The sequence below is a fragment of the Rattus norvegicus genome, chromosome 2 (genome assembly GCF_021556685.1).
Source record: "Rattus norvegicus strain SHRSP/BbbUtx chromosome 2, alternate assembly SHRSP_T2T, whole genome shotgun sequence".
Taxonomy (NCBI): Eukaryota; Metazoa; Chordata; class Mammalia; order Rodentia; family Muridae; genus Rattus; species Rattus norvegicus.
This window is the reverse complement of record NC_141535.1, coordinates 169,189,721-169,478,078: the sequence shown is the minus strand read 5'-3', so window position 1 is coordinate 169,478,078 and position 288,358 is coordinate 169,189,721. Positions and strand designations below refer to the sequence as shown.

Below are 288,358 nucleotides of genomic sequence, written 5' to 3'. Positions count from 1 at the left end.
AGAAATCATTAGTTTGTGAGAATCTCCTTAAAGTTGAGACACGTTTTTCAAAAGAATTACATTTCCACTTATCTTTATTTCTCAAATTCTGAATATTTACTTGATATTCTTGAAGAGATTAAGTAATCAGGGTCTTATGAAGAGCATCTTATCGTGTTAGATAATATTTGTAATAGCTCCTTGATTACATGAGCACTTGTATAATGAGACTATATCAAAAAATAATCTGTTTTATAACAAGGTTTTAGAATGAGGAATAAGTTTTATGTTCAGACTCATAGGCCATTAGGAACCTCTCTCTCTCTCTCTCTCTCTCTCTCTCTCTCTCTCTCTCTCTCACACACACACACACACACACACACACACACACACACACACACACACACACACACACAATATATACTTTTAGGAACTCCCAGTCTCTCTCTCTATCTATCTATCTATCTATCTATCTATCTATCTATCTATCTATCTATCTATCTATCTATCTATATATCTATCATTTTTAATGTCTGTATCATTATCTCCCAGTAAACATGACATGAGACTTTATTTGTATTCTGTGTATAGGTAACTATAGGGGAAGCAAATGTTTTTTAAAACATCACATTTCATGTTAAAATTTTATAAGCCTATGTCTGCTGTGGTTTGGATAAATGACCTCCAAAGGCCAGTGAGTTTAGGACTTTGTCCCCAACTTGTCCCTAGGGAGGTGGTGAAGCCTTTAAGACAGGGAGGTGCTGGAGGTCAGGTCATTAGATGCTGCACTGGGTGGTGTGTCCAACCTCTTCTTCCCTTCTTCATGTCTCAGACATGATGAGAGTACTGCTTCTCCCCGTACTCCCTGTCTCAATGCATTACCTTGAAATGATCATGTGAGTAGGTCCAATCAATCCCTGTGCTGAGTAGGGGCAGTGCACAGGCTCCTGTCCTTAATCAAGAAGTTATCTCCAATTATACTCCTGGCAAAAGGGGAAAATGTTTTCTCTAACAGTTTCACTGGGTATATATGCTATACTTCGGATCTTAAATGTCCCACAAGGATGCATATTTTAGTGACTTGGTCACCATTCTGGTACTATAAGGAAATGTGGGGCTAGTCAAGAGTGCTTGGGTCACTGAGAACATGTTGTCAAAGGAAACTGTGGACTCCCAGACCCTTTTTTTTCTGATTTTCCCCTCCTGGCCATGTGCTCTGCTATGAGCTTCTGCCATGGTGCTTGTAATGTCTAGGGATTTATCTAGGTTACAAAGGCTGTACTACCTACCTGATTACACAAGCAAAGAGACCTGGCTGCCTTCAGACTTTCCTGAGAAGCAGAAGAGATCGGATCTGAGATGCTACCATGCTGCCCTTCTGCTCCGACTCTCCGTCAACGTGTCTATTTCTGTACTCCGCAGTATTTAAATTACCCATTACATTAGCACATTGTAGTTTGTAATTGAGGTTCTTTTGTTTGTTTTTGTCTGTCTTCACAAAAACCTGTAACAACAGAGTTATTTCTTTCTTCTATGTTTTACCAGATTTTCTGCTCTGTGGACACACAACAGATAATTTTGGAAGGAATGAGTAAACAAGAAGTCCTCTGGTATTAAGGGATGATTTGAAATAAACACAATACTATCAAGATTGTCAGGTCACACCCCTTTCTTGTTTTTGATTTTATATATATGTGTGTGTGTGTGTGTGTGTGTGTGTGTGTGTGTGTGTGTCTGTGTCTGTGTCTGTGTCTGTGTCTGTGTCTGTGTGTGTCCCAATGTAACAGCCAAGTTTTATTGTTATAATATAAAACAAAAAAGAACAGAGACCAGCTGGAGAGAGAAAGAGAAAGAGAGAGAGAGAGAACAAGAGAGAATGAGAGAGAACAAGAGATAGAGAGAGAGAATGAGAGCGAGAGAGTAAGAGAGAGAGAGAGAGAGAGAGAGAGAGAGAGAGAGAGAGAGAGAGAGAGAGAGCTCAGTTTGACCTTAGGCTAACTATGGCCATCTTTGTCACTCATCTGTACAGATGGCTGAGTCCCTTCAGGTGAAACTGATAGCTGCAGAAGAAGATGGATTGTGCCTTGTAGGAGTATGATGACCTCTGCATCTGCAAGGGAAGTGGGAGGTAACCCTTCAGCAGGAAAACATCATCTGTCATGAAGGATGCCATTCAACCCAACTGGTTTGGCTTACATCAGTATTGCTGAGCAAGTCAAGCCCTAACTTCACATCTTAGTAATATTGCAATTTGAAACAAGTTGTAAAGTTACCTCCCTCACTCAAGCTTACTCGTGTAGTTCATATAAGTTTGGGTAGCCTGAAACATAAAATCAGGAGTCCTGAAGTTAAAAAATTATCAGTGCAAACTTTAAGCCAGATGGGGTTCTGGTGCTTGGAGGGAAAGTAGACACAGGCCTCACCCTTAACAAAGAAAGCATTTGCAGTTGATATTACTGCCAAAGGAAACGTTTCTTTCCTCCAACAGAACCTCCTTGGGCGTAATAGCTACACCTCTGGGCAGGCCCTAAACCCAGGAACAGTTGGCCAACAAATAGCAAACTCAATGATATCTTTGTAGACTTTTTGCTTCATTTTGCTTTGTTTGGACATTTTTTTGTGTTTTTTGTTTTGTTTTATTTTATTTGTATTTTGCTTGTGTGTGTGTTTTTTCTTTGTGTGTGTGTGTGAGTGTGTGTGTGGTGTATGTGTGTGGGTTGGTTGTGTCTTGTATTTTGTTATTGCTGATTTTTTTTTCACTTACAGAGTTGTGTGGTTGGGGAGGAGTGAGGATCTGGCAGGAGTTGAGGGGGAGGTAAATCTTCAACAGAATACAGAATAAAAAAGAGTTTCAATTAAAAATTTTAAAGTCATTCAGGTGTTGTGATGCATTCCTTTGATACTAGACTTTGGTGAGTAGAACTCAGGGACCTCTCTGAGTTCAAGGTTTGCTTAGTGAGCTCCAGGACAGTCAGGACTACATAGAGAAACCCTGTCTCAAAACAACTTAAAAGCCAAGAAAAAATGATAATAAAATGACAACAAAAAATCAACTGTGGGGAGAAATACTCCTCAACATATAAGAAGTTAGTGGACAATGCAAACACTCTGGGTTGTTGATCTTTTCACTTTTGCCTCGGGCATCTCATTGAAGGCTTGACTGAGAACAGGAAGTGCAGGCTGCCCTGGTGTTCATCTCCTCCTCTTGTCCTTAGTGGGAAGGAGGATGCAGATGGAGGGAATATGCTTAGCTCACCATTTATGGTTTAGGCAGGACTCTATTTTCACAAATCTTGGTGTTAAACTTCCCCAAGTCAGATGAGCTAAATACTGGGCTACGTTTGGGGTGAAGAATCAATGTGTTTTCTAGATGTTATGAATAAGGCACTGATGGGCTCATAAAGCATCATTATTATTTTTTTTGGTTCTTTTTTTTTTTTTTCGGAGCTGGGGACCGAACCCAGGGCCTTGCGCTTCCTAGGTAAGCTCTCTACCACTGAGCTAAATCCCCAGCCCCAGCATCATTATTTTTAAGAAGAGGTATTGTTTGCTTCCTTTGCATAGAGAAAAATTCTAAGAATTTCATAAAATTTATGAAAGTTTTCATAAATTTCATAAAATCACCTTAGAAAAGTCTAAAGTAAGATCTGCCTCAGCTTGCTGGTAAATATATGACTATATTCTAGATAGCATTCTCCCCCCGCCCTTTCCACTCTCTGCAATTTGCCTATGAGAATGTAGCTGAGTAAGAAGATTGGTGGTAGAAACAGGATCTATCTACAGGTATGTGTAGATTGAACATTGTTTCAAGCAAATGCCTCCAATTTAAGGTTTAACTGTTTTCTGATTGGACTAAAGTATTTAGTAAATAAATCAGATAGTGAAGCCTTCAGAACAGGACAGGGACGGGAAGAGATGTGATAGATAAACAGTATCAAGTATTTCTAGTCTGTTCCTCCAGAGCAGGTGACAATAATAACTTCAAAAATATAGAAGAAAGGATTTTGAATGTCTTAATATAAAGATCCAATCAAAGTTTCATTGCAGTTAGACATGAAAAATGTAGAGATGTGTGGAAACGCCCTAGGGACTCCACAGATATCTAGAATTTCTTTTCTTATATGTATGTATGCATGCACGCATGTATGTATGTATGTATACATGTATGTTAAATACCTTCATGCAAAGAAATGTATTAGACCTGAAGTCTGTATGAAGAAAGTGTGAACATAGTGTTTATAGTTTACACGGTATTAATAATTATATTCAGGTTTAGTCATTTTCGTTCTGGAATCTTCTCTTGGCTCAACCCTGCAGGTGCAATCCCACCTTTCCCACAATGAGGTCTCACAGTACTCTTTCCTGGTTCACGTGCCCCTCAAGAGCAGAGCAGCAAGGAGGTGCTGAACTGGGACAGGGATGCTGGGCGAGTAGGCTGGGTAGCTTGCTGTGGGGCTGGACGGATGTGGTCTAGCATTGTGCCTGGTACAAATACACTCATGATAGGTCCTTACATTTCAGACTGGATGTGTATACTAGAAGTTCTCTCTCTTTTACCATCTCTGCCTTTGTTTTCCTCTCCATGCTCCGTCTCCCTTCTTTTTTCACTTCTTCCAGTATATCTCCAACATTAGTATGGAGACAGGGTACCTCCAGAAACCTATGTACTCAAGTTTAAACAATACTTACTGTGTGCATATTCTGTCATTCAAAATTTAAATGCAGTCTGAATTTTAACAGAAAGACGTCTCTCAGTGTCTCAACAAGCTTCAGGAATTCCCGTAAGTTATCCTACCACTCCAAAACAAAAACAAAACAAAACAAAGCAACAACAACAACGATGACGACAACGACAACAACAGAAATACTCGAGAAAAGTTTCCTTGGTCAAGTGGTGATTTTGAGCACACAGAACGTTTTATTTCAAGCGCGAACTTGTGCAATAGCAGCAGATAACCTCAAGGGGGCAGTATAACGCAACGCTGCCGCGCGGGAGCGCGAGGAACAGTCAGTCGTTTTAGTGCCTAGTTTTTTTTTTTTTTTTTTTTTTTTTCTCTCTTTGTCTAATGAACCATTTCTAGGGGAAAGGTCTCTAAAGAAAAACAGAGCTTGCCTTTTGAACATCGTTTTTGTCTTCTGTTTTTCCCTGCCATGTATGAATAAAAAGAGCACATACTCTTAGGTTTGGGAGATCACATTTAGGATTGAGAACGTAAGATTCCAGATTCAACAGAACTGCCAGCTTAGACTTTTCTTTTTGCCAGAGCTCTGGAGAGGCAGGAGACATTTTCTCAGAGGATGGTAGACTTTGTCCTCTGAAATACTAGTTTAGAGGTTTGCATGACCCAGAAAAGTCATTAAATATAGGATTATTTGCTGTGAGGACATCATGAGCCCACTGAGGATCCTGGGTCTAGAGCAGAGCCTGGGCTATGCTAACAGCAGATGGCCTGGAGAAGTCTGATACCTTCACTACACTCCAGACATACAAAACCCTTGAGGCATTGCTGGGCTGCCATTATATAGACATTGTGATAACATAATTTTGTTTGAAACTTATTTTAAAAGAGGTTTTAGAAATTTTCATACATTTACACAATATCTTTTACTCTTATAACCCAATACCTCCCTCCAACTCTTACCAGATGAAACAACTTCCCTCCCAACTTTTTCTTCTACTACTACTTCTTCTTCTTCTTCTTCTTCTTCTTCTTCTTCTTCTTCTTCTTCTTCTTATTATTATTATTATTATTATCATTACTATTATTATTATTAATAACTGACAGTTCTTGAATATTTCTAAGGTCACAAGAATATTAAATGCAAATGAGTTTGTAGAGAGACATATGTGCGCAAGTGTTTATTAAAGATACTTTCTATGATATTTTCTGGTACAGACAAAGTTAATTTTTGTATATTTGAAAGGAAAGGTTTGAAGTATGACAGACTTCGAGGTTAGAGGAAGTGAGGTGACAGGAGAAGTAGTGTCCTCTGAGGTAAGCCTCACTTGCTACATTGTGAGAAAGGTTTGAAAACCAGCCTGTGTACAACATGTACAAAGCAATCTTGACCAAGCTGCTGTCTCCCTAAGCTTTCAGTTTCCCAGCTACTGTGCATGTCCTTTGCACTGAATATAAGACCCAAGCTAGGCTATTCATATTAGCATAAACTAATTTATGCAAATCCAACACAAATTTATCACTAAGCTAATGAAGCTTAGACCCCAGGGCCTATCCCCTTTCCAGGCTTTGTGACTTCTTGGGGGGTGTTTTAAGGTCTCCGAGGAGACAAGTTATAACCAGCTAGTGCTTCTCAGGTAAAGAGTCTTGCTAACCACCTTAGGAGTTCTCAGGAAAGGGGGATTTCCTTTCTAAGGCATCTATAACTATTTGATTTTTAAATATTTTTATTTATTTACTTTATAACCCACCACTGTCCCTCCTTCTAGTCACCCCCTCCAACAATCATTTCCCCATCCCTCCTGGGTATGTTCCCTTCCTAGCACAGCAAGTCTAGGTGTAACCTCTTCCACTGAGGCCACACAAGGTAGCCCAGCTACAAGAACATATCCCATAGATAGGCAACAGCTTTTGTGATAGCCCCTGCTCTAGTTGTTCAGGACCCATATGTAGACTAAACTGCCAATCTACTAATCTGTGTGTGTGTTAGGGGGGAGTTGGGTAGGTCCAACCCATCTCTGAGAGCCCCAGTTCCAGGTTAGATGACCCTGTGGGTCTTCTTGTGGAGTTCCTATCTCCTTTGGGCTCCACAACCTTCTCCCATCTCTTCCATAAGAATCCCCAAGCTACATCACTGTTTGGCTGTGGGTCTCTGCATCCATCTGAGTCAGATACTTAGTTCAGTCTCTCGTGGGAAGGCATGCTAGATTCCTGTCTGCAAGCATAACAGCTTATCATTTATAGTGTCTGTGATTGATGTCTGTGATTGTGATACCCATGAGATAGGTCTCAAGTTGGGCCACTTATCAGTTAGCCATTCTCGAATTCCTGCATTTCTTGTAGTCTGGATAAAATTTGGGTTGAAACTTTTGTTGGTGGGACGGTGTCTCTATCATTCAACTGAGGTTTCCGCCTCGGTACAGGTGGGTGGTCTCTTCAAGTTTCATATCCCCACTGCTATGAGTCTCAGCTAAGGGCACCCCCCATTGATTCTTGGGTGCCTCCCATATTCCAGGTCTCTATCACAGCCTCTAGAGCCCTCTACCTCCCCACCCCTGCCATTTGGACATCCCTTCTGTCCCCTACACTTTGTCCTGAACTTCCCCATTCCTGCCCCATCCTTCTCCTCATCCCCTCTCCCACACAGAACCCTCCCTCGATATGTCTCCTAAGGACTATCTTATTCCCCCTTCTGAGTGGGATTCAAGCATCCTCATTTGGGCCTTCCTTCTTGTTTAGTTTCTTTAGGTCTGTGGCATATACCATGGGTCTCCTATATTATATGGATAATATCCACTTATAACTGAGTACATACCATGCTTATCCTTTTGTAACTGGGTTACCTCACTTGGGATGATAGTCTCAAGTTCTATCCATTTGTCTGTAAAATTCATAATGACTTTGTTTTTCAAGACTGAGTAGTATTCCATTGTGTATATGTATCACATTTTCTTTTTCCATTCTTCAGTTGAGGGACATCTGGGTTGTTTCTAGTTTGGGGCTATTACAAATAAAGCTGCTATGAACATAGTTGAGTAAGTGTCTTTGTGGGATGGTGGAGCATTTTTGGGTATATGCCCAGGAGTGGAATACCTGGGACTTGAGGTAACACCATTCCCAGTTTTCTAAGAAACTCCCAAATTGATTTCCAAAGTGTTTATATAATTTTACATTCCCAACAGCAATGGAGTAGTGTTCCTCTTGCTCCACATCCTTTCCAGCATGAGCTATCACTTGAGTTTTTGATCTTAGCCATTCTGACAAGTGTATGATTCTCAGAGTTGTTTTGATCCACATTTCCCTGACGAATAAGGGCTTTAAGTATTTTGGGGAGCATTATAGATTACCTGTTGAGAATTCTCTGTTAGCTCCATACCCCATTTTTAAATTGGGTTATTTGGGTTGTTGGTGTCAAACTTCTTAGGTTCTTTTAAAATTTTGATTATTAACCCTCTCTCAGTGGGGTTGGTGTATATCCTTTCCCAATCCCAACGTTTGGCTGCCATTTTGTCCTATTGACAGTGTTCTTTGCCTTACATAACTTTGGAGTTTTATGAAGTCTCATTTATCAATTGTTGATCTTAGAGCCTGAGGCATTGATGGTCTATTCAGGAAGTCATCTCCTGTACCAAGGAGTTCAAGGCTATTTCCTACTTTCTGTTCTGTTAGATTTCATGTACCTGTTTTTATGTTGAAGTCTTTGATCTACTTGGACTTGAGTTTTGGGCAGAGTGATAGATATAGGTATATTTGCCTTTTGCTACATGCAGACATCCAATTAGACCAGCATCACTTGTTAAAGATGCATTCCTTTTCCATTGTATGATTTTGCCTTCTTTGTCTAAAATCAGGTGTCCATAAGTATGTGGGAGTATTTCAGAGCCTTTGATCCAACTTCATTGATTGACCTGTCTATTCCTATATCGATACCATGCACTTTTTATTACTATTGCTCTGTAGTATAGCTCGAAATCAGGGATGGCGATACCTCTGGAAGTTCAGGATTGCTTTGGCAGTCCTGGGTTCTTTTTGTTTTGTTTTTATATTAAGTTGAGAATTACTCTGTCAAGGTCTGTAAAGAATTATGCTGGAATTTTGATGGGAATTGTATTGAATCTGTAAATTGCTTTTGGTAAGATGGCCATTTTCACTCTGCTAATGCTACCTATCCATGAACATAGTAGATCTTTCCGTCCTCTGATATCTTTCTCAATTTCTTTCTTAAGAGACTTAAAGTTCTTGTCATACAGGTCTTTCGCTTGCTTGGTTATAGTTACAGTAAGGTATTTTATATTGCTTTATATTATGAAGGGTACTGTCTCACTAACTTCTTTCTCAGCCCATTTATCACTTGTGCAGAGGAAGTCTACTGATTTTTTTGAGATAATTTTGTATCCAGCCACTGATACTGAAAGTATTTATCAGTGTTCATTCTCTGGTAGAATTTTTGTGGTTGCTTTATATCGTATCATATCTTCTGCAAATAGGGATACTGTGACTTTTTCCTTTCCACCTTGTATTCCCCTGATTTCCTTTAGCTGTCTTATTGCTCTGGGTAAAACTTCAAGTACTATATTGAATATATAGGAAAGAGTGGGCAGCCTTGTCTTGTCCCTGATTTTAATGGAATTTCTTTAAGTTTCCGCTTAGTTTGATGTTGGCTAGTGGCTGGCTATTTATTGCTCTGATTGTATTTAAGTATGTGGCTTGTATCTTGTATCTCTCTAATACTTTTAACATAAAGGGGTTTTGGAGTTTTGTCAAAGGCTTTTTTTAAGCAGTCAAATGAGATGATCATGTGAATTTTTCTTTCAGTTTGTTTAGATGGAGAATTACATTGATAGATTCTCATATATTAAACCATACCTGCATCTCTGGGATGAAACCTACTTGATCATGGTGGATGTTATTTTTGATGTGTACCTAGATTCAGTTTGAGAGTATTTTATTGAGTATTTTTGCATCAATGTTCATAAGAGAAATTGTTTTGAGATTCTCTTTTATTGTTGTTGAATCTTTGTGTGTTTTAGGTATCAGGGCTATGGCTTCATATCATGAGTTTGACAGTGCTTCTCCTATTTCTATTTGTGGAATAGTTTGAGGGGTATTGGTATCAGTTCTTCTTTGAAAGTCTGGTAGAATTCTGCACTAAAACCATCTGGCCCTGGGATTTGGGGGAAGGGTGGGTTTGGAGACTTTTAATGACTGCTTCTATTTCCTTAGGAGTCATAGGGCTTTTAAAATCATTTACCTGACCTTGATTTGTCTTTGCTAAGTTATATTTCTCCAGAAAATTGTTCATTTCGTAGAGATTTTCCAAATTTCTGGAGTACAGGTTTTTGAAATAAGACCTAATTATTCTTTTAATTTCTTCAATGTCTGTTGTTATGCCTCACTTTTCATTTCTGATTTTGTTAATTTGGATACTCTTGTTCTGTCTTTTTGTTACGCTGGCTAAGGATTTGTGTATTTTATTGATTTTCTTAAAGAACCAGCTCTTGGTTTCATTGATTTTTTTATGTTGTTTTATTTTTTCTAATACATTGATTTCAGCCTTGATTTTGATTATTTCCTGCCTTCTATTTCTATGTGTTTGCTTCTCTTTTTTCTAGAGCTTTCAAGTGTACTATTAAATTGCTTATATGAGAACTTTTTTAATTTCTCTATGGAGGCATTTAGTGCTATGAACTTTTCTCTTAGTGCTGCTTTCATTACATCTCATATATTTGGGTGTGTTGTACCTTCATTTTTGTTGAGTTCTAGAAAGCCTTTAATTTCTCTCTTTATTTCATCCATGACCCAGAGATCATTGAGGAGAAAGTTGTTCAGCTACCATGAATATTTAGGCTTTCTGATATTTCTGTTGTTGTTGAAGTCCAGATTTAATTCATGGTAGTCTGATACGGTACAAGGCATTGTTTCAATTTTCTTGTATGTGTTGAGGCTTGCTTTGTAGTTGACTTGTGAAGAAGGTTCCATGAGGTGCTAAGAAGAAGGTATATTCTTTATGTTAGGTCCCTTTGATTCATAATATTTGTTAGTTTCATTATTCCTCTGCTTTGTTTTTGTCTGGATGACCTGCCAATTGGTAAGTTGAAGTCTCCCAATATTAATGTGTGGGGTTTGATGTGCAATTTAGCAGTGTTTCTTTTACAAATATAGGTGCCCTAGTGTTTGCACCATAGATGTTCAGAATTGATATGTCATCTTTGTAAATTTTTCTTTTGATGAGTATGAAGTGTCCTTTCCTGTTTCCTTTGTTTAATTTTGTCTGTTTTCTTAGATACTAGAATGACTACTCCAGCTTTCTTCTTGAGTTTATTTGTTTGGAACACGTTTTTCTAGCCCTTTACTCTGAGGTAATATCTATCTTTATTGCTGAGGTGAGATTCTTGAATGCAGCAGAATAATGGATCCAGTTTTCACATACAATCTGCTACCATTTTTTTAACAAGGAATTGAGTCCATTGATGTTGAGAAATATTAATGAGTAGTGATTGTTAATTCCTGTTTTTTTAAATAAAACTGCATCTTCTTTATTTTGCATACTTTTGATTTCAGAACAAAATAAAACAAACAAAAACCCACAATACACAACACTCAACCCTGCTATTCTGTGGAAGGGAATCTTCCTGCCTTAAGGCACAAGGACAGGATAGAAGAGATTCTTGTAGACGAGCAGAGAGCCAGGTGGGTCAGGGCCAGTCAAGGCTGTTGGGGGAGCCCCAGGGATACTATACAGAGGGCAGGGGCTTCCCAGGAGCCTTTAATCCACTTCTTCCATGCCAGAGGCATCTTCATCACCCTCCATGGGGGGATCTCATCAGGAACAGCAGCACTGGGCTCTTCTGCAGGAACCTCATCTTCATCAATGCCCAGGCCTAGTTTAATCATGCGGTAGATGCCGTTGGAGTGGGTTTTGGGGTCCTCAAGTGAGAAGCCAGAGGAGAGCAGAGCCGTTTCAAACAGCAGCACCACCAGGTCTTTGACAGCTTTGTCATTTGTGTCTGCCTCAGCCTTCTGCAGCAGAGTCTCCACCATGGGGTGGTCAGGGTTGATCTCTAGGTGTTTCTTGGCCATCACGTATTCCATTGTAGAATTGTCTCGCAGTGCCTGAGCCTTCACGATCTGTTCCGTGTTGGCTGTCCAGCCATAGGTGCTTGTCACACTGCAGCAGGGTGAAGACACAAGCCTATTGGAGATAGTCACTCTTTCAATCTTCTTGTCCAAGATCTCCTTCATGAGCTTGCAGAGATTCTCAAACTTTGCCTTGCTCTCCTCCATTTTCTTCATCTCTTCCTCATCCTCTGGTAGTTCCAGGCCCTCCTTCATCACTGAGACCAGGCTTTTGTCGTTGGATTCCTTGAGCTGCTGCACGCAGTGCTCATCAATGGGCTCAGTCATATTCACCACCTCAAAGCCTCGTTTCCGCACACACTCCACAAAGGCAGAGTTGGCCTCTTCCTCTTTCCTCTCACCAGTGATGTGGTAGATGGACTTCTGTGTCTCCTTCATGTGAGACACATACTCTGACAGGGAGTCATCTCATCTCCAGACTGAGAGGTGTGGTAGTGAAGGAGCTCAGAGAGGCGGCTATGGTTAGTGGAATCCTCATGGATTCTAAGCCTTAAATTCTTGGAGAATTTCTTGTAGTTCTCTTTGTCTTCAGCCAACTCAGAGAAGAGCTCAAGGTACTTCTTCACAATGTTCTTGTGGATGACTTTCAGGATCTTACTCTGCTGGAGCATTTCTTGGGAGATGTTCAGGGGCAGGTCCTCAGAATCAGCCACACCACGGATGCAGTTGAGGTACTCAGGTATCAGCTCATCACAGCTGTCCATGATGAACACATGACGGACATACAATTTGATGTTGTTATTCTTCTTCTTGTTCTCAATGAGGTCAAAGGGAGCTCGCCAGGGAATGAAGAGCAATGCCTTGAATTCCAACTGCATTTCTACAGAGAAGTGCTTGACTGTCAAGTGGTCTTCCCAGTCATTGGTGAGGATCTTATAGAATTCACCATTTTCCTCTTGAATGATGTCATCCGGATTTCTGGTCCAGATAAGATTCGTCTTATTCACCTCTTCCTGGTCAATGTAATTCTCCTTGATCTTCTTTGTTTTCTTTTTCTTATCTTTGACACTCTCATCCTCCTCGTCAGATCCCACATTCTCAATCTTAGGCTCCTCATCCTCCTTATCTTCCTCCCCTTTCTCCCCTTTCTCTTCCTCTGCCTCATCATCACTGTTCTTCTCTCCTTCATTCTCCAGGTAGAGGTGATGAGGTAGCCTATGAACTTCAAGTGTTTCTTCACCACTTCCTTGACCCTCCTCTCCTCTAAGTACTCTGTCTGATCTTCTTTGAGGTGAAGGATCACTTTGGTACCCCAGCCAATGGGCTCACCATGGTCTGCATGAACGGTGAAGGATCCACCAGCAGAAGACTCCCAGGCATACTACTTGTCATCGTTGTGCTTTGTGACCACAACCACTTCATCTGCCACCAGATAGGCAGAGTAGAAGCTGACACCAAACTGCCCAATCATTGAGATGTCTGCACCAGCCTGGAGAACCTCCATGAATGCCTTTGTACCAGACATAGCAATGGTTCCCAAGTTGTTTCTGAGATCAGTCTTGGCCATGCCAAAGCCTGTGTCTACCAATGTCAGCATGTGCTCCTGAGGGTTGGGAATGATGTCAATCATTAGCTCTTTCTGACTTTCCAACTTGGAAAGATCCGTCAGGCTTTCATACTGAATCTTGTCCAGGGCATCAGAAGCATTAGAGATCAACTCCCAGAGGAAAATCTCCTTGTTTGAGTAGAAAGTGTTGATGATGAGGGACGTCAGCTGGGCAATTTCTGCCTAAAAGGCAAAGGTCTCCACTTCTTCTTCTCCATGGTGCACTTCCTCAGGCGTCTTGACCAGAAAGCCAAGTGGTAGTACAGAGCAGGGTGGTCCCAGACTCACATGGCAAGCCTAGGCTGTGCAGGGGTGACTCAAGAGCAATTCTTGTTATTTTTATGTTGGTGGTGTTAGTGAGTGAGTGAGTGTGTGTGTGTGTGTGTGTGTGTGTGTGTGTGTGTATGTGTGTGTATGTTTGCTTCCCTTATTTTTGCTGATATAGAGTTACTTTTTTCTAGTGTTTTCTTGGATGTAGTTGTTTTCCTTGGGTTGGAGTTTTCCTTCTAGTATTTTCTATAGGGCTGGATTTGTAGGTAGAAAAAGGTTTAAATTTGGATTTGTTTGAAATATCGTTTTTCTCCATCTATGGTGATTGAGAGTTTTGCTCGTTATAGTAGTTTATGTTGGCAGCTGTGGTTTCTTAGAAGTTGCAAGATACTTTTCTAGACTCTTCTAGTTCTTAGAGTCTCTTTTGAGAAGTTGGGCATAAGTCTGATAGGTCAGCCTTTGTATGTTAACTGGCTTTTTCCGCTTGTGGCTTTTAATATTCTTTCTTCTGTAGGTTTTGGGTTTTGAATATTATGTGGCAGGAGGATTATTTTTTCTGGTCTAGTCTAATTTGTGTTCTATCAGCTTCTTGCATGTTTATAGGCTTCTCATTCCTTAGGTTCAGAAAGCTTTTCTTCTATGATTTAAAAAAACAACAACAACAAACATTTTCTGGGCCTTGAGCTGGGATTCTTTACCTTCATTTTTTCCTGTTATTCTTAGGTTGGGTCTTTTCATGGTATCCCAGATTTCCTGGATGTCTTGTGCCAGGAATTTTTTTAGATTTAACATTTCCTTTGACTGATGTGTCAGTTTCTTCTGTGCCCGAGATTCTCTCTTTCAGCTCCTCTGTTCTGTTGGTGATGCCTGCATTTGTTCTTCCTATTCTCTTCTCTAGGTTTCCCATCTCCAGGGTTCTCTTGCTTTGTGTTTTCTTTATTTCTTCTATTTCCAACTTCAGGTTTTGAATGGTTTTATTTATTTCTTTCACTTGTTTAATTGTATTTTCCTGTCTTTCTTTAATGCATATATTCATTTCCTCTTTAAAGGTCTCTATCATCCTTATACGATTGGATGTAAGGGCATTTTCTTGTGCTTTAGTTGTGTTAGGATATCCAGAACTTGCTGTAGTAGGGTAGCTGTGTTCAGATGGTGTCATATTACCCTGGCTTTTGTTCCTTATGTTCTCAGCCATCTGAATGGCTTTGGTCTTGGATGTGTTGTAGTAGGTATTGGGAAGGGGGTTAACCTTGATGGTCTTGGTATGGATGGGTTTCCTTTGGCTACATGGTTCTGGATTAGAAGGTCTAGGAAAGTATGTAAAGAGGTAGCAGGAGAGAGGAAGTCTGCCAAGGATTGCAGATTGTTCAGGGTAGCTGGGGGTGCCCCAGAGGTCCCAGCAAGCATGAAGATGTATGGGGAAATTGTAGCTAACCTGTATGGTTCAGGATCTGCAGGTTTGAAAAAGGTGGGGAGAAGTTGTAGGAAAATGGAGATTAGCTACAGATAGTAAATTATTTGATTTTTTAAAAATCGCATTTAAATATAAATGTTTTTGTGATGTGATATGTATATAAGTAATTTGTATTCTTTTTTTTTTCACTAAAAGGGGCTCTAAAATCGTATAAGCTGAAGATTAACAAAATCTGAATCCGTCCCTGGCCGTAACAAGCAAATATGAAAGAATGTTGAAAATTGAAATGGAGGGTATTTTCTTTTTCTTTTTTTCTTATTAATACCATATTTATTTGTCTTCTTTCTGTCAAACCCCGAGCCAAGCACTTTCCCCAAGAACATATGGGGCAAACGAGACACAAAAGAACTATGGGAGTGGAAGTGGGGACAGTGGCTCCACATGGCGAAGAGGATGAGAAAGGCCACCATTAGACTAAAGAACCTTGTGGTCTCTGAGACCAGAATCAGGTAGAAGAAGCATTGTTGCTTCAGAGAAGGGTCCCTGGCATAGTCAATGATGAGACTCCCCAAACCAGTCCCAATCCCTGCCCCAGAGCCAGTCACCCCAACTATAGCCACCCCAGCTCCAATGAACTTGGCCGCTGGGTTGATGTCCCTTGGAATGGTACTGGTTTGGAAACTGTGACTAGGGATAGGTGAGGTCAGAGGCAGCCTGACCACCAACCTGCTGAGGCCCTCATTTCCACCAAGCTGCTGAGGGCCTCATCTGATGGCATCTGTGGTCGCTTCAACTCCACTGCAGAAAGAGGACAACTCAGCAGTTGAGAGGTGCCCCTGATCAGGGAGCAGGTAGAGATGAACTGCAAGAGCCATGATAAAGTGGGGACAGAAGGGAGGACAGTCCACCTTCACACACATTCAGACTCAGGACACTGGCCAAGCCTGCCATTCTTGGTATAGTCTCTGAGCTGACTGTGCCAGCCTCAGCATGAAGGGCAGTGTAGAGGAAGAGAGGCACTTTCAGGAGCAGCTGTGCATGCCAGCTTGGAAGGGGCACCCAACAGCTGCTCAAAATCTATTGTATGAGTCTCATGCCTGTTACTACATGTGGGTTACAGGGAAAAAGCATACAGCGGGAAAGAGAGGAAAAGACAGATATCAGGGGTGAGATTCTGTAACACAATGCGTGCATATATGTATGCTTGTGTGCATGTGTGTGGGCATGAATGTTTGTGTGTGCATGAGCATGTTTGTGTGCATGTGTACCTGTGTATATGCTGGCCCGATGTTCAGGTGAGCTGTTTCCCTCTGTCGCTCTTGATCTTTCATTTTTAAATTTATTATATTTGAGACAGGGTCTCTCATAGAACCTGGTGCTTGTTTTATCAGCTAGACAGTTTGGCCAGCATGCTTCAGGCCCTGATTTATCTGTATAGCACTGAGATGAAAGGTTCATGTCATGGTGACAGGATTTTTTTTTAATGTGGGTGTTGAAGATGAAACACAAGTCTCTCAGGTTTGTGTGGCAAGCTCCTCACCAACAGAGCCATCCCATCAGCCCCATCTAAAGATATTTTTGGGTATGGTTAAGTGATATTGTTTGCACTTAAGTGACTTTCGTTGCTTATATAATCATTTTAACAAAGCATGAGAAAAATTCAAAAATTTGCATGGAACAGAAACTAAAATCTTATGCTAGCACATGTTCATCTGGCTGTTAGTGGCTGAAAACACATAGACTTGGTCTTCAATTAGATTTCCATACAGAATACCTATTGACTGGTAGGAGGTCCAACATTCTAGACTTCACAATGTGAGGGTACTGTGTTGAAAATGTGTCACTGACACACAGGAACCTTGGGGCTTATCCTCTGGCAGTGACTGAGGTCAGGTGAGGACCCAGAAAAAGAGTGATGCTCCAGGCCCTTATCCAGCATCACACTTAACGCAGGAAAAGCATGTTATGAAATGAGAAGGAATTGTATGATTTAACATGTTTGATGAAAATCAATGTGCAGATACTGTTAGGATTTGTGGAGCACATAATGTTGTCATTGTGAATGAATGGGAAGTTAGACTTCTCAGAAAAATCAGACTCCAGGGGAAGTGATTTCCATAGTGAATGTTGACATCCCTTCTTAAAATGAGAGCTGAAATGTTGAGTTTACACTGTTTTGGTGTGTGCATTAGACAACATGGGCTGGTCCACGGGATGGCTTTTGTTCAGTATGAGGTACCATTGGACCACATCATCACACTGCTATTGGTACCATCCTAAATTTTCTCTTACAATTCCATTCAAATCAATACAATAGATGTTTAGACATGTGTTTATCTAAAAATGGTTTTATAAATTAAAGAATCTTTTGTTAGCGGTAAGCACATGGTGAGTATAATTTTCGATGGAAAATGTGATTTCCAGAAAAGCAAGTGCTTGTGTGTCTGTGAGGGGATGGGGGTGCTTAGGGAAGCACAGCTCAAGACTGGAAACTGCTTTCACATTTGAGATAGAAACCTTTGTTCTTTCATTCTTAACACTACATATTTCTATCATCTAGATGCAAATCATTTTCCGTGCTTTATTACTACAATCTAGAATGCTCAAAACAGCAAAAGATTGTTAAAGCCATACAGTTGTCAACAATATACAGTAAGTCACAGGATCGTAAGGCAACAAAGACATTCTGAGAAGCAGTACAATTCATAAAACTGTTACCAAGAATTTTATTCTTGTAGAAGCTTCCAAGAGACTATAATAAAAGATAGTTTGAGTATCTGTTTCAATAACTAGCTTTAGGTTTGAAAGATGACATGATATGGTCATTATAAAACGAAGTCACCTGACAGTGCCTTGTTCCTTTACTTTCTAATCTTTATTTTTATTCTATCAAATTTTTTATCTAGACTAATTTTTATTCTATCAAAAGCTTCAAATGTGACCTAAAATTCAGTGACATGTTTTAAGATTTAAAACTAGTACTTTCTGTTCGGTAGGCCAATTTATCCCATAATACACACAATATACAACACACTTCAGTCAGTAACTCTTCATGTAGCTTGAAATCCTCTTTTCTCAGCCTCAGGAGTACTACGATCTCAGGGGTGTACAGCACTTAAACCTTGAAGATTCCTCCACATTTTAGTAATGAGAAGACATGACATTACATGCCTTTGGCCACACAGGAATACCAGGCGTCAAGCCAGGTGCGTTTTATTCCTTTAAATTAAGGAATAATCTCTAGCTACAAAACAACAACGAACAAACAAACAAACAAAAGCCCAATAGATGTATTCTTCCTAATTTTCCAATTTAATAAACTAAAACTTTTACAGAATACAAACAAAGCTGAAGGCTGAGGGGATTGGGTGTGGTGGAGCTGGGGACCTGTGGCTCAAGAAAGTGACACGTTTCTTGGGTTTCTGGTTTCCTCCTACAGCCAAGACTGAATTGGGGAAGACAGGAGCTAAAGGAAGATGGGTAGTGGCGATATTTATGATTCTTCCTTAAAAATCTCATTCTCCTAGGCTAATGATCAACAGAAGAGAAGGCAACAGCGTAGAAACCCTTTTTCAGTGACTACTTGACTACAGAAATGCATCACAGAAGAAACTGTCCCACCACTATGTCTGCCAGTCCAGCGGGGAGCAGATCCATCCATCATGCCACCTCTGGGTTTTCCCACAGGTAGACACGAGAGGACTCCTGGGATCTCTTTATCTATGTACTTATCATAAAGCCGATTCTAATTTAAAATGTAATGGAAAGGCAAACAGTTGGCTTACCAAGACTGATAAACTTGATTGTTCCTTGTCTCACATGATAGGAGAAGAGAGCTAACTCCTACCAGTTGTCCTCTGAGATTCTCTCTCTCTTTCTCTCTCTCTCTCTCTCTCTCTCTCTCTCTCTCTCTCTCACACACACACACACACACACACACACACACATACATACCACACACACACACACACACACACACACACACACACAGAGAGAGAGAGAGAGAGAGAGAGAGAGAGAGAGAGAGAGAGAGAGAGAGAAGTAAGCCCTTTTCAAATACCCTAAATCATCCAAATTTTGGGGATTTGTTTTATTCTTCTTAAAGTAGCAATTGAAGACAAGATTAGAAATAAGAACTTGGAGAAGAACTAACCAGAAAAACAAAGCAAAATTATTAGTTTATTCTCTGTAAGGAAAAAAATATTTATCCCATGATCAAGTGATAAATCACATAATATTTACATGATTAATTGACTAGTGTTAGTGGCACAGATGTTGCAGAACCACTTCATTCCACTGTATTAAAAAGAGGTCACTCTGTCTCTAGAATAAGGTTCCCAGGTAGCCTCCTATAACCAACAAAGTCAGAGCATTGTTGGGGCCTAAGCCATGGTTGGTTGGCTTAATTACAGCACACAGATATGTTTGAAGTCTCTTTCCTCTCTCGAAATTGTCATAGGAACTGAAATGGATCATCACAATGATATTATTATAGACAGTGCTTCATCCTTCAACTAGTATATGCAAAGCACTTACATTCAAACATCGTTATAGTCATAATTCTGGCAATTTTAGAGTAAATATGCCAATACAGTCACTATTTAGCTAATCATGTGTGAGTTAAATGACAAGCTAAAAGAGGCATGAAAGATCTTCTTAAATTTAAGGTATACATATACTTTGGTCTATAATGCAGATATAATTTGTACTTGAAAACCACTGAGTTCATTTGTTGTTTCTACCACTACAGCAACATTCACCATTGAATTATGTGCAGTATTCATGGAAATGTGCAAACTGTCATATGTTACTTTCATAACTCGTGCTAAATATATACTTTGTTGACCAAAACTATACCTAACAATTACTCATATACACAGTTTCAATTTTACATAATAGCCCAAAGTAGAACAAAGTGTGGGAGGCGTAGGATGCCACTAAGCAGATGATATAGAACAAAATAAACTGTTCATGCACCCCAAACCCTACCAAAAGCAGTGCTAAACTTCGGCATGCTTCTTTATCCCCACTGTTTCCAAATGCAAATGTTTCCTTCTGTATTCATGGACAAAAGTCATGTGCACTCAGGGCTGTCTTTTTCTTTGTCATATAGTAGAGCAGGATGACTTCCCGTGTCCTTTTCACTCTTAGCACCCTCTTCTTCACTTCCGTTTATTAAGAGGTGTTCTGTCTGCATGAGGAAATACACACAATGATCAATGGAGATATCAGTCATTTTTAATATCATATATTAAAGTTGAAAGATCGTCATCGTTTACTAGATAGTTGCAAATGCTGTGTATAGTTGTATGAAGTTAAGAATGGGAAAAGGTTTATCCAAAGTCCAATGCACAACAACAGATGCTTTACTTTGTTTAGTGAATTGATGAGATTAATGGCTCTACTGTCCATTCTCAGCCACGATGTCTGTCTCCTCACGGGCCCAGAGACAATGGAACACCAACCAACGACAGCTTAGGCCCCTGCCTCTGTGAGCAAAGATAAACTTTTTTCACCTTTCAAGCTGATTCTGTGAGCTGTTGGCTTCAGTGACGGAACATTTTATATGTGTACTGCAGCATATCTACACTGTAGGGCCTATTTTAATATTTCTTTAATAAAAATAGGATTAATGATTAGTAAAAAGTGAGGAAAATAAACCTATTTCTTAATCTTTTTAAATACAAATCATCTGTTTACATATTCTTTTAAAGTAATTATATTTTTTCAAACAAAAAGAACCTATAGGAGCAGGAAAGATAATATGACCTTAGCCCCTAGAGCACAAAGAGAAGGGGCTATAGTCATTATATATATAGTCAATATATATAATATTGTATTATATTTTATCTTTTGTGTTTCAGCTCTTAGAGATGCTGTAGTCTCTCCACAACACCAAAGGCTGGTGACCCAGGCTATAGCTACTGGTCTTTGGGCAACATTTAAGATCCAAGCTGAAACACATTCCAAGGCTATCCACCATAATTGTGTACACAAACCTTAAGTCATCCCGCCTACCCTGAAATACTAGATCCAATCATAAACAAAACACAGATCTGAAATTTTATGCCCTTGTCAGCATGGCCCAGCGAAATTAAATAGTTATCTATATACACTCAGTTTAACCATCTCTGATTGCCTTCAAGGGGAAGGTAACACACAGCAGACCACTCTGGGAATGTCAGCTGACCTTTACAAACTGTGCTGAGACACATGTGGGTCTGTTGTCTTTCCACAGTGACCTTAAGTCCTTCTGGTTCCTGAGTTATTCTTTAGTGTGGGCAATAAACCTTGATAACTATTCTGACTTGGTCAGATTTTGTATTTTCTACTCTGAGTGTGTTCTAGATAAAAGTCTTCAGCATCCTCAGCCATGGTTTATAATAGTCTGATTCGGGGCCATTTTAAATTCATAGCAAATTTCAGCAGATAGTGCAGAGTTATTCTGTATGACCCATCACGCATACATAGCCGCCTCCATTATCAGGACCACCCCACCCCAGCATTATGTTTTTTTACAGCCTATGGACATACACTGACATATCACTTTCACATGAAGTTCATGTCCCTGTAGATGGTTCAGTTCTTGTGTGCACTCTGGGCTTGGGCAGTTAGATAGTGACCAGAATTCACCATCTCATAAGCAACTCTCTAGTTTTGCTGCCCTGAAAGTGCTTCATCTTTTGCTCCTTTGACTCCCCTCAATGCCTGGCAACCACTGATACTTTTACTTCCTCTACAACTTGACTTTTCTAAGACACCAGAGAACTAAAATTGCTTTTCTGGAATACTTCCTTTCACTTAGTAATTAATATGTGTGGAACTTTCTGCTCTGGCTGTTCATGTCTTGATAGCTTATTTCCTTCAGTATTGAGTAATATTCCAAATGCCTTGATGTACCACAATTCAGCTCTTAATTTGCTGAAGTGAATCTTGGTTGTTCCCAAATTTGGATGGTTATAAGTAAATCTATATGGACAAAGGAAGGCTCTGTGTGGGCACTCGGTAACTTTTCAGTATAAAATCTTCAAAATTGTCAAAAATTAACCAAAAAAAAAAGGCATCGTCCATCTATTATTTTCACAATTTCCTTTTTTTGAGTGACTGTGGTGAATTGAAGGTCCCCAGGTTGGATTCTAGGGCCCTGTCTGTACACTATTCAGGGGCTATACTGATGAGCTACTAGCCTTCCCAGTATTTTTATTACCCCTCATAAATTGTATCTTACTGCTCTCTCTACTTTTTAGACCACAGCAGAATATGTCAGCCTTCTGTTCAGGCTCATGACTGGATGCACAGTAGATCTAATGTGTGTTAAGGAAAGCATTAATCCTGCCCTGAAGAACTTCTGTTCACAGAAACATAAAGTAGCGAGTTGTAGCCAGAAGGCCCTTCCACATGAATTGAACTTGAGTCACAACAAGAATCTGTGATAAATACTCAGTTTGCCTTGTTGCTTCCAAAATGATAGAAACGCTAGCACTTCAGAGAACTCATTTGATTCTGCAATATGCAAAATAAAGGTTAGGAATGTAGGTGATTCTTTTAAAGCTACATTCGTACTGACACAGCTTAGGTTGACCCTGTCTTCTCTTCCTCTTGTTTCTCGTGTGTTGTAATACCTTCTGTTGGAAAGTTGTGCTCTTGTGGTTTCTGACTTCATTATGGTGTTTACCTTAACCTCCTTTGGTATGATGACTTCATCTTTCATACGGTTCGTCATGGGTAAATCACACATGGGTAAGAAGTATCAATTCCAGGGATATTGTTAGTTTGAAATTATGAATCAATACTGAATGATTTTCACTGGTCAACTATGGACTCAGAGACTTTCCCCAGAATGCTGGTAGGAGAAGGCTGTTCAAGGCTTCTGTGCACACCTACTTGTGTGCAAGTCTGTTATCTTCTGTGGGTTTCCCAAGCAATGCAGGCCATGACAAATTCACAACCACTCCTACTTTCACTGTGAGCTTTATATTTTCTATTTCCTTCCTAAGTTTTTGCCCATCACATGATTGAAATGAACTTGATTTTCTTTGTAGAAATTGTATCACATAAAGACAGTATATAGGTTATGCTTTCACAGTTTTGGAATCTTTTTCTGCAGATAATAGGTGCTGTCCTGAACACAAACTCACTTAATTAAAAAGGAAGAAGATGGTCCAGACAAAGATTCTTTCAAGTATGAATATATGTAATTTTATTCTCTTATGAATATTGACCAATGAGCTGAAACAGGACCTCACAGAGATATGATTACAAAATACATAAAGAAAAAATATATGGGAAAGTAGAATGCATGTAGTTCTACAAATAGGGGGGTAAAAAGCTCAGCTATGTATTTCAGAGTATGTGAAATATGTGCCAACAGTACATATTTGAATGTAACCAACTGGTAAATGTTTTGTACATAGTACTAACTGACATGTGCCTTTGATAATCAAATAATTTAATTTAGAAGGCAATTTTACCTTGAAAATTTTTAATTTTACGGTGTGGTTGTTATGTGCACATGTATGCATGTACACATGTAGCTGGTATATAGACAGGAAAATTGATAGAATTTTGTTAAAAATTCTTCCAAATCAGCTGTTTTGTAGAGGTGAACAATCCTGGACCCTTCAGGTAGTCGAATGATCTTTTAATGCTACATCTGACAAATCACTCAGTACTATTGTGGGCACAAATTTATAAAAATAACTATTACCCCCCATCTTCTCTTGCCAACTCACAAGTACTCAGAGAGATTCAATATTATCCTAGGATGGAGACCAACACATTTTCTCTGAGATTAACTTGTATTACTTATATGGACAAAATTTATTTTTTGATAAATATTCTTGGTTATTTTTAGTAATCAACAGGCTCATTCTGTTCTCTGCAGGAATTTTCTCTCTAGAGCTCAGATATCTCTGCCGGATTCTGAAGCAGAATCGAATATAGAGTTACTACATCTGGACTCCATTTTAGGAGAATTAATTATTCAAGTGGCAGATAACAGTATTCTTCAGAATTATTATGAGGGGAAAGGAAAGGTTTTGCATATACGCTCCTCTGGCTTCCGTCTCAATTTTAGCTACCACTACTTAATACTTATATTTAATCTAATAAAAGTGTATATTTGCTTCAAGGATCAGAAAATGATGGTACTAGACTACAGAATGTTTCTTTCAAGATAACAAAAAATAGTATTATTTATGGAATTCAAAAGACTCACTTCAATATAATGGGAGGTAAAAGCAACGTTAAAAGTAATCATAAGTTTTAAAAATAGTTTTTCGCTCACTCAACTAATCACCCACTTCCTTTGAAGAAATGATTGTTTTAGGCACAAGAGAACAAATTCAGATATCCAACAAAGAAGACATAGTTTCTGTTGTCTGGAGCGTCCAGTCTAGTTCTACTCAGAGGTCTCGTCAATAGTTATTAGCTTGTACGTCTGCTTTGGCAGCTCTCAAGCTTGTGTTACTGGATCTTACACTTTCATTTTTTGAGCAGTTACTTAGAGTTGATTGGAGATGGAAGAGTAAAGAGGATCCAACATAGCAAATTTATTTTGTAATTGGTAAAGTCTGGCCTTAACAATACTCTAACTGTCATCTCTGGTATAGTGTTGGTCATAGGAGATAAAAAGCAAAAAATAGATATCACACATGTATACTTAATATATTTAATTGCATATATAGATTCTACTTAGTATTGATATCATTTCCAACTTTGAAAGCTGTACTTTATTTTGCAGAAATAAATTCGGTCTTTCACATGAAGAAAGAGTTAAGTCATCTAGAGTCCAATTCAATAATCTCTGGATGGTTGTTTTTGTTTTGAATGCTATTATGCAATTTCCAAATGGGATTTCAAAATACAGAAGACAAGGACTTGAGTACAAACCCTGACAAAGCACAGACATGTGTAGGGAACAGAGAAAGCCCCAAGCAAAAGATGTCCCAAGTAAATGTGTGTTGTTGACATGAGCATGGCCATGTTGAGAGATTAGAGGCCTCAGACCCATGGGATATAGGTGGAACCATCTCTGCATACGGGCCATGCTCAAGAGGGATGGTAAAGTTTTCCTAGGGAATCAAAGGATGAGTGTTTATGGATGATTGATCAATGTGAGCAAAGACTAACAACAGCAGCTTCCTTCTGGATGTTTACAACCAGGATTGTTGCCTGCAAAGATTTCCTATCCAGAGGTGTGGTACAGGCGGAGCTGAGAGTTCAACATCTTCATCTGAAAGTTGAAGATAAGGCTAAGAGAAGATAGCCTTGTACTATACCAAATAAAAATGCTGACGATTTGAGTTATGATGGCAGCAGAACCTCCCTTGATTCCAGCTTCACTGTACGTGTGCCTGTCCTTTCTTCATTTGCTGCTGCCCCAGTCATGGTCCAGGACTTAAGTGGCATAGGAGGTGGAAGAAACACAGTCTTAGACTTAGGGCCTAGAGCATAGCACCATCAAGAGCCATGTGTGTGTGTGTGTGTGTGTGTGTGTGTGTGTGTGTGTTTGTGTGTCCGTGTCCATGTATATGTCCAATTGAGAGTGTTGTGTGAATATATATTTCTGTCTGTGAGTATGTCTGTCTGTGATTATGTCTGTGTGTTTGTAGGTATGTCTATCTGTGTGACATGAGCGTGTGTGTGTGTATGTATGTATGTATGTATGTATGTATGTATGTATATTTATTTGTTTGTATATGCTTGGTCCAGGAAGTGGCACTATTAGAAGGTGTGGCTCTGTTGGAATAGGTGTGGCTTTGTTGGAGTAGGTTTGTCATTGTGGGTGTGGGATTTAAAATCCTCGTCCTAACCATGTGGTAGTCTGTCTTCTCTTAGCAACTTTCAGATGAAGATGTAGAACTCTCAGCTCTGCCTGCACCATGCCTGCCTGAATGCTGCCATGCTCCTGCCTTGATGATAATGGACTGAACTTCTGAACCTGCAAGGCAGCCCCCTTTAAATGATGTCCTTATAAAAGTTGCCTTGGTCATGGTGTCTGTTCATAGACACCTAACTAAGACAACATGCATATATGTATGTATGTATGTATGTATGTATGTATGTATGTATGTGTGTCTGTCTATATGTGTGAGTGTGTGAATACATATGTGTGTGTGAGTATGAGTTTCTTCATTTTCTCACACCTGCTTACTCTGTCTTTTCCTTGAGGCTTGTACTCTTCTTTAATACACCGGAATAGGTGAAATGCCCGTGTCAAAAGTTCTACATGTTATCTCTTACGAACCCGCCACCCTTTATCAGAAAGAGGAATAGTTTGTAGATTTCCACTTAAAGAAAACAGTAGCCCACAGAGGATAAGACAATCTCATGGCCATGCTGAAATTATGGCAAACTGATGTAATTGGAACAGGAAGACACTATTGTGCTCCTAAGTTTGGTGAAAATGAAGGTGAGGTATCCATGTTAGTAATGACAGCCATGGCCAATAGGAAGGGAAAAGGAAAATATGATAAAGTTAAGGAAAGATTTTACAGGGACACATTTAATCAAGGAGTAATCTGTCTCACCTCTTGCCATATTAGCCTAAACCAATCGTCTCCTCTCCAGACTGTGGAGCAACCCCAAGCGCCCACATGGGCTCACATCACAGAAAGCCTGTGTTGTGGGTCTTACGAACTTGTAACCTGGCATCCACAATTATTGGCTTTCACTACATACTCTATTCCATGAACATTTGTCAAAATTATGTAAGTAAATGTGCAGTTTAAACCTGAGTTTATTGTTTTTCCTGATCACATCCAGGACACTCAAACTAGTAAAGTCCAATTATAACTACTGCTGCTTGTGCTGTTAAAGTTCTTTTCAGAAAACAAACAAACAAATAAACCAAGATAAAACGAAAGGATCAAGATTAGAGATCAATATCAAGGACAAAGTTCTAATGGTTAATAATGTCATTTTGTCCAGAGGGCTCACTGGATAAAAAGAGGTTGCTCAAGACAGCCCTGTGCTGAAATCATAAACTAGCCCTCAGATGCTCTTCAAAGCTCTCATGCTGACTGCCCTTCCTTTGAGGAGTGGACAAGAGACGTAAGTCATGTAGATTATAGACACGAGGAGGAGATGATCGATCACTTTGACACTCTTAGTCATGCTGCGTTTTTATTTTAAGTTGCCTTTGAATATAAAGTAGTTACTGTGCTGGACAACCTAAGAACGTTATTTTACACACTTCATTTATTTATGTAAAGAGATGTTCCAAATTTTCTTCATGCTGTTTGTTTCTTCAGAGACTGTTGAAACCAAGAGCATCTGAACACTCAATGGCAGGTCCACAACCCAAGGTAAGGCATTGGAGCCCTACACCAGGAGGACTGTGCAAAGATACCCAGATCGTCACTGTCTGGTTACTCTCCTCAGGCAGGTAATGTGAAAGGTACTGAGATCAGAGGAAGGATGCTTATGGTATCTTGTGCAGCATTACTTATGGCAAGCTTTAGAACTGTCTTTCTAGGTCACACATAGTTACTTAGCGATATCAGGATCTATGAGAAGGTAGGGGAGTGTGGTATAACATGACAACCAAAATGAAAGGACCGTGTGAGCAGTTGTGCTTCATCTAAAGTGATTATTTATATCTGGATACGTTTTTCAATTATGTAAGGTTAATAAGAAAACTCAGGCAAATTTTACAAAAAGAATTCCATCCTATGAAAAATGGCACTTAGAAAATATCTTATCATTGCAACTGAAAATGTCTTGGTTTCTGTGTATGGGTGTTTTGCTGAAAATAACATTAACGGAATTCATTTAAAATTAAAATATTCATATGCTATGGCAATGGGAAATACATAAATATTTTGCTGCATATTATATAGCAAAAGTATAATTACCACAGAAACAGCTCATTTCTATCAAAATAGTCAGAGGAAACAGGTGTGGAATGGATTATATTCTATTTGAAACATCGTTTGCTTTATTGCTTTTAAATAGGTTTATGTGAAACTACACCCGCTGGGGGGGAAGAATGAACTCAGAATGAATCATGCAGCCAAAGGTCATTGATCTAAAAATACAGGTCCTGTGAAATGGATAAACATGTTCTACTCAGTGAAAGCCACCAAACAGAGAATTTCAGAATCCTTCCAGACTGTTTAAGCTTGCCATGCTGTTAATTAATTTATCAGCATTAGGGGAAACAGCCACTCTCCAGTGCCCTGGCCTCAGGGAACAAGGGAGATAAAAGGTGATCCCACAGAGCAGAGACAGAGATCAAGGGGCTTAATCCCTCCCCAGGAGGAGAGGGAGCAGATGGACAGCCTGGAGCAGGGCCCTGAGCCAGGATGCTGGGTTTCTTTGGAAAGCAGATTGAGCAGGGCCTCTAGAAATGCTGCTGCTGCTGCTGCCACCCCTGGAGAAGGCAATACATCTGCCCCAAAGGACGGGTGAGAGCAGAACCTAGAATACATTCTCAGCAAGGCATCAGGAATACTCCCAAAAGCAAATGAAGAGTTCCCAGATGTTTCTAGTTTTGGATGATGTGTCACTATATTGAACCCTTAGCTAGCTAGACACTTTCCCTGATGCTTATAATGGGTATATTACCAATTTTCAGATAGCTTGACATCAATCATTGCCTTGGCACACATATATGTATAAATATAATATGTATTATATTTATAATTTTTATAGTCCTGCTTTTTGCGTGAGAAGGAAAATGGAAAGAGCTGTTTTTCTAACTTCCTCTTGACAACATTGCTTATGGGAGAATAAGTATAACACACAGCCAATGGTGAGAGAGTGAGATTCAATTATCTTGGATACAGGCTATTTATGGATATACCGTCATTTGAGTATTTAAAAAAAAGTAAAACAAATACAAGTAAGGCTGCCTTTTATTATCACAGTGCAGGCATCAACAGTAATAAAAGACTCTACTTGCCAGAGTGAGCCCCTCCCTGAGCTGGCTTCCTTATGTATGGGTGTGCATGGGAATTTGTCCATGATCACACAGCAGGTGCCCTGTTGGGAGGGTCTCCTTTTCATAGATTGAAGTTTAACCACACAGACATTTTTGTCAGTTGTGAGGGAGGTATAGCTTATTCCAAAATGTAACACTAATTACTACAAAATCCTATTTATCATTGAAAAGTGCCTTGCTTTCTTTAACTAGAATTTTATTATTTTCAAACAAAGCTTTCCCACAGGACTCTGCAGGGTAAACATCTATTTAACGTAAGTAAACATCAAATATTTTGTATATCACATGGTTGCTAAAAGATGAAACAGAAGGGTGAATTCAGGTACTTTGAAAATTAGCCATCATTGTTAGAAAATGTAGCTTTAGTAAAATATATTGTTTTCCCAAATTCAGTAAATATTCTCTTTTAATTCAAATTTTATTTCTGTTTAAATAAATAGAGATGTGTGTCTTAAATTCGGATTTCTTTGCCTTGTATTGAATCAAGAAAAGTCTCCTTTGAAATTAACTTTCTTTAAATTCACATCAAAATTTTCTTAGCCCAGACATGAAACTGGGCTTTCCAGTTTTATTTACGGTTTTTCTCCTTTGTTTATATAGACATAAATATAAAATACTTATCTCTATGTGCTCACTTACAATATACACTCACATGTACATATCCTATTTACTTGGTTGAGGATATATCAAAGGGAATGGCTGGCTAAATGGGAACTTCATAAATCTAAGTCCTTTTGTGTATAGATGGCTGGCAGATGGTGACAGGTGAGATGGACTAGGGTATAATAGGAAAATCTGGAACAAGTCGACCAGGTAAGGAGCTTGGACAAGGAGCAGAGACACAAAAGTTTAATATCTAGTATGTTGGCTTTCATTTGATTCTAAAGAACTGTGAAACATAGCAAAGCATCCATAATCCTATTTGTAGTTCAGACAAGAATTCTAGACATTGTTAAATTTATAGTATCATTTTGTATTTGTGTGTGTGTGTATGTGTGTGTGTGTGTGTGTGTGTGTGTGTGTGTGTGTGAGAGAGAGAGAGAGAGAGAGAGAGAGAGAGAGAGAGAGAGAGAGAGAGAGCAAACAAACTATCATAGGAAGGATGACTGCAGCTCAAGATGAAGGGAACTTTGTATTACACAGAGAAGTTAAAATGAGAAAAGAAGAAGGTTCATTGGATCATACATCAGAAATGGACTGACTTTAACAAGGGTCAGGAAGAAGTGATGTGGGACAAAGCTCAGCCAGGATGGACTGTGTAATGAGGGGAGAGAAGCAGAAGCCCCAGCAGACAACCATGTGGTTAATGATCCTGGGAAGCTATTAAATTAGGAAGAAGACTAAAATGTTTTTGTTTTCTCTCTCTTATTTTCTCTTCCTTCCTTCCTTCCTTCCTCCCTCCCTCCCTTCCTTCCTTCCTTCCTTCCTTCCTTCCTTCCTTCCCTCCCTCCCTCTTTCTTTCTTTCTTTCTTTCTTTCTTTCTTTCTTTCTTTCTTTCTTTCTTTCTTTCTTTCTTTCTTTCTTTCAAGTCAAACGTCATTTATGATAGTTACACTGCCAAGAGGTGAATCTGAAAGTGTGGAGGTCATCTGCATATGATAGAATGAATCTCTAAAGATGTAGGAACGACAAGTGATGTATCCAATGTGGGCAGGAAGTGATGTCATGTCTGCAGAGTATGATGAAAGAGAGACGACCTGGTATTTACATAGTCTACATAGCAAGGCATTCATGCTCTCTTTGACAGTTTCCCTTTGCTTTATTTTATATATGGGTTTCCCCCTTGGATCCCTCCTGTTATATAGAAAGTGAAGAACTTTGTAGTATGTAAGAGGGAGAGTGATGGGTTGGTAGGTTTGGAGATTAAAGCTAAGGTTTGGAGAAAGCACATTTGGAGATTGCTGGGCTGCTGGGCTGCTAGGTTGCAGCAAAAGCCTGGGTGAGGCTGGGTACCAGGACTCAGCAGATAAGACCAAAAAGCCCTACTTCCACATGCTTTGTCCTAGTCTTCCATGAAAGTTGGAATAAAGTATCAGAGCCATGAGTGAGGAGTTCAGTTCAGGGATGAGGATACGGAACTGTTGAAGTGAATGAATGAATGAATGAATGAATGAATGAATGGAGGAGGACAGAAAGATGTACTGTGTGATTAGCACTCACTACGTTGACTCATAAACATGTTAGATTATATTAGACACACTGTGCAAGTTGTAGGTTGTTACATGGTATAGAAATTCAATACAGAAAGAGAAGAATAAAAGATGATCTGTAGTTCAAGATTCCCGAGTCTCCTGTCCTGGAAGCCTGGTCTCTATCTTTTGGTACTGCGGAGAAGTGTGGGACTTTTAAGAGGTGAGGCTCACAGGAGGACATCCTAAAATGGAATATTTGGGTATCGGGCTGTCCTGCCTTTTCTTTCCCATCTTGACCATCGTGATGTGAGTGACCTCCTTTGTCATGCACTCGTGCTGTGGGGCATTGCTTCTCAGCAGGCCGCGACCAAGTTAGTCACTGAAAGCCAAAATAAACCTTTCCTTCTTATAGCTTGGTTATCTCAGGCATTTTGTCTCAGTGCCTGAAAGCAAATCCACACAGACTCCCTAATGACTGTGTATACTCTATGAAACTTTACTTAAAAGATAAGGTGATCACCTATCTGTTTTACTCCTTTCTTTGAGGGGTCTTTGAGTGCTATATTAGGATGGCATTTGTCTGCTTACTAGTACACTTCTAAAATGCCATCTAATTCAAGCTTGATGTGTTGGTTTATAAAAACAATCTGAGCTCTGGAAATTGAAATGGTGATAACATATTTTCATTTTTCACATGCTTTACTTAGCTCCACTTTGCTCTGAGGAGAGGGCACAGGGCCAGAGGGAATTCATATCCTTCTGAAAAAAAAATACTTCTCTTAACTTTCTTGGTGAATTCACTGCTCAGAGTGCAAATATTTTTTTTTCTGACTTAAAACTGTTAGAGTGAAAAACTCAAAAATTAAAAGGAGCATAAAGCTGAGGCTAAATTTAAACTGAAAAAATACTTTATTATCAGAGTGAGTCTATTTTGTTCTTTTGGTAATAATGGGGAGTGACGTGTCTTTGCCACTAGCTGACTTTGCGTGTTTGCTTCCTTGCCAATAGCCACAGGGCTGTGCGTTGATCATTATAGATGATGACATTCACTGTGTGGGTACACATTCTCTCGATCCCCGCTTTGCAGGAATGGGCTACAACTCAGACATTTTATGTACTTGTAGCTAAGTGCCAAGTTCAATATTATGAGCTTGGCTGTGGGGAATTTTGTGTGCTAATAGTGTATCAGCAAACGGTTATGCGTATGGGTGGCAGAGGTTCTATGTTTGGGGCATAATATCCCCAAAATAAAAGATGGCTGCCACTGATAAAAGCAATTAACGAGTCACTTTGTATCTCTGTCAATCTAAGCCATTAATTGACTTCATATACTTTTTAAAGTGTGCCTGGCGTTCAGCTTTGCTGAGGTGAAAGGTGATGCTCAGAGATGCAGAAATGTATGATGGCTATGTGCTATGTATGCTCTAGTAGGTTGTTGGGCCAGAGATAACCCTAAAGTCTTGATTCAAATATACTTCACATCAATTCTGCTCCCTCACTCCCTTCCTCCCCTCTTTTCTTCTGTCTGTCATTGGAGATAAAACATCATGACTTCACTCACAATAGGCAAGAACTCATAAGCCCCATCTCCAGACCACTCGGTTATTATTCTTAAATTGTCCTAAAATATTAATGAAATGGATTGCAGTTAATTAAGCAAAGAAAAGCCCACCTCCTAATATTATATATATTCCATACTCTGAGGAATCAGAAATCAAGAACTGTTCGTGGTGGTTTGAATGAGAACGGCTCATGTATTTAAATGCATGGTCCCTAGTCAGTGAAACTGTTTAGAAAAGATTAGGGGTGTGGCCTCACTGGATAAAGTATGCCACTGGGGCAGGCTTTACAATTTCAAAAGATGTGTGCCATTTCGAGTCGCCTCTTTTGCTTCCTTCTTAAGGATCAAGGTGTAAATGCTCAACTGGCCCTGCTGCCATGATTTGTAAAATGGTCGTAAACTCTAATCTTCTGAAACTGTAAGCCCCAAGTAAACTCTTTGAAGTTGCCTTGGTCTTGGTGTTTTATTATAGTAATAGAAAACTAACCAAGACAGTGTTATTAGGTGGTGAGGCAAGTCAGATGTGATGGAGGATTCAGGATAAAGAAAACCAGCTTGCTTGTGGTCTCAAAGACATCATCATCGTCGTCATCATCATCATCATCATCATCATAACAGTAATAATACTGATAATAATAAAGGCTCCTATTAGGCTTCACCTCTTAAAGGCTCCACCATTTTCTAGGAGATGAAGCCTTTATGATGTGGAGCTCTAGAACTTACTACTCACACCCCACCATGGCGGCCTACAAATTAACACAGAACATTAGAACATTGCTGTGCAGGACGATGAAGTATATGTTCTTATGTCCCTTAAGTTTGTGAGTGAAACATCTGTACCTAAAAGTAAAATGAGAAAAGGACAGCATATAAATTTGTTAAGCGAAAGTTTTACAGAATCTTTATCAGAAACTCAACTTAAGACAAAAGAAACTGAATTTAGTCGGCTTGAAACATACTATGTGAAATGCTATAACGGGGGTGAACATCCCCGAATTCTACAGCACATCTGTAGCTAAGTGTTAGGCTATTGCATTTTCTTTATCCACCACCTGTGAAGAGCTTGTCTTTGCTTTTAACTTCTCCTGGAAGTTGCAGTGGTAGCAGATAGGAGATGCCACCTGGTTCAGTATTGTTTATATCAATGACTTCCTGCAACACTTTCCCAGCCCTGAGCCCTCCTTCTCAGCCTTCGTTTCCTTCTGAGGAGACACTATGGCCTATTTAAGGTGCCTGCTTGGAAGACCTCTACTTGCGATCTCCCTTGGTTACACATAGGCTTCCTGGGCTGATATAACAGCTTATCACAAACTTGTTATCTGGAACCACAGGTTCTTTCCAGTGCGGGGCCAGCCATGAAGTATAGTACCCATAATTAGGGTGGGACTCCTCCCCTCAATGACCCACTCTAGATAAACTCTCATAGGAAAATTCCAGTGGCTTACATAAGGTATCCTCATGACTCTCCTCCCCCTGGAGGTTCTAAGGAGCGGCTTCTGTGTTTTTGTCCAATGCAGCTTTCAGGGATCAGCTACACTGTGGCCTTGCCCTCTGTCTTAGCTAGACTTTTACTGCTGTGAACAGACACCATGAACAAAGCAACCCTTAATAAGAACAATATTTAATTGGGTCTGGCTTACACATTCAGAGGTTCAGTCCATTATGATTAAGGCTCCCACATGGTAGTGGCTCCCACAAGGCAGGCACAGTGCAGGAGGAACTGAGAGCACTACAGCTTCATCTGATGGCCTCTAGAAGAGTGGCTCCCACATGGTTAGGAGGAAGTCTCATTGCCCACTGCTATGGTGACACACCTCTTCCAAAAAGGCTACACCTCCTAAGAGTGCCACTCCCTGGGCCAAGCATATTCAAACTACTACACCCCCCTGTTCAAAATTAGTGTAGCATCTTTATATCTTACAATTAGTAACTCTTGCTCCAGTTCTCACATCTCCTCTGACCCTTGTGAACTTCTTTACTTATAAGAACCCTTATAAATCCACTGACTCACATATTATGAGGACAATTTCTGAAAAAGTTGCCATTAAGCAATTTTCTCATGTGTTAAAATATGGAACACATTTACACACACATGAATAACACAGCCCACTACAGTCAAAGTGAGTTCTAGAAACTAACCCAGGTCTTCTGCGAGAACAGTAAACACTTTTAACTTGTGAACTATCATCTCTCCAGCTCTCTTGAAGATTTCCACAGCAGAACTCCATTTGCCGCTCTTCTCGTATCGTAATGTTCCTAATGGGCTCATCTAGTCACAGTTTCCGATGACGCCATGTTAGTCTGACTCTTATGGGAGGTCAGATCATTCAGAAGGAACAGAAACACATCCCCGGTTACATTTATTGTAATTTCTGGAAACCAGACTTTTCATTAGAATGTGGAAGATGCAGCCATTGATAACAGCTCAGGCCTGGGCACACCCAGACATAAAACCTCATGTGACATGGTAAATTGACTTTCAGGAAGTCACTGTAGAGTTCCCTCTGGGATGACCTGAAACAAAGCGAAGACTGGACGCATGCAGAAGAGATCAGCTCACCTGCCTCCTCAGGCTTTGACTTCACACACTCAGAATTCTGCTAGGAGATGGTACTTCTCCCCCCTGAGAAATAAGGAGAGAGACTAGATGCTATGCTAGAAGTATTTGGACTGTGCCTGTGCAAAGGTTCCCCAAACCCCCTGCTATTGCCATCCCTCTTCCTGTAAGGAGAGGACTGACAAATTGGATTGTACATTTAGCCTGCAACAAAAGCTTTTACTTTCTTAAAAAAGCTTGGTGTCAAAATATCGACTTCATTGTGTGATGGGCAGCCAGTCCTGGCTTGGTTCCATTGTCTTATTTTCTCCTCATGCTAGAATTTCTAAGTGACACTCCTTTTTTCCATGCCTTGTCTAATGCTTCTCCTCCCCCCTCTCTCTTCCCTCTCCCTCTCTCTTCCCTCTCTCTTCTCTCTCTCTCTCTCCCTTTCTCTCTCTCTTTCTCTCTCACACACACACAAACACACACACACAAAACCTTCTCTATTGTCCCTTCCCTCTCCCTCTCTTTCCCTGTTCTTGAGCATGACTTCAGCTCTCTGCATAAAAGGCCAGTTGCTCCACCAGATTCCTCGGAGTCTTCTGTTTCTGACCTTCATAGCAGACGCAGGCAGACCACAGGCAGCTTGCTGTCTTGTCATGCAGTGAATGGGAGATGAAGAAAGCCATCCAGGAGCCTTCCAGTCACCAGTCACGTGGGTAGTGAGCAGCAGAACCCACCACAATGTGGGGTACGTGTTGGTCAGATGGGAAAGAAAGAGAAGTTGAACAGCTTTGGACATTATGACTAGAGATGGAACTGGACCCCCCACGGTGGAGAAGAGTAGCTTGTTGTGAGTGACGAGCCCTGCAATTAGAGCCATGTTGAGGGCCCAGGCTGAGCTTCCACTGAGGGCCACATCTGGGTTTGTAGTTACACAATGGTAGGGGTTAGTGTTGATGTCTGTGGCTCATATTACTATGAGAGAACAGGAGGCTGTCCCTGATTGGGACAACTAAGGCGGTCCACATGAGTGTTCAGAGGCTGTGCACAACTAGTCCTGCCCCTCATTGAATGCTAAACTCTGGAAGGCTGAATAGCAGCACTCGGAGGAGTGGGCCCTACACCTTACCTGTACAGCACAGCAGAACTGACCCTGGTGGTGGGGGTATAGGTGAGCAAGTGAGAACATGGAAAAACTGGCCCCACTATTCATCTGCAGTGAGGTGGTATAAATGCTGGGGTGACTCCCCCCTGCCTTTCACCTCTCTTCACCTGGGGCAGGTCGAAAAGCTGACTCTGAGATCATGAGAGCAGGTGACCTGTCTCTGTCTCTTGCTGGTTGCAGCACTTGGGAGGGAGTATGTGTTCTGCCCCTAACCTGGGTAGCAGAGTAGAGCTGGCCCTGCTAGAAGGGCATAGGTGAGCTGGACCCCTGAGAATCCAGGGGAGTTGGCTTTACCACTATCTGCTGCCATCTGCAGAGGTGCAGGAGTGATGCCTTCCTGTTCCCCCTCACCACATGTAGTAGCTTGGAAAGCTGGCCCTGAAGGTATGAGTTAGCCCTGCCCTCATCCTGGCTGTAGCACTCAGGAGAGTGGGCTCTGCCCCTTGTCTGGGCAACACAGTGGAGCTGGCCCTGATGGTGAAGGAATGGGAGAGTTAGCCCAGAGGGTATAAGAGCTGGGGAGCTGGCTCAGCACTTCACAGGCTGCAGCACTTGGGAGGGTGGGTCCTGAGTCATAATTGGGTAGGACAGTGGAGCTGGCTCTGGAGGAGTGGGTGTAGGTGAGCCAGTTGAAGGGCCTGAGAGCAGGAGACCTGCCTCTGCCGCCTCCTGACTGAGGCATTGGGTGGCCTAACTAGCACAGTGCTGGAGAGCTCACCCTGGTGGTATGGATAAGGGAGAGACCAGCTGCCACCCAGGCCCAGATTCAGGGTTCTTTGTTGGTCCACCCTGGAATTTATATCATCCGAGTATGGTTTGGATGCTTGGGACTTGGGAGAGTCCTGCTGTCCCAAAGCTGCAGATCTCCACAACACAAGGCAATAAGAGAATAACTGGAAGGAGTCCCGGTAAGGATCCAATATTAGTGGTGTCATAGAAGCCAGAGATCACGAACCAGACCAGTGATTCACTGCAATGGACACTGGCAAGTGAAGATATGTGGACAGAGGGCTGTACTGTGGGACACATGTGACAACACAGCTGGCGTGATGAGATGCTCTCTTTGCTTTGTTTTTGTTGTTCTTGTTTGCTTGTATGTTTGTGTGGTTGTTTGTTTGTTGGTTTTTTTTTTTTTTCTATTTTCAGGGAGAAGTTGAAAGGGCCAAGGGGATGTGAGGGGAAGAAGAGATGATTGGGGCTAGGGTACATGACGTGATATGAAACTCACAAAGAATCAATAAAAGTTAAAGGAAACCTTATCTAAGACTTTATTTTACAACAATTAGTGAGAAAAGAGGCCATTAATTAGAACTAAAGGCAGAGGCATACATGGAAAGTTTGAACAGAGGAAAGGGAAAAGAGAATTAAAAAAAAAAAAGCTGAGACCATTAGCACTCATAAAAGTTGCCCTAGTATCCAATTACATTTCTACAACTACTTCTTTTACAATGAATAGGTCACCCCAAACAAAAACTTTATATTTTTAAACACTAGCTAAATCAAACTGATAGATTAAAGATTTCACTATACAAATTGAAAGATAGTATGTTATGTTCACAAGCTGATTCTTTGACAAATGCAAGGACAAAGGATTATATTCTTGAGAGATCCTATATCTAACATTTAGTCCCTTGTTGATATGATCTCTTTCCTTGGGGAATCCATCTTTCCATGAGGTTACCATTGCCAGATTTAACATTAAAGGGAGAAAACTAAAAGTCACATTTTCACTGAAACTCAATAGTTTATAGCTTATTGACTATTCGGAGATGCCATCTCTTCTCAAACTTCTGTTTTAAGCTGATACTTTGTGCAGGTGGAAGGAGACCAGGCATCGTTACGGGACCATGCAGGACTTTGTGCTTTCTCTTTCACAGTTCTCAAGCTGTAGCTCTCGGATGGACTGAAGGACAGGCGGAAGTATGTGTGGCTTCAGGCCTCACGCTCCCTCATCCTGAAACATTAGATCCTGCAAGAAAGGCTCCAGGAAAGAAGTCCTGTAGTTCCTCTCCCACAGAACAGTTTACTTTGTTTAGGTACAAACCAGTAGAAACCAGATAAGATGGGGGAAAAAAGAATCGCACTGTATTGCACGATTCAGAGATTTCAATGATATTGCTTGCTTTTACTGCAACACTATAAATGTATGTCCTCAAAACAGACATTTCTATCTGAGTGGACACTAAGAGCCCCAGTGAGAAATGCCACTGGGTTAAACAATAGTAAATAAGTACGCTCATTAATTTTTTTTATTTAGAAACAGAATTAATTTATTGAGAATTTCATGCAGCTCATCTGGAACAGGTTCAACTCTCCCAGCTCCTCCCCTAATCCCCAACAAGCCCATGATTTCCCTCCAGCTTTGAGGTGACTTCTTGCTACGAATCTCTTGATCATTTTGTGCAGCTTAGTTATATCCATCATTTCTCAGTTTCTCTTCCAGTCACAAGAGCATCGGTTTTTTTCAGTGCAAACTGTCTTGTCCTTTGAGAGTCCTGAAGAAAACCACAATTTTCCATCCACCTTTATAGCAGTCAAGGTATTTTAGCCCTTCAGAGGTCACTATCATTATCCCAATCATTTGTCAGCATGCGCTCCTGTGTGCTTTTGAACAAGGCATAAGTGACTTCAAACTATTGAAAAACTACATTATTTTTAAATGAAAGTGAAAAATTGTGGTGTGGGGGAATTAGGAGTTTGTAGACAAAGTGGGGTCAAAATAAGAGTTTGCACTTCTTTTAAGACAAGAGAAAGAATGATATGCTTACATGCTGCTGGGAAGAAAATCTTCAGAGAATTAGGATGCATTGAAAAGAATTGCTGGTATAAAGGACCGGGCACAGGTGGTGGAAGGGATTTGTTTTAGCTAAACATGCAGGCAGCTGGTCCAATGTTCCTATAAAAGTTTTAGTAAGCTGGTGATTCAAAAGGGAAATCTGGAAATTCTTTGCTCAGAGCTTGCCTGCCTGCTTGCTTTCTCTCTCTCTCTCTCTCTCTCTCTCTCTCTCTCTCTCTCTCTCTCTCTCTCTCTCCCTCTCTCTCCCTCCCTCTCTCTCTCTCTCTCTCTCTCTCTCTCTCTCTCTCTCTCTCTCTTTCTTTCTTTTGTGCTTTAGAAGCAGAAGCAGGTTCCTGAGACGATGAGGACTGGTGATGGAGGACTATGCATTGGAAGCTTGATGAGACAGGGGGCCCAGAGAAGGGTAGGGTAAGGACAAACGATGATCAAGGTGTCGGCAGGCACTTTCAAGGCTACCTCATGCGCTGAGGATGGAAACCATCATTCTTTCACCAACACAGTCTGCTGCTTTGCCTGTGTCGACTTAATGGAGAGTGGAGTCAGTCCAGTCACGTGCTGAGAAAGGCAAGAGAATTGAAAGTTTCTTCAGAGTGTAAGGGGGCTTCAGAAACCATGGGGTTTTAGCAGCATAGAAAGGGAGGAAAGATGAAAGTCACCCCAGTAGGCTTTGGATCCAAGGAGGGTTCCTTGAGCAGTCTGCAGAGATGTGTGACACTAGAGAACAAAGGGGTATGCTGGAAGGAGAGAACATGATGAAACAAGGCAAGGGAATCTAAATTGTGTAAGGACGGACTGAATTTAGCAGCAAACTGAGAGAAACATTTGAAGCAGAGAATGCAAGGGATCCCAAGTATACATAGACAAATTAGCAGAGTCAAAGTCAAGAAGCCACAAACAAGCCTTTGAGATACTGAGCTTGGGCAGGTTCCAAGGAGGACATGACTGTCACAGAGGATGGAGAGTTCAGAGAAGAGAGATGAGTGGAATGGAAACTGAAAGAAGTGCCACTGGGACCCCATTCCTAGACCTAGGCTTGTGCCAGTGGGACACCGTCCCTACTCCTAGGCTTGCTTGTCATAGGACTGAATAGAAAGACATCTTTTATGTCCTGAGAGTACTAAAGGGAAATTCATTCTCCTAGGAGAACATTTGGAATAAACAGAGTTCTACTCTCCATAATTAAGCTAACATTTGCAATTTGGGAAGTGTTTCAACCATATTTCCCACTGTAGCATCCGGCGCAGTGAGCGCTTCAGCAGGGATGGTTGTCAGGTGGGTTTCATGCTTGCTCTACCTAGTCTATTGTGGCAGCAGCAGTTGCGGGGAGTGGAACCAACCTCGAATAATGAAAAGCTGGGCGTTTTAATTCCCTCTCTTTGAAATATTTAAGAAGCACTTAACATATGAAAGGAAATGGAAAGTACAGCTTTTGAGTTATAATGGACCTGAAGATATTTTCATAGTCCTGTGCCCTCCATCAGAGCAATAAATAATACATGGTTGTAATGTAATGTATATAATTAGCCTCCTATGTAAATGAGGAGATATACTTCAATTCAAGTCATTTTGTTAAGAATATGAGTCATCACATTATAACTGAAAACACATTCTACTTCAGGTCGTTACATAGACTAAACTTTGTAAGCTGTGCCCATTCTCAGTGTTTCTTGCATCTGAAACTGTCCAGCTAGCTAAATAGTACCTAGTTTCTAAAATAGAAAAAGAGAAGAACAATACAGAGGAATTAAAAATTATATTATAAAATGATTTCTTTGACTGCAAATAAACATTTATTTTACTAATCACCTGAACTTCCGGTGAACTTCACAAATCAACATTAAATCCCAACTTGCAAGCAGATTTATGCATTTTATTTTTTATGTGCACACATAGTCAGCAAGCATGGAGTCTCAGGTGCAGTCATCTTGAGAGACTACCATTGTTATGTTATGGCATCAATATTTCTGCATCCCTCCTCTCCACCGGAATGTATTATGGGATGACAAGATTTCATGGGTTGACAATTTACCCCCAATACTTTAGAGTGGTTAGTGCTGTCAAATATAGGTAGTGAAGTTAACATGAGGTCCGGCTTGGGTGGACAGATACCCTTATCTGATAGAGCTGGTGTCCTTATGGAAAGGGGAGCATTGACAGATACACGCACAGAGAGAAGATCACACACAAGATAATGTCAGAGTGAAACCTGTACACATCTGGAGCATGCAGAGGGATATGTATGTATGTGTGTGTGGGGGGGGGATGATGTTTGCTTTACTCTGAAGGAGTTGGTTGGTTAGGCTGGCTAATGACAGAAACTAAGGGGACACAGGGATCAGAGTTTCCTCCAGAAGGAACTGGCCATTCTGCTCATAGTAGCTTGCATTGAGTCTTTCACTTTAAAGCCAGGAGATAAGAGCTTCCTGTAACAGATCTGAATGACACACCTGTGGCAATCAGTGTGCCAAGCTGGGAAAGGCCAGGTGCTAAATAATACCTAGCCTTCCCAGCTATATATAATAATCACGCCTTCGCAGACCTACTTTACAGGCATTTATGTGATATTAGCCCCTTACCTAATGTCAAGGTGGTGATGATACTCTGCACAGACCAATCAACCCCCTAAAAGTAAAACAAACAATGTCCCAAAGAAGACAAAACAAAATAACAAAGAAACTAAACCCCAACCCCTGAAGCCATTTTAATATCTGGTACTATTTTTTTGTGACAAGGAGATAAGCGTATTTGACTTAAAAGACAGAAGGTTTAATAGGTACTTATTAGTAAATTGTTGGCAGGGTTACATAATTTTTCTTTTTCTGAGAATTTTGGTCTTGTTCTCTTCTTCATGTTCATTTGTGTTATGTTTAGGCTTAACTTTTTGCCTTTAGAAAGATTCTAATGTTGCCCAGGTGGGCAGAGCTTCTAGTAGTCTAACCTGGTCCTCTATCTACTTTGTTGAATCTTTAGCTTCCGTTGTTGAGGTCAGAAAAAAATTTGTAAATACCCTAGAATGGCTTGTAGGATCTAAGTTAACAATGAGAAACTGCAAAGACCGTTCTGCACTTCGTTAACCAAGTCTCATTGTCTTTGTCGGCATAATTCACATGTGAAAAAAGTACATTTCAGGCAATTGTTTTACCTTCAACAGCTCTCAGACTGTTCCTGGGTTCCTAGTTTCTAAGAAAAGGGATATTAAATGATCAACATTGCTAAGAGGAAGAGAGCAAAGTAAAGCCCTAGCTTGAAGGTCCTAGAATCTGAAAGTAGAGGTCATTGCAATGGGACGTTATACTTGATCAGAACCACAGCACTGCCTTACTTATCTCTTTGAGAACACAAAGAAAACTGTAACAGACACATGAACAGTCGCAAAACTTCTCTGAATGTGTTCAATTTTCTTCACCGTCACAGACCAGTTGTTTTCCAATTCCCCTGATTTACTTTCCAAAAGAGACCTCTGTGAACAGTGCAAAAAACAAATTACAGTAGAAATACTATCAGTGCTTTTAAAAAAAGAAGATAGATTCCTTTCCAATGCTGATGGAACAGTGAAGTCTGCTGAAGACAGCTACTGCTGGAACTAGGTCTTCTATTTTTGTTTGGAGGTAGGAACAATGTATGATATTTGCTTTGTCTTGAGCAGTAAGACCTCGTTTCAACTCATAATTAGACCACTAATGTATTTAAAGCTAATGAACAAGTTAAAGAAACTTTTTTTCTTTTTTTAAGCTGAAGCTTGAGTTCAGAGAAGTAAGAGTAACTTTCACAGCATTAGCTCAGGAACTTGTGATAGAATATGCCTTTTTATAGACCCTTAGATTGCTGACACTTTTAGTCCCATCAGTAATACCATAATTGTCAGGCTCTGGGCTGTAGTTTCCACCTGTCTGGATTTGTCCCTTCCTCCGGCTGTTGTTGGTTAACATTTGGTCTCTTGGAGGACCTGCTTCCTGCATGCAGATACTGCTTTTCGTGTAGTACCCAATTCAGCACACAGCAACCAAGCACTAAGCTTCAGCAAGTGCTTATAGACTGGATGTGCTGGAAGGAAAGCACTGAAAAAACCCTCAAGTGATCCATGATTTCTTTCTTCCTGTGTGGATTGTGAGTCTGCGTCTTATTACAATAGCTCTTTAGTTTCATTTTTGAAAAAAAAATACCAAAGTCATAGTTTCTAATATATTTTTGTTTACTCTGAGAATTTCATACACATATATGGTATATTTCGACCATATCTGCCCCCTTCCAACTCTTTCTAGACACCCCCACCACCTCTCCTTCTACTCTTCCCCTCCTCTTCCTCCTCTTTCTTATTCTTTTCCATTTTGTACAATTAGTGCTGCAATGTGTGAATATGGGGCCATCTCGTGGAACATGGGAAACCATATCCACAACTAAGAAAACTTCTCACCAGAAGCAATCAACTGTCAAGACCATCAGCTGTGGGTGGGGCCTCCGGAGCTCCGCCCCATCTATGATGGGAGTTTTACGTGTTTGCTCCTGTGAAGGTCTTGTGCAGACAACCACAGCTGCTGTAGATTCACAGATGCCAGTGTGCTGCCATGTTTCACCACAGTCCTCCCCACCGCTGACACAAACTTTCTGCCCTTCTGCATTGTTTTTCTGAGCTTGAGGAAGAAACTGTGACATATATGGCTCTTTTAGAACAGAGCGCTCCACATGGATTCATGGATTTAATGCATCTTAAGTCTTAAATTTGCCCTCATCAATGCTGTATGTATTCTTTTCAAAAGTCTTTATGGGAAATTCTCTCTCTTTCTTACTTTCCCATTGCTTTGAAGATGAATATATTTAAACAGAGTTAAAAGGTATGGTTAAAATCATATGATATATGATTGATATGTGACATGACATATAGTATGATATATGATATAAGATAATACAACATATGACACATGATACGCAACATTGCATGTAACATCCAGCATGCAACGTATATATATATATATAACATATAACATATGATTGATTTGATATATGGTCTATGATATGTGATATGATTTATAATATGATATATGATTGATATATAATATATATGATACATGATACACCACACATGATAATATCTTTATTTTCTGAGCCATCCCTCTGGCACACACACACAACAGCAATTATTAACAAAAGTACTACAAGCCCTTAAATGAAAACATTCTACGTGAGGAAATAGTAAATGGAAAATTTGGGGAAGGAAGACTTTTCAGAATACACATTTCTTTCGGTTTGGGATTTCACTTCTTGAGGAGAAGGAGAAATGAAAGCACAGATGAAATGATTATCACACAATTGTATGTGATTTCTCATACGTAAGTGACATGACATATGTATCACCATATGTACACAGGACGAAGCAGCAGACTACTGAACGCGTTACCACTCCACTAGGGAAGTAAGTGCCTTCCTTTAGGTAGAATAGTCAATAACCTTCTTGGGTTAATATAAACATTGGTACTGCTGGCTGTGTTCAAGTCTAAGTCTACATTCCATATAGGTGGTAATAATAATTTTTAATCATTCGTAATCACCTGTGATAGTCTTCCATAGAGAGCTGGTAGCAAATTATAAGCTTCGTTCTTAGCCTAGCATTCATGAAATCTATCTGTGTATAGAAGTGCCAGTTTCTTTGAAAACTAGTTTGCTCGTTTCTTTCATTTTGTGTAAGGGATAAAAGCTCTCCCCGAGTCATTTCCTACAGAGTTAGTACTCCCGGTGAGAACTCTCTCCACGATCTTCATTTTAGAAAGTCAGTGTCTTTGAGGTTGTTTCACTGTCTTAGCAGACGAGTAGCATACAGCCTGCGAGCAATGCTCCTGCAGCTCACATCTCAGGTGGAGAGCTGGTGTGCGGAGAAGAGGCTAATCAGCTTCTATAGCAAGGGACCCTGAAACTGCGCCGTGCATCGTGGCTCTGTTGCTCACTAGTGGGGCAACAACACCACAGGACCAATGAGAGCAAAAACCGCTTTCCAGAAATAATGTTTTCTAGTTTTGATTTCAAGTTTTAGTTATGAAACTGTGATACATAGTGAAATAATTATCTATTATTTTTCTCCTCAAGCTAGTAGTTCCAAAGCACAAGTAGGTTGAATTCGGGTATTTTCTGCACAAATTATCCAAGGAAAATTCAAGAATTTTGCCTTTTGTTGCCCCATGAAAAATGGTGGGTGAAAAAGGGAGAGGTAGAGAGGGAGAGAGAGAGCAAGAAGAAGAGAGGGAGTGTGGGAGAGAAACTTATTTATATTTAAGAGCTCATGGTAGAGGGCTTGGCTGAGGCAATGTTTCCAACAAAATGCTTGCTAAGCAAGTATGAGGACCTGAATTTGGCAATGGTGACAAACACAACCCCAGTGCCAGGCAGACTGAGACAGAGTCGGCCCTGGTACAAGCTCACCGACAAAGCTGAGTCAGTAAGCCCCAGGTTCCAGTCGGTGATCTGAATTAAAAGGTAAGGGCGTGGCCTCTTAAGGAGCCACAGCCAAATTAGACCTCTGGCTCACACATGCATTCACTTACACGGGGACCTGCACACGCACACTCACTCTTGCCATAGAAATGATTCTTTGGAAGCTTCTTACATCCTCATACAGAAATAATATCACATCTCCAGAGGGCTTTTCTTCCAGCAGATGAGAGGGACAAGTGTATCCCATGCTCACCATGTGCACTTATGGGTTAGTTCCAACAGTCTAACATTGCTTCATATACATATCATTTTTGTATTAATTCAGCAGTCAAAGTAAGATGCTACAATCTTGGATAATCCAGGATTTCATTATTCCCTTGAAAAGCACATTTTATTTTTCACTGTCCCCAGAAGAGACATTTGATGACATGCTGCTGCCAACCAGCCTTTAAAAGATGAAACTTATTTGTTCCCCTAAAATCTCAGATCATCTCTGAGACTTGGATACATTGAAAGATTGTGGTGTTGACACAACACAAACCTGATTAGAGGTGATATCATTGGAGTTTGGGATTAACCCATTATAAAGTTTTGGGTGTCAGGACATGCTTGTTTGTAAGGGTGCCATAGTTAGGAGTCATTGTCTCATGACCCTTAACCACTACATTTAAAAACTTATCAAGTCAAAGAACAGACTGAGAAGATACTGCATGTGCCTCTTCTTAAAAGAACATGAAAAAGTAAGTATCTATCTAACAAACATGGACCAAAACTACCTTCAATATACTTTTCAGACCTCTGTCATAGTTGGTTTGATGGGATTGAGGTTTGAGTCACAATGCAATTTTCAATGTAGACCACATTTGTAAAGAGGTACTATCTGTCTATGTTAGTTCATTCTGACAAAAGTATTGGCCTAGCCTTCTACAGAGTGGATGAATGCAGTTACATTTTTTAGACAACTCCTTACCAGAAACAACACTCTTTCGTAGTTTATCTCTTTTAGCATCAAAAATATAAACCAATATTTAAAAGACAGCACTCTCTTGTGACATGTATGACCAAAATTGATGTCATATTTGTTTTCTTGTTGGTTGGACACAACCAGTGTTACCTGGAAAGGAAGAAAGCTGACTGAAGGACTTCCTCCATTGAACTGACCTGTTAGCAGTACTGCAGGATATTGTCTTACTGACAGTTGATGGGGAGGGTCCAGCCCACTGTGAACAGTGTGCGTTCTTGTCCTGACTTCCCTCAGTAATGGATTGCAATTTGGAAGCATCAGGCAAAGAAACTCTTCTAATCTCTTAAGTTGCTTATGGTCAGAGTGTTTTATTATAGCAACAAAGATCAAGGGCAGACAATTAGAAACTCTATTTTAAGATGAGTTGTGTCCATTTATGTGTTAGTTTTACATCACTATAGCAAACAGACATCTAAGATACTAAATCTATAATAAGTAAAAGCTTCCTTTTGGGTCATTTCCTAGCCAGGCATTCATGATGGCACAGCATGGCAGAGTAGAGTAGAATTATTCATCTCTTGGTTGGGAAACAAAAGGGAGAGAGATAATGGGTCTCATTGTTCTTGGGATGGCAACTCTTGGCTGTCAACTTGACTGGATCTGGAACTAACTAAAATGAAAACCAATGGGCACTCTTACAGGGATTTTCTTGATCCGGGTGACATCTTTTGGTGTCACTCCAGTCAAATGATGAAAAAAGGAAGCCTTGTTTGTGCCTTCTTCCTTTTACTCTCACTGCCAAGATCAAGTTTATCTATGTCATTTTCGCTGCTATTTATTCCTTCATTGATATTTGGGACCAACACTGGACATGTTCTGAAAAAATAGTGGCTCCCCCCAAATCTTCAGGATTGTACTGGGACTTCTGAACCACCTAGCATTATGAACTCAGCAGCTATCAGGGTCTCAACACTCATGCTGTGAGACTGTCATTGTTGGTCTTGTATGTTCTAACTAATAGCTCCCCATTTGATATATATTCATTCTATTGATGCTGCTGTTTTAGAGACCCTAGTTAATTTAAAGCCTCTGAGGTTGGTCCCAAATAACTCAAAGCCGTCCCATTAGGCTCCACATTTTCAAGGCTCCACCAGTTCCTAACAATACCATACTGGATCAAGCCTTTGATTCAAAGGCTTTAGAGGGAAATTCCAGATAGGAAGCACAGGAAACATTCACTGTGACCCTCGAGCCTTACTGGAGTCTTCCTGAAGAGAATAATTCTAATCCCTCTCCAAGATGACTGATCTTTAAACATTTGAGCACACCGGTCCTTTATTTCCTTTCTAAACTCACTCATACACATTAACCATCCCTGTTTCCGTCTGTCGTTCCTCACGAGGAAATGTTCCAGTTGGTGCAGTTTTCTTATGGAGGCAAGTCCATTCAGCAGGAAGAGCTCTCAATAATAATGGAATCCCCTTTTTATTTAATTAAACAGATTTGTTAATCAAAGCCAAAGGACAATGTGTTTTTCTTTTTTTTTTTTTGAGAGCATCTTCATTACAGTAATTTATTTTAAACCTGCCAAAATCGACTATATCTTGTCACAAGCCCACTCTTAGTCCATTTTCCACACAGCAAGTTTTCGTGGCCTAAATTTAGGGTGGCACACCCGGTCATGCATTTCTCTCTAATGTGCCTCCTTTTGTCTCAGCCCGTCATTTCAAGCTGTTCGCTTGGGGTTGGCAAATGTGCAGTTTACTTCTTACAATATATTACAGTGAAATCACAAACTCTCCTGTGGCTTAGCAGTGGGAGATCATTAGCCTTGATTTTCTTGGCCCTCTGAGGAGACAGTGCACTCTTGGTGCCAGCAAGTGTCAAGCAACATGAAAAAGCATGATTTAATTATTCAGATGTTTAGATAAATACTTTTAAGTTCCTTGTCCAGTGTCATAATTGAAGCCACCAGTGCCTGTAAATGTAACAAGAATTTTACAGATTTGAGGTCTTTTCTTTTTCACTTTTATGAGATTTTTTAAAGAAGAATTATGATTTCTCATTATTTTTTAGAGTTGGTCTTGCTGGCCTGAAGCCAAGAACGGGATTGTATACTGTAGAATCATGGGATGTCTCTGCTAAGGCTCTGACTCACTCCCTAAATTAAGAAATGGCTCTCAAGGGTGAGCTGTGCTTCTGCATTCTGGCTGCAAATTAAGAGTCAAGCTCTGCAGAAGATGCTGGGGCTCAACTGCAATCAGGCTACAAATTAAGAGTTAGGCTTTGCAAAGGATGCTGAGGCTTGAAGGATATTTTCAAGGGCAGAAGTGCAGAAGGTTACTTGGTTGTGGACACATCCTTACTGAGAGTTAATATTGGCTTTGGTAAGTTTCTTCTTGTTACAGGAAAATGTCAAAACAGAAAGAAATGAAAGAAAAGAAGGGGTAGAAGGAGGGAGGCAGCAGAGGGAGTAAAGAAGGAGCCTCAAAAAAACAACAAAATCCTTCTGGAACATTTTCATAAGTTCAAAATAAAATGGCAGCAGCCCTTGCTGAGAAGGTGTTTGCACATTTCTGTGCGTTCTTCTTGAGATCAAGCACTCCAGTCCTCCTGATATTTTACATCCCAGCAGATAGCACAAGAAGTCAGCTTAAAAGAGGCTTCTTGGAAAATGTTGGCAGCCTGACTGTGAGGGCTGAAAGGAAGAAACTCAGCTTGAAGTCCCAATTGCATCCTAATCAATTCTTGTTGGCTCCTTCTATTTTGTCCATGTTTAGTTTAGTTGGTGATCTGAAGAAAATGAACCTGACCCGTGAAAAATTGGAAGGCTGTTCTGTCTGACCGAGAAGTCCACATGACTTTTGTTTTCCCTGTGAATTAGAATAGACACTACTGCAAAATAAATTCAATGAGAATAGACGGACAAGACCCTCTCCCCGGAGGGAGCAAATGATAAGATCAATACAGAGATTGTCAGTGATAGCAGCTGTGCATGGTGACGAGTGCCAGCCAGGGCTTGACAGGCCCATCATGGGACAAGCGGCGTGTGACTTTCTGACATGGTGTACATGCAGGGAATGAAGAGGAGGAAAGTCTCCTCCCAGGGATTTTACGCTGCCTGACTGAAGTCTGGAAATGACAGTGATTGCAGCTGGAGTGAGAGGTCTCAGACAGGGTAAGAGCAAACCATAACTTGCCTCCCTTCTCTGCCTCTCTTCTCTGCTCTGCCTTTCGTTTCTTCTCTTCCATCAAGATGGAAAGTATGAGGAGAGAGAGAGGAGAGAGAGAGAGAGAGAGAGAGAGAGAGAGAGAGAGAGAGAGAGAGAGAGAGAGAGAGAGAGGAGGGAGGGAGAGAGAGAGGTTTGACTGGTGGGTAATATGTTAATGAAGTGAAGTCTCATTTTCCTAGTTATCAGCCTAGCCGTGTTAAGCTCACTTCACTTTCTCATGGCCACAGTATAGCCCTTCTCCCACTGCATTTTTCTCTCCACTTTTAATTCAGGGCTGGGCAGCATAGCATGTGGTCTGGTGTGGAGATTGACAGGTTCATCCACTCTGTGGGTCTATGCTTCTGCCTCATCACTTAAGTGTCAGAACTTCACCCATACGTCATTGGGGAGGTGAATGTAGGGGCACTGGGGTTAGGCTTGCACTGGGGTGTGGGCCAGCTGCACGTGAGGTGAAATGCAGTGTAAGATAGGGGTCACCCCCATCATGTTTGTTTCTCCAGATGAGAAACAGAGGCTGGGACAGAGGTTGTGGTTCTCAAACTCCTATGCATCCAAACACTCCTGAGAACCTCGGAGAATTGAGAAAGGTGGTCACCATTCTTCTGTGTACCCAGACACTCTTGGGAGCCAAGACCAGAGCCCACAGTGGGTGGTGTCTGGCTTAGCTCTGAGTGAGTGCCAATAGTGCAAAGGAGCTGGAAGGGGGGCTTCGACAGGAGACCTTAGCACAGCTCTAGGACACCCCGCCCCCACCTCTGGCAGTTCTTGATGAAGACCACAGTACATGTTTGTCCAACTGTGTTCATGGTGGATGAGGATGCATATTACTTACTCGAGGTAAACTAGAAATTAAATATCTTTTGCAGGATGGGATATCCAGGAAGAGAAGCTCATTGGCTAAACACTTAGATACCTCATTAGCCTGGAGAACTTAGTTCTATGTTATGTGACTGGCTATCACTGTCCTCTTAGTGGGTTGTTGTGGTCACGTGCTCCAGGACAGGACTCTGGTTGGGAGCTAGTTCGAACGCCTGCTGTTCTCAATTAAGATCAGGGTTCTGAACTTTGCGATTACCTTACCAGTTCCTCTGTCTTTTGGCAGGGTCCACTGCCCTACACCATTCATGTGTCAGGAGGAAAGAACCTGCCTTTGATTCCTGCTTTTCCAAAGCAGTGACTGGGGATCACTGGAAAGCCCAGAGACTTGCAGTTGCACATGGCCAGGGCAGACATCAATCACAATTGAACTCTACACAGAACCAATATGAAAACTGGATCTATCAAGGTAGACTTGGAGTCTTTCTGGATATTCCCTACCACAGTCCTCAGTGACTTCCTCTTCAGACCACCCTTCAGCAAGAAAAACTTCTATAGGACCACAATAATAAAACTGTCAGTGCTCAGCAAAACTCTAGGTTGAGGGTAAAATTACATTTATACATCATCAAATTCTGGTTAGATTTGTATCACTGGGAAGCATGAAAAAGCTAAAAGTGTTTTAAAGATGAATGGATTTCCTTGTTGCCAGGAATGTAGATGAAGAAGTGACTTTATAAGCATGGGGCCAACAGACTTGCATGTCTAGAGGCTGCCCAAGTTGGTACTTACACTGCTCACATTCAAATCCAGTTAGTTTCTTTCTAAGAACTTCCAAAGTTCTCCGTGGGAATTAAGTCTCCTCTGTTCTCTAGCAATCCATTGTACTGATAATAGACTCAGAAGGAAAACATCCTTCTGCTATTATCCCATCAACAGTTGATGGATGTCTAGGTGATTTTCTTGTTCTATCTATAGGGATGAGGATGTCAGTAAACCTAGATGAGCATCTGTATCTACAATAGGACACAGCGATGATGGTACATTCCCAGTATGGCTGGGTCACAGTAGAAATTTATTTCTAATTTTCTACTGTACCATTGCATTTTCACAGAGGCTATACCAGCTTGTACCAACCATAAATGACGGTTCTACATTCTCCTCTTCCTCCTCCTCATTTTTTAAAAATTTGCTGTCCTTTTTGTTTTGCTTTTTCTTAGTCATTCTGACTGGGGAGAGATGAAATCTCAAAATAGTTTTGATTTGCATTTCTTTGGTAGCTAAGGAAGGCCAGCACTCCTCCATCTAAGCTCCTGACATAGCTCATTTCTCAACTGGGTTGTTGAGTTGGGTGTTAAGCTTTATTATTTTTATTATTATCATCATCATCATCATTATCATCATCATCATCATCATCATCATCATTATTTGTAACTTGAGACACTAGTTATCTGTCAGCTAGCTAGCTAGCTAGCAGAAAAATTTTACAATGTTGGCTGCATCTCCAGCAAGGAACCAGTTTTCTTTGTAGCACAGAGACCTTTTATTTTCATGAAGCCCCACTTATTGGCTATCGGTCCTAATTTGTGGGCAATTGGGGTCCTGTTAGGAAAGCCCTAATTTGAACCTTTATCCTGAATTGTGCTCCCTACTCTTCTAGAAACTTTAGTTTCAGGTCTAACATTGAGAACTTTGATCTATTTGGAAATTGGAATGACCCTACACAGGAGATAGTGCCATAGGAGGCCAAATAACAACAATAATAAACAAACAAACAAAACAAAACAACAACAAAACCCCACAGTGACAAGTATTGTCCAGGGACACCTCCCACAAAATACAGACTATTGGTATTATTCTTGGCTGTACACCAGAACTTGATGGTATTAACCTACTGCTAAAGATACCAAACTCATTAGTCATAGGACACAAAGAAACCAAGTTGTGTTGGAATTGACCAGAAAGCTGTCTCCTAGCTAACTTTCATGGTACCAAAAGATGCTCTGAAAGCTGACAGGGGAAAAGCCATCAATGGTCTCACTCAGCTGTGAAGCCTATGAGCTTCAATAATAATACACGTGGTGAGACAGATCAATGTGTAAAATAGTGGTGTGGGTACTATAGCAGTAACTAGTGCTTTCTGAGTGGATTTAATGGACTTAAGGCCCACTCTACAGGTACGGATATTCCGGTAATATATATCTGCCAAGGAACCATGGATAGGAAGCTCATAGGACTCAAGACTGAGCATCCTACTACAATTCTGCTAAATGAAAATAGTACCAGAAGACCCTCTAATTTACATCTCCACGTGCATAGATTAGCTCAGTTCTCAAACCTCGATATAGAAGTTTCTTTTTACAGTGGATTACAGTTATTGGGAAAACTCTGAACTGTTCAAAGCATACGTCTTTCCTTACAGGCTCAGGGACCCTCACAGAATAGGGCCTGCTGGGGAGGCTGTTAGTGTCAGAGGAAAAACAAGGACTTCTGGACATAACAAGACCACTGTACTCATGGAAACATAGCAGCTGTGGTTGACTATACATGTCCAACCAATACTCTAGAATGCAAGGTGGATGGGTTCATGATCCCCTACCCCTCGGTGAAGAACAAGTGACAGTTGATGGCTTCTTGAGGAGAGGGGGCCAGTTTTCTTTAAGAGTGCAGTTCTTGGTATGTGGTGCATATTCCTTCTAGTTCATGCCCTCACACCCATGAGTATATGGGCCATACAAGTTGCACTCAGTGAGTTAAGAAAATAACAGGACCCGAAGTTGGGAATTGGTTGAAGATGTACCTGGGAAGAATTAGGAAAAGACCTAGGAGGTGAATATGTTCTAATACATTTTACCCAAACATTAAATTATAATTAATAAAAATAGCCATTAGGCCAAAATAATCATCACTGAGAAGAGACATTGAAATTGTGGTAAAAATTTTCATATGTCAATCATGGCATTTGTTATAGTATCAGATTTACACAGCACAGAGTAGAGTGTAATTTAAAAGTATTTTGTAATGAAGATTGACTATCACACCTTGTATGACTAACCAAAAGACCAAGGATGGGAAAGTGTGGTGGATCCTGCAAAAGATGGAGGAGAAGTTAGAAAACACTCTACTGCTGCAAAACACACGGGAACTGGCAAATTATACTAGGATACAGGTTTGCACATGAGGCTCCATATCAGAAGAGGACACATGTACTCCACATTTGAGCTGTGCTACTGTTATGCAAAATGTGTACCTGTCTCTCATCTCAGTGCTGCAATTTTCCTGGCAATGAGACTTTACAACTTCTCTAATAGAGAAACATGTTTATTTCTGGACTTCTTGAATCAGGTCTGAATTTATCCATTTGAAAATGGTATTACAGAAATAAGAGTATGTCCATTTTGAGATACCCCAAGATCTTGATCTAGCTCACTCTCCTATGTTTTTGCTGAGAATATCTTCTCAGAGAAGACTACTACAAGTTGAGACCACAGTGGTCTTGCTTATCTAAGATGATAATGGTACCTTGCTAGTCTGTAGATGAACGGATAAATGAATAAGAATAGTTGTATCTAAAATCATAAACAATATGGACACAAAGAACTGAAGGTTTACTCTTAAGTGTACCTGAATCATAATTCACTCTGATTACCACTCCCCCATGTTCTTTCTACCTGTGTCAATTCATGTCCTTGCAAATTCCTCTTCTAGATTCATGATTTTCTTTTTTTCTTCTTTCTTTCCTTCTTTCTTTCTTTCTTTCTTTCTTTCTTTCTTTCTTTCTTTCTTTCTTTCTTTCTTTCTTTCTTTTTACTTTGTTCTACGAGCCACTGATTTTAACTAGAAGCATCTCTGTATGGTCACAGGTTATGTGCTATTGAGTGGAGCCTGGGGCATTTATCAGTAGGTATACAACAGAGGAGAATGACTGTCCCTTCCTAGAAACCTTCCCAATAACTCACCTGGGGTGGGAAGGAGTACGTGAGTCCCTCCCAAATCTGTGATCAACGGTTGAGAAACTCAGTTCAGGTAACCGTGGAGCTAATGTGTGAGGTCAAGATTGACATGACTGTGTCACCCTTAAAAAATTGTGTTTTTCAGCTCTTTCCCCTATCTCCTGGCTCTTAACATTATTCCTGTCCTCTTCTATGCACAGTTTCCAGATCCTTGCAGGTCTGTTTTAGTCCTGTTGTTTTGAGTTCTGCACATTCACCTCCTAATTCTCAGTTCACTGTGCAGCTAGGAGACTGTTCTCTGCCATTAATTGCTGACAACCTTGTCTGATTAAGGCTGAGAGGAGTGTTTGTCAATGAGTATGAACACAGATATTCAGACAGCAGTTTGGTGTTATGACAGTTTATCTGAACAACAGCTATAAGTTACCTCCAAGATCTTATGAGCCCCTCCCCTCAAACACTGGTGTTTGATTAGGGTTATAGTATTAGACATTGATTAACTCCGGTGGATTTGAACTCAAGTACACTCAAAGAGCGACTGGTTATTCCCGTAACAGACATGCCACTATTGAAAACATACCTTGCCTAGTAGGTTGACATCTAAGCTTACAGGGTTCACAGTTGGGCAACACCTTTGAGGTACCTTCCTCAGTAGCCTGCCTAACACTTCCTATCACTATGAAAATTAAGCACCTGGGAATAAGTTTCCACCTCAATGCAAGTTTGGCTTCTTCATGACTTATAAGCACGGTATATGGCAACTCAAGCAATAAGGTCTTGTCATCTAGTTCTGGCAGCAGCAAGAGGAATGACAATAGCTCTATTGCTCTGGGATCCTCTGAGGTCTCCTTGATGGAGAATTCCTATGGAGACATTTCATATTTGGCTTAGATTTTTGCTTAATATCTCATAGCTTCTAGCAGTATCACTGCTAACCATGCAATTCTTTCAAGCACTTAGATGTTTGTAAATTTAAAGTGGCTTATGAGGTAGCAGATTTCCATATGGAGTTTTAATGAACCATCTGCTAACTTAACATTAAGTTAACCTTTGTTAACTCCCCAATTCTGCCACCTCTTTTCCTGCTTATATTTTCCCATCTCTAGCATCTCTTAGGTCTACTTAAGTATTGCATACATTCTACCATTCCCATACCAATGATCTCTCCCTAGTTTCCTGACAGTAATGGGTGTTTCTAGTTAAAAAACACAGAACTAAGACGAACTTCTAGCACCATATGTGACAGAGAACATACAGTTTATGTCTTTTCTGAGATGGGTTACTCTACTCAGTAAAATGTTTTCCAGTTCCAGCCTATTTAACAGCAAACATCATAATTTAAGTCTTTTTCATAGATAAATAAGATGTGTGATATGTAAATGTCATATTTAAAATGAAAATATAATATATATTATATTTCATGATTTATTAGTTATTGAACATCTATAATGATTCCGTTTCACAACTATTGCAAATAGAGGGGCAGAGACCGGGAATGAGCAGGTATTTCTGTGCCGAAGAGTGGTAGAGTTGGGACATATAGTAATTCTGTTCTAGAATTTTTAGCAAAACTCTCCACCAATTTCAGTTGTGATTATATTACTTTATTCTCTCAACAACAGTGAGAACAGGCTCCCTGGTCCACATATCTTTACCAGAATTCATTGGCATTGTCTTCTTAAGATAACCATTCTTACTGGAGTGAGAGAAATCTGAAATAGGAGAATAGCCTGGATTTGCATTTCTCTGATGAAAAACAATGTTTACCAAAATTTATTGAACTAGAAAAAATAATCTTGAATGAGGTAACCCCGACTCAGAAAGATAAATATGATATATATTCACTTATATGTGGATATTGACTATAAAGTAAATGATAACCAACCTTCAATCCATAGATACGGAGAGGTTAAGTATAGAGGAAGGGACTGGGAGGTACATAAGTCTCCCTTGGAGGGGGAAAGTCTATTCTAGTCTAAGGGTGGATTGCAGTGGGTGGGGATGAGAACAGGGAGATCAGATGGGGACAGGGAGAGAATATGGGGTTGAGGGAGGGAATATGAATAGAAATCGCTGGAAGTGAAGGACGTTTGAAGGTTAATATGAAAACCTAGTTCAGTGGAAACTCCCTAAACTTTATGAAGGTGATCCTAATGAGATCTCCTAATACTAGGGGATAAGGACTAACAATTGACCATTTCTTTCTTTAAATGAGGCTTCCTGCTCTAGGATTGGGTTACATTCAATTGAGTTGTTGGCCAAGGAGTCCTAAGGAAATACCCATACAACCTAGGTTGTTGCTAAGGCAATAGATTGTCTTCTACAAACTGACAGCCAGGCCCAGTTGCCAAGGACAAAATGTACACAACTCATGGAACATGGATCGGTAGAGCTGATACTTTGATGAATTGGTACCAGGTTGTCTGCATATATATTATAGCTTTCAGCTTAGTACTTTATGAGATTCCTGAGTGAAAATGAATGAGTCTTTCACTCTTGTGCCTGATCTTAGGTCTCTTTTCCTTCAGTTGGTTTCCTTGTCCAGACTCCATGGCTTTTGTTTTATCTTACTACATTTTATTTTGCCATATTTGGTTGTTATCTTTTAGGAGCCTGTTCTTTTCTATTGAGAAACAGAAAGGGAGTGGGGAGGAACAAAACGGAGAAGAGGGAGCAGAAGCTATAACAGGATATACTGTGTGAGAAAAGAATCTATTTTCAATAAAAATTAAAAAATGTTTATTACTCAATTATGTTTCTTCTGATGAAAGCTTTATTTCTGCCTGTAGACTGCTTTTTATTGGACTAATTGTTTCTTGGATTTTTTTGTGTTTAGAATTCTTTGTTCTAGGAATTGCTTCTCTAGTGAAAATGTTCTTCAATTATTAAGATGCCTCTTCATTCAATAGACTTGCTCTTGTGGGGAGCAGCTTTTTGGTTTCATGAGGTTCCATTTGTTGATTGTTGGTCTCATTTCCTCAGTGACTAGAGCCTTTTTAAAGTTCCTTACTTGTTTCTCTGTCATATAGCATATCCTCTGCCTTTCTTTCTCCAAAAAGCATCAAATTTCAAGTTTTACTTTGAGGCCTTTGGTCCTTTGGAGTTGAGTTTTACACAGAGTGAGGAAAAAGCATATGGTTACGCTGTTTTCTATTTATAGATAGCCAGTTTTCCCAACACCATCTGTTGGAGATGCTGTCTTTTCTTCGATGTGTAGTTTGGCCATCTTACATTTTTTAATGCTTAAAATGTGAATTTAAAATTTTTTAATTTCTGTGAAGAGTGGTGTGATAATTTTTTTGGAATAACATTTAATCTGTAAATTGTTATTCATTAAGATGGCTGCTTTGCAAATATTCAATTTTTCCAATGTAACCATAGGGGTTCTTACCGAATTCTATTGCCTCCATTATTTTATTTATTTATTTATTTATTTTTCTCCCTCTTGTTTTGTTTTCAAAACATGGTCTGGCTGCCCTGGAACTCAATATGCAGACCATGCTGGTATCAAATTCACAGACATCTACCTACCTCTGCCTCCCAAGTTCGGGGATTAAAAGCATGCACCACCACTGCCAGCCATTAACCTTCATTTTCAACTACAGAGTTCTTACCTAACCTCCTGCTGTTGGGTTCATTTTGCTCTTGTATTTCAAACTTCTAATTGTATCATTTATTAATTTATTTGAGCTCACTCTTATTTTAAAATGTAGGTGCTTATTGTTTCTGTCATTTTGCTGATTTTGTAGTGTTTGTTGTTTGTTTTTAGTTCTACTTTGTATAATAAATGTTCTACTATTTTTTTTCCCTGTAGTCTCTTAGGTTTGCTCGTTCTTCTCTTCGGGCTGACGTATCCCTTTCAGTAGTTTCTACAGGGCCTCATTGGCTTGGTGGTGTTTCATAAATTCATTTTGATCATATAAGGATCTTATTTGTCCTTCATTTGCAGCAGATACTTACGGTGTGCATAGTTGTCTTGGCATCTGTCAATTTTCAAAACTTCAGGTTCTAAAACTATAGTTAGCGTTTAGACTGGATAGTATGGGGAATTTCTTTTCTGACTTTTGTCTATTTCTTGTGCTGGGTACCTCTCGTGCAGAGATGGCCATCTCTTTTATTGTATTCAGGTTTTATTCTGTAACTTCATTGAAAACACTTTCTAGAACTGACCAGGAATTTTTCTTCTGTGTTTACAGTTCTTTGTGCGTATGAGTGTGTGTGTGTGTGTGTGTGTGTGTGTGTGTGTGTGTATGTGTGTGTGTGTGTGTGTGTGTGAAAGACCTTGTTTGTTCTCCACATGAGTTTTTATAAAAATGTCATTTTCTTTGATTCAGTGATTGAGCTCCTCCATTTTTTCTTCAGTCATAATATTGTCTTGAACATTATTCATTCTGTTGGGGAGCTTTCCACTGGACTTTTTAACTAGACTCGTTGAAAATTGCACTGAGAGCTTCATCTTTACTTATGTTTCCTTCATTCTTTCAATATTTTATTGTATTCTATTTTCATATCCTGAGTTGTTTTCCTTATTTTTTCAGCTCTTTGTGTTTTCTTGCCTTTCAGTCATAAGTTTATTTTTGTCTCCTTTTAAGTTCGCTCAACTATTTGTTTCTGTCCTTTTTTTAAATTTGAACTCTTCAAACACGCTTCTAGTTGTTCTTTTGAATTCTGTGTCTTGCGTTTTATCTATTTTATTTTCATTGTGGAGAGTTTCTATGAGATTGGTGAGTGGGAGGGAGCGACATATTGTCTTAGTTTCTCACATTACTTGTGGTTTTAGTGAGACTTGGGCGTGTCAACTTAGGTCATTTGTTGTCTGTTGATTTTCTACACCACCTTGTCTTGAGTGAGCATTTGATTTGGTATATGTTGTTACCCTGATTTTGCTGATGTCATGGTTTGAGCTCTGTTGCTGTGATAAAATGTTCTGACCAAAAGCCATTGTGAAAGAAAGGGTTGTTTCAGCTTACAATTTCCAGCTCAGAGTCCATCATTAAAGAAAGTCAAGGCAGAACTCATGACGGGTACCTGGAGCAATGCTGCTTGCTGACTGGTCACTCCCTTGTTCATGCTTCACTAGCTTTTGTACATAACACAGGCCCACTTATCTACACACAGTGAGCCCCGCCTCCTCCGGCATCAATTAATAATCTACACAGTCCCTCACAGATCAATCTGATCTGTACAATCACCCAGTTGAAGCGTCTCTTCTCAGATGACTCTACACTCTGTTAATGAATGCTAACTAAAATAACTGGTTTTGGATAAGCTAGCAGGTACTTGAAGCTTAGTCTTCTGTCGTCACTTGATGATTTTTGAGGGGAGCAACTGAAATGATGACAGTTTAAGTAGGAAATGGCACTGCCTCTGGGTGTTCTGTATTGGTAAGCAGAGACAGGAGTGTGTCCTGGGTTTGGTGTTGTGCTACCTCTGATCTGGGGAACCTGCATGTCCTTTGTAATTGTTCTTGAGACAGTCATGGTTTGGGTACTGAAAGCTTATGTGGCTATGATCTCTATCCTGAGGACTTAGGAGTTTAGCAGGTATGCAGGAAAGTACTAAACAGTGGTGTTGGCCTGACAGGTGTACTAGATGTGTGACTTCTGGGTAGGGGAGCTGAGAATGACTCTGCAAAGGTAGTGTGACATATAGAGTTTGAGGGTCAATGGACATTTGGGTGACCTCTGGCTTTGGGGACAAGCAGATGTCTTGCATATGTCCTGATATGCTGGGAAAAGGATAAATTAAGCTATTACTTGAGAATAGTCTTTGCATGTTCTTAAATGGGAAAAGGGGAAGTCCCAGAAGAAGTTGGAAATGAAGGAACTAAAGGTGGAATGATTTGAGACTCAGGTCCTGTACTTACATGATAGGGATGAAGTGCCAGAGAGAAAGTAGGTGTGGGGTTTACCTCTGGAGCAAGCAGGGGCCCCAGCAAGGTTGGGATAGAAGTGCCAGAAAAGGGAGAAGAGGAATGACCTCTCTGCAATGCAGTCACTGTGTGCCCTCCAAATTAAGAGGGGAGACTTGGCAAAGTGAGTCTGGGATCCAAGTAAAGGGATCTGTAAGGAGATGGTGCTGCCAGACATGTGAAGTGTGTATGAGGGGAGAGAACCGAGGGATTTCTTGGGAAGGTGGGAGACACAGGACTACTTATTTATTTATTTTTTTGAGACAGAGTTTCACATTGTACCTTAAGTTGACCTGAAATTCATGGTGTAGCCTTATCTAGCTTCAAACTTACAGAATCTGTCTACTTTGGACTACCCAGTGCTGGAATGACAGCCTTGATTTCTTCACAGATCTTGACATTGGGATGCTGAGAACCTCAGGCCTGGAAGATGCAGGTGCTTTGTAAAAAGTAATGTTTGCTCCACGGGATGGTATCTTCTAGAATAGATAGGACTCAGTCTGGTTCTGGTTGACAGATTCCATTTACTGAAACCAAATTGTCATGCTCCACACATACAGGTGTCCCATGTTTCTGACTGGAATGTGCTGGCTGTCATTTTTCGACAGCTTCTATCTGCAGTAAGTCAGAACAAATTTCTGCTCTAACCTGAATGTGAACTCTAGCAAGAAAACCCCTAAAAGGAAAGAAACAGCTGCCAACTCTTCTACTTGACAATTTGACAGGGTTGCGGTTATTTTTCTGGGCTGTGATTTATTTAAAATTTGCAAGCACTATCTTCTTTCAGGTTTCAGGCACTTTGAGTGGTGATTCATGTGAGGTCAAGTGTTCCTTCCAAAACAAGATATTGTGCATGGAAGATAAGGAAAGATGGAGGGCGTGGCCTTCTGGTCTCCAGTCCAATGCTCTGTCTGTGTTACATGATTAAGGGGCCTTTTTATGAGAAGTTATGTGACTTCTCTGGCCTGGAGGCAGCCTTTTGACGGTTTGCTTCCCTTATGTAAGGCATGATGGGAAATAAATGCTGCTAACTTTAGGAGGTCTAGCAAAGAAACACTGATGTTATTTTCTCCTGAATTGGCTAAAATAGACAAAAAGTGATAGAAGAAAGACTAGAATTCAGACATCTTGGATTTAAACATTATACTTTATAATGCATTCATTGAATTATAACACAGAAGGGACACAATTGACCTGTACTACATTCAAGGTACAAATTAGTACAATGTGTATTAGAAAGGGAGCAAAGGTTCTGAATGTCTAAGACATTAAAGCAAACTTTAGTATCTTTGCACATTTAATCCATGTGTTAATGTTCCCTGTCCAAGAAAAAAGCTACACAATATTATTAAAGAAAATTAGTGCCTTGTTTGTTTGTTTTCACCTTTCCCCCTCACCTGCACTCTGAACAAATGACTGGAGTAAAGATATTAAATACACATATGCCCTGTGTATTGAAATATTGAAACACAATGCCATGACATATGACCTTTATATTGAACGAAAAGGTACTGGAAGATATTATTGGTGCGTTAACGAGGTCACCCCAAATGCTAGACGCTTGTGGAAAACCTAGTTCTAGACAGCAGGAGGTTGAATAAAGAAATTGATGTGATTATTACACAAAATTGGGCTTAGAAAGATTTGGCAGTGATAAGATTAAAAATAATACATGCAAATTCAGTAATGATCATAGTTTTCAAATAATGTATGATCCTTTTATAAAGTAATAGTAACACCAAAGACCTGCAGTCACTAGGCATTTAGCTTGACTATTTTTTGCTTCATGTACTTTCAGTATGTGAACACAAACTTCCCTGTGGCTCATTAGGTCAGTCCATGTCTCTCTTATTTTAATAATGAGGTAGTAATATTTCAATATTTTACTCCCAGTTATCTTGATTTTGATTCTCTTCTATTACTTTTGTTCTACAAATTTTATTATTGTTATGCAATTTGGTGTTGGGGCATGTAACTTGTTCTTATTATGCACGATGAAATATTTTTGATCTAGAATTTTGCCCTTCTCCGTGATTAGCAAAAATTTCAAGATTACAAACCCTAACCATTGTCTAATTCTGGTCCGATATGGCACAGTGTTCTATGACTCCCATTATGTACATGGTTCTTTTTTACTTTCCTAAGGAAAACAAGTAACACTAAATGGTGATGAAGATACCAGGAAAGGGGAACCCTCATTCGCTCTTGGTGAAATTGAAAACTGATATACTCATCATGGCAATGCATATGTAGAGTTCTTAGGAAGCAAAACTTATATTTTCCACATTATCTAGCCACACCACTACTTTCCCTATTCCTATAGGACTTGATATTCCACTCCATAGACACTTGCTCAGCTGTTCATTGCCCCTTATTTATAATAAGTAGGAAATGGAGACAACCCAAATACCATTTAACTGTTACATAGAGAAAATGTGCATGTGCATGTGCATGTGTACAATGGAATTCTCTTCAGCTGCAAAGAAACATGACGCCAAGAAATTTAAAGGAAAACAAGACAAAGAAGAAGCGAAAATGAAAACATCTAATCGCAGAGCCTTAAATTATATGTGAATGCCAAAATAAGTACTAGAGGGGATTACAAAGATAGTTCAGTGCCAAGACCTTTGACCCATCTTCCAAAGGATTCATATTCAGTTTCCAGCACATACACGAGGAGCTCACACTGCCTGTAACTCCAGATTTAGGGAACCTAGGGAACCTAAACCTCTTTCTGGCCTCCCTGGGCCTTGGCACTCATCTGACATGGACACCACAGAGACAGCCATTCACATGAACACACACACACACTCACTCACTCACCCACACATACTCGAATATTTTTATAAAACTAATATCTGGAGTTTATGCATACTGTATGTACAAAAGCAAAATTTGTCTCCTGTGGATAACATTGTAGAGAATCCTCAGAAAATTAGAAGCACCTCTGATCCAGGTATTTGAATGTAGACTTTTCATTAAAAAGTGTTCAGAACTTTGAAGAGATATTCATTCTCCCAGGCCATAGGAACATTACTCAGAATCACTAAGATTTTCAGTTTGAAAATTCCTAGTTCCAGGCAAATTCTCCAGGTAAGATTTGCTAAGTAAAAGCATAGAGAGTGTTTGTGATTCTCAAGTTGCTTCTCTAAATATTATCTAGTTGTTTGGAAAGAATTTTCATTGTAACATATATTAGATATAAGAATAAGTCAGTGGCGGATGATCAAAATGTGAATGCTTCACTCCTTCTTTAAAAGGGGAACAAGAATACCCTTGGCAGGGAATATGGAGGCAAAGATTAAAACAGAGGCAGAAGGAACACCCATTCAGAGCCTGCCCCACATGTGGCCCATACATATTCAGCCACCCAATTAGATAAGATTGATGAACCAAAGAAGTGCAGACCGACAAGAACCGGATGTAGATCTCTCCTGAGAGACACAGCAAGAATACAGCAAATACATAGGCGAATGCCAGCAGCAAACCACTGAACTGAGAACAGGACCCCCATTGAAGGAATCAGAGAAAGGACTGGAAGAGCTTGAAGGGGCTCGAGATCCCATATGTACAACAATGCCAAGCAACCAGAGCTTCCAGGGACTAAGCCACTACCCAAAGACTATACATGGACTGACCCTGGACTCTGACCTCATAGGTAGCAATGAATAGCCTAGTAAGAGCACCAGCGGAAGGGGAAGCCCTTGGTCCTGCTAAGACTGAACCCCCAGTGAACATGATTGTTGGAGGAAGGGTGGTAATGGGGGAAGGATGGGGAAGGGAACACCCATATAGAAGGGGAGGGGAAGGGCTAGGGGGATATTGGCCCAGAAACCGGGAAAGGGAATAACATTCGAAATGTAAATAAGAAATACTCAAGTTAATAAAAAAAAGAATAAGTCAGTGCGTTGATTAGAATTTAACTGACTTTATAACTTAAAGCACTGTGCTCAAATATTCCTGGCAATGGTCTTACTAGTAAGGGCTATCTTGTCTTCTACTGAGAGGTCTTGCAGTAATGTAGGAAGTAATAAGTAAGAATCTGCTAATTCAAGTGCCTGTTATTTGTTAAAAAAAAATCACACTTAAAATTGATAACCAAAGCACATTCTGATGTCTATGTTTATCATGTTCCATTATTGTAGCAGTTGGTCTCATTCTGTCTCAGAGTTTTAGGGGTTTCATTATATGACTGGGTGGATTGGTTTGGCTTCAGTCTGTGGTGGGCGCTTAGGGCAGGGTCATGTGCTGGACTTAATAGACTCACCATGTAACTGAGAAGCAAAGAGGAATCCAGGGTCACTTAATTCTCATCAAGTCCAAGCCTCCAGTGACCTCAGGACCTCCCTTTCCAGAGACAACTAGACACTTGAAAGTTTTGTCATGATTCCATGGCCTTTCCCTGTTGTTGACACAAAATCACATGTTCATCTCAAGGGGCGCAGAGGTAATGAAATCTTGGAGTGAAATATGTGTGACCATGGCCTGGGAACACAGACTCAGACTAGTATAGCTCCCACGTTCCATGGTGGAAGTGGTTACATCAGATGTGATAGCTCAAAGAAAGTAATAAATCAGGGCATTAATCAATTACATTGGTGGAGACCACAGATAGGCAGACTCAAGCAAATTAGAGAAAGCTTCCTAATTTGAAGATGATAACTAGGAAATCGTTGGTTCTTAGATGGATGGAAGCGAGTGGCTTGTTATGAAGATGTCTTAAATATTTTTGAAGTAAAAAAACAGATGTTAGGCTGGGTGTAGGGGTGTGCGTTCAAGGGAACTAGAACCAGCTCAAAATAAGTTGGCTCTGACCTGTACCATTCTGACTCTGTAACCCTGAAGATCAGAAGCTTGTCCCTGAGTAACGTTTACCACAGCTGTAGCTTTTTTCCTTTCTCGTTGCTTTCGCTGGCAACTAAAGGTCATATTCTTTTAGAACTTGTCTACAGACAACACAGCTCATATCCATCCTCCTATTTTTGGACTTGCCTTGGCATTTGTAGCTCTTCCTTGCTTTTTTATTAATGGAGTTTCTGCATTTTCGAGCTCTAGTAAATTTTCGACAGTTTTGAGCCACTTAATTTACAAATGGTGGTTGTTTATGTCTGCTTTACTCACGGTGGTTAGTGTGATTACTTGTTCTACACCACGGCTATGTTCCCTGCACACTCCACCATGCAACCACTCGGTTGATTAGGTAGCAGGATGAGACAAAACTTTGGATGCCATAAAACAACCATTTTACTCAATGTGACAGTTGTTGATTCCTGCTGACATTACATGTAGCGCTCTGTAAATAATTCCCATGGCATGGAGCTTACTTTGTCTGTAGCTAGACCATCTTAACTTCTGCAAATTTCAGTTCTCTCTCTTTCTCCCCCTCCCTCCCTCTCTCCCACCAGAAGACTGCTCCAGAGTGGTTCTAATATGCTATGCTAGATGATGTGTAAAGAAGCTATGCTATTGCACATGTTGCCACCCTGGTTAAGTATGAGACCCATTTTCTTGGCAAGGATTTGAGGAGATGATGGATAAATCTGGATAATGTAGAATAAAGAAAAATGCAAAGTCTCAGATGACGTGGTATGGTGACGAAGGATCAAGTCACCAGTCAGTACTCTAATGTCATTTATTTTCTAATGGGAATCTAGGAACAAATATGGCAATCACTGCTATTAGGCACTTTGATTTCTAAGCCTAGCGCCTCAGTTTCCTTCTGTTGTAAAAGAAATTAGGAAATAAAACTCGATAAATAAGAGTTAGGCTCTACTTCTGTCCTTGGGGGTATTCAGGTTTGTCTGGTGGATGGGCTGACAGCAACTTGGTCCAACCGAGTGATTGCCGGGGATGGGAGGTGGGGAGGGGGAACTCTCTGAGACAATGTTCAGTGTTACAGCTCTCCTAGATGGAATTCAGTGAAACAGCTCTCAATTATTCAAGGTGAATAATGGATATATAAACCTTGAGGAGTGGGTAGGGATTTTTGAAGTGAGCATACATTATTAGCTGGGTCTGAGGTTGGGAATGCTTCATTTATATGAAGAGGAATAAAAGGTGCTTAAACCTGAAACTTGACCATGAGGCTACATAATTACCTTATGTAGGATAGAGGTAAGGGTTGTAGAGGATGCCTTGACTGGAGCATGCAGGCCTAGAACCTTTTCAAGGTTTTGGACACATCTCAACCTTATGGGTCACATGCTCCACAATAAAGGCAAATTTGTTTCTTTATAATTTGGTCAAATGTATGTGCCTGTGTGTGAGAAGATATTCAACCTTGTGCAGTCCTATGGTCAAGAATTTATTAACTTAATATAAAAATAAAGTATAACTCTTTTATTTGTACTTTATAAATAGGTAAAGTCCTAGCACCTTGGCCCTTGCCTGATTACTTGGTATGTGTCAAGGACTGAAATCCAGAGGATTGGAGAACTTCAGACTGGTCAGAGCTTCAACTCAGCTGGGTGTCCATTGTTGACATGGCCTAATCAATCTCCTGTCCATCTAACTTTCTACTTGACTCTGGATGCTGTCCATCTGGATTTTTATGTGGTTAAGAATGTCATGTCTCTATGTAAGGCCAGAGAGATGGCCTAGATTCAATTGTTTTGACAGGTCTCTGAGTTTTGTAGTTTCAACTCAGTTTCTAAATTATTACTATGGAGGGATAACCTATCCTCAAACTCTGTCAATATATCTACCTAATTACTTAAGAGTCTCCCTGGTTTTTCTTTGAAAGTATCTCTTCTACTCTGAACTCACTGAAATACAGCAGTTTCACCAGGCTGTGCACACAGATATTGGTATCTCAGAAGGAAGAGAAATGGCATAAAATTTACACAAGAGTTACACTCTAGGTGCACTGACAGATTGTCCTGGTTGAACACGTAAACAGGTACAAGATGAAGAACGTTTTTTTTTCTGACTCCAATCCTTAATCCCTTGATTACATTTTTCTTGCTAAATATCTCATACATTTTACCACTCAAAATAAGACTCACCTTTTCTGTTAGTTTTTTAAGCTTGTTCTGGGACATAAAGTTCTAGAAACTCAGGGAAGCCCTATCATCTCACAGCATCTCTCCTCCTAAAAGACTCAGCCAGGATACAATCTTACAGTCTTTTAATTTAAAATTTACTCATGGTTTTCCTCCAGATTTCACATTATGATTATTATTCTTTGTTAGCAATAGACACCTTGTGATCATTTCTACTCTCTATTCATGTTCTCACTCACCAAATGGTTATCTCTTTGAGATAGAGATTTTGCCTTGATATTTCCAATCCACAGCATAGGAAGAAAGTGAGTAAACACAGATTAATAAACAAAATAAAACAACACTCCCAATTGCTTCTACTTCTGTATATCTACCTTCTACATCAACAGTTTCCCAAAGACTTCTATAAGAATTTTTTAGTCTCACCTTTCTAGAAAATATTCATGATATGATCCATTTATACCAACATAGCTATGCTTTAAATAAATTCCAAATCATTTGATCTTACTGAAGGGAATATGTTCTTTCCTCATGGACCAATACATTCTTCCTCTTCCCATCTTCCTTCTCCTTTATTCAGCTATGGTGATAGAACCCAGGGTCTCTTGTATACTATGTGTTTTAGCTTGCGTTGCTGTTGTTGCAATGAATACCATGATCAAAGCAATTAAGAAGGAAAGACGTTTTGTTTTTGTTTTGTTTTGCTGTTGTTTGTTTGTTTGTTTGTTTTTTGGTCTACACAGTTCATCACTAAAGGAAGTCAGGACAGAAACTCTAGCAAGGTAGTAACCTGGAGGCAGAAGCTGATTCAGTGGCCATGAAAGGGTGCTGCAAACTGGTTTGTTCCGCATGGCTTGCTCAGCCTGCTTTCATATACAACCCAGGACTACCAGCCCAGGGAAGATACCACTGACAGTGGGCTGGACCCTTTCACATTAATCATTAATTTAAAAAATGCCTTACAGCCTTGCCTACTACCGAGTCTTGTGGATGTATTTTCTGAATTGAAGTTCCAGTCTTCTAGATGACTTTAGATTGTGTCAAGTAGACCTGAAACTCTCCAGCACAGTTGCCTTTTTGTCATCTTGATACACAAACACATCAGCACAGCTCAAAGCCACAACTTTCCCTTTCTCATTCATCCTCAAGGTCTCACATTAAAAATATAAATAACTTAAAATATCCCACAGTCTACAAATTCAAACACATTAAAACTTCCATCTCTTTAAAATAGCCACTTTAAAAAAAAGATTAGCTCTCTGATATTCAAGCAAAAATCTTTGTATTGCAAGAGTTAAATGTTAATAGTTGAACTTATTATTTACCTAAGGTTTTCATGCTCCACATTAGGTAACCCCAGGAAGCATATCCTACCCGGTTTCGTCAACATGTTCCCCCAACTCTATCCACAGCCAACTTGGACACTCCTAGTTTTGTAGCTCTTCCTTTCTGTAATCATTTTCAAATTCAGCAGTACCACTAAAGCAGCCTCAGTTGGATAGCTTTAGTAGTTCATCATCATTCCTTTGTTTTAATAGAAAAATGGTCTCAGAACAGGATTTTCTGTGAAAGCCAAAGTTTAGTTTTCTGCTTACATAACAACTCTGTACACAACCCACCTGTTCCTGGATTACTAGCCATCTATCTTCCAAGACAAACAATTTAAAAAAACAAAACAAAATAAAAAGGCTGGTTTGCCTTTTGATTTTTTTATGAATACTTTTGTCTTAATGTAAATGGTATTTCTAATTAATTTGGTCTTCATATTTACTTAATTATTTTATTTACATTTCAAATGTTATACCCTTCCTGGTCTCAGCTCCTCAAATGCCCCTCCAATTCTCCCTCAGCTTTACCTAAGAGGGTACTCCCCCCACCCACCCACCCACTCTCACCTCACCCCTCTTACATCCCCCTTCACTGGGGCATCAAGCCTCCACAGGACCAGGTACCTCCCCTCCAATTGATGTCAGATAAGGCAGTCCTCCACTACATAGGTAGCAGGAGCCATGGACTTACCCATGTATACTCTTTGTTTAGGGGTTTAGTCCCTGGGAGCTCTGAGGGATCCAGTTAGTTGATATTGTTGTTCTTCCTATGGGGCTGCAGTCCCCTTCGGTGCCTTTAGTACTTCCCCTAACTTTTCAATTGGGTCCCTGTGCTTAGTCCAATGGTTGGCTGTGAGTATTTGTATCTGTCTTAGTCAGGTGTTGGCAGAGCCTCTCAGAGGACAACTATACCAGGCCAGCAATAGTGTCAGGGGTTTGTGTCTGTGGCTAGGATGCATTCCGAGGTGGAGTGGTCTCTGGATGGCCTTTACTTCAGTCTGTGCTCCATCTTTTTTGTCCCTGTGTTAACAATCCTGGGTTAAAGATTTTGAGATAAGTTGGTGCTCCCCTCCTTCAACTGTGCGCCTTGGCTATTTACTAGAGGTAGTCTCTTCAGGTTCTGTCTCCCTGCTGCTGGGTATTTCAGTTAATGCCATGCCCTTTTGGTCCTGGGAACTTCTTGCATCCTTAGTGTCTGGGACTTTCTAGTGGTTCTGCCCTTTCCTCACTCCCTACCACTACATATTTCCATTCATTCTCTTGGCTTTCTGGGCTTCTCTGTTGTCTCTTCCCATACCTGATCCTGTCCCCCACATTTCCTCCCCATCCCTCTCCCACCCAGTTTCCTCCCTTTGCCTCCTGTGATTAATTTGTTTCCCCTTTTAAGTGGAAATGAAGCATCTATATTTTGATCTTCCTTCTTGTTAAGTATGAGCTGTATTGTGCATGTTCTGAGCTTTGGGGCTAATATCCACTTGCTAGTGAGAGCATACCATGTGTGTTTTTCTGTGATTGGGTTACCTCACTCAGGATAATACTTTCTAGTTCCATCCATTTGCCTATGAATTTCATGAAGTCATTGTTTTTGATAGCTGAGTAATATTCCATTGTGTAGATGTACCACATTTTCTGTATCCATTCCTCTGTTGAAGGGCATCTGGGTTCTTTCTAGCTTCTGGCTATTATAAATAAGGCTGCAATGAACATGGTGGAGCATGTGTCCTTTTTATATGTTGGAGCATCATTTGGGTATATGCCCAGCAGTGGTAGAACTGGGTCCTCAGGTAGTACTATATTCAATTTTTCGAGGAACCTCCAGACTGATTTCCAGAATGGTTGTACCAGCTTGCAATCCCACCAACAGTGGAGGAGTGTTCCTCTTTCTCCACATCCTCACCAGCATATGCTGTTACCTGAGTTTTTTACCTTAGCCATTCTGACTGGTGTGAGGTGGAATCTCAGGGTTGTTTTGATTTAAATTTTTCTGATGACTAAGGATGTTGGACATTTCTTTAGGTGCTTCTTTGTCCTTTGAGATTCCTTAGTTGAAAAGTATTTGTGGAGCTTTGTACCCCACTTTCTAATTGGGTTATTTTGTTTCCTGGAGTGTAATTTCTTGGGTTCTTTGTATATTTTAGATATTAGCCCTGAATCAGATGTAGGGCTGGTACAGATCTTTTCCTAATCTGCAGGCTGCCATTCGGTCCTATTGACCTTATCCCTTGCCTTAAGGTAGCTTTCAGTTTCATGAGGTCCCACTTGTCAATTGTTGATCTCAGAGTCTGAGTCATTGTTACTGTTCAGGAAAATTCCTCATGTGCCAATGTGTTCAAGGATCTTTCTCTTCTTTTAAATTCAGCGTGTCTAGTTATATGTGGAGGTCCTCAAACCACGTGCACTCGAGCCTTATACAAGGAGATAACAATGGATCAATTTGCATTCTTCTACAGGCAGACCTCCAGTTAGACCAACACCATTTGTGAAAATGCTTTCTTTTTTCCACAGTATGATTTTGACTTCTTTGTCAAATATCAAGTGTCCATGAGTTTGTGGGTTTGTTTCAGAGGCTTTACTTCTGTTCCATTGATCACCCTGTTTGTCTCTGTACCAATATCACAGTTTTTTAAATCACTATTACAGCTTGATGTCAGGGATGTTGGTTCATCTCCCCCAGAAGTTCTTTTATTGTTGAGAATTATTTTCATTATCCTGAACTTTTCTTATGCCAGATGGAGTTGAGAATTTTTCTTTCTATCTCTGTGATGAATTGAACTAGAATTTTGATGGGGGTGCATTGAATCTGTAGATTACTTTTGGTGAAATGGCCATTTTTACTATGTTCATCCTACAAATCCATGAGCATGGGAGATCTTTCCTTCTTCTGTGGTCTTTTTTGATTTCTTTCTTCAGAGTCTTGAAGTTCTGGATAAACATCTCTTTCATTTGCTTGTTTAAAGTTACACCAAGATATTTTATATTATTTGTGACTGTTGTGAAAGGTGTTGTTCCCTAATTTCTTTCTCAGCCTGTTTATTCTTTGTGTAGAAGAAGAGTACTGATTTATTTTTGAGTTAATTTTATATCTTTACTGAAGTTGTTTATCAGGTGTAGGAGTTCTCTCGTAGAGTTTTTTGTGCTGCTTATTTATAATATATCATCTGTAAATAGTGATACCTTGAATTCTTTTTTTTCAATTTGTCTCCCTTTGACCTTCTTTGTTGTCTAAAAGCTCTGGCTAGAACTTTGAAAACTATATTAAATAAATAGGGGGAGATTTTGCAGCCGTGTCTTGTCCCTGATTTTAGTAGGATTGTTTCAAGTTTCTCTCCATTAAATTTGATGTTGGCTGTTGGTTTGCTGTATATTGTTTTTATTATGTTTGGATATGTGCCTGGGATTCCTGATCTTTCCAAGACTTTTAACATGAAAGAGTGTTGTATTTTGTCAAAGGCTTTTCAGCATCTAATGAGATAATCAGGTGATTTTTTTCTTTTGAGTTTGTTTATATAATGGATTTCCTAATATTGGACCATCCCTGCACACCTAGGATGAAGCCTACTTGATGATGGTGAATGATGGTTTTAATATGTTCTTGGATTCAGTTTGTGAAAATTTTATTGAGTATTTTTTGCATCAATACTCATTAGGGAAATTAGTCTGAAGATTTCTTTCTTTGTTGGGTCTTTGTGTGGTTTAGGTATCAGAGTAACTGTGACTTTAAAGAACAAATTAGGTAGTCTTTTTTCTGTTTCTATTTGTTGGTGTAGTCTGAGAAGTATTGGTATTAGATCTTCTTTGATGCTCTTATAGAATTCTGCACTAAAACTATCTGGCCCTGGGCTTTTTTGGGGGAAGAGGGGAGGTTGGGACACTGTTTTGACACTTTTAATAACTCCTATTTTCTTAGGGGTTATAGGACTGTTTAGATGGTTTGTCTGGTCCACTTCGGCACCTGGTATCTGCTATATAATCTAGCTATTTCATCTAGATTATCCAGCTTTGTTGAATATAGACTTTTGTAGTAGGATATGATCATTTTTTAATTTCTTCAGTTTCTGTTATATCTTTCTCTGAGTGTGTTAAATTGGATACTGTCTCTGTGCACTTTAGTTAGTTTGGTTAAGGATGTATCTATTTTGTTGATTTTCTCAAAGAACTGGCTCTTAGTTTTATTGATTCTTTGTATAGCCCTCCTTGTTTCTAATTGGTTGATTTCAGCCTTGAGTTTGATTATTTCCTGCCTTCTACTCTCTACTCCTCTTGGATATGTTTGCTTCTTTTTTTTCTAGAGTCTTCAGATATAATGTTAAGTTACTAGTATAGGATCTCTCCAATTTATTTATGAAGGCACTCAGTACTGTGAATTTTCCTCTTAGCATTTCTTTCATTGTGTCCCATAAGTTTCGGTATGCTGCTCCTTTATTTTCCTTAAATTTTAAAAAGTCTTTAATTTCTTTCTTTATTTATCCCTGACCAAGTTATCATTGAGTGGAGAGTTCTTCAGTTTCCAGGTATTTGGGCTTTCTGATGTTTTTGTTGTTATTAAAGACCAATCTTAGTCCATGGTCATCTGATAGTATGCATGGGGTTGTTTCAATCTCCTTGAGTCTTGCTTAGTGACCTATTATATGGTCAATTCTGGAGAAGGTACCATGAGGTTTCGAGAAGAAGGTATATATTCTTTTGTTTTAGGGTGAAATTTCCTGTAGACATCTGTTAAATCCATTTGGTTAATAAATTCTTTTAGTTTCACTGTGTCTCTGTTTAGTTTCTGTTTCTAGGATCCCACTGGTGAGAGTGGGGTGTTAAGTCTCCCACCATTATTGATTGAAGTTCAATGTATGTTTTGAGCTCTAATAACATTTCTTTTATGAATGTGGGTACCCTTATATTTGGGAAGCAGATGTTCAAAATTGAGACATCATCTTGGTGAATATTTCCTTTGATAAAGTATCCTTCCTTATATCTTTTGGTAACTTTTGGTTGAAAGACTAATTTATTGGATATTGGGATGGCTATTCTAGCTTGTTTCTTGGGACCATTTGCTTGAAAACTTTTTTCCAGCCTTTTACTCTGAGGTAGTGTCTATTTTTCTCACTGAGGTGTATGTCCTGTATGCAGCAAACACTGAGTCATACTCAGTCTGCATACTCAGTCTTTACTTATCCTATGTCTTTTTATTGGGGAATTGAGTCCATTGATGTTGAGACATATTGAAGACCAATGTTTACTGGGTCTTGCTATTTTTGTTGTTAGATGTGGTATTATTTTTGTGTGATTCTCTTATTTTAGGTTTGTTGTGAGATGATTAATTTCTTTGTTTTTGTTCGATATATTTTCCCTCCCTGTGTTGAAGTTTTCCTCTTATTATACTCTCCTGGGATGAATTAGTTGAAAGATATTGTTTATATTTGGCTTTGTCATGGAATATCTTGGCTTTTCCATCTATGGTGATTGAGAATTTTCCTGTGCTTAGTAACCTGGGCTGGCATTTGTGTTCTCTTAGGGTCTGTATGACATCTGTCCAAGATCTTCTGGATTTTAGAGTCTCTGTTGAGAAGTCAGGTGTAATTCTGTTAGGTTTGCCTTTATATGTTACTTAACATTTTTCTCTTACTGCTTTTTAATATTCTTTCCTTCTTCTCTGTATTTAGTGGTTTTTTTGTTTTGCTTTGTTTTTTGTTTTTGGGGGTTTTTTTGTTTGTTTGTTATTATTATGTGCTGGGAGGAATTTCTTTTCTGGCCCAATCTACTTGGTGTTCTTCAGGCTTCTTATATGTTTATGACCATCTCTTTCTTTAGGTTTAGGGAAGATTTCTTCTATAATTTTGTTGAAGATATTTTCTAGCCCTTTGAATTGGGAATCTTTACTCTCTTCTCTTCCTATTATTTTATATATTTGGTTGTAAGCCTAACCTTTAACGGCTGAGCCATCTTTCCAGCCCATCTTCCTATTATTTTTATGTTTGGTTTTCTCATTGTGTCCTGGAATTCCTGGATGTTTTTGCTTAGGAGTTTTTTGTGCTTTCTATTTTCTTTGACTGTTGTGTCAATATCTCCTATGGTATCTTCCCTGTTGGTGATGCTTGCATCTGTAACTCCCTGTCTTCTTCCTTAGTATTCCATCTCCAAGGTTGACTCCCTTTGTGATTTCATTATTGCCTCTAGTTCCATTTTTAGATCCTGGATATTTTTGTTCAATTCTTTCACTTGAATGATTGTGTTTTCCTGTAGTTATTTAAAGGATTTATGTGTTTATTCTTTATGGGCTTCTACCTGTTTACAAGTGTTCTCCTATATTTCATTTATTATTTTTTTATTAACTTGAGTATTTCTTATATACATTTCAAGTGTTATTCCCTTTCCCGTTTCCGGACAAACATCCCCCTCCCCCCTCCCCTTCCTTATGGGTGTTCCCCTCCCAACCCTCCCCCCATTGCCGCCCTCCCCCCATAGTCTAGTTCACTGGGGGTTCAGTCTTAGCAGGACCCAGGGCTTCCCCTTCCACTGGTGCTCTTACTAGGATATTCATTGCTACCTATGGGGTCAGAGTCCAGGGTCAGTCCATGTATAGTCTTTAGGTAGTGGCTTAGTCCCTGGAAGCTCTGGTTGCTTGACATTGTTGTACTTTTGGGGTCTCGAGCACCTTCAAGCTCTTCCAGTTCTTTCTCTGATTCCTTCAACGGGGGACCTATTCTCAGTTCAGTGGTTTGCTGCTGGCATTCGCCTCTGTATTTGCTGTATTCTGGCTGTGTCTCTCAGGAGCGATCTACATCCGGCTCCTGTCGGCCTGCACTTCTTTGCTTCATCCATCTTGTCTAATTGGGTGGCTGTATATGTATGGGCCACATGTGGGGCAGGCTCTGAATGGGTGTTACTTCAGTCTCTGTTTTAATCTTTGCCTCTCTCTTCCCTGCCAAGGGTATTCTTGTTGCCCTTTTAAAGAAGGAGTGAAGCATTCACATTTTGATCATCCGTCTTGAGTTTCATTTGTTCTAGGCATCTAGGGTAATTCAAGCATTTGGGCTAATAGCCACTTATCAATGAATGCATACCATGTATGTCTTTCTGTGATTGGGTTAGCTCACTCAGAATGATATTTTCCAGTTCCAACCATTTGCCTACGAATTTCATAAAGCCGTTGTTTTTGATAGCTGAGTAATATTCCATTGTGTAGATGTACCACATTTTCTGTATCCACTCCTCTGTTGAAGGGCATCTGGGTTCTTTCCAGCTTCTGGCTATTATAAATAAGGCTGCGATGAACATAGTGGAGCACGTGTCTTTTTTATATGTTGGGGCATCTTTTGGGTATATGCCCAAAATAGGCATAGCTGGATCCTCAGGCAGTTCAATGTCCAATTTTCTGAGGATCCTCCAGACTGATTTCCAGAATGGTTTTACCAGTCTGCAATCCCACCAACAATGGAGGAGTGTTCCTCTTTCTCCGCATCCTCACCAGCATCTGCTGTCACCTGAGTTTTTGATCTTAGCCATTCTCACTGGTGTGAGGTGAAATCTCAGGGTTGTTTTGATTTGCATTTCCCTTATGACTAAAGATGTTGAACATTTCTTTAGGTGTTTCTCAGCCATTCGGCATTCCTCAGCTGTGAATTCTTTGTTTAGCTCTGAACCCCATTTTTTAATAGGGTTATTTGTCTCCCTGCAGTCTAACTTCTTGAGTTCTTTGTATATTTTGGATATAAGGCCTCTATCTGTTGTAGGATTGGTAAAGATCTTTTCCCACTCTGTTGGTTGCCATTTTGTCCTAACCACAGTGTCCTTTGCCTTACAGAAGCTTTGCAGTTTTATGAGATCCCATTTGTCGATTCTTGATCTTAGAGCATAAGCCATTGGTGTTTTGTTCAGGAAATTTTTTCCAGTGCCCATGTGTTCCAGATGCTTCCCTAGTTTTTCTTCTATTAGTTTGAGTGTGTCTGGTTTGATGTGTAGGTCCTTGATCCACTTGGACTTCAGCTTTGTACAGGGTGATAAGGATGGATCGATCTGCATTCTTCTACATGTTGCCCTCCAGTTGAACCAGCACCATTTGCTGAAAATGCTATCTTTTTTCCATTGGATGGTTTTGGCTCCTTTGTCAAAAATCAAGTGACCATAGGTGTGTGGGTTCATTTCTGGGTCTTCAATTCTATTCCATTGGTCTATCTGTCTGTCTCTGTACCAATACCATGCAGTTTTTATCACTATTGCTCTGTAATACTGCTTGAGTTCAGGGATAGTGATTCCCCCTGAAGTCCTTTTATTGTTGAGGATAGCTTTAGCTATCCTGGGTTTTTTGTTATTCCAGATGAATTTGCAAATTATTCTGTCTAACTCTTTGAAGAATTGGATTGGTATTTTGATGGGGATTGCATTGAATCTGTAGATTGCTTTTGGTAAATGGCCATTTTTACTATATTAATCCTGCCAATCCATGAGCATGGGAGATCTTTCCATATTCTGAGGTCTTCTTCAATTTCTTTCCTCAGTGTCTTGAAGTTCTTATTGGACAGATCTTTTACTTGCTTGGTTAAAGTCACACCGAGGTACTTTATACTATTTGGGTCTATTATGAAGGGTGTCGTTTCCCTAATTTCTTTCTCGGCTTGTTTCTCTTTTGTATAGAGGAAGGCAACTGATTTATTTGAGTTAATTTTATAACCAGCCACTTTGCTGAAGTTGTTTATCCGCTTTAGTAGTTCTCTGGTGGAACTTTTGGGATCACTTAAATATACTATCATGTCGTCTGCAAATAGTGATATTTTGACTTCTTCTTTTCCGATCTGTATCCCCTTGATCTCCTTTTGTTGTCTGATTGCTCTGGCTAGAACTTCAAGAACTATATTGAATAAGTAGGGAGAGAGTGGGGAGCCTTGTCTAGTCCCTGATTTTAGTGGGATTGCTTCAAGTTTCTCTCCATTTAGTTTAATGTTAGCAACTGGTTTGCTGTATATGGCTTTTACTATGTTTAGGTATGGGCCTTGAATTCCTATGCTTTCCAGGACTTTTATCATGAAGGGGTGTTGAATTTTATCAAATGCTTTCTCAGCATCTAATGAAATGATCATGTGGTTCTGTTCTTTCAGTTTGTTTATATGATGGATCACATTGATGGTTTTCCTTATATTAAACCATCCCTGCATGCCTGGGATGAAGCCTACTTGATCATGGTGGATGATTGTTTTGATGTGCTCTTGAATTCGGTTTGCCAGAATTTTATTGAGTATTTTTGCGTCGATATTCATAAGGGAAATTGGTCTGAAGTTCTCTTTCTTTGTTGTGTCTTTGTGTGGTTTAGGTATAAGAGTAATTGTGGCTTCGTAGAAGGAATTCGGTAGGGCTCCATCTGTTTCAATTTTGTGGAATAGTTTGGGTAATATTGGTATGAGGTCTTCTATGAAGTTTTGATAGAATTCTGCACTAAACCCGTCTGGACCTGGGCTCTTTTTGGTTGGGAGACCTTTAATGACTGCTTCTATTTCCTTAGGAGTTATGGGGTTGTTTAACTGGTTTATCTGTTCCTGATTTAACTTCGATACCTGGTATCTGTCTAGGAAATTATCCATTTCCTGAAGATTTTCAAGTTTTGTTGAATATAGGTTTTTATAGTAAGATCTGATGATTTTTTGAATTTCCTCTGAATCTGTAGTTATGTCTCCCTTTTCATTTCTGATTTTGTTAATTTGGACACACTCTCTGTGTCCTCTCGTTAGTCTGGCTAAGGGTTTATCTATCTTGTTGATTTTCTCTAGGAACCAACTTTTGGTTCTGTTGATTCTTTCTATGGTCCTTTTTGTTTCTACTTGGTTGATTTCAGCTCTGAGTTTGATTATTTCCTGCCTTCTACTCCTCCTGGGTGTATTTGCTTCTTTTTGTTCTAGAGCTTTTAGGTGTGCTGTCAAGCTGCTGACATATGCTCTTTCCTGTTTCTTTCTGCAGGCACTCAGCGCTATGAGTTTTCCTCTTAGCACAGCTTTCATTGTGTCCCATAAGTTTGTGTATGTTGTACCTTCATTTTCATTAAATTCTAAAAAGTTTTTAATTTCTTTCTTTATTTCTTTCTTGACCAGGTTATCATTGAGTAGAGCATTGTTCAATTTCCACGTATATGTGGGCATTCTTCCCTTATTGTTATTGAAGACCAGTTTTAGGCCGTGGTGGTCCGATAGCACGCATGGGATTATTTCTATCTTTCTGTACCTGTTGAGGCCCATTTTTTGACCAATTATATGGTCAATTTTGGAGAAAGTACCATGAGGAGCTGAGAAGAAGGTATATCCTTTTGCTTTAGGATAGAATGTTCTATAAATATCCGTTAAGTCCATTTGGCTCATGACTTCTCTTAGTCTGTCTACATCTCTGTTTAATATCTGTTTCCATGATCTGTCCATTGATGAGAGTGGGGTGGTGAAATCTCCCACTATTATTGTGTGAGGTGCAATGTGTGTTTTGAGCTTTAGTAAGGTTTCTTTTACATATGTAGGTGCCCTTGTATTTGGAGCATAGATATTTAGGATTGAGACTTCATCTTGGTGGATTTTTCCTTTGATGAATATGAAGTGTCCTTCCTTATCTTTTTTGATGACTTTTAGTTGAAAATTGATTTTATTTGATATTAGAATGGCTACTCCAGCTTGCTTCTTCTGACCATTTGCTTGGAAAGTTGTTTTCCAGCCTTTCACTCTGAGGTAGTGTCTGTCTTTGTCTCTGAGGTGTGTTTCCTGTAGGCAGCAGAATGCAGGGTCCTCGTTGCGTATCCAGTTTGTTAATCTATGTCTCTTTATTGGGGAGTTGAGGCCATTGATGTTGAGAGATATTAAGGAATAGTGATTATTGCTTCCTGTCGTATTCATATTTGGATGTGAGGTTATGTTTGTGTGCTTTTCTTCTCTTTGTTTTGTTGCCAAGACGATTAGTTTCTTGCTTCTTCTAGGGTATAGCTTGCCTCCTTATGTTGGGCTTTACCATTTATTATCCTTTGTAGTGCTGGATTTGTAGAAAGATATTGTGCAAATTTGTTTTTGTCATGGAATATCTTGGTTTCTCCATCTATGTTAATTGAGAGTTTTGCAGGATACAGTAACCTGGGCTGGCATTTGTGTTCTCTTAGGGTCTGTATGACATCTGTCCAGGATCTTCTGGCCTTCATAGTTTCTGGCGAAAATCTGGTGTGATTCTGATAGGTCTGCCTTTATATGTTACTTGACCTTTTTCCCTTACTGCTTTTAATATTCTTTCTTTATTTTGTGCGTTTGGTGTTTTGACTGTTATGTGACAGGCAGTGTTTCTTTTCTGGTCCAATCTATTTGGAGTTCTGTAGGCTTCTTGTATGCCTATGGGTATCTCTTTTTTTAGGTTAGGGAAGTTTTCCTCTATGATTTTGTTGAAGATATTTACTGGTCCTTTGAGCTGGGAGTCTTCACTCTCTTCTATACCTATTATCCTTAGGTTTGATCTTCTCATTGAGTCCTGGATTTCCTGTATGTTTTGGACCAGTAGCTTTTTCCGCTTTACATTGTCTTTGACAGTTGAGTCAATGATTTCTATGGAATCTTCTGCTCCTGAGATTCGCTCTTCCATCTCTTGTATTCTGTTGGTGAAGCTTGTATCTACAGCTCCTTGTCTCTTCTTTTGGTTTTCTATATCCAGGGTTGTTTCCATGTGTTCTTTCTTGATTGCTTCTATTTCCATTTTTAATTCCTTCAACTGTTTGATTGTGTTTTCCTGGAATTCTTTCAGGGATTTTTGCGATTCCTCTCTGTAGGCTTCTACTTGTTTATTTATGTTTTCCTGGAATTCTTTCAGGCATTTTTGTGATTCCTCTCTGTAGGCTTCTACTTGTTCTCTAAGGGAGTTCTTCACGTCTTTCTTGAAGTCCTCCAGCATCATGATCAAAAATGATTTTGAAACTAGATCTTGCTTTTCTGGTGTGTTTAGATATTCCATGTTTGTTTTGATGGGAGAATTGGGCTCCGATGGTGCCATGTAGTCTTGGTTTCTGTTGCTTGGGTTCCTGTGCTTGCCTCTCGCCATCAGATTATCTCTAGTGTTACTTTGTTCTGCTATTTCTGACAGTGGCTAGACTGTCCTATAAGCCTGTGTGTCAGGAGTGCTGTAGACCTGTTTTCCTCTCTTTCAGTCAGTTATGGGGACAGAGTGTTCTGCTTTCGGGCGTGTAGTTTTTCCTGTCTACAGGTCTTCAGCTGTTCCTGTGGGCCTGTGTCTTGAGTTCACCAGGCAGCTTTCTTGCAGCAGAAAATTTGGTCTTACCTGTGGTCCCGAGGCTCAAGTTCGCTCGTGGGGTGGTGCCCACGGGCTCTCTGCAGCGGCAGCAACCAGGAAGACCTGTGCCGCCCCTTCCCGGAGCTTCAGTGCACCAGGGTTCCAGATGGTCTTTGGCTTTTTCCTCTGGCGTCCGAGATGTGTGTGCAGAGAGCAGTCTCTTCTGGTTTCCCAGGCTTGTCTGCCTCTCTGAATGTTTAGCTCTCCCTCCCACGGGATTTGGGTGCAGAGAACTGTTTATGCGGTCTGTTTCCTTCAGGTTCTGGCGGTGTCTCAGGCAGGGGTCCTGCCGCTCCTGGGCCCTCCCCCATGGGAGCCCAGAGGCCTTATACAGTTTCCTCTTGGGCCAGGGATGTGGGCAGGGGTGAGCAGTGTTGGTGGTCTCTTCTGCTCTGCAGCCTCAGGAGTGCCCACCTGACCAGGCGGTTGGGTCTCTCTCTCTCACGGGGTCTGGGTCTCCTGTATTTCATTAAGGGAGTTATTTATGTCATCCTTAAGGACCTCTATTATCTTCACGAGATGGGATTTTTAGGTCAGAATCTTGCTTTTCAGGTGCATTAGGTATCCAGGGCTTGCTGTGGTAGGAGAACTGGGTTCTTTTTTTTTTTTTTTTTTTTTTTTATTAACTTGAGTATTTCTTATTTACGCTTCGAATGTTATTCCCTTTCCCGGTTTCCGGGCAAACATCCCCCTAACCCCTCCCCCTCTCCCTCTATATGGGTGTTCCCTTCCCCATCCTCCCCCCATTACTGCCCTCCCCCCAACAATTACGTTCACTCGGGGTTCAGTCTTGGCAGGACCAAGGGCTTCCCCTTTCACCGGTGTTCTTACTAGGCCATTCATTGCTACCTATGAGGTTGGAGCCCAGGGTCAGTCCATGTATAGTCTTTGGGTAGTGGCTTAGTCCCTGGAAGCTCTGGTTGGTTGGCATTGTTGTTCATATGGGGTCTCAAGCCCCTTCAAGCTCTTTCAGTCCTTTCTCTGATTCCTTCAACGGGGGTCCCGTTCTCAGTTCAGTGGTTTGCTGTTGGCATTCGCCTATGTATTTGCTGTATTCTTGCTGTGTCTCTCAGGAGAGATCTACATCCGGTTCCTGTTGGCCTGTACTTCTTTGGTTCATCCATCTTGTCTAATTGGGTGGCTGTATATTTATGGGCCACATGTGGAAGAGAACTGGGTTCTTATGGTGCTAAGCAGCATTGGTTTCTGTTGCTTATGTTCTTGTGCTTGCCTCTTGCTATCTGGTTATCTCTGATGTTAATTGGCCTTGCTATCTTGGACTGGAACCTGTCCCTCCTGTGAGCCTGGCTGTGATGGACTTCCTCGAGTCAGGTTGTCTCCGAGTGTGGGAGCAGGTCTGGAGCACCCAATCTGTGAGCTTATGAGCTTAGTTGTGATAGACTTCCTGGGATCAAACTGACTCTGGGTGTGGGAGAAGGTCTGGTGGACTGCATCTGCACCAAGCAGAGTTGAGGGCCAGAAGAAAGATGTGTCTCCAGAAGGGTAGATAGGTCCTACATCCACTGGGTTCTGTGGGGGGTCCCAGTTAGGCCAGGCATTGGGGTGGAGGGGATCTCACCTTTGAGCCAGATTGTGCAGGACCTCCTGGAAGTTAGGCTGTTCATCTTGGTCTTCATTTTTTATTTAAAAAAAACCTCTCATAAATATAAATGACTTGTGGAATATTCTGAGTATTAAAGCCAATTGTTATTTCATTTATCTAATTGTAACAAAACATTTCTCATGGGTAGTAGGTAATTCAGTTTTAAAATAGTTGCTGAAATAATAATTTCAGTAGAAAAGACATCTTCCTCATTACATAGAATTCAAGGGGATCTTGAGTTGCACTGAATTTAAAGCATCACAGCTGCCATAGTGTTAGGCACTACGACAATTTAGCAGCTTTGCATCTATGGAGCAAGAAGTACACTTGCAACCTAAAGTTTTAATATTTAAAATTATTATATTTAATATTAATTTTTATATATTTAATATTATAATAATAGTTACTATTTAAAGAAAGAATCCTTTTGTTCCCCTGAAGCCAAAGCCATGAAGTAATGCATACTCAAGTGTCCAGCTCTTTTTTTCTTGATGACCAAGAACTTGAAATATATAGAGGGCAACTTTCTAAATATCCACCCCTACTATTTCTTTCTTTTTTTCTTTTTTAATTTTTTTTCAAAATTTTTGAGACAGTGTTCCTTTGTGTAGTCTTGGCTGTCCTGGAACTTGCTCTGTAGACCAGAATGTCCTTGAACTCACAGAGATCACCTGCCTCTGCCTCCTGAGTGCTGGGATTAAAGGCGTGTGCTACTGCCTCTTGGCAATATCTTCTTCTTTGTCATAGAAAACATTTTAATTATTCCCAGGATAATATACAGATAATAATAGATAAATAGACCAGAAACTTTATTAATGGTATTTCATAGAAAAATGCTCTTTAGCCTCTTCTTTTGGGGATCTGAGATGGAGAATATGAGAGGAGATGTTCAGTGTGTTAGAGACTAAGTAGGACAGAGACTTCCTAGCATCCAACTGTCTCTCTCTTTATCTCACTGGGGTGTATGGTCTGTGGCTTCTTTTTTTTTTTTTCAATAGCCCACAGTGAATAACGTAGTTTAATGACCCTAGTGGTATAAATCTCCGTGCATTAACAATGCTAGGAAATTATGGAGACATACTCATTATGTGAACAGCACAAACAGTATATTGAGCGATGATTAGAACCCAGAGGAAGTTCTTCACTCTGAGCTCTAACTGCATTTTGTTGTCTATGTTGAGGGCAGTGTATAAGTCTTTTTTTTCCCCATCTTTATTAACTTGAGTATTTCTTATTTACATTTCAATTGTTATTCCCCTTCCCGGTTTCCGGGTCAACATCCTCCTAACCCCTCCCCGTCCCTGGTCTGTAGTTTCTTACCTCTTGGAGGTCATGATGTTTACCACCTTGTTGCTATAGATAATTGAATTGTCACACAAGAAAATGACCATATTTTCACTCTCTCTCTCTCTCTCTCTCTCTCTCTCTCTCTCTCTTTCTCTTTGGATTCACTTACCTAAGGAAGAACATTTGAAATATTTTCAAACTTTCTTTTATGTTCCTTTTAGGTTGGGGAAATCTCGGGACCTCAATAAGTAATTATTGTTTGAAGTTTTACATTTATCATCACAATATAAATAAGAATCTAAAATTCAGCAAAGATTTCAAGTTGGTCTTTTCAAATATATGTCAATTTTATTGTTCCTTGAAAATGCATTATCTATTGTCAGAGAAAAGAGTAGGGCGATAATAACTAACCAAAAATGGAGGCAGAAAGAATTTTCCTAGCTCCTCTGTGTTCTTCATCCATATATACTGTAAATCCTGACTTTCTAACATGAGAGAGTGGAGGAATTTAAAATCATGTTAATCACTGTAACATTCTCAGCTGGAGAAGAAAATCAAATAGCTGAAATTATGCTAAAAATAAATTCTCCAGATTTGCCGGATTGGGCTACATTGGACTGTAAACAAATGTTCTCTCTTGGAAAGCTAATCCTGCCCGGCTTTTGACTTTCCTGGGAGATTGCTCTAATAGGCTTTTAAGCTGCGTGTTGGATAATTGTTTCCACAACTAGCACAGATTGCTTTTCTCAAAAGAAAAAAAAGATGAAAATGAAAGTTCTGCCCAATTAAAATAGGACTATTAATAGCTGTCTGTGTGGGAACGGAAAAGACAAGTCTTCAAAAGCCCAGGCAATGCATTGCAAAAATGTGGATTTTCTCAGCAGCTGAGAATTAGGTGAAAAGCTTAAGATGTACAAAGAAACAGAACAGTTCATCTTGCCTTTGCATCCTTCGCCAGGGAGGAGTACATGCCCCTGTGAGAATTCCCACACATCTCAGATAGTGCGAAGCTGGCCAGTGTATAAACTCTGGAAAGAAATCCTCCTTTGGTTTATGTTAGCAAGCCCAGTCACTTCCTGAGTCCTTCTTTCTCAGCCATGAGCTATTTTCCATCAGGGAAAAACAGCAAACAACTTTCTCCCTGTAGCTGCAGTCAATCTCAGTAGCAAAACACAACCCCCAGGAGCAAGATAACATTGTCATCATTCAGAGGCTGGGAGCGGTAGCCCCAGCATCTCTATAAGCGTGCCTCCTTCTTTTTATTGGCAGATGTTTTACTTAAAAAAACATAATCAGGATTTGTGAAGATTCACCTTGGTCATAGCCAAAGCTCATGAATATTCACTAATCTCCTCCTGTCCCAGTTGTTCCTCCAGCTGCTCACAGCACTCTGAGCCACATGTGGCTCCTGATTTTGTCCAGAGCTGTACACACAGGAGGAAAGCATCTGTTTGTTATTTACATCCTGAGCACGTGAGCACCGGCTTAATTCATTTCACAGTCCCCAAGGCCCCCTCCAAATGCTACTGCTTACAGAAAACCAGTGCCGATGTCATATCGGTCACCTTAACTGAGCTCTTTCTACAGGCATGCACAAAGCTATAGCATCATCATTTGCTCTCAGAAGTGAAGCCTCGCTGTAAAGGGCCTGTAGGAGTGGGCTGAGGTAGCTTGGGACCTATAGAACTCTTAGGACAAGGTGTGCAGATTGCACATAAAGAGTGAAAACACGTTCTGCCTTTCTCCACCCATCCAGCACTTCCCTACAGACCTCTCTGTGCTCCCCAGTCTCTACAACACCAGTGTATTTTCTTATTACCATGTTTCCAATCATTCCTATTTATGAGAGTTATTCTGGACTAATGCAAATTTCTAAGCATCTCAGTCCAATTCCCCAGTGAATGGCTCTCAGCTATTAGGCTGGGCAATTGTTCAATTGTTTGTCCTGTTCAAATTGGCCAGCAGGGCCTGAGAAGAACAAGGCTTTCATCATTTTGTAGAGAGCTATAGACATGTTATTAGAGCACCCTTCTGCAGCGTGGCGTCAAAGAACCCTGTTTATATGCAGAGTGGCGTGAATACAAGCTCCATCTTGACTAACACCTGAAGACACCCTGCAATTTATTCGGAGACTGCTTTACTATTCAGACACTCCTGCGTTTCCAGTGTTCATTGTTGTGTTCTTTTTCCTTGGGTATTAGTGATGAATCACTGATAGGTAGAACCATCTTTGAAGGACTAAGTGAAAATAAAATCCCAGATGCTTGGCAGTCATTCTTCTGATACACAGTTGTGTTGGTCTGGCTTCTGTAAAAGTATTCACAGGCTATTTTATAGTTCCTAAGCAAATTCAAATCAATCTCTTTAAAGGATATGATGTGTACTAGGTCTTCTATGAGTATGTTTCCTATGCTACCAGTATTAAACTCAACCTCTCAAATACAGAGTGAAGATTTGGAACTACTCTTCCAGAAAACTGTTCTCTTTGGATATGCTGGTCTCTTTGGAATAAACTGAAGCAATTCTCTCTGAGTATAAAACAGGGACTCACTTTGATTAATCAGGTTCACACAGGGGTAAAAGCAGATGTGCAATAGAGTTTCTATTTATTACAGAGCCCAGAGCATTTGAGTGTGAATTCCCACATGTAAAAGTTTGGCTATTAACTGGACATTAATTGGAACATTAATACGAAGTACTTTAAGCTTACAAAAACAGACAATATGGATGCATTATGCTTCGAAGTTCTTCTTAGTATATAATTAATAATGGTACTACTTGGAAATCAGAAAACATACAACATAATACAATATAACACAAGGTTTCTCATGACATTTGTCTCAGATGTTTGCCCAATGCCTAGAAGACATTTATTTGCTGAATGAATGTGAGTTTATAAGAGGGTAATAGGAATGGCCTAATTAATACATTAGTTAATAACAAATTCCCTATTAAGATTAGTGTTCAGGGTTGTATAAAATGATGACAGAAAATGATAAGATTAGAGTTGAGAGCAGATTTCAGTGATTTATGGACCTTGAGTGAGAGGAGGGAGTATCGGGATATGGTCTCTAAATCCTGATGCCATGAGTAATGAGACTAAAGAGCACAGTCTCAGACCAGGTAAAGATAAATTCACAAAGTAAAATCAAAGCAGGAACTTGTGCTCGCATCTACCATGTGAGCCGTGTAGACTGCTCCAACAGCAACCGTATGACTTACTCATCCCCCAAATGAGCAAAGTGTCATAAAATAGATCTGTGTTCATCAACTGTTATCACTGAAGTGAACTAGCTGGAACAGTCTGCTTATTAAGCAAAGGGAGCTTTATTTTGGCTTATGATTCTGAAGGCTGCTGCCCAAGAGAAGCAGGTGATTGTTTCTGGTGAGGATACTAGGTAGCAATGTAGAGGAGTGTGTGGTAGAACAAACCATTCATAACAGGGATCAAGAATCAGTGAGATAAGAGTTTCACAATTCTCTGGACTTACCACCAGGCCCTTAAAGGTGCACTACCTTCCAAGATCACCAATCCATGGTCTTTAGCCTGTGGACCGTCATGTGGATCATCATGTTGTCTGCATTTTAATCAGATAGACTTTGTGTAATGACTGATGTCTGCTGAAAACTGAAGACAAATTATAAAAGTAAGTTTTTAATTAGGTTTAACTAGGGTTAGAGTCCATGACTATGATGAAATGACATAGCAGCAGGTTCAGCTGAGAGCTCACATCTTAATCAATGGTGCAAGCCTTGTCTCTAAGAACATTAGGGACCATGAAAGGAACAGTTAGTGGGTGTCTTAGTTAGGGTTTTACTACTGTGAACAGGCACCATGACCAAAGCTACTCTTCAAAGGACAACATTTTATTGGAACTAGCTTACAGGTTCATAGGTTCAGCTCATTATCATCAAAGTAGGAAAATGGCAGTGTCCAAGCAGGCATGGTAGAAGAGGACCTGACAGTTCTACATCTTCATCTGAAGGCTGCTAGGAGAAGAAGCTTCCAGGGAACTAGGATGAGAGTCTTGAAGTCCACACCCACAGTGACACGCTTCTTCCAACAAGGCCATACTACTCCAACAAGGCCACATCTCCTAATAGTGCCACTCCCTGGGACAAATATATAGAAACCATCACAGTCCACTCTCTGGCTACCAAGAGGCTTATTCAAGTATATGAGTCTATGGGAGACATACCTAAACGTAGCTTAATAAAAAAATACATTTAGTCCATCTTTCAAATTTGCCATAATCTATAGCAGTCCCAAAAATGTTAAAGTCCAAAGTGTAACATCTCTTCTAAGATTCATCCAATCACTTAACTATAATCTCCAAAGTAAGACAGGAAACCAGCTGGGCAAACTCCAAACTTTTCATCTTCATGTCTAATGTCAAAGTGATTTTCAGATCTCTAATTCCTTTCTTATGCTTGTTGACTGCAACAAACTTATTTCTCCTGGGCTGGTTTCACTCCCTGTTAGCAGCTTTCCTTGGCAGCTATCTCACGGCTCTGGCATCTTTAACATAGTGGGGTCTCCAAGTTAACTTTAGCTTCATAGCTTCTTGTTCCAATGTCTGGGATCCATACATAATCTTCTGGGCTCCTTCAAAGGGCTTGTGTCACTTCTCCAGTTCTGCCCTCTGTAGCACACTTGGCTCTGATTGACAGTACTCTGCTGCTGGTGCTGTTATTGGTGATCTTCCCATGGTACTAGCTTATCTAATACACTGGGGTCTTCCACTACAACTAGGCTTTACTAGCAATAGGCTGTTGATGATTGTGTTTGTTAACTAGTATCTAGGAATCTAGGGTTAGCTTGATTGAGGTGAATCTAGGTTCTGGTTACTGAAAATTAGTTTGTTGAGGGGTTATTCTATTCCTTGATTTCTATTGCCCTCTCTGTATCTCAGGAAAGTATAGTGGCTGTAGGTTGCCTGGTAGGGAATTGCAGGTAAATGGAATAGAGGAATAGAGGTCATGTAGTAGAAGGGCCTCTCCTGGGAGGATCCTGTTCACATCTTGAGGAGGGGTCCACAGAGGGTTGGAGGTATGGTGGAAAGAAGGATCCTGTAAGTAGGTACAGTAAGGCAACTAAATATATGGAGATTCAGAGATGAGATGGCTAGAGGGACTTTGGATCCAAATGAAGAGTTGGAGTTCCCGGTGAATGGAGTTGAGGCAAGTGAAGAGGCACCTGAAACTGACTTGGCTGTGGGTGAGAATGGAGAGGTCGTGATGGAAGACAGAAGTGTGATTACCTACCAGAGTCCTTGCTTGGTTGAGTCATTAGGGGTATCAGGTAGGTTTTTTAGGTTTGAGGGCCAACATAAAGAAAGAGAAATGGGTTAGAAGTAGGATCCGAGAGTCTACAGAAAGGAGGAAAACTGGGTCTCTCACAAGGTTTAGTTGGATCCCCATAAAATTGAGATAGGATAGGGAGACAGACCTCTGTAAGTACTCTGCTCTCAAGCTGATAATGAGTCTAGAGAGATTGTAATGGAGGACAGGAAGTAAGTGAAGATCACCTGTGTGAGTCCCAGCTTTGTGTGGCCCATACCCATTTTGTTTGTCTGCCTTTTGATGGACATCTGTTCTAGTTTCTGTAAATAATCCTGCAATAGGCATGGCTGTAAACATAAATTGTGTTGGGTTTATCCTGAATATATGCAAAGAAATGGTGTAGGTGCTTACACTACATCTACAGTGAGAAAACACAGAGAACAGGAAGTGGGGCTGGGCGAGCACCTAGAGATCTACTGCTTTCATTTAACTATGATCCCTAAGGATTCTAGGGATCAACGCTCACCAACAGCCACTAGCTAGAGGCCAAGTGTTCAAATACAGGAGTGACTGGCTATGCATTATTGGGACCACGTCATTTGACAGTTTCAAGCCTCATGTAATTTTTGTCTACTCAAACCCTTCTTTCTTTGACAGAATAGTGAGCTGTGCTGGGTGGAACTCCAGATCATATGCATGCTTTTAATAAGGTTTCTACCCTGAGTTTACACCCTCAGCCCCTCGGTTCCTCTTCATTTAAATCCTTCATCCTCAAGCTGAATGTATGACAATAAGACCCTTACTGACACATTTTTAAAAAGACATCAAGGTGGTTAATATTAGGGAGAACCAACTGAAGAGCCAGGCCTAGGATAGCAGAGCTGCTCATAACCTGTCTGCCTCAGTCACTGAGGAGATACACATTGGCATTTACAGATGCTCTTCACCGTTTTATTCCCACCTATCACTGCAGAAGTGGCTTTCCCTTATTTTAGTAAGTATTCTTCTGCTTGCATTGACCTTGGGATTTCAGGGGGTTTAGGACTTTTTTTTTCTGTGCAGGTTTATTTTTCAAAGCTGTCTTGAAGAATTTCATATTAGGAGAAAATTACTTGTAGTTATTTCACATGTCAATCCTGTCATTTCTGCCAGTGCAGCCCATTGTGATTCAGTGGCGAGGTGAGTCCTTGAATTTTTATTGTCACTTTCCTTTGGAGAATGGAGCACATTCCTCCCTCTGTCTCCCAGTGAACCTGTGTCACAGTGAGTCTTGTCATTTAATTGTTTCGATGATAAATGAGAGCCGGTTTACCCTCTCATCTCCTCGTCAGAGAGACAGTTCTCTAACCGAGGTTTTCAGCACTTAAATCTTTTGTTGAACATGTTCTTAAATAACTGTGATTTCTTAAGCATACCCATTTAAAGTTAATAAATCAATTGATAGATTAATGACAAGCTAAGCTTCTTTTCCTGGGGCCTCTACAAAGCCTGTTATTTAGAAGTTGACTAAGAAAGGATAATCGAATGTCTCCTTTAAACCTCCATATTTACAGGCATATGTTATATTCTTGCAGTTTCTCTATGTCAACACTTGGTTGTTAATAATGCAAGACACTGTGCCCCATTAGAGAGCCAGAGAAGCAATCCTTAAACCTTCAAGGATTGTTTGCTTTAATGTGTACTAGGTACGTAATGTACTTTACATACATTATAATTTCACAGGTACAAGGATGGGAATTTAAGCCTTTCTCCTCTGCCTCAGGAAAAGCCGCCTCTGTTCTCTGCATCTGAGAGGGGCCAAGTTCTTCCTTATGGGAAATGCTATTTGTGAATGAAATCCAGGCCACTCTCTGAAGCTCTGTCCCCATCGGGTTGGGTGAATGTAGCATCCACACTCATGAACGCTGAAGTCTGACGGAATTACCACAAAGAGCCTTCGTGACATCAGATGGCTGTGCCTCACTCCCTGCTTACAGAAAGGAACAGCCTTTTAAGGCCAGTATATTTTTAAGAGCCATGATTTAAGTTAAGTAGGACTTATTAAATCTCACTTGGCTAAAACTCTGAAAGAAAATGAAGTTTTGTGTCCACTGGCAGGGGCTGTGCGGTAGGCTAAAACCACAGAGAAAACTTCCAACTGAGAGACCCCATCTCTGCTGTTTTGCTGACTGAATGAACCTGGAGAAGAAAGGGAAATCACACTGGAATGATTCTATTGCGTGATTCAATTGCTGATTTCTGGGTTAGTTTCATTGGAAGAAACCAGTTTTAAAAAGGAAGTATATAAAATAGCTTTTATAGGAACTTCGCCTCCCATAGGAATGATCTTGATTTGTCCCTCCCTGGTCACAATGACAGACATGCCATTGATTGGAATCTTCCTTTCACTGACAAGATTCACAGGTGTGGTGAGGATGCCTCACAACCATGCACATCACAATGTCACAAAGACCAGACTCACTGGTTACATACAGGCAAAACTCACTGCACAAATCTAAAAATCTTACGTTTAGAAAAATGCCTCTATCTCTGTGTTAAATCTCCTTTATATACACCACCCTCAAATAGTCAGGAAAACAGTACGTTATTCCCTACAAAGTAAGGTTATTTATCTCAGAAAAAACAAAAAAGAATAAAGTAGCAGCAATTACCTCAAAACTCAAATTCAGAGAGAAATTGCTGGGTTTAAAAAAAAGATAATGGAAACAAAGCTTATGATTGGCAGAAAATAAAGGATGGAAATCTCTACAAGGAAGGGAGATACTAAATAACTGCAATTTTCCTAAATTAAGGGGAATATATATATATATATATTCATTCATATTCCAACTGTTTCTGTATGCATGGCAAGCATTACTAGCCCTTGGTTTCTTTCCAACATAATATTTTTATTGATTAGTTGGAAATTTCACATCACTCACCCTGATCACACTCATTACCCAGTACACCCCGGTTCATTCATCCCCAACACTCATAACCTACCCACCCATCCTCAAAAACAACAAGAAGAAAAAGGCAGAAGTCTAATTTGTGTTGCCCATAATATTCTGAGGAAAGCAGTCATTTTAAAATATCACCCCTTTTACCCAGAGTTGAAGCAGAGCCAGGTGGCAATGAGTAATAGATGCTAAATGTGGCAACTTGGAGTCATAACCCCGACTCTCTGTGGTACCATGACACTGGTAGACTAAAATCAGCCTACATGGGGGCAATGTATACAAAGCGTGGCAACATACAAAACTGGCCGTCAAGTAAGAATTCTATCAGAAACCAGTTACTGAGGTTGCCCTGCCTCTCATGACACTTTCTCTAAGCTGTGGTTAAATGAGATCGATGTTAACTGCAATAAAGCTTATGCCATCTCTCTGACTCCCAGAACCTATTGTGTTCCCACTATAACACTGTCCTGATCCCTTAAACGCTAACATGAATCTCCTACTGTTTGCTCTGTCTTCCCACACATACCACCTTGCCCCACTGAAGCTGCATACAAGGTGAATGAGAAAGCATTTTTTTCTAGATCATCAGTCATGGTCCCTACACCCTTATCTGGTAGTTGCCATCCTGCATAGTTACAGGGAAATGAGCTGGTTTAGAAAGCTGAAATTACAGACAGAATAACCAGAATGGCGGAGGGTTAGTTGGAAGGGGTGAGATGAAGAGTTTCCTTCATTGGATAGGTCAGTGCATGCTTCTTCATGATGTGGGAAACAAACTGATACCATTAAATACCATTAACAGCTCAAAAACATGACCTCTCTTCATGCAAAAAATTCACTGAATGGAAGAAATACACACTTAAGTAGGGGTAAATTTTATGATCCTCATTATATAAAAGTTTCAGGGGAAGAATGGAAAGAATAAATGGATTGGAAATACCACAGTGAGTTGTAGTTACAACTAAAAGCCAGCACTTCTCAATGTTTTGTAAAATGTCATCTTTGAGGTTTATTAATTTGATTTTACGGGTGTAAGTGCTCTTACCTGGATGTGTGTACGTGTACCACAGGCATGCCCAGCATTTGCACAGTCAGGAGAGTGCAGAATCGGACAGAGCTGGAAAAATAGATGTGTGTTAGCCACTGTATTTATGGCTTCTGCAAACTGAACTCAGGCACTCAACAAAAGTAGAGAGAGATCTTAAATTCTGAGCCACTTCTCCAGCCCTAAGGTCATCGCTTTCAACATAAGATGTTTAGCTAGACAGTGAGAGCTCTGTGTAGTAAGCAGCAGTGTATTTGTAAATGCAGGGATGTGTTTTTCTCTTATAGCCATGCCATTTCCAATAAACAGTTATCCTTTTGAGACAAATGCAAACCAAACTGAAATTCAAATTCATTGGTATGCATGTTGAAAACTGACAGTCTCAAAACACACTCCAGAATAGGCTTTGGAGTTTTCATTCTGACCATCCTTCCGTGTAACAATGCTTCAGACCTGTATATTATTTCGCAGTTTATAGAATACCGTAACCTTTCCAGTCTCATTCCCATTCCATTTCTACGACATCCCCTAGGGGATACAAGAAATACTCCACTTCACATAATATTTATGTTAACTACAGCTTAGAGAGCTTCTGAGAAGTCTCAGGAAGCTTAGGAAATTGTTTCTGATGTTTCCTTTCTTCTTCTGTCATTGTATGAAAGAGGAAAAATAATGATGTGTAGTTCTTGCTTTAATATGTCAATCATGACCTGTGTCTTGAGCTAATTTGGCTTCATGCTATGTTAAAATGCAAAGTGTGGCTATTATTATTTGTAGCAATTTTACATTTCGAACGTGATAATAGCTGCCATTAGGAACTGAGCATTGTGTGGCAGGTGGTGCTAAACACTTTAGGTACAAAACCTCATTTAACACGAGAAAGGATATTATAATCTCTACGTTGACAGAAATGAAACTACAAAGACTGACTTCAAGACCTCATACCATTAGGTGGAAGCTTGAAGAGGGCACACATTTTACCTCTTGTGTATTTCTTTCCTTATCGACTGCTAGCTTCTTCCTCTACTCAGGCCTACTCACTCCAAGGATTTGGTTTGCTTTGTTTTCAATAAACCCAAATATATTCACTTTGTGATCAAATAGAGTGAAAGTAAATCACATGACATAATTCCTGTGGTTATACCTTTCTTCATAGTTTTTGTCATCGACCATTTACCAAAAATTAAATAGAAGGCAAAGCAAATAGTACAGGGCTCCAGAGTCAGACCGGTTGATCTTGCTTGTTTGCTGGACCACACTATACAAGTTATTTGTATTTTATCATATATGTTTCCTTCACTATAAAATGGGGATAAAACTGAGTCTCTGGCTAATTGTGGTTTGAATATATATATATACATATATATATATATACATTACAATGAACATATTTAACACTATAACATTGCTTAGAATTGCAAAAATTACAAAAATATTGTTCAGAACTTTTTTTTAAGGCATCATGTTGTACTCAGGAAAATATTTTAGTTAGAAACCTAAATTTCTTCATATGTCACAAGAGAAAAAAGATAAACCTTGCTAATTTCACTCTAGTTTGCTGTTGCTCTAGAAGAAAATGTTACGAAGTGGAGAACTTATCATTTTAAATGTGACAATTATTATTTAGTTCAGAGAACTGGACAGAAACCTTCTTCTCAGCCTCCCCAAAGGCAGAACGAGGTGGAAAACAACCCGAACAGCTTACAGTGAGGGGAGGGGAGGCTGCCTTGACCTTAGACCCTGCCTGTCCCTAGCTGGGCCCACCTTAGATCCATTCTCAGCAGCATGAGCGAGGGCTCCGGCTGGCAGACAAATACTGCAATTGTATTTTCCTCAGTTCCTGATGCAGAGAAAACACTGTGTTCGTTCCACTCAGTTAGCTCAAATTAATGAGACTTCACTATGTTGATGAAAGCTCATTAATATTTTAGAGCCTTTGGATGCCGTTATTTTTAACTCTTCATCTGACTCCTTACCCCCTGAGGTTTTCAGGATGAGTGCGGGCAGCTACATTCATCCTCACCGACTTGCTGTAAACATAAAGGTGAAATGTTTCGCATCAAAAGTATCCAAACCCTTTAGGAAACAGGTGCCTGGAGATTTGGCGCGCTCCCCAAACTGCCACAGAGTCTCCTCTAGAGTTCTTCACTTGTGGTGTGGGTTCCATGCATCGTCTACACAGCTCCATAATAAAAAGGCCCTTGGCTACGCTGTTTTCCAAAGACTCCATTTACTCATTAAAATGGTGTGTGGCCCACTGTGACTGGTCTCTGAATGTGGTTAGCACTCAAGGTCTCTGTGGAAGTTGGCCTGATCCAGAAATATGGCTTCGTGGGAAAAGACTGTGGTTGCTGTCACCCACTTACCTTCTAACTACTCCAATTCCGTTATCTTCTGTAAAGAACCCCATTGAAGACATAATATTCTGACTGCTGTGAGTGTAAATAAATGCTCAGTTTCCAGCCTGACCTTTATGACTCACTTTAAGCTCTTATGTATCCTATGCTGATCACTTCTGGCCTCTCTCTTTCCCAGTGTTTCCAGACTGTTTCCTGTGAGCCTTCAACAAAGGGTTTAGGAAGCCCCACCCCTCCTATTATTCCTTCTAATGGTCTCTGGTATCTTAAACTACTTGTCGCAGGCAGCTTCTTTATAAAGGTGACCTCCCTGTGTGCTAGAGACTCACTTTTGAAAATGTCTCACAGTTGAGTTTTAGTTGTAATCCATCTGTTCCTATGATCTTCAAGGCAAAGGGGACATAGCCAAACTGGTGACCAGCTGAAACCCCTCACTAGTCTTGAGGTATACAGCTCTACTCCATTTTAGAAAGAGGTGGGCTTTCTGCAGCACTGTTCTATCCAGAGAAACCCTCCCCAGTCCTCACATATCAGAGCTGCTTCAAAGCTGCACTCATAGTGCCTTCACTGTGTGTACATCTGTTACAGAACACTGTTCTTGTTTTGTATTGTTCTGTTTTTTAACCTTCATTCTGTATATTATAAAAGATGCTGATATGTTGTCTTTCTTGGAAATAACAGACTGATTAGTATCTATTGAGCCTACTGCTTCAACAAATCTGAATTATTTATATTTTAGAGCATTTAATTATTTAGATACGTGACCTTCTGCACATGAGGCGTACCTATTTTGAAATCAGAAAAAAAAATCATTTTACAAAATGATGGTTCATCCAGAAACTCTCCCAGGGATGATACTCTGATTTGGTCAACAGATTAAATCAGTAGCTAACAGACATTTAGGTTATCTTTAAAAACTGTAATTAAATTTTAGATGATGCTAAATTTGAAATAATGTTTATGATTTTAGTATGAGAGAAGAGATTTCAAAGCAGCCTGATAGGATATTAGAGGCCAGATAAATAATTATCCATGGTCCTCAATCCTGGGAGCTTTGCCAGATTCTAACTGATTATCCTGCAACCAGGACATCCTGGTGCCTTGGTTGCTTAGCAACCACTCTCATCCCATACTTTTTTTCTTATAGAGGTGCAGAATACAATGTCATTTGGAAATGAAGTTGACAGATAAGAAAGTCAATTTCATTACATCACGCAGCACTTGTTTGCCACAGTCACAGTCTGAACTTTAATATCAGATGATCCAAATCCAAGTACTGACCTTGGAGAAGATCTTTTAACCTATCTGCACTTGCCTTAAAAGTATTACATTGAATATCATGTCTGTGTACTAAATGGAACTGTCCTCTCTGAGTCTGTTGCCCTGAGGCCACCCTTTAAATGTCCTCCGAAGCATCCAGTGCTGGGTAGAAGCTCCCTCTAAATCCTGTGCTCCAGGCCCTGCTGATAACTCAGCAGAGTGTTCCAGAAAACCCTTGATAAAGGAAGGTAACTGTTGTTAGCCAGACTGATTTCTTCTTTTAGAAAGTGTGGGAGAGTCAGTTCTCAGCTTCTACAGTGTTAAAACAGGGTCTTTCATTGTTTCAGTTGCTGTTTTGCATATTCTATGTTAGATGGTCAACCAATTACCTTGTCATTGTCACCCATCTTGCTGTAAGAGCGACAGGATTACACATGCATGCCACTGCATCTGGCTTTTCACATGGGTTCTGGGGATGCAGTTAAGATTATACCAACAAGTGCTTGTACCCTCCCAGCCATCTATCTTACAATCCCTGATTAATTTCTTTATTTAAATGATTGTTAGAGGGCTGGAAGGGGGGACTCAGCCATTGGTAGCACCAATTGTTTTTACAGAGGACCTGGGTTCAGTTCCCAGCACCCACATGGTGGCTCACAATCATGCATATCACTCCAGTTCTAGGGGATCTGACAGGCTTCTGCGATCCTTGGGCATTTGGCATGCATATGGTACATATACATACATGCAAAGAAAACACACCTAAAATGTAAAAACCGATGATTAATAATTGTTAGATTGTTTCTTGTATGTTTTATGCATCCTGACACAAAATAGAAAATGAATGACAAAGATGGTAAGCCAGACTACTGTTATAATGAGCCTTATGGGTCAGTCTAATAATGCGTGTCATGGACAGTATGTGAGTAATCTGATATGAAGAAGGTGGTATTGGGTTTGAGTATAAAATGACAGCCATAAGTGCATGTGTTGAATGCATGTCCCTACATGGTGGTAATGTTTGGGAGATTATAAAACACTGAGGGTATGGAGCCCTCCCAGAAGTGAGTCCCAGTGAGTGAGCCTTAGAATTTTATACTCACACCCCAATTCCATTTTCTTCCCCCTTCCTGCGGGTAGAAACAATGACCTTAAGACCCTGATACTATACCATCTCATCATGAGATGCACATACACATGTCCCTTGAACTATAAGCCAAAGAAATCCTCCCCCTTATGTTGCTTCTTCTCAGTTATTTGATTAAAGAATTAAGAAAAGTAATAAGAAAAATGGATACTCACCAAGGCCAATGGGTGATTAAACCTGGTAATGTGCTTCTTAGGGAATTTTGGAGCTGGTTTAGAAGAGGAATATGGAAAAATTTCGAATGTCTGTCTAGGAAAGCCCTAGGGTGCTAGAAGCTCCTGTGCTTTCATAGACCAGTGATAAGGACCAGAGCCAAAAGCAAATTGGGGGGAAATAATTTTAACATGCTATAGTTAGTCCATCATTAAAGGAAGCCCACCTGGACCTCAAGGCAGGAATCCAGAGGCAGAAACACAAGCCGGGACCATAGAGGAAGGATGCTTACTGGTTTACTACTCAAGGTTTGATCATCTTGCTCTTTTATACAACTCAGGTATGCCTGGCTCTGAGTGGCTCTGCTCACTGTGACATCGACCCTCCCACATCAATTATTCATACAGGAATGGCCCATAGGAGTATTCATGTGCTAATCTTTAGACGCAATTGCTCAGTTGAGGTTCCCTCTCCTCAGGCGACTCCAGTTTATGTCAAATCGATAAAACCCACTAATTAAACTTTCCGCAGCTTCATACAAAAATACATTACTATTGAATCTTTCCTTTCTTATTTATCTGGATGATTGCATGTTGATATCACGGTGTAAGATAGAACTTTCAAAGTTCCAACATCTTCAAAAATGCTGTAATTTAAAAGATATTTAGGATACTCAGTCTCTTAATTGTGTGTCTGTAAAACCCAAAGTAAGATATGCACTTTATTTTCAGAAGGAAGAACCAGGGCATAGTAACAACATCCCAAATGCAAAAGCAGAACCCAACATCCAGCATTATAGATCAGATGTTGTAGCTCATGTCTGACATCTGGAACCCCTCATCTTCTAGGCTCCAAAGCGGTTGGACACTTCCATTCCTCCTGCTTCACTGTCAGCAATGCACAAAGCTCATCTAGGCTCAGGCTGTATTCCACACCTGAAACTGTGCTTGGTGGTCAGGCCTCAATATGACAGAGGATCCACTGAACTGGGGCTGTGCCTTTACCAGTAGCCTTTCCTGAGCTCTTTTTAGTAACTCTGACTGTACAATGTGGTGCCAAACCTCAAAATCATTACCATGTGGGAGACAGTTCCACATTTCTAAGTGTGTCTGCCAGCTTGAGATGTGAACTTGGTTTCCTCTGAACCACAGCCTCTGTGTGTTAGTCTTTAGGAAACAATCCCCAGAAGATTTCACCTCAAAAATGCTGGTCAATTTAATCACAGCTATTTCTTCAGTCCAAACTGACCAACACTTATTAGCCCAGTAAAACAGAGATTTAATTTTTATTTTACTTGATTTATTTTCTTTTATAATTTATTCTCATAGGAATGTTTAAAATTTTAGTCTGTCTGTCTCATTGGTTCTAGAACATTGTTGACAACATGTGTCAAATATTCCCACGCTCACAAATATGACTCCTTCTATAGAAACATTTCAATGTGGCCTGGGGCTTCTGGGCTTTTTCCTTTTCACACTAACAACAGTGATTGCTAGTTAGTGAGGTTGCCATGTATCATATCTCTAATACCCTTACTGTATTCCCAGTGAGCATAAAGCAATGATCCAATTATTTATTGTGCTCGCATGACTTCTTTCCTTACCCCCGACCAGGCCCCTGAAGAAAAGCAATGAAGGGTGCTCTGTCATTTCTTCATCCCAAGGACTCACCCTAGGGCCAGATACAATCATGTTGTGTTATTATTGTTGTATTAACCTTTGTATTGTTATTGTTTTGTTTCAAAATTATAACAATTTGCACACAATAAGAGACTTTTATTAATAAGTACTAATTGTACCCATGAATGCAGTTCAGAGTGGTATCAATTCACTGATCAATCTCTTATCTAGTTTCCTTATAGGCTCCCTCATCTTTGGCAGTCACTCCCCAAAGTTATGCCAACCGTCTTTTAGATTTCATCTATAAGAGGATATCTGTGTCTGGCTCATTTCATTTAACATAATGCTTCATTCTTCTCACTGTAAATGAAGGTATTTTATAGGATCATATTTTTCAAAACCTGTTTTAATAAAGGTACTTATATTCTTCAACCTCTTTCTAGCCCACGAACCACCAGAGGTAGTGGAAATGAAAGGATAATAGTGCAAAGAATTTGGAGCTGCTTATAATACAGTCTGTGTTGTCAGGATATCATCAGTTTAGTTCATATGAATTAGCATAAGTAGCTCAATCCATTAGCAAACACCATTCATGAATCAACAATGGCGGTCAGATCCAGAAGAAACCATGAGGCCCTGCCAATCAGCCCAAGTCTCCAGAAACAACAAGTAGCCAGCCACCAGAAGTTCTTTAGTGTGTTTCTATCTATGAAGTCATGACAAACGATGGCCATCAAAAAATGGCAAGGCTAACCAGTGCTATACAACATCATCAGTGAAGACCAGCATCATCAAATCTCAATGATGACCAGCAAAGAATGGTAAGGCATACCAATATTATAGATCATCATCCACTGTTGGGCTATATTTACACAAACATCACATCTTCTCTAAGCATCTGTTCTAGCAAAATATCACATGTTCTTTTCACAAGCCACTTCCAGAAAACATCACATGCCTTCTCAGCAAAACATCCTCTCATAAGAAAGTTTCCAGAAAAACATCATGTGATACATCTGGAGCCTCCAAAGAAACCAGAAATTTCCACTTCAGAATTTCATTCTCATTTCAGGCTGAATAAAACTCCAATGTACATTTGTATCATATTTTCTTTGTCTTAATCTGTGGGTGAATATATAGTTTTAATTTTGTTTGTTTATTTTTGTCTATCATTCACATGTAAGAAGCCACCTTGTACCTAGACTACTGTAAATTTTGCAGAAACTCATCTTCTCTGCTTTTGTCAGTTTAAAAGTCTATTTCTAGGTATACTGAAAACAAAATATTTAAGTGGAGGGTTGGGTGTGGAGATCAATCAGCAAAGTCTTGTTTTGCATGCAGAAATTGGGGTGGCAGAATGTTCCTTCAGTTCTGTACCCTCAAAGGTCATAAAAGAAGAATTAAGAGTTCAAGGTAATCCTTGGCTATACAGTGGCCAGTCTGTGAAACATGAGACCATGTCTATAAACAAACAAGCAAATAAGCAAACAAACGAAGACCACCATGTTTTTTTGATTACTGTAACTATCTGTATAGTAAATTTCTGCTATGAGCTCACAAAATATATAATTTAAGCACAAGAAAGTTAGGTTTGTCTTTCTGCTTATAATGGTTTTGTTAGTCTTTCTTGCTTTACTTTTTTTTATTCCATTAAAACAAAACTACCTATGAGGAAAATATTTTACTATCATTCTGTATATCTCAAAATAAACAAAATCAGTCCACTTCCAGCTTTCATAAGACTTACAGCTTTAAAATCAAAATTTTCCAAAACTAACATATAACTGTGTGTAATTCTATGAAGTTCAGAGAACTATTGAAAATCTAGCATAAGACTCAACATGCTTTAGTATGTAGGAAGACATCACTAAAGATTAGCCTTTAAACTACAACCTAAACTATCCTGTAATGTAGAGGGTAGAGAGCAATGCAGGAATGACCAGTCTGGAGTGAAGGGCTGGCTGGGGATGAGAAAATGCTTTTGTGATTCCTGATTGTTGCAGGACATTAGACTCCAAGGCCAGAAATAATAGAAAAAAAATAAGCCCGTGGATTAAAAATTAGGAACTTACAATCAGTTGTGTGTTGCTTCTACAACTAATAACTCAAAACAAGGTGCCTTAAAGCAGCACATTTGTTACCTTAACATTTCTGTAGGCAACAAAGCAAGTGGACAAGTTTAACTGAATCTTTGCTTCTTCTCTGTACTCCTCAGTTCACTCTTCTCTTTGAAACAGATTTTGTGTTTCATTCTGTGCATAACATTTGCTGGCTCAACAGGAAAAGAATTTACTTTAAAAAAAAAAAAACTTGTGTTGTTGACAGAATTCCTTACAGTTATAGGTCTGAGGCACAAAGCTTCTTAGCGCAGCATCTTCAAGACCTCCAGTTTGTAAAAATCTGTGTTTGATCCTTTGCCACATGAATTCCCACATGGCTACTGTACTGGCTAGTTTTGTGTGTTGACACAAGCTGGAGTTATCACAGAAAAGGAAGCTTGGTTGTGGAAATTCCTTCATGAGACCCAGCTGTAAGGCATTTTCTCAAATAGTGGTCAAGGTGGGAGGGCCCAGTCCATTGTGGGTGGTGCTGTTCCTGGGCTGGTAGTCTTGGGTTCTATAAGACAGCAGGGTGAGCAAGCCAGGGGAAGCAAGCCAGTAAGAAACATCCCTCCATGGCCTCTGCATCAGTTCCTGTTTCCTGACCTGCTTGAATTCCAGTCCTGACTTCCTTTGGTGATGAACACAATGTGAAAGTGTAAGCTTAATAAACCCATTCCTCTCTAGCTTGCTTCTTGGTCATGTGTTTGTGCAGGAATAGAAACCCTAAGACAGCCACTTGACTCACCAAATGACCAAGGAAAGTTTCTGAAGCATCTGGCAGCAAGATATTTGACTCACCTTGACTCTGTGCTATAGATTAGAAGCCAGATGTAGACTTCCAGACAAGAAGGGGACTTTATATAAAGCTATGGGGACCAGGAGGGGACTGATTCAAGGGGTGTCAGTATAGACTCCACCCATCATACCTTATAATTCAGCCTAAATTATTTGACCCTTGACACAACCTAAGGAAATTTCTGAAGAATTTTATGGAACAATATTGATCAGAGTTCAACTTCTGAAGATGAAAAGGGAGGGAGTGCAGAAGACTCCCTCAGGATAGGTAGAACTTTCAATAGTGCTGGGAGCCCATAAAGAAATGGACAAGTTATGAAGACTTCAAAATATTGACAGGACTTAGGATGGATACACATAGACAGTGTGGCTAAGCAGAGGCTAAATACAATATCAAGGTTTCTGGATATAAAGGGAGTATAGTGCTGTTTGCTGAAGAGGAGATTTGTGGAGGAGAAAGAGAACTAGATGGAAAACAATTTCCAAATTTCACTGAGTATGGGGAGAATGTGCTATGTGCTATGTTCTGGCAATAGTGCCCAAAGCAGCGAGTTGGAGATCTCTGGGCTGAGATACAAAGCATTCTTATACAGGTAGAAATGAATGTCAGAGAAATTGATGGAGTGATTTGGAAGTGTGTGAGAGAAGATGCAAAGGAAGCACAGTCATATTTCCAAGAGAAAACTGGGTTGTGTTTGGAGAGTGTCATCGCCTGTCTGGTTACACTTCATTCCCGAGTGCATTGCTAGCCAAGATGTGGAAAGTCCCAATTATAGCTCTTAATTTTCCTTTCAATTGATTTTCACCATAAATACTTCCTTATTTCATAAAAAATATTTCATAAAAGCACATTCTTTTGCAATTTTTAATGCTATCATGGCTTCCACAGTATCTCAAAAGAAAAGACGACCCCAAAAAGAAAGCTAAAAGGTAAAAAAGATGACAGATAAGGGAAGATTTTTGAAGGAAAAGTGAACAGATGACTACATTTTTATCAACACAAATAGGTACCACATTTGCATGAAAGAAAACTGTGCATTTGGAACTGTAATTTGAGAATGCATTGCACGGAAAAGTATACTGCTAAGTTTAGAGCTGGTCTAGGATGGTGCCATTAAGGTAACAGGAGGGCAGATGAAAAATATGTTTGCTCAGCAATTACAAAATCATCACAACTCAGATTCTATTATTTGAGCTAGAAAGGTGCTATAGCACCCTGAAAAGCAAAAGTGCAAAGCATATTCTCAATGAAAAATATGCTGAATTTCATAACTTACATATGGAGAGTGAGGCAGCTACAATGTGTCCTGAAAACTTTAAAGAGGGCAGATGAGGGTGCAGACCTGAAATCAGTTTGACTCATCCAACTATAACCAGGTAAACTGAAGAAATTGGAAAATCTATCAAGAGGAAGTAGAGACAATAATTTTAAATTTAATGTGCAGGGATGAATGACATCCTTTATTCCACAGATACAGTTTAACTTATTTTTATTAGAGTAGCAGTGACAGACAAACCAGTGGAGAAATGATTTCGTTCGTGCCATTAAAGACAGCAAAATCAAAGGGTTAATGTAAAAGAATTAAAAGGTTAAAATAGTTTTATGTACTCATTTTCAGTATACTTGCTACAGTTATTGACAGTTGCAACAGCAATGGTAGGAGAAATATATTTGCAAATAAATAGAAAATACGTAATTTTTGTATAGCACTTATTATCATGAAGTACTATTAAATAGTACACAAAATATGCACAGTCACTAAAAATGGATTTGATGTAAATCCTTGTTAAAATTCTGAATTTTGTAAGAATTAAGGCAGTGGTTTTCAACCTTCCTAATGCTGCAACCTTTCAATACAGTTCCTCATATTATGGTGGCTACCAATCATAAAATTATTTTATTGCTACTTCCTAAGTGTAATTTTCCTATTATGAATTGTAATGTATCTGTGTTTTCCATTGGTCTTATGTGGGCCCTGGGAAATGGTCACTCAGTCTCACAAAGGGTCATGACCCACGTGTTGTGTGCTTCTAGACTAAGGGATTAAATCATCTCCAGTCTTAGGAATTTGCTACAGTGTTGATGCTAACTCTAAAATAGCATTTCCTATTCAGAAATAAGATAGCTAAGCCATGGCTAAATGTTGAAATATCTTATGATTTGGAGCTTATCATCAATTTGTTTAGTTTATTAAAAACAAAATGTGTGCCAAAAGTTCAGGATGTAACTCGGTTTAATAATTTTAGTAGATTAGCTGTTTATGTAGAGGAACCAAACATCTGCCTTCATGGTAAAAACAACATCAATGCTCGATCCAAATGATAATGGAGTAACGGAGGAAACCGAAGTCGTAGAGAACTCAAATGGAGATAATTGTATTTATTTCAGCACAATGAGTAACCACATTCAACTAAACAACTTGATGATAGGCTGCAAATCATATGATCTCTCAACATCTAGCCATGGCTTAGCTCTTTTGTCTTTGAAATGTAAATGCTAACATGTAATTAACATCACCACGGGGGGGGGGACCTAGCCTTACTCTTGAGGTAAGAATCTGAAAACGGACTCCAGGATTTCTGAGAAAATAATATTTTGATAAATTTGTAGCATCACTTTCAAGGCAAAAGTGTTACCCGCCAGTTTCCAAATGGGATGTACACAGCTTCAACCTGGCATCCAGTGCAAGGGAACGTTAAATTGTGTCTCTTTCCTAGACTCTCATAGGTCTCATGTCCCCAGAGACAAATATCCCCTACTCCAAAATCATCTTATTTATGTCTTCTTGTGACCTTTCAGCAGCAACTACACCTGTGAGTGATGATTTTCAAGAAGCTCACTGAGAACAAAACTAGTACTGTGATCTATGATGTGCACCTGAGGATGCTCTGAGACGCACAGCTACACCATTATCCTGACTGATATCCATTAGTCAGTTTCTCAAATATCCCACCAGTATGATGCTTTCTTTTATTTCATTTTTATTTTAAAACATTAAAAAAATGATGTTTTCATAACCTAGACACTTTCCTTTTCCTTATTAGGGATTTCAAACTTGGTATCTGCTCTACAATTTTCAGTGTTTTCCTAGATCAGTATCAAAGTTATTAGGGTATGAAGAATTTCTTTGCTTATCTGTGGTAGAAGATAGCAAAAAAAAAAAAAAAACATAGATAGACCTTTTCCCCATGAGCTTTTGCTAGTATTTGTGACTAAGCAATGACTAAGTGTCTAGAATCCTCTCAGATCACTTAGGCATCTCAAATTCATTTGTTTGTTTAGACATGGTCTCCCTACATAGCCTTGATGTAGCTCAAACTCATGAGCATTCCCTTCTCTAATGTGGGATTAAAATGTGATTAGACATATCACAATTTACAAATGCCCCATCTAGACACGTTTTGGTGGTAGTAAAGTACAAACCAATGGACACTCTGTGTGATAGCACATTTTACTTGTTAGTTTGATTAGATCTGGAATTGATTAGGAGACCTGCCCCTGAGTGGGTCTTATTTTCTAGAAGAACTGTATTCCGGGCAGCCACAGGCTCTTAACTGTTCTGGTGGCCAGAGAACCATTATTAGATGGACCAAGCATTCTATATTGTGTAAGTAATCTCATTAGTCCCCTTAGTAACATATATTCCTTGTCTGTTCTCCTAGAGAACCCTGAAAATACAGCCAATCATAGTCTATTTCTTTCCAAAGTGCTAAATTAAATAAGCAAAAAGCCATTGGCCTGAGGCTATCTCTGTGCTTTGAGTTGCCAGGTAATGCAACCTAATTTAGTACATAAACAAACCACAGACTAATTTAGGAATTTTTTGTTAATAGCAGCTAAACGTCAGCCATGTGCAGAGCACTGGCAGACAGTAAATACATGGCTGCAACTGCTCAAACTGTGTCTGAATTTTTCTTTCTTCTTGCTATTGTGGGTTTTCCACAGTTCCCAATGGTGCCCCAAAGCCTCTTCGAACTTAAAGTGCTCCAGTTAATGGATTGCTATTTGCCCAAATAAATTCTGTTAAATTTATTGAAAGCTTTGGTTTTTTTTTTAAGTACCTTTATAAAACACCAGAGAAGCATGCTAAGAAGCCAAAATGGCAGTTAACAGAGGAAATCATAAACCATAAAATGCAAATTGGGATCCATCTAGTCCTCAAATTATGAGCTCTTTGAGTGTGATGACTTCTTACAACTAAAGCTCGGCACAGTGCAAGGACACAGCAGTCAATGTGCATAAAACGAGAATGTAATGAATGAGTGAAAAACCCACAAGCTATTATACTGGTCAATTTTATCACTACTGAGGGAAAAGAAAGAACAGTAAGAAACTAATGGAGGAAGTGTTGTTTTGTCTTTCAAATGTGTCAGTTCATAGTTCTTGGCTATGATTACTACCCTGATGGAAAAGAACATTATGAAGGCTAGAACATGTGGACATGCCATATTGTATATCAGCAAGAAACAGAGGAAAAGGGTCCAGGGTCTAAGTAACTGCTTCAAAGACATCCCAGTGATCGAATTCCTCCACTACTTGCCCATACAGTAACACAGTCAGAGACAAAGAACTTACATATGAGTGTATGGGCAACATTCTCTAGTCCAACTATAACAACCACAGTAAGCTGGGCATTAAATCCACCCACAAATTTTAATTAATTATTGTTTATAGTATTGCTGGGGAGCCAGAACCAAAGAAACTCTGACAATAACAATGATGGTTAGTTATCCAACCTGTCAGCTTCTTCCACGAACACATTTCCCAGTCTCTTTCTCTCTCTTTTTTTTTTCTTCATTACATTTCGAGTGTTATTCCCTTTCCCGGTTTCCAGGCAAAAATACCCCTCCCCTCCCCCCCTCCCCTTCCTTATGGGTATTCCCCTCCCAACCCTCCCCCCATTGCTGCCCTCCCCCCAACAGTCAAGTTCACTGGGGGTTCAGTCTTAGCAGGACCCAGGGCTTCCCCTTCCACTGGTGCTCTTACTAGGATATTCATTGCTACCTATGAGGTCAGAGTCCAGGGTCAGTCCATGTATAGTCTTTAGGTAGTGGCTTAGTCCCTGGAAGCTCTGGTTGCTTGGCATTGTTGTACATATGGTGTCTCAAGCCCCTTCAAGCTCTTCCAGTTCTTTCTCTGATTCCTTCAACGGGGGTTTTATTCTCAGTTCAGTGGTTTGCTGCTGGCATTCGCCTCTGTATTTGCTGTATTCTGGCTGTGTCTCTCAGGAGCGATCTACATCCGGCTCCTGTCGGCCTGCACTTCTTTGCTTCATCCATCTTGTCTAATTGGGTGGCTGTATATGTATGGGCCACATGTGGGGCAGGCTCTGAATGGGTGTTACTTCAGTCTCTGTTTTAATCTTTGCCTCTCTCTTCCCTGCCAAGGGTATTCTTGTTGCCCTTTTAAAGAAGGAGTGAAGCATTCACATTTTGATCATCCGTCTTGAGTTTCATTTGTTCTAGGCATCTAGGGTAATTCAAGCATTTGGGCTAATAGCCACTTATCAATGAATGCATACCATGTATGTCTTTCTGTGATTGGGTTAGCTCACTCAGAATGATATTTTCCAGTTCCAACCATTTGCCTACGAATTTCATAAAGCCGTTGTTTTTGATAGCTGAGTAATATTCCATTGTGTAGATGTACCACATTTTCTGTATCCACTCCTCTGTTGAAGGGCATCTGGGTTCTTTCCAGCTTCTGGCTATTATAAATAAGGCTGCGATGAACATAGTGGAGCACGTGTCTTTTTTATATGTTGGGGCATCTTTTGGGTATATGCCCAAAATAGGCATAGCTGGATCCTCAGGCAGTTCAATGTCCAATTTTCTGAGGATCCTCCAGACTGATTTCCAGAATGGTTTTACCAGTCTGCAATCCCACCAACAATGGAGGAGTGTTCCTCTTTCTCCGCATCCTCACCAGCATCTGCTGTCACCTGAGTTTTTGATCTTAGCCATTCTCACTGGTGTGAGGTGAAATCTCAGGGTTGTTTTGATTTGCATTTCCCTTATGACTAAAGATGTTGAACATTTCTTTAGGTGTTTCTCAGCCATTCGGCATTCCTCAGCTGTGAATTCTTTGTTTAGCTCTGAACCCCATTTTTTAATAGGGTTATTTGTCTCCCTGCGGTCTAACTTCTTGAGTTCTTTGTATACTTTGGATATAAGGCCTCTATCTGTTGTAGGATTGGTAAAGATCTTTTCCCACTCTGTTGGTTGCCATTTTGTCCTAACCACAGTGTCCTTTGCCTTACAGAAGCTTTGCAGTTTTATGAGATCCCATTTGTCGATTCTTGATCTTAGAGCATAAGCCATTGGTGTTTCGTTCAGGAAATTTTTTCCAGTGCCCATGTGTTCCAGATGCTTCCCTAGTTTTTCTTCTATTAGTTTGAGTGTGTCTGGTTTGATGTGGAGGTCCTTGATCCACTTGGACTTAAGCTTTGTACAGGGTGATAAGCATGGATCAATCTGCATTCTTCTACATATTGACCTCCAGTTGAACCAGCACCATTTGCTGAAAATGCTATCTTTTTTCCATTGGATGGTTTTGGCTCCTTTGTCAAAAATCAAGTGACCATAGGTGTGTGGGTTCATTTCTGGGTCTTCAATTCTATTCCATTGGTCTATCTGTCTGTCTCTGTACCAATACCATGCAGTTTTTATCACTATTGCTCTGTAATACTGCTTGAGTTCAGGGATAGTGATTCCCCCTGAAGTCCTTTTAGTGTTGAGGATAGTTTTAGCTATCCTGGGTTTTTTGTTATTCCAGATGAATTTGCAAATTATTCTGTCTAACTCTTTGAAGAATTGGATTGGTATTTTGATGGGGATTGCATTGAATCGGTAGATCGCTTTTGGTAAAATGGCCATTTTTACTATATTGATCCTGCCAATCCATGAGCATGGGAGATCTTTCCATCTTCTGAGGTCTTCTTCAATTTCTTTCTTCAGTGTCTTGAAGTTCTTATTGTACAGATCTTTTACTTGCTTGGTTAAAGTCACACCGAGGTACTTATATTATTTGGGTCTATTATGAAGGGTGTCGTTTCCCTAATTTCTTTCTCGGCTTGTTTCTCTTTTGTGTAGAGGAAGGCTACTGATTTATTTGAGTTAATTTTATACCCAGCCACGTTGCTGAAGTTGTTTATCAGCTTTAGTAGTTCTCTGGTGGAACTTTTGGGATCACTTAAATATACTATCATATCATCTGCAAATAGTGATATTTTGACTTCTTCTTTTCCGATCTGTATCCCCTTGACCTCCTTTTGTTGTCTGATTGCTCTGGCTAGAACTTCAAGAACTATATTGAATAGGTAGGGAGAGAGTGGGCAGCCTTGTCTAGTCCCTGATTTTAGTGGGATTGCTTCAAGTTTCTCTCCATTTAGTTTAAAGTTAGCAACTGGTTTGCTGTATATGGCTTTTACTATGTTCAGGTATGGGCCTTGAATTCCTATGCTTTCCAGGACTTTTATCATGAAGGGGTGTTGAATTTTGTCAAATGCTTTCTCAGCATCTAATGAAATGATCACGTGGTTCTGTTCTTTCAGTTTGTTTATATAATGGATCACGTTAATGGTTTTCCATATGTTAAACCATTCCTGCATGCCTGGGATGAAGCCTACTTGATCATGGTGGATGATTGTTTTGATGTGCTCTTGGATTCGGTTTGCCAGAATTTTATTGAGTATTTTTGCGTCGATATTCATAAGGGAAATTGGTCTGAAGTTCTCTTTCTTTGTTGGGTCTTTGTGTGGTTTAGGTGTAAGAGTAATTGTGGCTTCATAGAAGGAATTCGATAGGGCTCCATCTGTTTCAATTTTGTGGAATAGTTTGGATAATATTGGTATGAGGTCTTCTGTGAAGGTCTGATAGAATTCTGAACTAAACCCATCTGGACCTGGGCTCTTTTTGGTTGGGAGACCTTTAATGACTGCTTCTATTTCCTTAGGAGTTATGGGGTTGTTTAACTGGTTTATCTGTTCCTGATTTAACTTCGGTAACTGGTATCTGTCTAGGAAATTGTCCATTTCCTGAAGATTTTCAAGTTTTGTTGAATATAGGCTTTTATAGTAAGATCTGATGATTTTTTGAATTTCCTCTGAATCTGTAGTTATGTCTCCCTTTTCATTTCTGAATTTGTTAATTTGGACGCACTCTCTGTGTCCTCTCGGTAGTCTGGCTACGGGTTTATCTATCTTGTTGATTTTCTCTAGGAACCAACTTTTGGTTTTGTTGATTCTTTCTATGGTCCTTTTTGTTTCTACTTGGTTGATTTCAGCTCTGAGTTTGATTATTTCCTGCCTTCTACTCCTCCTGGGTGTATTTGCTTCTTTTTGTTCTAGAGCTTTTAGGTGTGCTGTCAAGCTGCTGACATATGCTCTTTCCTGTTTCTTTCTGCAGGCACTCAGCGCTATGAATTTTCCTCTTAGCGCAGCTTTCATTGTGTCCCATAAGTTTGGGTATGTTGTACCTTCATTTTCATTAAATTCTAAAAAGTCTTTAGTTTCTTTCTTTATTTCTTCCTTGACCAGGTTATCATTGAGTAGAGCATTGTTCAATTTCCACGTATATGTGGGCATTCTTCCCTTATTGTTATTGAAGACCAGTTTTAGGCCGTGGTGGTCTGATAGCACGCATGGGATTATTTCTATCTTTCTGTACCTGTTGAGGCCCGTTTTTTGACCAATTATATGGTCAATTTTGGAGAAAGTACCATGAGGAGCTGAGAAGAAGGTATATCCTTTTGCTTTAGGATAGAATGTTCTATAAATATCCGTTAAGTCCATTTGGCTCATGACTTCTCTTAGTCTGTCTACATCTCTGTTTAATTTCTGTTTCCATGATCTGTCCATTGATGAGAGTGGGGTGTTGAAATCTCCCACTATTATTGTGTGAGGTGCAATGTGTGTTTTGAGCTTTAGTAAGGTTTCTTTTACATATGTAGGTGCCCTTGTATTTGGGGCATAGATATTTAGGATTGAGAGTTCATCTTTGTGGATTTTTCCTTTGATGAATATGAAGTGTCCTTCCTTATCTTTTTTGATGACTTTTAGTTGAAAATTGATTTTATCTGATATTAGAATGGCAACTCCAGCTTGCTTCTTCTGACCATTTGCTTGGAAAGTTGTTTTCCAGCCTTTCACTCTGAGGTAGTGTCTGTCTTTGTCTCTGAGGTGTGTTTCCTGTAGGCAGCAGAATGCAGGGTCCTCGTTGCGTATCCAGTTTGTTAATCTATGTCTCTTTATTGGGGAGTTGAGGCCATTGATGTTGAGAGATATTAAGGAATAGTGATTATTGCTTCCTGTCGTATTCATATTTGGATGTGAGGTTATGTTTGTGTGCTTTTCTTCTCTTTGTTTTGTTGCCAAGACGATTAGTTTCTTGCTTCTTCTAGGGTATAGCTTGCCTCCTTATGTTGGGCTTTACCATTTATTATCCTTTGTAGTGCTGGATTTGTAGAAAGATATTGTGCAAATTTGTTTTTGTCATGGAATATCTTGGTTTCTCCATCTATGTTAATTGAGAGTTTTGCAGGATACAGTAACCTGGGCTGGCATTTGTGTTCTCTTAGGGTCTGTATGACATCTGTCCAGGATCTTCTGGCCTTCATAGTTTCTGGCGAAAATCTGGTGTGATTCTGATAGGTCTGCCTTTATATGTTACTTGACCTTTTTCCCTTACTGCTTTTAATATTCTTTCTTTATTTTGTGCGTTTGGTGTTTTGACTATCATGTGACGGGAGGTGTTTCTTTTCTGGTCCAATCTATTTGGAGTTCTGTAGGCTTCTTGTATGCCTATGGGTATCTCTTTTTTTAGGTTAGGGAAGTTTTCCTCTATGATTTTGTTGAAGATATTTACTGGTCCTTTGAGCTGGGAGTCTTCACTCTCTTCTATACCTATTATCCTTAGGTTTGATCTTCTCATTGAGTCCTGGATTTCCTGTATGTTTTGGACCAGTAGCTTTTTCCGCTTTACATTGTCTTTGACAGTTGAGTCAATGATTTCTATGGAATCTTCTGCTCCTGAGATTCTCTCTTCCATCTCCTGTATTCTTTTGGTGAAGCTTGTATCTACAGCTCCTTGTCTCTTCTTTTGGTTTTCTATATCCAGGGTTGTTTCCATGTGTTCTTTCTTGATTGCTTCTATTTCCATTTTTAATTCCTTCAACTGTTTGATTGTGTTTTCCTGGAATTCTTTCAGGGATTTTTGTGACTCCTCTCTATGGGCTTCTACTTGTTTATTTATGATTTCCTGGAATTCTTTCAGGGATTTTTGTGACTCCTCTCTATGGGCTTCTACTTGTTTAATTATGTTTTCCTGGAATTCTTTCAGGCATTTTTGTGATTCCTCTCTGTAGGCTTCTACTTGTTCTCTAAGGGAGTTCTTCACGTCTTTCTTGAAGTCCTTCAGCATCATGATCAAATATGATTTTGAAACTATATCTTCATTTTCTGGTGTGTTTGGATATTCCATGTTTGTTTTGGTGGGAGAATTGGGCTCCGATGGTGCCATGTAGTCTTGGTTTCTGTTGCTTGGGTTCCTGTTCTTGCCTCTCGCCATCAGATTATCTCTAGTGTTACTTTGTTCTGCTATTTCTGACAGTGGCTAGACTGCCCTATAAGCCTGTGTGTCAGGAGTGCTGTAGACCGGTTTTCCTGTTTTCTTTCAGCCTGTTATGGCGACAGAGTGTTCTGCTTTCGGCGTGTAGTTTTCCCTCTCTACAGGTCTTCAGCTGTTCCTGTGGGCCTGTGTCTTGAGTTCACCAGACAGGTCACTTGCAGCCGAAAAGTTGGTCTTACCTGTGGTCCCGAGGCTCAAGTTTGCTCTCGGGGTGCTGCCCAAGAGCTCTCCGTGGCAGCAGCAACCAGGAAGATCTGTGCTGCCGTTTCAGGGAGCTTCAGTGCACCAGGGTTCCAGATGGTCTTTGGCTTTTTCCTCTGGCGTCCGAGATGTGAATGCAGAGTGCAGTCTCTTCTGGTTTCCCAGGCGTGTCTGCCTCTCTGAGGGTTTAGCTCTCCGTCCCACGGGATTTGGGTGCAGAGAACTGTTTATGCGGTCTGTTTCCTTCAGGTTCTGGCGGTGTCTCAGGCACAGGGGTCCTGCCGCTCCTGGGCCCTCCCCCACGGGAGCCCAGAGGCCTTATACAGTTTCCTCTTGGGCCAGGGATGTGGGCAGGGGTGGGCAATGTTGGTGGTCTCTTCCGCTCTGCAGCCTCAGGAGTGCCCACCTGACCAGGCGGTCGGGTCTCTCTCCCAAGGGGTTTGGGAGCAGAGAGCTGCTGAGGGCCGGGATCCACGGGTGCAGTCTCTTTCTCTTAATGCCTTTATTTTCTTTGTAAAAATATTTGTATATTCATTGTTATTTTCAAAGTTATTTATAATAAGCAAAATATGAGCGTCTATCACTGTTTGTTTAAAAAAAATAGCTGTTTTAAACCTCGCCTGGGCCATTAACTCTTTGACCTTGAATCCACAGAAGGATAACCTCACGGTAAATTAGCATGCTTCTCATTTGGAGGAGGTAAATAAAATTGTGCAGACTGCCATAGAAGCCTGCTGTGCACAGAGGGTATTAGCTTTTAGAAAGTGCATTTTCCCCCAATGGAGCCAGGTAGAAAGTGCATTTTTCCACCAAATATGTCAACCTCATTTTAAATCCCTACCACCCGAATTAACTGAATATTCACAACCATAATGAAATACATTCAATATGTAGGGTTTTTTTTAATCAAGTTCCCATGACAATAAACTGTTCGTTTTCAATTTAAAATGGCTTCTACTTTTGTATATTTGCCAAGTTACTCAAGCTGAGGCTGGTGAGATGTCTTGGTGCTTATGAATGAGTACTGTGTGTCCAGAATATATAATTCAATCCCAACACATACTTGGGCTCAAAACTATCTGAAACTCCCACTGCTAGTGGTTTTCTTGCTCTCTGCTGGTCTTTGCAGGTGTCTGTATCCACACAGAGACACACACTTATACATGCAACTAAAAGACAAAATAGTCCATGTTAATAAAAATAGATATAGAAAAACAATGACAAAAATTAAAATTTATATGAATCTACTCATTCAGAAGAAATACCAGTTTGACTTTTTATAACTGCTCTGAATATTTATCTCATTTATTACTCCATGTTTATGTATTTTATATATCCTATGTGATGTACTATCTATAATATCTACCTACAATTTTTTACCAAAAAATTCACGTATATAAAATTATTTTATATTATTTTTAGTAAGTACTTGTGTTTAACATATGCAAGCACAGTACATATATCAGGATTTTATATAAATAATTCCTATTTCTGGGGTTGGGGATTTAGCTCAGTGGTAGAGCGCTTGCCTAGCAAGCGCAAGACCCTGGGTTCGGTTCCCAGCTCCAAAAAAAAAAAAAAAAAATTCCTATTTCTTAACGAGGAACCCTCACCTACATTTTTCACATATTTCTGAACTCTTCTTTAAGACATGTAAATAAAGCTTACTAACCAAGATTCTACATCTTTCTTGGCATGTATTATTTCACTGCTAGATTGTCATAAAAATGTTAAACTATGTGTACTGTGAGAAACAATCATGAGACTGACGGTGTCATGTAAGGTAAAAAAATGTGAAATTATTTGCTAATTTTAATAAAGTTTAGTTTTTAAGAGTTGGTTTATAGAAAAAGTCATCTGTGCTAGGAAAAGAAAAGAGGAAGATGCTGGCAGGCATTAAAGTCTCCACTTAGTTTAATGTATGAGTGGTAACAAGGCAGCTTGCCTCATGAGTAAATTGGTTCCAGGGAACTTTTGCTGGCTCTGACATGGCAGAGCATATCTAGGAAGTCATGAAGCACACAGGCTTTTTGTTTATTCAACACAAAGTAGTGAGAAGTCCTGAGCTTCTGTTATCTGTTCAATGTTCTACATACGACAGAAAGTAGGAAATATGAAGATTTGTTTATTATCTTTAGGAATCTTATTCCCTTAAGAAACACACACACACACACACACACACACACACACACACACACACAGAGTATTTCAAAAGTAACTGAAAAGCTTGTGCTAGTTCTAGTTGAGTATGTGGGAGGCAAATATTTGGTTTGCTTAAATGGGAATTCATGAGGAAAAAATGAAGTTTGAATTGGATGTTGGATAATGGGAAGGATTGGCACAGAAGGAGACATAAAGTCACTCGATGATCAGCAAATGAAAATGAGCTTGTCTCAACTAATGTTCACAAGAGCACTGGAGTGAAGAGAAATACTCAGTTGAGGAAATGTGAAGACGTTGTGGGAAGCTTTGTGAGGCTTATATACATAAAAGCATTGGGTCTAGTACAGGAAAATAATCTATCAGTTGTAGAACTCATGTGATCAGCTCCGCATACATGATTCATATTTATTGAAAATGTATACTGAACTAAATCAAGAATAGTAAGAGGATTCTTACAACAAGTCTTTGTGCCCGTGAAAGCAGCAGTTTAGACATCATAATGCATGGTGAGACCTTAACTTGCGTTCTGACTTCACTGCTAACATTACAGAGAAGGAGAGGCCGGTGGAGAAGTCCCATCTCTTGCCATGTGTTCTGTGTCAAGGGACTTGGCTTCAGAAATCTTCTAGCTTTTTTCCTCATCAGGGATTTAGAACAGCTGTTTTAATTTGTTCATACTGTTATAAAGCCCACATTAGGACAAATCTATTTCCTTATGTTTCTCAACACTGGTAATCTGAGAATCAGGCACTAGTATATGCAGTGTTTGATTTGGGCTACTTTCCTGCTTCAAACATGGGCACATCTTGCTGCACCATAGCATGGCATAAGGATAAGAAAGGGACTAGGGTACTTTCCTTGTACGTGCACTAATCTGCTCATGGTGGAAGAGCCTTCATGACTCATTTCTCAAAGAAGACCCACTCTTACTACTATCATACTGTAGTTCAGTCTCCAATATACAGACTTTGTATGAACACATTTAAAATAGTACTCATGATGGAAGAATTAAGCCATGTGCCAAATAAGACTGAAGTCCTTCAGGGGCTGTGTTTGTTAGAACCAACCTTACATTCCCTACTCCATTATGCGGTGGTTTTAATTAACAAGTTCTGAGCTGCAGAGGTAAACTGGAGTTGAGCATGTGGGAAGTTCAGTGGGATCAGTCTTACTAAGGGTTTTATTGCTGTGAATAGACAGCATAACCAAGCAGCTCTTTTTTTCCCTCTGTAATTTTATTTATTTTTTTTAAATTGGGTATTTTTTATTTACATTTCAAATGTTATCTCCTTTCCTGGTTTCCCATCCATAAATTCCCTATTCCATCCTCCCTCCCCTTCTTCTATGCCACCCACTCCTTCCTGCCACCCTGCCCTGACATTCCCTTTCACTGAGTAGTCGAGCCTTGGCAAGACCAAGGACTTCTCTTCCCATTGGTGCCCAAAAAGCAATTCTTACAAAAGAAAATATTTAATTGGGGCTGGCTTACAGTTTCAGAGGTTTAGTCCATTATCATCACAGTGGCTAACATGGCAGCACACAGGCAGACATGGTCCAGACATGGTGCTAGAGAAGGAGCTGAGAATTTCTACATATGGATTTGAAGGCAGCAGGGAGGAACTGTGTAACACAATGATCACAGCTTGCGCACATAAGACCCCAAAGTGTTAGGTCCTACATGGCCATGGAAGGGACAGAATGACATAATTCCTGCCCCTGGAACAGAGCCAACTGGGTATGAGACTCTATGAAAGTTGATGGTTTCTCTGGGCATAAGGCTTGTTTGTATAATAATGCATGTATTTTCACATTCTTCCTTTGAGGAATGTCCTCTTTGCCAAGGTAAATGACTACATGATAATCAGACAGCATGAGTCTGAGAAGCAAGAGTATGGCTAATGTCTCAGCAAAATGGTAAACACTGAGACCTTCAGAACATCTCTCAAGGCCTGTAGGAGAGAGCACTGAAAAACTTGAATTCAAAATTACATAGTTTCTCAACTATGCAAACTATAAGGATGCAATGTGTTGTATAAGGGATTTTATAGATCTAAAGGAACAGAGACAGCTGCTGTTGGAGCCAGCTTGTCAGAAAGATACGAAGGAAAGAAATAAAGAGATTTAGGGAGTGATGATTGAAGGGCAAGATCCCACCCAGTTAAGTTTTTTTGTTTATAGAGACAGGCAGATTACTGAGTTCAAGGTCAGCCAGGGACAGAGGGAGTTTAGGTCCAGGAAAAGTAGGAATGGTAATTTCAGGGCAGGGTCCCACCCAGCTATCTTATTCTCTGCATTTGTGCTTGCTGTCTCTTTCTAAGACTCAATGGGTCATGGGATCCCAATTCATGGGATGATCAAAAGGGAACATGGGATAATGACTGAATTGATATGTAAAGACTGGGCTTTTGATTTACAAGAGATGAGCTATCCAAAAAGGTTTATCTTTATCTATATATTTATTGGTTATTTTATTTTTTACATTTCAATCGTTATTCCCCTTCCTGGCTTCCCCTCTGCAAAACCCCTATCTCATCCCCCGTTCCCCCTGCTTCTAAGAGGGGGCTCCCCCACTTACCCACCCACTTTTAGAATAGCAAGAGAAAGCTGTCTTGAGCAGAACACACACAGAGAGAGAGAGGGGGGGGGAGAAGAGAAGAGAAGAGAAGAGAAGAGAAGAGAAGAGAAGAGAAGAGAAGAGAAGGGAGAAGTGTGGAAAACTGTCTCAAGCAGAACATAGGCTGTCAGCCTATAACTCACAATTTGACTTCTAGTCATTTGTTTGGCTGCTGCCAGATACCCCTTCTCTATGAACCTCTCTCTAAGCTGAGGCTGGTCCTTAGCTTCAAAGCCCACCTCCACAATGACACACTTCATTCAACAAGGTCACACTTCCTAATAGTGCAACTCCCTGTAGCCAAACATTCAAGCACTTGGGCTTATGGAACCCATTCCTATTCAAACTACCACAGTATCTAAAGAATGTACCAGTCTACTTGGACACACATCTGATACATCTCCAATCAGCTTTATTAGGATGAAGTTGCTGTTGACTTCCATGATGATGCCTTTGGACTCTGGCCTCTCATGTCGCCTGAATATTTGTTTGCCCATCCCACAGAAAAGCTAAATTACCTTATGATGCAAAAAGTAAAATATGCCTGAGGAATGTTTCATTCCCTTGTTGGTTCTGAGAGATGAACTCTTGAGAATATTTCATCATAAGGTAAAGGAATTCTCCTAGTTGGAAGAGGCAAGGCTCAAGTCAGAAGAGAATGAGGTTCCTCACATCTGGGAGAGAGACAATGTTCACAGGATGTATCTCGGTAGACATCTATCTCTTAGCACCCTGCTGACTTAGCAAGCTCTGGAGGAATGCATGGTCTTTCACCACCAAGTTCTCTATTCAGAGTCCACAGACTCAGTAGATCATAGTTCCTGTGGCTGTCAACAAAGATTTTTTTTTCAGCCGTATTTCATGGCCTGAAGTGGAATGATCACACATGTCAGTTTTCCTGAACTGTCCTGGGACAATGTCTGTTTCCAGGACACACTTTCTCAATTGAAATCTCTGTTGTTTTAAAAGAGTTTTTGTTTGGATGTTAAATTACACGGTTGCCCATAAAACATTCAAAGCCAGCACTGTACAATTCTAATAGTGCACAGTTATAGTCAATACCATTAAAAACTTCTTCAACCAAACCCTGAGCAGATGCAGACATCTCAAATCAGACCCAACTATCCTAGGAAATGGAGTTGGATCTCATGAATTTCCTTCTTGCACTGACAACTCTTTCCATCCCAACCTACAACATAAGTCATCTCTCAATTTCTTTTAAAGCCATGAGCCACAAGTTCAAGACAACTAGGCAGTGCCTATAGTTTGGCGCTCATAAATCCCTTTATCTCTTTAAAACAGACTACCCTCTTCCGTGGTTGTCCTTAACCACTTCCCTTAGCCTCACACTGGGCCCCTTGATGTCCCTCAACTCATGCCCAGGACCACACAAGCAGGTGTCTTTGTTGTTTTACTTCTGGAGACATATATCTTGTTCCTTCTCCTTGTTCCGGTCTCTGGTCAGGAATCATCTTCTCACGAAGCTCTAACAGCAACTCCATAGACAAGATCATCCATGCTGCCTCTCACCTTCCATTGTACTAGCTTGTAACACACTATGATTTATACTATTGACATATGAGATCTTTCTTGATATAGTCAATTATTCTGTAATAACTGTAAGCAGACAGGGATATATTTTCTGAACTATAACCCAAATTCCCTTAACAGTGATTAGTACATAACAATAAATGTATATTCTCAGTACTATAAATTACTAGAATAATTAAATAATATAATAAAAATAAATATATTCTCAGTTAAAGAAAACATTGTCAATAGTGTCATGAAAACATGCTAGCTGCATAGAATTCTGAGTAAGGTCACTATAGACCTATTGCTCCCATTCTTATAAACACTAAATTTTGCATTTTGACATTCATATTTTAGCTTTAGAGATGATTTGAAAATACTCTTAGTGGTGCTTAGAATAATGTTCTCAGGCATGTAGGCACATGCTCATTTTTGCATATTTTGTTAATAACTTGGCTTGAAGGAAATAATGTTAATTAAATATCAATATCTTGTATTTTCACTTGATTTTGTAGGTACCTGTTATTATAGACAGGATTTTACCATATATTAAATAAACACCAGGCTGATTTAGATGCTTCTAAAAGAAACTGAGGTGCAGCCTCAGTTGCAATGGATTCCTTAGGATAGAAGCTGTCATAACATGAAGCTGAGACTTGACATCATGGGCTGTGATTGGAGCCCCTGAAGAAAGACCAGGAGACCAGTGAAGGTGCTGCTCCAGCTGCAGTAGAGAGCCCTGCATATCAGAGATTGCAGGATGATAAATGATACCTAGGACAGCTCTAACAGTGGAGTAGAGCCAACCTGAATCTACAAACTAGGGCTATCTAAGAAGAGGAACATCTTTTTGAAAAATGATATATTTAGTGATGAGGCTTGAGTACCAGAGCTCTATTAGTGCAATGGGAATTTTGTCCTCATTACCGATCTCTAACATGCAGTGATGGCCTAACAGAAAAAAAATAGGAGGAGGAGGAGGAGGAGGAGGTGGAGGAGGAGGAGGAGGAGGAGGAGGAGGAGGAGGAGGAGGAGGAGGAGGAGGAGGAGGAGGAGGAGAGCCGTAGCTGCTCTCTGAGTCCCCATCATGCCTTCAAAACTGGTACCATGTGGAGGACTCTTAACTTAGTGCCTAATTCAGCTTCCGGCTTGAGATTCAACCTTGCTCGCTCCCCATCTCCTGCAGACCACAGCTGCTGTGTGTTAACACTAAGAAAATACTGAGCAGAATGTTTCATCTTGCTGATTCGGGTCTCCTCCTCTTATTTTTTAACCTTATTATAAAGAACTCACACAGAAAAATAAATCACACAGCAAGATTCATCAGACCCAATTACAAAGTCTATGCACCTCAATGGACTTCTAAATAGCCAGAATACACTTAGAATATGTGAAGTGTTACATTATGTTTTATACTTTCACTATCAACATTTAGGTCCTATTAATAAGTTGTTGAACACTTCATATAGGGCCAAATGTCTAGTCTCTCTCTCTCTCTCTCTCTCTCTCTCTCTCTCTCTCTCTCTCTCCTTCTCTCCTCCCTCTCCTTCTCCCCTTTAACAAGATATCTCCTTTTATGCACACACATATAACCTATAGAAAGTAACCTAAGATAGACCTACCTACAAAATTAAGGAAAATAACTTTTTGTCTGAGTTATACAGGTACATGCCCCTCGTTAATTTTAACTTCTGTTAAGAAGGGGCCTTTGAATACGTCCAATTAAATGTTGTTTAAAATAGCACCCAATTGCGTCCCCTTAAAAGCACTGGCATTAAACGCTTTACTCAGCATCGGGATGAGTCTGTCATCTCCATCTGCCTTTCTCTATCATTAATTCTAATGAAGCTATTAGATTAACAATGGAGTCGCTAAATACGGTGTGCTGATTTTACATCGAGAATTAAATGTTAAGGAAAATTACATCTTCCTTCACGAAAATTATGGAAGAATAAATATAGAATAATAATGTCTGACAATACCTTTCAAAAAAACACGAAAAGAATGGTGTTAAATAGGAAAAGGACACTGAGGACATCTGCACGTGGAGAGATGTAGTGTGCAGCACAGTATCAAAGTTGAGTGCAAAATAACACGGAACAGGGAGAATTCTCAATACAAACGCAAGATGAAACTTCAAGTTGTCCTTTGACTTAGGGTTTCATTTCTAAATGAATTTTGTAATTTACTATAGGAATCTAAAGAAGAGAGTGGGGTCTAGACAGGGAGAAAAAACAGGAGACAGAGGGAGGGGTGAAGAGCAAGCTCAAATGGGAAAATGGAGCCCCTGAGCTCTTTGAACAGACTCTCAAATTTGTATTTGAATATTAGCTGACATCTGGACACCAGTTTGTCAGCTGACATCAGAAGGTGAAAGAGTAAGCACCTGAGAGGTGAGGTAACCACTTTGCTTTGTTTGTGGCCAGATTTCCAAGATAAATCCAAGGACATACTGTTGGTATGCCACACTACAGCTGTGTCCCAGCCCGGCTTTGATGACAAAGAGAAGTTCACAAAAGAAATCATTTTCTGTCTACTGCTCCAAATAGCACTCAGTATACATTCAAAGCCTTGTAACCGAGTTGTCCTTTCCTTCTCGGGGAATCTATTTCTTACTCTAGGCTTTAATTTCTAAAAATACATTTTGAAAAAATGTGAGACTAAATTATCTGTGAATTAATTTAAGTGTCTTTGTTTTAGGTCTTCAATATCGGACAGGCATCTATTTGACAATTACCTGAACTAGCCTGTGTCCCATGTGCAAAGGACACCTCAATGGATAAACATCAGTGGTTTGTGTCTCATGCTTTTACACTAGTGGGACACAGATGCACCTAAAATCAGTATGTTGTATAAATAAACACCGAGTTAGGTGCACAAGTTAGGGAGAGGTTAAAGGTAGGGAAGAGCAGAGGGTCTGAGTGTGGAATGGGGGTGGATAGTGGCTTGTCGTCTTGGAGAGGACAGATGACAGAGGACAGTCATGGTAAACTACTCAGGACGTTGGGACGAATTTAAATACATTGGAAGAAATGAGGGAAGCAAATACTTTGCAGATCATCCCAGCTCAGGAAAGGCAAGCAAGACCCTGTGCTTTTATCATCTGGGAGCAGAGCCACAGCAGCGCTGCACTGGTCAGAGACATTGATTATGTGATTATATTTTGAAAGAAATGAGTGTGATGTGACGAAGATGACCCAGTTAAAACCATTCGCTGTTCTGTAGAGGACCTGAACTTGATCCCCATTGCTGGTACAGTGCTTCCAAGCAACTGAACATCTAATTCTAGGAGATATGATGCCTGGTCTCTGGTCTCTGTGGGCACTGAGCACGTAGGTGGCACCATACATGCCTGGAAGTGGAACCTCATCTGCACACAATAAAATAAGTAAATCTTATTTTACAAAGGAAGTAAGTAAGCGAGCAAACAAAAAGAGGGACTTGTAGGGTTTGAAGCAGAGGGGTGATGCAAAGTGTATGTCATCATAGAGATTGCTTGATGGCTACAGACTGACAGTGACGATGGCTGAAGAAAGCAAATGCTATAACGTATCCAGGAAATTAATTCTCCATCGAGGCTTGAAGAGGTCCATGCTAGCTTATTTAAGAAATAACCATGCATTTCTCAGAAGTCTCAGGGCGGGAAAGCTTCTGTCCTTTTATGTGAATACATGTTTCTGCAAGAAAACAAAATGTTTCTCCTTAGCTTTTCATGAGGTCCTAGCCATGAGGAAGGACTATCTGCTTATCAGCCCCATCCCAGTCTGCATCCCAGTCTGAAGAATCCCAGACATACACATTATTTAGACACACCCTGAGAAATCTATGAGAAGCGTACTCTGCGGTGGGTTCCAGCATTTACAGCCCCCAGTTATGCTGCTAGCATTATTTAATGTGTCCTTACTGGAATATTAGGTAATCAGAGTTCATATCCTTATGAATCGTTGTCCCCAAACTCTGAACTCATTTGTAATAAAAAACACATTTCAAGCCATGAAAGAGTCCAGCTGGTTACACTTGCAAGACATTTTTATCTTCTCGAGGATATTCGAACTTTCTAAATCTCACATTTGAGAGAAGAATGGATACTGAATTAAAGATTAATAAAGCATGAAGGTGGGCCTATGTGATAGACTCCGTTCTCTGCTCTTTAGTTGTGACCAAGGAATGCCTACTGCTCCACAGAGGACTGATCAGATGTAGTGCTGGGCAGAGGATGTTTTTCTGATAACATGAAGCTTGCTCAGATGAATGAAAAAATTCAAAACACAGCTGCAAAACTCAAGGAAGAAGACAGACCTCCATTATTGCCAACAAGCAGTTTGATACAAAGCAAGCTGACTTCAAGCACATCCAGTCCCCATGTGGACCTTCCCACCACTCAGATGCTGGTACCAGCTGATATAAGAACCTCACAGTTTGCCACTTACGACTTGATGCTCTTTGATTAGGCCGATCAGTCAGTGCACACCGAGAAAGAACTAAATATATTTAATGTGCAGAAGCTCAGAATCACATTTGAAAGGGTCTCCATCTTCTGCATAATCAGGTGAGGTAAGGAAATGATCAGCAATTTGTAACTTTGCAACTAATGAAATATCAGATTTTCCTCGGTGATCCCTTCTGAGTCTTTACTGTCGCTCTCACTCTCCTCCTCTGCTCACCTCTGAACATTTCTGTGTTAAATAGTAAAACTGAGCAGGCATTTTTAACGTTTACTACCAGCGTGATAAGGAACATTTCAAGAATACTACTAAGTGGTCTATCACTGAGAGGTTTTAGAAAGTTGGCTCTAGAATTTTCTCATAGTGTCCTAGGAATGTTGATACTATTGTGTGGGAAAGTGTCATGTCTGTTCACATGTGTGTGCTGGTGTACACAACCATGTGTGGAGGCTAGGTCAGGATGGCCTGTATCTTGCTGCTTTATTATTTTCTTCATTACCTTGGCACAGGGAGTCTCACTGAACCTGGAGCTATGTTAGCTGTAAAGAAGCTCACATGATCTTTCTGTTTCACCACCCATGGAGCTCTGGGGTAACACATGTGAATGTCTACATCCAAGTTTTTACATAGTTGCTAGGGATTTGAACATAGCTCTTCACGCTTACAGCAAGCGCTTTTGCCCATTGACCCATCTCTCTGTCTCCTCAGAGAACTGTAAAGACTCCTTGAAAATCTGTTTTGTTTTTTTTTTGTGTGTGTGTGTGTGTGTGTGTGTGTGTGTGTTTTGGTGATGTGTACTTGGTATCATCAAACACTTACCTTCTTGTATGTTTCATGTCAGCTCATTCAGGTAAGTTCAGGAGATAATATATTCATTGTGGAGAGCTTCCATTCTCCTTGTTCATGACCTCATGTGAACGGGAACTAACTATATTCTATGACTTGATATGTATTAGATAGACTCCGAATAGGAAATGACACGTTCACAGCACTGTTAAAGCATGAGCACTAGGATTATTGTGGCTCCTGGCTTGGTACTTTTGTTGTACTCATAACTGTGGGAGTGGGCATGTCTTTGACTCTTTTGTCTGCTCTTGGAAGTCTTATTCCTGTTGAATAAGTGCCTTCTCCGCCTCACTCTGAGGGCTCTTGTCTGGCCTTGTTTCATTTTGTTTTGTGTGTTTGGTTGTTGCCCATTGGAGGCATGCTCTTTTCTGAAGGAAGACAGAGGGGGAGTGGATCAGGGAAATGGATAGGGAGAACTAGGAGGAGTGGAGGGAATGGAAACTGTGGTCAGGATATTGAATGAAAAAAGAATCTATTTTCTTTAACACACACACACACACACCTATAAGCTCCAATTATGTCCTTTTATATATATTTTATTTATATAAATCAAATAAAAATTATTATATATTATAAAATCGTATAAAAGGGGATAAGGCTCTTTCCAGAAACCATAAGACACTAAATAAAAAGTCACTGTCATATGTGGGATACTGTTCCTGGAGTTGTTAGTCAAACAATACAGGCTATAGCATTGCTTTTAGCTTCCCACCAGATCTTGATGGTAAGAACCTCTTTCTAAAGGTAACACATGCTTTGATCACAGAACATAAAGAAATCACATTTTTATTGATCAAGAATTAATGTCCTCAATAGTTTTCCTAGTTGTGACTCCTATGAGCTACAAAAGTGGCTAGAGAAGTGAGCCGTGCCCACAAGTACAATACTGGCACAAACATTATGGAGGTAATCAACCACTTTCCGGGTAGATTTAAGGTCCGGCCCAAGAAAAGGCAGGTCCTATAAATCTGGCCTAGAACTCACAGTTGTACGGCTCATAATCTCCAGAGATGATTATGATTAAGGTGCACAGAATAGTGATTGCGGAGTGCTCCTCTCAAGTTGATATCTGTATCACATTTTTCTTCTCTTAAGGGTCAAGAGCTATCACATAATGGAGCAGAAAGATTATAAGAGCCAGAGATTGGAGAGAGCCATTATGAAACAATGAAACAGTGTCTTCTGAACATGGTGGCACTCTGCATTAACTTCAGCTGTGGTTTCATATGAAAGACTTGGTTTTTGTTGTTGTGGTTCTGTGTGTGTGTGTGTGTGTGTGTGTGTGTGTGTTTTGTTGTTGTTTCAGTTGTATTTCTTTTCTTCAGGATCATATTATTATTCATTCAACACATTTTTAAGTATCTGCAACATACAAGGCAACTGTCATAAACACTGGAGACACAGAGGTGAGCTAGCATGTGACAGACTTGTATGAGATCAAGTCAATCAGCAATCTAGCATAAATGGGATTGGCTCATGGACCACAACTCCTAGTTGAGGAACTATTAATTGTTGACAGCTTTTGGACAAGAAATAGTCAAATTTAAGAGAGTGGCCCTGGTGAGTCAACCATGCTCTAGTGTATCGCCCCACACCCATGAATACATGGACAGTACAAATTTGATGCAAAAAGTTATTTCATAAAAGAAAAGATGACAGAAGTTTGGGGAAGCATGTGAAGATGCTGGGTTGATATTGGAAGGGTTAAAGAGATATATGAAACATGCATGCATAAAATTCTTAATAATCAAAATAAAAATATTATATTAAAGTTTTTAAAGTAAAGAAAGGGGGGAAGTAATATATCATGACTCAACTCCTAAGAATGGAACCTAGTACCACTCTCATTATATACAATATAATGGAAAATGATGGAAAACCTTGGTTTGGGACCTGTCTGTGTTAGTTAAACAATGCAATGTGCTTCAAACAATTCTGACATCAGAACCCATGACTTTATGTTTCTTTCTCTTTGATCTCTTTCTAGTTTCTCTCCTTTCTTAAGCCCAACCAGAAGCTAGAAAGTCCTTAGAAACAGATACATTGCTCACAGTCAGGCTAAGGCACAATGTAAAGTAGAGATGTGGGGCTTGCCACACAGCTTCCACATTAATTTCACTGTCCTCTTGGATACTGATATGAATATTCAGCTGAATTAAATGAAAATGGCCAACAGGATGGGACTTGATGGGGCTTTTTCAACAACCTTGTACTAAGGCTGTTTCCTTACAAAGGTCTCATGAGGCAGCATGTGCAATCAGTTTCTGTCAGGTCCTATCAGTCTATGTTATTAGCCTTCTGTTATTAATAGATTTTAAAAATGTATGTCACGTTTTGATGTCTTGCATTAAGTTAATAGAGCTATTTAGGTTTTGAGGGAGATTTAGAACATGAGCTTGAAGCAAATCAATATGAATGAGGAATCTTGAGAGGGTGGCTATTGGCACTGTTTGCATGATATATTATTCAGAAAAAAAACAGTCCAGCTGTCATTAAAAATTTAAATTAATCTCTTTGGAAAGAAAACATCAATTGCCCCTCATAGATGTGATGATAGGGTAGCCTAATCTAGATAATTCCTCACTGAGATGATTTCCCAAGTTGTTTCTAGGAGACAACTAAAATAGTTATCACAGACCTAACATGATTGATCTGTGTGCAAGAATGAGTCTATTGGTGAGATGGGATAGGGTGGGGCTAGCCTCTGCTTATAGCTCCATGTGTGCATTGTTGAGATAGTAGTCAATTTATGATGAAATGAGTATTTTCTTCTAAATGGTGTTTAGTAGCTCAGTTTGAAGAGTGCTTGCCTAGCTTGACAGACCCTAGGTTTGATCCTTAGCACAGCATAAACCAGATGTATTGATGCACAGTTGTTGTGATTCTCCAGTAGTTGGAGGGTGGAGGCAGGAGTATCACAGTTTAAGGTTCTCCTCTGTTACATAACAAGTTCAGGGCCAGTTCAGGCTACATGAGATACTTTCTCAAAATAATAAAACAAAATAAATCAACCACAATAATAATGATAACAAAGTAATAAAAGCCAAATCAGCAGGATGCAGCAGTGAACTTTTGGAATCCCAGCACTGAAAGAGCAGAGACAGGTAGATTCCCAGGGCTCACTGTTTTTACTGAATTAGTCTTCTTTACACTAACTACAACCATCATTTTCCCCAAATAAATATAAATGAAAGTAAAGTTTTTAAAATGGATCTCAAATTTGAAATAAAACACTTGTGTTGTTCTTAAATGTATAGGCTGTTCCCTAAAGCTTTTTATTAAACTACTTCTTCAGAACATTGTTCGCTTTTTCTTTTTTGGAACAAAAGACAATTGTTTCGATCCAGAGCTAAAAATTTCATCCTGAATTGAAGACACATAAATATAGAATTGACAGTATATTATTAGTGTCATCTTATCAAATACACCCTTCAGTCTGAACTTTCCATGGCAGATTTTGAGTGCATAATTTTATTGCCTAGGTTTGAAAAGATATCAAATGAACTTTGGAAGGTCCATTTGAAAGAAGAGTAGAAAAGCAGGTTAGAAAGACAGATTGTGAATTACATCCTAGGAAAAGCAATGTGAGGCTTTTTCAACGTTTTTTATTTTTACATTGTAATAAATATAATACATTCAAATAGTTAAAATACAATGAAATACAGAGGAAAAGAACACTCTTAATTCTGGAACAAGGCAAAACTGCCCTTGACATACTAATGCATTTCTACTTAAAATATTATTTTTATCTGACCTTTTTAAAAATATGATATAAGGGCTTATTTTACCTTTATTTTGTGGACTAATGGTATGTGGAGTAGTGGACTAATGCTATGCATATTTTGAAAGCTTGCATTTAAAAACACAGCAAAAGTTCATTACAGCTCATAAGCTTGAGGTTTCTCTTTTGTGCTCTAAAATATGAATTATACTCATAGATTCTTAGAATGAAGTGCATTCTTATTTCTGTATGTTAGCAAATGTAGCATAAAAAACCCTCTCAGAGGCAAAGGGGAAGATATTGGAGGGGAGAACTCAGTGAGAGGTGCCGGGGGTGGTGGTGGTTAACATTTGTAATATAAATAAATAAAGTAATTAATAAAAATAAAATAAAAAAGAAACAAGTCAAGATTTTAGCAGAAGAGTGTCTTATATAAAGGAAGAAGTTGAGAAGTACACTCAATTTACAAAACTTCAATCTTAGGGCTAAATAAAACATCTAAGGTAAATACTTAACAAATTGGTAGACAAATCTGCATTGTCTTAATGTGTCTTTTTCAGTGGACTTATTTTCCAAAGACAACTTTCAGGACTGTTCCTGTTTTGGTTTATGTAAGAATGTACCCCAAAGTCTTGTGTGTACAAATCGTTGGTCCCCAGTTGGTGGCGCTGTTTAGGGAGAGTTAATGAAAGCTTTTACAGACAGAACCTCGCTGGAGGAAGTGGATCACTAGAGCCCCGGCGCTGAGAATGTTTAGCCTCACCTCATTTTCAGGACTGTCACTCTGCTTCCTGTGCATGCTTGAAGTCTGTTCTCTGATCTCTCAACTTCTTCCTCCTGCTGCCCTTTCTCCTCCATCTTTATGAACATCTAGTCCTCTGGACCTGGAAGCTGAATTAAATTTTCAACCTTAAGTCATTGTTGGGCAGAATGTGTTATCATAGTAACAAAATGTAACTAATACAATTCCCTTTGAGTTTTCCAATAAAGGAGGGGTAGAGGACATCCCAATCTTCCAAGAGACAACAGTGATGCAAAAGACAACAAAACAAAACAAAGCAAAAACAAAACAAAAAACAAAGCAACAACAACAACAAAAAACCTACAACAACAAAAGCAGCCCCATGAAGCTCAAGGACCCGAAACTCTTCATGTCATAACAACAGCAGGAAGGAAATCAAGGTGGCAGTATTAGAGTGCACAAGCATTTGAAGCCTGAAAACGGAAAAACAATTACAGTTAGAAATCAGTGGAAGAAGGCAGTAGTAAAAGATGCTTCCTAAGCAGAACAGGAAATAGAATGTTCTAAATGGAGAGCCAAAACTAACTCCTGGGGCATTGATAGAAATAGATCTATGACATTCCCCAGATTCATAGGATCAAAACATCCAGGAGAGATGCTAAATACTTACTTTAAAATATTTTCCCACTAAAAAACTGAAGTGCTCCCTTAAGTGATTGTGATCAAACAACAAGAGAGAAACACACTACATGAGCATGCTTTTTTTTCCTCTCAAAGTGTTTACTACCATCAAATAATGAATACATTCCTAAAACATATTGAATGTATTTGCTGATTCAAAGAAAGGCAAGAGAGATGGGATGCAGGAGGCCATGGATGTAACTCAGTGGTTAGGACTGACCTAATATGCATGAAACTCTGGGTTTAATTCCCAAGAGCGCAGGAATGTTTTTCATCTCCCAGGATCAAGTTTAATACACAATCAGCAAAATGATGTATTTGTGTGTTAGGTGGGGGTTTGGGATGTATTCAAAATAAAAGTGATATGCTCATGATGGAACTATATAGGTAGTAAGAAAGAGGATATTTTATTTAACTAACAATTTGCTAATAGAAATTTCCTATTCTGCTAATGTTCTTGTTATTTTAACCTTCAACATCAAGAGTTGAATTCCATATTGAGAAAGGCACAGAGGCTACCAAATTCTGTATTTTAAAATATATGTACTGACAATAATGATGTGAGTTGTGTATTTCGTTTCACCAGCTCAATAATTAATGGCGCTTCTTGTAGAATAGCTCATGACTTTCCTATTCCTCTGGGTCAAAACTCCTTACTATAAAATTCAGCTTCCGTACCAAGTGAGTTCTCCTGGGAGGGCCCACTCTTGACAGCTGAGGGAAGAAACCTAGGAGACTTAAAGACACAGAGGGTTCCACCTGCCAGTTTAAACCTCTGTGAAGGGACACTTGCTGCAGTGCGCGAGGCAAGAACAGACACCCTCATTACAGTGCATAGGCACATCCAAGATGGGATACAAGATGCAGTGATCTTTTCCGAGAAACTGGCCGTCCGCTGGTTTTCCAAGTGTTGGCCTGGGATTAGAGTGCACTGGCAACCATAAATCTTGACCAGCTTGTTGCTATTTGCACAGTTACTAACAACTCATGCTGCTCCAGGAATCACTGTACATGACTACTTTTCCTGTCTTTGTGTTAGAGTTATTTTTTGACCCTAGCGTAGGCATACCTAGGCTACCACCTCAGTGCTTACATATGATTGGTGTCCATGTTACCGCTTATGTACGATAAGCCAGGGTGGGACACACTGGCAAGGGGAAGGCAGCATCCAGTGAGTTTCGCTGCTGTGGAAAAGTGCATTTAGACTCAAACCGGAAAGAGAAATAGGCACGGCCTCTGGTGCTAAATCTCCTTCCTCTTGGGAGGCCGCTCAGTGGAAAGTATCCCTGTGGCACCGAGCAGCATGCAGTCTCTAGAATGCTGACCGAGTTACCAGCTCGGGAGCAGTTGTTTTAGCCTTCTGTACCTCGGACTTTTCACTTAATCTGTAAGTGGGCTAAAAGCAAGCTCAAACCTTTCCCTTTGAACAAGGTATAAGCTTTAAAATTTCATTTATTTACACCCCCCCCCACCGCCAACCCCAGGAAGCAAGGTTTCACTTCATAGTATGTGTTGAAACACTCTACCATGGAAACAGCAAAAATCAAGTAGACTCTGTGCCATATATTTCAGTCCTGCATGTAAGTGAGATTCTGTTTTTGAGAATAATAAAGTATTTGGTTTGGGGTGCCTGGAGAGCTTCATTTCCATAATCTCTAATTCTTATTTCATAACTGATTCATGTTCATTACTTGTTCCTCTCGTTTTGGTAATTTTGTGTGATGGATTATATATGCTTGGCCCAGGGAGTGGCACTGTTAGGACGTGTGGCCTTGCTGGAGTAGGTGTGTCACTGTGAGCGGGGGGCTTTAATACCCTGCTCCTAGCTGCCTGGAAGTCAGTATTCTGCTAGCAGCCTTCCCAGGAAGATGTAGAACTCAGCTCCTCCTGCACCATGCCTGCCTGGATGCTGCCATGTTCCTGCCTTGATAATACTGGACTGAACCTCTGAACCTGTAAGCAGCCCCAATTAAATGTTAATTAAGAGTTGCCTTGGTCATGGTGTCTGTTCATAGCAGCAAAATCTAACTAAGACAGAAGTTGATACCAGAACTGGGGTATTGCTGTAATAGTCCTGACCATGCTTTTGTTTAGAAGAATGTAGATTTGGGGGACTTTGGATTGGGAAAGCAGTGGGATGTTTTAAGTAGGGCTTAATGGGCTATCCTAGTAGGAATATAAAAGACTTTATTACTGAGAGTGATTTGAACTGTGCAGATCTGACCCAAAAGGTCTCAGTGGAGAATTTCAATATGTGGCCTAGAGACTGTTTTTGTGGTATTTTGGTGAAGAATGTGGCTGCTTTTTGCAATTGGATGAAGAGTCTGCCTGGGGCTAAGGTGAAGAGACTCAGATTAATTGCATTGACAAAGGAAGTCTCAGAAATGCCCATAGACTTTGTTCTCTGGCTCAGTCTCTTGAAGAGCACTTTAAACAAGCATAGCAAGCTGAGAAAGGAAAAATATAAAATATATGGTTCGAGTATTAAAGGGGCACCAGGAAGTGAAATGGAGCTGAATTCTGTGTTTGTTCAAGGATATTAAATTGAATTAAGGGAGTAGTGACCCTGGGGCAAGATCTCACCCAGCTAAATTTAGGTCCAGGCATGGTAGTACAAGCCTTTAATTCCAGGAAGTAAAGACAAGCAGATCTCTGAGTTCAAGGCCAGTCTAGAGAAAGTTCTAAATGAAGAAATCCATGTTTGGTGGATCACAACTTTAATCTCAGTGCTTAGGAGACAGGCATGCAGATCTCTAAGTTCAAAGTCAGTCTAGAGAGCAAGAGACAGCCAAGCGTAGGCACTGAAGAAGTTGGAAAACAGAAAGCTGGTGATAATGTAATGGACAAGGGAGGCAAGTTCCAGCCCCTGCAAGCAGCAGAACTCAGTAGCTTCAGTCATGTGGTTCTGGCTTTAGAGTGAGAAATAGAAAGAACTCCTGGGATAACTGAGGCAAAATATTCGGGGAAGTGTTTCTGAGAGCACAAAGAAGCTGTGTTCCAGAGAGAGCCATGGTTTTTACCTCCTCCAGCAGCTGTACTTGGTAATGTGTAAGAGTCACTGATGGTACTGGTTTAGAAGGCATGAAGAGGTCATGAAGAGCAGCTGAGGCTTGGCACTGTGAGAGGCCCTGGAAGGCCATTGGTGAAAGTGCAGCCTCAAGTTGCAGTTGATAGCCCAGGACTGAAGTGGTCATGCAAAGGAATTGAGACTTGGAGAGAGCATATGAGAGGCTATTGGTGAAGCCTAGTGGCGGTGGAAGACCCCAGTGAAATTATTACCATGGGATGATCACCAAGAACAGCAGCCGCAGTAGAGTGGATCAACCTGGGCTTAGAGTGCTACAGAGAACAGAGCTGGAGAAGTGACACCAGCCCTTTGGAGAAAGGGATTGTTTTGAGGTTTCTAAAAGCCATGTGCTATCCCAGGTTTCCATTCCCTACTTCCTGTTTGGGGTTCAGGTTGTGAATTCTCAGCTTGCTATGACAGCTGCCATGTCTTCAAACTGTGCTTTCTGCCCTCAGGGACTCTAAGCCCTGGATCAACAAGCCCAAATAGACACTACTTTACAAGGTAACTTGATGGTGCTGTTTTCTCACACAATAGAACAGAAAGGAATGCAATATTGAACCATATGAGTGCCCTTTGGATGTAATACAAGTGCATTTTACAACAGTGTGAGTGAAAGAAGGAGGGCAGTGATACAGTGGGCTGTGGAGGGGAACTAGTAATGAAGCAAGGTTAGTTGGGACATGCCTGCTGTGATCTTCCAGCATCAATACAATTGGAAGATTAGAAGGATACATGGTAGTACTAATAAAGGAAGAGGAAGGGAGTGGATCGTTTAATGCAGAGGACCCAGAAGCAACAGAAAAGCCACTAAGAAATCAAAAGCCAAAGGGAGCATCATAGTGGTCAGATCTGGATGTCAGGGTTTTTCTCACGATGGAAGCCATCTCTTTTTGGCCTCATCTTGGTAGGATTTTAAATCAATAATTTCATTACAAGATATGAGCTAATGATTTTCTGAGTAATATGGTCTATGTGGTAGTTTAAATGAGAATGGTCTTCTGAGGCTCGTATGCTTGAATACTTTGTCCCCAGTTGGTAAAACTGTTAGGGAAGAATTAGTAGGTGTGGCATTCTTAGAAGGGGAATGCCACAGGAATTCAAAGCCCACATTATTTCTAGTTAGTTTTTCCCTTCTTACAGTTGTGAGGTGTGAGCTCTCTCAACTGCTACTACTTCCAAGTCTTTACTATGCCATCATGGATGCTAAACTTCTGAAACCATAAGCCCTAAATAATGTCCTTTCTATAAGTTTCCTTGGTCATGTCTTCTTCCTACAACAAGAGACAATGTTACTACAATATAAATAAGTGCCCACTGAAGGGTCACATGTTAAAAAGCTTGCTCAATTTGCAGTAATCCTGGGACAGTGGAACCTTAAAGAGGTGTAGCCAAGAGAGTTAGGCCGCTGGAGTTATACCCTGTAAGGAAGAGGCTTTTGAATCTTCAGTTCCCTTTCTCTTTTATTCCTCCTTGGACAACATTAGATGAGCATGTACCCAAACTGCTAAATCTCCACCATGATATATTGCCTTGCTACATACCCCAACAGCAGATCAATTACTATGGGCTAGAACCTCCTTATTGAGCCAAAGTACCTTCCCCCTTTTATTTTTTTAATACCCAAAAGATTGCTTTGCTCTCAGCACTAATCTAGGACTAGCAAAAGGCACAGCATTTATTTTAGCAAATCAAGGTATTTTAAGAAATACATTCATATAAAATAGTGTGGCCTCTGATATTTTTCATCTTTTATTGATTCTTTTCTCATACAATAATATAGATGGATAATAGTTTCCCCTTTTTTCAGTCCTCTAATTCCTCCATGCCTCTCTTCCCTGTGGATTTATTTTATTTTATTTTATTTTATTTTATTTTATTTTATTGTCTCTCATTAGAAAAGAACAGGCTTCTAAGAGATAATAGCCAAACATGGCAAAATAAATATAAGGTGAGGCAAAATTATCACATCAAAGTTGGACACAACAACTCAACAGGAGGAAAAGAATCCTAAGCACAGGTACAAGAGGCAGACATCCACCCATTCTCACAGTCAGAAGACCCATAAAAATTCTAAGCTAATAGCTGTACTATATTAATATATGCAAATAGGACAGGGTGCAGAGACATGCCGGTCTTGTGCTTTCTGCTTTTGTCCCTGTGAGCTGATATGCACCTTATTTAATTGATTCAGAGGACCTTATTCTTCTGGAGTTCCTTATCCACTTTGGGTCTTACCTCTGTTATACAGAATTCTCTGAGTTCTAGGGGGAGGGATTTAGTGGAGACCTCCAATTTAGGCTCTGCATGTCTGGCTGTGGGCCTCTGCATCTGTTCCCATCTGCTACCAGAGGAAGCCTCTGATGATGACTGGATAAGGCACTGATCTATGAGCATAACAGAGTATCATTAAGAATCATTATCTTTAGGAATCAGTTCATTGATTTTGTTTTCCCCAGTACTGTTGGTTTTACCCTAGGTCTCTATGCTATCCAGTTTCTGTTTTGGCTTTCTGGCTATCCAATCAGTGTCTAGCATGGGCTCCCTCTTATGGCATGGGTCTCAAGTTAGACTAGTCATTAGTTGGTTACTCTCACAAGCTCTGAGCAATCATTACCCCAGCACATCTTCCAGATAGGACAGATTGAAGGATGCAGGATCAAGGTTTTGTGGCTGAATTTGTGTCTCAGTTCCACCACTGGAAGTCTTGCCTGGTTACAAAAGATAGCCAATTCAGTATTGAATACTCCAGTATTGAAGTCCTCACTAAAGTCACCCTCATCTATTCTGGGAATTTTGGGGGCACTAGGTTTTCCTTCTAATACCTTTTATAGGGCTACATTTACAGAAATGTATTGGTTAAACTTGGCTATAATATAATGTTTTATTTTCTCCACCTATGGTGTTTGGAAATTTTGCTGAGTATAATAGTCTGGGCTGAAATCTGTGGTCTCTTAGAACTGGCCACTCATCTGTCCAAGACTTTGTTGGTTTTAAAGTTATTTATTATGTTATGCTGCAATTTATAAGCATAAACAACTCTTTTTTCACTACATTTTTTATTGGATATATTTCTTTATTTACATTTCAAATGTTATTCCCTTTCCCAGTTTCCTGTCCATAAGCCCCCATCCCCTCCCTATTCTCCTCTCCCATAAAGGTGTTCTCCTTCCCACCTACCCCACTTACCGCCCCCCCCCAACAATTCCCTACACTTGGGGATTAAAATTTGCCAGGACCAAGGACTTCCCCTTCCACTGGTGCCCAACAAGGCTATCCTCTGCTACACATGCAGTTGGAGCCCTGGATCTGTCCATGTATACAGTCTTTCAGTAGTGGTTTAGTCCCTGGAAGTTCTGGTTGATTGGCATTACCCTTCTTATGGGGTTGCAAGCCCCTTCAGCTCTTTCAATCTTTTCTCTAATTCCCCCAACAGGAGTCCCATTCTCAGTTCAGTGGTTTGCTTCTAGCATTCACCTCTGTATTTGACATGCTTTGGTTGTGTCTCTCAGGAGAGAGCTATATCCGGTTCCTATCAACATGCACTTTTTAGCTTTATCAATCTTATCTAGTTTTGGTGGCTGTATATATGTGGGCCACATGTGGGGCAGGCTCTGAATGGCCATTCCTTCAGTCTTTGCTCTAAACTTTGCCTCCATATCCCCTCCTATGGGTACTTTTGTTTCCCCTTTTAAGAAGGAGTAAATCATCCTCATTTTGTTCATCCTTCTTGAGTTTCATGTGGTCTGTGGATTGCATCTTGAGTAATTCAAGTTTTTGGGCTGATATCCACTTATCAATGAGTGCATACCATGTGTGGTTTTTTGTGGTTGGGTTACCTCACTCAGGATGATATTTTCCAGTTCCAACCATTTGCCTACGAATTTCATAAAGTCATTGTTTTTGATAGCTGAGTAATATTCCATTGTGTAGATGTACCACATTTTCTGTATCCATTCCTCTGTTGAAGGTCATCTGGGTTCTTTCCAGCTTCTGGCTATTATAAATAAGGCTGCTATGAAAATAGTGGCGCATGTTTCTTTGTTGTATGTTGGGGGATCTTTTGGGTGTATGCCCAGGAGAGGTATAGCTGGGTCCTCAGGTAGTGGAATGTCCAATTTTCTGAGGAACCTCCACACTGATTTCCTGCATGGTTGTACCAGTTTGCAATCACACCAACAATGGAGGAGTGTTCCTCTTTCTCCACATCCTTGCCAATATCTGCTGTTGCCTGAGTTTTTTTTTTTTTTTTTTTTTTTTTTTTTTTTTTTTTTTTGGTTCTTTTTTTCGGAGCTGGGGACCGAACCCAGGGCCTTGCGCTTCCTAGGTAAGCGCTCTACCACTGAGCTAAATCCCCAGCCCCGCCTGAGTTTTTTATTTATCTCAGCCATTCTGACTGGTATGAGGCGGGATCTCAGGGTTCTTTTGATTTGCATTTTCCTGATGACTAAGCATTTCTTTAGGTGCTTCTCAGCCATTTGAAATCTCGGCTGAGATTTTCTTGTTTAGCTCTATACCCCATTTTTTAATAGAGTTATTTGGATCTCTGGAGTCTAACTTTTTGAGTTCTTTGTATATTTTGGATATTAGCCTTCTATCAGATGTAGGGTTGGTAAGGATCTTTTCCCCAATCTGTTGGTTGCCATGCCTGCTGGTTTTAAAGGCTGAATATCTAGGGTGAATTATGGGAATAAAGGTTGGAAAAGAGGGTCTTTGTGTTCCCTTAGAGATGGGGTCAGATAGAAAAGGAAACCACAGCAGGTTTCCAGCTACAGAGGTAGGGATGAGACTTTGGGGGAAGATTGGATCTCAGGAACAAGAGGAGATGTGTGTATCTGTCTTCATCCTACTTGTTGCCCTGAAAGGAGTAGTCTTGAGTTAGCAGGGGGTGGCTGCAGGAGTTAGAGTCTGGGAAATAGCAACAAGTAATGGGTAGGAGGTTAGGAGAGGATGGTTTGTGAGATCCACAAAAGATTTGGGGCAGGGGTGAGGACAGGTTTCACGTGGTGTTCTGTTGTAATGCTAGGGACAAGATTGGGGGACCAGGCCTGGGGTAACATAGAGGAAATGGTATGCTGGCAGCCCACTTGGTTTTCTGGCAGGCCTCACCTTTGTTTCAGCAGGGGATAACTGATGGAGTTTGGAGTAGGGAAGCTGTGAGGGGATGGTCCTTTGGGTTCCCAGGAGATGCCTATGGATTTTTTCTGACAGGCATGACCTTTCTTCTTTTTAAGTTAATTATCTCACATATTTTATGACAGTAATGAAAAACTGACCTATGTTAATTATCTCATTGTTTCTATGTTGTTGTTAAAATATAAAAAATAAAAGAGTCTAAAATCCACTCTAGGTTCGGCACCACAGTGTCCCAAGATATCTGCTTGATATCTTAATTCTCAGTCACCAAAGCCTTTCACCCACTTTGTTCCATCCCGTATCACACTGCCAAAGGCCTCTCTCTGAGCCTGGCAGCCATCTCTTTACCTATCTAGTTCCCAAGGCAGGTTTCCATGCCAGAAACACACATCCTAACTCCGCAGCGGCCCGGTGTCTCCAGCTGCCGCACACTTTTCTACATTCAAACCGTCACATAAAAGCAAGCACAACATAATAACCTTTAACCCAATTGATAAGACATAATTGCCCACCTAAACATACAAAGTCCAGGATACATCCATCCCTTAAGAACATTGATAACCTATAAATACACAGAGTGGAATCTTATTGTCTACTTCCCTTTTCTCTCTGCCATGACTACTCTCCCTGTTCCTCCTGTCTTTCCTCTCTTTCCATTCCAATCTCCTCCTCTTCCTTCACTTTTCTCCCACCCATCCTTCCTTCTTGTCCAATGACAGTCCTCCTTCTATCCTGTACCTGCCCTCACCTGTATTTCACAAATTAAATGGGGAGATGTTTTTGGTGAAGTCACCTGAGTCCTGAGTATGTGAGTAGGTAGCCATCCTTGGGGCAGTGGAATTAGCATCAAAATACAGATAACTCCAGGGCAAACCACAACATTTCTATGTATATTAAATAGAATATTTTTAAAAACCACTTCATATCCTAACAAAAAGGAATTGGTTTCTATGCAACACCCTGTAAATAGAAAACAAAACAAAACAAAACCTAAGTGATTTGGTTCATGAAGATTTGATTATATCATGTTCTCAGTAGTTAGGGCTAGACACTTGGTATTACTGAGATCTTGCAAGGTAGCTGAGCAGAATGCCAGGCAGTGCTTTAGTAATCCAGTCACATTCCAACACTCTAGGGTCTCATGTCAAAGGTTTATGTTCTTAGAACACAACTCACAGAACCTTGAGCCTTTTTCTAAATATATCTTTAATTTTAAGATTGACAGATAAAGATACATTAAATTATTTAATGTAATTTATGGAGAGTGCATATGATTATGAATTAGGAAAATTACAGAAATGTAATTTGTGGGGAGTACATATGATTATGAATTAGGAGAAGGCTTTCAGAAAAGTGAGCAATTGAGTTTGTCTATGATCACTTCCTGATGGTGCCTGGCCTCATGTTTTTCCTATATGAATAAAGACTCAGTGGGCTGTTCATTCACACCCATGCAAATATGCTCTTGAGAGTTTCTTTCAAGTTTACTCTTGAAAGTTTGATACCATTAAACACCAAGGTGATAAATTCTATACTCATGCATTAAAATAATTTCATGACTTTATCCTTTAAATTGATAACTATTTTTCAACGGGTACCAAATGAACTTCATTTACAGGTTTTTCTTTTCTAATCTTACAACATTACTCAGTACTTCAAGTAGCTAATGTACTGTATTTAAATATATATTCTGAGAGCCTGTTAAGTTTTGTGAGAATTAAAATACAAGTGTTCACATGTGTGTAATATTTTGAGATTTCTTATTCAGATTGTGATACTTTAATTAAAATGGAATAGTATTCAGACAAAATAATGATTAGTATAGTATCCTTAATAGTGATCAGCTGTTGTAGTACCATTTTATATGTGTTAGTTTATTTGCTCATCACAGTAGTCTTCTGAAGCAGAAAACAAAGACTGAATGGATAAAGAATTTTCACTATTAGGACTTAGGGCTTGCTGGTTCAGTTTCAAGGAACAAATACTACAACATTAAATCAAGTTGACTCCCATATGAAATCTGATTGCCAGCAAATGAAGAGAGAACAAAGGAGCCTACAAATCAACATTCAGTCAAGAATATTTAAGTATATACCAACATGTATGCAAGGTGTAAGTGTGTCTGTGTTTGCATACCAAGGACACCGAGCCACCCAGGCACTACTATTCTATCGTATTTTTTACTTTGTTCTGGTTCTTTTCCTTTTGTCTGGGCTTTCCTAGGTGTTTGCTACAATTGCCTTTGACCCTTGGAACAGAAAGCCTCATTGATGACCATCTTGGGACAATGGTCCCAAAACTGTACTCTAAGCAGTAGAATCATGTAGGCAGCAGAATGGCTATGCACAGATGGTCCAGAAAGAATGGCCTAAGGTAAGGAGAAATCAGACCATGGCCATAGTAGCCTGTCCTGAATAGAAACTCCCAGTGATTGCCTTTCTTTCTCTGTTTACTTGAAGACTGCTATAAATACTAAAAGATAAATCCTGAATCATTAGCCCTTTTTTCTTGGAGTAATCATATTTTTAAGTCTTGTTGCTTTTAGAACTATTTCATGCCTGTTTGCTTGGCTTTCTAGAATGGATGGCTGACTAGTTCCATGGGGCAAGACTTCCTAAAGTGAGCACTTTCCCCCTAATGTCTGTGCATACTATGTACATACATGAGTAACTTCTTGCCAGAACACTACAAGAGTACCACCGGTGACAATTGTACCATTCTCCAAGCAGAACTTCTGCTGTTTATTGTGCTGAAATTCCATGTATCCTCTCCTCAGTTCTGAGTCACTCGTCTGGACCTTGTTTGTGGGAACCCCTGAGGAAACCTTGCACAACCACTCTGAGAGTCATCTTCAAATCTCTCATTTGTGTATCAGAAGAAACAGTGGCTTTGAATATGAAGTGTGTTTATGCATCAGAGAAAATGAACCCATAAATAGAGAGTAGAGACAACAGAGTTGGTTGTTTTGGGCCCTAATAACTTTTGATGAAAAGTGCAGACAATTGTAATAATGCAGGGCATGATCATCTATAGCCAGTGCAGGGCCTGGCTCGGCAAATTTCCAGGGAACAGAACCGAGAAAGTGTGTGCCTTTGTATGCCTAATTATAAAGCTTAAAATTTTTACTACCCATCTCAGCAAAGTTACGTACAATTGCTAATAGAGAGAAAATGGATAAGATCATTTAATGGCCAAATTTTGCTAGCCTTATCATGGAACTCTCCTGGTCAAGGTCACAAGAGAGCCAAGGGAATCCTAATGACTATACACACTGAAGCAGACAGACTCAATAGACTCTTCATCTCTTGTTTTTCATCCCTTGTCCAACCCCTTTTCTCTATCAGTCAGACCTATGACTTACATCTAAGGAATAAAATGAGGTAAAAAAAAAAAAAGATGGTGTGTTTCTTCACTACTACATTACATCACAGAGCATTCTATCTGCCTAGCAGTCTCCAGTCATTCCCCACATGTACCTTAAAGCAAAAGAGTACCACAGAGTAAATAGAATTACTGGAGAAATCCACTAGCAGCTTTCCTACCAATCTAGGTCACAGTCACTTATCCCTTGGATTTGTTCCATGTCTATGGCAAGCAGAGTTTGCCAAACATAGCACTACTTGTTTGTTTGTTTCTTTTGTATTATTGTGGCATGGCCCTGTTCAGCAGCAGAGTTTCTCTACCCCATTAAAATTTTATAGTTTTTTTTATATCAGTTGAAGTAAAATATCAGTAGAATATTAGATGGACCCTTCCAAAACATAATCCCAAAGATTAGATATGTTATTAGACCACACCTCTTAAAGGATCCATAGTCAATAGTTCTCAATAATATCATGACATGATAACCCAGCTCTAAGACACATGAACTACTGGTAGATACTCAGACCTAACTGATCTCATCTCCTCACGGTTTCCTTCTGCCCTTTCCATCCTCTTTTGAGTAAGGTCACTCATTCTTGCCCTGCTTACTAATATGACTCCTTGCTCTGCTTTTCAGGTTTTTCTTTTTAGAATATATCCTTTCCTCTCTGCTTTTTCTGCTGCCTTTCAGCTTCCTTATATCCTTACTGTCCCTTTCAATTCCCCACTTAGACAAAACATTCATCATTAGAAAGGCAAAGAATCCACTCTAGAGGCCCAGTGATTCGAAACAATTGTATTTACAGAGAATGATAGTCTCTCCACCCTTCCCCATTTTCAATGGTGGTTTCAAAAAATAAAGATAAACCAGGGGCTGAAATGAGATACTGTGACATTTTGCTGATTGTCTTCAAAAGTCTATACACAGAGGGTATGTAAATGATTTGTACAAAATAAACAATGCAATTAATTGCTTTTGACATTTCTCTGTGTATAGGATGACAAGCATGCCAACTCGCCAATTTTTATACAGTCACAAACAGAATGAAAATATATCATGAGCGTTTTTGACTTATTCTGGAACAAAAACTACCTGACACATTGAAGAAAATAATTTTAGTGAAGGAAGAAGGCAAAAGAACATTGTCATTAAATTTAGACCCAGACTCGGAGCTCTTCCATTGCCACTGCTGTTTTTCTTTGCTGCTTTTGGAAGGCAGACAACAGTCTCTGCTTAGCAAGGAAAGCACATTCAAAAGGATGCTAACATTGTCTGCCATTATTCTGCATGTCCTCAAGCAGGGTAAAATGGACTCTGGAAAAACTTATTACTTACCAAAAGAACTGATAATTTGAAATAGATGTAAATCAGGGCAGGTATTACACATTGAGATGAAAAGGCGGGGAAAGTTGGGTTTAGAAGTTTTCATTTAAATCTAAAGATTGCAACCAAAAGTACATAAAGATTAAATGAGTATAACAGAACCATGGTTCCTGGACAAGAAGCATCTCTTCATCAAGGAGAAAATTAGTACATATGAAGAACAGAGCTCTAATATTCATATTGATAAATGTAGAGACTTTTAACACAATGCGGGTGTAATACCAAGACTGTGCCAAAATAAACCACAGTGCACAGATGAACCCATACAACAGCACGGCAACACCATCTGTCTGAGCCTTGGTCTGAGGTAGTGCAGTCAATCCTCCCGGCTTGGGTTCAACACCTTACATGAACAAGTTTTGTCCTTGCTGTAGACACTGAGACAGGAAGATCTCTGGTTTGCTGCTAACCTGTGAGATCCTGTGTTTCAAAACCACACAAAACATATCTATTTCACTGATAAAATATAACATGTATAAAATCACACAAACACTTATGTATGTTATGTGCTTTAGTGATTTTTACTTACTTTGTAAATGTCTAAGCCTTTATAAAAAAGAATAAATAACTTCCTTTGGATTTTGATAGCAATCTGTATCAGAATTCCCAAATTGATGGAACAACATAGGAAAAAGCACTTGAAGCCATAAGTTATATTTAGGCCTTTGTCAAGCAGCCAGATTCCATGAGTTTTGCATTGCTGACCCTTTGCCATCTTCCCACATAATCAACCCTTTAACCCAGACTTGGATTAAAGGGAATAACAGTATTTTTCCCTTGTCTGTTTAACTTGGCTTAACTTTTGGTAGAAACTCCTCTTTCCCACAGCCTAATTCCAAACAAATTGTCATGTTAACAATACCTTAACTGTGGTTAACTCAGTCTTTTTGCCAGTGAACTTGATGAAAGGCCAATAATTGGGTCCTACTTCCTTTTTAGGTGAGAAAGTAATTATGAATTGCAACCTACAAATTGACTTCTATTCTTATTGGTGAAACTCAAGCTCTTCTACACACACTAAGATTGAAAAAAATTTTTCTGTCTTAAGTTAGGGGAAAATAACATGAAGAAACCACAAGGGAGATATTATCAAAGGAATTAGAAAACTCATTTTGTTCCTTTTTTCTTCAGTATGTTACCAATAAAAGAATGCTAGGAAAATTTACATAGGTTTCCTTCACAAGATATAGACAAGCCCTGTAATTATAGAAGTTTTGGGTGGAAAGTTTGGATGGGACAAACACAGTGTTTTCTTTTTTCTTCAAGCCCCAAAAAGAAATATAAGAGTTTAAAGAACTGATTACTTTTTTCTGAATCAAGAATGAAACAAAGAAATGAATATGTCTGTGATGTTTTGGATAGAAAAATCAAGAAGAGGCTTGGGTAGAAAAAGAAGAGAAAGACAATCATTATATGGGGCAGATTTCAGTCTTGTTTTAGGCTGCTTATGTCATTGCTGGAGGAACAGTACCAAGGGCATTTTTAACAACAACTGCAGAGCCTAGGTTTGAAGCCCAGTGGTACATTGCTAAGCTAGTGTGAGTAAGGCGCTGGGTTTGATTCCTATACCAGAAAGAAATTGCTACAGTGGGGCATGGAAGGATGGATGGCAGATCTATTAGATCACTGGACTGCAGCTTCCCTGTATCTTTGTCAGCATTTTCTATGTGCGGTCAATGGGAAACTCAGGTGACATAAAATCTCCATAGTGCAAGGGATGGGCTGTGGACAACACTCTTATATAATTATATGCAATTTGGAAATGTATTGAATTACTGAGGGCTTAAAAATTTGTTTAATGAGACATTTCTCAACTTCATTTTGGCTGAGAATGTTTCTCTCTACCCCTCTCCAAACACATGAATCTCCTCATATCTATGACTTAAAAGTTTTACATGGTTATTTTGGTAAATTCTAAGGAGAAAAATATTAAGGCCATTGAAAGTTCCCGAAGGGATTCAGTGGTCAATACTACCGGTGAAGAGAGACATCTCAAAAGTTCAGCCTTTCAGAGGTCAAGATGGATTCCGTGGAACTTTTAACTTTCATCCTTCACAGCACCGCATGCAAGAGGGGCTTCCTTCTCCACCTCAGGAACACGATCCCAATTGAGGGAGCACAGCCTCCAATCTGCACTTGGTGAAGTCATCTAAGTTTGTCAGCTTAAGAATAAAGGCCTTAAGAATAATTGGCCTTGTAGTTCCAGAGGGATATGATCCATCATGGCAGCAAAAAAACAAGGCAGGAGCTAGGAAGCCGGTTGGTCATAATGCAAGGAAGGGGATGGGGGAACAGAAAGTGGAAAGGGCTATACAGGCTCAAGGCCCATACTCAACAACACATTTCTTCAGCAAACTTTAACTCCTGAAGGAACCAGAGTTCAATGGCATGGGCCTATTGGGGATACTTCATATTCAATCCACAAAACTACCCCATAGCCATCTGGGAAGAAGACCTCTGGTTGCCCTTCTTTACTTCCATTGCTAACTGTGATCACAAATGCAGGACCACTTGCCTGTCTGCATATTTTCTTCACTGTTACACCATGATTAGAGAATGTCTCTTCGAGGTACATATTCTTTCCTAGTTCTGTTTACTCCTTTTTGTTGTTACTGCTTTACCGTCATTGTCTTGGATGTCTCCATATTGATGAATTCCTGTTATCTCAAACTCAGCCAGTTATTAAACACTTTATTGAAAGTTTTGTGCAATATATTTTTATTATATTCCTTCCTTTCACCCAGCTCCTTCTTAGATACTTTCCACCTCCCTATCTAGCCAACTTCATGATTTTTTTCCTTTGTCTCCAAGAAACAAAACTGAACAAAAAGAATAAAATAACACTAAAACAAAAGTAGAAAAAAAGACAAAAATAAAGTAATAATAAATAGCATATGAAGCCAAAACAAAACATAATAAAACAAACAAAAATCACATACAAAAAAAAAAACAAAGAAAAAGAACATGGAGTCTGTTTTGTGTTGACCAACTAGTCCTTAGAGTGTGCTTGGTAAACTTTTTTCACTCCGGTGGAGAAAACGTATCTTCCTTTCCCCAGTATGTATCTGTTGCAAATAGCTTCTCAGTTGGGGATGAGGTATTTCATTCACTTCTCCTGTCTGCTAGGGATTTGTCTTGTCTGAGCGTGTGTAGACATTGCGTGTGCTGCTATAGTCTCTGAGTTCTCATGTGCATCATTTCTGTTGTGTCAAGATGAAACTGATTTTTGATGACATCATTGTTTTTGGGCCTTTAAAGTCTTGTTGTTTCCTCTTCCTCTTGTGTTTCTGAGCCTTGAAGGCATGACTTTTTATAAAGATGCTCCATTTAGGACTGAATGTCAGTGTCTCTCACTCTCTACTCATTTTTCAGCTGTGAATCTCCTTGTTAATTACCATGTGCTACAGGCAGAAGCTTCTCTGGTGAGAGGTGAGTCATACTCTGCTCTATGGGTGCACCAATTCACCATTAGGAGACATTTTATTGAAGTGTTCCATTAACGGAATAATAGCAGTTTAAGTTTTCCCCTAGACCTATGACTTATCTATTTGCAGATTCTTGGCCACTTTAGCAGTGCCAGGATATGTAATGCATGTGACTGAGTGGGCCTTAAACCCAATAAGAATATGTCGCTGGTTAATCCTATAGCATTTGTGTCATTGTTGCACGGGTATATTTTGCTGGCAGATTGCTGTTTTAGAGGGTAGGGGTGTGATCATCAAACTCAGCATGTTTAACTAGAAAACTATGGAGATTGTGGGAAAATAATCCCACCTGGTATCACCCAGAGCCCACACCCAGTTGTTTTTCCACCAAGTTGAAAACATGAAATCAATTTTAATAATCAGTTAGCTGCATTTTTACATCCTGTTCAAGTTTTTGATCTAATAGATTACAATATTTGATTTGTTGTCCATTAGTTTCACAACTGCAGCATACCTGGGGCTCTGCCTTGGGTTTCCATAGATTATAATGTCGGTGCCACCAATAGTCAGACCTAGGAGTCTTTAGTACTAAAAGAAAGAAAGAGGCAAAGAGGAGAAGGAAGGAAAAACACGAAGGCAAAATGAATGAGGGGAAGCACAGAAAAGAAAGGAGAATGAAAGGCAGAGGGAGGAAGGAAGGAAGACAAAGTGACAGCAGCCAGGGAAAGCATTAGAACAAGACATTCATTAGAGTTTCTTCACACACAAAAAAGTGTGTAGCAAAGGACAACAGCTAAAACTGCTATGAATGACTTCAGTGGGCTCTGGGTAAGCAGACATCCCTCAGTGATGTTCCAAGTTCCTAAGGCACAGGAAGATTGCCTCCTGGGAGTCTGGAGTGCAAAATCTGTCTCTAGACAAGTAAACAGATCAAAGACACACCCTCTCTTACTAGGCCATTGGTGCTTTCTAGGGATTGAGAAGCACAGATCAGACCCAAGTCATCCAGTCAGAAAGGCTTCTAGGGTATCAAAATGTAACGATATACAGAAAATAAAAATATATGCAATATGGATATCCAAAGAGACTCTAGGAAATTTAGTCAAATATTTTTCCCCTTCAGGAACATGATAGTGTCCTGGAGTATTTGTACATGTTCCTATGTATATGTAGGTAAGCTCATGTATATATATTAAAGTCTGGTGTAGTAAACTGAACAGAAGGGAGAAAACATGGTTGGAAATGCAAATGTATTAGCAAGAAGCAGTTATGGATTGTAAATGAAAAATTGAGAAAACCAACTTAGTGATGCATCACAAAACATGGATTGAAAAACATTGTGGGATTTTAGTTTAGAACTAAGATTGTCATAATTGTAGATCAAAGTTTTATTTTAAGCATTTTTTTAAGTACACATTGTAGTGCTGGGGTGTGGCTCAGAGGAAGAACATTTACTCACCCTCCCTAATATCTTAGGTTTGATTCATGGCACCATTAAAACATAACAAAATAAAGCATAAAGAGTGAAAACAGATACATCAAAGTAAAGATGATTGTTAAGTTTGCCAGAGAGTAGATGATCTGCTTACTAGCACTCGGTTGTGAGCCTATGGGAAACGGTCCTTTGCAAGCAACACAATTGAGTACACCTGCCAGGAGACGAAATATAAATGGAACACATGTAGAGCAAAGTAGTAATCTTGGCTGCAGTTTACGATGAAAACTTCATGGAGATCTATAAATGTTGGTGGCGTGGTGACAGAAAGTGGGATCATTGCATGCAACCGAGCAATAGTGGGATTTCCTTCAGTGATCCATCTGTCACCATTACAAAGGAAATGTCCTAGCATAATTACCACTCACAGGATCTGGAGGTTCCACAGCACTTGGTGCCAAGAGCACTGACTCATTCTTGGTTGCTTCCCTTTCATGTCTATTTTTCCTTGATTACTTTGACACAGTTATTTGATAATATTCATGTTCATGAGAAAGAAGAGTAGACGAGTAAACCATCTAAAATCATCCTGGAAGAGAGAAGAGGAGGAACCAGAACGGCAATTCTAGCTGGTCAAAACAGAGAAGACTTTCCAGGAAAGATACGAGAGTTGAAACTTGTTGGAAAAACAGAAAAGAACTCTAAGTTGCAGAGGCCTCCAAATATTAGTTTCACATCCCCTAAGTGTCCATTGTGCATTAGTCACAGGCCTTTCTGCCCCACATCTTCCCTTCAGGACAGAGTATATATATATATATATATATATATATATATATATATATATATATATATATCACCTACTTTTTGAGATATCATTAAAATTAACATAGGCCACTTCTAATCACATTATCATGAGACAAATCAAAAGGTCTGATCTAGTGCAAAGCACAAAGGTTTATAATCACACAGTGAGCAGAAAGGGACATTGGAAGTAAGGTTTGTAGCAAAAAGAGAGGCACCATAAACTGAAAGTAAAAGTACTAAGATCAAACCAATGACACTCCTCAGTACAGCTGAGGACTAAAGTTGAACATTCTAAGCTGGATATGATACCATCTACTATTTTATGAGAGCCAGAAAGCCATTCCCATGGGTTGAGCAGTTCAACTTTTATGTTTTCCAAAAAGAAAACTGTGTACTCAATAAACCTCTTTTGTTGTTAAGTTTCCCAAGAGTACAAGTTTTTGTCATAACAATACAAATGGACCAAGATGATACTATCTTCCAGAATATAACATAAAGAGAGGAAGGATAGAAAGATTATGCATCACAGCACCCAAATGTTTTCTCATGGAAAGATAATCTGTAGCCATTATTAAGAACAGTTTTATATGTGTAAGCACACTTTGGTATGAATAAAATAACAAGATAATATAAATATCAGGGGGTCTGGAAGTATTGAGTCAGGTAATGGACACAAATTATGAAAAAGGATATAAAGTCAATTGTTCTAGTTTCTGTCATGGATATTTGGTGGTGCATAAGTGTATAAACATAATTTATACTGAAATTACAAATGTAATGTGGAGCTCCACAGTTTCCATTCCAAAAGCCTATTCTAACTGTACAGATGTTCTCTGACTTGAATAAACTCCGGGTCTAGTTAACTTCTCTGTGTGATATTTATATTTACTTGCAAGTTTAAAAAAACCCACGTGTACCTACAAACATTATTTTCAGGAAGCAGACATTCGTTTCTGAAGAAGAGTAAAGGTTGACATCCCTAGTACCTTCCCTAGTACTCAATATAGAGTGCTCAAGAAGGTGATTAAGGAGTGACTCACATATTTGGCTTGTTCTCAATTTGACCCATGGAAACCATGAATCTTGGAAAATGCCCAGTTAACGTGTTTACTCTTTCATGTACAAAGCAGGGGAGCTATGGCTTCATTCTACACCAAAACTGCAGATCCTAAACAAGAGTGTTAGGAGCCGTTAAGCGCTTTAAATCTATGTTAGTGTTACAATACTCTGTCTAGTGGGGGAATTCCTAAAGCTATTTTGAGATCTCATAAAATAGGGAGAAAATACAAATTCTCTTGCCAATTCTCACAATATAAATTTGACATTTCTGACGTGACTCATTCTCTCTTTGAAGATCAGCTCTCAGCTAATGGTCAAGTCTTTTTTAAAAAGAGAAGCCTATGTAAATCAGGGCTGTATGAAAGTCATTTTGAGCAAGACTATTGTTCACCCTGCTTATTGGATATAATCTGAGAGTTGTGTTAAGTTGGTCTTTGCTGACCTCCATCCTGGTGATCAGCAAGGCACTGGGTTTTTCATTGACTCAGGCATATTGTTTGGTGTTATGATCACATGAGGAGACTTCTTGCAGCACTAAAGTTTCAGCGAGTTCTTCTGAAGCTCTTTCGGTTGACAACCTTCTCATATTTTTATTAAAAATGAGTCCCAGAAGACTTGTCTGGGTCCACCAGCAGGAGTTTCTGTGTTTGCAGGCAAAGCCAATGAATGTGCTTCCTATAACTTAGACTCCCAACCCACAGATATTGCCTTCTTTCTAAATATCCTTAACTGTCCAGCTAAAAGTCAACATCATTTTACTTTCATTGTACATTTGAGTTCTCAGAAACTTCAGCTAGGAATCCACACTCCAAGGAAATCCAAAAGTGTATCAAAAATGTGAGAACACTACACACTAGTGATGACTGGAAGAAAGAAAAAAGGTTTTCTTACATATGTATTTGAACTTCTTCAGGTTCTGTTGATAAAACCTGAAGTATCAAAAACTTTCATAGATACTTATATAAATAATTGAGTACATTTTCCTCTTTTGGCTAATTTCTGCTTCTAGACATGGAAATATTATTATGTAGATGAGCATGCTATGGCTGGTAAGTGTCCTCAAGGTCCAGTTAAGGGCTTGGTTCCCAGCCACAGTGGCCATTGGGAGGTGGTGGGAGACTTAGAAGATGGATTTACAGAGAGGAAAAAAGCCACTGTGGTGTCCTGGAAAAGAATAATGGGGCCTTGGGAATGGGCTCTCCTCTCTCTCTCTCTCTCTCTCTCTCTCTCTCTCTCTCTCTCTCTCTCCCGTATGTGTGCATGTGTGCGTGTGTGTGTGTGTGTGTGTGTGTGTGTCTGTCTGTCTGTCTATCTGTCTGTCTGTCTGTCTGTCTGTCTGTCTCTCTTCCTTCTGTCTGTATCTCTCTGTCATCTTTGTTTCTTTCTGTCTCTGTCCGTGTGTGTCTCTCTCTCTCCTGTCTCTCTGTCTCTCTTCTTCTCTCTCTCTCTGTCATCTCTGTCTCTTTCTGTTTCTCTGTTTCTCTGTATCTCTCTGTCTCTCTGTGTGTGTCTCGGTCTCTTTCTCCTCTCAGCATGACAGCTATGTGGAAGTGAACAGCTTCTTTAACTCAGTGTTTTCATCTTGACTAGTCCCTAAAACATCAATGTAAACTGGCCTCCAAATCTGTGAGCCTATGGAAATATTTCTTTTTATAAGTTGGTCATCTCTAGCATGTTCTTCAGTGTTTCAAATATGATTAACATAAGCCATTGTTGGTTACTTCTACCCTGAATCTCTACAACCTATCCAACATTTTCATAAACATTTCATCACCATGTCCTCAGCATCTTCCTGGAAAAAACAAACAAACAAGCAAACAAACAAACAAACAAACAGCACCTCAAGAAACTACTTTCAGTTAATCACCCTGCTTCTAGAAGGGCAAATTTCTTTGCCTTTCAGGGCCCAAAACCCTGTATAGGTGACAAATACCAAGAGTCATATGCATTTTACTTCCCTTTATGTATTGTAGATATACTTTGAGTGGAGCTTGTATCTTTGGATATAAAACAGTCTTTTATAAATTAGTCTATAACCCCAACACTAAAGCATACAGGCAACTGCTTCTTTCTCCACATGTACTGACACTGCTTATGGAGTAGTAAATCATGGTCATGGTTCTAGTAGTCACCCATCCCTGACATTCTAAGGAAACACAGCACTTGACAAGTCTTAAATGCCAAGTGTTCCTTGTTCAGTTAACATGAAGGTTATTTTTTTCATCCACCATTAATGTGGACAGGCGAGAATGGACTGGTTTAAACCCCAAAGCAACTACTTCATCACTTGCTGACTAAAACCTGTTTATTTAATATTTCTGCTAATATCTTCACTGTGGTTTGTGATTCCATAACAAATTGGACATTTATAATATCCTAACTTTGAAAGCAATCGTTATTCTTCTAGAACACATCCTTTGCCTCTGAGTGAAAGGCATGTTTCTCTTTTTAAAATCCTTTTAGACTCTTTGAAATATATCTTCACTAATTTCACTGTAGAGTCACAAGGTCACAGAGAAAGAGGTTCCGGAGTGGGGAAAGGCTATATGAGGTATCATCCACAGCCCTGAAGAGTATGTTTTAGTGGAGTGAAAAAATTTGCTATGGGAAACTAGATGTCAGTAAGCAGCTGCTTCTCTTCCACATTTCATCTGTTGGGCCAAAGTTTACAACTGTACCCTATCAAGTAAAACCTTCAGTAGATTCACTTCAGTCATCGCTAACAGTAAAGGCTTGGTGTTTAAGACAAGCCTGTTTGGTGACATTGTTCAGTAAGTACTCCTGGCTGGGGCCCCTGTGACTTTATTGCATTGTACAGAGCTGAGCAGACAGCAGCATAATTTTTAGCTAGAGTAATTTTTAGGTACAGTGGAAAATATGATAATATCTCATGGCTTACGATATTACAATATGTGATCTCAAAATTGAAACTCTTATAAACAACCATCTGAGAACACTAGTTCCAACTGTACTTTCCATAAGAAGTGACATTTCTTTTCTTTTTTTTTTCCACATGGAAAGGTTTAATGAGAGAAGAAGAATAGAAGAGGGAAGAGGTAAAGGCAAGCCATGAACACATGGAGGGAGAGGGGAGGGATGGGGAGAGAAGGGACAGAGGGGAAGAGCAGAGAGCAAAGTGCAAGAAGTAACATTCCATTTGCTTCTTTGTAGATAGTTCAGCTGCACATGTGGAAATTCTCCATGGCTCCCAACACTCATAGTAATCACTAATAATAGACTATTAACAATAATTTTAATATTTGTTCATCTATTTAATTTTTCCATTGACAAAATGGCTAAAGCAAAATGGCCACTTCTTAGCAACTGAGGGGGAGAACTTATCAGATTCTACTCTAGAAATTATTCTGCCCCAAGGAAGCCTCAGCATGTTGGGGCTTGCTCTCTGAATAGCCACACTTCTCACACAATAATTAAAATGATGCATGCCAAAGTTGTGTCATGTTGGCAAGTACCAGAAAGAACATAATATCTAATTCCCATCATCCAAGTATCTTGCTTATGGAAAATGTGTGGTTTCTCCATAGAACTAGAAACCTAAGACTTGATGTCTTCCCAGGGTATTCTATAACATGTTATTAAAATGTTACGAGGCAACCATAAAACTGATGAGATATAAATGATTATGAGATTAACAAGCACAACAAGTAAATAGTCTGTGTGACTAATACTACTGGGGTTGTGTTGCACACAACATGAATAACTATGCTTGGAAATTCTGATTTTAATTATTTGATTTATAATATTGTGATAAACTGTTATGTCAACTGTTCTTTTTTTTTTCTTTTTTTTTTTATTAACTTGAGTATTTCTTATATACATTTCGAGTGTTATTCCCTTTCCCGGTTTCCGGGCAAACATCCCCCTCCCCCCTCCCCTTCCTTATGGGTGTTCCCCTCCCAACCCTCCCCCCATTGCCGCCCTCCCCCCATAGACTAGTTCACTGGGGGTTCAGTCTTAGCAGGACCAAGGGCTTCCCCTTCCACTGGTGCTCTTACTAGGATATTCATTGCTACCTATGGGGTCAGAGTCCAGGGTCAGTCCATGTATAGTCTTTAGGTAGTGGCTTAGTCCCTGGAAGCTCTGGTTGCTTGGCATTGTTGTACTTTTGGGGTCTCGAGCCCCTTCAAGCTCTTCCAGTTCTTTCTCTGATTCCTTCAATAGGGGACCTATTCTCAGTTCAGTGGTTTGCTGCTGGCATTCGCCTCTGTATTTGCTGTATTCTGGCTGTGTCTCTCAGGAGCGATCTACATCCGGCTCCTGTCGGTCTGCACTTCTTTGCTTCATCCATCTTGTCTAATTGGGTGGCTGTATATGTATGGGCCACATGTGGGGCAGGCTCTGAATGGGTGTTCCTTCAGTCTCTGTTTTAATCTTTGCCTCTCCCTTCCCTGCCAAGGGTATTCTTTTTCCTCATTTAAAGAAGGAGTGAAGCATTCACATTTTGATCATCCCTCTTGAGTTTCGTTTGTTCTAGGGATCTAGGGTAATTCAAGCATTTGGGCTAATAGCCACTTATCAATAAGTGCATACCATGTATGTCTTTCTGTGATTGGGTTAGCTCACTCAGGATGATATTTTCCAGTTCCAACCATTTGCCTACGAATTTCATAAACTCGTTGTTTTTGATAGCTGAGTAATATTCCATTGTGTAGACGTACCACATTTTCTGTATCCATTCCTCTGTTGAAGGGCATCTGGGTTCTTTCCATTTTCTGGCTATTATAAATAAGGCTGCGATGAACATAGTGGAGCACGTGTCTCTTTTATATGTTGAGGCATCTTTTGGGTATATGCCCAAGAGAGGTATAGCTGGATCCTCAGGCAGTTCAATGTCCAATTTTCCGAGGAACCTCCAGACTGATTTCCAGAATGGTTTTACCAGTCTGCAATCCCACCAACAATGGAGGAGTGTTCCTCTTTCTCCACATCCTCGCCAGCATCTGCTGTCACCTGAGTTTTTGATCTTAGCCAATCGCACTGGTGTGAGGTGAAATCTCAGGGTTGTTTTGATTTGCATTTCCCTTATATGTCAACTGTTCTTAAAAATGATTTTAATTGTTCATCATAGATTCACTATGCCCTGAATCCCTCTCATTAAAACTGAGTATATCAAATAAGAAGGAAGCTCTCCATTTTATTTAGTTAAAACCAAGTTGTAAAATTTGTTCAAAATGTCATGATATTCAGAAAGCACTAAATTTTATACAATATTTCATTGAAAACAGAATAGACTCAAGGTTATGGGTCACCCCACACCAGTGTCCCTCTTGTTTATATTTCAAATGTTTTCTTGAACTTGAGAGAGAAATGACATGCAGGCCAGGATCCTAGGGCTCTGGTAGTTCTGAACTTCCTCATGTTCTCATGTGTCCTTAGAAGAGGAGGCTGTGTGGGAATAGGGCTATGGCACACTCTGTACTAGGCATGTACAGTGACAGATTAGAAATCACAGCTTTCATCTACTCAGAGGATCCGCCAAGGGTGGAGCCTGGGCTCCCACACTTCTTCTCTGGGTACAGTTCTTTCTTAGAAGAGTTTGGAGGCTGGTGACTGTGATCAGGACAGAGGGACTTCCAGGACCTCCAGGGATTTCTGTATTTTTAAATCAAAACAACTTCTACAGGGATGATCAGATCCTTTGAAGGGCCCTGGCTTCTCGGTTTCATCTATGTTTATTCACTTTTAGACCCTAAGTACGTTCTGTCCTCTATGCTCAGGGCTGGGCAAGTGTAGCTTCCTTTTTCCAGAAACCTTCCCGCATCCTCAAGAAGCCCTCTGTTTTCATCCACACCCTCAAACTTAGCTTCAACCTCACTTGGCACATCATTTGATGTCATCATCTCACTAAACATGCAAAGACTAAATTTGACTTGAAAAACCCTTCAGGCTTCTTTGCATTTTCTTTCCCCAGAACTTGAGGCTTTATTAAAATCATTGTGTTAGTTATTTTTCTCATTGCTGTGACAAAACACTTGACAAGAAGCAATTGAAGGAAAGAAGGGGTGATTATGGAGTGCTGTTGGAGGGATACATTCTACTACAGGGATGAAGATATTGCAGTGAGAGCAAAATATTCCTCCCTGATCAAATCAAATTTGACTTTACTGATCAAGAAGCAGAGGAGCAATGCTGTACAAGCTTGCTATCAACTTTCTATTCAGTCCAGGACCCCAAGCATAGAATAATATCATCCACATTAAGATGCATTTTCTCAACTAACCTAATCTGGACAAACCCTCACGTATATGTGCTGAGGCTTGTCTTTTCATTGATTATAGATCTTCAAGCAATGTCAAAATAGTTTACTGAAAAAGTAAACTATTTTGCTCAGTACTGTTCTTCTACCTATATAGCCACAAAAATATATAATATGTATTCAAAATAGATTTGTTGAATAGGTGAGCAAATGAGCTCAGTTCTCACTGTGCTGGGAACTTAAAATGGGAAAACCTATGCTTAATTGTCAATGTGGTGGTTTGAATGAGAATGACCCCCATAGGTCATGTTTGGATGGCTGGTTCCTAGTTGGTGGAACTGCTTACGAAGGATGAGGAAATGTGGCCTTGTTCGAGTAAGTGTATTGTGGGAGAGAGCTTTGACATTCCAAAAGCCCTAGACAGATTATTCCCTCTCTGCCTTTTGCTTTTATCTGATAGAAGCTCTCAGCAGCTGCTTGAGTGCAATATTTGCCTGCCTGATGCCATGCAATCTTCCATGATGGAGATGAACTTTAACCTCTGGAAGCCTGAGCCACAGATTAAATGCTTTCTTTAATTAATTGCTGTGGTCTTAATGTTTTTGTCACGGTAACAAGACAAATAACTAAGATAAGCATATGGTCTTGATTCTCCCCCAGTTAATCATGTACCCTAATTGGGAACCTGTGATAAATGACATACTAAGCATTTTAAAATTTTAGGATAGTCTTATTTTATATGTATACCCATAGAAGATATTTCTGGCTTTTGTCATTGTTTCTGTTTTCTGTGTGCCCATACTTAATACCCTGCTTGAAGAGAAGTCATTTACACTGCTAATAACAATTTCTTTCCTAATAACCATAGCACACACTTCATTAAAATGTCTTTGACTAAAGTCTTTTCTTTGTTGAAGGATGACATCCACACATCATACTCCATCTCCTCTCATACCTCCCCTGGGTCGTCTTGACTGTAAGTAGCTTCCTCCAAACCTGCTCACATCCTCAATCCTGAGAAGATATTAGTTCATGGTTCACTGTTCCACACTGTGTTCTTCTGAGTTTTGTAAAAGTTACAAAAAGGTTAGCAGTGTTGGGTAGAGGCCACAGAGAGATAATGTCTTTCCCATCACACCAAAGGTGACCAGCAGAATGAGAACTGTTAATGCCAGCCATTGCTTATTCTTGGTGGAGAACTAACTTCCAGTCTTCTGGTAAAGATTCCCATCTCCCCTTGCATAGCTCACTCTTTGTGAGCAAGACTCTGAGCAACCCCCAATTTAGGAGTAGGGAGACTTTGCACCACTTGATGTGAATCATCTACACTAACAATTTAAGATTCTTCTGTATGGATATCTGTCTACATCAAACCACTCACTTGTTTACCTAATCAGTTGGGTCAATATGAACTCATGGATATTTATTTTCGAGGTTAGATTATAATCCAATATTATATATTGTATGTTGCCACTTTCTTACTTAAAATTTTCATTTTTGAAAACTGACTTTTTAAACAAAATATCCAATATCTACATTTATGTGCATATGTGCATGTGTGCACATGTTTATGCATGTATGTGTCTTTATTTATCTCCCAATGTGTACAAGTAGGCTGAAAGGGAATGTCAAATTCCCTGGAATGGAGTTTCAGGAGGTTGTGAGCATCCTCATATGGGCCCTGGGTACCAAACTCATGTCTTCTAGAAGAGCAGCCAATGCTCTTAACTGCTAAGCCATATCTCCATTCTCCTAGAAGTATTTAAATATGGTTCTTTTGACACTTCTATACATGATTTCTTTGTTGTTTATTATTGTCAGATACGTTGACATGGTTCAGTGTTAGTTTTACTTGTTTGTTTCTTGTGATCATTGTCTGTTTTTTTACCAGCACTGGGGATTGAACCAAAGTCTTATTCATGTTAGGAAATTCATATCATCAGCCCTTCTCATGCATTTTTTGCTTTTGTTTTGTTTTAATTTTTGAGACACTACATTACCTAGAATGAGCTTGAACTCACTGCAATTCAGGGTAACTTAGAGTTCGTGATATTTTTTTTCCTCAGTATCTTGAAGAACAGTTATGGGCTCAGGTCTGGTTTCTTGTGGTCTTCTCTATTCCCAGCCCTAGAGTAATATTCAGCCATTTATACATGGACCTCATGTTCTTTTTATGATGGTGGAAGTAAAACTCATCTTTGGAAACAGGTAATTTCTGTTGGTTTTAAAACATGTTAATTTGAATCTTGGATGTAACAAAACTTATTTTTATTATGGAAAGTCAACATTGTTCTGTTTCCATAGTGTAGAGATGTCACAGGTACTCTAGGTTTGTAAATAGGCATTTATTAAAAATTTTATGGCAACTTTATTTGTAAAGTTCACTCAACATTTTCCCTTAATGTTCTATTTCAGTAATATCATCCATTTCTGAATCTCACATGGACCACTCACAGCAAACGTGTTAGATCTGGGCCATTGCCCTCAACGCTGAAATCTCAGGTACCCTGAGGCAAATGATCTCTGCTTTCTGAGCAGAAGATTTAAGGGAGAAAATGTCTTTTCCATTCGCTTCTGCATCTTTGCTATTCTTTTGATTTATCTAACTTGGCAGATACAAAAATTTTTCTTCTGAGAAAGAAAAGACCTCTGAACCCTGAGGCCTTTTAATGTAGGGCATAGGAAACTCTGCTATAAACAGAGGAAGTCAGATGTTTCCTCCTCCATGACTTCTAAGAAAATTATTATTGCTCACGTCTACTACCACCAAACAATAAAAATTTTAACACGAATCAAAGAGGATTCCTCATCACAGGAACTTACTTTATCTAGAGAAACAGACATTAAGCAACCTTCTTACTCAGTTTTGTATGGCAATTTGTTCTACATACAATACAGATAAATGGCCTTCATTACAGAGTCCATGTTACTAACTTCTAATGGGAAGTTGCTGTAGTTTGAGAAGAAGAACATAGTTTTGCAATGACACTGGACAGTGAGTTAAAATGTATGGAAGGTATTAGAGACAAACACTTTCACAGAGATTTACAGCTATATGTGATGAAGGTCTCCCATAGTACTAATGCTCCAAACCAAACACTTTTAACAGCAAGAAGGAGCTAATAAAAGCAACTAGAATACTTCATAAGTGTTGAAGTGTTTGCTTTTGGCTATTATGATGATTTTGTTGCATTACATTTTTTCCAAATGTATCTGTCTTTCGTTTTCTTCTAAAAAAATGTAAAATAAATCAGAGCAAAGCATTTTGTCCTCTGTATTATCTGGGCTATAACATAAGCAGAACTTGTACTTACTGCTTTGATGTATTAAGAGGGCTTGGACATTATTAACCTAACTTCATAAGAAGAAAAATCTGAACAGAGTGCAAATTCATGCATTTTTTTGACCAGCTAGAGCTGATGCTGCATAAAACAAGTCTAAAAATGGGAAAGAGGTAAAGATTCAGAAACACAGCCAGGGTATGCTCAGAAGCCAGAGAGCATAGGAGTTGTGTGAACATTTCAGAGAAGATTCTGATGACATTTGGGGTGCTCAGTGTGAACTGGGTCTCAGGGAGACCGAGAGTCTCTAGGTGGCACAGCTTTAGAAGAACATTTACACTTTAGTGATCCTGGAGGGTCAAAAGATATTCATAGTCAAAAAATAAATCCATGAAAGACTTTCCTCTTGTCTTTGGTAGAACAAAGAAAGAAAAGAGAACTGTGGCTAAAACACTTCCTGTGCCATCTCCATGACATGCTCCCAGCTCTCAGGGAAATTTGTTCATGAGAACCAGTATCCTATTTGGAAGAAAGGCCCTTTCCTCCCAAATTCACTATTTAACCGAAGAGGGCAATAAGACACCATGCCAGTGGATACACATGTGACCAACTCTACTCATTATTACCCGGTCACCCAAGGATGGAGATTTGGTCATAAGCTGATGGAACTCTCCCCACTGCCCACAAGTGAACACCACATCATAGAGCTTCTGAAGAACAATAGTGGACTGTGATTGAAATTATTGCAAAATTCAGACTCTTTAAATGAAAGTAATAGTCAAGAATGCCTAGAGCCAACAGGCAAGATAAATGAAAGACCAAGAAAGGAATTTGGAAATGGCTAAAGCAAACTTCAAGCAAGACACTATGCCTATCCTAATGTTAAATCTTCATACAAGTCAATATTTACTCCATTTCATTACCTAATACAAAGTTCCTTGCATTCATGAGAGATTTCAAAGAACACCAAAAAAAAAAAAAAAAAAGAAGGAAAAAAAAGCAGCAGAGAACTTACTGGACTCAGATTCAGATGTGACACAGATGTTGGATTCATCAGACCAGGGATCTCAATAAGATAAATATGTTCAGGGTTCATGAGAAACAGATAATTCATGAGAATGGAAGGAAAACATATCCAAAGAAAAAGAAACTAAAAATAAAGAAAAAGAAAATCGTAGAAAAAATGTCTATAATGGAAAGAAAGAATGCTTTAGACGGATTCATAAGAATATCGCATGAAGAGGGACAAAACTGAGCAGAGAGGAATACAGCAACTCATCCTTACAAACTGAAACATAAAAAGAAAAGAAACATAAAAAGAAAAAAGTAGTAAATGGGGGAGTGGGCAAAGGATATATAGGGCGTGAAAGAGAACAAGATTCTGTGAAGGTCTGCAAAGGAAGATAAAAGATGGCAGCGTTTCTGGAGATGGGAAAGGGGAGTCACCAGAGCGTGCTTTGCTCAGAAATATCATAGTGTTATCTCACACATTATGTACTAATTTAGAAATTAAAGCAAACAAAAATTTAAAAGGAAACAAATGAATAGGCACAGAAAAATTTCTTTTCTTGTTTAATTACTTTCAACTTTGCAAAATGCAGATAAACTGAAACATTAAAATGCCTTTAATCTCAGCACTTAGGAGACAAAAAAAAAAGCAAATCTCTGTGACTACAAGGCCAGCCTGGCCTATCTAGCAACTGCTGGACCAGCAAGGGCAATATAGGAAATGTCTACCTAAAAAAATAAATACATAATAATATAAAACTCTTTAAGTAACAGTGATAACAATAAGATGGATGATTATAGCATATGCATTAGTGGTATGAACAGCATCCATGCCACTGAGATGGGACCCAGGAACTAATAATACCCTATCGAAAGCTTCTCCTGGAAGACATTGTAATAGTGAATTAGTTAAGCCTATGGCTCCTGGTTAGTTGTACACGCCAGACTCTCGCTAGTGCTCTGGATTCACGAATGAAAGACACACATACACCAACTAATTTTGACTAGCTTGGCTAGCTCAATGGTTGGGCACTTCTAAATCTTCCTGTGGCTAGCACACATTCCCCTCCAGTATTCCTGACTTAACACCTTCTAAATCTGTATTTTATCTTTGCTACCCATAGGGCCACTAGACATGACATAAATTACTAATATCAGAAATGAAAGATTTGAAGTGTGGGATAGCTCCCTATGAGTTGTTGATTAGGGTTGTCTTTGATTCATACAAAACAATGGGCCTTTGCTTTGATCTTCGTTGCCCATTGTAACTAGATGTTGAAGACACCACAAACTTTCATTGCAAGACATAGAGAAATCAGCTTTAATTTGACCCAGAAATCTCCATTCTCCTGGCTAGTTTCCATATTGTTTGAAGGTCTATGTAAACTGCTGAGGGAGAGAAATCATTACTACTCAAACATAGAACTGGACCTTGGTACAATACTGAAATGCTAGGAAGAAAGATCTACTAGTGAAGATTCAGTAGTGACCCTTTAATACAGTTCCTCATGTTGTGATCCACAACCACAAAATTACTTTTATTGCTACTTCATAACTATGATTTTGTTATAAATAATATAATAATATAAGTATCTGTGTTTTCTGGAGGTTTTAGATGGCTCCTGTGAAAGGGTCACTTGACCCTGAAAGGGGATACAACACACAGCTTGAAAACCACTGCACTCCTGCAACAGTAGCATGAATATGGATACAACTAATCACTTTCTGCTTGAACCAGAAGCCTGAACCATGGGAGGCCCTCATGCTTGCTGTTGTAAACTTAATCAAAAATCCACGCTAAGGATGTCATAGGCTCTAATAATTACCTTCCATTGTTGTATTGATAAATGAATATATTATCAAACTGTCTTCTGAATATTTGTGATTTTTACCAACAGATTATGAGTACTCTAGTAGACCTTAGTGACAGGAGTTATTTTATTTATTCAATAAATAGCAATTAATGCAGAAACTTATAACTTGTCACAGTACTGAAGATAAGTAGCTGTTGGCACATATGCTCCAAATGGGACTCCTGTCTCTCTTACTCTGCCATTTAAAACTCTGGGAATGCCACAGAAGAACAGTTAGAGAGAGTGCAAGTACTAGGCAATGAGGAAGATCTCAGTGATATACTGTCCTCTGGGTATGGCAATACTGTTGCACTCAGGAGCTCACAGCAGCTGAACTTACTTGCACAAGATCAAACTCTTTAACAGTACAGTAGGGATGGTGGAGGTGCATACTAAATAACACCCTCAGGTGAGGAATTATTGGTAGTTCCTAGATGCTGGGGCTCAATTTTACCCAGGTTTGTAGCCACTGGCAAGATGCCTATTATCCAGTAAATAGCCCTATACCTGTGGAACGATCAACATGAAGTCAACCCTATTTAAACTGACTGGATTTTATTTTTTAAAACAATTGAAACAAGAGGGGTCTGTGCTAGAAACAAGAAGGCTTCCAGGGGGAGAACTGGATGGGATAGGAAAAGTAATTCAGAAGTTGAGAGTAAATATGATCAAAATACTTTATATGCATATATAGAAATTTCAAAGAATGAATACAGTAAAAATATGAATAAACCATAGATTCAGTTCATAGTTTATAAATCTAGATTTGTTACTTATACCATGCTGGTAGGTTACATGAACGTTTTAAAATAGGAATGGCTGACGTGGGACGCATGAGAACTCTATGACCTTCCGAATGTTTTTGTAAACATAAAACCATTTAACAAAATAAAGCTCAAGATTCATTAAGATGTTGACAATATATACCCTTAAGTATTATGTCATGAAACTGATACATCTGTGATCTTAATTTCAATAAATTATAATCCTAAGCTATCAGACAAATTGAAGTAAAGGGGCAGTCACTCAAATCAGTCTTTCTCTATTCTACGTTGTCTATGATGCCTCAGAAGCAACTTGTCCATATTTTGGAAGAGATAAATCTGTTTGGCCTTTTAAAGAGACATGGTCTGTACATGAAATGATTTGCACGGTGGGCACAGGCAAGAGTGGCTATGATATTATGGAGACATTTCTCATAAGGATGGTTTTACTACCAGGAGCTACAGATCATGGACCCATAGGTTTATTTATGTTTGAAGTCTCCTGAAGAAAAGGCATGTGTTTCTAATTAGTTTGTAGCTTCCCTTCTTTTATTCATTTTAGATATCATTGTTTGTTTTCTAAATAGCACTTAATTCTAGACATATGAATCCAGCCACTCACTTGTTGGAGACAACAGTGTGTTCCTTTTAAATTGATGGGAGCTGGCAACATTATTTACAACGTGGGGCTGTACTTTTGTTGGATGGCCTTGTGGATGTCCACAGCCTAAACTTTAAAATGTTTATAGTTAGTTGAGACCCCCAGGGGCTATTCTTAGGGACTTAGGAGAGGAGCCTTGAGAGGATGGTTGGACTTAGTGCTGCCCACACAGCTCCCTTTGGAAGCACAGGGAGTGTGTCCATTTCCACTGACTCCCATCTTGAAAGATGGTTACTGGTTAGAGTTTAATGCCTGAAACTGCATGACACCTCTGATTGAGAACAGGTAACTTACTAGAGAGGTCCAGTTGGATCTTAGCTTACTTTACAGGGCAAGGACCAAAATGTTTTCTGTCCTTCCTGACCTCATAGTCCTGACTGGTGTAGGACTCCACTCAAACCTGTCTAACATCCAGAAGGACAGCTTTATCAGTCTTGTAAGTGTAACTTTTGTGTAACGTTCAGGTAAGGCTCAGAAAAAAAATTAGCTTTAAATAAATCTCAATTTGGTTAAAAATTAGTTTTCCTAAGTGGGAGTTCAGTGTTCATAAATGTTCCCATAAGCAGATTGATAGCATCTCAGGGATTTTAATAAACTTTAATTATTAAGAATATCATTAATAAATTTTATTCTTTACAAATCTCAGGTTACTTACCCAACTCCTTTTGACTGGATTTAAGCTTTGTTAATATTGTTCTTCTCTTTTATTTATTTTGGAAAAGTGTAGTTACTTTATCGTTTATTATATTAATTATTTTTAATTAAAATATTTTTAACCTTATATCTTTTAAACATCTTTCTCTTAACTACTTACTGTCCTTTTTACTTAAATTATCTTTATGGGCAAGTGTAAAAAGTTAAGAAATATCAAGATAATTTGTTTTTCTGTCCTAGACAAACTTCCTCACTGGTTAGATATTATAGTGTGTGTGTGTGTGTGTGTGTGTGTGTGTGTGTGTGTCTGTGCGCGCGCATATGCGCATATGTGTGTTTTCTCAGAGTTTAAGAATTGCAGGAGGGTGCTGAGATATTAGTGACCTTGAGCAGTAAGCACTTTTCATAAAGAAGAAAAGGCAGAAGGAAAAATACACAGGGAGCTGAGAATTTGTTAACTCTGTATTCAAAGTTTTGGAAGCAGACAACATTTATTCTCCTCATTCTTCCATAAGGAGACACATAAAAGGCCAGATTTGTAGAGTGTATTCTCACTCCCTTTTAACCATTCCATACATCACCATCCCAGGTGTTGGGCTCTAATTTGGCCCCATTGCAACAACTGTCAGATAGACTTTCCTTGCCTTGAAGCCTCTCCTTTATGTGTGGCTTTCTTGTCCACATTTTGGTGACTATGCACTCAGTCCCTAAAAATAGATGTCTAACACAGAAACACTACTAGAGGCTCTGTAAACTTACCACCATCTCTTTAAAGTTATTTTTTATAGCCTTTGACAGGGAGTCCATGTCTCTAGCTTTGGCAGGTCAATAGCATCAGAGTTACCATTTTCAAAGACACATGGTATGGCTCAAAAGCTGTCCGTTTCCTAGACCACTGCTCACAAAAAAAAGAAAGAAAGAAAGAAAGAAGGAAAGAAAGAAAGAAAGAAAGAAAGAAAGAAAGAAAGAAAGAAAGAAGGAAAACCAGCCTGCTTTATCTATTCCTGAGCCAACTTGCAAAAAGGGAAGTGTCCTTAGCCAGAGATGTCCTCAGCAACCTTGGAATATTTACTCCTTTGAAACATAAAATGTCTCAGTTTCATGAGGTCCTATTTATTAATTGTTGATCTTAGTTCCTGTGCTAACTGCTCTGTTCATAAAGTCTTTTCCTGTGCCAATGAGTTCAAGGCTATTCTCCAAGAAGAGGTGGAAAGAGGTTAAAAGCCAGAGGGGTGGAGGACACCCAAAAAACAAGGCTCTCTAAATCAATATGAACAAAGCTCTTGAATTCACAGAAACAAAAGCAGCAAGCACAGGGCCTGCACGGGTCTGCATGGTTCTGAGCATATACATTATGGCCTCCAATTTAGTGTTTTATGGGATTGTTGAGTGCACAAATGAGTGGGTTGTTACTTCTTGTGCTTTCTCTTGGGCTGTTTCCCTGCTGGTGGTTTTTCTTGTTCAACTTTGAAGTGATAGTTTTTGCATTATCTGATTACACTTTGTTTTACTCTTAAGAATGAATGAAAGAACATTATTTAAAGAAATGGAGCAAAGAATGCATGTGCATATGCCCCTGCATACAAGTATAAATGCTGAAATATTTAAAAATTCTAGCACAGTAGAAACAGGTTCTGGAGGCCCGAATATCACCTGAACAATAGTTGTCACTGCAACCAAAAAGAGAGAGTTGTCTTTGTTTGATGGCTACTCATAGGTCACCCATAGATAGCACATGGCCCCTCACCCATGCACATCTAGTCTTCCCTGTTTAGGTTCATATATTACAACAAAAACCACACATAAGGTCGCAGGGGAGCTGTGTTGGTAAGAAGCTCAGAAGGAATGGAGGGAGGAAATAGAGGATGGATATGGAAAATAGACATGTATGATATTTTCAAACAATAATAAAACTTCAAAAAAGAAAGAAAGGAAGGAAGAAAGAAAGAAAGTAAAAAGAAAGGAAGGAAGGAAGGAAGGAAGGAAGGAAGGAAGGAAGGAAGGAAGAAAGAAAATCTGTTAGGGTAAAAGTGAACAACTCAACTGTTACACATACCTGGCTATATTGAGTAATCAAGACAAGCCTCATGTTCAGGAGTCATTGACCAACATATGGCCTTGGCCTCCACAGTTTTATATTTTCTTTTATTTGGTTACTTGACAGTATTTTTTCATCCTGGGTATGGTTTTATTTTGTTTACCTGATTTCTTGTTTCGTGACGGATTTTATTTATTGTATGTGATTTGTTTCTTGAGAAAGAACTTGAAGCTGGGCAGCTCAGGAGGGGCAGAAGATATGGAAGGACTTGAAGGAAGAGAAGAATATGATCAAAATACAATAAAATAAAACAAAGACAAAAAATCATCTTGTGGCTCCTGCTGACTATACCACTTGTGTTCAGTATGAGCTTTTGGATTTTAATGAATGATTTTTATTAAGTGTATGGCAAGTAAAAATAAAAAAATAAACAGCAAATACCAGATAGAGAGAATAGTCATCAATCTGGGGGCTTGTGACCATCCAGTAGAAATAGACTATGAAACTGTCCTGTTGACAGAATCAGCAGGAGTTCCTAATTAAGAAAGAGTCTTGGGCAGAGCCAAGTGTTCCTTAGTCCTGGTTTCCAAGTGAAAGAATGACTAGCAGCAGATAGCTAGCATTATCAAACCAGGCATTATCAACAGATTGCAGAAATGGACTGGGGAAGGTGAGGAAGTCAGCCAAAGTGTCTCGTCAAGCTTTCTCTCCACGGATGAACTTTCCACAGATAACTTCTGGTTCCTTATTCCAATGGCAAAATTTCCACATCATGTGATAAACAGTAGCAACATCTTTCCTTTGTAAAATTTTCACCTTTTGGTTGTTTTAAGAAATGCAATGTTTTTATTCTTGGCCTGCTTTGTTATTTACTTTGCCAAGCATTAAAGTTAGGGAGCTATCCTGTCCCAGGAAAAGATATTTTGAAAAACATTCTTGAGAATACTGGAAATAAACAGAGTCTAAGCCAGGAGGGCCCTCCTCACTCCCAGAGTCTGCTTTTAAAAATCTTTAAGAGAACATGACAATTTACTATTATAACGTACCTTCCAATCCTACAAAATGGAAACATGAGGAATCACCACAGTTAAAAGGAGCCTAAGGAGACATGACCACTAAATATAATGCAGTGCTGTAAAGAGAGACAGAATGGCAAAGCTAAGATAGTCGTAGTGTTGTGTAAACCCTAGTTAATAAGAGCACATCAGTACTGATTAATAATTGTAACAATTATGCCCCATGGGTGTAGGCATAAATAATATAATAAATCTAATGTGTGATCAGCCACAATGTTATACTCTCTGATTTTTTTGTTTGTTTCTTTAAAACTGGGTTTTGCTTTGTTTTATTTTTTTTTCTTTGAGAATGAGATTTATCCTGGTTTATTTTCTGTTGCTATAATAAATACCATCTCCAAAAACAACTTAGGAAGAGAAAGGGTTTTTTTTTTGTCATACATGTTAATTTATAAGAACTGCCTTATGTCTACTTGCAAATTAACATTTGTATGACAATTATATGACCTTTTTTATAGAATTTGCATAATGATTTATTCCAGAATAATCTATGCTAAGGTTATAGAGAAAAGATGATTAAATCCCAACTACTTTATTAAAGAGTCTGGGTGAACAAATGAAATTTAGAATTTTGTTGAAAATATTTAGATTTTGATGACATATCCTATATGAGTAAATAACACAACTATATGTCATCATCTTTTTTAGTTGTGCCTTGGAAGTTATAGAATTCAAAAACCTTATATATTTTATAAAAATACACTATAATATCATTATAGCAAAATAACTCTTACTGCTAAAATATAAATTCATTTGTTATATATTAATAAAGCTAAGGAAAACCTTTATGATATACTTTCAGTGTTATTTACTGTCATGGTTAGTCTCTGGTATCCACTTGAACAAACTGAAAATTACCTGAAAAGAGGAAATCTCAGCTAAAGACTTGTCCTGATCAGATTGCCCTGTGACTTTGTCTATTGGCCACTTTCTTGATTGCTAATCTATGTAGGGTCCAGCACACTGTGGGCAGCAGCATACCTAAGTAGGTGGGCTTGGCTGTGCATAAAGAAAGGTAGCCTCTACAGAGCAATAGAGAAAAAAACTGCGTGGCATTGGTACAGAGACAGACAGGTTGATCACTGGAATAGGATTGAAGACCCAGAGATCAAACCACACACTTACGCACACTTGATCTTTGACAAAGAAGCCAAAAATATACAATAAAAAAAGAAATCATCTTCAGTAAATGGTGCTGGTCTGTCTGTATGTAGAAAAATGAAAATAGAACAATATTTGTCACCATGCACCAAGTTCAAATCCAAGTAGATTTAAAAGCTCAACATAAAACCAGATACACTGAATCTAACAGAATAGAAAGTGGGAAAGAGTCTTGAACTCATTGGCGCAGGGAGAAATTTCCTAAACAAAACTCCAATGGCTTGTACTCTAAGATGAAGAATTGATAAATGGGACCTCATGAAACTGGAAAGCTTCTGTAAGGCAAACGACATACTCAATAGGGCAAATCAGCAACATATAGATTGGGAAAAAAATCTTCACTAATGCCACATTCAATAGAGGGCTAATGTCCAAAATATATAAAAAACTCAAGAAACTAACCACCAAAAAAACAAACAACCCAATTGAAAAATGGAGTATAGAATTTACAACAGAGGAATCTTGAATGACTAAGAAGCACATAAAGAAATGTTCAAAGTTCTTAGTGATCAGAGAAATGCAAATGAAAACAACCATGAGATTCCACCTTATATCAGTCAGAATGGCTCAGATCAAAACCTCAAGTGACAACACATGTTGGCAAGGATGTGAAGAGGGACACTCCTTCATTGCTGGGGGGATTGCAAACTGGTGCAACCACTCTGAAAATTAATTCGGAGGTTCCTCAGAAAATAGACCTACCTAAAGACCCAGAAATACCACTCTTGGGAAGATGTCCCACCCTGCCACAGGGGCACGTGTTCCACTATGTTCATAGCAGCCTTATTGTGATAGCCAGAAGCTGGAAACAACCCAGATGTACCAAGACAGAAGAATGGATACAGAAAATGTGGTTCATTTACACAATGGAGTTACTCAGCTATTAAGAATGAGGACGTCCTGAGTTTTGCAGGCCAATGGATGGAACTAGAAAATATCATCCTGAGTGAGGTAACTCAGACACAAAAGGACATGCATGGTATGTTCTCCCTAATAAGTGAATATTAGCCAAAAACTCCCACAAATGTACAGATGCAGTACCCAAGATACAGTCCACAGAACTCAAAAAGGTCAACAAGCTGAAGGTCCCAAGTGAGGACACCTCAGTTTCACTTGGGAGGGAGGAGAAAGCAACCACAAGGTAAAGGAAGGGAGGGACAAGGGAGGTAAAGGGAATAGGATGAGGGGAAATAGGAACATGATATGGTATTGGGTGGGGGGAAAAGGACTGAAGCCCTAAGGGCCAGCAGAAAGAATGGAAACAGGTGACCTCAGGAGGAAGGAGGTTGGGAGAACCCTCCAAAATGTACCAGAGACTGGGAAGTGAGAGACTCTCAGGACTCAAAGTGGGGTACCTTAGATGAAGTGCCCTAAAGTGGAAAGAGGGAACTTGTTGAGCCCACTTCCAGCAGAAAAACAGTGCATCGAGTAAGGGATTGGGTTGCTATCCCACAGTCAAAACTCCAACCCATACTTCTTCCTGTCAGAAAGAAATGTCGGGATGGAAATGAAGAAGAGCCTGAGGAAAAGAAGGTCCAGTAACAGGCCCAAAGGGGGATCCAGCTCAAGGAGAGGCCCCAAGACCTGACACCATTACTGAAGCTATGGAGCGCTCACAAAAAGGGACCTATCATGACTGCCCTCCAAGAGACACCACCAGCAGCTGAAAGAGTCAGATGCAGATGTGTGCACCCAACCAATGAACAGAAGCTGCTGACCCCTCTGGTTGAATAAGGGAGAAGCTGGAGGAAGCTGAGGAGGTAGGCAACCCTGTAGGAGGGCCAGCAGTCTCAATTTAACCTGGACCCCGGAGATCTCTTAGACACTGGATCACCAACCAGGCAGCATTCACCAGCTGAGATGAGGCTCCCAACACATATACAGCAGAGGACTCCCAGGTCTGGGTTCAGTCAGAGAAGATGCACCTAACCCTCAAGAGACTGGAGGTCCCAGGAAGTTTAGAGATCTGGTGGGGTGGGTGGGGACATCCTGGTGGAGAGGGTGGGGGTGGGGGGCAGAGTGGGATGTGTGGGAAGGAGGTATGGTATGTGGAACAGTGGGAGGGTGGACCAGGATGCAATAAAATCTGGAGTGTAAAATAAATAAAACAAAATAAAATAAAACAAAGCAAAATAAAATAAAAAGAATGGTAGTTTTACATTCCATAAGAAGCAAAGCAATAATCAATGTTCCTCCATGGTCGGCGTCAGTTTTTGTTCCAGGTTTCTGCCCTAGTCAGCTTCTTCCAGTGACAGACTCTGACCCGTAAGATGAAATAAATGATTTCCTCCTCAAGTTGCCCTTGGTCATGGTGTTTAACACAGTCAGAAAAGGAAATTAGATCTGGTTTGCTTTTAGGAATACTTCTAGTAAAATATATGTGATGTGCTTGCAATCCTGTCTGTGATTTATTGTGGAGTTCTCCCATTTTTTCTATAGTGATCGGTATGTGACTAATTTAGAAAGCTATAAGGATTTTGACTGCTAAAAACTGTAGTATTTCCTACTTCTAAAATAATTCATTTCACTGCCAACAGAATCCCTGGAAAACTGGCACACTTCATTTCGGATGTGTTTGTCTCAGGCCAAATATCAGTGTACAGCATCATTAAAATAACCGTTGGATTAAGTCTACTTCATTCAATTATAAAATGATAGCATTTTCAGAAAAGATCTTAAAACTGCACAAACAAGTATAAACGAGGTAACATTGCTACACACAAAGGACTCTTGAGACTTTCAGTCACAATGACTCATGTGAGAGAATACCTCCGTGGTCCCGAAACAAAGCGATTTCTGTTTTAGGGACTGATTTTGAGGTAGTCTCTGAACCACGTGCTTGGGTGGGTCGCTGTTGTTTTTCTTTAGAAGTAGAATAGGGTTTCGACTTAAGACCCTCCTGCTATCCCATCACAGTTTTGGAATATCATATCCAATTCTGAGTCCCAATTTTCATATAGAAATGTCTGCTTTTTCTTAGGAGAGGTGTCTCAAGCATATCTAACAGTTCTTCCAAGAGTGTGAAAACTAGTCAGTTTTGCAATGTTTTTACCAACTGAGCAAAGTTGATCCCTGGGAAAATAAGTGTTTTATAAGATTCATTTTCTTCTACTCACCTTCCCAAAATGATTTTTTTTTAGTATTATGGAGAGAAACATCTTTTAGTGGCATGGGTCATGCATGTTATGTTATAGTGTTATGTTACTTTTCATCAGACAAATACAAACTCACATTTTCGAGAAGTGATCTCTATGATGCATGGTCTTATATCCCAGATTCAGAGTTTCAAAAAATCCACAGATGTTAAAATGACATTGTCTTTAGTAAATAATTGAACTCACATACAGATACTGCCAGTGGTGACTGCACTAAGAGGGTCACTGTCATCTTACTATCCTCACCCCTTGAGCTTTCATGGCCTAGACTTCTTCTGCAACTATTCTGGTCGCAAGGTTAAACAAAACATGCCTCCTGACCCCTTACATCATCCAAAGAAACTTTTCCTCAGTTAAGGACTCTTTTTGTTCTGAGCTGTCCCAGGGGCAGGAGACTTCCACTATGCCACTGTATAATTGTTGTATAAATCTCCCACTCTTTATGTGATGGTCATGCCCAGTACTGCAGGGTGGTCTTCCCTTGCAATGGTCTTGCATTTCAACACCTTAGCATTTGGTCCCAGGCCCTGGGTCCCCACCACAGATTGTTTGTATTTAGGAGAGACTTAGGCTCTGTGGAATTTAATTATTGTGATTTTTTTCTCCAGTCACTTTCCTGAAAAATTTCCCAGCATGGCTTAGCATCTCTCAGTGTCTCTCAGCATCCCAGGCCTGAGCCATAGACTCATGGTTTTGTGGCAGAGAAATTCTTCCGTAGCTAGTGTGCCAGCTTCTGACTATATCAGAGATAATTCACAGCAATAAGTACCACTTGCCTAAATGTTGTTTGAAAGACTCTCTTGGGAGACATAACACGTGTCTGTTCATGACAGAACAGTAACATGTGACAGGCTAAAGTAATGATCACACCAAGGTTCGACTTAATGAACCAATGAGTTTCACTGTGGTTCCTAACCAAACTTTGGGGGGGGGCCTGAGGTACTGCTTACAGAAGCATGGGGGAGGGGTTACTTACTGGAACAAGGATGTTTCTAAAGCAACTATGTCACTCTGACATGGTGACTTCAACATGGGTGACCGTTCACAAAAGCTGTAACCCTGGAGTTCTCTGAACGATGTATAGGTAGTTTGTTGGCCAGAGTCTCCCTCCTGAGCAGAGCAGTTTACTTAAAAGTCTAAAGGTGTAGAGACAGGGGTGCATTTAAAATCCTGAAAGATTCCCTAGAACACAGAACACGTAACTTTTTCCCCTCTCCCTAAGACAGAGTTTTATTATATTGTTTTGACTCTCACTGAAAATTTACTTGGTACACAGACTCCTATTTCAGAAGCTGAGGAAAACATTGGAAGTCTACCAAGACGTGATATGGATCAAATAAACATTGTTTATTTTTTCTGCTAACAAACATTAAATCATTTTAATGGCTGAAGGCCATTCTAATGAAGGTTTGATAAAGCTTAATATTTTATTACAGAAGGTGTCAATAAATGAATAATTATCAAATACACATGTATTAATATTAATACATGGCATGCAATATGTGTACTAAGTGTACTTCATATATTTATGTGTGATATGCTCATATGTGGAATGGAAATGATTGTGTATGCACATTACTCGATTATGCATAATATGTAGTATATATTTAATATGTGTGTTTAAACACAGAGATTGAATACTGTGAGTAAAGAGATTTTCTGATAGTCCATTTGTAAAAGAAATACCAAATACCTTTGATAAATACTTTAACATCAGTATACCAATAAAAGATTGGCTAGTCAATCTTTTATTGGTATAAAAGATTGGATGGTCATGTGTGTGTGTATGTGTGTGTGTGTGTGTGTGTGTGTGTGTGTGTGTTTATGTATATACATATGTGATTGTTTTTAGTATTGAGGTTGGAACCCAGGCCCTTAAGCATGGTAAGCTGGCTGCCGACAACTGAGCTATAAATCCTCAATATAATTTTCTTATGGAAGAGTATTTCTTGCAAGATTTTTGGTTCAATTGAATTCAATCAGAATTTTAGGGACATTTTAAAAGATAGTTTTCCTTATCTAAAAGAAAGATTAAAAATAAATCATTTTTTAGATAAATATCCCTAACAATACAGTGTAGTCTTAGGTTTGATGTCATCGTCGTCGTCATCGTCATCGTCGTCGTCGTCGTCGTCGTCGTCGTCATCATCATCATCATCATCATCATCATCTAGAGTATCCTGTGTCGATGTGGGTTGGGGCAATCTACCACTGGTACATCACTATGAACTATCTCTACCCCCTCCCCCTGCAGCCTTCATCTCTCAAGAACTCCTCTGGGAGCTGTGAGGTTTTATGTACCTGTTGTTCTCCATGCACTTTAGAATGCTGGTAGGCCTGGTAGGTAGTCACTATTGTGTGAGATCTTGTGCGCACCTGCCATGTCATCTCTCCACACATTTACAACATTCATTCCTGACCCACAGCTCATGTACTTTTTCTCCCACTCTTCTTTGATGTACTGAGCTTTGGAAGGGTGATATAGATGTCCCATATAGGGAAGAGGATTCCATCATCACTTGCTCTTAACATATTGTCTAGTTAAGACTCTGCGAATTAACTATTGTTCACTATAAACAAAAGGTTACTTCAATAAAGTTAATAAACTTTTATTATGTATTTTCACTTTTAGTATCAAAATTTTATTAAGTTATTTATTTATTTTATACCTCAAGGATAGCTTCCCCTTCCTCCGCTCCTCCAAGGAGAGATAAGAAGTAAGAACCTGGCCCCTATCCACCTCTCCTTCCCTTCTTCTGGAAGGCCTCCCATAGATATCAACCAATGTTGGCACATCAACTTGCAAAGAGATTAGGCGCATCTTCTATTGATGTTAGACAAGGCAGCCTAGTTAGGAGAAAGGGATCCAAACACTGCCAATGTAGTCAGAGACAGACCCTGCCCCTGCTTTAGGTGTCCTACATGAAGACCAAGCTACACAACTGTTACCTATGTGCAGAGTGCATAGGTCAATGCATGGTCTCTCATTGGCAGTGTAGTCTGTGAGCCCCTACGGCCCACATTAGTTGATTCTATAGGTTTTTCTTATGGTGTCCTTAACCCTCTGTCTTCTTCAATCCTTCTTCTCCCTCTTCCACAGGATTCTGCCAGCTCCCCAAACGGTTGTGGGTCTCTGCATTAGTTTCCATAACTTGTTGAGTGATCCTTCCCTGATGACATTTATGCTAGATATCTGTCTTCAAGTATAGCAGAGTCTCATTAAAAGTGACAGAGATGGGTTCCCTCTTATGGCATGGGTCTCAAGATGGACAGTCATTGGTTGGTCCTTCCCTCAAATTCTGCTCCGTCTTTTACCTCTGCATATCTTAAAAGCAGGACAAATTGGTGGTCAAAGTTTTTTTGTGACTGGGTTGGTGTCCCACTCCCTCCATTGGAAGTCTTGCCTGGTTTCAGGAGATGGAGATTCAGGCTCCATACCATTGCTAGGACTCTTGGCTAGGGTCACCTTCATAGATTGCTGGGAGTTTTCATTGTCCTAAGTTTCTGGCTTATCCTAGAGATGTCTGCTCCCATCCAGGTGTCTTTCCCAGAACACTCTCTCTCCATCTCCCCTCCACCTCATCCCTCTTATTGCCATCCATCCATCTCCCCAACCCAGTCCCATCCTTCCATCCACCCTTGAAGTCTAATCTATTTTCCATTCTCAGTGAGATTCAAGCATCCATCCCTAGACTTTCACTGTCACTTAGCTTCTCTGAGTCTGTGTTTTTAAAGTATGGTTACCTTTACTTTATAATTAATATCAACTTGTCAGTGAGTCCATGTTTGTCTTCTTGTGTCTGGGTTATCTCATTCAGGACGATCTTTTCTAGTTCCATCCATTAATCTGCAAATTTTACAATATCATTGATTTTAATGGCTGAGTCATACTCCATTGTTTAAATGTACTACATTTTCTTTATCTGTTCTTCAGTTGAGGGACATCTTGGTTGTTTTTAGTTTCTGGCCATTATAAATAAAGCTGCTATGAACAAAGTTAAGTGAGAATTCTTGGTGGTGTGTAAATTCTCTTGGGTATATGTTCAGGAATGGTATGGCTGGATATTGAGGTAGATCTATCTTTAATTTTCCGAGAAACAACCAAATTGATTTCCTAAATCACTGTACAAGTTTACACTCCCACAAGCAATTGAGAAGTGTTCCCTTTACTCTGCATCCCCCTCCCTAGCATGAGCTACTGCTTGCATTTTTTGATCTTAGCTATTCTGACTAGTATGAAATAGAGTGTCAGAGTTATGATTTGCATTTCCCTGACAGTAAGGATATTGAACATTTCTATAAATGTTTCATGGCCATTTCTGATTCTTCTGTTGAGAATTCTCCTTTTAGATCTGTACCCCACTTTAGTTGGGTTTAGTTTAGTTGGGTTATTTGGTTTGTGGTGTCTAGTTTTTTAAGCTGTTTAGATATTTTGGATGCCAGCCCTCTGTCAGATGTGGCGCTGGTGAAAATCTTTCTTCTAGTCTGTAGGCTGTTGGTTTGTCCTTCTGCCACTGTCAGTTTCAAGAGGTCCCATTTGTCATATGTTGATTTTAGTGCTTAAGCTATTGATGCTCTGTTCAGGAAGTTGTCTCCTGTACCAATGCTATCAAGGCTGTTCTCCATTTTTCTTCTATCAGATTTAGTCCATCATTCACATGGACTTGAGTTTTGTGCTGGATGATAAGTGTGGATATATTTGTGTTCTTGAATATGCAAACATCCAGTTGGACCAACAACATTTTTGGAAGATTCTCTCTTTTTTTCCATTGTACATAGTTTTGGCTTCTTTGTCAAAAATCAAGTGTCTGGATTTACTTCTGTGTCTTTGATTCAATTCCATTGACCAACCTGTCTGTTTTTATGCCTTTTTATTACTATTGTTCTGTAGTACAGATTGAAATCGTGATAGTAATGCTTCTAGAAGTTGTTTTTTTTTTGTACAAGATTGTTTTAGCTATCCTTGGTTTGTTGGTTGAATATTATTAGTTCAATGTCTATAAAAATGTGTTAGAATTTCAACAGAAATTGCACACTCTGAAGATAGCTTATGGTAGGATGGCCATTTTTACTATTTTAATCCTTTAGATCCATGACCATAGGAGATCTTTCCATCTTCTGATATCTTTTTCAATTTCTTTCTGCAAGCATTTGAAGTTCTTGTACTACAGGTCTTTCACTTGCTTGCTTAGAGTTATACCAAGGAATTTTATATTATATGTGGTTATTTCCATATTTTCTTTCTTAGCCTGTTTATAGATATATAGGATATATACATAATATTTAGGATATATACAGAGGATGTAGGCTATATAGAGTCAATTTAATGACTGCTTCTATTTTGTTAGGAATTAAGCATCTATTTAGATTTTTACCTGATTTAGCTTTGATAAGTGATATCTATCAAAAATTGTCCATTTCATTTAGGTTTTTCAATTTTGTGGACTACAGGTTTTGAAGTAGGGCTACTGAATTTTGAGTTAATTTGTATCTAGACCCTTTGCTGATGGTGTTTATCAGCTTTAGAAGTTCCCTGGTAGATTCTTTTTGGTCACTTATGTTTATTATCATATCATCTACCAATTAGCAATACTTTGACATCTTCCTTTCCAATTTATATCCCCTTGGCCTCCTTTATTTGTCTTATTGCTCTAGCTATAATTTCAAGTGCTATAACAAATAGATTTGGAGAGAGTGGACAATCTTATCTTGTGGAACAGCTTTAACTTTCTCTTCATTTAATTTCATGTTGACTATCAGCTTGACTTTATTGTGTTTAGGTATGTGCCTTGCATCCCTAATCTCTCCAAGACTTTTATCATGAAGATGTGTTAGATTTGTCAAAGAATTTTTGAGCATTTAAAAAAGTGATTGTGTGTGTGTGTGTGTGTGTGTGTGTGTGTGTGTGTGATGTGTGAGTGTGTTTCAGTTTCTTTATATGATTAATTCCATTGATGGATTTTTGTGTGTTGAGCAATACCTGCATCTCTGGGATAAAACCTTCTTGATTATGGTGGATAATGATATTTTTGATGTGTTCTTGTATTTAGTTGGCAAATATTTTATTGAGGATGATTTGCTTGGATTGATTTTCATTAGGGAGATTGGTCTGAAATTCTCTTTTTTGGTTGAGTCTTTGTGTGGTTTAGGTATTAGTATGATTGTGGCCTCATAGAATGAATTTGACAGTATTCCTTCAGTTTCTATTTGTGGAATAATTTTGAGAACTATTGGTATTAACTGTTCTTTGAAGGTCTGGTATAATTCTTAACTAAAACCATCTGGAATGGGTTTTTGTTGTTGTGAGATTTTTTTAATGACTGCTTGTATTTCCTTAGGGATTATAGGTCTATTTAGATTGTTTACTGAATCTTGACTTAGCTTTGGTAAGTGGTATCTAACAAGAACAGTGTCCATTGCATTCAAATTTCCAATTTTGTGCAGCACAGGTTTTGAAGTAAGACCTGATGATTCTCTGGATTTTTTGTGCCTGTTGTTATGTCTTTTGATCCTAATTTTGTTAATTTGGAGTTTGGCATTTGGCTAAGGGGTTCTCTATCTTGCTGATTTTCTCAAAGAACCAAATCTTGGTTTCATCAATTCTTTGAATTGTTATTTTTGTTTATATTGTATTTATTTTAGCCTTGTGTTTTATTATTTCCTGCCATCTACTCATTTGGGGTGAGTTTGCTTCTTGTTTTTTTCTAGAGCTTTCAGGTGTACTTTTAAATTGATAGTATGAGCACTCTTTAATTTCCTTATAAATGCATGAAATGCTATAAACTTTCCTCTTAGCACTGCTTTCATTATGTCCCATTTGTTTGGGTATGCTGTGCATTCATTCTCATTCAATTCTATAAAGTCTTTCATTCATTCACTTCTATTTCTTGACCCAGTGGTCATTCAGTAGAGAGTACATGATTTTGTAAGTTTTCTGTTGTTGTTGAAGTCCAGCTTTAATCCATGGTGGTCTCATAAGATAAAGAGTGTTATTTCAGTTTTCTTATATCTGTTGAAACTTGTTTTATGACAATATTTGGTCAATTTTTGGAGGAGGATCTGTAAGGTGCTGAGAAGAAGGTATATTCTTTTGTGTTTGGGTAAAATTTCTCATAGATATCTCTTAGGTTCATTTGAGCCATCATGTCTATCATTTCCATTATTTTTGTATTTAGTTTCTGTCTGGTTGACCTGTCCTTTGGTGACAGTGGTGTATTGAAGTCTACAACCAATGTGTGGGGTTCAGATTTAAGCTTTAGTAATATTTCTCTTATAGGTCTGGGTGCCCTAGCACTTCGGCATAGAGATTCAGAATTGAGATATCTTCTTGGTGATTTTTTTTCCTTTGATGAGCATGAAATGTCCTTCTCCAACTCTTTTGATTACTATTGGTTGGAAGTCTATTTTGTCAGATATTAGAATGGCTACTCTACCTTCTTTCTTGGCACAGTTTGCTTAGAAAATCTATTCCCGAGACCCCGTGAGAGAGAGACCCAACCGCCAGGTCAGGTGGGCACTCCTGAGGCTGCAGAGCAGAAAAGACCACCAACACTGCTCACCCCTGCCCACATCCCTGGCCCAAGGGGAAACTGTATAAGGCCTCTGGGCTCCTGTGGGGCCCAGGAGCGGCAGGACCCCTGCCTGAGACACCGCCTGAACCTGAAGGAAACAGACCGGATAAACAGTTCTCTGCACCGAAATCCCATGGGAGGGAGAGCTAAACCTTCAGAGAGGCAGACAAGCCTGGGAAACCAGAAGAGACTGCTCTCTGCACACACATCTCAGACGCCAGAGGAAAAAGCCAAAGACCATCTGGAACCCTGGTGCACTGAAGCTCCCGGAAGGGGCGGCACAGGTCTTCCTGGTTGCTGCCGCTGCAGAGAGCCCGTGGGCAGCACCCCACGAGCGAACTTGAGCCTCGGGACCACAGGTAAGACCAAATTTTCTGCTGCAAGAAAGCTGCCTGGTGAACTCAAGAGACAGGCCCACAGGAACAGCTGAAGACCTGTAGAGAGGAAAAACTACATGCCCGAAAGCAGAACACTCTGTCCCCATAACTGACTGAAAGAGAGGAAAACAGGTCTACAGCACTCCTGACACACAGGCTTATAGGACAGACTAGCCACTGTCAGAAATAGCAGAACAAAGTAACACTAGAGATAATCTGATGGCGAGAGGCAAGCACAGGAACCCAAGCAACAGAAACCAAGACTACATGGCACCATCGGAGCCCAATTCTCCCACCAAAACAAATATGGAATATCCAAACACACCAGAAAAGCAAGATCTAGTTTCAAAATAATTTTTGATCATGATGCTGGAGGACTTCAAGAAAGACGTGAAGAACTCCCTTAGAGAACAAGTAGAAGCCTACAGAGAGGAATCGCAAAAATGCCTGAAAGAATTCCAGGAAAACATAAATAAACAAGTAAAAGCCCATAGAGAGGAGACACAAAAATCCCTGAAAGAATTCCAGGAAAACATAAATAAACAAGTAGAAGCCCATAGAGAGGAGAGACAAAAATCCCTGAAAGAATTCCAGGAAAACACAATCAAACAGTTGAAGGAATTAAAAATGGAAATAGAAGCAATCAAGAAAGAACACATGGAAACAACCCTGGATATAAAAAACCAAAAGAAGAGACAAGGAGCTGTAGATACAAGCTTCACCAACAGAATACAAGAGATGGAAGAGAGAATCTCAGGAGCAGAAGATTCCATAGAAATCATTGACTCAACTGTAAAAGATAATGTAAAGCGGAAAAAGCTACTGGTCCAAAACATACAGGAAATCCAGGACTCAATGAGAAGATCAAACCTAAGGATAATAGGTATAGAAGAGAGTGAAGACTCCCAGCTCAAAGGACCAGTAAATATCTTCAACAAAATCATAGAAGAAAACTTACCTAACCTAAAAAAAGAGATACCCATAGGCATACAAGAAGCCTACAGAACTCCAAATAGATTGGACCAGAAAAGAAACACCTCCCGTCACATAATAGTCAAAACACCAAACGCACAAAATAAAGAAAGAATATTAAAAGCAGTAAGGGAAAAGGTCAAGTAACATATAAAGGCAGACCTATCAGAATCACACCAGACTTCTCGCCAGAAACTATGAAGGCCAGAAGATCCTGGACTGATGTCATACAGACCCTAAGAGAACACAAATGCCAGCCCAGGTTACTGTATCCTGCAAAACTCTCAATTAACATAGATGGAGAAACCAAGATATTCCATGACAAAACCAAATTTACACAATATCTTTCTACAAATCCAGCACTACAAAGGATAATAAATGGTAAAGCCCAACATAAGGAGGCAAGCTATAACCTAGAAGAAGCAAGAAACTAATCGTCTTGGCAACAAAACAAAGAGAATGAAAGCACACAAACATAACCTCACATCCAAATATGAATATAACAGGAAGCAATAATCACTATTCCTTAATATCTCTCAACATCAATGGCCTCAACTCCCCAATAAAAAGACATAGATTAACAAACTGGATACGCAACGAGGACCCTGCATTCTGCTGCCTACAGGAAACACACCTCAGAGACAAAGACAGACATTACCTCAGAGTGAAAGGCTGGAAAACAACTTTCCAAGCAAATGGTCAGAAGAAGCAAGCTGGAGTAGCCATTCTAATATCAAATAAAATCAATTTTCAACTAAAAGTCATCAAAAAAGATAAGAAAGGACACTTCATATTCATCAAAGGAAAAATCCACCAAGATGAACTCTCAATCCTAAATATCTATGCCCCAAATACAAGGGCACCTACATACGTAAAAGAAACCTTACTAAAGCTCAAAGCACACATTGCACCTCACACAATAATAATGGGAGATTTCAACACCCCACTCTCATCAATGGACAGATCCTGGAAACAGAAATTAAACAGTGATGTCGACAGACTAAGAGAAGTCATGAGACAAATGGACTTAACGGATATTTATAGAACATTCTATCCTAAAGCAAAAGGATATACCTTCTTCTCAGCTCCTCATGGTACTTTCTCCAAAATTGACCATATAATTGGTCAAAAAACGGTCCTCAACAGGTACAGAAAGATAGAAATAATCCCATGCGTGCTATCGGACCACCACGGCCTAAAACTGGTCTTCAATAACAATCAAGAAAGAATGCCCACATATACTTGGAAATTGAACAATGCTCTACTCAATGATAACCTGGTCAAGGAAGAAATAAAGAAAGAAATTAAAAACTTTTTAGAATTTAATGAAAATGAAGGTACAACATACCCAAACTTATGGGACACAATGAAAGCTGTGCTAAGAGGAAAACTCATAGCGCTGAGTGCCTGCAGAAAGAAACAGGAAAGAGCATATGTCAGCAGCTTGACAGCACACCTAAAAGCTCTAGAACAAAAAGAAGCAAATACACCCAGGAGGAGTAGAAGGCAGGAAATAATCAAACTCAGAGCTGAAATCAACCAAGTAGAAACAAAAAGGACCATAGAAAGAATCAACAGAACCAAAAGTTGGTTCTTTGTGAAAATCAACAAGATAGATAAACCCTTAGCCAGACTAACGAGAGGACACAGAGAGTGCGTCCAAATTAACAAAATCAGAAATGAAAAGGGAGACATAACTACAGATTCAGAGGAAATTCAAAAAATCATCAGATCTTACTATAAAAACCTATATTCAACAAAACTTGAAAATCTGCAGGAAATGGACAATTTCCTAGACAGATACCAGGTACCGAAGTTAAATCAGGAACAGATAAACCAGTTAAACAACCCCATAACTCCTAAGGAAATAGAAGCTGTCATTAAAGGTCTCCCAACCAAAAAGAGCCCAGGTCCAGACAGGTTTAGTGCAGAATTCTATCAAACCTTCATAGAAGACCTCATACCAATATTATCCAAAATATTCCACAAAATTGAAACAGATGGAGCCCTACCGAATTCCTTCTACGAAGCCACAATTACTCTTATACCTAAACCACACAAAGACACAACATAGAAAGAGAACTTCAGACCAATTTCCCTTATGAATATCGACGCAAAAATACTCAATAAAATTCTGGCAAACCGAACTCAAGAGCACATCAAAACAATCATCCACCATGATCAAGTAGGCTTCATCCCAGGCATGCAGGGATGGTTTAATATACGGAAAACCATCAACGTGATCCATTATATAAACAAACTGAAAGAACAGATCCACATGATCATTTCATTAGATGCTGAGAAAGCATTTGACAAAATTCAACACCCCTTCATGATAAAAGTCCTGGAAAGAATAGGAATTCAAGGCCCATACCTAAACATAGTAAAAGCCATATACAGCAAACCAGTTGCTAACATTAAACTAAATGGAGAGAAACTTGAAGCAATCCCACTAAAATCAGGGACTAGACAAGGCTGCCCACTCTCTCCCTACTTATTCAATATAGTTCTTGAAGTTCTAGCCAGAGCAATCAGACAACAAAAGGAGATCAAGGGGATACAGATCGGAAAAGAAGAGGTCAAAATATCACTATTTGCAGATGACATGATAGTATATTTAAGTGATCCCAAAAGTTCCACCAGAGAACTACTAAAGCTGATAAACAACTTCAGCAAAGTGGCTGGGTATAAAATTAACTCAAATAAATCAGTTGCCTTCCTCTATACAAAAGAGAAACAAGCCGAGAAAGAAATTAGGGAAACGACACCCTTCATAATAGCCCAAATAATATAAAGTACCTCGGTGTGACTTTAACCAAGCAAGTAAAAGATCTGTACAATAAGAACTTCAAGACACTGAAGAAAAAAATTGAAGAAGACCTCAGAAGATGGAAAGATCTCCCATGCTCATGGATTGGCAGGATTAATATAGTAAAAATGGCCATTTTACCAAAAGCAATCTACAGATTCAATGCAATCCCCATCAAAATACCAATCCAATTCTTCAAAGAGTTAGACAGAACAATTTGCAAATTCATCTGGAATAACAAAAAACCCAGGAAAGCTAAAGCTATCCTCAACACTAAAAGGACTTCAGGGGGAATCACTATCCCTGAACTCAAGCAGTATTACAGAGCAATAGTGATAAAAACTGCATGGTATTGGTACAGAGACAGACAGATAGACCAATGGAATAGAATTGAAGACCCAGAAATGAACCCACACACCTATGGGCACACCTTGATTTTTGACAAAGGAGCCAAAACCATCCAATGGAAAAAAGATAGCATTTTCAGCAAATGGTGCTGGTTCAACTGGAGGGCAACATATAGAAGAATGCAGATCGATCCATCCTTATCACCCTGTACAAAGCTTAAGTCCAAGTGGATCAAGGACCTCCACATCAAACCAGACACACTCAAACTAATAGCAGAAAAACTAGGGAAGCATCTGGAACACATGGGCACTGGAAAAAATTTCCTGAACAAAACACCAATGGCTTATGCTCTAAGATCAAGAATCGACAAATGGGATCTCATAAAACTGCAAAGCTTCTGTAAGGCAAAGGACACTGTGGTTGGGACAAAACGGCAACCAACAGATTGGGAAAAGATCTTTACCAATCCTACAACAGATAGAGGCCTTATATCCAAAATATACAAAGAACTCAAGAAGTTAGACCGCAGGGAAACAAATAACCCTATTAAAAAATGGGGCTCATAGCTAAACAAAGAATTCACAGCTGAGGAATGCCGAATGGCTGAGAAACACCTAAAGAAATGTTCAACATCTTTAGTCATAAGGGAAATGCAAATCAAAACAACCCTGAGATTTCACCTCACACCAGTGAGAATGGCTAAGATCAAAAACTCTGGTGACAGCAGATGCTGGTGAGGATGTGGAGAAAGAGGAACACTCCTCCATTGTTGGTGGGATTGCAGACTGGTAAAACCATTCTGGAAATCAGTCTGGAGGTTCCTCAGAAAATTGGACATTGAACTGCCTGAGGATCCAGCTATACCTCTCTTGGGCATATACCCAAAAGTTGCCTCAACATATAAAAGAGACACGTGCTCCACTATTTCGCAGCCTTATTTATAATAGCCAGAAACTGGAAAGAACCCAGATGCCCTTCAACAGAAGAATGGATACAGAAAATGTGGTACATCTACACAATGGAATATTACTCAGCTATCAAAAACAACGACTTTATGAAATTCGTAGGCAAATGGTTGGAACTGGAAAATATCATCCTGAGTGAGCTAACCCAATCACAGAAAGACATACATGGTATGCACTCATTGATAAGTGGCTATTAGCCCAAATGCTTGAATTACCCTAGATCCCTAGAATAAACGAAACTCAAGACGGATGATCAAAATGTGAATGCTTCACTCCTTCTTTAAACAAGGAAAAAGAATACCCTTGGCAGGGAAGGGAGAGGCAAAGATTAAAACAGAGAGTAAAGGAACACCCATTCAGAGCCTGCCCCACATGTGGCCCATACATATACAGCCACCCAATTAGACAAGATGGATGAAGCAAAGAAGTGCAGACCGTCAGGAGCCGGATGTAGATCGCTCCTGAGAGACACAGCCAGAATACAGCAAATACAGAGGCGAATGCCAGCAGCAAACCACTGAACTGAGAATAGGTCCCCCATTGAAGGAACCAGAGAAAGAACTGGAAGAGCTTGAAGGTGCTCGAGACCCCAAAAGTACAACAATGTCAAGCAACCAGAGCTTCCAGGGACTAAGCCACTACCTAAATACTATACATGGACTGACCCTGGACTCTGACCCCATAGGTAGCAATGAATATCCTAGTAAGAGCACCAGTGGAAGGGGAAGCCCTTGGTCCTGCTAAGACTGAACCCCCAGTGAACTAGACTGGTGGGGGGAGGGCGGCAATGGGGGGAGGGTTGGGAGGGGAACACCCATAAGGAAGGGGAGGGGGGAGGGGGATGTTTGCCCGGAAACCGGGAAAGGGAATAACACTTGAAATGTATATAAGAAATACTCAAGTTAATAAAAAAAAGAAAAAAAGAAAATCTATTCCCAGGCCTTTTCTTTAATGTAATGTCTGACTTTGATGTTGAGTTGTGTTTCTTGAATGCAACAGAATGATAGAACCTCCTTTTGTATCCATTATGCAAGCTTGTGGTTTTTTTATTGGGGAATTGAATGTATTAATATTAAGAGACATTAAAGGTCAATGATTGTTATTTTCTATTATTTTAATGTTGATTTTAGTAATGTGCAAATATGCATATGTCACACATGTGTGTGTGCTTCCCTACTTTTGGTTTTGATTTGAAAATATGTATTTCTTGTGTTTTATTTTGGGGGGGTAATAACCTTCTTGGGTTGGAGTTTTCCTTTCAGTATCTTCTGTAGGGAAGGATACATGGATAGATATTGTTTACATTTGGTTTTGTCATAGAATATCTTGTTTTCTCCATCTATGGTAATTGAAAATTTTGATGTGAGTACAAATCTAGGATGGTAAGACATCTGCCCAGGCTTTTAACATCTCTCTTGAGAAGTCTGGTATAATTCTAATAGGTCTGCCTTTATATGTTACTTGGCCTTTCCCCTTTTTGACTCTTAATATTATTTTTGTTCTGTACATTTATTATTTTATTATGTGCATTTAGTATGATTTTTATGTAGCAGCAGGATTAATGAAATAATGATAAAGCTAATATTGAATTATAAATTTCACTTTAATTGGACCTTGTCAAATTTCAATTAAGAGTTGCTCCTAGTCCTTAACTAGTACATTATGTTTGCAACATAAAGTGAATTCTAAACTTACTTCTTCAATAGGCTAATAGTTGTCATAATAATTGCTATTTGAAGTTTTCCTTCTTCTCCTAAAAGAAAAGCATTAAGCAAGATGAATTAAGTTTTAATCTGTACCTAAAATGATTCAACTATTTTGTAATGTTTATTTTATCAATCTTTAACCACTTACCAGTGATTCCTAAAAGCTACCAGAATTTTAATTCCTATGCTCTGTTACAATATTCATTTAATAAAATAGAATTACTGTTAAATGTTTCAGTAATTGTAAAGTATGATGAGCAGCCTTTTATGCTGATTCAGTTCACTGAAATGAGACCAGTTAGATAACAGTTAATGGTAATTCTAATAAAGTTGGTGACATTTTTTTCTCGTTTTTTTTATGTATGAGGGTGTTTTCTCTGCATTTGTTTATGACCTACGCATGTGAAATGCTCACAACAGCCAAAAGAGGGTGGGTGGCTTTAGAAACCTTTTGAAAGCACTCTTCCTCCAGTAAGACCATACCTACTAATCCTTCCCAAATAGTTCCAGCAAGTAGAGACCAAGTATTCAAATATATGAACCTATGGGAGCCATTCTCATTCAAACCACCATTCCCCCTCCAAGGAAAAGGAAAACATTAAGATACAATAAACTTTGTTGCTGTTACTGTCTTACACTCTAGCACAGATTGTTCTTTTAAATAACAAATGTGTTGTTATTTAACCTAGGCATCTTGATGTTACCGTAAAACATGGCTTATTTTAAAGGAGAGATAATGTACATAATAATAGGTAAATGTCTACACTGCTGTTCTGTGAATGAAATAGGTCAAGGTAGCTCCCTAAGACTGCTTGGACTTGACAGTTTCTGTGGCCTGAAGACTAACATCATTCATTTATAAATAATAAGAATAAACATTTCAGAATCTCAGTCATTTCTTCAAATTTATCTTACAAATATCTGAGGGAGGCAGATACACAATATTTAGGAACTTTGAGTAGCAGTTGTGGCATTATTAAATACAAAATGATGGCAGTTAAAATTTAAATACAGCTGTGTTCTCTTTTAAGCCTCCCACTTATTTTTCTGGTTATCCAACTCTATGTAGCTTTTAAAGCATTTTTAGTTTTTGTTTCTTTCTTTGCCTTGTTTGTATTATTTGAAAAATTACTGTTGCAATAAGAATTTTTTCTCTTAAGATGTAACTTGTGATTTTAAGGCATTCAAGTTTATCATACAACATCTGGCTTTCTGGAATTTGGAAATAAAATTGTCATTTGGAAATATAATACAACACATTTGGAAAATTCATCAAGTACAATCGTTTTTGGAGGTACCAAAGTATGACTTACCTGTCTATACCCTCACTGTAAGCTGGTGTTAGTAACCTCTATTCTGAATCGGCACCTTACCACTGAGCACTGTACTTTAAAATATTCCTAACCACTCAAACTTTCAAATTCCTCTTTTCTGCCTTTGTGAAAGCAATTTATACTTCTATTAAGAAAATTTTTAGGCAGTCTTGAATTCACAGTTCAAAGACCTAAACCTATCAAAATGATTCTTGAGTCTGTGGGAATTCAAAGTAGCCACCTCATTTTCATCATTTGTACCACGGTATTCTAATTATTTTCAAATTTATTTTTCTTTTCCAGACTGTAAACTCTTAGGAACATTGCTATGTTATGTCTCCTTTTTCTCAAGTAAGTCACACTAAAACATAATGCCAAATAGTTGGAGCATGCCATTGATGTTATAAGTTCATCTCATTAATAGGATAAATGTTTGAACGTATAAAGTTAAAAAATGGATGTGAAATATGATTTAATAAATAAATGATCAGACAACTCTTGACTCTTGTACTTGAACTACTTTGAAATGCTGGAAAGGAGCTGAACAGAGCTTTCTCCACAGCCTGTACTCCACCTCATGGACTGCTCTCTAGTCCAGTGCCAGTGTCATTTGTGTGTGTGTGTGTGTGTGTGTGTGTGTGTGTGTGTACGTGTGTGTGTCCCTAAATGCCTTAATTAGCTCAAACCTAATCAATCTATTTATAACTTAAATGAACAAGTTTATTAAATGACCAAGCATACTTTGTGGAATAGTTGTGTAAAAACAAACGTTTGCATTATTTATGATAATAAATTTGCTCTTAGGCTTTGTACTTGTCTGATTCTCTTATGAATTCACAACACACTCACAATGCATAGCAGAATGAATGTTCCCAGAATCCCTTGCCAACCAGAGGTTGAATTTGAATTCTGATTTCAAGGGAAACTTAGATGGCAGAGAAAAGGGGGAAGAACTGTCCTCTCTAGCCAGAGCTGTGACCTGAGGGACAAAGGGCCTGGAGCTTTCTACCACCATTCCACAGAGCAGAGAGCTCATCTCACCAATAACAGTTATCTCATTCCTGAGTTCCCCCTCAGGTCCTCCAGTCCATACTTCTTCCTGTCCAAATTGCATAAAATGGTTTCTGGTTAACTGATGGTCTGGGTGGTTGTAGAAAATGTAAGTAACTTGTAACAGAAATTTAAAGGAACAATGCACGAAACAGCTGCAGCTCATTGAACAGCTGACTTTCTCTTCCTTGCCCCTCCCTTCTCAACTGTGCTCCCACCACTCATCTCTCTCAGCTTTATTTTTCCTTCATACATGTTACCATCTGACAATGCATACACTTCACTAAATTTTTAAACTCTCGATGATATTAGAGGACCCCTCTAACAATGGTCCTTATTGTATTGTTCCTAAGCTTCTGTAACAGTGCTTAGATGCAATTATTTAATTAAAGCATTAGAACAAATCAAATTCCCTATCTGTTCATGGCCAAGTAAGTGTTTTCCTTGTCTTCACATTTTAATGAATGAGTTAATAAGAAAGAGAGTTGAGAACCTACAAGTATGGAAAGAAAGATGAGCAACATATCTGTTCATTGTCCTGCTGTGATCACCGTAATGCAGACGATCTTTAGACTGGGCAGCAGAATGATCGACACAGAGCTGCATACTCTTTTCTTTCGTGGTTTCTTTGTAAAGTTCCTTGCGATCTATGTGCTGTGTTATCTTAAGGCAAATTTGATAATGATGTGGATATAATGACTAACTATTCTCAGCGTATAAGCAAAATCCAAATAAATGGGGGGAGGCTGTTAAATGTCAACCAAGAGCAAAGAACAAGAACGTAAGGTGGACCGGAGATTTTAGAGTAAAAGTCTGGCCTCTGGCAGCTTCTTATTAACAAGCTAAGCTTACCCACTGTCTCTAATATCACTAACGTGACAAGGAAGAGTGAAAACAGGGGAGAGATATAGTCTGGTTGGCCATACTTGGAAGAGGAACCTCTGTTTACTTTTGGTGATGCTGATATTGCCATGAGATCTTGTTAACGAGAGGGCAAGGAGCATTTATAACTAGGGGTTCTTATGCAGGTGTGGTCCATCTTTGAACCATTATTTTCACAGCTTCTGTCTCTCCTTCAAGATAATCTCATCAGAAGTCTGCGGAGCCTGTTCCTAGGATGGAAGTCTCTTTCCTGGCTGCCACCTTCACCAGGTCCCTTTGCCTGCTGGGGAAATTCTAATTCTTCTGTCCATGGTTTCAGTAGTCTGGTAGCTGAAGACAGGAGCCTAAGGTCTTTTTAAAACGTCTCTTATTATGCTGTGGCAGTTACCAAGGTTTGAGTTGTTACAGCAGTGATGACAAAACCCAGAAAACAGTTAACATCATCCATAAGAGAAAGAGAATTCAGCATCTGTGTTTAATAAAACTCACCTAGCATAAGTATTTAATAAAAGCCCAGAAGTACATAAGTCATCCTTTCCATGAAGCTGATGTAATTACACCTCTAGAAAAGACTTTCTGAGCCATCTGCACAATGACATTAATCCCTATAAAACACCTTGTTCTCTAAGATTCCAAGTTCTTGGAAACAAAAAAAAAAGTCAAAAGGCATGTAGGAAACACCATTTATTGGTGAAATTTTCATCTGTTTGCAATTGTATGTTTTACATCAAATTTGGTTTTTAGCTTGTCTTAGACTGTCTTTAGTAAACAGAAGTTCTGAAATTAAAAATTGGCACAGTTTATCAGTTTATTCCTTTGTCTATAAGAACCTATTTATTCAGATAATGTGCCTCATGCATACAATGGGTTTTCACATGGCTGCAAGAGAAATGGGATTATGAAATTTAATGGATGGATCTGCAAAATATTCTATTAAATTGGGTCACCTGGACTAATAAAGACAAAACCTGTCTGTCTATCTATCTATCTATCTATCTATCTATCTATCTATCTATCTATCTATCTCCTAACTTCTAAATATTATGTCTTACTTACTTTTCTATTGTCTTGAAGAGACACCATGACCAAGTCAAGTTATCTAAGAGTTATTTGACTTAGAGTTTCAGAGAGTGAGCCCATGACCCTCATGGCAGAGTGGAGAGCAGAACAGGCAAGCCTGGCTCTGGAACAGTAGTCTAGATATTATAAACCACAAGACAGAAAGCTCAGGGTGTGGAGAAGAGTGAGGAAGAGAGGGACTAGAAATAGTGTCAAATTTAGAACCCTCAAATCCTACCCCCAGTAGCACACATAAAAAGGCCATATTTCCCAATCCTGCCACCTGGAAACCAAGCATTCAAACACGTGAGTCCATGGGAGCTATTCTCATCAAACCACCACTGATAGTAGTGGAGTAAATAAGAATGATTAGTTATACACTATAAAGTTAAATAGGAAACAATATGAGAACAAGGGATACTGAGAAAGGGGCATGGAGTAGGCTAAAGGTCCTATGGGCATGAAATTAGAAAAGATTTGGGGGATGGGAAGGTACAAGGGTGAGGGGGAAGAGGGGAGGAAAAGAAATAGAGAAAACAAATGTGTTTGAAGAACACCCTAATGGAGTTTGATTCTTTCTATGATAATGAAACTACTTTAAACTAAGTGAAAACTATTGTTTATTGTTTCTGTTTCCTTTGCTCACTGAAGTCCTACACTATTGCTTTCTGTTAGAAACTCTCTTTCGCTACCTCAGGTTCTACAGAGCCTTTAAGAATCATTGTAGTTGTATTTTATTTTTACTTTAATTTAATAACATTCATTGAGAATTTCACAGAGGAGCACTTTATCACTTCTGCCCCACACTCTACCTCTCTAACTCCTTCTATGCCCTCAGTACTCCCTCTCATCTTTGATTACTATTTAATTACTTGGAATTATTATTTATTTAATTATTATTGTTACAGGGACTGAGGGTGTTTTGCTTACACAGTATCTAAGAGCATCCTCTCCATACACTTAGTCTCCAGTTCTCCAAGGTCAGTTTTCTGCACCTAAAATTGTTCTGACAGGGTTTCTTTCTTTCTTTTTGTTATTCCTTTCTTGGGATTTTTTTGAATATATGTCTCTTTTTATTTCCTTTTTTTTATTAACTTGAGAATTTCTTATTTACATTTCGAGTGTTATTCCATTTCCCAGTTCCCCTAATCCCTCCCCCTCCCCTTGTTTATGGGTTTTCCCCTCCCCATCCTCCCCCCATTGCTGCCCTTCCCCCAAGAATCCCAAGTGAAGAATTCACATTTTGATCATCCGTCTTGAGTTTCATTTGTTCTAGGCATCTAGGGTAATTCAAGCATTTGGGCTAATAGCCACTTATCAATGAGTGCATACCATGTGTGTTTTTCTGTGATTGGGTTACCTCACTCAGGATGATATTTTCCAGTTCCATCCATTTGCCTATGAATTTCATAAAGGCATTGTTTTTGATAGCTGAGTAATATTCCATTGTGTAGATGTACCGCATTTTCTGTATCCATTCCTCTGTTGAAGGGCATCTGGGTTCTTTCCAGTTTCTGGCTATTATAAATAAGGCTGTGATGAACATAGTGGAGCACGTGTCTTTTTTATATGTTGGGGCATCTTTTGGGTATATGCCCAAGAGAGGTATAGCTGGATCCTCAGGCAGTTCAATGTCCACTTTTCTGAGGATCCTCCAGACTGATTTCCAGAATGGTTTTACCAGTCTGCAATCCCACCAACAATGGAGGAGTGTTCCTCTTTCTCCACATCCTCGCCAGCATCTGCTGTCACCGGAGTTTTTGATCTTAGCCATTCTCACTGGTGTGAGGTGAAATCTCAGGGTTGTTTTGATTTGCATTTCCCTTATGACTAAAGATGTTGAACATTTCTTTAGGTGTTTCTCAGCCATTCGGCATTCCTCAGCTGTGAATTCTTTGTTTAGCTCTGAACCCCATTTTTTAATAGGGTTATTTGTTTCCCTGCGGTCTAACTTCTTGAGTTCTTTGTATATTTTGGATATAAGGCCTCTATCTGTTGTAGGATTGGTAAAGATCTTTTCCCACTCTGTTGGTTGCCGTTTTGTCCTAACCACAGTGTCCTTTGCCTTACAGAAGCTTTGCAGTTTTATGAGATCCCATTTGTCGATTCTTGATCTTAGAGCATAAGCCATTGGTGTTTTGTTCAGGAAATTTTTTCCAGTGCCCATGTGTTCCAGATGCTTCCCTAGTTTTTCTTCTATTAGTTTGAGTGTGTCTGGTTTGATGTGGAGGTCCTTGATCCACTTGGACTTAAGCTTTGTACAGGATGATAAGCATGGATCGATCTGCATTCTTCTACATGTTGCCCTCCAGTTGAACCAGCACCATTTGCTGAAAATGCTATCTTTTTTCCATTTAATGGTTTTGGCTCCTTTGTCAAAAATCAAGTGACCATAGGTGTGTGGGTTCATTTCTGGGTCTTCAATTATGTTCCACAGGTCTATCTGTCTGTCTCTGTACCAATACCATGCAGTTTTTATCACTATTGCTCTGTAATGCTGCTTGAGTTCAGGGATAGTGATTCCCCCTGAAATCCTTTTATTGTTGAGGATAGTTTTAGCTATCCTGGGTTTTTTGTTATTCCAGGTGAATTTGCAAATTGTTCTGTCTAACTCTTTGAAGAATTGGATTGGTATTTTGATAGGGATTGCATTGAATCGGTAGATCGCTTTTGGTAAAATGGCCATTTTTACTATATTAATCCTACCAATCTATGAGCATGGGAGATCTTTCCATCTTCTGAGGTCTTCTTCAATTTTTTTCTTCAGTGTCTTGAAGTTCTTATTGTACAAATCTTTTACTTGCTTAGTTAAAGTCACACCGAGGTACTATATATTATTTGGGTTTATTATGAAGGTGTCGTTTCCCTAATTTCTTTCTCGGCTTGTTTCTCTTTTGTGTAGAGGAAGGCTACTGATTTATTTGAGTTAATTTTATACCCAGCCACTTTGCTGAAGTTGTTTATCAGCTTTAGTAGTTCTCTGGTGGAACTTTTGGGATCACTTAAATATACTATCATATCATCTGCAAATAGTGATATTTTGACTTCTTCTTTTCTGATCTGTATCCCCTTGACCTTCTTTTGTTGTCTGATTGCTCTGGCTAGAACTTCAAGAACTATATTGAATAAGTAGGGAGAGAGTGGGCAGCCTTGTCTAGTCCCTGATTTTAGTGGGATTGCTTCAAGTTTCTCTCCATTTAGTTTAATGTTAGCAACTGGTTTGCTGTATATGGCTTTTACTATGTTCAGGTATGGGCCTTGAATTCCTATTCTTTCCAGGACTTTTATCATGAAGGGGTGTTGAATTTTGTCAAATGCTTTCTCAGCATCTAATGAAATGATCATGTGGTTTTGATCTTTCAGTTTGTTTATATAATGGATCACGTTGATGGTTTTCCGTATATTAAACCATCCCTGCATGCCTGGGATGAAGCCTACTTGATCATGGTGGATGATTGTTGTGATGTGCTCTTGAGTCCGGTTTGCCAGAATTTTATTGAGTATTTTTGCGTCGATATTCATAAGGGAAATTGGTCTGAAGTTCTCTTTCTTTGTTGGGTCTTTGTGTGGTTTAGGTATAAGAGTAATTGTGGCTTCGTAGAAGGAATTCGGTAGTGATCCATCTGTTTCAATTTTGTGGAATATTTTGGATAATATTGGTATGAGGTCTTCTATGAAGGCCTGATAGAATTCTGCGCTAAACCCGTCTGGACCTGGGCTCTTTTTGGTTGGGAGACCTTTAATGACAGCTTCTATTTCCTTAGGAGTTATGGGGTTGTTTAACTGGTTTATCTGTTCCTGATTTAACTTCGGTACCTGGTATCTGTCTAGGAAGTTGTCCGTTTCCTGCAGATTTTCAAGTTTTGTTGAATATAGGCTTTTATTGTAAGATCTGATGATTTTTTGAATTTCCTCTGAATCTGTAGTTATGTCTCCCTTTTCATTTCTGACTTTGTTAATTTGGACACACTCTCTGTGTCCTCTCGTTAGTCTGGCTAAGGGTTTATCTATCTTGTTGATTTTCTCAAAGAACCAACTTTTGGTTCTGTTGATTCTTTCTATGGTCCTTTTTGTTTCTACTGGTTGATTTCAGCTCTGAGTTTGATTATTTCCTGCCTTCTACTCCTTCTGGGTGTATTTGCTTCTTTTTGTTCTAGAGCTTTTAGGTGTGCTGTCAAGCTGCTGACATATGCTCTTTCCTGTTTCTTTCTGCAGGCACTCAGAGCTATGAGTTTTCCTCTTAGCACTTCCTTTACTATATCCCATAAGTTTGGGTATGTTGTACCTTCATTTTCATTAAATTCTAAGAAGTCTTTAATTTCTTTCTTTATTTCTTCCTTGACCAGGTTATCATTGAGGAGAGCATTGTTCAATTTCCACGTATATGTGGGCATTCTTCCCTTATTGTTATTGAAGACCAGTTTTAGCACGCATGGGATTATTTCTATCTTTCTGTACCTGTTGAGGCCCATTTTTTGACCAATTATATGGTCTCAAGTTTGCTCGTGGGGTGTTGCTTATGAGCTCTCCGTGGCGGCAGCCCCTTTCTTGGGATTTTTATACCACAGTCTGTTTCTTCTGCCTTTATTTGCATCTTCCCCACTCCCCACTGGAGCTGAGGACCTAACCCAGGGCCTTGTGCTTGCTTACTAGGCAAATGCTCTACCACTGCCTAAATCCCCAACCGTATTTGCATCTTTTAAGAAGCCAGCAAACATGGCAATTGGTTACTGATTTTCTGATGGACATAAATGTGACTGCTTCTTGCTATTTCTAACATTTCATTATCACTGGTTTGGTCACAAGAAATTTATGAATAGACTTTTAAAACTTTAGGTATTTCTTGGGTATGGATGACATAGAATCCCAGGACTTTGGAGACAAGCATAGAAGATCAGAAATGCAAAGTCATCTTTGACCACATAGTCAATTGAGTCTGAGGACAGCATGGACTTCATGAAAGTCTACCTGAAGAAAAACTTTAAAAAGTTATTATTTGGAATTGTTGGGCTAATCAGAGAATAACTTATTGACATACAGTCTGGAAAAATCTCAGGTGCTGTCTCACAGAATATATTGCCTATCTCTGAATATCTGTTCTCCCTTTGCAGTATTTTAATATATTTTATTCTATTCTTTCTATTTTTATCTTGCTTTTTGTCTTACTCTGGACTATTCCTTTAGCTGGAGTTACAGTATATATGCCACCCAGAGATGAACTTAGGTCTCTGGAAGATCAGCATGAGCACTTAACTATAAAGTGGGATAAATTGATGTTATCTTCAATTTTCTATTTTTCAATTTAACCCATAATATTTTATTTCTGATTATTGTACCTTTCTTTCCTGAATATTCTATTTGACGTAGTTTCAAACTGGTTAACATTCATATTTTATTGTTTTCTCTCTATAGGCAGTACATTTTATTTTAAATATATTAAAGTAATTACTTTATATTCTGTTTTGTATAATGATATTGTTTGGCTACTTAATATCCCCAAAGTTCTTCAAGTGTAAAGGCTTGGTCTCTGGCCTGTAGTGGTACAGAGAGATAGGAAAAGTTTTAGTTCATAGGGCCTACTGGAAGGAAATGAAATAACCAAGTGCACTTCAGTTGACTGAAGATGTGTCCTGACTAGTTGCCCCTGCCTTGACTTAAGCACAGAGGTAGGTTTCCCTATAGATTTTTAATTTTTATTTTATTTATGCATCTCTGTGTCTGATATGTATGTGTGTGGGTTTGTGTTAAAGACAGAAAGGGTGCTGAATCCCCGGAGTTGGCATTACAGTTTATATGCCACCTTGGGAATTGAACTTAGGTCCTCTGGAAGATCAGCAAGAGCTCTTAACTGCTAAGCTATCTCTCCAGCCCCTTATTTTGTAATTATAAAACTAAACACAATCTTTTGTCCCCTAAGTTGTATGTTGTTGGTTACTCTATCTCAGAAACATGAAACTAGGACAGTTTCTTATCAGATCTCATTTTCCTGAAACTCCATCTATCACGATCAGTTTTGAGACTCCATCTACAAAGGCTTATCTTTAAAGTGGATTCCTTCAGTGAAGATCTGTGTTTGCCTCTGCAGAACTCCTAGAGCTTTCTCAATACATTCACACTTTAAAATAAGGATTCTACCTGACATTTCCAAGCCACAGAACTAGTGTTAATCCAACACTGGAAGTACGGGCCTGAGGTCTGAAACTGTCAGGAATGAGATACTCCTCTCCTGTTCTTTTCCAAGACATAAAGACAAGATATTTAGTGTGAAACCCTCTCCCTGTCCCTCACTCCATGTGGCTTCTATTGGTGTGCTGTGACTACCTGGGTGTGGCTAGTTGTATCTGCTGTCTCTTCTGTCCGGTCTCCGGGTCTTAGCCCACAAGGCCCAGTGATAGAAGAGACATTGCCAGTTGGACCACTCGCTCTACAGTGACACCTTCTTTTCTCACTGAGTCTAGTCTCAACTTGCTTCTAGACACACAGTCATGCTAAACCTCAAAAGCATATTTAGTTTTTAATCTGCTTTTTTTTAGTATGTACTTTTGGGAAGAATTTTGCTACATATTACAAATCTTGTGTTCAATTTAAAATCAGAGCAAAACAGGCGTCGCTTTAAAAAAAATAGTAAGGGAGAGATTTGATGAAATGGTATTTCCCTCAGGTGGTATTTTCAGCTGTTTAAACTAAGTATTTCCCAAATAGGAGCACAGCAGTCATAACTGTCATTTTCATAAGATGAGATTCTAACAAGTCTTCCATTGCACAATTTCCAATTTTTTTAATGTCAAAATACAGTTCTCTTTACCGTGATCCTTGAATCACTTTATCTTTCAACCGTGGCACAGGATGTGCCTTTTGGTCCTATTGGTGAGACTCTAACTGGAAGACTGAATACCTTGACTCCTCCTGGATGCTTTTGCATTTTGAGACCCAGAGAAAGCAAAATCCCTGAAAAAACGGGTGTTACGATCAAAGACTCAGCATGGTTTCTCAAGAAAAGTGAGTCTCAAAAGCAGAATCAACACCTACCCATTTGATGTTTCTAAAAGAATCCAATTATGTACATTAATAATAATATCGTTGGTTGGTGAGCACTCTGAGGAAGTAATGACAGTCACCATTTCTTACTCCTACAATGTGTCTATGACAGCTATGTTATTTTTCTCAGACCACATATTATCCTTCTAAAGGTATAATATAAAAAAACCCAGAAGCCTCTTTCCTTGTACCATATTAAAACGAGAGGACCGTTAACTGATTAAAATATGCTGTCATTGATCTTGATACCCTTGAAACATCTGCATACTGGTCTTCCTAAGTCAGTCTTTCTTTCCTCTTCTGACCTTAGGACATTTCTTTAAAAAGTAAAGAGGGATTCTTCCCCTTCTCTATTCCTATTATTCTTAGGATTGGTCTTTTCCTAGTGTCTCAGATTCCCTGAATGTTTTATGTGATGTTTTGTGTCAGGAATTTTTTTAGATTTAACATTTTTTGACTGATGTATCGATTTCTTCCAGCAGAGTTTCAACACTGGAGATTCTCTCTTTGATCCCTTATATTCTGTGAGTGATACATGTGTCTGTAGTAGTTCCTGTTTGATCACCTACATTTCCCATCTCCACGCTTCCTCCCTCAGTTTGTGTTTTCTTTGTTGCTCCTATTTCCATGGCCAGGTAGGGGTTGAATAGTTTTATTTATTTCTTTCACCTGTTTGTTCTTTTCTTTCTTGGCTTTCTTTAAGGGTTGTATTTATTTATTTTCCTGGATTTCCTTCAGGGATACAGATCTAAAGAGGGAGTTTTCAGCAGAGGAATCACAAATGGCTGAGAAGCACTAAAAGAAACGTTCAACGTCCTTAACCACAAGGGAAACGTAAATCAAAACTCCTTTGAGATTTCATCCTACACCTGTCAGAATGGCTACAATCAATAACATCAGTGACAGCTCATGCTAGCAAGGATCTGGAGCAAGTGGAGCGCTCCTCTGCTGCTGGTAGGAGTGCACAGCCATTTTGGAAGTCAGCATAGTGGTTTCTCAGAAAATTCTGAATTCATCTACCATAAGACCCAGCTATATCACTCCCGGGCATAGTCCCAAAGGATGCTCTAACCTACTACAAGGACACTTGCTCAATTATGTTTATAACAGCTTTATTCATAATAAACAGAAATTTGAAACAAACTAGACACCTCTCAAACAAAACATGGATGAAAAAAATGTACATTTGCTCAATAGAGTAATACCCAACTGTTAAAAAGAAAAGTCATGGTTTACAGGAAAATGGATGGAGCTAAAATAAAAATAATCATCCTGAGTGAGGTAACTCAGACCCAGAGAGACAAACACAGTATGTACTCAGTGATATGGGAATATTAGCTATAAAGTAAAATCATGCTACATTCCACAGACAGAGAGGCTAAGTAACTCGGATGGCTCAAGGGGAGACTATCATGAATCTCCCTGGGAAGAGGAAATAAAATAGATAATGAGGGTGGAGTTGGGGTGGATAGAGATGAGAACAGAAGGGATCAGGCAGGAGTAGGATGGAAAGAGAAAGTTCTAAGAGAGACAACCAAAATAGGGCAGCATTTCAGGGGCGAGGTAGAAGCTTAGTGCAAAGGGAACTCTGAGGAATCTATGAGGAGGAACCTAGCTAAGACTCCTAGTATTGTGAAAAGCAAAGCCTGACAGGTCATGTCCTTTAACCAGTTGAGGTGTCCAGTGGAGGGACTAGGACACCAACTCAGTCACAAAACCTTCAAACTACAGTCTGTCCTGCTGTTAAGATGTGCTAAGGTAATGGTGGTGCAGGATGTGTGGAGTGATCAGGCAATGACTGCTCCAGTTTGAAAGCCCATGCCACAGAGTGCTTGGAGGGCCAGGACACAGAAACTGGACAGGTCAGGGAACTATGGTAGAACCAAGCATGACTGAAGTAAAAAGAGTCAATGAAATAATTCCTAAATGATTCCTGATGGCTTTCTGCCACAATTATAAATTGGTGACTAGCCCAACTGTCATCAGAGAGACTTCATCCTGAACTGACAGAAACAGATACAGAGAACCACAGCCAAACATTAGGCAAAGCTTAGAGAATCTTGTGGAAGAGAGGTTGAAGAAGGATTGTAGGAACAAAGGTAGCCAAAAAACAACATGGGAAAACCCATAGAATCAACTCATCTGGCCTCCAAGGGGCTCACAGAGATTTAACCACCAACCAGAGAGCCTGCATGGGTCTGACCTGGGCCCTCTGCGTGTATCTTACAGAGTTGTGTAAGGTGGTTTTCTTGTGAGACTCCTAAGAGTGGAGTAGGGACTCTCTCTGACTCTTGTGGGACCCTTTTTCTCCTACTGTGTTTCCTCTTTCAGTCTTAATGTGTGTGTGTGTGTGGGGGGGTGCCTAGTCTTCCTGCCACATGATATGCCAACTTTGATTGATATTCTTGGGAGGCCTGTTCTTTCTCAAGGGAAATGGAGGAGGAGTGGACCAGGGAAGGGGTGTGGTGGGTGGAGGGAAAGAGAGTGTTAGGGAATGGGAGAGCCAAATGGGAGGAGAAACTGCAGTTGGGATGTAATGTATGAGAGAATGACGTTGAAAAAGGTGAAAGAATAAAGAATGGGGAAGGCTATAGGATTACTCAATGGTTAACAAAGTTTAGAGTTTCCAGTGAAAGGCCCACATTCATGCGGCTAACAACCACCTGCAACTCCAACCGGAAGGGAGGATCAAGCCTCCACTTCTGTTCTCCACAGGCCCTCACACACGGACATTTCCCGGCATCCACCCAAGTTCAAACACAGAAATAAAAATAGTAAAAATAATGTTTTAAAGAGTGGGGATATAACTCTATAGGTAAGGCATTTGGCTGGAATGCGTAAGGCCCTGGATTTAATCTCCTGAAGAGACATTCATATTTAAGATTATCAAATTTCAGGAAACGTATTCTTCTAAAAAATGCGATGTATCTTTCTGAAAAGTGATAGTCTCTTAATACTGTAAATTTTTTTATTATTCTTTTGTTTTCCTTTTTAGAGTATTTAGGACCAATCCTAAGACCTTACTTAGAAATGCTAGATAAGTAATCCAGTAATGAGCTATATTTTCAGCTTAGAGCTGTGACTTTCAACTCTATTTCAATCCAGCTATTCAAAACCTCCTCAAATAGCCAGTTCTACCACTAACAAGATTCTCTGGAGACTCAGTCTCAGGAAGTTTGGGGTTGATTATGCATCCGATGTCCAGAAATAGAGGGTATAAAGAGCACTCAACTCTCTAAACAGACGTATTTAATCAACAGTTTTTAAAATAAGTCTTTCCAAGAAAGGAAGTTAGAATGGCAACTTTTACAACATTTGAAAAACTGGAGTGACCTATCATATCCTGAGCATGCACTCTCCAAGCAGTCTGTTGCATATGCTTAGGATGCTTTGCCTAATTGCTTCGGTAAACTACTTTTCTCCCTCCCTCCCTCCCTCCATCCCTCCCTCCCTCCCTCCCTCCCTCCCTCCCTCCCTCCCTCCTTGTATCCTTCCCTTCTTTCCTCCCTCCTTCCCTCCCTCTCCACCTTACCCCTACTCCACATTCTACTAAAGCAATTGCTCTTTTTGGCTCACAGATTGGAAGCCACATTCCACAATTGGTTGGTCATGTTGTTTTAGATGAAGGCTGTCTCTAATAGTAGGAGAATGTAGCAGAAAAAACCCTGTTTACCTCATCGCCAGGAAGTATGAGGAAAATAAAGAGGTTGGGTTTCTGACTATACCCTTGGAGGGCACCCACAGAGTGACCTAAGTAGACACTTTGCATTATGCTAATTCTACTTATGACTTCTGAGCAGTACACACTGGGGACCAGATTTTGACACATGACCTTTAAGAGGATCCAAAGTGTATCTTATTCATTGAACCATTCTATCACTATCAGCCTATCATGTTTTGATTGATGTTCCTCACTGATCAATTGGTAACTCAAACAAATAGCAAACAAAGAATTGCTGAGTTCAAATAATGGGGCATACTGTCATTGTGATTCTGCCCTGGGACAGAAAGCTGTCCTCAGTGTGCCTCTGCCCAAGAACATGCTTGATGTGATTGATTTTCTGTCTTGAAAGTTGGCTATCAAAATTATGATGTTTGTCAAGAAGCAGTTTCCTTGTTTGTCAAGAAGCAGTTTCCTTGTGTCTACCTTAGAAACATGATTTATCAAGCCGGACTGGGGACTTTTATTCTGATACTTTATAAGAACTCTTTAACATGACTTGCCTGTGTGCTTATTTTCCTCAGAGTACTTGAGTATGAGCCCTGATTTTCCCACTTGCTCTCTGTGTGATTTGGAGAACATAATTAACATCTCTATATCTCAGTTATTTTTAAAGGTGAGGTCATAACTATTATTTTTTAGAGATAAATTTTAATACAAATCTTTCCTATTAATCTATTCACAGCATTTATAAACACTGTTTGGTTTCAATGGTGCTTGCATGTAATTAATATCCTACAATATTAACTGGCATAATTCTTTTGACAATTAAAATGTTTGAGCCACAGTAAAGGAACCATTTGCTCATTATTTTGCTACTCTCTATGTTGGAAGTTGGCACTGATCTTTCATTTACAAAGTAGAAAAGTAAAGAGCATAGCATATGATTCAGTGGTAGAGTCTTGCTTTGTGTATGTGAGACCTTTCAATCGATCTGCAGCACCATAAATATAAGTAAGTGCTGCAGAGACGGACCAGTGTTTAAGATTGTTATGATAGCTGAGGACCCAGGTTTTATTCTCAACGCCTACACAGTGGCTCACAACTATCTGTAACTCCAATCCCAGGAGATTCAATGCGCTCTATTGACCTCTGAGGACACCACGCTTGCATGTGGTGCACATACGTATGTGCAGGTAAAATATAAAATTTTAATAAATAAATATAATTAAGAATACATTAAAATAAAACTGGAGTGGAGATAAGACTCAAGTGTGTGTGTGTGTGTGTGTGTGTGTGTGTGTGTGTGTGTGTGTGTGTGTGTGTGTAAGGCTTGGGTAAGAGTGACCAGGCTAGAGGGAGAAAGCATTATTGAAAAACAAGGAAATGAGGAGTCCACTTAAAATAAGACCCTAATTGTACATATTTACTTATAGATTTTCTTTATTCTTTCTCATAGACATCATGGGTTTACTTTGCTGAATTCTTGCTTTAAAACTAGTTAACTTGTTGGGGATTTGGCTCAGTGGTAGAGTGCTTGCCTAACAACCGCAAGGCCCTGGGTTCGGTCCCTAGCTCCAAAAAACAACAACAACAACAACAACAAAAAAAACCAAAAAAAAACTAGTTAACTTTTATTTATGAGGAATATCTTATAGACCTACCATGAAGACCTGAGTTCAAATTCCAAGAGCCCACATATAAAAGCATGAACAGGACTCTCACTGGAGATTGCTGACCACTGACCTTATCTTAATGGAATAAAGTAGACAGCATCAAATACAGCTACCTGATGATGTCCTCCTCTGGCCTCTGGGCATATGCTTACATCACACACAAATATTCCATATTCTCTCTCTCTCTCTGCCTCTCTGTCTCTGTCTCTCTCTGTCTCTCTGTCTCTCTCTCTCTCTCTCTCTCTCTCTCTCTCTCTGTCTCTCTCTCTCTCTAACCCACATACCTGTCTATCTTTCCTGCTCTTTCTCCCTGTCCATCTGTCTCTTTCTTCACACACACACACACACACACACACACACACACACACACACACACACACACGGACAGGACTTTTTGAATTTTCTAGTCCCATGTTGTTTAACAGTCCTCACTTCAGCCCACTTTTCTCATGCACTTCAACACGAAGAAAGAGATAATAAGCACAAAACTTCCAGACTCAGCTGAGAAATCTGTTAAACATGCAGCATCATATGGCCACACATCTATGCTGTTCCAATGTCTGGGCTTCTTACCATTGTGTAGTGGGGTGTTCCCCCCGGAAAGTCTCCCTTAACACTTCACCCAGTGCTGTTTCCATCCGCAAGTAATTCTCCCTTTATCTTTTTATCCACAGTTTGTTCATAATGATTTATGTATTTTCCAACCTGACAGGTTTTAATTCCACCATGATTATTACCTGAGATCATGACCAATATTTATGTTTGTACTTCTTTTGAAACTATTATTGACAAAGATCTAGACTTTTTCAAAAGCTATAGTAGACAAAATTCGTCCAGACTCCACTATTACCTACTTCCAAAGACATATATTTGTTCAATTACTGCCCTCTTGCCATACTATCAAAATACTCCATGAATTTCCTCTCTGTTGTCATAACAAATAACTCCTAATAGTGCTTTACAAAGCATGGAGTTGCCAACTGATGAGACTGAAATTAGGTGGCAGGAGGACATCACTTCTTTCTGGACAATCCAAAATGGAATAATCTTCCTTTTTCCCTTTCAGATAAGCTCCTTCCCATTCTCCAGGCTGGAAACCACATGTGAAGCCCTTTCCCCACAGTTTCACTCCAGCTGACTGAGTAGGAACCAGATCTTCCTGTCTCCTTTCTTTATAAGGATCCTTACAATTATATGGGATCCATATAGGCATTGTGGTAAAACTTCATCTGCATCCTCTGCTCCCTTTCACTCTATTCTTATTTTGAAAAGGAAATCACATTCATAGGATTTTGTGGTTCAACAAGAGAAACTACAGAAACCACAGAAATCCTGGGAGACTTGATACATTTTTAAAATAAATAGTGGGTCACTCAGGAGATCAGAGAGGAAACTTAAAAACCCTAGAGCAAAATGAAAATGAGGGACCAACAACCTAACAGAATCTGCAGAACACTGCCAAGGCAGAACTGATGGGAACCTCAATAGTTCTTAGAAGGAGAACTAATGCTGAGAGAGAGAGAGAGAGAGAGAGAGAGAGAGAGAGAGAGAGAGAGAGAGAGAGGATTTCAAATAAACAACTTAATGATACAGCTCAAGGCTCTTGAAAAGCAACAAGAAATTGGTGTCAAGCCCAGTAGATGGCAAGAAATAATAGATGGTGAGGAAATAGGAATAGAATTTGGAATGAAACTGAGACTTAAAGAACAACACACAAAATCAACCAGACAAGAGTTTTTTGTAAAAGACAGTGAGATTGACAAGCCATTAGCCAATCTGTTGAGAATGAGGAAGAAGAAACAAATCCACAAAATGAGGCATGAAATCAGTGTACATCTAACAGAGTTGAATAAAATTCAGAACCCCGTTAGGGGATATTTTGAAGACATAAACTTCCAAAAGCACAGGAAATTAGAAGTTGGTGAGTGTTTAAATGTGTATGATCTATCAAAATTAAAGCCAGGAGATATAAATAATATAAACAAATCCATTACAAAGAATGAAATTAGAACTAAAGTTTCCCCTCTCAGAAAAACCCGGGACTGGACAGATTCGCTGCTTGATTTCTATGAACCTTTATTTGTTTAAATTCTAATTTTTTTTCATTAAGCTACATTATTAAGCACTTATGGGGAAAATGCAGAAACTTAACCAGGCCAAAGGTCATCACCATGAACTTCTCTGCTTTTGCAATAGCCAGTGTAAACTGTGAACTTTTGAAGTATTTGAATATATTCACAAATACATAATTATGTACTTATTGCTTATTATGGGTCTCCTTAAATTATTGACATCTTTGCAAAGGGGCAGGAGGGTATAGAAGGCTCACTTTGCACTGAAACACTGTATTTGTTAGCATTTATGTTAACCCATGACGTTTCTATGTTCCTATCTGTTGTTAGAGTCCCTGACATGCACGCCACCCCCCCCCCCCACCACACACACCCACACATACTCTCACACGGTAAATTCCATTTCTCTTTCTCTCTTTACAATCCTCACTACTGGGAAAGCCTCCAAAGAGAAAAAGTTGACAAAAAATCCTAGTCCTGCACTATGGGAAACAGGAACACCAGTGTAGAAGGGTAGCACAGGTGTCTCTATAGGAACCCACGGCACAGCAGAGACAATACCTGGTGCCTTCTGCATCCTCCTGCACTTTACTCACCTTGAACCCCATCTTATCTCCTGGCCACCACACTGCCACCCTGCTACCTGCCTGTGGACCTTTATTCAGTTTCCTCTGCTGGCAATAAGCAGTTCCTTCCACATTCCCCTCTTCTAAAATAAAGGCATCTTCAAGATCCCACACTGACACCACTCTTTCAGAAATATTTTATCTGTCACAGTGATGTCCCTCCTCCTCTGAATATGTTTTTTTACTTTAAAACTGATGGTGGCTCCTTTTCACCATGAGTCCCGTTTTTGTTTCCTTCTGGGTCTTATGTTCATGGTCTGAGGATAGATTATTTTTCCCTACTGACCTGAGAGAAGTTCATGAATTGATTTGGGAGTAAGAGAAGTTTATGAATGACAAGAAAATAACAACAAAACCAAAATTATAACCAGCAAAGGAGCTAGGAGGTTTTGTTCGATCTTAAGACCAAAGTTTCCCTGGATCCTGTAGCTGGCTTTCTTGGCATTTCTAACTAATTCTGTTTCTACCTACTTCCATCGGTTCTTTAGGTCGATTCTTTTTTTTTCTTTTTCTTTTTTTCTTTTCTTCTGGAGCTGAGGACCGAACCCAGAGCCTTGAGCTTGCTAGGCAAGCGCTCTACCACTGAGCTAAATCCCCAACCCCCTTTAGGTCAATTCTTAACGGTTGTTTCCTGTGTCGTAGGCAACATTGGAAGAAACATGTTTTCATATGTGGGGAGCCTCAGTGAGACCAGAGTCGATGATGAGTCAGGAAGTAGACATGTCAAAAGAACTCTGCCTCAGACTTCTTGAACTTGAAGGACTGAAAAGATACCAGGAGTAACTGGAGTGTGTGTGTGTGTGTGTGTGTGTGTGTGTGTGTGTGTGTGTGTACATAAATGTGTATGTACATATGTGTGTGTACGGATGACTTGGAAAAAATAAAAGAACAGAGATGCACACACACACGTGTATTAACAGCATATAGGGCTGAGTGTAGTGAACCAAATAGAAGCAAGACCTTACACAAAAGAAATAATATTTCTGTGACCACAAAATTACCTTCGAACAGAGTAGATTAGCCTCAAAGCTAAAAGCCAGGCCACCAAAGCCAAGGGAGGAGAGAAAAACCTCCCCACCACGGTTTGAGTTTCAAATTAAGGAAGCTACAGTTGGTCTGCACCAGCTAGTACGAGAGAAAAGGTTTTTGTTTTTAACGTGCCAACTTTTCCTAGAGTCTCTCCTTTGTTTTCTCTTCCTTGTCCCCTTCCCTGCTGTGTGTGTGTCTGGCTTTGGTGGTTTGGAGGACAGCGATTGGGCGGGGAGCAGGACTCCGTTCTCAGGAGCTGAGCCTGGGAGGAGTGGGAGGGACTCGGAGCAGCGGGGTTCTCACACACAGCCTTCCAGGCAGTCCTCCTCCAGTGCCTGCCAGCTCGACCCCAAGGCGAAGAGCAGCAGTGCTCAGCCCGGGGAGTCCTCGAAGCGAAGACACCTGCGCCCGGATGCCCCTGGCCTCCCGTGACCGCATCATGGTGGGTTTGCTCAGCTGCTTGCTTTTCTACTGTTCGGGGACTGGAGAAGGGGGTAAGGCATGCATGGCACGGAGACGTGGAAAGAGGTCCTGTGTGGTAGAGAAGAGACAGGCAAGAATTCTTTGGGTCATGGCAGGGAAAAACAAAGGCGAGAAGTGGCTGTTTGCAGCATGGTGGGAACCGGCTCTGGGAACGTTCCGTGGGTTCAGCCGCGCCCCTGGCTCTGGTTGACCAGGGTGTGCGCGGCGTGGCCTTGACTGCCCTGGGTGAATCCGCTCCGGACCGACAGGTGCGACTCCAGCGTCACCTCTCGGTCCATGCCAGCGCCGCCGCCCTTCCTCTGTGATCCAGTGGGGTTGTTCTCTGCGGGGTGTTCTTGGCAGCTCCAGGAGGTCGGGAACCGCTGTCCCCAGGTCTGGAAGCCTCTGAGTAAGTGATAGCGGTGCCCTCGCTGGCCCGGGCTGCCGGGGCATGTGGCCCTCTGCCGAGTCTGGGTTAAATCCTTTCCCACACCCTCCCGGGATCTTGTTCATGCTTGGGAAGCAATATCACTTTTCCCACGCTGGAGAGAAGCAAGGAAGGGACTCCCGGGAGGGATCGCGGTTGGCAAGAGCAGCTCTGGCTTGTCACTGTGGGCCCTCAGTGGGGGCATGCAAGGCGTGGGCGACTGTCTCCCACGCTGGGCCTCCAGCCCTGAGCAGCTGGGTTGCCTCCCTCCCTCGCACCAATGCAGGACGCCTAGAGAGTCCAGCTTGTGGCCCCATGTGGGCTTTCCTCTCCCCACCATGGATAAGCCGCTCAAAGCCCCAGAGTATGCAAACTGCAAAGTTCCAGCGGCTGCTGGGACCTCAGCAAAGTGTGACTGCACACCAGGTTGCGTGAGACTGATTGCTCCTTAGCTTCCTTTCTCTTGTAATTAGTATGATGCATTGGAAGGCAGTGACCAGGCTTCACAACTTTGTCCTGGGTCCTCAGTGTTGTCTCTAAGTGACTTTTGTGTGAGAGGCTGCATCAGAGTATGGTCACATGATTCCAGAGCATGGGTTTCCTGCGCCTTTCTTTTGCATTCGGAGATTCACAGTTGTTCCTTCGTTTTGCATTTAATAAGCCCCTTACATCTTCTGAGGTAAATCAAATGGTTATCTAACTCACTCACAGAAGTGATTGCATACATCTTGCTCGGTTTAATGGAAAATAGAATACCTTCATTTAAATTTTCATAATGGTTACTTAGGATCATCGGCCTCAAAATAATTCTTGTCTATGTTCGGACAAGCACCGGGCTTAGTAGAGGCAGCGTCCACCTTTCTGTTGCATGGTCTTGGAGACACTTAACGATAAGCAGTTTTGAGTTTTTGTTTATAACGAAGGAGCAATCTGTTGTTTTTAGACTGGAATGTTTTCCCCTTCAGGAAGGATCAGGTCAGGTACTCTATTAAAGCAGGGTGGCAGTAATCAAAGCCGGCAAAGGATGATAATATGAAACTGTCTAGAGTTCCGAAGCGACTCTAGGATTTTGCTTTTGGTCAATTATTAAATGGCCTGGCCCATGGATTTATTGGAGGAGTCTTGTAGTCTTAGAAACTATTCCCAAATATTTGAGCTGTTGCACTTTCAGGGAGACGGAACAAATTCCGCTGCAGTATCGAGACATTTAGAACCCCGTAGCAAAATAACGACCGAAGTGAAGACCCGTGAGCCGAACATTTTCTGGTCCAAACCTTAGCCTCTGTACACGAAGTGTGTGGACACAGACTAGCAGAAGACTTGAAGAGTAGTGCTACAATAGTTAATTATTTCAAGAGCTGCTGAGGCGGGGGAGGGGGAGGAATCTGTATACACTACCTGGCGAAATGTAAACGTGGGAAGCTACTGTGGAAGTCAGGACGGCGGTTCCTCACAATATCTACAAAAAGAACTACCACATGATGGTGCTGAACTCCGTCAGGTATTTACAGGAAAGAGTTTGTGTCAGCCCACTGCAGGGATAAGTACTAGACCCAGAAGCCAAGATATGGAGCCAGTCTAGTGCCTAGCAACAAGTGAGTGGATAAAGACCATGAGGGGGGTGTGCATGATGGATAGTTACACATTTGTTCCTCTGGAGAGTGGAGTAGAATTCCGACATCTTCATTGAAATGAATGGAAGTGTACATCCATAAGGCAGACAACAGACATTCTCATATGTAGTCTAGACTTGGAAATGCATATGTGTGAAAGGATTGTGAGAAGGGAGGGAAGGAGCCAGAGAGAGGAGGGGTGGAGACAAAGAAGGACAACTGGATCTTTAAGATGGGCAAACACACGGAGAAACTACAAACCTCCTCTTGTGGGGAAAGAGGAGACCCACAAGATGGGGAGGGCAGGGGGCAACTCAGAACAATATATGGTATACAAGTACACATACATGAAAAGTCACAATGAGATCTCCTGCTTTGTAGACTAAATACTAATAAAAATTATAGGAAATGGGTTCATAAGTAAAGTATTAAATGTATCACTTGCAAGTTTAGTTCTGTAGCATTTACTTAATAGCACTGTGGGGTGTGTCCATGGGTACTTTTTGTTTCTCCTTGCACAGTAAGATCTTCCTAGTTTGTGACAGAAAATAAAAATAAATTTTTCTCACTGAAAAAGCAGTTTTGCTTGCTATGGTGTCACATAATTCATGACACAAAAACAGCCTCATAAAGAACCCATTGTACGCATTCAGGTAAAATACATGATTATCTTCTGCCATTTGAGCATGAGGAAGGAAATATGGAGTTATGATTTATATCCAGCAATGGGAAATAATTCACAGGACTTAGTGCTGGCGTCTCATAACTATGGCTTATTAGGAAATCTTGTTTCAAGACATTCTGAAAAGTTGTTTTAATGTGTAGACTTCACTACAAGCTTAAGTGATGACACTAAATCATACTGTTATGAGTAATGGATCAGTAGAATACTTAGAGGATTAAAATTTCAATAATTTGTCATAGATATTTTCAGACTTAAGAAACCTCTTTTATTGAACAATTGAAACCATGGAACACTGGATTGAGTCAGAAACCATGAAAGAAACATGAATTCTCTTATTTCAATTTGCTGGCACTAGTTAGTGTGTGTCTGGGGTAGGGGTGAATATTGATTTTTGTCTACAAGTTAGTTTAATATGATTAAATTAGCACCCCCCCCAAGTCTCTAGTGAGTCTTCAAGGAATAAACACCAAATTAGCTTTAAGAATGAGTCTCCTTAAGTGATAGGAAATAGAAATGTAGAGTAATATTTGGAGAAAACTAGCCAAAATCTGTTATTGATGGAGACAGGGGAATTGTGGTAAATGATGTTTTAGAATTACTTTCAGTGTCAGATGCACAGGGAAATTGTTTTCCTTTGCTGTGGGAGGAGGTCCAACTTTTAGGGAACTATTTTTGTGCCACTTGATTAGAGATGTTTGCCCAAGAGACTTTCCTCAGGCATCCTACTTATTATGTTTCTGCACATTTGTAGAAGGTATTGTCTCTTATTGTAGACATCCATTATGACCACGATTGTTCTTCCAGGCTGTCTAGGTCCAGTCTCTGTTGAATATCTGAACAGCAGTTTCATTAGCTGTCATCCTCTTACCATGCCACAAGAGCTTTTAGCCACCCTGAGCTCTTTTGTTGAACCTACAATTTTGAATCATTCAATTTAGTGGAGGCTGGGATGCTTTCTTGTCCATCCTGTATCCTACCTGATTCCTCATTTTCTTTACAATTTCTGTTTTCAACTTATCTATTTTGTGGGTGTGTGCATGTCCATAGGCATGTGAGTGTATGGGTGTGTTCATACCATGACAGGCATGTGGAAGCCAGAGGATAACTTTCAGATACCTGGTTATCTCCTGCTATGTGAGTCCTGGTATCAAACTCACAACGTTGGCTGTTGTTTCAAGAACTTTTACCTACTGAGCCATCTCATGAGCTCTCTTATTCTTTTATTTTTCTTCAGAATATTTTGGATATATATATTCTGTTAGTCTAGGTCAGCAGGCTTGTACTTCCCCTAGCCTGTGCCTGTGGTTACTAAGCTCCCTAGCCAAGCATGCTTTCCATCTAGTATTAATCTTTTGTTAAAATGGACTTTTCTTTCTATAAAATGGAACTTGGCTCTGACCCTCTTACCAACTACACCTACATAGCAAGGATTAGCAAAAAGTCAACAAGAGATGATGGTTGATAAGCAGGTGGGGAAACTCCCACTTTCTCCCTGTGGCCACCTTAGCTTTGTAACCTTTCCATTTCACTCCACAACACTGAAGATGTCTGTTTCAGTATCTGCATCTCTGGGCAATCTCAGCTCTATATCATCGAAGTCACAAAACCTTGCATGGCGCACAGTAGGTGTCTAATGAGCTGCAATTTGCTGGTGCTGAGTTAAGGTACTTTGTGTCTCATGCCTACGGTTGTTTCTCAAGAACATCATGTAGAGCACAGTACTTGTTTTGGGAGCACTTGGGTGGATTGTTCCGAGCATGACCATGCTGGTGCCCTTCTGTGCTTTTATGTAGGTTATTCTGCACGTTCAGAACCCCCTGGTCGATCATTTCTGTCACCAATTGTATCTTTACCCACCATACTTGTTACCCATCTCCCCTGTCAGCATGCACTGACCTTCTGAGCATTTCCTCTTCCTTATAATCCAGGCTAACAGAGGCGTTACGCGCTGCTTTCCAGCCGTCCTCTGTGGTCAGGGCTTCACTCAGTATCTACTAATGTGATTGCTCTATATTTAGCCTTGACCTTAACCTCTTCTACTCTCTTAAAGGACCATCAAGTTCAGTCTCCTGTGGTTCTCATCACTTGAAGCCTCAACTAAAAAAACCTCAAGAGATCCTTAGTCTTTTTTTTTTTTGAGCAAATCTGCTTGTCTTCCCAAAAGCTTTCCTAGCTTAAAACCACTTGATGTCTTTCTTTCCCATTCTTCTCCTTTTCTAAATGTTTCCTATTTTTACCGACTCATATTAGATTCTAATTTCAACTTTGCTCAACTCTCAAATCTTTCCCAGAAGACTCAACAGACTGTCAACTTTCTTGAAATCTGTTTGAAAGTCTTGCTTGCCGTGGATGCAGCTAGAGGAGTAACTCTATTGCTTGACCACCAACTGACTTGTTTTCTTTGCCTTTAGATGAATGGATACTTAATGGGTATCACTGTTTTTTTTTTTTTATTAAATGTTGACAAGGCTGTGAAGTTAGATTTTCTTCTTGATTTACTCTGTACCTATTATCTATACACAGTACATGTTTTAGATTTTTACCAGTTTTCCTAGTCTATTCAGATAACTCTCAGTCTTTCTCAGTGATGATATTTCCTAATTTGTTAGTAAAATTGAGGTGACTTTTGAAAAATTACTGTAAGTCTCCTTTAAGTTGCTCTTCCTTTGGTAGGCCAGTTTTGAACATAAAGACTGTTTTCTTGCATGAAATGACATATTGCACAGCTTTTAGTATTTCTTTACTTTTGCCTTTTGAGTAAAATTCCTTTATGTGTAATAGTGTAATTTCTGAGTTAATATTCAGTGATTTCCATTCATTCATATTGATTGGTGGAGAGGCTCTTCGCTATAGAGAAATTTCTCCCTTGAATGAACTTTTGGCTTTGCAGTAAGTGTAGTTCTCACAGCTGAGCACACACACAAGTGAAGACTGTGGTAATGCTATCAGTGGACTGGTTCATCTCCACAGGATGCTGTATTGTAAGTCCATGTGTCTCTGTCTCCATTTCTCTTTCCTTCCCTTTCCTTTCCTCTTTTCTCTCTTCTTTACTTTGTTCTCTCTCTCATTTTTATTTCACATTCTTACTATACTGCTGATTCTCCCACATCTCTTTTGCATATTCTTTTATAAATACCTTACTTTTCCTCGATTGTATGTCTGACTGCCTGATTTGGACTCCCTATGACCTTGAACTTTCAATGTTCCTCTTCGAAATACCTAGGGCTTGTGTTAGAGGTGGGTTGCTAGTATACCTGGTTTAGTTTAAGAATTAAAACACATACTTAGCTACTTAGCACAAATATATTTAACTTTACTCTTAGTTGGTAAGCATATTTACTAATTAACATTAGAAAGATTGAGGTCACTTTTGTCAAATTATTGTAAGGATCATTTGAATGGGTTTTTCTTTGGTAGGTCAAAAGAAATGTCAGGGTCTCTTTGAATTCCAATTTGATGACATAGATTAAACAGTTCTCTCCATAAAGGCAGTAACAGATTTTGTCAGTATATAGTTTATCCAAGTAACTATAGAATTAAGAGTAGGAAGGACCATTAACATGATCCTTGATCTTTCTTTCTGTTTCAGGGTCATCAGTGAATTGATCCTCTTACAAGAAAGACAGTCTTGCAGTTTACTAAGGCTGCTGCCTTTCTTTTTTTAGAGTATGCATTCTTTGAATGATCCAAAAGTTTACAAGGACAGTCAAACCTGGTCATATTCATGGCTGGAATCTTTTTCCACTTTTGGCAGAGTTGGTAATAACTATCTTTATAAAAAAGCAAAAACAATAACACTGGGTTAAACTATAATGACCTGTAAACAGCATGTCACATTTCACACTTAAATAATATGTTTTCAAGAATCGTTCTGGAATCATGTCTGGTGTTACTGTTGAGCTCTCTGGGTCAGAGTCAGCAACAAACAATTTTGAAAGTCAAGGCACTGGCTGGATTTCTCATTCTCATACAAAGTAGCAACTTTGTATTTGTTTCCTCCCTGTTTTTCTTCTTCCTCCCTTCTCCCGGTTCCTATATGGAGACATGATCTTCTGATATAGTAAGCTGTATCAGAACTAATGACCTAGAACTCATGATGCCCCTGCCTCAGCTTCCAGGGTGTTATGACCACACTTGCCCCACCCAAATGCACCACCATTGTATTTTTTAAAAACACATTAGCAATTTCATTATCAATGTATCAAATAAATGGACAATTTCATTATCTTACCCACAAATCCTGTTAGTACTCTGTAGTGCAATTTTTTCACTCTTCTTTAGACTTAAATTCACTTAGAAGGTTTTATCACATCGTATAACCCAAATAATATATTTCTTATTCTACCTTTTGTCTCAATATTAACAAGATGTGGCTCCAAGTCGAGTCACACAGACTGTCTGAGGACATAGTACCATTTGACCTTCTTTGTCTCCTTAAAGGCAGAACACTTTTCTCACATCTAATAAAAATGCCATCATTATTGCTTTATCTAGTCATCTGTAACAGAAATCAAAAGACAATCTTTGTTATTGTAAGTTTTAAAAGCTTTGGTTCATTTTCATGCTTTGTAATTTATGGTGCCCTTCTTAGAGGACCAGCCGCTCTTTTGTTCCTCGCTCAATAAAGTTTATTACAGATTATGCTTGTCACTGGGGAGACACAACCACATTGATGACACAGGCCTTGATTGGAAGGAATTTAAACTCTGCACATGGCAGCTAGCAAAAGCAAGAAATAGTCTCCAAATTATACATGTCAGCCCATAACGAGTAGCTTGATACGTGTGTGGCAGTTTTAATGGGTTCTAAAGAACTGAGATGGGAGACAGCTCTGCAGTGGAAAAACTGAGGAATGAGTTCCAAGGACAATCCAGGACAAGGCCAGGGGATTGGGTTCCACAGGACCCACAGGGCTTATATTTTAGAGTTCTAGGGAATGTGTGCCAGGCAGAGGCCTGGGCAAGAGGCACTACAGGGAGTAGGCGAATGGGCATGATCAAAGTATTGGGCCGGGGGAGTAGCACAGGCATTTTGCAAATCACAACTCATTTTCTTTTGAGACAAGGTCTTACTGAACTGGCCTAGCCCTAGCTCATGCCTCAGTCTTTAGAAAAGCTACAGCTTTGTATCGCTGCCTGGTGGAATCTTTTCCTTAGGAGAGAGCATTTCTGCTTCCTCTGTTCTGGTGTTTACCCTTCTTCTTGCTCTAATACTGGAAGAGCCACACTGACTTGGGCTTCACAGATTCAGCTTTCCTGTTGCCCAGTTCTGCATTGAATGTCTTGGACACATTCTCACAACACCCTGTACTTTCCCTGTATGCTCCCTTACTATATTATAATGATATTTGAATTTGTCTTTGCCCCATTAGGATGATTTGGGTGGGGGATGTTAGCTTGAGTCCCCATTTTGTGCACACTTAGGAGAAATGCTGAATGTCTCATAAGCACACAGTAAAATGCGTCTGTGATTTGGTCTGCTGGAGCCACGAGATTATCTCAGAGTCCTTTTGTGCAAGGCACTCAAGATAAGAAGGGGTTAGAGCACAAGAACAGGATGCTAGGCAGAGCATTTCTTCATTAGGTAATGTTGAACTGTGCTATGCTTGTTTAAAGTTGGGGGTGGTGTTAAGGTGCACATATCAGTTTCGACTACACATTCTTAAATCAACTCTAGTCTTCACAATTCTACATTTATTTTTGGAATTAATCATAATATTGTCTAGTATCTTAACATGCTGTTTCTGTCCTCCTACCATATTGTAAGAAATAGTCATAGACTGCAATGTTTTCATTCATGAAGGACTCCAAAGATCCCTAAGTACAAATACCATTGTGCTGAGACTAAGTGGTGGGGAGGCAAACAGTCAAGCCTTGCTGGATGTTGTGTGTCTTCAAAATAGTAAAAAACCTCGACTTGAATTCTGCATGATTGTGTTAAGGATGTTTATTTTTCTAATCTAAATACACACACACATTCACACACACATTCACACACACACACACTCACACACATTAACACACACATTCACAAACACATTCACACACTCACACATTCACACACACATTCATACACACACACACTCACACACACATTCACACACACATTCACATGCACACATTCACACACACACATTCACACACACACATTCATACACACACACTCACACACACATTCACACACACTCACACACACATTAACACACATTAACACACATTCACACACTCACACATTCACACACACATTCATACACACACTCATACACACATTCACACACACTCACATGCACACATTCACACACACACACATTCACACACTCACATACACACACACACACACACACATTCACACACTCACCCAGACACAGAAATTGCTAGCTGCTTAGTCTCAGTCACCAGTCACAAACTGCAGCCTCAGAAATGCTTCCTTAGAAGCAGTTAAATATATATTACAGTAGTCTTCTTACCTGTGGTTTTGATTTCTGTAGTTCTGATTTCTGAAAGTATTAAGTAGAAAATTCCAAAAATAAACAAACCTTAATTTTTCTATAATACCTATGGCAATGTGTTATTATAGATTCTATTATAACATAATAATTTCTATCTCTTGCTCTGTTCAGTTTAGAAATTAATGTTATCATTCGATATGTAGGTACATAGAGTCAAAATAACAAGCATGTACTAATTTGAGTATTAATGATTTCAAGAATCTGAGAAGTCTCTTAAAATGTTTCCCTGTCAACCAATGGGATTATAGTATTGGGTTCATACAGCACTGAACAAGGAATTTCAGTATTTCCTTGGCAAAGGTAATCTCTGAAGCTGTGCACTTGTTATCATGAAACTTCATAAAAGAATCTGACTGTGTAAACCATGGAGAAGGTTGTACATGCAGTACGGGAGGAGGTTTGGATAGAAGCAGTAAAGAGATCAGCACCAGAGATGAGGACATTTAAATCTACCTACACAATGTCCCCTTGGTTCTGTTCTCATTGGAGACAGTGCCTCACTAAGCTGACCATGCTAGCCTCCAATTCACTCTGTAACCCAAGCTGGCTTGAACTCAAGCCTCTGCTTCTCAAGTGCTAGGACATTCCAGTATAACTTAAAACAAGACCTTTTTACACCGGATTGGCTGTATATGTTTGTAAATGTGATTGACACAGAGCAGGATTCTTTAAGACATTTAAAAATGTCTTGTAAGATTTGCTAATTAGAGGTGGCACCCTTCCTTGCTCACTTGGACACCAAGTAGTAATTGAATGTGACACAGTGTCTATTTTTGAGTCTTTCTCTAGTGAGTGGCTTTAGAGTAATTCTTATGCCCTAGATGCGCTGCCTTATGTTAAACATTCTGTAGTGTTTGGGAGAGAGTAGTGGCATTTCCTGATCGAGTTTGCATCTTACTTGAAAAGCAAATCATCTTAACTGAAGTCCCCAAATCTTCCTTTCTCCATCCTCCTCCATCATAAGGTTCCATTTGACTTCAATCTCTTACCACCTTCAGCTCACTCGTAGGCATGGCCGAGAATAAGTCCATACATGGGGGTCCTCTTCTTCACCCAGTTTCTGCCCTCCTAGTCCTACCTTTAGCCTTTGGGTATATGCTGTCTTTTACGAATGTGCCTCTAGGCTTCCACAGGAAAAATTTTATCCAGAACTGCTTTGCTAGCCTTGGAGCAATTGCCAGCTGACTTCCATCAAAACCATGGCATGTGGGCAAAGTCTGTTAAAATTAAAGGAAAGTTAATGAATGAAAACACATGAAGAATCCAGCATGTGGGGCATAGGTATGAAAGGCAGGTGCAGACAGGGTTGGCTGGGAACATGATGCGTGCACACATGCAAGGTAGTGAGGAGAGTAGCTTCATTTTGGTGCTACCTTCAAATGTCTTCATTACTGGGAATGGCTAGGACATTTTTCCTTATCAGCCTTTCAAAGGTTTAATTATCACAAACCAGAATAAGCCAGATTAGGTACTTCTATGATTATCATGCAAGGTGTTTTATTTCATAGTAGAAATTATAAGCAGTTGTTCCTCCGTCAAGTTTTACACAGTAAATTCTGTATGGCTATAGCTGCATGAACCCTCCTTGATAAATGACACTTGGTTCAGGGAACACAAATCTCAACATGTTCTGTCGTATGCCAGGCATTTGGCACCATTTTAAATGAGATTAAAAATTGATCAAAAGTTCAAGCTGATAACATAAGGGCCACGCTGCTGTCCCTGCCATCTTGCCTTGTTCTTCCTCTTGCTTCAGATCAATTAGCCAATTTCCTAAGCTGTGGGCTTTAATCACATTCTTCTTTCTTTCTTTCTATATCTCTGTATTTGACCCACTGACAATATTTTATCCTGAAAACTTCTCTCTTGATTTCTCCACTCCCCTGTTTCCTACTTGTATTATATAAGCATATAAGCTCCACTATGCATGCTTTCTTTTTTTTTTTATTAACTTGACTATTTCTTATATACATTTCGAGTGTTATTCCCTTTCCTGGTTTCCGGGCAAACATACTCCTCCCCGCTCCCCTTCCTTATGGGTGTTCCCCTCCCAAACCTCCCCCCATTGTCGCCCTCCCCTCAACAGTCTAGTTCACTGGGGGTTCAGTCTTAGCAGGACCCAGGGCTTCCCCTTCCACTGGTGCTCTTACTAGGATATTCATTGCTACCTATAAGGTCAGAGCCCATAGTCTTTAGGTAGTGGCTTAGTCCCTGGAAGCTCTGGTTGCTTGGCGTTGTTGTACATATGGGGTCTCGAGCCCCTTCAATTATGCATGCTTTCAGAAAGAGACCTCCAATGTGACAGGAAAGTTTCAGTGCCAGCTTCTGACGTCACCATCACAGCCTGTCATGGCATACACCGAGCTGAATCTGTGTGGCCAAAGTGTCCACATGCAACCTTTGCCTTAAGGGTGTGGTCCATGGTTTTGTTCTAAATTTCTGAAATTCGATTCCCTAGAATGTAATGGTGGCTGGCTCACTGACAAGTGTGGGTGAGATCTGGGGATGACTGACTAGGTAATAATGGAAGAATGTATGAGAGACGGGACCGATGGGAAATTCTAAGGGAAGCATGGGTAGAGATGCCATCAAAGACAGGTCCAGAAGAATGGGTTGGGTAATGGACTCTTTGGGCTTTGGGGAAAAGTCTGCTATAAAGTGGAGAGCCTCCGTGTGTGAAAATGCTGTATTCAGACACACTGAGTTACTGTGACACTTAACTCACATGATAGCCTACAAAGTTACTGAAATGTAAACTTAGAACATACAACTTCTAAATAGTTACTATAAAGTTGGTTAAAAGAATCCACAATCACGTTATATGATTATTTGAAATAAAAAACTGTATGCTTTTATTTACTGAACAAATAAAGATCATTTCTTGGGAAGATACGAAAAATAAACCATTATCCTGACACATGCATGAAAAAAGCATGTTAGTGTGTACTATCATACATCATAGTTTCACACACTTCTGGTGACACTCAAGATATGCTAATTTCCAAAAGCCGCTATACAGTGTGATCCATGACGATCTCGGTACCCTAAACTCTGCCAGGCTCTCTGAACCTTCCCACTTGCCTGATGTGATGATGCAGCTTTGCCGTGTAACATGCTAGCCCAATGGAAACCGTAAATGTGTTGAAAATTATAGATTTTCATGGCAATGTGATCCATTTCTCAGTACCAAGGAGCTAAATTGATTATTCCATTGCTGTCTCATAGGAATTTAAAGTGTTATGAAGCTACCAGTCATGGCAGATAGAAGTACTAGGGCTTTAGATTAAGGGTATTTTCAGCCTCCTCTTTCTAAGTCATAACTACAACCTTCGTTATAAGAAATAGATTTCCTTTAAATCCATATAAATATTAAACATGAAGATACTGTTTTAAGTGAGAAATCTTAAATTTGGAAATGTTAAAATGATCTGAAAATTCCCCAAAACAATGTATAGTTGCCTCTTGTGTCTACAGGTAACTACAAGAAAGATTCAGGATTACAAAATATTCGTGTTAATTAAATAGATAATGATAAGCATTAGTTAATGACTATTAGGGGATTAAAGAATGTAAAAACAGAAGCAAGGAGATCAGAACTACTATTGTAGTATGCATATTTTACATAAAAACAATTTTACAGCTTATCCTCTCCTGTGCATGGTGGTAATGATTCTGAAGTGTGTCAATTTGGACATGTGTGTGGCAGTTTTGCTCAGTGGCAGTATCATAGCCAATGAGGTTTATCTGAGGCGCGATTATTGCTAATTGGACATGTGTGTGGATCCTCTGAGGATGAACTGTGCTAATCTCTAATGCATACACTAGGCCTAGGGAAGAAAATTCAACACGGCAATAAACGCTGTTAGAACGACGATGTCATTGTGTGTCATAGAGTCTGGAAAGCTTCCTGGACTCAGAGGAAAGGTCGCTACAGAAAGCATTTTAGATCAGTGTGTTGCAAGGAAAATAGTTTTCACCATTCTGCTACTTGTGTCCAGCATGAGAGACTTGAGCCTGCAGAGCCCACTCACATGCCAGCTCTTCTATGTTGCCTTGATCAGGGGCAGGAGGTTGCCATAAGGAGCGGGAGCCAGGAAGCAGCCTGTTACCCGGCGATCACATATTCCTTTGAGTTCTTGAGTTCTGGGAATTGTTATTGTTATAAATAGAATCATAATACAGAATATATGTACAACAAATTGCACGGATGTCTAGGTATACCTGTGAAGCAGTGGCTAAAATCTTGATAACAGACCCTTCCAGAACCTTGACCATTTTCTTGGGTAATTTCTCAATTCATCCTTCCCCTTGCCTCTGTCTCAGGCAGCTAGAATTCTGCCTTATGTTTTTGCATTTGTTTTAGTTTCCATGTTTTACATAAAACCAATTTTACAGTTTGTCCTCTAGTATGCCAGTGATCACATTAATGATTTTGAAATGTGTCTATTCAGCCTCAGGTGCATCCTTGGAGTGGTGTCCCATTCATGTGTGGCTTCACGGTGTTTCTTTTATGCAGTTACTCAGGGATGGGCCTCAGAAGTACTTTCAAGTTTTCATTCTTACAAATAAAGCTGGAGGGCTGGAGAGACGGCTCAGCCAAAAGCCACAAATAAAGCCAATATGAGCATTTACATATAAATCTATATTTGAATATACATTCATAGTCCTCTTGAATAAACATGCAAAATTGAAAAAAATACATCGTGTCGTAGAGAGTTTAAATTTTTATGAAAATGCCAAACTTATGTTCCTGTACCATTTGCCCAGCAGCAGCATATGGATATGTTATTTATTCCACATTGTAAAAACCGTTAATATTTTCAAACTGCATCTATATTTGGTGGCATGGGTATATGATCCCAGCTGAAGAGGAGGCTGACCTAGAAGATGGCCACCTCAAGGCCTGCGTGGGTTGCTAAGTGACTTCAAGTGATAACTTAGTGAGATGCAAGCTAAAAATAAGAAAAAAGACGCCAAGTTATGCCTGTGGTAGATCATTTATGAGTTCCTGAGTTTGATCACCATTAACACTTAGATACATACACAAGCACACCTAGACACACAGACACATACACACACACACACACACACACACACACACACACACACACACGAATTTTAGGCAGTTTAGTGTATTTTTCCTGGTTTATTATGAGAAAGTTGTTTATTTTGTATTAATGGCTCTTCTGAGTGAAATGTAGATCAGGTGCTTGCCCATTTGTTAACGGGAATCACCAGTTTTCTTACTGAGCTGTAATGTGTTGTATATTCAAGAGTCAACTCTTGCTGGTGGATGTGTTGCTCCTGTCTAGCTGTGTGTCTATCCTTTCAGTAACTTAGTACCATCTTCCAGAGAATGATCATGTTTCCCTCATGCATGACCACAAAGTATTTCTTTTACATTTTCTTCAAGTACCTTTATGTTTTAAATAATTACACTTAAATTTATGGTGCAATATACAAAGACTACATGGCATCATCGGAGCCCAATTCTCCCACCAAAATAAACATGGAATATCCAAACACACCAGAAAAGCAAGATCTAGTTTCAAAATCATATTTGATCATGATGCTGGAGGACTTCAAGAAAGACGTGAAGAACTCCCTTAGGGAAACACTGGAAAACATTAATAAACAAGTAGAAGCCTACAGAGAGGAATCGCAAAAATCCCTGAAAGAATCGCAAAAATCCCTGAAAGAATTCCAGGAAAACACAATCAAACAGTTGAAGGAATTAAAAATGGAAATAGAAGCAATCAAGAAAGAACACATGGAAACAACCCTGGATATAGAAAACCAAAAGAAGAGACAAGGAGCTGTAGATACAAGCTTCACCAACAGAATACAAGAGATGGAAGAGAGAATCTCAGGAGCAGAAGATTCCATAGAAATCATTGACTCAACTGTCAAAGATAATGTAAAGCAGAAAAAGCTACTGGTCCAAAACATACAGGAAATCCAGGACTCAATGAGAAGATCAAACCTAAGGATAATAGGTATAGAAGAGAGTGAAGACTCCCAGCTCAAAGGACCAGTAAGTATCTTCAACAAAATCATAGAAGAAAACTTCCCTAACCTAAAAAAAGAGATACCCATAGGCATACAAGAAGCCTACAGAACTCCAAATAGATTGGACCAGAAAAGAAACACCTCCCGTCACATAATAGTCAAAACACCAAACGCACAAAATAAAAAAAGAATATTAAAAGCAGTAAGGGAAAAAGGTCAAGTAACATATAAAGGCAGACCTATCAGAATCACACCAGACTTCTCGCCAGAAACTATGAAGGCCAGAAGATCCTGGACTGATGTCACACAGACCCTAAGAGAACACAAATGCCAGCCCAGGTTACTGTATCCTGCAAAACTCTCAATTAACATAGATGGAGAAACCAAGATATTCCATGACAAAACCAAATTTACACAATATCTTTCTACAAATCCAGCACTACAAAGGATAATAAATGGTAAAGCCCAACATAAAGAGGCAAGCTATAACCTAGAAGAAGCAAGAAACTAATCGTCTTGGCAACAAAACAAAGAGAATGAAAGCACACAAACATAACCTCACATCCAAATATGAATATAACGGGAAGCAATAATCACTATTCCTTAATATCTCTCAACATCAATGGCCTCAACTCCCCAATAAAAAGACATAGATTAACAAACTGGATACGCAATGAGGACCCTGCATTCTGCTGCCTACAGGAAACACACCTCAGAGACAAAGACAGACATTACCTCAGAGTGAAAGGCTGGAAAACAATTTTCCAAGCAAATGGTCAGAAGAAGCAAGCTGGAGTAGCCATTCTAATACCAAGTAAAATCAATTTTCAACTAAAAGTCATCCAAAAAGATAAGGAAGGACACTTCATATTCATCAAAGGAAAAATCCACCAAGATGAACTCTCAATCCTAAATATCTATGCCCCAAATACAAGGGCACCTACATATGTAAAAGAAACCTTACTAAAGCTCAAAACACACATTGCACCTCACACAATAACAGTGGGAGATTTCAACACCCCACTCTCATCAATGGACAGATCATGGAAACAGAAATTAAACAGAGACGTAGACAGACTAAGAGAAGTCATGAGCCAAATGGACTTAACGGATATTTATAGAACATTCTATCCTAAAGCAAAAGGATATACCTTCTTCTCAGCTCCTCATGGTACTTTCTCCAAAATTGACCATATAATTGGTCAAAAAACGAGCCTCAACAGGTACAGAAAGATAGAAATAATCCCATGCGTGCAATCGGACCACCACGGCCTAAAACTGGTCTTCAATAACAATCAAGGAAGAATGCCGACATATACTTAGAAATTGAACAATGCTCTACTCAATGATAACCTCGTCAAGGAAGAAATAAAGAAAGAAATTAAAAACTTTTTAGAATTTAATGAAAATGAAGGTACAACATACCCAAACTTATGGGACACAATGAAAGCTGTGCTAAGAGGAAAACTCATAGCGCTGAGTGCCTGCAGAAGGAAACAGGAAAGAGCATATGTCAGCAGCTTGACAGCACACCTAAAAGCTCTAGAACAAAAAGAAGCAAATACACCCAGGAGGAGTAGAAGGCAGGAAATAATCAAACTCAGAGCAGAAATCAACCAAGTAGAAACAAAAAGGACCATAGAAAGAATCAACAGAACCAAAAGTTGGTTCTTTGAGAAAATCAACAAGATAGATAAACCCTTAGCCAGACTAACGAGAGGACACAGAGAGTGCGTCCAAATTAACAAAATCAGAAATGAAAAGGGAGACATAACAACAGATTCAGAGGAAATTCAAAAAATCATCAGATCTTACTATAAAAACCTATATTCAACAAAACTTGAAAATCTTCAGGAAATGGACAATTTCCTAGACAGATACCAGATACCGAAGTTAAATCAGGAACAGATAAACCAGTTAAACAACCCCATAACTCCTAAGGAAATAGAAGCAGTCATTAAATGTCTCCCAACCAAAAAGAGCCCAGGTCCAGACGGGTTTAGTGCAGAATTCTATCAGACCTTCATAGAACACCTCATACCAATATTATCCAAACTATTCCACAAAATTGAAACAGATGGATCACTACCGAATACCTTCTACGAAGCCACAATTACTCTTATACCTAAACCACACAAAGACCCAACAAAGAAAGAGAACTTCAGACCAATTTCCCTTATGAATATCGACGCAAAAATACTCAATAAAATTCTGGCAAACCGAATCCAAGAGCACATCAAAACAATCATCCACCATGACCAAGTAGGCTTCATCCAAGGCATGCAGGGATGGTTTAATATATGGAAAACCATCAACGTGATCCATTATATAAACAAACTGAAAGAACAAAACCACATGATCATTTCATTAGACACTGAGAACGCATTTGACAAAATTCAACACCCCTTCATGATAAAAGTCCTGGAAAGAATAGGAATTCAAGGCCCATACCTGAACATAGTAAAAAGCCATATACAGCAAACCAGTTGCTAACATTAAACTAAATGGAGAGAAACTTGAAGCAATCCCACTAAAATCAGGGACTAGACAAGGCTGCCCACTCTGTCCCTACTTATTCAATATAGTTCTTGAAGTTCTAGCCAGAGCAATCAGACAACAAAAGGAGGTCAAGGGGATACAGATCAGAAAAGAAGAAGTCAAAATATCACTATTTGCAGATGATATGATAGTATATTTAAGTGATCCCAAAAGTTCCACCAGAGAACTACTAAAGCTGATAAACAACTTCAGCAAACTGGCTGGGTATAAAATTAACTCAAATAAATCAGTTGCCTTCCTCTATACAAAAGAGAAACAAGCCGAGAAAGAAATTAGGGAAACGACACCCTTCATAATAGACCCAAATAATATAAAGTACCTCGGTGTGACTTTAACCAAGCAAGTAAAAGATCTGTACAATAAGAACTTCAAGACACTGAGGAAAGAAATTGAAGAAGACCTCAGAAGATGGAAAGATCTCCCATGCTCATGGATTGGCAGGATTAATATAGTAAAAATGGCCATTTTACCAAAAGCAATCTACAGATTCAATGCAATCCCCATCAAAATACCAATCCAATTCTTCAAAGAGTTAGAGAGAACAATTTGCAAATTCATCTGGAATAACAAAAAACCCAGGATAGCTAAAACTATCCTCAACAATAAAAGGACTTCAGGGGGAATCACTATCCCTGAACTCAAGCAGTATTACAGAGCAATAGTGATAAAAACTGCATGGTATTGGTACAGAGACAGACAGATAGAACAATGGAATAGAATTGAAGACCCAGAAATGAACCCACACACCTATGGGCACACCTTGATTTTTGACAAAGGAGCCAAAACCATCAAATGGAAAAAAGATAGCATTTTCAGCAAATGGTGCTGGTTCAACTAGAGGTCAATATGTAGAAGAATGCAGATCGATCCATGCTTATCACCCTGTACAAAGCTTAAGTCCAAGTGGATCAAGGACCTCCACATCAAACCAGACACACTCAAAGTAATAGAAGAAAAATTAGGGAAGCATCTGGAACACATGGGCACTGGAAAAAATTTCCTAAACAAAACACCAATGGCTTACGCTCTAAGATCAAGAATCGACAAATGGGATCTCATAAAACTGCAAAGCTTCTGTAAGGCAAAGGACACTGTGGTTAGGACAAAATGGCAACCAACAGATTGGGAAAAGATCTTTACCAATCCTACAACAGATAGAGGCCTCATATCCAAAATATACAAAGAACTCAAGAAGTTAGACCGCAGGGAAACAAATAATCCTATTAAAAAATGGGGTTCAGAGCTAAACAAAGAATTCACAGCTGAGGAATGCCGAATGGCTGAGAAACACCTAAAGAAATGTTCAACATCTTTAGTCATAAGGGAAATGCAAATCAAAACAACCCTGAGATTTCACCTCACACCAGTGAGAATGGCTAAGATCAAAAACTCAGGGGACAACAGATGCTGGCGAGGATGTGGAGAAAGAGGAACACTCCTCCATTGTTGGTGGGATTGCAAACTGGTACAACCATTCTGGAAATCAGTCTGGAGGATCCTCAGAAAATTGGACATTGAACTGCCTGAGGATCCAGCTATACCTCTCTTGGGCATATACCCAAAAGATGCCCCAACATATAAAAAAGTCACGTGCTCCACTATGTTCATTGCAGCCTTATTTATAATAGCCAGAAGCTGGAAAGAACCCAGATGCCCTTCAACAGAGGAATGGATACAGAAAATGTGGTACATCTACACAATGGAATATTACTCAGCTATCAAAAACAACGACTTTATGAAATTCGTAGGCAAATGGTTGGAACTGGAAAACATCATCCTGAGTGAGTTAACCCAATCACAGAAAGACATACATGGTATGCACTCATTGATAAGTGGCTATTAGCCCAAATGCTTGAATTACCCTAGATGCACAGAACATATGAAACTCAAGAAGGATGACCAAAATGTGAATGCTTCACTCCTTCTTTAAAAGGGGAACAAGAATACCCTTGAGAGGGAATAGGGAATAGGGAGGCAAAATTTAGAACAGAGGCCCATTCAGAGCCTGCCCCATATGTGGCCCACACATATACAGCCATCAAACTAGATAAGATGGATGAAACAAAGAAGTGCAGGCCGACAGGAGCCAGATGTAGATCTCTCCTGAGAGACACAGCCAGAATACAGCAAATACAGAGGCGAATGCCAGCAGCAAACCACTGAACTGAGAATAGGACCCCCGTTGAAGGAATCAGAGAAAGAACTGGAAGAGCTTGAAGGGGCCTGAGACCCCATATGTACAACAATGCCAAGCAACCAGAGCTTCCAGGGACTAAGCCACTACCTAAAGACTATACATGGACTGACCCTGGACTCTGACCTCATAGGTAGCAATGAATATCCTAGTAAGAGCACCAGTGGAAGGGGAAGCCCTCGGTCCTGCTAAGACTGAACCCCCAGTGAACTAGACTGTGGGGGGGAGGGTGGCAATGGGGGGAGGGTTGGGAGGGGAACACCCATAAGGAAGGGGAGCGGGGAGGGGGATGTTTGCCCGGATACCGGGAAAGGGAATAACACTCGAAATGTATATAAGAAATACTCAAGTTAATAAAGAAAAATAAATAAAATGTTAAAAAAAAGAAAATGCTAGTTATTGTAATGCCTGGAATCTTGCATTGACATTAATTCTAATGCTTTTTTGACTGTTGTGTCCATATATTCATCTGATAAGTATGATCTTTATATATTCCCTTTCCAACCCAAACCAAGCACATTCTTTTCTATCCCCCTTCTCTTCTTCTCCCTTCTATTCCTTTTCCATTTCCCTTCTCTCCTCTCACCATCTTCCTTTCCTTTTTCTTTTTTTCAAAACAAATGCTTTTATTTTTTAATTTTTTTTAATCTTTACTAACTTGGGCATTTCTTGGGTATTTCTTATTTACATTTCGATTGTTATTCCCTTTCCCGGTGCCAACATCCCCCTAACCCCTCCCCCTCCCCTTGTATATGGGTGTTCCCCTCCCCATCCTCCCCCCCATTACCACCCTCCCCCCAACATTCACGTTCACTGGGAGTTCAGTCTCGGCAAGACCAAGGGCTTCCCCTTCAACTGGTGCTCTTACTAGACTATTCATTGCTACCTATGAGGTCAGAGTCCAGGGTCAGTCCATGTATAGTCTTTGGGTAGTGGCTTAGTCCCTGAAAGCTCTGGTTGCTTGGCATTGTTGTTCATATAGGGTGTCAACCCCTTCAAGCTCTTTCAGTCCTTTCTCTGATTCCTTCAACGGGGGTCCTGTTCTCAGTTCAGTGACTTGCTGCTGGCTTTAGCCTATGTATTTGCTGTATTCTGGCTGTGTCTCTCAGGAGAGATCTACATCCGGTTCCTGTCGGCCTGCACTTCTTTGTTTCATCCATCTTATCTAGTTTGGTGGCTGTATATGTGTGGGCCACATATGGGGCAGGCTCTGAATGGGCCTCTGTTCTAAATTTTGCCTCCCTATTCCCTATTCCCTCTCAAGGGTATTCTTGTTCCCCTTTTAAAGAAGGAGTAAAGCATTCACATTTTGGTCATCCTTCTTAAGTTTCATATGTTCTGTGCATCTAGGGTAATTTGAGCATTTGGGCTAATAGCCACTTGTAAACGAGTGCATACCATGTGTGTTTTTCTGTGATTGGGTTACCTCACTCAGGATGATAGTTTCCAGTTCCATCCATTTGCCTATGAATTTCATAAAATCATTGTTTTTGATAGCTGAGTAGTATTCCATTGTGTAGATGTACCACATTTTCTGTATCCATTCCTCTGTTGAAGGGCATCTGGGTTCTTTTCAGCTTCTGGCTATCCTTTCCTTTTCCTTTATTTCTTTTTCTCCTGTTCTCTCACACGGAGTCTTGCTGGGTCTCTCAGGCTGATCTGTCTCCCCTGTCCTAACAGTACTATGATAACTGTAGTTGCAGGCATATACAACTGTAATAGGCTCCTAACTCTAGAGTATTCCTGCTTTATCGTAAGTTTCTTTAAGGCATTAACAGGTATAGACAGTTTAGTAGGAGCTAGATTGTACTCAAGAGAATGGGAATGAACACTTGAACTTTGAGAAAACAAATCTACAATAGTCATTTAAATTTTCAATTATATGTGAGTCCTAATGTTTCGAATTTTGTCCTAATATTGATTTAGCTAATCTGAGTCTTCCATCCAGTGTTAGCATCTTTTTGACAGTTTCTACTGGGATTTTGACAAGAAATACCATCAATCTGAAGAACAATTTAAGAAAAATTGACCTCTTAACAATATTTTTAAAAGATATCAGCAATATTAAAAAAAGATCTTCAGTTCTTAATGCTTTCTCTAATATTTTCATCATCATTAGGTATGGCGGTGTCAACCTTTCTAACCTTCAGTTAGACTTAATGTGAAATATTTGTGTGCATTAACTTGATGGTGTTTCAAGGTAGACATTTCCCAGTGGTTTCTCAGTGTTAAAGTTGGAGTATACTTTTCTGTACCAGCTATGTGGACCTGAACTCTCACTGCATTCTTCTTGTTCCCAGGTTTGCTTCAGAGGTCATTTCAGAATTTTTCCATGATCGATTCTCTATGGACATTAAATCCAGACATTCTGTGTTGTGTTTCTCCTTAACACAATTCAACAGCCCTGGCCCGACAGTATTGTTGGCTTAGAATTGGTTAGAGGAATCATTCTTCCTTTGCTCCTGATAATGGTGGAAAAAAATACTAAGCGTTTGTTCTCGTTGTTAGAGGTGGAGAGGGGAGAATTTTGTGATCTTCTTTAACTTGACCAGAATCAATGACATTACACCTATTGTTAAAGTTAGCTTTGTACTGTGTAGTAATTGTTTTCATTTATAATGACTGTGGACAAATAAAAGAGACTTCCTATCCTAAACATATTTTCGTTTGAATTTGCTGTCTGCTAACCAAGTGCTCATAACAGTATCAGTGTCAGTGTTAGTATCCATATCAATATTTCAATTCCATGACTTCAGCCCACCCTACTATGGCTCCACCATTTTCTTGTTTATGCTTCATGAATTTCTTTCCAGTCTAAATACTAATGACTCCCTCAGATGCCTTCCCTCTTGCCACATCTACCTCTTTTTGAACTTGTCTCCCCCTCTGTGTTCATTCCCATCATACTTTGCTAATTGCTACTTCTGTGTCTTAATCATAACATTCTTCTTCAGTCCTTAAACACAATAGGCCCCAGAGTCTAAATTTAGCCATTTTCTCTCTGTGTGTGTCCCATTTGGGCCTTGATTTAAAGTCCTGAGTTCGCTGGCTTCCTTTAGGGGGAGGGTCACAGGTTAAAATCTTCAGTGTGTTGCTCTTGAAAAGAGGTCTTCCATATTCAAATACATTTCTCCCTAAATATTCTGCTAACAGTCAAAGGTCACTAAAAAGCACAATGTGGCAGCCATTTGGCCTTCCTGTGCTCCTTCTGTTATCCCTTTCTATAAATGTCCTAGTTATCTTTTCAGACAGAACCCCAGAGCTACTGTGGTCCTCAGATCTTAGCTGCCATGGCATGACCACTTCAATTTCACACTATCTATGGCAGCCAACCCTTCCTGCCTCTTTCTGGCAACTTCATTCCTGCATCTGGTGTGCAGTTCTTCAGTGGTCCTTTGCCAAAGTCTTTGTGTCTAAACCTAGGTACCTTCACACTGTGTCTCAAACTTTCCATGTTCCCAGCTGCTTTTCTACTTCTCCCATTGCTCAGTGCCTGAAAGTGATGTTTCTAATGTATATTGTCCATTAACAATGTTGTCTCCGCCTTCTTCATAGCCCTTTAAGGAAATTAATAGGAGTATGCATTATTCACATTAGTAGTTGAGGAGTTTGAAAGAAAAGAATATTTTGACAGTCTCTAAATTTTGACTGAATTGTAAATGAATTTATAAAAAACGTGTGTTCAACTTTGTTTCTGAGAGGTGTTGTATAAGCTCTGATCTAGCTAAAGTTTACTTATATTTTGCAATATTTATTGTTGGTGTTTTGTTCTACATATTTTTAGAGTTGATAGTTTAATGTTAATATATTTGTCAATATTAGCTACATTCATTGAATGTGCAGTGACAGGTTAAACTTTGAAAAAAGCTTTTCAAAGTGTTTTGAACCATAGGGAGTAGGATGGTTGTTCCTTAGATGATGAACCTGTGGAATGGAAAGGAAGTAGCATGTTTCATGGGTATCACAGACTTCAAGGGGAACCATAGACTTTAAGGAAATCTAGAAACCTATGTTTGCATTAATATTTTAGTTTCACAAAACTTAAAAACTACAGTTAATAGTAAATAAGAAAAAGGAAGTATATAGGAACCTTTAAAAGTGCTTTACGTCACGACATTTAAGCATGTATGCTTGGATTGTCAAATACGAAAGCTAAGGAAACTAAAGGGAAATGAGTCAGTTTGATAATTATTTAAGCCACCATATGTACCTTGTTTAGATTATAATACAATTACATCATTCCTTCCTCCATATCCTTTCATACACCTCTCTTTGCTCCTTTCCTATATGTGGCTTCTTTTCCCCCAAAAAATTGTTGCTACATAAATCTACAAATTTATTTATTTATATATATATACATATATATTCATAAATACATAAACACAATCTGCTTAGTCTACAGAATGGTTTATTTTCATGCACACTTCCAATGCTGACCATTTGCTATGGGTTAGCCAATTGGTATGCTCTTCCCTAAGGAAGACAATGATTCTTGGTTGTCTGTTCTTTATGGAGGGTGGATGCCTCATGGGCTTTCTCTTACCCACTTCAGTTTGTCTATTTTTTCTTTTTCAGATTATTTTTGGACAGTCATATAGGTGAGACTTTATGGGTATAACTATAATTTTACTGGAAGACAGAACCTCACATCAAACACCCCTTTCTTTGGCTCTTACTTTGAGAAATTAGAGGGCTGGTTGATCCACCTTAGATAAATTTACTCTGATCTACTCAACTGGTGAAATGCAGGCTGGAATCATGTCTGAGTTTTAATAAAGTGACAAAGACAGAGTAATGAGCAGTTATTTTTTTTAAGTTGAGATTTGTAGAATTGAGAGGTGACTAAAACTATTTAAAACATATGAAAGATGAGAAAATGACGCAAAATAATCTAGCAAATATATTTAGAAAATTATAGACAAAGTATCTTAATCTTCTGTGCTATGTGGATAACAATGTGTAACCCTCCAATTCAACTGGGATGAAAAATTTAATGCTAAAAGCTCATCAGGTAGACAACTGAGAAGAAATGCGGAGGGACCAGGCATGTTTCTGTAATTGGGGGTGCAATTGCCTGGCTTGTGTGGGCCGCTAGTCTAAGGTTAGAGAGTCTATAGAAAGAGTGTTTCTGCATTTTGGTTGAGAACGTAGTCAGGGTGAACCACGTGAGTTCGGGTAAATGAGTAAGTGGAACTCGTCCATCACCTTTGTCCTTACAATCTTTGGAGCTTGTATCATCCCTAACAGCCAGACATCTGTCATCTGTTAAATACAAGAGACTCAGGACTAGCATCCTGTCTAGGCCTTCTAGACTCCAGGAAACACATTTATTGCTGCCTCTACTGTCTTCCTGATTGACACTTGTGGTTGCTCTCTCCAGTCTCTCTGGTGTTTCTCTGTGGCCAAGCCCGTCTCTCGATTAATTAGATCTTGATCATATTTGATAAGTTTCTGTTTCTTCTAGTCCATTAAAGCATAGACCTGCCATGGCTAGGTCACTGTGTGATTTTCTTTGTCAAAGAACTTGTGAAAAGTCCCCAGTGTTGCATTGAAAGAACCATGGGTGTCCCTGTTGTCCATTATTTTATGATCTTCTTTCTAAATAAGGTAAATCAGTACCCAGTTAATTTTGTTATCTTCATCTTCTGGATCAATCCTGATCTGTCGGTCACAGCCCTAGCTTCCTGTCAAGAAGCACGACCATCACTTTCGTGGTATTCTTCAATCTTAAACAGATCTTGCTTCTGAGAAGTTCATGGCAATAAGCACTGGATGTAACCCAGAGTTCCCTTAAGTAGGCTTTGACAAAGGGTTAAAAATGTTATCACAGGTATAAAACGTTACTGAGTCTTTCTGAGAAGATGAAATACTTGTCAGTAATAAAGGTCTAGTGACTGTTAGGTAGACTTTAGGGCATGCTGCACTATGGTTATGTTGGATGTACCCACAACACTCATATGGGCTACTCTAATGTTAACAACCACACCCTGGTAATTTTATGCCTGTCATAAAAAGTGTCCTGGATAAGTAGTGGAAGTGACATTGTGTCTTATGTTTTTTAAACTTGAATATAAGGTTGGATTTTTTTTTATTTTTAAAAGTGCATACCTGTGGGAAACAGTGAACGTGAGGTTCTGTATTTAGTCTTCAGGTAAACTGCGTTTTATCACCACTGCTCTGTTTAGTGGGGGAGATAACAGAAGCCTGGTGTAAGGTTGGGAAATTGTCCAGTGCCATGTCACCACAAGCTATACAAAGCATGGCCATCACTATTGGACACAGCAGTAAGCACTTCACACTTGCTGCTTTCTTTACCCTCACAATATCCTTAAATGATAATTAGTATCAGTGTTCTGATTTCCTGATGGAGAATCTTCAGGTGAGATTTGCTTTATACCTTGAAGAAAGCCCTGGAGTTTGTACAGACAGAGGAACATCTGATGCTATTACCTAAACCCTCAACTGACACATTAATTTTGATGCCTCAGAGTATGACTCACATGGCCTACTTACATATGAATCAGAATCTTCAAGTCCCTTTTATGCAGATTGTATGTATTTGTGAAGCCCTTATCCTGATCCCCTTGAACCTTCAATATACAAAACATCACTGTTGAAGATTGGTAAAGTAAGTGTGAGTGTGTGTGTGTGTGTGTGTGTAAGAGAGAGAGAGACAGAGACAGAGACAGAGACAGAGACATCAGGAGTCTATTTCCAGATCCTAGCTGAAGAAAATTTAAAAGAGGAGGAAATATTGATGTTATGATAATAGATATGCAATCATCAGGAAACTAAATATGTCAGTATTACTTGAGCTATAAATGTCAAATCCCAATCTATAATATCTCCATCTTATTTGATATAACATTTATTTTAATTGTTTGATAATCAAAGATTTGTTTTCGTTTTGAGACTTCCATTAATTTTATTATGTAAGTCACAGTCAAAACTGGTCTGTCAGCACATGTGCCCTTAACTAAATTTGATTTTTACTTAACTTGCAAACTTCAATCGTACATTGTTGAGAGCAGAGATGTTTTTATTGTTGAAGAACTTTATACATGCATAAAATTTTTATCAAATGTACTCACTTTAGCCCTATTATCAATTTCTCCCCACGAAAACTGTTACTTCTAACCTTATGTGCTCTTATTTTAGCCCACTGAATCCATTTTGTGTAGGACCAGCCTCTGTAGCATGAGCAGCCTCTCAGGGGAAACATCCCTGAAGAGAAAGGACTCTCCTTCCCACAGCCGCCATCAGCAGCTATCAGCTCCTTTGTTAGGAGTAGGGAAGCAGCTTTGCTGATGCGGCATGATGCAACCTATCTAGCAAAGCTTCCTTGAGTATTGCAAAACTGCACACCACACATGCAAGATGTCTGGGGAAAATGTTTGGTTTGCTTTTTGTGAGACATCACACTATCTGTGTGCCTTAATAAATACAATAACAATTCTAAAAGACACAAAAGCTTAGATAAAAGACAAGTGTTGAATCACAGTGCAAGTCGCTCAACAGGAATGAACCACAGACTTTGGCCAGTTTGAGTTAAAAGAAAAAAATCATTGGTGACCTCCTGTGAACACCACTTTATGTACAGACTTTCTTCTACTCATGGGTTCTGCCGGGCCAACATTGTAGACATATATAATGTCCATCTGAACACCAGATTAAAGCGAACCGAGTTAGTGTCAAAGGTGTGTTTCAGTTTTATTTTCTTTGGTAATAAGGCCACAGCGAATAATCCAGCCTAGCATTGACTTTTGTTCCTCCTTCCTTAGGCTCACAAGTATCAGGATTATATTTTATGTTTCAAAGCTAAGAGGGATTTGTCTCATTACTGAATTGGTCCAACTGCTATAAAACACTACCAGGAATAATAGAGCACCAAAACCTCAATTCCAAACATGATTATAATCAAATAACCATGGTCAACGAATTATCTCCTGTATTGATTGCATTCTATGGTCTGCAGAGAGAGGTGGCGGGGAGGGAGGGAGGGAGGGAGGGAGAGAGAGAGAGAGAGAGAGAGAGAGAGAGAGAGAGAGAGAGAGAGTCTTTTGTGGCTGTGGTTAAGTTGCAGTCCCAGGAGTGTTCTTTTGGCCAAGGCCTGTGAGTTTTCTACCCAAAACACTTGTGGACTTGGTCAACATCCTCTGAGTTCCCATTCAGTCCATCTCAGCCCTATCATCTGTGTAACTCAAATCCAGTTTCCACTATGTGTCTCCAACAATCTTCTAGAAAGGCAGTCAGTTTTTCACATTTGGAATCCTTTGTCTGAGTTAAAGATCTCACTGGGATTTTTACTTGTTTTACCTACTCATAGAAGCTTGCTGCATGGTGACCTACATTCATTTAATCTTTCATCCCATCTTCTTTTCTCCTTCCCGGACATCCTCCTGTGTCCTAGAATCACTTTAGGCACTTAAACATGGCATCTTAATATTTTTCTTTCTGAAAGTTTTTTCACATGGCTGAGCTAGATGCCTCTCCGAGATGACTCTGGGTCCTGATTTGCATCCCTACAGCACTGAGCGCTGACTCTGGGAATTGATGTCCCCGATGTACGGTATCCACAGAGCATATGCTCTGGTAGAGCAGGGTGCCTTTGGCTCTCACTGGGCCTCTGTGTCTTGAAGACTGCCGGGCAGGTGGCAAGGCAGCCACATTTGTGGAACAGAATAAATGGAGCAGAAGGAAATCTGCTGATTTTTAAAGATGGCATGGTTCAAAATTATGTAAAGGAAAAGAAGCAAATAAATGAGGAATTCAAATTTTTGAGAAACAAGAGAATCTTGAGGTTTGTCCTGTGAGCATCATCAACTTAACAAGGCAGTTTTAGTCACTTCTTAGAAAAAGAAGCCAGAACGTTGTGGCCTGACAAATAGATGTTATGAGTGAAAGTAAACTCAGCCATATCCCCAACTTTCCAGGGAGTGTGTAGACACTGTTCACCTTACACTGAATTGTATCCCCCTAACAACAAACACACAGACAGACAAAGGAGTACTTGGAAACTTGGAATGCTCTCCGATCTTTCTATTTGTCTTGCTTTCCTGATCACAGAAAAAAATTTCTAAGCATTTCCTACTACAGAGTGAAGAAGAGCTAGATATGTGGTATTTCCCTAGTTATGGAGGTTAAACCCTTCTAGTCTTTCAGTCTACCTGAACATTTTCTAGTGTCTTTCTTTTTATTTAAAAAAGTTAGAATTTGTATCGTATGCAAACTTTACCATGATATTGAACATTTATTTTTGACATCCCCTCACTTTGACTAGTTTTAAAAGCCTCAGCTTTGAGCCCCAATGTTCAAACAGGTACAGCATTTCCGTCACAGGCATGTCCAGCTCTTGGATGTTCCTGTCAGCATTGGACATGGCTGATGTGTGCTCTTCAGGTGAAGGCTTTGTTCCAAGCTGCACTTAACCTCAAAGGCACTACTAAGTTTAAAATCTACTTTTCAGTTCCCTCTATGCAAGAGTAATTTTTGTGTTATGTGTGGTGGAGAAGCTCTCTCCTCAAGTCTACATGCCCTGCTGACATCAGCAAACCAGGTATTGTTGTTTTTTTTTTTTTATTAACTTGAGTATTTCTTATTTACATTTTGAGTGTTATTCCCTTTCCCTTTCCTGGCTTCCAGGCAAACATCCCCCTAATCCCTCCCCCTCCCCATCCTCCCCCCATTGCCGCCCTCCCCCCAACAATCACATTCACTGGGTGTTCAGTCTTAGCAGGACCCAGGGCTTCCCCTTCCACTGGTGCTCTTACTAGGATATTCATTGCTTCCTATGAGGTCAGAGTCCAGGGTCAGTCCATGTATAGTCTTTAGGTAGTGGCTTAGTCCCTGGAAGCTCTGGTTGCTTGGCATTGTTGTTCATAAGGGGTCTCGAGCCCTTTCTAGCTCTTCCAGTTCTTTCTCTGACGTTCTTCCTTCAACGGGGGTTCTATTCTCATTTCAGTGGTTTGCTGCTGGCATTCGCCTCTGTATTTGCTGTATTCTGGCTGTGTCTCTCAGGAGCGATCTACATCCGGCTCCTGTCGGCCTGCACTTCTTTGCTTCATCCATCTTGTCTAATTGGATGGCTGTATATGTATGGGCCACATGTGGGGCAGGCTCTGAATGGGTGTTCCTTCTGCGTCTGTTTTAATCTTTGCCTCTCTATTCCCTGCCAAGGGTATTCTTGTTCCCCTTTTAAAGAAGGAGTGAAGCATTCACATTTTGATCAACAGTCTTGAGTTTCATTTGTTCTAGGCATCTAGGGTAATTCAAGCATTTGGGCTAATAGCCACTTATAAATGAGTGCATACCATGTGTGTTTTTCTGTGATTGGGTTACCTCACTCAGGATGATATTTTCCAATTCCAACCATTTGCCTACGAATTTCATAAAGTCATTGTTTTTGATAGCTGAGTAATATTCCATTGTGTAGATGTACCACATTTTCTGTATCCATTCCTCTGTTGAAGGGCATCTGGGTTCTTTCCAGCTTCTGGGTATTATAAATAAGGCTGCGATGAACATAGTGGAGCACGTGTCTTTTTTATATGTTGGGGCATCTTTTGGGTATATGCCCAAGAGAGGTATAGCTGGATCCTCAGGCAGTTCAATGTCCAATTTTCTGAGGAACCTCCAGACTGATTTCCAGAATGGTTGTACCAGTCTGCAATCCCACCAACAATGGAGGAGTGTTCCTCTTTCTCCACATGGTCGCCAGCATCTGCTGTCACCTGAGTTTTTTATCTTAGCCATTCTCACTGGTGTGAGGTGAAATCTCAGGGTTGTTTTGATTTGCATTTCCCTTATGACTAAAGATGTTGAACATTTCTTTAGGTGTTTCTCAGCCATTCGGCATTCCTCAGCTGTGAATTCTTTGTTTAGCTCTGAACCCCATTTTTAATAGGGTTATTTGTCTCCCTGTGGTCTAACTTCTTGAGTTCTTTGTATATTTTGGATATAAGGCCTCTATCTGTTGTAGGATTGGTAAAGATCTTTTCCCAATCTGTTGGTTGCCATTTTGTCCTAACCACAGTGTCCTTTGCCTTACAGAAGCTTTGCAGTTTTATGAGATCCCATTTGTCGATTCTTGATCTTAGAGCATAAGCCATTGGTGTTTTGTTCAGGAAATTTTTTCCAGTGCCCATGTGTTCCAGATGCTTCCCTAGTTTTTCTTCTATTAGTTTGAGTGTGTCTGGTTTGATGTGGAGGTCCTTGATCCACTTGGACTTAAGCTTTGTACAGGGTGATAAGCATGGATCAATTTGCATTCTTCTACATATTGACCTCCAGTTGAACCAGCAGCATTTGCTGAAAATGCTATCTTTTTTCCATTTGATGGTTTTGGCTCCTTTGTCAAAAATCAAGGTGTGCCCATAGGTGTGTGGGTTCATTTCTGGGTCTTCAATAGCAAACCAGGTTTTATGATCTGTCTAATGTCAGAGTTTATTAGGAAGAGTTCCCTTGCCTGAATAATAAATTACCTTTGTTATTAGTATAAGCCCAGGGAACGTCTATTATCTTCACCTCAGCAGAGTTGATCTCTCACTAGGAAAAGGAAGAGGCATTTAATAATTGGGGTTGGGAGTGGGGAGCATTTAATCATCAGCTTTTGGGACAGCAAGAAACTCACCAACTTTCTGAGAACACACTGTCTCGCTGTTTGCCAAGGTCTTGTCACTAAGCTTCTTGTTTGGTTTTCTCCTTAGCATACCTCCCCTCTTCCCAGCCAGCTCTATACCAACCTCAGAAGTGACCACACTGTTTCTAAAGTGAGTGCTGTTATTACACATAAAAATCATCTCTGGTTTAATGGAAGAATATCTCCTGTGTTTCTGGCAAATCCAAGACACACAGAGGTTTCAAGCATACTGGTGCTTGTACATCTGTTTCCTAGTGTAATTTCACCAGTCACAGATGAAGAATGCTAATTACTTTGTTTACACATGTGTGATTTAATGAGACTAAACACTCGGCCAGTCTTCAGTAAGTGCAGCTTCTTTCCCATTGCTGTTTTTAAGTTAGTAAAAATCGTGCCAAGCACATTTTCTGGGAATGAGACCATTGTGCAGTTCAAGAGAAGGGAGACGTTCATGGGCAGTTGATGTATGTATAAAGTGTAGATAGGCTGGTCAGGAGAGGCTTGGGGATCAGGTTTCACATCCAGTAATAGAAGGATTTGTCATAAACTGCTCTGCCAAGCCTTCAAGGCCAATGTAAAAATTTTCCTATGTATCAGAGGAACTTATTTTTAAGAAGCACTATATTTCTGGCAGATTCAACCCATAATCTTTTTATCATTATCTTCCTTTATTTTTGAGTACCCTTTTATAGTTATTATGTTCATACTTTGAAAGAACTGAAAATTTTGAAAATAATTACAGGTACTTCTTTTGAATAATAATGTAAAAAGAATGTCATCAGTGTAACTGGATGTTTTACTACTTTGTGGGTTCTTCTTTTTTTCCACCCTTCACCCTTCTTCCACCATTTCAAGCCCCTAACAATAGATAGGAGATAAAAAAGAAAGAGTGGAAAGGTGTGACAGTATTGTTAGACTACTTCCTGCTGATTAGGAGTGTTGAGTTCCTAGGGACAAGTTTGATCTTCGCCGTGAGGAAGATCAAACCAATTTCTTCTCATTTCTTTGCACATGTTACTTGACATACCCCAACAAACCACAACCAACAGCATCTAACCACCAACCAGCCAACCAGCCCTCCTAATGGAGCTGTAGCATGTATACCCTCTCTGAAGAGTTGCCAGAATTTCAAACATCACACGCTCACAGAAACTATGTGCATAGGTCAAAACCACACCCCTATTAGAGCATGAGGAAAATCATAATCATCTGCTGTGGACGATCTAAAGGAGCCTCATATCTCAGACCTGGGATTAGAACAAAACCACTTATATTTCTCTGTGTTTAAAGATGCCAAAAGGAGGAGATTGTTCAGCCAGAACATGTGCTACACTAGGTTCATCTCTAGAATTGTACACATTCACCTTCAATGACCCATGTATTGGGATGGAGTTCAAGAGAAGGGTACTTGCCCAGCGACTGTGATGCCACTGTTTTTCCTTGGAAACATTAATCTCCACCTTGGATCCAGGTACCTGAAGTTTTTAAGAGAGGAGTGGGTAGAGAGGATGAAAAGGCACCCTGCCCTTACCTTTAGATTCAAATGGTTCCAACTGTTTACTCAGCTCTTTAGAGCGAAGGGTTCAGCATGTTAGAGCCTGTGGGCCAGATTTCCAGAACCCCAGCCAGATTTTCAAATGCTTCATTGGAATACATTCATGCCTATTTGTATATGACCTATGACCTCTTCATAGTGCAAAAGCAAAACAGATTAGTTGCAGTTAAGACTCTATATAGCGTACAGAGCTGAAAGAATCTCTAATCCTTTATTGAAAAAACAACTTTCTGGTCATATATTTCATCCATAAACAAGAATAGAAGTTAGCAACAACAATTGATAAGAAAATAATGGTTGTCTTATGTTGGGTTGAAATAAAGACTGAGACAGTATATCTATCTATCTATCTATCTATCTATCTATCTATCTATCTATCTACATACATACATACACACACACACACACACACACACACACACACATATATATATATATACACACACATACATACACATACACATATATACACACATTTCTTGCAAAAGGTTTCTAGGAATTCAAATGAGGGGAAATAACCTAAATTTTCTGGCTCTCTGGGATGATAATACCTGCATCCTGAAGATGCTAGAAGGATTAAATATCCATCTGAAGTTTGCAGTGCTATGTTAGATGTGTAAGAATTAGCAGAAGTGAAACCTTTTTTATTCATTTTCAATTTGTGGTTTTGACATTTCAAGAATACGAGACTACAAATGCACCCAGTTGGTATTGTTAATATGCTGAATTCCAGCTAGAATCTCACTGCAGATAACTAGCAATAGTGGATTGGACTTGTGTGAGAACTTGAAATGATGTCACCAGCAGAGAAGCACAGGGAAAGCATGTTGAAGGACCTCAGCCTCTCCCTGGCATGACAGCTTCCTCGGTTTAAGTGTCACCTGTACATTTCTAGACAGAAATCCATGCAAATGCCATGAAGGATATGAGGTCTGTGTAGTTGCAGCAGTACTGGAAAAATCCAAATTGCCAAACATATAGGCTTCTCTTTTTTTCTTTCCTTCAAAGAAGAAATTGACACCTATTTTCAGTCCAGAAAACTGGGAATGGTTGCGTGAATATCTGATATCTTTGCTGTTCTGAAAGCCAGTCCTCGGCTTGATGCCCGAGAGAAGGGGGATGCTGGAGGGGTGAGGCAGGAATGGGTGAGTGGGAGGGGAGAGCCCTCTGAGAGGTCAAGAGGAGGGGATAGGGTGCGGCATTTGTGGAAAGGAGACCAGGAAGGGGGATAACATTTTAAATGTAAACAAATAAAATGATTAATAAGAAAACATTTCAAAAAGAAACAAAGAAAGGAAGCCAGTCCTCAATGAATCCCCAAATTCTAAGCATTGCTTCTCAGTCAGTAGAATTCTTGTGGGAAAGGTCACAAGTGCTGTGCTTATAGAGATGTATTTTACAAAGGAGTCTCCTGGAGGTAACTATACCTAAAGCTTTGTTGTGGTAATTGTCATTCGAAAAGCTTTTCCCAAAGATTTAGTGTATTTAAATGTGTAACAAATAAATCTCTTGGGGTCAGACTCCATCAGTTTTGGCCCAGTGTTGGCTAACTAAGGTGTAGCTGAACCCAAGTTTCATTCTTACCTCACTCAGATAGTTTCTCAATATATATAGAATAACACATAAAGTATTAAGGGGAGCACTGGCATGTACTGTTCTGATGTGTAGACAGGACACACATGAAATACAGTAGTTCTCGCATTAATGAAGCAATAATGAAGATCGTTCCTATGAAATCAAACAGAAACAAATGGGGTGCAGAAGGTGGAAATTGGTAGTTTTTGCTAAGGATGTTTAGAGAAAATAATATTTGATACTCTGGTGGCAATTTCCCTGTGGATGATTGTACTACCTTTTTCTTTGTGCATCTAGCTATCTGTTGTGTGTAAAGTCCTTTCTCTTCTGACTTTCCACTGCTCATAGATGCTGGGCCACTCGTGTCTTTGAGTCAGTAGAAGCAGATCTTCATCAGTCCACATCAACACCGGCTAATAAGGAGGAAACCACTGCCAAGCTCCAGGAACACCATGTTCTGCAGGAAGTTCAAAGATCTCAAGATCACGGGGGAGTGTCCTTTCTCCTTACTGGCTCCTGGTCAGGTTCCTACGGAGCCAATAGAGGAGGTGGCCGGAGTCTCTGAGAGCTGCCAGGCCACTCTGCCCACCTGCCAGGAGTTTGCTGAGAATGCAGAAGGGAGTCACCCCCAAAGAAAGACAAGCCGCAACAGAGTCTACCTACACACCCTGGCAGAGAGTATTGGCAAGCTCATTTTCCCAGAGGTGAGTGTTTTCCCTTTAGCAATGATAGTGGTATTTCAGAACTGGAAACGCTAAGGTTTTCAAAAGAAAATATTTTGGAAATGAATTTTCTCACTTTTAAAAGAATGGTAAACAGAATTCCTCCGAAACATGAAAACTGTCTTTTTAAATAACAGTGTCCTATATTGTGTGTAATCTTTAAAAGTTTCACATCTTGAATTCCTTCCAAAAGATAGTTAGTCTCTGACAAATTCCTGTCTTTGCTTCATCTGCCTCAGCTTCCTTTATCAGTAAAGTAGAGTTCTATCAGACCTACTTCTGTGTGTTAATATACACTGAGTGAAATCAACTTCTACTCTTGCCCAGAAAATACTACAGAAGTTGGGTGGCTCACCTGAAGTCGAATGGCTTTCAGTGGGAGAGCAATAATGCTTTAACAACAAAGGTGTGTGGGGGGGGGGGGGGGGGGATCCTTAGATACCCAGGTTTGTTGAGACTGGAAGACATAGCCCTTCTCACTGAAGTGCCTTGCCTTGCAGTCTGGGAGGTTTCACCCAAGGACAGAGATAACAAATAAATGATGTTCAATGTTTTCCTTCAATAATCTGTTTGTTGACATCTCTTTTTCTTCTTGGATAATTTTTTTTGTCTTTGATGTCTACATTCTCCTACAGCTTAGTAAAGTTCCTTGAGATTATTTTATTATTTTGAATTTTTCTCATGTCTTTAGGGTTGATGACTGAAGATTTACTACTGCCCTCTCTCACATTCTCCTGAATCTTTGTATTACTTTGCTTCACTGTCTATGTATTGAAGAAGAAGCCAGATTGTCAACTTCTGTTAAGTGATTTTGATATTGGAAATACCTTGAGTGACTGGCCAGTCAGAAGTTCTGGGAATTTTTTAAATCTTTTATATGCCATGTACTTTCTTTCTCTCTTCCTATTTCCTGGAGGAAAAACCACATGTGTGCTTTCTCAGAATCTGGAAGAGAACAGGCAGACTACTGAAAACTGTTCTTTTTTATGTAAGAAAAATCTAGGGTGAGGTACCAAAGAGTATTAGTTAGAATGAGCTGTGCTGGTATTTGGATTTGGACTCATGAGTGCAAATATTGAGCTCTGACCAGAATACCATGCAGCATCGAGGAAGGAGGAAGAATCTATAGGAATTCTTGTAGGGAGGACTACCTTTGGCATTCATAGGCATACTTCCACAGTTAAGGTCATATGATTTATGACAGCAAATGCACCAATGTTGATTATGTTTGAAATTTGTAGTAAACAGTCTATCATGCTTTATCAACTGTCCAAATATCTGCTTGGTCTTTTTATAGATACATCATTTTTCGTGAATATTTCTTGCTTGGCACATTTAGTGCTCACATTTTAGTTTCAGTTACTTCAATTACCTTATGAAAGACATTGATATTCAAGATTCAGTTTGACATATTAGTTCTTAGTTTAGAATCAGCTATAACTCTCCACTTATGTTTCTGTAGGGTATGGGAAGTATAAAAATCCATTAGCCTGAGAAGATTTATGATAGGATGTCTCATTCCATAGAAGTGAGCTGGTTGAGTTTAAAGGGAGTTTCTTGATCCCCTAATGAAACTTACCACCATTTCTGCTTGAAAAGTAACAACTCGGACACGTAGAATTGTATCATTATTTCAAAGTGAAAGGAATAGCTGAGATGAGTCTGCATCTCATTGATAATTCATAGCATTATAATTTGTCCTTATTAATTAAAATATTATCGGTTTAGAGAAGCATTAAAAACTGAAGAGACTTTCAGAGAGGTAGCTCAGTGGACAAAATGCTTGATACACAGGTATGAAAGAGAGCCTGTATTTAATGCTCAGAACTCATGCAAAGAGCTGGGAATGGTGACATATGCTTATAATCCCAACACTAGGGAGGTGGAGACTGGTAGACCACTGGGGCTTTCTAGCTAGCCAGACAAGCTTAATTAGAGAACCCCAATGATGTATCTCGTGTTAACATGTAAACAAAACAAAGCCGAAGAAGTAAGACCCATGTTTTATCGCTGAAGTTTACTGGTATACACAGGTGAACTTGTGTACAGAATAGCACTCCACACATGCATACACGTACCTGCAGTAGGCAACTGAAATCATGGCTCCTCTATTAACTATAACAGTGAAATTCTCTACAAATTTCAGAGCATTCATACCAATGTTCCTGGACTGTCCTCATGCTACATTCATGACCAAATTATGCTTGAACAAGAATTCCTACATGTTCTCTATCACACCAAATGACAGTTTTCATGACAAATAAAATTGATAATAATGCTGGTTTACTAATAAGACAAACTTTCTATCATTCAAGAATTCCCTGAGCCACATCATTGCAAAACATAAAGGTTATAGATAATTTCTTTAAAGTTCAGAATAGAGACTTCCCAAATATAAAGGCACAGAGAACAAGAAGCAAAACAAAACAAAACTCCACAGAAGACTACTACCCTATGTATGTATATACTGAATTCTGAGATACATTTTTTAAAACAAATAGTGGTTTTAGTTCTAAAGTATTACACTAAACTAAAAAGAAAATTGATGTATAGGTTCATTGTGTATGTAGAGAAGTCCTGCACTGTTTGGGTTTTTGTTATGAACTCTAATTAATGTGAATCTTATCTATGGCTTTACAGTCTAAACTCACCTCAGTGTCTAGATTGATAAATCAAAAGAAATATAGTATATAAAAAAAAGACATCCATTCCTCAGCTCTTGCCAGGAAACACTGCCTTGGAAAACCTGTGTATTTTATTTGAACCTACACCTTTTCATAAAAGTCAGTCTGTTGCTTGACTTTTCCTTGGGAGCTGTGAATAAAAGCTCCAATCACCCTAGATAGGCTACAATGACAGAGCAAATGAGGGTAAGGATTCCATCCACGTCCAGCTTCAGGAACAGATGAGTTTATTACAGTTACTTACAAGGCAACGGGTAGCACAAAAAACCGCTACCTCATCCTAAATACATTGTGAGTGATGACTTCACAAAGCTGAAAAAAAGAGTCTCATCCTTAATCTTCCACCACTTATGGACTCCTGCATCCTGCAAGATCAAGCACAATTGCAGGGCAGCAGAAAATAATAGCGGAATCTTAAAGGAAGAACTCCCTATGCCAGGTTCCGCTGCTAGGAAGTCTCAGGAACCTCTATACTATAACAATAGACTTGGCTATCGCTGTATTATTTTATTCCATTGTTATAGCTGTGGTGGATCAGAGTAGCAACCTCTCCTCAGGGATGGCTGGTGGTCATGTCTGCCCTAGAAGAAGCCACACACTTACAACACTGTTATAAGACAAAGTTAAATCCCCACAAGAGTTCACTACAGTAATCTACTCATCTTTCCCTAAGAAGTCCATGGTTTTATTTAAAGGAAAATGAATCTGGTCCGAGTGGAAAATCTGGAAAAACAATTGTTCCATCATCTCCAGCAATGCTGGGAAAAGTATCAACTTTACTCTTCTCCAACTTGCTATGTCAATGCATGTTCGGAGTGAGGACCTAACAAAGTTGATCTGGAGAGCATGGGAAACACAAAAAAGGAGCTTTTTTTGTTTTTAAGAGCAAAAGAATACCCCTGAGTGTTTAATTGGAGAACAACAGAAATAAATGTCCTGCAGTACCACACAGGAAAAAGGACAAACTCCCTAGTAATAGAACTGGTTTTCTCTCTTAGAGCTCATTGAAAGTTCTGATCAGGAGTTCATAGAAATGATTATTCTTGCCTTTTCTGGGTTTCTGCTCCACTAGGTGACAGACAATACGAGGAAAACCTTGGGTTACAGTAAAGGACAGGCAGCGTCCCTCTTCCCTCACCCCATGACCCATTCCTCACATGAGTATGGTTTGCAGAAGGGAGAACTCACAGAATCTTATGGTTCCCTGGGTTTGTGTCACATTGGTGTCCTGTTGCTAGTGATGTAGAGTAACTGGTGAGAAGCCTCTTAAGAAGATGGGTTTCCCAGGCACCCATTTGAGATGCTCCTTTAAAATCTCCCAAGTTTCATTGGGCTTTTTTTAAAACCCCTTTTTTACCTTTTTATAAAAAGTCACTAGGTAGTGTGCCCTTCTGTACCTGTTACTCAGCTGCTCTTTCCGGCTTTTTGCAGTCACTGGGTCAACAGGGTCTTCTCCAGGTTCTACCTTCTGGACTCAACTACCATTTTCTCTTCATCCTGTCACAGATGTGTCCCCTCCTCAAAAATGTGCTCCTCACTATAGATTTAAATTCTCTTTTAATTTCTTCTTAGTGATTGCATTTTCATTGAATAAATTTTGTATGTATTTTCTGAGCTTGATTTACATATTTAGAATTCAAAGCCCTTTTCAAAAAAGCTCTCTCTACTTTTTTTTTTTTAACATTGCCTTCTGTGACTAGTGGAAACTCTATGAGAGATATAAATAGATTAAGGCAAAAGGAATTTCCCAACTTGGGTCATATCCAGAAAGTTCTTGACGTTCCTCTACATAAACTGAAATTAAGATTCGATGATCTCGTACCCATGCATAGACATGTGCGATTTTCAACCAGGATCCAAACCTGAACACTTCTCTTCAATGTTTTTCCTTGTTTATCAAGGAGAAACAAAGATATTTAAATAAATCCATAGATAGTAAAGAAGTACATATTAGATGAAGGGGAACTACATATGTATGTCTTGCATGAAAGGAAATCTCATAAACACTCAGAAATCAAAGAGTGAAAGTACCGGTATTTGGTAAGTACCAAATTCAAAAATGGGAATTACCATAATTAAGACAAGCACGAGACTCTTTTTTTTTCTTTTTCTTGGAGCTGGGAACCGAACTCAGAGCCTTGCGCTTGCTAGGCAAGCGCTTTACCACTGAGCTAAATCCCCAACCCCAAGCACGATACTCTTGAAATACACACTTCTGGTGACAGATTAGTTTTCAGGGTTAAAAGGTAAGCAGAAGAGATAACTGAAGATTCTTAGACTAGAATAAAGGAAACTTGAGTAGAGTGTGTGGGGTGGGAAGGGCACTGTGACCTTGGGTGAGTGGTGGAAGAGATATCAGTTAGGAAGGGAAGAGAATGAACTCTGTAATGAAAATCTTGGGAGTGTGTACAGGAAGCCTTCCTCATCCAAAGGAAGTGATGCCATGGAATCCTTCATTAAAGAAGGTCTGACACTGAGAGTTGACATCTTCTGTCTGGGATCAGACCAAGCTTGATTCTCTGTGAGACTTATATCCAAGAGCAAGGCCCAGGGACTCCTATAACCACTAACAAAAAAAAAAAAAAAAAAAAAAGTCTGAGCTCATTGGTTCTTCCCAGGATCGAAAACCACTTCGGAAAGAAGTCTCAGTTCCCAATATATCAAACCCATGGCACTCACCATCTAACACACGTTTGCATTGTTTTTAAAGACATCTTAAAGAAATATCTCTTTTTAATTCCAGTTTGAGAGACTGAACCTTGCACTTCAGAGAACATTGGCAAAGCACAAAATAAAGGAAAACAGGTAAGCGATACTACTTCAGTTGTATGAAACCTCATCCTACAAATGTTGTTTCAAAATAATAAATCCTTACAGAATATGTTAATAGTTACTAGATTTTTGTTATATATCAAAACCTGAAGTGTTGGCAACCACAAACTTGAAAACAAATGTACTTTTCCAGGTTTCAGAAGGGAAGGGAAGGAGGATTGTGTTTTTGTTTTGTTTTGTTTTAAATCTGGTTTGGATAATTGGCTTTTAAAATAAAGCCGTTCACGTGCTTCTGGTGGATAAATTGACCATCCCCGTTCTAAGTATTCAACATGTGAATAACAGAGTAAATTCTGAGTTTACATTGGCAGAATAGAACTTTGGAACTATGCAAACCAACACCATGGTGGGTACAATTTACAAACACTTCTCCCTATAATCTAGTAGTCTGCTGTATGGATAATCCAGGCTGAATTTTCCTGCTGAGTAACTGCTGGTAGACTTTATGCAGGCAGCTCAGCTGAGCCAAGAAACGGTCATGGACAGCCTGGAAGAGTGTGAATCTGTGTCTGACGGAAGCTTTCTTTACTGGACTGAGCTGACAAGCATCCCAGGCGCCTCTCCCCTTAATTCCCAGGCAGGCTGATAAGATAGCTTCAAGTCAATCTTGCGGTGCTACTGGGGCTATAGGCTCAAGTCCTTGGCAGCCAGTGCACTGAGATTTATTCTCAGGCCTTCTCACTCTGAAACGTCCCTGCTGCTGGATGGAGATCTGTTTCGTGTGGTGCATCCTGTAAAAGGGCCCTCGAAAAGTAAAATCCACAACAATTATTTCCTTTGGAAATCTTAAGGAAAACAGATGCAGACACCGGTCCATGATGCTGACCCAGTTGACCAGTATGTTCTTCCTGCTCCTGTGTGAAGTGACTCTGCCTCCTGTCCTGTTATCTCATTCTTGGGCAATGTCGATGCCGCACTTTACTGTTTGTGCTGTCCTTGGTCTGCCAGCAGATGAACACACCCTCACCCTGTTTCATGCAGCTTATTTCTGGGACTTGCAAATCAAACAAAACACACACACACAAAAAAAAATGGGTTAAGCAGTGCCTTGTCCTTGAATGAGGGATGAGAGCCCAGTTCTTATCTGTACAGCCACTGTGACCTCGCCTGCTGCTCAGGGAAGTGTTGCAGCAACTCTCTCCCTCCCTCTCTCTGTCTCTGTCTCTGTCATTCTCTCTCCACCACCTGGTGGACAAAAATCATAAAGTGTGTGCATGTGTGTATGCGTGTGGAGGGGGGGGTGTTTGCTGGCCACTAGAGAGAGAGGGTTGGGTATGCTGGCCACTAGAGAGAGAGGGTTGGGTATGCTGGCCACTAGAGAGAGAGAGGGGGTTGGGTTTGCTGGCCACTCAAAAGTCTTTGTCTGCTGTGTTTACTAAAGCAAGGAGTATTTCATTTACACTTCAGTGTGTGCTTTTCAGAATGACAAAGGTCTGTTCTGCACTCATCTGGCTGTATGAATGTCAGAAAATATCAGTAATATAGTGAGGAGCCCTGCTTAAATAAATCTGCTTAGATGATTAAAAAACAAAGAAGAAAAATAAGAGTTTGGTACTTTGATGAATTATCTAACAAAGGATTGTGGCTCTCCATGTCCAAATTGAGTCTGATGGCCCATTTAGGTAAAATAATTCCACCTAGTACTTTACATACTTATAAGCATCATATTTCTATGCAACAAAGTGGTTCTCTGGCCAATTTTCCTTCTCAGAAGTATCTCCTTTTAAAACTTCTTAAATTATACTATGCTTTAGAAGGATGCTATTTAAAACAGATGAAGTATACCTGCATTTAAACTTGGCTCAGCTAATGACAAATTGAACCTTGCAATTAAATAGAGCTTTTTATGCTCTTAAAGAGCTGGAAGAGTTTGGCAAATTTCGCCAGAATCAGTCACTATCGTGCTAAGTCTTCACAAAGCAAGTCGGTAGACATGAATGACAAAGCCATGCAGTGGATGGAGGAAGCCACGGACTTACATACAGCTGAGCATTGGTGGTCAAGAAGAATATGTGGTTTGCACAGTGTAAAAACATCTAAATTATAAAGCATCAATTAGGTGCTACACAAAGAAAATAAAAAGCAGAAGATGCTAACTTTAGCCCGCATCTCCAAAAAACTGAAATAAAATAAAATAAACATAGCAAAACGTAAACTAAAATCCAGGGGGAAACCACACAGCTGATTTTTTAGCTAATCATATGGTACATAAAATGAGTGATGCCATCTTAAATGTTTTCGATTGTTAAAAACAAAAAGTTTTCCCATTTGAAATTCTTTCAGCCTTCTATTGATCCTCATACATGCTGCTATTCTTTCAAGCTTCCATTTTCTAGAACGCAACGATTGATGAAAAAATTGATTTCTAACTAGTTTGTGTGTAAGATCAGGCATAAAATTTGGGAGACTGGGGTCTGAAATAAAACGATAAAGATTCCTAATCTCAACAGTAAGAACCCCAGTATTTTATGTTTTTGCATCAGAAAAAGACAATGCAGAACAATAGCGAGACCCATTGTAGGTAGATCTTTATCTCATTGAGATGATCATCCTAAAAACGTAACATCTCCTTGTTTGTTTCAGTGTTGGTTGTGGAACTCAAGCCCTCCATGTGCAAGACAGTGTGCATCAGCCATGTAACCTTGTCCTGACATCATCTTCTAGACCATCGTCCACTCCTGGTTACATGCTAGTATAGATTCTCTCTCATGACGAATGAACCCCAAAGGCAAATATGCTTCATGAGGAATTAGGAGAGACTCCATGCTATGAACACACTGGGGGTTTTCCCAACAGTGGTTGTTTAGGTCATTAAATCTCATATAGCAAGTCAAGATTTGCTTCTGGAAAAGAATCCTCACATATGATTATCTACATGCTGCGTATGATCTGAATTTTCAGCACTTGTTTATCAGTTTTTAATTTAAGATATTTAATTATTCCCAGGAATTCTTCAGAAAAAGAAGACCTTGAAAGAATAATTGCAGAAGAAGCAATTGCGGCAGGTAACAAATAAAACTGAGTACAGGAAATTAGGAAGCACACCACATCCCTGATAACTAATATTTCTTTTAACATGTTTGTATTTGTTTGTTAGTGACTCCCAGCCTGAAGTCTTTGACCTCTGTGTGTGTTGATGCAGAGCAACCCTTTCTCGACAACATGTTGTTTTGTGGCCTCAAACATTCCTCTTTTCCTGTTGTTTATTTGCAGAGATTAGATAAGTCTGGGTGGGAAGCGGATTCTCAGACTTTCACATTCACAGACTTTGGTTTTAAACCAAACTATGTCTTTCTCATTTGTATATGAAAACTTCTGTTCAACAAGGTAAATTGAAGAGTACTTTTAGAGGCAGGAAGCAATCATGGGAAAATAGTTCTGCCAGCATTCTCACATTAATAATTAGCCACAGGGGAAAGATCAGTAGTGATTACTGCCGAAACTTTTTCAGAGTGTGGACTAGGAAAAGTTGTACTTTTAAGAAACGTAGTAGTAATGATGGGTACTTTATATTGAGCCATCCTTGGAAGATAGACACTCTTCTAAACATAATTCCCACACATCACAATAGTCCTCAAAGAGAGTAGCATAGATTCCCACTTTACCAAGGGAAAAAATGTACGAAACATCTCTGCCACAGAAGGAAATCATAACAGAGAACCACAACCAATCAAAGAACGGACTTGTGGAGCACAGACCAATGGTCACATTGCAGAAGAGAGGGTGGAGAAACCAGAAAAGCCAATGGATCAGGGAGTTGACTGTAAGATTGTATCTCCTAGCAATACAAGAGGCTGCACCCATAAAGACTCACCAACAAGATTGTCTAAATATGAGCTAATCAAGATAATACCTATAGGCAGGCCAAATGGGGTGGAGGAAAGCCCACAAGGATCAAGCCTAAACAAAGAACTATAGGAAACTAGGAAATCCTCAGCATAGCAGAAACAGTCTTCTTGGGAAAAGAATACATCAACTCATCTTCCAGTACTAAATGGTCAGCCCTGAAAACACACGTACAAGTAGCATAATGCAAACTGAGCACTTTATTATTTAGAAATATAAATGAATATACAGATGCATATGTGTTAATGAAAAAGAGGACTCATAAATGTGAAAGAGAGCAAGGAGGGGTATATGGGTGGAACTAGAAGAGGGAAAGGTAAGGAAAACGATGCAGTTATAGTCACAAAAGACATGATAAAAATATAGGATGTAGAGTATGGGGATGAGTCGGAAGCTTAGGAAGAAGATGCTGAAGGTAAATGATATAATTCATGGAAATATTCACTCAGGGTACATCATCTAATCAAAAACCCATCATGAAATCATCTCCAGACATTACTGAGTTTCATGTGTAAATTAACTTCAGTTGTGACTCTTACATTGAGGTGTATACTCTGACCCCAGTGAGTAGAGGACACTTCAAGAAAAGGTACATCATGTGGTTAAGAGAAAGACAGACAGGCTTCCTCTGAAATGGACTTAACCTTGGAACCCTAGTTGCTTTATAGTTGTGAGAGATTAAAAAGTCGTACATCCCACTTAACTACTCATTCTTGGTGCAATGTCAGTCATTTGTGGATTGGTAATCAGAGTGATGAGAATTCTAAAAGCTAACTTCTGTTGGTAAGCTGAGTGCCCGCATTTAGATAAGGGCAGTTGCATGTGGTGGAACCACGAGCCACCCTCTTCTGAGTTGACACGCTTGATAGCTGACTATGCTGTGTGCTTGCAGGTGTCCCAGTGGAGGTGCTCAAAGACTCTCTGGGTGAGGAACTGTTCAAGATCTGTTATGAGGAAGATGAGCACATCCTGGGCGTGGTTGGCGGCACCCTGAAGGACTTTCTCAACAGCTTCAGCACGCTCCTGAAGCAGAGCAGCCACTGCCAGGAGGCGGAGAGGCGGGGGCGACTGGAAGATGCCTCCATCTTGTGCCTGGACAAGGACCAGGACTTTCTAAATGTTTACTACTTCTTCCCGAAGAGAACCACAGCCCTGCTTCTCCCCGGTATCATTAAAGCGGCTGCTCGCATACTGTACGAAAGCCACGTGGAGGTGTCCCTGATGCCTCCCTGCTTCCGAAGTGAGTGTACCGAATTCGTGAACCAGCCCTATTTGCTCTACTCGGTCCACGTGAAGAGCACCAAGCCTTCTCTGTCCCCAGGCAAACCCCAGTCCTCGCTAGTGATCCCTACTTCGCTCTTCTGCAAAACTTTCCCATTCCACTTCATGCTGGACCGTGACCTGGCCATTCTGCAGCTGGGTAATGGCATCAGAAGGCTGGTGAACAAGAGGGACTTCCAAGGGAAGCCCAACTTTGAAGAGTTCTTTGAAATTCTAACTCCCAAAATCAACCAGACATTTAGCGGCATCATGACAATGTTGAATATGCAGTTTGTCATACGGGTGAGGAGATGGGATAACTTAGTGAAGAAATCTTCAAGGGTAAGGAAAATATAGCACGGATTCAAAGTAAAACCAGTTGTTTCGTTTTTAAAGGGAAGAAATCATAAGACAAATGAAAATGTGCCATTTGGCTAACGCACCTGTCTAGAATTCTAAAATGATTTTTAACAAGTGAATTTATTCCTATGTTAATTTTTCTTGCCTACTTCATTGATTACAATTATTTATTGAACACAGTTTGCCTCTTAAAATTGCAGTGAGGGTGTGGACATGCTCTTCTAATTGGTAAAATGCTTGCCTGGCCTGCATGAAGGCCTAGGGTTTGATCCCCAACATCCTATGGGATATATCACATATTTCTAATCCTATCAGTCAGAAGATAGAGGAATCAGAAGTTCAAAGCCATCTTTGATTGTATATTCAGGTAAATGAGACCCAATCTCAAAACAAGTATAGGGCGAGATGGCTCAGTGAGTAAAGGTGCTTGCCACCAAACCTGGAATGTGTTCGGTTCCTGAAACTACAGGGTAGAAAGAAGCACAGTCTTTACAAGTTCTCTCTAGCCCTCCACATGTACGACGGCATGTAGGTGCACACACATACACACACACACACACACACACACACACACACACACACACACACACACAACGGTGAAGACATTAAAGATAAGTGAACAAATATAAAAACCAAAATGGAGAGCTTTATAACCAAGCTAGAAGTGTTCACATGAAAATCTGCTTCTGGTTATTATCAAAGAGGTCACTGGCTTTGAGTAATAAAAGGAATTGTTTTGTAAGAACCAAGCTGTATGCTGTAAGAAGCAAGTAGGTGAATTTGAATCGATATATAAATGTGTGGAGGAATAGCTAACTTGATGAATTGCTATGAAATGTGTGTGGCAGAACGGGCATGCTCTCACGATAAAGAATGGAGGCAACTATTTAATCTCAGGAATGAAAGTTTACTAACTCCGTGGTGATGATGCCATTCATATTCATAGATAAGGAATGATCTTAGAAAAATAAACCCCCAGGTGCACTGGCTGTTCCACAAAATGAAAACAGCTGTATTGTTAATTTTTTTTTTTTTACCGAAAAGTATATTTAGCTATTTTAAGTGATGTATACGGTAGCAAAACTACAAAGGAAGTAGGGTGTATGTGTGTATGTGTACATGTTTACAGCAACAGAATAACAGAATCAAGCCCCTACAAATACATTTGTCAGTGAAGGAGAGAGTTTGCCCATCCATCCCTGCTATTGGACGTTGGTCTGTCTCAGTGGCGTGGAGGCCATGGCTTATTACACTGAGTGATTATGCTCGATTTTATTTGCGCAGTCTCTCACTGATGAACACATGCAATGAGTGGTTTTATTTTTTCCATCCCCCATTGCTGAGCACTTGCATGGCTTGGACTCTGATACACTGTAAACACATACATATGTACATCTCTGTATGTTGTATATAAGTGAATTGTGTGGTCCAAGACCTTTTCTTTCAGCATTACCTCTTACAAGGCCCTCTGGGTACATTTGTGTCTGTATGTTGGCTTAGACTTTTCCTTGCGTTTAGAAGAACAGCCTTCGTTAAAGGCTGAAGGCAAAGTTGAAACACAGACATGGCCTCTTTTGTAAGACCCAGCTATCTTAGGCTAAAATCCCTGGAGAAATGATCACACCCAAAATAAGTTTCTCTATCAGTCTAGAGAAAGAAGAAAAAAAAAAGGAAAAGAAAAGTTTGGATACATATTTGGAGACATTTTAATTCCTATGCTTTCCAGATGGAGTAAACCACTCTTGGGGGAAGAGAAGCTTGCTAAAATAGAAGAGCAAAAAAAAGGAGGAAGAAACCATAGTGAGAAAAGACAGAATGAGCAGCGGAGAAGGGCAGGCTGAATGCAAACCAGGTTTTTATGAGCACCGTGTTAGGTGAGAGCTGCAGGTTAACTACCAGAGAGTTATGAGAAGAAGCTGGCAGCAAGCGCGCCCAGGTGGTGCTTCGTGGGGCTTTAAAGCAAGGCGTTTTTCTTGCTGCAGAGAAGCTCATAATTTCTGTGTAGCATATCTTAGTATATTCTTCAAATGTCTGCATAAATTTCAGAACTGGAACCAAACTGGAAGTGATTAAAAAGTCAGTTATTCTATAGCTAGTTGGAAACAAAATAGATTATCTCAGTATCCACTTCTAATGTCAGATGCAAAAAGATCATCCCAGTTTCCACTCCCTCTGCAGTTTCAGGAAGGATTGGGGAACTTGACTAACCCATTAATGGGTTCTCCTTTCCTTTGCAGGTTATGGACCTCAAAGGTCAAATGATCTACATCGTTGAATCCAGTGCCATCTTGTTCTTAGGGTCGCCGTGTGTGGACAGATTGGAAGATTTCACAGGACGGGGTCTCTATCTGTCTGACATCCCGATTCATAATGCCCTGAGGGATGTTGTCTTGATAGGGGAACAGGCACGGGCTCAAGATGGCCTCAAGAAGAGGTTGGGAAAGCTGAAGGCAACCTTGGAGCATGCCCACCAAGCCCTGGAGGAGGAGAAGAAGAAGACGGTAGATCTCCTGTGTTCTATCTTTCCCTCTGAGGTTGCTCAGCAGCTCTGGCAAGGACAAATTGTGCAAGCCAAGAAGTTCAATGAGGTCACCATGCTCTTCTCAGATATCGTAGGGTTCACTGCCATCTGCTCTCAGTGTTCACCTCTGCAGGTCATCACCATGCTCAACGCTCTCTATACTCGCTTTGACCAACAGTGTGGAGAGCTGGATGTCTACAAGGTAGGAAAAGTGGAACTAGAATAATTCAGCAGGCAGAAGTCGCCTTGGAAAGGCCCAGCTCCCAAGTGAACTCCAGTGCAAATGAACAGTTCTCTGCATTTGGGTCACACAGCTATATCTGGGGGTCAGGAATTGTGCATTAATTATGTGGGTGTTCTCCAGCCAGAAATAGCTCAGTATGAACTAATTGTTCCCGGAGAGGTCTGCCACATTGTTTTCTAAAAAGGAGCATAGAATGAACCGAGATTAGGGTGAATGGATGGTTCTTAGAGTGAAAAGGTAGAGATTAGACATCCATGGACCAGCCACTTAACTGTGGAAACTGAGATAAACAAGAACTAATTAAAGGTATAATTCACAGAGGGGAACTTTATCCTTTTTGTTTCTTTAGTTTTAAAGATACAAAAGGTTTATGCAAACTGTCCCAAAATAGATTAATTCAACACAGTTTACTTGATACTTTTTATAGGCAGTTAGCAGGAGATCAAATTCAGCTACTTAAGACCTTTAATGATTCCCACCTTCAGATCCTGTCCTCTCTTTTTCTTATTTTGTGAACAGGACAAGTGATTTCCCAATTGTAAAAGAACAAGATCAATAGCCCCCCCACTCCCCAAGAGCCATGAAGAATGTACCGTGTCTCATAACCTTTGCGAACAGAGCTGTTAGAAAGGTTTTGTAGTTGCTAAGTGTTGTAGCTCAGGACCCTAAGATTCTTTAAGGGGTGTCAGGGAACACCTAGGTGTCTGTCTAGACACTAAGGATCCGACAAGATAAGTGTGTCCTGGATGCCAAATATGTCATTTCTTTAAAAAAGATATTATAAAAGGGAAACAACTGAATCCAGTTTTCCCAGTTCTGTTTAATTAAAAGGCTTCACTGGCTTGCACTGCTTTTCCTCATTTAGATGATAACAGTAAGAATAAAACATTCATCTTCCTTTGACTGAAATCATCTGTTTAGCTTGTCACAGTGGTTGGTTACTCCAGAGTTCAGCCCAACATAAAGGATATTAACTGTTGGGAAGAAATATGTACTGTTTATGGGAATAAGCAGAGCCCGCCTTATTTCTGTGGAGATGCTAGACGCCCTTGCCCTTTGAAATTTCTTACAGGAAATCTGAGGGAGTTCTCACTTTCTCTTAAGGGAGGGTGAGGAAGAGGCCCTTGTATAATTACAGATAAAATAATTGGCACCATTTCAGTTACATTTGATGGTCTCTTGTGGAATTTACTGTTGATTTCTAGCTATGCTCTCCATGGAGAATGACTGTTCTCTCAGAACAGTGAGATGTGAGTCTTTTTCCATCACACAAACAGTTGTATGAGTGACAACGAAGTATTTGTCACCCCCTGCTTTCAACGGTTCTATCAAGGACTTCTAAGTTGTGTCCCTCCCAGAAGGAGCCTGTTCACAGTGTTGCTTGGCTAACTAGCTGCAGATGGAGTCAGATAGCACACCACGAATCACAGTTCCCCAGCCGCCATGTCCACCATTCCTCGTTTCCAATACTGCATGAAAATAGCCGGAAATAGCTTACGATAAACGAGAAAGGTCTATTTTTTTCAAATATTTTAAAGAATTCTTTCAGAGTTTCATATATTGTATTTGATCATATTCATTTCGCTTCCTGAACCTCTCCCACCTTTCTATTCACCCAACTTCCTGTCCTTTGTCTCTTTGTTAAAACCCACAAAGTTCAGTCTGGGTTGACCAATGACTTTTAGGCACAGAACCTCCCATAGACTGTGCTCGGTACACCAGGTGTGGCACATCATTAATGAAAACCAACTTCCCCTCTTCAAGCAGTACTCAAATTCCCAAATCTCTTCCCCAGGTAGGGCTAAGACTTCATTCCTTCCTCTTTTCCTCCATGCTGGGATTTTTGTCTGGGTAGAGTCTTTGTAAGACATGGCGTGATAATCAATTAAAATATGACGGCAGTGGAAGGAATAGGCACCTTGCTGAGGGAGAGCAGGGTGCTGTTGCTTGCTTGTGCATAACTGGGTGCTGGTGATGCAGCGAACCGAGTGGACATACTCAGAGGTTTTACGTCTAGTGCGCTGGTAAAGAGTGTAGGACTATATATAGCATTCCAGTTAAGGAATGTATGGGGGGAAAGAGCTGATTATGGAGTAGAAGAAATACAGATGCTAAAAGATCATCGCTCTGCACAAGGCTTTAAACAGAGATTTCTAATAATGTGATGCTTTAAGAACATGAGGGATAAGCAAGCAGGTAGCTGCTGTTTGTTCTCGACAGATGAAGAGTGAGGGAGACTGCATTTAGTGTGTTTGAGTGGTAACAGAACTTCAGTGGCGTGCACGAGAGGCACAGTGAGAAGAGCGTCCTACCTTAGCAGAATCAAGATAAGAACAACTCTGGGGCATCCCAAGGCCTGTTCCAGCCATAATGGAAATTATCTGAAATAATCATACTGTTTGTCCCTCTTTCCCTTTGTTTTCTTTTTACTTTTATAATTCAAAATGGACTTTAGAGGAGAATAGCATAGTGTGAGGACAGGAAAAGTTAACCTACTCGAATGACAAGAATTATATATGTATTAAAGTTGGTAAATGAACATATAGCTCTCTGTAGCCATTCACAGATGCAAAGTTGCTCCTGGAAATAACAATGAAGATGACGGTTAGCATAGTTCAAGTTTACATAGCAGCGTTTTTAAAATGTCCTTGTGAGCATGGTTGCTTTCATTCCCCAGCTGACAATTTGGCTTCTATCCATCCTTTGTGATTAATACCCATATATGCTCATAATAATTGCAAACATTCTCAGAAATCCTTCAGAAAAGTCCTATCTCTCTTGCTTTTATTGCTAGCAGTGGCTTCATTTTATATCATACTTTTTTATTGAATTCATATGACAAAGTTTTGTATGAATGGAGAATTCATTATGTATGAATATATGATGGGAAAGTGATCCCAAGTTTATCAAAACTTACTAGAAATGCCAACTATGGGCTGGCAAAATGTCTCTGCTATTAGGAGCATTTCCTGTTCTTCCAGAGGACATGAGTTCAGTTCTGAGCACCTATACTGGGCGTCTCACCACTGCTTGGAACTCAAAGAATCCAATGCCCTCCTCTGGCACCTGTAGACACCCACACCTATATGAGTTATAAACACATATACACATAAATAAATATGAAATCATGAATAAAGATAAACTTAAAACAAATCCATTTATTTGTACAAAAGCCATTTTACGTATAGTTTTTTCGTTGTTGTTGTTTTGCTTTAAGAAAAGAGCACATGATTAGTAGTAAGTCTACAGTAGAGACCATCTGATTATCTGACAGTGTCTTTGCAGACTGTAATGTCTTTCAGTTTACTATCCTAAAGTCAGGGGTTGGTACCTCATGCATTTTATGAAATAAAGAGTTCCTTCTGACACCCTCAGTTATCCGGCTTCTCCGTAAGGCCTGGCGCTCAGGTTCCTGTTGTATAATTCTGTTGTGCTGTCTTCTTCCATTTATTTATAAGGGACAAATTATATTATATCTAGGTGGAGACCATCGGAGATGCATATTGTGTGGCAGGGGGATTGCACAGAGAGAGTGACACACATGCTGTCCAGATAGCACTGATGGCCCTGAAGATGATGGAGCTCTCCAATGAGGTCATGTCTCCCCACGGAGAACCTATCAAGGTAAGGAAATGACTAGATGCATATTAGCTGGCTGTCAAAAAACTGGTGCATTGACCAGGGTTTTGTTTTAAAAGAGACACTTCTTCTCAAACTTGTTTAGGAAGGGGGAAAAAATCATCATAGGCAGTTACATGGCCTTACAAGATACTTTAGATATATGAAAATGCCATTTACATGTTGGGTTTTCAAAAAACAGTTCCTAAAGATCTACAGCACACCACCGCTTTGGCCTGGAAGCACATGCCAGAGCTGCGACACTGTAGTTGCGGTAGAAAACCATCACGTGCAGAAAGTTGCTTCTTAGACTGCTTGCTGCAAATTGAACCAGCAAGATGGCAGTTCTGTGTCAGCACTGCCGCAGATTGTAAGTCTGGTAAAGGGGTTCTTTACTGAGCATGTCATAGAATGTCACCAAGCTCCCTCAATAATACTCATATTTGGACAAACCAGGGACAGTCTTCATGAAAGCTGATCATCCAAAGCCCATGCATGTGCACAGCAGTCACCCAACTTAACAGATCCAGAAAATGCCAGATAATTTAGGTGTCTGTTTCAGCAAACAAACAAAGGTGTCTGTTTCAGTAATAGCAGATGATATCCCCTCAGAATATGACTATGGAATGGCTACTCCTATTCTACAGAGGTTCACAGAGATGTATGAATTGGGTATTGTTAATTTCATTGCCTGGTATATTTTTATTTGCAGGTTCCTTACAATGAGCTTTTAATAAAAAATTAAAACTGAAAAATAATGACTATGGAACCAACAGTATTCTCCAGGCATGTAACGTTGTAAAATTTTTAGATGAGGCATATCCAGAATAAAGTAATATTGCAAAAAGAAACTAGAATTAATGAATGAGGTAATGATTTAATAGATAGAAACTTTGGATTATAGGAGCTGTCTTATAGCAAATTTACTACTTAATCCTACAGAACTAATCTTTCCACTCGAAGCTTTTCAGCGAGGAGCCCTTAAAGTAACAGAATTATACCCACTTAACTCTTTGATATCCAATTTTAAGAAAGACAAAACAATTAAAAAGAAAGCTATAGTAATGACAGTTTAGCATCGGCCTTCTGTAACCTTAGAAAAAACCATGTTTCTAAGGCTTCACAACATTTTCAAATTCAGCTGTTAGCTCATTCATACATTGCTGTATCACACACTTCCCAACATTTACTTGTATAAATCCATAGCCACTTATTGTCTACTGATTTTGTGCATCGTAAGTTTAAATGAATTAGAAGGCTTTCTAGTCAACCAAGTAGATGAGGGCATATTGAAAAGTTGGAATTGTACTGCATAAACAGGAGGAATCATTAAAATAGCAGCTTTACCTGCCTTTTGGGTAGAAAGTCTTGTACCAATTGCTATTATCTACTCACATGCTCCAACATCGTGGGATGAGAGTAGATATACTCTTCCCGTGGTAGCTAACATCCCACTGAATGACCTGTAGATGCTGCATGGCCTTTTATGACTTAAGTTTACACAGCACACAGAGAAGTTTCCATTTATTCTATTGTTCAGATCAATCACATCTGCACATAAGTGGGGTGGCAGATCCCAAATTTGAAGATAAGTCTAGAATAATCATTTACAACTGTGTTTTAAAGGCTTCCCAGCATCTCACAGTAACAGATTTTGTTTCTATAGCTGCGTTTTTAGAGAACTATAAGGTTCTTTTTAAATATTTTGGTAAGAGCTTTCATTTTAAAAATAGTTAGACTATAAACAATAAGGCCAATGATTGCCACATAAATTATTTTTCTATGTCCAATTCATATCAGGAGATTAATAGCAGGGTTTTTGTTAGTTGTCTCGATGTATTTTTTTCTTTAGCTTTGCAGCTAGGGGAATTATTTATAGTTAGTATTAAAGATAATTACCTGGGTAATAACAGGTCAGCCGTACTGACCTATGAAGGGAGACAGAAACTAGGTCTTTCATTGTTTATTCACTGCTGTCCTGGGAAATACTTGTTGGATTCAGACACTCACAGAGAGCAATACAGTGCTGAACGAGGAGTGTTTTTAGCACACAGGGAAACATGAGTGTGTTGGGAGGGCTGCATATTGTGATTTAGACATTGCTTCATCTAAATTGGAAGACAACAGTTTGAAGACTGGCCAAGTTCCTTAGGAGTCTCGATTTGAAGTCTTGGATTCAGCCATCAAACATGCTTTAACTTTTAATCTGCTTTCCTCCTGAAAAAAGTAAAAACTATTCTGGTGTTTTTTCTTTTGTTTCTTTTGTTTGCTTTTTTTTTTCCTTTGTTTTTCTTTCTAACTGTGTGCTGTGCTCTGGTACGGTCACATATGTGCAATCATGAACTCCCGTGTCCTTACTGTGGTCCTCCTTCATTCTCAGCCACTCAGTTTTGGAGAACTGAGTAGACTGTGGGTGGACAACTGAGGATGGACTTCCCAGTGAGTCAATAGGGGGCAGGAAAGAGAGGAATCTGCATTAGGCACCTTCCTTGCTTAACCGCAGAGACTAAGAGGAGAAATGAGCAATGCTGAAAGAGCCCTCAAATAGAGGAGGGCCTCCCTAGAAAGTTCCCTTCGAGAGCCCCTACGGGATGCAATTCTCTTCACCTTTTCCTATTTCACTGTCTTTTCCCTATAAAATGAAGTCCATTCAGACATGTTGCTCATCTTATGTTATAGATGAAATTTCTTTTTGAATTTTGGGCCACGGCGACACTAAAGGTAGAGAAGGAGTAGAGAAGGAGAGAGAAACATGTGAGAGGAACATGTGGCCCTGCCTGCATCTGTGAGGGGATAGATTTACACACTACTTATGAAATAACATAATAAAATGCTATGGTAAATTTATCATTTAAAACAATCAAAACATTAATATACATAGAGAAACTGGTCTTAGGGAGTATTCCAAGAGAGCATAACCTCCTCAATACAGTTGGTGCTAAGGTTGTGTTTATGGACAATTTAGGATTGTGCAATTGTTAGGTGTGCAAATCCATATTCTGCAGATGAAAACCTAGGTGCAGTAGTCATCTAGGTTTGCATCTTAGTGTGGCAATCTGGCTTGAAGGCTCATCCACCCCTGTGTTTTATAGATGAAGAAATAACCGGAGGGAAACAAAGGGACAGAAAGCAGATCTTCCACAGGTTGCTTTGTTGAAAGTGATAGAGGATTGGAATGTTGCATCTTGAATGACTCTTGCTCATTTCCAGCAAATGCCCAAAGTTATTTGAAAAAGTAAGAAAAAATCTCAGGCAGGGAAGAGGGCTCAGCCAACCTGGTGAGTGCCATCGTCAGCACCCAGTGGTCGGAGGAGAGCCCACTCTCCAGAGCTGTCCCCTAACTGCCAGGACTTGCTGTGCTGTTTCCTTCGCTATTGCTACTACTATTACTATGTAGACCAGGCTAGTCTCAAAACACATAGACCTCCCTGCCTCTGGAGTGTTGGGATTAAGGTCAGGAGCTACCACATTCGAATAATAAATAACAGTTTTAGAATTAAAAAAAGAATGCTTTAATTACAAGCAGTACCTCAGGTAACTGAGTCTTTGCCCACTTTTTTAAAGGACATACAGCTAATTCAACTTTTCAAATGGCCAGGTAGACATAGAATCTGGAATTAATGAGAATTATATGACATCCTTACCGTCAGTTAACATGTGTGTTGTAGCAGTCAGTTAAAGAATGTCAGCATTCGCTCACTTCATCAGGGAGCTGGGTCTTTTAGAGTAGGTCATTTAAAAATATTTCATGCCAATCCCAACATTTGAAGGTGGAATCAGAAGAATCAGACATTCGAGACTATCCTCTAGTATACAGCCAGCATACACCTTAAAATAAAGAGAAAATATTTCATTCAAAGCCTCCTCTGACCTCATTCATAATTTCTAAGTTCTACTCCAGACTCTGTCTTCTGTTTAGGCATTGCCTATGTTTATGTTGTGTGGGTCTGAGTTTTAGGTTTCCATGTCTAGACTGTCTAGATTGTAAATACAGGGATCTGGGCCCCAGACCTTCTGATTTTCTTTGTTCTCTGTCATTTCCACTTCAGTACTACAATTCCTGTTTCCCAGGTCCTAGCCATTTAAGTAAAGGACTAGTGTTTGGCATAAAATTACTTTAAAGCATAACGTTTTGTAGATATCCATTTCATTTTAGAATTGGATCTGTCTGCCTTGCCCAAGCTGACCTCAAACTCTACAGTTCAATAGATACTCCTCTTTAGCCTCTGGAAACACAGGTATGCCCTTCTTTGTCCTTGTTTCAAGAATTTCCTTCTAGAATCTAGAAAGGATGTCTTTCTTTCATGCAAAGGACAAAACAGGTTCCAGGTAGCAGCCCAATGGTTCTTTGTTCTTCTGTTGCAGTGATCCCGAGAGGCCTGGGATAAGTTTATTTCTGATGTTAAAGTCAGGTGAGGTAAAGCTAAGCAGCCAGTAGAACAGAGGGAGCAGGTATGACCTCTGACTATGCCTGGCACGAGCAGTGGTGGCTCACTGGAGGTTTCACAGAACTGAAGGATGCTGTGGAATTAGTACTGGCAAGTGGGAGGTGACTTTGCAGTGACCTGGGACACTGTTGTTTCGCCTTCAGATGCGAATCGGACTGCATTCTGGGTCAGTGTTTGCTGGAGTTGTTGGAGTGAAGATGCCCCGATATTGCCTGTTTGGAAACAATGTCACTCTGGCTAACAAATTTGAGTCCTGCAGTGTGCCTCGGAAAATCAATGTCAGCCCCACGACATACAGGTACTGATCACAGTAAGGACCTGAAATACATGTTTCTCACTGATCACACTTGCCATCGTAGTCCATCCTCCATCCTTGCTTTTTGTCTGGGAAATGTTCTGGGAAAATGAAATGAACAGCTTTAGCAATCCTACTTTAACTTGCTTTAAGACTTTCACTACTGTTGGGAGACAATTGTGGCAATAATTCTTAACAGACATTGCATTTTCTTCCTCAACTTTTATTCAGAGCGTGTGTTAGCTTTCTTAGTATACCAATGGGTATTCCGATGCTAATTGAGAAAGCCTTTGGTACTATTCTAGCAGAAGCTACCCGGAGTTAACAAAATTATAACATGTTATAATTTTTAACAAATCTGATTAAGATCAGGCACCAGCTACATTTCAGGGGTGCTTGGGCTATAACAGTTTTGGCCAGCTAATTACAAATGTGTGCTTTCCCCTGACTCCTTCAAGTTGACCTTCTAGAATGATACCAGATTCAGGGAAGTGTTACCTGAGCAATCTAGGACACCCTACTTGTAAAGAACACAGAAGGCCTTTGCAGAGAGGCCTGGCCGAGCTCCAAATGCAGAGCCCCTGTACCTCTCCCTGTGCACTCTGGACCACAGCAGTGAGGTCATAACCCGGAAGCTCGCTCTTGTAAGAATTGATGCCTCATTCCCTGCTTCCCTTATGTAGGGAAGATGGACTGGCTCATGGGCTTGGTTAATGAAATTCAATTTCTAGTCCCCTGGACCAGCCCACTCCTAACCTGGTTAATATTTCTGGAGTCCTGCTCATTCTGAGTCACCTCATTAACATAAACTGGGGTGAAATCCAAAGGGCTCATAGAAAATAACAATAACTCTGTAATTCAGGAAATTTTCAAGGGTTTGAGGGTTGCTCCATGAAACCAACGACAAGGGGTAAACCCCCTGTATCAGAACAATAGGAACAAAAAAATGCTCATCAGACAAGACTGTCAAATTATTAAACAGTTGGTCTGTATTCGTGAGGACCAGCAATGGTGACATCATTACAAAGGAACTAAACTTCCTTTGGGATCAAGAGGACCTCTTAGTATGTGAGGCGGCACAGGCCTGAAATTCCTGCTGCTTGAGAGGCTGAGGCAGGAAGATGACAAGTTCAAGGCTAGTTTGGATAGAGTGAGTTCAAAGCTAGCCTGGGTTTGGGTGGAAGAGGTGGGGGGCTGAAGAGATAGCTCAGCAGTTAAGAACCATTGCTGCTCTTTTAGGACTCAGGTTTAGTACTTAGCACCCACACAGTAGCTTATAACCTTTTTAAAAATCGAGATCCAGATGTTCCAGGACCTTCTTCTGGGCCCTGTAGGCTTCAGGCACCTACATAACGCAGACAAAACACTCATACACACAAAACACAAATAAATAAAATTAAAAAAAAAACATTAAAGGAGTACTGGAGACACAGCTCAGTGTTAAAGGGCTAACCTAGCATGCATGAGTCCTTAGGTGAAATCTCCAGTACAACAAATAACAAAAAAAAAAAGAAAAAAAGAAAAAAGAAAAGAAAGAAAGCAAAAACAACAGGAAAAACAACAACAAGGAAAGAAGACCTCTCTGTCTACTTCTTTGAAAAGGTGCAGCTGGCAACCTGAGCTAACAACTTCCTGTGTGACTGCAACACTTTCCACATTTAAGCAGAAAATAAGCAGCCATCGTGTCCATAGACTTTTATTTATTCCACAGATTTTTGTCTTATTAAAAAAAAATTTTTAGTGGAAACCCACAAGTAACAGAACCTATTCTAGATCCCTCAGATCACAAGAGTACCATACTATCCAGTCTCTTGAAAACATAAAACCTTGGTTATTGCCACATCTTGCTGTTCCTTTATATTTAGGTCTCCTTAAACAAATGCACAGCAAACAGTAGATGGCCACGTGGACGATTGAAGCTCACTTGTAGGCTGGAGATGGATCTCCACTGACAGAGTACTTACCTAGCAAACTTGAAACCCTGGGTGAATCCCCAGAACTACAACAGGAGTGGTCATGCAAGCCTGTAATTCCAGTGCTTACAAGATGGGGTCACGAGGTTCCGAAGTACAAGGTCATCCTTAGGTTCATAGTGAGTTAGAAGCCAAATTGGGCTACAGGAGACATGGTCTCAAATAAGCTCCTCCCACCAAAAGAACATTTGAGTCCTACCTTTGTAGAATTCATTTTAAAGACCCATCAATATTTCAAAAAGTAATTTTCATTTCATTTTTATCATTTTACCTTTTTTGTATGACTTCTTCCCCAGGATTTCTTCTTAGTTGTATAGCCTTAGTTGTATTTATAGGATGAATGAATGAATGAATGAATGAATGATGAATGGATGGATGGATGGATGGATGGATGGATGGATGGACAATGACATTGTTTTTAACTTAAGAAATGCTTCTTAGGGCTAGAGAGATGGCTCAACTGTTAAAGGCTAGACTCACAACCAAAAATATAAGAAATGCTTCTCAATTGCATTTAAATGTTATGTGTTTGCTATTATTAAAACTTTAGGTAATTTCGTGTTTATGGATTCTATCATTATATAAATCACATCATTCCCAAATATCATATAATCAATCAGTCTTTTGAGTCAAATGTGAGAGTAAGTAGAGTTTTCCACGAATTTGATTCTTTGTAGAATTTTTTTTGTGGTACTGTCTATTGACTTATGGGAATCCTTCTGTCAATCATACCTAATATGATTAGTGTATTAATAATCATTTATTTCTGTTCTTGTCCTGAATTGCCAAGCCTTTCTGCCAACATTGAGTTTTCATTTTATTTAAATTTTTCTCAGGTTACTCAAAGACTGTCCTGGCTTTGTGTTCACCCCGAGATCGAGGGAGGAGCTTCCACCAAACTTCCCTAGTGACATTCCTGGAATCTGTCACTTTCTGGATGCTTATCAACATCAAGGACCTAATTCTAAACCATGGTTCCAGCAGAAAGATGCAGAAGATGGAAACGCTAACTTCTTAGGCAAAGCATCAGGGGTAGATTAGTGAGCCACATGTTTCTGTGTTTGATGCCTTTGAGGGTGCGCAGAATCTCTGAAATGACTTTAGGATTGCAGAAGATAAAAAACTGTGTTAAAATTGCAGGGGTGAAACCCAGTTTCCTCTGTTTCCCATTTAAGATGGAAAAAAAAAGTGTTCAATGCTTCAGCGCTTTCAACCTTCTTCTCTATTTAAGAAACAAACCTCAAAAGTGACTTGTGACTTTTGGGGACATAGCTTTGTTCTAGAGCAGTCACTACCTGCACTCGAAATCCAACACAGTGTACATATTCCAGACAATTGTAGTCAAGTTTAAGTGTCAAAGTAATGTACTCACCTGTGGCCTGTGACCAGTGCAAACTGTGGTTATTACAGTGTGTCTGTGGTAGTGTTGCCTGTAAATCTCTGAATAGAAATGACAGTGTTTAATTCTGCAAGAGCTTCCAGCCTCTTGACTCTACATTCAATTAGGTTTCCTTATTCTATCCTGGCGTATGTAACACAATAGGCCAGCGCCTTCTTCCCAGCTACATCTTTGTGCCTATGTACGTGTTTTCCTTTCCTTTCCTTTCCTTTCCTTTTTTTTTTTAAGAAAATAAGCAATTAGACATAGGATAAAATGTGATATAAAGTAGTTCAGTAAGTGTCAAAGAATATTTTCATGTTTTGTCATTAAAGATATTATCTATAGCACAATATATAATACAACAAATACTTTTCATTTTGATCCTATCTGTGATAAAACATTTTAATTAATAGTAACAATGTACTTCCTACTAATCCATGTAAAATTTACTAATAGCAAAACTTTCAGAGTAAAAGTATTTACATACATTGTTAAAATGCAATAACATTCAAATTTAATTAAGGCATAGAATTAATATTTGCACACAGAGAGCCTACTGTAGAGGACAGTGGCAAAGTGTTCACAAACACACGTGTTTAAATGATCCTCTACTGCCGTGTTGAGCCATAAAAGCCAAGGGGAAAAGTTTTAAGTCAGAAGTAGAAAAATAGACTTCATTTTGTCTTTTTTGATACCTTCTTAAGTATTTCTACTGACCATTTAGTGTATGTGTATGTGTTAAGAATCAAAATTTTTATTACTCAGTGTACACCTGTGAAGTATTATTCTACTTTAAATATACTAATATTTTCTACAGAAACCACTAGTATCATTGAAGAAAATGTCACTATGATTTCATTATAGAGATCCTGATACGTTTTTTTTTTCTTCTGGAGTTTAAACTAATGTCCTTTCCTTCCCCTGCCCTCCTCTGCAGTCCTCTTTCTTCCTCTCCCATTGGGCATGTTTGTGTGATTCTGTGGGCTGAACACAGGAACTGTGCATGCTGGGTAAAGACTGTTACTGAGTAACTTCCTCACCATGGGGCTTCAGTTTTATTGCTAATGGTGACAGTTTACATTCCCGAGTGTTAATTTGGTAAAAGGAAGTGACTTTAAAAGAAGACCAACTTCAAAGCCAAGAGAGATAGACATAATTGAATTTTTCAATCAGTATTAGTAGAACGGTAGACATTCTGAATTTCTATGTGTGTAGTTGAAAAGAAACTCAGTTTAAAAGTCATTTTCTACCTCCAATAGTCTTCAAGCATCCAGAGCAACAGACATCTTTTACCTAGCTCTAGTTTCCAAGGGGGACAACTAAACCACCCAATGGATTTCTTTAAAGGCGGATATTGTCTCATTAAACAGTCACACTGATGTTGGATAGTGTCACGGGCCTTGCAAAGGTGTATTTAGGATGTCACAATGATGTGGAATTCAATGAATATTTATTAAGAAGGTAAAGAGGTAAATACCCCCTCTTTCTGGAACTAATATTCAATACAGGGGAACTAGTAGGAATCACAGACAATTAGAAAGCGTAAAACAGGATGTCATCCTCTTAAGCTGTGCAGTTAGGTGGTTGCTACATTAGTAATAATCTGATTCAGAAGCTTGCACATTAATTAGAATTAATTCTCCCACTGTCTTTTAGGGATGGTGATAGAACTCAATGACAAAGCACCTGCCTAGCATTTAGGCAGTCCTGTTCCGACCCAAGCAGCATGAAGGAATTACATGTATCTCTCATGTGCATATGATGTATGATCACACTCACCTGTGTCACCTGTGTACACACCTGGGGCAAATGGAGGAACTGTATCTAATTCAAGGCAAACTACCGGAGCTCCATGTACGGTTCCTATAACTTTTCTATTATTTTGTCATTTTAGCTAAATAAAAACATTATCAAAAATTATTTCCACTATCTATCATCAGTTCTGTAGACCTGCTTGTGAGCAATCTTGAACTATAGAAAATGAGAAACAAATCCAGGGTGCATCAGAACTCCTGGAGGTCAAGCTGTCTCTGATTGTGGGTGTTTTGGGGGAGGCTGGAGCACAGCCTCCGATCCATCCTGGACACATATGCAAACAGGAAGGAACCCTCTGGTTGGGTGAGGGTTCCTGAGTCTCAGGGGTCTTAGTTAGGCCAGATATTGGGGCAGGGATTGGGCCTTATCTGTAAACCTGGAGGTATGAGAACTCCTGGGGGGTCAAGCTGTCACTGGGTGTGGGCTGAATGGGAGGGGATCCAGAGTGCAGGCCTCACTCCCAGGTACAAGTGCAAACTGGAAGGAACCCTGAGATTCCAATTACACTAATCAGAATGGCTGAGATAAAAAAAAAAACAAAGCAAAAAAAAAAACACAACAACAACTCAGGTGACAGCAAATGCTGGTGAGGATGTGGAGAAAGATAAACACTTCTCCTTTGCTGTTGGGACTGCAAGCTGGTACAACCACTTTGGACATCAATCTGGCAGTTCCTCAGAAAATTGGGAATAGTTATACCTGAAGACCCAGCTATACCACTCCTAGGCATATACCCAAAAGATGCTCCAACATATAACAAGAACGCATGCTCCACTATGTTCATAGCAGCCTTATTTATAATAGCCAGAAGCTGAAAAGAACCCAGATGTCGTTCAACAAAGGAATGAATACAAAAAATGTGGTACCTTTGCACAATGGAGTCCTACTTGGCTATTAAAAACAATGATTCCATGAAATTCACAGGCAAATGGATGGAGCTAGAAAATATCCTGAGTGAGGTAACTGAAACACAAAAGAACACATATGGTATGCACTCATTGATAAGTGGATATTAGTCCAAAAGCTCAGAGTACCCATAATACAACCCACAAACCATATGGAGCTTGAGAAGGAAGACTAAAGTGTGGATGTTTCAATCCTATATAGATGGAACAAAATAATCACAGGAGGTAGAGGGAAGGAAGAACCTGGAAGGGAGAGAGAAAGGGAAGGGAAGGGGGTGGGGGCAGGAACAGGTATTGGAAGAGACAAGAGAGAAGTGCAGAGGGCCAGGAAAACAAATAAAAATATGTAGCAGTGAGGGATGGGGAAGTAGGGGTAGTCATTAAAAAGTTCCAGACTCCAGGGAAGCGAGAGGTTCCCGGGACCCAACAGTGATGACTTTAGTCGAAATATTCAACAAAGGGGAGGTAGAACCTGTAGAGACCAGCTCCAGTAGAAAGGCATGGTGCCTAGTTGAGGGATGAGGCTACCCACCATTTTTCCCCAGAAATGTTTCTGTCCGAAGAAAAGACATTGACACAAAAAATGGAACAGAGACTGAAGGCCATCTGGGGACTGCACCACCTAGGGATCCATCCCGTCTGCAGACACCAAAATCTGACACTATTGCTGATGTTGAGAAGTGCGTGCTGACAGGAGTCAGGTATGGCTGTTCCCTGAGAGGCTCTACCAGCACCTGACCAATACTGATGCAAATACTCACAGTCAACCATCAGACAGAACAAGGGGACCACAATGGAAGAGCTAGGGAAAGGACTGAAGGAGCTGAAGGGGATTGCAACCCCACAGAAAGAACTGGACCTCTCAGAGCTCCCAGAGACTAAACCACCAACCAAAGAGTATACATGGAGGAACCCATGGCTCCAGATACATATGTAGCAGATGATTGCCTTATCTGATATCAGTGGGGGTGGGAGAGGAAGTCCTGTGGAGGATTGATGCCCTGGTGTAGGGGGATGCTAGACTGGTGTGGTAGAGGTGGGTGAATGGCTGGAGGAGCAAAGGGTGGCGGGGGAGGGGGATGGGATAACCAGGGAAGGGTAACCAGGGAAGGGGAATGTTATTTGAAATGTAAATGAATAAAGTGATTCATAAAAAATAAAAGCAGATCCATAGCCTCCTGCCTCTGCACAGTGTCAGAACCATGAGACAAGGGACATGCTGAATCTTGAAGGATGAGGGTATAATGTGTGTTTCTCAAAAGCTATTTCAGGAAATGCAGGATAACAATGGAGACTCATGTGTACAGGTGACTGCATGAACAGTTGTGCCCATCTTAGTAGAAAACATCTCATGTTACACCCTGGGCATTTTGCCGGAAGTATGAACAAGACAACCAAGTCAGCTACGTGCTTACAAATGTGCTGATGTCTGTTCATTCCCAAGACCCATGCAAAAATGAAGCATGACAGTTTACACTTGAAATCTTTGCACTAGCAGGAAGGAGACAAATAGACTCCAAGCCCCAGGTTTGCTGTCCATCCAGTTTAGCCTGTGACAGTTCTAAGTTATTGATAGACCCTGTCTTTAAAATATCAAAAGAGGCATACACATAATTTATAATATTTGGGCATATCCTCTGGCCTACATATGCACACACATGTGGACCTGTACATGTGTGTGCACACGAGAACACACACACACACACACACACACACACACACACACAGAGCAAGAACAGAAACTGAGGCTAACACCAGGATTACGTATAAACCTCAAATCTTTAGAAATTTTCATTTATTTTTACAGACAGAAGACTCTGTCCCCTGTCTTTCTTCTGAATCCTACTATTGCCTGCCCCTTCCCAGATGTGTCCTACCTTCAGATTAGAGTGCTCTAAATATTGGTGGGTACAGACATGGGCCCTTAGAGATTACTCGGTTAGGAAGCCACCTAAAGTAGCCTGTACATGACAGTCTCACTGAAGTCTAGCTGCAAATACCTTTATGGAGTCTTATTTTGTTTTAATCAAGACAACATATTATTCAAGCTGTTTTGTGTGAATACACTTGAAAGGCAATATGTATATTATATATGTGTGGATGGGGTATCTAGATAGATCGTGCATTAGTCAACTTCTTACTACTGTAACACAAACCTGAGAAAATCAAATTGCAGAGAGAAATAGGTTGCTTCGGTTCATAGTTCTGAAGGCATTGGTCCATGGTGGATGATCCTAAGATTAGTGGACCTCTGGTGGGGGAACCAGTTCATCACAGTGGAATAACATGTTGAAACCAAGTGTTCATGCCATAGCTGGAAAGTGAAATGGAGCAAAAATAGGAAAGGATAGGAGAGGGGTTCCATACTCCCTCAGGAATATCTTCAATTGCTGACAGATTTCCACTAGTCCTTCCTGGATAAAGTTTTCTCTACTTCCCAACTCTGCCATGCTAAGGACTAAACCCATAACATATAGGCTGTTGGGGGGAACCATCATGATCTAAACTACTCCAACTCCATGCTTTCCACTGATTTGACTTCACTTACTTACACATTTTGGTGTTAACTCACCCTTTATGTGTGTTGGACAGCTACATAAGATGTTAAATTGTGATGGGGCCAATACGTGCTACCTGTGATGGGTGCATAGGCAGACACTAAAATTTTTCTTCAAGCTGAAATTACTCACCCGAGATAAGAGGGAGGACAATTCACTTGTCCAATAGAAAGGAACAACTGGGGCAGCCTCAAGTTGCTCTACTAAGCAGAAAATAGCAAAAAATCATTTCCAACCAGGATTTACAGTGTCATAATATAACATGCTGGCTTTGGTTGGGAGACTTTTCAGGTCCTGGAAAGTCTTAGTGTCCTTTAGAGAGATGGAGATGAATCTCGCTTGCCGTGGAAGCAGTCATCCTCCTATTGTCTTTGTTGTAACCAGTTTCCTTCTCTTAGGAAGTCAGAATCTAGCTTTCTGATGATGTTCCCTTTAAATGTTTCTTTAATTCTACTTATGATATGACCCATGTCATATTTTGATATGAAGTTGCTTCAAATACCATGCATGTTACTAATCTCTGTGTTTCTTAGTCTCTCTCCCTCTCCCATTCCCATCCCCCCTCTCTCTCCCTCTCCCATTCCCACTCCCTCTTTCTCTCTCTCTCTCTCTCTCTCTCTCTCTCTCTCTCTCTCTCTCTCTCACACACACACACACACACACACACACATATATTGTGACCAATCCACATGGTCCACTATATTTTTATCTAAAAATTTACTTCCTCATTCAAATTTGATATTCTTATAAGAAAATAGAAAAGTCTTCATAAATGGATAGTTTTTAAATTCAAAGTGTTAAATAAAAAGAATAATGTAATAACCTCAAAAATAAACTTATTCCATTATCAGTTAGATTTGCTGCCATCATAATCAAGTTACTTTCATGATATGTTACTATGTTAGACTTAAATATAGCTGTTAAAACCAAGACAAAATTTAAATGGCAGATTTAAAACTTAATCTAAGATATTCCATAAAAAGACTGTAGAGAGAAGTGTTTTCAAGCTTTTAAAATTTTTTGAACACATGATGCCAGAAAAAGAAACTGTAAGTGAATCTCACAGAATTTGAAGAAAATTGCTTAGCAGAAAATGCCTGCATGTGCCCAAGTCCTAAAACTCCTGCTAAGATGTTTGTTTATTCTGAAACGCTGCCAATCCCTTCTTTACGGTAGAAAGAATTATGGGCTAACTTCAGGATAAACTAAAACTAGAACTAACATAAAACAAAGCAAGGCAAAAACCTCTGTTCTAGAAACTGGACAGAACACTGTGTTAGGCAATTCCCATGGTAGAAGCAGAAAAACGAATTCATTTGCAAGCAATGGCGATGTGGTGACAGTGGTTGTGGAGCCTTCATCTTTATAAATATTATAGCAATTTCTGGTAACTGAGGCAAGCTCTGTGGCTTTCAGGCAGTTTTTATTCACAATACCTACCTAGAATTCACAAGTTCACAGGCCATTGTTATTAACTTCAGAACCTGTCTACCCTGCCTAATTGAAAGTCTGAGCCTTTGGACAGTACAGAAGTATACACTCATGTTGAAGGCATTCACTATGAGCAGAAAACAGACATATATTATCCATTTCTGCTAGTTTGTTTGAATTGTAGGGTGTAAGACATATCTGTGTCTATAAGAACGCATCCAAGACCTCACAATGTGTTCTTTCCTGTCTATATTTTTAGCATCACTCAGTAACATCCACTTGAGTCTCTAGGATGTTTCAGTTCTTTCTTATTGATCATTAACTTACTTTCTACATTATGGACACTAGAAGAAGAAAGGATAGTTAGCTCAGTTTAAAAGCTAAATATATTTTTAAAACCCAATAAATAACACAATATTGACTGTACCGTGACCTTGTGGTAAGTAAGCATGGGGTGTTTGCAGGAACAAGAGGTCACTCCAAAGTTAGGAAGACAGCATCGTTCCTTCTAAAAAAATCTATTTCTGTTACAGGTATGGCTATTTTGTTTGCATGTATGTGTCTGATGCCTCGGGAGAGCAGAGATGGGTGTCAGATACCCGGGGACTGGAGATACAAATGGTTGTGAGCAGTCATAGCATGGCATTGGTAAAAACTGAACCCAGGTCATTTTGAAAAGCAGTTGGTGCTCTTATCTACTGAGGCAAACTCTCCAGGCCCTTAGAGTTCTTTCCTAGAATCAGATACAGGTCCAATAAGAATATTTTTTATCTTTGAATCCCTAAGGCTTGCCCATTGCTTTCTACCTCTTATACCATTACACTTGAGGCCCAAGTCTCTGTAGCAGGAATCCTTTTGAGGTAAAACAAACCACACAATATGTATTCCTATTGTATCTCTGCTGACCATTTAATGTGACCAGAGCATCTTTTCCAGAGCAGCATAATATATTGCCAACTGCACACTATTTTGGTCAGCAAGAGGAAAGGCTAGGCTGACCATTGTTCACCAGATAGTTAACATCTTAAATTCTGATGATCTCCTAATTCTTTGCAGATCACATACTATAAGCACAGACTGTGAAATGTCCATTGTTACTGTGTGAAATGATAGGGAGAAATGGGACCAATTAGGGTCATCTCTACAGTCTGCATCATAAATATTTATCAAAGGCTTACTCATGTCTGACATGTTACTGAGAGCAGGTAGCAGCGAAGACAGTATCTTTATGGGGCAACATCTTAAAACCTCCACAGAGGGAGACTGAAGTTCTTTCTTGTTGATCCAGGCAAGTAACTGACAGACTCTCTGGTTTGTGTCTCTGAGTTGCAATGCTTACTTCTCTCAGTCTGGAATGCACTGGCTCCAGAGAAAGAAGAAACACACCCAAGTTGAGAGAAAAATGTATCCTCCCTATTATACCCTTACATTGTTTATAGATGAAGGAGGAAGGACATCTCTGAAAAGACACACTCAAAAAATGCATTGCCATCTCTTTACAAAGGCAGGGACATGCCTCTTTATGATATGTGCAGTCGTGCTATTATATGTCAATGGCCTCACATGCCTTAAGAAGGGATTGTGAAATTTCCTCCCCCCTCTTCCTATAGGCTTAAGGAAAAATCAATCTGTTTGTAGACAACCAGCTCTTGTAGTCTGGCTGCCTCCCCTACCTAGCTTCAACTAGGTAGGATAACTTCTTTTCAGGAGGAATTTGGCATAAAGTATGGGAATGTGGTCAATCACTTAAGGGACTCTCATTTGTAAGATTTGGAAATAGTCTAAAGAATCTTCCTGTAGCTAATATAGCATATCTATGGAACTAGGAAAGTTCTACAGAGAGTTTCCTATACATTAAACGTCATTAACTTTTCATTATTAACATCAGTTGAGAGGAGGACAGGAAATTATATAGTTACCCTACATTTGATCCATTTGCTTGAAAGTCATTGCAAGTAGAGGTATGGCCTTTAAAGCATCTGATTCCAAAAAAACCACCACCTTCAGAAGGCTACTTTTAAAATCAAATTCTAAAAACGTTTTTAAATCAATTTTCGTTTCAAGGAGTTCATTTCAGTGTCTCTCACGAAGGATGAGTGCCTGACTAGATGGCAAGCAAGGTTGGCTGCTGGGATTTCCATAACTATGTATGTTACCTGGAAACCATGTCATGCTTGTTAGACCATGAGTGTATTAAGTGGAGCATGAGTCATCAAGTCTGCTGAGACACTTTCTGTCTTGCTTGTTCTCGTCTATAACCTGTTGACTATGATAAAGATAATCAAAGATCAATATGCTGAGGCTAGAATAGGAGAGGTAAATATGCACCAAATGCCATAGCAGAAACATAGGGCTAAATCTGGGATAAAGTTGAGGAATCTGTTTAGCTAATTGCTGAATTACAAGCTTGAAGAGTAATGAGAGATATGGGCCCTAGAAAAGGCAATTGGTTGCTCTTTTCTGCATTTATACATATTTACATCATCAGTAAACCTTCCCTGTCACACAAAACAAGTGACAGTTCTTATTTTCTTTCACATTTTATCTTAGAAGCATGCCTCAACTCCACAGGATGATTTCCCTGCCCCAGAAAAGACACCTGACATATGCCCCCCCTTTCTTTTAGCCTTTCACTTTATAGTTGGCATTTGCTCAAACCTAATTTAAAAAATAACTATTAAATATTACTGTCTCCACATAAAATGTCACTCCCAAGTCTGTTAATGTAAATATTGCTTTTATTTTTTCAAATGAAATGATGAGATGAGATGTGTGCCAATGCTTGATGAATACACAGTTGGGACTGAGCCCAGAGTATTTCTATATAACTCTCCCTAGGCCTAGACTTTTAGTTTCCATACAATCTAATCTTTTGCAATCCTGGACCTTGAAAGCTTCAGCTTCCAGCCTCCATCAGCTAACCTAGGACTAAAATGTTGTAGCCTCAGAGACTTACTACTGAATAAACATACACTTTCTAGCTCTTTCTGAACTCTGGCTGGTTGGTTCAACTAAACTGTTTTGGTTCAAACTCCTCTCCAAGCTGACTGATTCAAATCGGCTTCCCTTGGTTTCTGACTGAATTGCTTGGCTTGGAAAGACTGTCTCTGAACTCCATGAACTGAACTCCTCTCAACTTAACCACTCAACTGAACCGAACCAAACCGAACTGAACTGAACTCCTGTGAACTGAACTCTACTGTACCCTCCCTCACTGCTCTTTAATTACTCTCTCAGCCCTGTCTGTCACCTTGAGAGCTGGGTGTATCCTATCTCTGACTCAGTCTATCAAATCTTTCTCTAATTCATCATTTTGTCTGCCCCTCAATTAGCTGTCACTTTCAAACTTGGCTGCCAACTTTACCTTAAAGGTGTATACTATGGTCCTGTCTGTATTCCAGTCAGAGGATTAAAGATATGTGACATGTCTACATTCCAGCTGGCTCACAAAGACCTACAAGGCCTTTGGATGTAGTCCCCTGAGAAAGCAAACATGTTGATGGCTTAAAATTTTCTCTATGTAATTTCTTCAGACTGTTATAATCCAAACAGCACACTGACCTGATTTCTTCATTTTTATAATACTTTTATTAAGGTAAGTAGAATTTATGTACAGTTCATGCTTTTGTCACTATCTTTTTAGTCAACCTTATGATTTTGTAAGCTACTCAATAATGCTCATAACTTCAAGTTGTTTTTTTTTTTACTTTCTTTTGATTTAAGTCAGCCATAGTAGGTTTCTGCCTATTACTATGTAGAACTAGATGGAAAAGCAAAAAAAAAAAAAAAAACCTTTCAAAAAAAAGCAAAAATAGTGTTTCTCTATTAGACTTCATTATTAGAGTGACTTCTAATAATGTGATCATTTTCTCAACAAAACATAAAACCAACAAGAGAATATTAATTTGATATAGCCATAAGAGGTATGTATGTGCCCCATATGGGGATCCATCCAATACATAGACACCAAACCCAGACACTATTTCGGATGCCAAGAAGTGCTTGCTGACAGGAGCTTGATAAAGCTGTCCCCTGAGAGGCTCTGCCAGAGCCTGACCAATACAGATGCAGATGCTTGCTGCCAACCATCAGACTGAGCACAGGGACCCCAATGGAGAAGTTAGGGGAAAAACTGAAGGAACTGAAGGCTTTGCAACCCTATAGAAAGAACAACAATATCAACCACCCAACTCCCAAGGACTAAACCACCAACCAAAGAATACACATGGAAGGGCCCATGGCTCCAGCTGCATATGAAGCAGAGGATAGCTTTATCTGGCACCAATGGGAGGGGAGGCTATTGGTCCTGTGAAGGGCCCTAGTATAGGGGAATGCTAGGGCAATGAAGCAGGAGTGGGTGGGTGGGTATAGGACCACCCTCACAGAAGAAGGGGGTTGGGGAGGGGATATGGGGTTTGAGGAGGGGAAACTGGGAAGTGGATAACATTCAAAATGTAAATAAATAAAATAAACATTGAAAAAGGAGTTATGTATGAAGAAGTTCTATTGACATTGACATTCTGAAATATTTAGCTGGAAATATAATCTGGACACTGGTCTTAGGGTCTTAGTCAGCTTGAACTGCTGCTAGACATCCTGTAGACATAATCTATAGATGCCCTATTGCTCACTATTCCTGAAGCTGGATGTCCAAGACCATAATGATGGAAAATCTAGTTCCTGGTGAGCTTCCTGTGTCCTGATCTAACTAATGTGCTGATCGTTTAAGTAATAACCACCACACATTTTTGAACATCTGATTCTATGGTTGGTAGCTCTATGGTTGGAAAGGTTATGGAGCAGTGAATTCTTCCTGGAGGAAGTACTTCCCTGGGAGGGGGGTTAGAGAGTTTATAGCCTTGCCCCACTTTCCGTTCATTCTTTCTTCTGTTTATGATTAAAGAAGTGAACTCTTGCTTCTTGGTCCAGCTGCCTTTTGCTACGCCTCTCCCACCATTATGGACTCTCCCTCTGCAAAAATAAGTCCATATAAATTCTTACTTCTATAAATTTTATTGATCATATTTCATCACAGCCACAGAAAAGTAATAAATAGATCTGTTCATGTATCTCTCTCACAGTGAAGAAAACACTTAATTTCTCTCTTCTTATCTAAACTCTTGTTACATCCTGTAAGCTTTGCTTTCCATCATATTCAGTCCATGCCTACTCTCAGAATTATTTCCGAATTTGTTTCAGAAACAAATCACTGGCTACTCTCTTAGTGTCCTAATACTACTGTAACAAACTCCACAACTTTGATGGTTTATGACAACAGAAAATTTCATTTTGTAATTCTACACACCAGGCCTCCTAAAATCAAGGCATCATCTAGGCTACTTTTCAGGGGAAAATTCTGGAGGTAATCAATTCCTTCCGGGATCCAGACAATCCAAATATCACCTGTTAGTTCACTGCCTCTTCAAACTCTTGTTCCTACCTTTACTTTAACTCCCTTTTGAAATTTTGAGTCAATCTCAATACTTCAGAACAATGTCCCCAAAGTAGTGTTCTTGAAATAATCACATTTTCTACATGCCTTTGTTGTATCCTTTGATAATTCATAGGCCATGGAGATGAGTGTAGAGACATTTGACAAGATAGAATCTTATTCTGTCTCCAACAAGTGCTAACTCAGCACTGCCGTACTTGGTTCTGTCAGCTCTGCAGTTTTACCATGTGAGTAACTCTTTTCTTCCTGGAAGTCAGTCTCAACATTCATTCAGATGGAGAAACCACTGCTTTCCACAGGACACCTAAAGAGTGAGTCTGCTCTTAAAGATCAATTTTTATGGGCATTTTAAATAGTCTCTTGGCAAGAATAAAACTGAAAGTAATCAATTTCAAAGAAGGAATAAATGCGAGCGGTTCCACAAGCTGAATACATTTAATTTAGAAGATAATAAATTAAGAAAGACCGAAAGTAGACTAACTTTCTTTCTCATAGATTTATGAAATAACACACATCTGGGCCCACTTTATTCTGTTGACCTTGGCTACTGCTTCTTGACCTCAAGTGAGAATTCGGGAAGGGATGAAGAATCTGGTTTATGTACTTTATAATGCTGGTATGAGATTCAAGCACATTGTTTTAACTCAAATGCAACATGTGTGAATAAGAATCACTTGTATTTTTAACAAACACATTGCTTGAATGGATTATAAAGCTCCCATTTGATAAGAGTTTGCCACATGTAAAGCACTATATGTCCTTTAAACTATTGTTACATCGAATACCCTGGATTTCTTATGTTAGAAGAGGAAATTGGTGTTTCAAAAGGTTCACAGTTGGCCAAAGAGCAGGCTTTCTATGAATAACATTATCCTGTCATCTTCATGAGTTTCTCTCACATCGAGAATGCCAATGAATTCAAGCAGTGATATGTTAGAAGCAGAACATCAGATGCACACTATTATATGATATACACAGTCCTTTCATATGTGTTAGTTCATTTCAAAGACACTACAAAAGAAATGGATAAAAGGATGCCATTTATAGTGCCTTAGATTTTCAGAGACATTAAGTGAAGCATAGAGAGTTGATGATTCTTCAAACTTACGTAGATAATTGCAGTTAATTCCCTTCTGAACTCTTTATAGCCATGTAGGCACAGTAACAAACACTGGCTGTTGATCCTAACACACAAAGGCCAAGCCTTTTATGAAGAAGGAAGCATGTTTCTGAGTCAGTGCTCTCCAATGTGTCACTAGATGACTTTATTCATATGCCAGTCTTACTCCCCTGGTATGAGGTGACAGCAGTAAAACAATATTTACCTGGTATACGCAAGAGGAGGTAATAATGAATACTGTAACCTTGTCGCCTGCTAAGAATTCTCAGGAGCGTAATTTGCTCTTAACAGAGTAGCATGTTGTTTCACACTTTTCAGTTGGGCGTGGATGCTCCCAAAGGCAGCACTCCTCACAGCCCTTTGAATGTGGGTAAAATGCCTTCGGGTTTTCTCATTCTGTTTTGCAGTTAGAAATCCTTTGGCATACAGAAGAACTATAATATAGAGATACTAGAAATCATAGCTAACAATCTTTTAGGATGATTTCTAAATGACTTCTTGTTCAAAGGACACTTTTCTGTAAGCATACTGTTGGCTGTATTCAGTATAATTGTGTCTCATTTCAAAGAAATTCCTAACATCAGGATTCTTTTTTTTATCTTTATTAAATTGAGTATTTCTTATTTACATTTCGATTGTTATTCCCCTTCCCGGTTTTCTGGCCAACATCCCCCTAACCCCTCTCCCTCCCCTGCTATATGTGATTCCCCTCCCCATCCTCCCCCCATTACCACCCTCCCCCCAACAATCACGTTCACTGGGGGTTCAGTCTTGGCAGGACCAAGGGCTTCCCCTTCCACTGGTGTCCTTACTAGGCTATTCATTGCTACCTATGAGGTTGGAGCCCAGGGTCAGTCCATGTATAGTCTTTGGGTAGTGGCTTAGTCCCTGGAAGCTCTGGATGGTTGGTATTGTTGTTCATATGGGGTCTCGAGCTCCTTCAAGCTCTTCCAGTCCTTTCTCTGATTCCTTCCACGGGGGTCCCTTTCTCAGTTCAGTGGTTTGCTGCTGGCATTCGCCTATGTATTTGCTGTATTCTGGCTGTGTCTCTCAGGAGAGATCTTTTTTTTTTTTATTAACTTGAGTATTTCTTATATACATTTCGAGTGTTATTCCCTTTCCCGGTTTCCAGGCAAACATCCCCCTAACCCATCCCCCTCCCCTTCTTTATGGGTGTTCCCCTTCCCATCCTCCCCCCATTGCCGCCCTCCCCCCAACAATCTAGTTCACTGGGGGTTCAGTCTTAGCAGGACCCAGGGCTACCCCTTCCACTGGTGCTCTTACTAGGATATTCATTGCCACCTATGAGGTCAGAGTCCAGGGTCAGTCCATGTATAGTCTTTAGGTAGTGGCTTAGTCCCTGGAAGCTCTGGTTGCTTGGCATTGTTGTACATATGGGGTCTCGAGCCCCTTCAAGCTCTTCCAGTTCTTTCTCTGATTCCTTCAATGGGGGTCCTATTCTCAGTTCAGTGGTTTGCTGCTGGCATTCACCTCTGTATTTGCTGTATTCTGGCTGTGTCTCTCAGGAGCGATCTACATCCCGCTCCTGTCAGCCTGCACTTCTTTGCTTCATCCATCTTGTCTAATTGGATGGCTGTATATGTATGGGCCACATGTGGGGCAGGCTCTGAATGGGTGTTCCTTCTGTGTCTGTTTTAGTCTTTGCCTCTCTATTCCCTGCCAAGGGTATTCTTGTTCCCCCTTTAAAGAAGGAGTGAAGCATTCACATTTTGATCAACCGTCTTGAGTTTCATTTGTTCTAGGCATCTAGGGTAATTCAAGCATTTGGGATAAGAGCCACTTATCAATGAGTGCATACCATGTGTGTTTTTCTGTGATTGGGTTACCTCACTCAGGATGATATTTTCCAGTTCCAACCATTTGCCTACGAATTTCATAAAGTCGTTGTTTTTGATAGCTGAGTAATATTCCATTGTGTAGATGTACCACATTTTCTGTATCCATTCCTCTGTTGAAGGGCATCTGGATTCTTTCCAGCTTCTGGCTATTATAAATAAGGCTGCAATGAACATAGTGGAGCACGTGTCTTTTTATATGTTGGGACATCTTTTGGGTATATGCCCAAGAGAGGTATAGTTGGATCCTCAGGCAGTTCAATGTCCAATTTTCTGAGGAACCTCCAGACTGATTTCCAGAATGGTTGTACCAGTCTGCAATCCCACCAACAATGGAGGAGTGTTCCTCTTTCTCCACATCCTCGCCAGCATCTGCTGTCACCGCAGTTTTTGATCTTAGCCATTCTCACTGGTGTGAGGTGAAATCTCAGGGTTGTTTTGATTTGCACTTCCCTTATGACTAAAGATGTTGAACATTTCTTTAGGTGTTTCTCAGCCATTCGGCATTCCTCAGCTGTGAATTCTTTGTTTAGCTCTGAACCCCATTCTTAATAGGGTTATTTGTCTCCCTGTGGTCTAACTTCTTGAGTTCTTTGTATATTTTGGATATAAGGCCTCTATCTGTTGTAGGATTGGTAAAGATCTTTTCCCAATCTGTTGGTTGCCATTTTGTCCTAACCACAGTGTCCTTTGCCTTACAGAAGCTTTGCAGTTTTATGAGATCCCATTTGTCGATTCTTGATCTTAGAGCATAAGCCATTGGTGTTTTGTTCAGGAAATTTTTTCCAGTGCCCATGTGTTCCAGATGCTTCCCTAGTTTTTCTTCTATTAGTTTGAGTGTATCTGGTTTGATGTGGAGGTCCTTGATCCACTTGGACTTAAGCTTTGTACAGGGTGATAAGCATGGATCGATCTGCATTCTTCTACATGCTGACCTCCAGTTGAACCAGCACCATTTGCTGAAAATGCTATCTTTTTTCCATTTGATGGTTTTGGCTCCTTTGTCAAAAATCAAGTGCCCATAGGTGTGTGGGTTCATTTCTGGGTCTTCAATTCTATTCCACTGGTCTATCTGTCTGTCTCTGTACCAATACCATGCAGTTTTTATCACTATTGCTCTGTAATACTGCTTGAGTTCAGGGATAGTGATTCCCCCTGAAGTCCTTTTATTGTTGAGGATAGTTTTAGCTATCCTGGGTTTTTTGTTATTCCAGATGAATTTGCAAATTGTTCTGTCTAACTCTTTGAAGAATTGGATTGGTATTTTGATGGGGATTGCAAAAAATATGGAATGCTTCACGAATTTGCGTGTCATCCTTGCGCAGGGGCCATGCTAATCTTCTCTGTATTGTTCCAATTTTAGTATATGTGCTGCCGAAGCGAACACTCAGGAGAGATCTATATCTGGTTCCTGTCAGCCTGCACTTCTTTGCTTCACCCATCTTATCTAGTTTGGTGGCTATATATGTATGGGCCACATGTGGGGCAGGCTCTGAATGGGTGTTTCTTCTGCCTCTGTTCTAAACTTTGCCTCCCTATTCCCTGCCAAGGGTATTCTTGTTCCCCTTTTAAAGAAGGAGTGAAGCATTCACATTTTGGTCATCCTTCTTGAGTTTCATGTGTTCTGTGCATCTAGGGTAATTCAAACAAATGGGCTAATAGCCACTTATCAATGAGTGTATACCATGTGTGTTTTTCTGTGATTGGGTTACCTCACTCAGGGTGATATTTTCCAGTTCCCTCCATTTGCCTATGAATTTCATAAAGTCATTGTTTTTGATAGCTGAGTAATATTCCATTGTGTAGATGTACCACATTTTCTGTATCCATTCCTCTGTTGAAGGGCATCTGGGTTCTTTCCAGCGTCTGGCTATTATAAATAAGGCTGCAATGAACATAGTGGAGCACGTGTCTTTGTTATATGTTGGGGCATCTTTAGGGGACATCAGAATTCTTAAAGACTGGCCAGGTGATCAGGCATCACCAGATGATAGTAGAGTGTGAGGGCATAATAGAATATGAGTTGCATGTCAACTGACAGGCAGCAAAGAGGTTCTAAATTATATAACAATGTTTTTTTGGAAAAGTGTAATCTACACAATGGACTTGGAAGATTCTGGATTTCTTCTCAAGTTTTAACAAAGAATAACGTGCTTTCTGTTGTCCCTTGCTTAATCAACGACTAATTAGTTGCATATAATCAATAATTAAATGCTTGATACTTAGCAAAGTTTTACAGAACATTTTTTTCTTTTGATCATCCATGAACCATTGTCAAGAAAGGTGACCGGCTGCTGATTGTTCTGGTCAGTTTCAGTGTCTAATAGAGATTAGTGACAGCAGAATCGTCTCAATTGTGGTACTGTTCAGATCAGAATGAACACTAGACATGTCCATGAGAGGCTGTCTTGATTTTAATTGATTTAGGGGAACCCTGCCCACTGTGTCAAGCACAATTGCCTTGGCAAGTAGTACTGGGCTGTATAAGAAAGTTAGCTAAACATGCGCCTATGCTAACCCTAAGCAAAGCTCCTGCAAGGTTTCTTGAGCTTTGGGGAAAAGGTGTGTGATAGTCCATTTGGGGCTGAGCATCCCCAGACTCTCTTTCTTTGCTGATCCGTCATTGGTCTCTATGTTATTCACCATCTACTGCACAAAAAACTTCTCTGATGATGGTTGAGAGTTATACTGATCTCTGAGTATAGCAAGAGGTCACTAGAAATTGTTTTAATGCCATTTCTATTTAGCAGAGTAATAATACTAGATTTTCCGCTAAGGCCCACGACCAGCTAGCCATTTGGGGCCCAGTTAATAATACTATACACACATTCTTTCTTATTTAAAAGTCTAAGTTATTTGATTTTATTTTCCTTTGATACAAAGCCACATGTTTTGTTATTCTTTTGAATCAAGATTTCTCTTATTTCAAAGCATCCTGAATTACTTGCATTAAGTTTTGGGTGATTTTTAGCATATCCTTTAAGAAGAGATACGAATATTGCATACCTGTGTAATGCTGGTACCAGGAGCTCAAAGAAATAATCATAATTTGGTTTTTGAACTTTGACAATTAAAGAAGTATGTGAGTTGAAGCAAGCCACTGGTTCAAATGACAGCATGCTGCTCTGCAAACCCTGATTCCATTACTGAATAAAAATAGAAAAAAAAAGTTTGTCATTTGTAAAGCACATGCACAGGCATGAGAGCACCCCTAAATGTACCCCTACATTCTCAATATAGGCTTGTTACTCCCATATTGATTTGAAAAGCCTTGTGAACAACAGTCCCTGTTGGGCCTGTGCCCTGTAAATTCAGATGCTGAGTTCTGTGCTCCAAGGTCAGGGTGCAGTTTGGATATGGGCATTGATTGACCAATGTGCTATAAAGAATGCTCCCCACTAACCTCAGATTAGATAATAAAAGGCTACAGCATGGACTGGGAATGAAAAAGAGGAACATGGATCTTGAGATCAAGTTGGGTGGTGGTTCTCAGGTAGGGAACATGAGGAGAAGGAAAAAGGAAGGGGAAGGAGGTCGCAATGAGGCAGGATAAACCATGAGCGTGTGGCCAATAGAAAATCTCCCCGAGGATACGCATGGGGCAGAGCACACAGAGCAAGACTCACTTGGTAAGTTAACATGGGGCATATAACTGGGATGTAGGTTAGACTAGCTCAGAACCTGCCCAGTTTAGGCTTATAGCTTGCTAATTAACAATACCGCGTTTCTGTGTGTGATGGCTTGAGTATGCTCAGTCCAGGGAGCGGCACTATTTGGAGGTATGGCTTTGTTGGAGTAGGTGTGCCACTGTGGGCTTGGGCTTTAAAACTCTCATCCTAGCTGCCTGGAAGCCAGTCTTCTCCTGGCTGCCCTGAGATGAAGATGCTCCCATCCTACTGAACCGTAAGTACCTGGATGCTGCCATGCTCCTGCCTTGATGATAATAGGCTGAACCCCTGAACCTGTAAGCCAGTCCCAATTAAATATTGTCCTTATAAGGGTTGCCTTGGTCATGGTGTCTCTTCACAGCAGTAAAACCATAATGAAGACACTGTGACTTTTATTCTGGCTAGAGGGGGACAGAACCTCCTGCCATAAAATTATTTTTATAAATCCCAGAATTATTAATTTTTAAATTGCCCAAATAAAATTATTTCTATTAGCTGAAAATATGAGTCCCTTCAGCTGACATTCCTGAAGGTCACTCTTCACTTCCTGTTTATTTTCATCCATCACACCGATCAGCAAACAGTGTTGGCTTTGAGGTCATCCAAGTTCTTTCCTAAGTTCCTACTCCCCCTTTAACAGATTCTCCACAGCATGGAACTTAAAGAGAAGAATGCAACAATGTTTCTGGGAATAAGACCTAAGTCACTTCATAGTCTTGTGTCTGTACTCCTCTGTCAGCAGTGGTGTCACTGAGGTTGGAGGTCACATGAGTGTGGTCACCCTTTGGGGGCTCTGTACAGCTGTTGAGAACTCTATTGGCTCTCAGAATCATATGCTCTGTGGTATCTTGTGAACAGAATAAAAATTACTAAAGGTTTAGTGAACAAAAGGTGCCTATAGATTCAGAGAAAGAGAGAGAGGGAGGGAGAAGAGAAAGAGAGAGATTAGAAAATAAACAGCTTAAGCCATTTACAAGTGCAAATATGTGCTAAGAGAGACAGTAAGAGCAAATGGCTACTGAATTAAAAATGAGAAAGGACATTCAAATTAGAGAGGGGGAGGGAGGAAAAGAAGGAAAGTGTAAGGAAGGAGGGGAATGTGAATTCTCCTTTTTCATGTCCCCTCTCATTTTTCCAAGTGAATTTTCTGTTTTTCACTGCTAAAAGATAGTTTTCTCTCCCTTTTTTCTTGTCTAAGCCTAGTGTAGG

General features: G+C 39.7%; 1 protein-coding gene, 1 long non-coding RNA gene, 1 other non-coding gene and 2 pseudogenes across 14 annotated transcripts; 2 read left to right on the top strand and 3 right to left on the bottom strand.

The window, feature by feature from the left end:
• Positions 1-11,267: 11,267 nt before the first annotated feature.
• LOC134485790 (ATP synthase F(0) complex subunit C2, mitochondrial-like) lies at positions 11,268-18,626 on the bottom strand (annotated as a pseudogene).
• A 67,921-nt stretch (positions 18,627-86,547) lies between these two features.
• Positions 86,548-212,108, bottom strand: LOC147996314 (uncharacterized). Its single transcript, XR_015671989.1, has 4 exons — positions 212,019-212,108; positions 129,581-129,708; positions 93,236-93,307; positions 86,548-88,081 (listed from the first exon to the last, which is right to left on the bottom strand). It is a non-coding gene; the product is annotated as an uncharacterized LOC147996314 (long non-coding RNA).
• On the top strand, positions 207,266-270,264 carry Gucy1a1 (guanylate cyclase 1 soluble subunit alpha 1). Of its 12 annotated transcripts, none has more exons than XM_087629667.1 (10): positions 207,266-207,377; positions 239,098-239,160; positions 242,509-242,864; positions 248,310-248,371; positions 251,345-251,403; positions 253,137-253,846; positions 256,102-256,587; positions 260,110-260,253; positions 264,839-264,993; positions 267,800-270,264. In XM_087629667.1, the coding sequence occupies exons 3-10, from the start codon at positions 242,613-242,615 to the stop codon at positions 268,002-268,004; spliced, it is 2,073 nt and encodes a 690-aa protein (XP_087485793.1). In that variant the 5' UTR covers positions 207,266-207,377; positions 239,098-239,160; positions 242,509-242,612; the 3' UTR covers positions 268,005-270,264.
• Positions 220,335-220,403, top strand: LOC134486013 (U4 spliceosomal RNA; annotated as a pseudogene).
• Positions 270,265-284,761: 14,497 nt separating the features above from the next.
• LOC120101147 (U6 spliceosomal RNA) lies at positions 284,762-284,868 on the bottom strand. Its single transcript, XR_015678509.1, has one exon. It is a non-coding gene; the product is annotated as a U6 spliceosomal RNA (small nuclear RNA).
• Between the last annotated feature and the right edge of the window lie 3,490 nt (positions 284,869-288,358).

Excerpts from the sequence above, each read along its gene's own strand:
- Gucy1a1 (XM_087629667.1), top strand. The coding sequence starts at position 242,613 with ATGTTCTGCAGGAAGTTCAAAGATCTCAAGATCACGGGGGAGTGTCCT. Across the intron at positions 242,865-248,309 it reads GCAAGCTCATTTTCCCAGAG|TTTGAGAGACTGAACCTTGC; the intron begins GTGAGTGTTTTC and ends TTTTAATTCCAG. Across the intron at positions 251,404-253,136 it reads AGAAGAAGCAATTGCGGCAG|GTGTCCCAGTGGAGGTGCTC; the intron begins GTAACAAATAAA and ends GTGTGCTTGCAG.